The sequence below is a fragment of the Eretmochelys imbricata genome, chromosome 3, assembly GCF_965152235.1.
Source record: "Eretmochelys imbricata isolate rEreImb1 chromosome 3, rEreImb1.hap1, whole genome shotgun sequence".
Taxonomy (NCBI): domain Eukaryota; kingdom Metazoa; phylum Chordata; order Testudines; family Cheloniidae; genus Eretmochelys; species Eretmochelys imbricata.
Window position 1 is genome coordinate 124,267,997 of NC_135574.1, and position 288,358 is coordinate 124,556,354.

Here is a 288,358-nt window from a genome sequence, read left to right on the forward strand (position 1 = left end):
GGTGAAAAAATCACTGAGTTCTGGAAGATTGCCTGCAAAGTCCAAATTAGCTTACTGGAAGGCATTTGATTCAGCCTCCAAAGACTCCCCTCGCTCTGAAGATGCTCAGAACACCTGAGACAGTTATGGGTCATAAATGCACTGGAGGGCTTCATATGATGAGTTTACCATTTGAAGATCAATGTTATGAGGCTAGCAGAGCTACACTGGTGGATGTTTTCCAAAAAGCAGACAAACAGAGAAAAATTGCCACCAACAAGGGGTGTATTTATACCTGCTATTAAGAAGGCAAATTATCAAACAATAGAATGGTTCCAAGGTGATGGAGTGCAGTCAAAGCTCCTCTCCTATGTTGGGCATGGATGCGTCTTGGAGGATGGACTGATCACACCAGTCGTGTGGAATACCATGTGCTCCTGAATCAAGCCTTCAGCTCATCAAATGCTCATGTTCAAAGACCAGATGTTCACCACCCTGCAAATGTTCGGCCAGCAGCTTGCCTTGTGCAGAAATGCGTGAGTATGGCAAAGATGAGAATCAGTGTGACAATATGTCTTTTTGTGGTGCCTTACATGGAGAAGACACTGATAGACACTGACTCATGACTAAATGTTTTCAGTCCTACGTGTCAAGGCTAACTTTCCTAGAATTACCAAAGATCAATGTCTTTTTTATGTCAGTAATGCGACCCTATGTTAAAGTATAATTTTAAAAAGCTGATTTTTAAACAGTTTCTTGAATAGAGATCTACATAATTGTTCTAGGTTTGTCATATTTGGTACCATCGGGTTCATGGAAGAAAGGGCTTTTGAATGATACCCAACTCAACCTATTCCCGATATTGTATTATGAAAACTTCCACCAACCAAAGGACCAGGTGCTGGGGGGCAGTGAATCCCCCATGCCATACTGAAGAGGATGACACCATTGAAATTATGATTCTGTAGATTTTTACAAATCAACAACTTCTTAACCTTTCTATCACTGATTTGCCCACAGAATGAGATTTTACTACTTTATTCTCCAAGACTATAACCACTGGGCTATGGGATATTCTGATGTGGGTTGGCCTCTCGTATTGAAACTGTGGAACTGTGGATAAATAATTAGAGAGTCATTAGAGCAGCGGGACTGGATTCTGGGTCTCCCACCTCTCAGATGGGTGCCCTAACCATGAAGATATAGAGTCATTTTCTCGCTCCCTGGCCCAGTGACTCTAATTATTTATCCAAAGTGGAACAGCTTAAACAGGTGAGATTGTTGCACAGATATTTAGCTGGCTTTATTGACTTCAACAGCAGGTCCACTTTCTACAGTAAGAGATTGTCGGGGGGTGTCAGAATGGGGGGGCGGGGTAGGGGACAGGAGCAATGGCTCCATCACTTTTTACCGGCTGTAAGGGTGAGTAACAGGGGGCGGGAGGTGGAGAGGAACAAGCAGGGGGTGGGAACTTGGGGAGAAGAGACAGTACTGGAGCAGGGCCTTGGAGGAAGAGGTGGTGTTGGGGCGAGGCCTTGGCAGAAGGAGTAGTGTGAGGGTGGTGACTCAGGGAGAAAGGGCGGCATGGAGGCATGGCCTCAGGGGGAGGGGTGGCATGGGGGTGGGGCCTCAAAGGGAAGGGGCAGCACGGGGCAGGGTGGTGGGGGATGGGGAAGTGTGGGGGAGCAGGGCCATGTTTCAGGCACCGGTGGCCCCCCTACTTCTAGGGAGCTTCTGCTGCTCCTGGGGAATGTACAAAAGCTTTCATGTCTAGCATCGAGTGGGTCTTGCACTTCATGTAGCCACTGACACCTGCAGAAAGTGGCCCAAATCCTTGGCTGCCGTAAGTCGGTGTAGGTCCACTGACTTCAATAGAGGTGTGTCAATTTACACTTTCTGAAGATGGCGGCTAGCGTGCATAAGACATAGCTGTTCTGATTTGTGAGTGGTTTACATTGACTTTGCAGAGGTACAAGTGACAACACAAACTGCGTGTAGCTCGATAGCTTGTCCCTTTCACCATCAGAAGTCAGTACAATAAAAGATATCACCTCTCCCACTTTGTCTCTCTAACACAAGTGTAGGGCAGAGGAGAATAATGACCAACAGCCTTGATTCTTCTCTTACTGATCCTAGTTTTATACAGATTCAGTAGCGTTGCTCCTGATTTACATGTGCATGAAAGAAGAATTAGGGGCTCAACTCTGTTCCTGGCATATTTCCACTGAAATCAGTGGAATGGCATCCACTTGCACCAGTGCTGAATTTAGCTCATTATTCCTTTTTGTCTTTCCATGGCAGAAGGTCACTTTTGTATCACAGCTAGGAGACAAAAGTCTGATCGTTTCAGTAGCTGTTGTATTAACAGCTTGGAAAATTCCAAAAGTGACTAAAGTCTTGTCACAGTGACATTATGTTGGTAAGAACCTCACCTTTTAACAGACTTTGCTCAGTAGCGCTGTTAGTCACCATCACACTGCATCACTACCAACAAAGCTTGCTAAAGGAAAGTAAGAGGTGAGCCTTGGCTTTGTAGAAAACAGCTTATATCAACAGTAGACACTATCACTCCAAAATGGACAATGTCCTTACTATATTTGGGACATGGTAGTTTATATTAAAGGCAGCCTCTGCTAATGTAATGATAAAGTTAAACAGGTAGAATATTAAAGGTCAAGAAGTGCAAAAATTACAGTTTCCACAGCATTATTAAATTGGTTATAAAACAACCCTATTTTGCTTACTTTTTTGTGTTAAACCTGTCCTGTAAGATGTTAAATGTATATGAGAAAATATACAGGGCGTGAAACTTGGCAGAGCTATTATTGCTGTAAGAATCTTTGCTTGTACATTTTCCAACTTCTAAATTTGTGGCTGTTTAACCTTAAGATTGTATAACACAGGGCCAGACCCCACCCTTCCATGGCAGAATCCTCCCCATTTCTGTAGACTTTATGTTCTGGCTACTTCCCAGTATGTCCTTATGCCAGGTACCACCAGGGATGGTGGTGGTGGTGGATAGCAGCACAGAGGAGAGGTGGGCACACTTTTGTCCACAAATAGTAAATTTGCCAAAAATGCATTTTGGGGTGTGTGACAAAGTATGAATGTTCTTGATGTTTTCTCTGAATATTGTGTGTGTGCGCCTCAGTTTCCCCTATGTATTACTCAAGTATCAAGGTGGTGGGACAAGGGTGTGTGATCGTTGCAGAGACCCCTAGAGGGCAGATGTGACTGCCAACTGGCTGTCTGAGCAACGAGCATGGCCGACATTCTGTATCCTGGCAACTGGTGGCTTGGCTCCCTCCTCTGCAAGAATCAGCTGGAGGTGACGGAAAACAAAGAGACCAGGTGACCTGTTTGCCTGGCAAAGAGACAAAGCTCGAAGGCGGGGCAGCTGGGCATGACTCAGGCTGGGCTGGTGGAAACTGGTCAGTCTCCTGGTTTGGGACACTGGGGGTGGGTGGCGGAACCCAGGATTGGAGAGACTGAATTCTCCCAAGGTGGATTTTACTGAATGTTCCTGATTTCTGTGCTAACAAGATATGTTCTACACTGTGTTCCTATCACCTAATAAACCCTTCTGTTTTACAACACTGGCTGAGAGTCACTGCTGACTGCGAAGTTGGGGTGAATGGCCCCTATGGGGACATGTAAGGCTTCCCCAGGTGTCCCTTCCAGGTGGATTCACTGCGGGAAGCTCACGATGTGAACAGGGGTGCTGAATGCTTCGAGGCCAGACCCAGAAAGTACTGAAGCCGAAGAGGCTTTTTGCCCTGGTGAGAGTGCGTCCTGAGGGGAGACACTCCCCTAGAGTCCTGCCTGGCACCATTCAGAGCAGTTTCAGAGCACCGAGATTGTGACTCCATCACAGGGGGCACAAAATCCATTTGTGAATTCAGGTTGAATGTAGCAGTGTTAGTCAAAAAAATATTTTTTTTTCTAGGGACGTCAAAACATTTTGTTTCAATGTTTCATCTCAAAATGACATTTTCAAAACAAAATGTCAAATTAAATCAACATTTCATTTTGAAAACGTTGAATCAAAACAATGTTCAAAACATTTTGTTCAACCCAAACAAAGTGTTCGATTCAAAACTACAAACTTTTTCCAGATTTTTCACTTTGGCCACTGAACTGAAAAATTGTCCACGCTGCATTGTAAACCTGGGCTTATGATTGCTGGACCCAAGTCTCACAGCTATGCTAATGTGTCCTTATTGTGCTAGGCAGACCTTCTGACTTGGGTCTGCAACCTGAACTGTGTCCATACTTCAAAATGACAGGGCTTGGACCCAAATCATAGAGGGACTCGGGCTCTGACCCATTGTACTAGCAGGGTCCTAGTCATGAGTGGTTGCTGACCCAAGTCAGGATGGGTCTACATCCACAGTGGCATGTACAGTACAGACAATGAACACCCAGCTAGCATGGATATAAATAGCAGTGTAAATGGTGAGGCACTGCTTAGGTGAGTAAAGTAGAGTGGCCAGCATGCCTGAACTCCCAGGGTATATACCCTACATGACTCTACCTGACCAAGCCATGCCTCACATGTCTAAAAATACACTACACTAAAAATAGCAATGTAGTGCCCCCCCCGCCAGAATCTTTTTCTATTGCAGTGAAAGGCTCCAGCTGCAGGGAGTCGATAAAGCCTTTCCCTGCCACAGTGAAACACTCTAGCAATAGGGAAAGGCTCTGGCAGGTTAAAGGCAGCAGTGAAAAGCTCTGGCAGTGGGCGGGCGGGGGGCACGGAGGTCAATGGTGAAAGGCTCCAGCAGCTCCCCACTGTCAGAGCCATTCCCCATTGCCTCCCTCCTGCCAGAGCCTTTCACTGCTGCATGAAGCTACGCAATGCAGTGAGTGTGGACGTAGCCTGCTTTCCACTGAAGCATATAGCTACACATTCCCTACTTGCTGTTGCAAGTGTAGACAAGATCTCACATTGATTTGTGTGTGGATGGAAGGGGGACTTGGGCTCAAACCTGAGTCAGAGTTCAGGCTTAGAGTGCAGTGTAGACATCCCCTTTATGGCCCTGCACACTGTCAGCTCAGCATACAAAGGTTGCAGTAGGGAGCAGAATCTGGCCTCTGTTGCTCTCCCTAGTTCAAGCACCTGATGCTTAGTGTCACCGTCCTCTTGCTTGGAAATTCTTGAGACACTGTTTTCTCTTGGCCACTGACAGCTGCATCAATGAAAGAGGAGTCATGGTATATGAGCAACATCCTCCCATACCCAGTCCTCAAAGAGAACAAAAACATCCGGCTATTTTATGCTAATAAACACCAAAGTTGTTTATTATTAACAGCAGTGCTGTGTCCAATGGCCTCAGTCAGAATCAGGGCCTAGCTGTGCTAGAAACTGTAGAAACACTAGGTGGGTAGTGAGTAGCGCTGAGTGAAAATTGGAATGTCCATTCTGCAGGAAATTCCAATACTTGTTTTTCTCTTGAAGGGGGGTGAAAAGTTGAAATATTAATTTTTCACAGAATAAAATTTTCCCCCAAAATTATAATTTTTGGAAATGGTGAAATGTTTTGTTTCAAGTCTGTTCAATATTAACTGCATTTCCCTATGGTGGTACATTGCCTCATGACAGTTGTAGTTCAGGGCTGATGTCTCCCTTGTCCCCTATGAGCCAGGTTCTCTGGCCAGGCTACACCTCCTATGATCCACCCTGTGACTCCCACGATGCACCATGCTGGTCAGAAGGGAGACTACATTGCTTCATAGGAGATATAGTCCAGCCAGGGAGCTCAACCCATAGGGGAGAATGGGGAATCAGTTATCTTAACTACAACTCCTGTGGGGCAAAGTAGATATGCAGCTGGATGTTTGAACTTACTCAAAACAAGATGTTTTGTTTTCTTTTTCCCACATGAAAAATTTGGCAAACTTGACGTGACCTTTGTGAATCAAATGGATGGCTTATTCTAGTTCCAGGTGGAGAGTCAGGTGTCCACAACCCACTGTCACACTTGTCATTAGTTCATGCTCTGGTGGGAAGCCTCAGCAGAGAAGCCAAGGACAGAATAGGCCCAAAGACGGAATACACCCTCCACACCTCCGGGCCATGGCTAAGGCATGGCAGCCAAGCATTGTGGGGAGGATTGCATTTTTACTGCCTGTTCTGTACCTCTTTTGGGCATAAAAGAGTTCATTCTCAAGGATTTTCAATCCAACACTTTTCCCTAGCACTAAATTCATTTCCCCCTTCCTATTACTCTTCCTCCAACCCCCCACAATAAATAAAAAGCACACACACACACACACACACACACACAAGAATGGTGACATGCAGCAGAATTAAAAGGCAGTTCCATGGCCAGAAGCCTTGTGTCCCATGGCTTGATGAACAAAGCAGTTGTTCTTTCTCTCTTAAGATGATCATCTGTGCCAAGTATTCTGGCACATTTCTGAGCCTGCTTCCCAAACTTATTCACTTAATAACAGGAGTGTTTGTCTTTGGGGAATGCTCTAAGTTATACCATTGGGGTTTCCAGGGCATGAGAATTTTCAGTCCTGGAAAATGAATAAAAGGCCATCTCCTTTCTCTGCAGGCAAGTGGAGACTCTGAATTCCCTCAGTGTAGGCTCCTCTTTGTTTTTAGTCCAAAGATTGTCTTAGATCCAAGCCAACAAAACAAAAGCTGATTCTCTCACCTTTAAATAGAGGGATTACTGAAGACAAGTTGAAGCTGTGGGGGAAACTGTGAGCTCCACTTGAACAACTGAGGACACAACATTTCATATGAAACAAAGGTGAAGAAGAAAAAAAAAGCCCTGCTGAAGATTTACACAGAGTGATAGCTGCAGGAATCATTGCTGACACTTGAGATATTGGTTATAGCTCTTTGTATTTATATAAAGAGGGCATGTAAATAAACAGCAACATTATTTCCCTCTGCAATAAGAAACCAGCTTTTAAGCTAAGAAAGTTCACTATAAAAGCAATCTTAGTGAGTTGTGTGTAACAGAAGAAAAATGCCAATGTCCTCAAATACTGATGTCTGTCTTTCTTCTTTTCCCATACCTCAGCAATAAATCATGTTTAGAGACATGTATATTACCAGCTATTCATGGTGGATGCCATGCAAACAACAGTGCTACAAGACAATTTCTCATACCTTCTTTGGAACAAATCACTCCTAGCAACAATGTGAAAAACAATTATGTCCCAAAATTACATCTCACTCTGGCCGGGAAATGCTCAGCACAATTCAGGTGGTGGGTATGGAGCAAAGGTAGTTGTAAGCATTTTTTGCACTCCCCAACCTTGGGCTGCTCCGTACTAGAAAAATCCTCTGGCACAAGTTAGAGAAGCCTGAAAAGTGCTTTTATCTTCACTGCCTGCAGACAGATCCAAGCAGCCATTATAGTAGTCTGGGATTGCTGGGGATCTCTGAGGCAAAGGAATACCCTGGCCTTGCTTCCTGGCTATGTTCCCTGCACCAGCTGTAGGGAAGGTATTGGTGGTGGGAGTCACTCTGGCAGCTCTATGCCAAACAAGGGTCCTCCTAAATGGGAGTAATCTTCCTCTGACCTACCACCATTTGCTGTGGGAGAACAAAGCTAAAAGAAGGGGAGGTGGATTCTAGGCTTTTCCCTGAGCATGGGCATACCCCTGTCTATTACAGTACTGTCTTTGGCAGCTGTACTTGCAGAAGAATGACATTGACTTATAGAAGTCTCCCCCCAAATCAGTTTTTTATAGGGGCTAAACTAACATAGCATTGATTCTGAGCCTTTAAATATTGATCCAGTTTTCAAAAGAACAAGAATCTTCATGGTAATTGGAACCAAGTTAGGAAAAGAGCACTGACACTACCATTAAGCTGATCCACAATATTTCATATCTTTAAATGAACTAAAACCAGTGAGAGAAAGAACATGTCAACAATATGTAATTGTCATTCTACCTGTGCCTGATTTAAACTGGTGTGATTTCAATGGTGATAATTCTGATTTATAGCAAGGTAACTGAGAGGAAGAATCAGGCCCGTGATATCTATAAGAGCGGCCAAGGGTTACAGGTTTAATTTGTCATCTTAGGCAAGGCAAAACAGATTTTCTTGCCACCTACCCATGACCTTGCAGCCCATGATGGCTCAAAGCTCTCAAATATGGGTTTATGAACTCAAGGAGGGTAGGAATCAAGCTATGAGAACTCTGTGAAGCATTTTTTCCTGCATTTCATCTTTTTCTCTGGTTTTCCTTACAACAGCATAATCTACATCTGCCACAGCGGTGCACTGCATGAATAGCATTTGATGTCATGCAGGCTTTTGGAAAACTTGAAGATATTGCCTGGTTCAAGTGTCAGACAGGCACTGGCAGGAACAATTTACAGCAGAGTCAGAAATCTGAGAAAGTCTGAAGTACGCTTGTCCCCCAAAAAAGTGCACTATGAAAATTGATGTGACGTTGTGCAGCGGTGAAAGAGCAAATGAGTTTCATTTTACTTTAAGGAGTATGGATGGCTTCAGATTCTAATACTAAGAAAAACTAGTAGGAATATCTTGCATGGATTTCCCATCTAGGTGTAAGACCAGTTTTGTGTATGTGTGTGTGTGTGTGTTTGTTTTTCTTAAAAGCTCTGGGGGAATTTGGATTTATACCTGTATAACTAAGAGTAGGATCTGATGCAAGCAGTAAGAGTAAAGAGAAGACATAGATCACCCTGCAGAACAGAGGCAAGGATTCTGAACCAGACTTTGCTGGCAAACTGAAATTTTTCTCCAATATAAAGCAATGGGGAATAGCAATCAAAATTGATTGTTCCAGTTAAAAGGCTGGATCATGATGTTACCAAAAAAGTATCATGATGAGCTCAGCTCTTCTGCTAACATGTTGCAATAAATATAGACAGGAACCCGTTAAGATTAAACAGTTCTTTGGTTCATTGTGCATCATTAAACATATTTTTTTATGATGCTTTGTTTATTTCCTGGACAAGACATTAAATTCAAATGACATCTTAAAGGAGTTTTACTCATTTCAGATCTCACGGTGGGAATATCTCATTATCAGGGTTTGTATTTCTAATGCAGATGAATGGGTCAGACTTTGACAGCAGGTCAAGGAGATTAGGTGAGCTCAGAGTCATTTGGATCCAAGGCACTTTTTACATTAGCTAGTCTGCTGCTACTTTTTTGTAAGGAATCTACAAAATATTTATGTAGATCTGGGCACCGAGGTGATAAAAATGATAGAGAGCCCTTTTTTTCTGCCCCCAAAACATAATTTAATGTTATTGTTGATTATGGTGACATTGAATAGTCAGTAAAACATGTATGTGTATCTCACAGTGTGTAAATGGTGTTTCAGATTCCTGTCTAAATGCATAAAAATATTCAGTGGCACAGTATCTAAAATGGTCCCTCCCTCCCCCTCCCTTTCCCCTCATTCCTTTGCTAGTTGGTCATGAATTTTAAGAGTAAAAGGCTAAAGCTGTATAATCAAATTCATTATACAGAAGTAGAAAGGCTTTATTTGTCATTAATTTGAAAAAAAAATTGTCATTGCACTCTCTCTTCCTTTACCTAGAGATAAGCATTTTGTAGCATTTAATAAAGTGCATAGGGTGAGTGCAGAGTTGAAAGACTTTGTGCAATTGTTAAAGGTCCTCTCAACATTATCACAGGTTTCTTTAAACTGTTGCTGGCTCTCGCTCACCCCCCTCCCCAAGATTCATCCCCACCACATTAAGTTAGGGTTTGCCATGGTCAAAGAGCTCAAAATTGAAAGACAGTTTTTCTTGATGATAACAGAGATTCAGACCTGAGTAATTTCAAATCCTTTCTGGTTTTTAAGAAACCAGTGGAAAATTCTCTATGATTCATGGCCAGTCTCTCTCACCTTTGGAAATGCATGTGCTTGTCAGTTTTACCATCACCTACTGCATTATAGTTTGCTATTTATGGACCCAATCAAGCAAGGGGCTGAGTCCCCTCAGTTCCTTTGGGAATTGAAGGAGCTCGAGCACCTTGGAGGAGGGGCTAAGCACCTTATAGGATGAGGTACAAGCCCTACAAGCAACATTTTGTTCTGATCAGATACAAACCATCAATGCTGAGCGACCCTCAAGATAATGCATGAATTTCTTTTAACTTGCCTGTCATTTTTATTTATGATAATACTTTGCTGTTTGCTAAAATCCCAATAAGATGCTGTATTATAAAGATAAGCCTTTCTCCAAGATTGCATTGTATTTTTGTGTCCTAGAAAAAGAGCATGTTCAAGGTTGTGCTCCAAGATACATCACTATGTTGTACAGGACTTACAGTTTTCTAATTACTGCATTGGATACTTACCCAAGAGATAGGCTGTGAGCCTGGGCAAGCCACTGCAGAGAGAGCGAGCAAGCAGGGCCTGCTGGAGGGTGCCACAGTGAGCTTCACTCCTAGCGCAGGGATCTTTGGAAGATCTCTTGCTGGAAACTTGATAATCATTCAGTGAGAAAATGCAAACTGCTAAACTTCTCTGGGGGAATTTGGGGAATATGTGAGTAATTCTAAACTCCAGCAAAGGAAATTAGTAAACAAGGTTAGTTGCTGTGACCCCCAATTCCCATTTTGGTTCAGAAATTGCTGAATGCTTCAGCCTCACCCCTTAAAATATCACGGATGCTAACTTTGTTCTTAACCATGAAATGAATGGTTGCATAGGACTCTATCAGAATTGTTAATAGGAGAACGTGTTTTATCAGAAACATGATGATTACTAACAGCCTCCGTAACAACAATAAAAAGAGAATTGACCATTGCATTTGCATCCTTCCTTTAGCCTTCCTTTTGTACAGTATGCATTTCCCTTTATTTATCCCTAGCTGGGAGCTGCTGCAATGAAATTCTGTCAGAGCAGAAAGACAAGGTGTGTGCTAAGCAGCAACCACCAGTGCAGCTGCACATAGGTCAGGACTGCATTGCAGTGAGGGCCTCTTCAACCAGACAAGGTTCCTCGCTTTCATGGTAAACTTAACCTCCATTGACCCTGGAGATGAGATCTCTACCCCACCAAAGTCAGTGGGAGTTTTGCCATTGATGTCAGTGGGGCCAGGATTTTACCCTACGTTTATAACAACTTGAGACTGCTTCAAAACCCAGAATCCCCTTCCCTTTTCGTTGCCAAAGCAAGATGCCACTTGAACCCAAGCTGACTTGTGTAATAATACTTGTTACATAAAGTGTTAAACATCATTAGGAGGAGGCAGTAGAGCTTCAAGTCAAGCTTGTGTCTCCAAAAATTCTCAACCAGGTCAGAGCCAGGGCTTAGATAAACAGGGTGGGCTACATCTGAAAGGGGGTCTTTGATGCTTAACTGCCACTTTAGGCACCAAAGTCCAACAATTAGGCATCACTTGCATTCACAAAATCAGAGCTCAGCTGCCACCTAACCCCATAGGTACCTACCTCCAGGAGATGGTTCATGGCTGTAAATCCCAAGCGGAGATAGGCAACTCCTTCTGGCCCAGAATTAGGTGCCTAACCATCCTGGAAGGGCAGGGCTTAGGCCCCATCCCTCTCCTCAGCATTTCTACTGCCTATCTTATGCAGCTTCCTACTCAGCTTCCTGCTCAGCCCTAGGTAGTGGCTGGCTAGGGCTGGTGGGTGTTCAGACCCCTCCCAAATCTATTGAGCAGTTCACCAACTTTTCTCCAGTTTTAGCATAAAGCTACTCTCCAACAGCTCTGCTGTACCACTTTCTGAGCTACCCCGCATGCATGGCCAAGCCCAGCATGACAGGCAAAGCCCATGTCCGACAGCACCAGGGTCGGGGGGGTGGAGAGCGGGAAGACCCCACCTATGCATGGATGTGCCCATCATGTGACACTGTGGTGGACTCCTCCGACTCCATGAGGAGCAAGAGCCAACAGGTCAGAGTGGAGAGTAGGGACCCCGGCTAGAGGCTGAGTGCAGGTGGGCTTGCTCTCCAACACTCCCAGTGCCCACCCCCACCCCCTCGCACCAGGCTGGGATAGACATGCTATAACTATGAATCGTTTGGTTCTGAACGGCACTAAAAGTTCCTGAGCACCGTCACTATTAAGTTTTGATCAGCCCACCCCCAAGGAATATTTTCACCCACTGCCTATGCCCCTCAGCTTGCTGACTTTTGTGGATCCCATGAGTAGATGCCTAATTCTCCCCATGTAGTGCATAGGGAGCCTGGGAACCAAACTCAGGGTGGCTGTGGATTCCATTAGGCAGCAGGGTGCCTAGAAGGTAGGCATTGTGGCACTGAGTCTCCCTCGTGGATCTAGTCCTGAGCTCTTTACATTGAGATCTGTATTGATTAAGAACTATTTAGGGCCAGCTCCTCAGCTGGTGTAAACCAGCATAGCTCCGTGGACTGCAGACACAAACACTGAGCTTCTATATTGCTGGTGTCACATGTTGTGTAGTTTTATAGCAATATGGCTGTCTCCACTGGCTGCACTGAGTTATCATAGAATATCAGGGTTGGAAGGGACCTCAGGAGGTCATCTAGTCCAACCCCCTGCTCAAAGCAGGACCAACACCAACTAAATCATCCCAGCCAGGGCTTTCTCAAGCCTGACCTTAAAAACTTCTAAGGAAGGAGATTCCACCACCTCCCTAGGTAACACATTCCAGTGTTTCACCACCCTCCTAGTAAAAAGTTTTTCCTAATATCCAACCTAAACCGTCCCCACTGCAACTTGAGACCATTACTCCTTGTTCTGTCATCTGCTACCACTGAGAACAATCCAGATCCATCCTCTTTGGAACCCCCTTTTAGGTAGTTGAAAGCAGCTATCAAGTCCCCCCTCATTCTTCTCTTTCATCCATTCATCCAGCCCATACTTCTTTAACTTACAGGCAAGAATCCAGTCAAAGGAAAAAAGGAAAAGTTCCAGAGCAACTGGAAGTTTGATACATAGTGAGAATTTCTCATGGTGTGAATTTTAAGAACCCTACACCCAGCAAAATGGAGCTAGCTTAGTTTTGTAGACAAGGGCTCTGTACAGCTCACCCTGCACATCAAACTCCTCTAGAAATCACCCTGCTTGTAAAGGTTCACCTACGTTAAGTCTTAATTACCCAGCAAACAAAAAGGGAGCTTAGTTCTGCTAGTCACAAACTTGGTGGATTGCCCCTCTTCCTCTCATAAACAAAGGCTGACATCATGCTGCTCACTGTCTGAATACTGCTTTCAGTGGAACAGCATAGCTTGCAATAAATAAGAGACTCTCAGCAGGGTAGCTGCTGGCATTCAGTCTCTCATCAGTGGTGAGGAGATAGGAAACCAGCACTTTAGCTCTGTATCTGCTTTGTTCAAGGGTGGGATAAACTGAGAGCTCAGTGCTTTTCATACACTTGTGTTATCAGGCAGATATTTCGTTCTTTGGGGGGCCTGGCTGATAGTATTTATACCAAAACATGAAAGTTTTAAAAATTGTTTTTTACTGCCAACTGATTTGCATAGGCAGTGTCTGCCTCATTAGCCTCCACCTCCAAAATCACCCAACTTCTGCGGGGGACTTGTGCTCTGCTGAGTTGTGCCCTGTGTCTGAAGGCCTGACTGAATTTCCCTGATGGCCAATTGCAGCATCCTGTGGCTAGGATGGGACCACAATTCCCAATTTGCCACTTGAACTAAATTTGATAGCAAACAACTGATACATAACAGTGTTTGATAGGAAAATCAGGGCACACTGGGAGTGATGTTTTGTTGTCATTGTGTGTCCTGTTTAAAGACTGCCATTTTCTCCAGCTCTCCATTAGTGGCAGTTTTACTTAGTAAGGATTGTGGGATATATTCACAAAGGGACTTTAGGTGTTACAAGGTCTAACTCTTACATGCTCTGCCACCCAGGGGAATTCATTGCCCTGAGTTAGGCACCCAGGCATCCCATACAATCCACGGGAAGTGTTAGGTGCCTAAGAAAGGCATTCTCTGAAGCCAGCAGACTGAGCAGGGAGAGACCTAAGCTTCCACATGTTACACAGAGGAAAGAGGTAGGGCTTAGGGCCCAGATTCACAAAGGTACTCAGGCATCTAGCTCCCATTGATCTGGGCTTCAAAGGCAAAGCAGGAATTTGAATCTGGGTGTCCCACAGCCCAGGTGAGTGTTGTCAGCACACACACAGGTCTTTGGTGCAGGGGTGCCCTGAGCACACCAGTTGGATCAGCCCCTGCAGGGGAGATAGGTAGGGAATACCTACTTTGAGAGTCCCTCTGGGGCTTAGGCTAAGCAAGGGCTCTGAGCTGCTCATTAGCTGTGGGGCAGCATCAGGACTTAGGAAGCTGGTGGAGACTTAAGTAATTAGGAGACCTTAGGTGCCTTCAGGGTTAGATGCCAGCTGAGTAGGGGTTTCAAGGATCTCAGTGGTGACTAAATGTTGGACATAGGTACCTAAAGAGCCAGTTGGGTGCGTAAGTACTTTTGTGAATCTGGCCCTGTAAGATTAGGCTCACCCGATCTGATCCTTTCAGATGCCTCCAGTGGAAGCTAAGGGCACTCAGCAATTGGCAGGATTGGGCTCATAAAGTTCATTGAGCACTTTAAAATCCTCAGATGAAAGGTTCTGTGTAGGGCCCTGATTCAGCAAAGCACTAATGTTAAGCAGATGAGTAGTCCAATGAGTTCAATAAGACTAATCATGTGCAATCACACGTGTCATAAATATAAAGGGAAGGGTAACCACCTTTCTGTATACAGAACTATAAAATCCCTTCTGGCCAGAGGCAAAACCCTTTCACCTGTAAAGGGTTAAGAAGCTAAAATAACCTCACTGGCACCTAACCAAAATGGTGCCAGAGACCTAGACAGAGCCAGTCCCAGAACCGGAACTGATGGAATAACCAGAACCATTGCCAGCACTGAATCCAGTACTTGCAACCCCAACACCAGAGGGCCCCACCGAACCTGCACTGGCAGCAGCAGATAACCCTACACAAGAGGCTCAGCCGGAACCTGAACCCCAACATAGTGCACAAGCGGAAAGCGGTTCACAGTCAATGGAAACAGCCCCATCTCCTACATCGCTTCCAGAGGGACCAAGCCCAGATCCACAATCCAATGAACAACTGATGTCTCCAGCCTCAAGGGAACAGTTCCAGACCGAACAGGAAGCAGAAGAAAGCCTCCAAAGAGCTTGGATGGCGGCATGGAGCAACCCACCACCTCTCAGCTCTTCTAATTGATCCAGGTTTGTTTTAGAAAGAGGACTTTTATACAAGGAAACTCTTTTGGGTGGACACCAGGAAGACTGGCATCCTCAGAGACAGTTGGTAGTTCCGACTAGGTACCGGGTAAAGCTATTAAGCTTAGCCCACAATCATCCTAGAGGCCATGCCAGGGTGAACAGAACCAAAGACCATTTGGGAAAGTCATTCTGCTGGGAGGGAATGGGCAAGGATGTTTCTACCTATGTCCAGTCTTGTGGGGTGTGCCAAAGAGTGGGAAAACCCCAAGACCAGGTCAAAGCCCGTCTCCAGCCACTCCCCATCATTGGGATTCCATTTCAGCGAGTAGCTGTGGATATTCTGGGTCCTTTTCAGAAAAAGACACCCAGAGGAAAGCAGTTCATACTGACTTTCATGGATTTTGCCACCCGATGTCCGGAAGCAGTAGCTCTAAGCAACAGTAGGGCTAAAAGTATGTGCCAGGCACTAACAGACATTTTTACCAGGGTAGGTTGGCCCTCCGACATCCTCACAGATGTAGGAACTATTTTCCTGGCAGGAACTATTGAAAGCCTTTGGGAAGCTCATGGGATAAATCACTTGGTTGCCACTCCTTACCACCATCAAACAAATGGCATGGTGGAGAAGTTTAAAGAAACTTTGGGGGCATGATATGTAAATTCGTAAATGAGCACTCCAATGATTGGGACCTAGTGTTGCAGCAGTTGCTCTTTGCCTACAGAGCTGTACCACACCCCAGTTTAGGGTTTTCACCATTTGAACTTGTATATGGCCGCGAGGTTAAGGGGCCATTACAGTTGGTGAAGCAGCAATAGGAGGGGTTTACACCTTCTCCAAAAACTAACATTCTGGACTTTGTAACCAACCTACAAAACACCCTCCAAACCTCTTTAGCCCTTGCTAAAGAAAACCTACAGGCTGCTCAAAAAGAGCAAAAAGCCTGGTATGATAAACATGCCAGAGAGCGTTCCTTCAAAGTAGGGGACCAGGTCATGGTCTTAAAGGTGCTCCAGGCCCATAAAATGGAAACATCATGGGAAGGGCCATTCATGGTCCAAGAGTGCCTGGGAGCTGTTAATTATCTCATAGCATTCCCCACCTCCAACTGAAAACCTAAGGTGTACCATATTAATTCTCTAAAGCCCTTTTATTCCAGAGAATTAAAGGTTTGTCAGTTTACAGCCCAGGGAGGAGATGACGCTGAGTGTCCTGAAAGTGTCTACTATGAAGGGAAAAGTGATGGTGGCGTGGAAGAGGTAAACATCTCTATGACCCTTGGGCGTATGCAGCGACAGCAGATCAAGGAGATGTGCACTAGCTACACGCCGACATTCTCAGCCACCCTAGGACTGACTGAACAGGCATACCACTCCATTGACACAGGTAATGCTCACCCAATTAAAGTCCAACCTTACCGGATGTCTCCTCAAGCTAAAACTGCTATAGAACGGGAGATCCAGGATATGCTACAGATGAGTGTAATCTGCCCCTCTGGCAGTGCATGGGCATCTCCAGTGGTTCTAGTTCCCAAACCAGATGGGGAGATACGATTTTGCGTGGACTACCATAAGCTAAATGCTGTAACTCACCCAGACAACTATCCAATGCCATGCACAGATGAACGATTGGAGAAACTGGGACAGGCCCAGTTCATCTCTACCTTGGACTTAACCAAGGGGTACTGGCAGGTACCACTAGATGAATCCACCAAGGAAAGGTCAGCCTTCACCACACATCTTGGGCTGTATGAATTTAATGTACTTCCTTTCGGGCTGCGGAATGCACCCGCCACCTTCCAAAGACTTGTAGATGGTCTCCTAGCAGGATTAGGAGAATATGCAGTCACCTACCTTGACGATGTGGCCATATTTTCAGATTCCTGGGCAGAACACCTGAAACATCTACAAAATGTCTTCAAGCACATAAGGGAAGCAGGACTAACTGTTAAGGCTAAGAAGTGTCAAATAGGCCTAAACAGAGTGACTTACCTTGGACACCAGGTGGATCAAGGAAATATCAACCCCTACTGGCCAAAATGGATGCTATCCAAAAGTGGCCTGTCCCAAAGTCAAAGAAACCGGTCCAATCCTTCTTAGGCTTGGCCGGATATTACAGGTGATTTGTACCGCAATACAGCCAAATCACCACCCCACTGACAGACCTAACCAAAAAGAAACAGCCAAATGCCGTGCAGTGGACCGAAGAGTGTCAGAAGGGCCTTTAACCAGCTTAAAGTGACACTCACGTCTGACCCTGTGCTAAGGGCCCCAGACTTTGACAAACCGTTCCGAGTAACCACAGATGCATCCGAGCATGGTGTGGGAGCAGTTTTAATGCAGGAAGAACCGGATCAAGAATTCCATCCTGTAGTGTTTCTCAGCAAGAAGCTATCTGAGAGGGAAAGCAACTGGTCAGTCAGTGAAAAAGAATGTTACGCCATTGTCTACGCTCTGGAAAAGCTACGCCCATATGTTTGGGGATGGCATTTCCACCTGCAAACTGACCATGCTGCGCTACAGTGGCTTCATATCGCCACGGGAAATAACAAAAAACTTATTTGGTGGAGTTTAGCTCTCCAAGATTTTGATTTTGACGTCCAACACATCTCAGGAGCTTCTAACAAAGTGGCTGATGCACTCTCCCGTGAAAGTTCCCCAGAATCAACTGGTTAAAATCGTCCTTGAGATGTGGAAAATCTTGTTAGTCTTTCTACACTTTGTAGTATATTTAGAGGTGCAAGTGTCTTATTAACTCTGTTTTCTCCTAGAGCTCCAGGGTGAAACACTGGCTGTGATTTCTTCCATCTGTGATTTGGGGGGCGTGTCATAAATATAAAGGGAAGGGTAACCACCTTTCTGTATACAGAACTATAAAATTCCTCCTGGCCAGAGGCAAAACCCTTTCACCTGTAAAGGGTTAAGAAGCTAAGATAAACTCGCTGGCACCTGACCAAAATGACCAATGAGGAGACAAGATACTTTCAAAGCTGGAGGGGGAGGGGGGAACAAAGGGCTGTCTGTCTGTGTGATGCTTTTGCCAGGAACAGATCAGGAATGCAGTCTCAGAAACTCTGTTAAGTAAGTTAGTAAGCAATCTAGCTAGAAATGTGTTAGATTTCCTTTTGTTTAATGGCTGGTAAAATAGCTGTGCTGAATGGAATGTATATTCCTGTTTTTATATTCCTGTTTTTGTGTCTTTTTGTAACTTAAGATTTTGCTTAGAGGGATTCTCTGTGTTTTGAATCTGATTACCCTATAAGGTATTTACTATTCTGATTTTACAGAGGTGATTCTTTTACTTTTTCTTTAATTAAAATTCTTCTTTTAAGAACCTGATTGATTTTTCATTGTTCTTAAGATCCAAGGGTTTGGGTCTGTGTTCACCTGTACAGATTGGTGAGGATTTTTATCAAGCCTTCCCCAGGAAAGGGGGTGTAGGTCTTGGGGGGATATTTTGGCGGGGAAGACGTCTCCAAGTGGTCTCTTTCCCTGTTCTTTGTTTAACACACTTGGTGGTGGCAGCATAGGGTTTAAGGACAAGGCAAAGTTTGTACCTTGAGGAAGTTTAATCTAAGCTGGTAAGAATAAGCTTGGGGGTCTTTCATGCAGGTCCCCACATCTGTACCCTAGAGTTCAGAGTGGGGAAGGACCCTTGACAACATGTAAAGTTAAGCATCTGCTAATTACTTCACTGAATCAGGGCCTAAACATTGGTTTAAAAATGATTATTGTTATTCTGAGTGAAACAAGATTGATGTACTGGTAAAACAAATATTATCTACAGTGTATATTCATTTTGCTGGTTATAAATGCTCTCTGGTCAGCTAGTATTTATAGAACAAAAACTCCCTCCAGGTGTCTGGCAGTCAGCTTAGCAAGTACTTTGTAATCAGTATTGAAGAACGAGATTGGCTTATAGACCATGCAATTATTTGTTTCTTTGTGTGTTTTCTAATAAGATTGCAGCTGTTTCCAGGGATTGTGACCTTATTCCATGCAGAATGTCTCTGATTACTGCCACCATGAGGTACGTACTGTAGCTTTGATTGGACGCTCAGTTAAATTTCGGTGATAAAGCCAGCCAGTTTGCTTTGTTTGTTACACAGCGAAAAGGGGCTCTGATATTTTCCATCTCTTTAGACTACTTTTGTTCCAGTCTTAAGATATCATTTTTTGTCACCTCGTCAGGAAGAGAACAGAATGCATGCTTTTAAAGGATAGAGTAGGGGACTAGTTTATCATCTCCAGTAATTTAACACATCAATAGCATTGCTGTTCCATTTTTGCTTCCTTCTGTTCTTTCCTCAATATACCAGGCCTGACCCTCCACTTGGTTACCTCAGTTTAATTCCATCAACTTCCATGGAGTGACCGTGGCATTAAACTGGCTTAACAGACCAGAAAATCTGCCCTACCCTCTTTGAAGTGGCGTCTGCCTTCATTCACAATACTACTACTAGCCCGTGTGCCTTCTGAGGCCAACTTCATGGGATAGGTATTTTGGCAATATCACCATATGTCAGAGAAGCTTGTTTGAAAAGTCTGAATGGCTGGTCTCTTGCTGTAGGATTCCCCACGTGTTTATTATTATCTTTTCTAGCACCCAGAATGTACATCTTTTTTACTACTGCCAGTTAGTTAAAAATGAGCTTTATTTAATTCATTGGGCTTTCAAAAATGTTATTTTTATACTAGAGTGTTTTACGGTATTTATACTATGGCATAAATATTTTTGCAAGTACACCATCAACCAGATTGCATCTCCCCCTCACTGTGACTTCAGTGAAAGTTTTCCACATTCCTGTGAATTTAATGAAGCCTTTCTATTGCTTCCTAGGTCTCCTGCTATAGGCACACAGGTACTCACTGACAGACATACACATACCCCATGGCTCTCAGAGTAACACAGCACAAGCTACGTTCAGCAATTTAGATGCAAGTGCCTGTTGAGGGAGCTCACACCTCAAACAAAACATGAGGAATGGTTAATCAGACAAGCCTTGGCCCTGATTCAATAAATCATCCGTATTCAGGATAGGGCTTATGCATGTGCTTAAGTGCTGTCCAGAATCAGGCCTCTTGTTTATACCAGGGAAAAAAAACAACCACTTTTCTGCACCAGTGCAACTCAATCTGTGCTGCTAACAATGCAAGCTGCAGTGTAGACAGGATACAAACATCTTTACAATTGTGTCATCTGGCCCTATTTTTCAATTTGCAACTGTGATGACTTGGGGGCTCTGTCTGTACAAATTATGCATTCTAGTTGATATTGCAAAGTTATTCTTAAGTTATCTGGAAATTCCTGTATCATGGAAAGCCTATGTATGCATACCATCATCGGCGATCCCTACCACAGATTTACACATGAGTCCTGAGATGACTCAGGAGTCCGATCCTGGAACCATGGATCCACTTGCAGTACATACAGACATTTTCTGGTCGGCCAGCTCCCTACTGGGAAAATTTTTTTCCTTCCTTCTCTCTCTCTCTCTCTGTCTTTTCAGCTTCAATGGCAAGGCATTGCTCCTCAAAGCAGACCACTGCCTAATGGAGAATGTGGCACCATTGGGGTCAGTTAATGGCTTGCTCCTCCAAGCTTGTGATGTCCACATCAGTTTTCTTGAGATACCCTTTCAGTGTCTCTTTGTAGCATCTCCTCTGACCACCATGGGATCTCTGACCATGGGTGAGCTGAGAGCAGAGGCCTTGTTTTGGGAGGTGAGAGAGTCTGGCATCCGTATGCCATGTCCAGCCCAGCGGAGTTGGTGCATGAGGATCATTGCTTCAATGCTGACGACATTGGCTTCAGTGAGGATGCTGGCATTAGTGCAGCAATCTTCCCACTTGATGTGAAGGATCTTCCAGAGGCATTGTTGAGGTGCTGTTGATAGGTCACCCAGGTTTTGCATCCATAAAGGAGTGTAGGAATAACAGTGGTCTTATAGACCTGGATCGTGGTGTCCTGCCATAGGTCACTGTCTGTGAAAACACATCGGAGCAATTTTCCAAAGGAAGCATTTGCACACTGGATCCTGTGCTGGATCTCACTGTTGCTTATTGCATTTTGAGAAAGTTGGCTACAGAGGTAGCAAAAGTGCTCCACTGTCTCCAAAGCCTGTCCCTCAATGGTGATTTGTGGTGGGTCATGTGCAAGGCCTGAAGCAGGCCAATAGAGCACTTTAGTCTTCTCAATATTGATTGAGTCCTAGGCTTTGATAAGCTTGTGCAAAAAAATCCAGTCTGGACTGCAGGTCATTCTCAGTGTGCGCAAGGATAACGCTGTCATCAGCATACTGAAGATCAGTAAAGGACACTCTGAGGACTTTATACTTTGAGCGGAGACATCAAAGATTAAAAAGCTGTCCAGCTATTCTGTATTGAATGTCAACTCCACTGGGGAGGTGGTCTTTAATGATGATCAAAATGACTGCTAAATACATGGAGAACAGGGATGGGGCAATAACGCATCCTTGCTTAACCCCAGTTTTGATGAGAAAAGGATCCATATGCATACCGCCATTGTGGAGAGGACCTACAGCAGGTGTACACCAGACTGGAGACAATGAATAGTGCTTATCTTTAACAACTATGCTTTGACCACGTAATAGTTATGTTAAAGAGTAACTGCATCGTAGGGGAAGCCTGTTTTATTGTACCTCTCTGAGGGCAGGTTTTCTTGAGTAGTAGAAAGATACCAAAATACAGAACGAAGAATCAAAGATGGGGCTAGTAGGGATAGGTATGTAAGTAGACACACACACAGCCTCACAGAACAGCTGGGGGTGTGACTGCAGGAAATTTAGGCAGGAGGAAGATAGGGCACAGATCAAGGTTAGAGGGGGTGAACTGAGGGGAGAAAACATGTTTTAGTTCACAAACCATGCTCTATAGCAGAACCACCTCGACAGCCCAGAGGATCATGATTCCAGCCCAAAGAATGAGTGGTGAGGAAACAGGAACAGAAATAAATTTAAGGTTTATTATTTTGTACAGATCTGTGTATGTCTCATGCTACTAAAGAGCAATAATATATTAGACTCTGGGCAAAGTGTCTATGTGTGCTGTATACTTTACATTTACCACAGGCCACCTGAGATAGTTAAACTGTAAACCAGAGAGCTCACACCTTTGGAAGCAGCTCTGGGAGAGGGAGTATTTAAGCTACTGGGGAGCCTGAAGGGTCAGCACTGAGCCCTTGGGTTAGGCAACTGGACAGCATGTTCTAACTCTTAAGGAGATGGTGCCACACAATGGCTCAGCTCTGGTCAGCTCTAGAGGCATAAAAGCATGCTGGGCCCAGTGGCTGGGTTCCTTCACAGCTGGCTAGAGAGTGGCAGGGGGGACAACACTTGATTGGGATGTAGGAGAGTACCCATGTCATTCACACTGAGGAAATCACCTACAGCAAATACCTTGATAAAGTACTGCACTGAAGAGGTCTCCCGGGTCCAGTACAGGTTTAGCACTCTTACTTTACACTACAGACTTCTGCCAGCATACCTACATCAGCCAGGGTGTAAAGACATGTGAACCCTGATCAACATAGCTATGACAGCAATAGCCCCTAGTCTAACTGTATAGACAATTATACCAGCAAAGCTGCATTTTTACCAATATAGTTTACTTCGGTTGGGGGAGACTAGGGAGTGGAATGAGCTATACCAATTAAAGTGCTGTTTTGCTGGTACAAGCTGTGTCTATACTTTCAGAGCTTTCCAATGTAGTACGCTGGTATTCCTGGACCAGTAAAGTGCTAGTACTGTAGGCATGGTAGAGATATGGTTGTAGAAGATTATAATTCAGAGACGCTACCTCGTACGGGACAGTATTAGGAACATAGGAATTTGGAGATGTGCCCTAGAGGTGGGGGTTAGGAACACCACATGGTTGTGTGCAGCAGTTCACCAGAGATTCTCTTCAGTTTGTTTTATTCCTTTCTTATTCACTGGTTTGTTATTTAACGAACCCTGTCAAGGTTCCTTCCCCACTCTGAACTCTAGGGTAAAGATGTGGGAACCTGCATGAAAGACCCCCAAGCTTATTTTTACCAGCTTAGGTTAAAAACTTCCTCAAGGTACGAACTTGGCCTTGCCCTTGAACCCTATGCTGCCACCACAAAGCGTGTTAAACAAAGAACAGGGAAAGAGCCCACTTGGAGATGTCTTCCCCCCCAAATATCCCTCCAAACCCTACACCCCTTTTCCTGGGGAAGGCTTGATAAAAATCCTCACCAATTTGTACAGGTGAACACTGACCCAAACCCTTGGATCTTAAGAACAATGAAAAAAATCAATCAGGTTCTTAAAAGGATCACCTCCGTAAAATCAGGATGGGAAATACCTTACAGGGTAATCAGATTCAAAACACAGAGAATCCCTCTAAGCAAAATCTTAAGTTACAAAAAGACATAAAAACAGGAATATACATTCCATTCAGCATAGTGTATTTTACCAGCCATTAAACAAAAGGAAATCTAATGCATTTCTAGCTAGATTTCATACTAACTTACTTAACAGAGTTTCTGAGACTGCATTCCTGATCTGTTCCCGGCAAAAGCATCACACAGACAGACAGACCCTTTGTTCCCCCCTCCCCCTCCAGCTTTGAAAGTATCTTGTCTCCTCATTGGTCATTTTGGTCAGGTGCCAGCGAGTTTATCTTAGCTTCTTAACCCTTTACAGGTGAAAGGATTTTGCCTCTAGCCAGAAGGGATTTTATAGCACTGTATATAGAAAGGTGGTTACCCTTCCCTTTATTTTTATGACAAACCCCAAGATTGCTACAGGCATGGCCTTAGAGTGCAGCTTCAGTGGGAAAATTTGCAACTGTTTTTTCCCCTTGCACCAGTGCTGCTCCATTGGTGTTGACAGTGGTGGGTACTGTGGTATAAAAAGCTGCCATATTGTTTAAATCTCTGAGCAGGTGTGTATGACACAGTGGTAAAATCACCAGCAGCCAGTCAACACCATCACGCCATTCTTGCTCACACCAATGTCAGTGTGCTATTGTTACAACACTGGTGGGAGATTTATAAAACAAAGCTCAACGTAGGCAAGGCCAGTGCTGACTTTCTGCCTGATTCACCACTGGGTTACTCCAGATTTGTGCCAGTGGAACTCTGTTGGTTTCAACGGATTAACACACTGATTAATCAAGCCTTTGGATTTGAGGTAAGCAGGTATGTTCCAGTGTCTGATGAACTCTTACATTCAAAATTAATGCAAATTGGCTTGTACCTGAAGACTGTCGTGTGGATTAAAAACTGGCTGAAGGGTGGTGAGAACAATGGGTAATGATTAACTGCAAAGTATCAAACTGGAGGGAGGTGTCTCATTGGAAACAGAGGGATGTGTTAGGTCCTGTTTTAGGCCCCAATCTTGCATTGGGGCCTTCAGGTTTGGGGTGTTATTTAGTCTCTTCATTAATGCTTTAGAAGAGGGAGTAAGTGAAACTCATCAATGGAATTTGCAGACGATAATAAACTGGGAGGAGCTCTCAACACCAGAGAGGACAGCTGAATATTACAAGAATGGCCTAGATCTTAGAAACATGAGCAGGAAATAAAATCTGATTAATCTTGAGACAATACAAGATAATGGATCTGGGCAAAACAGCCCCAAAACACAGATACACAATAGCAGGGAAAGCATTGAGCTGGCCTTGGTTCCTTTCTGTGTAGAATTGTTTCTTGTTCCACATGTTCTCAGACAAAGACAAAGCCAGAGCCAGCTGGCCTGGCTTGGTATTTAATGGCTCTTGCTACTGCTACGAGAAGGGGCACGTGTTCAAGGAATACTTTTTCTATGCAATATCTATTTAAAAGGATGTGCCTTTTGCTTTGGACAAGTAAATTTGATGGATGTAATCTGTACACAATTCTGTAGTTTTAACTGAAATGGTATTTAAATGGTCATTAGGCTTAGAAAGTAACACACTCTGTTAAGATGAATGGAGGAAGTTAACACCTCTCTTGGGGCCTGATCCAAAGCCCATTGAAGTATCTTTCCATTTACTATAGTAGGCTTTGGGTCAGTCCTTCAGTGCTTCGTTTCTGTCTGCTTGGCTGTAGAATCAAACAAATGACCTGTGTATCAATTGTATTGGGAAGTTTATTCTCATATCCAGAAGGGTCCTGCACTTAGGATGGAAGAATCCAATGCACCGCTACAGACTAGGGACCGAATGGCTAGGCAGCAGTTCTGCAGAAAAGGACCTAGGGGTGACAGTGGACGAGAAGCTGGATATGAGTCAGCAGTGTGCCCTTGTTGCCAAGAAGGCCAATGGCATTTTGGGATGTATAAGTAGGGGCATAGCCAGCAGATCGAGGGACGTGATCGTTCCCCTCTATTCGACATTGGTGAGGCCTCATCTGGAGTACTGTGTCCAGTTTTGGGCCCCACACTACAAGAAGGATGTGGATAAATTGGAGAGAGTCCAGCGAAGGGCAACAAAAATGATTAGGGGTCTAGAACACATGACTTATGAGGAGAGGCTGAGGGAGCTGGGATTGTTTAGCCTGCAGAAGAGAAGAATGAGGGGGGATTTGATAGCTGCTTTCAACTACCTGAAAGGGGGTTCCAAAGAGGATGGCTCTAGACTGTTCTCAATGGTAGCAGATGACAGAACGAGGAGTAATGGTCTCAAGTTGCAGTGGGGGAGGTTTAGATTGGATATTAGGAAAAACTTTTTCACTAAGAGGGTGGTGAAACACTGGAATGCGTTACCTAGGGAGGTGGTAGAATCTCCTTCCTTAGAGGTTTTTAAGGTCAGGCTTGACAAAGCCCTGGCTGGGATCATTTAACTGGGAATTGGTCCTGCTTCGAGCAGGGGGTTGGACTAGATGATCTTCAGGGGTCCCTTCCAACCCTGATATTCTATGATTCTATGATTCTAAGTAGTAAAAATCTCTACTAAAAAAATCTGGAGAACTGAACAAAATCTGCAATTTCCACCGAGTTTTCTGCAGTCCATATTTTCTTTTCTGTTTGTTACAGAGACAGATCACCAGCATTTTATACAGAGTTGAAAACAAACGTTGCCTTGACTTTCCAGAATCAGTTGCTACTGCAGTATGTTGTTTACTTATACTCTTAGAAAAACTGGTTGTGTAAGGAAAAGTGGACCCAAGGCCTTTTTTTTTGGTATGAGGCAAGGGCATAAGTTATCTGCTAACTACAGCTTCAGAGATGCTTTATATGGATGTGGATATCCTGAGAAAGATCCTCAAGCAGATGTAATAAACGCTAATTGCGCTGAGATCTGGCAGGAGTTACACTGAAATTCCTCTGTAATGCCATTTTGTTCCATCAAATAACATAGTTATCATGACATCTCATAGTAAATTATGATATTTTCTATGATGACTGTGGAGCAATGCTGTATTTCCACTGAATGTAAGAAATATAATAATTCTGGGCCTGATTCAAAGCTAATGAAATACATGGGAAGCTTTCCATCAGTTTTAATGGGAGTTGGAATGCACCCTAAATGAGCTAAAGTGAGAAGAGGAGGCTTCCTAGAGTACGTATTTTTGTTTATTTCTTTAGCTTTGCAAAAGGTTTCTCTAGGGGTCTATCCTGTGTTACGAGTGGGATTGTCACAGAGTGGCTGGCCTCATTAAAGAGAGACGAGCCCAGCCCCACCTGTGATATACAACTCACCTCCTCAGTGGAGCGAATGAAGAATGTCATATGACAGGTGGGTCATGTGACTAAATCAGGCCACTGAAGTATAGGTAAGTGAGGGAATAGAAGCGGGAGGAGGCACTGAATTCTCTCCTGAGGGAGAAAGACCACCCCAGGAAGCCCTGAGAGTTGCTGCTCAGTAGAGAGCAGGGAGTACATGAACAAGTGTTGCATGACTATTCAGGATTCTGAGTAGGGTTCCCACTTTGAAATGCCAAAAAACCAGTACTCCCCACCACCCCCAAGGCCAGCCTGCTGCAACCCCAACCCCCAACCACAAGGCAACTCTGCAACCTCCCCTTCCACAGCCACTTAGAGTATCTAGAGAGATAAAACACCATTTTCTTACCTTGGTCACATTTCTCCAAGCTGCTTTGTTTGTGTCTGTCTTCATTGAGATTGTTTTTGCCCAAACTGCATTGGATTCTATATTTTAACTATATACTTGAATGTGAATGTTTTGTAACTTTATACATAAAGAAACTCCATTGATCCTACTTCTTGAATTTGTATTTGCCATTTGATTTTGCCGTTTCAAGCAATTTCTTATTTTTAACGGCAATATCGTAGCATCTTTAGCTGGACACAAACTTTTAACATTAGATATCCCCATGTGTTGTGATAATAATGCAAATCTTTAGACCCACGTAACCCTCCCCCCCCTACCCCCCGGCAGATTAAATTATTTTTCAGGCATCTGACAAATCCATAAAAAAAAACTGGCTAGACCAGTCAAATACCAGCCAGGTGGTAACCCTCAATCTGAAGGACTTGGTTAGAAGTTAAGACTCCCTTTGGGGGACCTGGTTTTCATTTTGAACTTTGTGCTAATAAACGAGCCCCAAGAAGGGGTATCAGTGGACAGAGGAAAGCCCTTCTGGGGTTCTAGAGGAGCCCAAGAGGGAAACCTGAGGCAGCAGTGAACGTGAGCACAGAGCAGGTAGGGCGTCTAGTCTGGAGGGAGACATATTTCAAGCTGCAGTAGAAAGGACTGCTCATCCCACTCTAACAAATACATAAATCGACCAGATAATAAAAGAAACCGAAACATCTCCAATCTTCTGACCACGCACTCCCCAAAAGCCAAGGGAGTAAAGACACAGCTTGCAGTACTGCCAAAAGGCTAACAAATCCAGACTACTGCAGATCCAAGTAGGTGGATAGGAAGTGACTTCCAAAGATGGGGAGCCATGCTTTGCTAGAAGCTTCCTCCTGTTCATAGCAAGGGAACTCCTGCTCAAAACACATCCGCTCATTGCCACTGTCGCAATATGTCATGGGAGGAGAGGCAGTCTCTCAAGTAACCAGGTCCCAAACCAGTCAGGGATTGATAGTGTCAAAGCAACTCCTTGAATTCTACCCAGAAATGTATTAGAAACCGAAGCATTGGTACAATTTGATCCCACCATTAAAGTCTGCTTAAAAAGCGTACCTCAGCATAGCTTGTTTCCAAATGGTTTTGGTCTAGAGATTATTGCAGCATTTTACTCTGCAGATGAGAGGGGGCAAGGATAATTAGGGCAAGGTCTGCAGTAGAAGAGAAGGGCTACACTTTGCTTATTTGATGCAGACCAAAAAAGTGTTGTTGGCAAAAGACAGAGCTTTCAGGAACAGCCCAGGATCTAACACCACCGATAAGTTCCCACCCCCATGTTACAAATGGCAGTTGTACTCCCTCAGTGTGCAGCACTGATTGACATTCTGCCAAATCTTCTTTCGGCTTTCAGTCAACCCACCAAAATTCGCCTCAATAGTTTCTGGATTATTTTGCAGCCACCTAGCTCTCATCCAAGCCTCCAGTTCATCTGGACACTGGGTAAGTCATTCCACTGCTCCAGCGGGGTGACATCTTCATACTGAATAAATCCCAGCCCATATCTCCTCACTAACTGCCCATGAGGTCTCATATGCAGGATGAATGACTATATAGACCACCATCATACCTTTCAGGAAAGGTCTAGGTGCAGAGGAGCAATTGCTCATAACTACTTTTTGAGTTCTCCCAGAGAAATAAGTGCAGAGTCACAGGAGAACAATTCCATCCACTTCTGCTAAGGTCTGAGAGATCTCAAAGAGCCACAATGGCCACTTTCTCTTTATCTTCTTCTAGCAGAAGATAATCAGATAACTGAACCAGTTTCTGTCCCATATCCAGTTTTTATTCATAATCAACTGACCAGGTTTGGGGAAATCTAAGGACTCAAGAAGTTACTAGTAGCCCCACCAACAATCTGAGTGACCGCCTCCAAAAATGGGAGATTGTAAGCCTCAAGAGTTGGTTTCTCAAGCATTGCCCTTATGAAAACTTCTTTAAGAACCATCATCATCCTTTCTCCCAAACACTTACACCAGGAACAGGGGTGGTAGTGAGACCATAGCCGTCTAGGGTACACTCAATGGTATATTTAATTGTTGTATGACACTTGAATACCACAGTGATAAGTGTAGAAAACCCTAATATTTATAGGTCCATTGAATTGAAGCAGCTCTCTCACACCCCTTTAAACTTTCATGCTTAATATTACAATTTTCTCTCTACATATGAAATGACTGCTATAACAGAAGTATTCAAGTGGTAACTGCACTCTCTTTTGAAGACTGCTGTGATCTCATTCTCAGCACTAGTACTATGCTGTTGCAAAGGCAGGGCAGGAAGAAGGGATGAGTATAGGACATGGCAATTGACTAATCTTTTAAGAAGGGGTGAATCCCCGCCTGCTGCCGCTGAACCAATATTAAATTATGTTTTCTAAGAAACAAGGTTCAAATATTATTTACAATACATGGAATACTACACATGAAAACAAAACTTGTCATGTCTGCTCAGCTCATTGATCACTCTAGTATCTGACCGCAGAGGTCACCAATATTGGAATCTTTAGAAGATGAACTCCTCCTGTACTGCACATAACCACTTGTTCAGTGCTATACAAAAGTGAAAATCTCCTTCCTGATCACCTACTATGATCAGTTCATGTCCCAAACCATGAGGTTTGATTGTCCTTAACATGATCTTAAGTTAAAAAAGTAGTATTTATAGAAGTAACCTCTAAACTTCTTACCCTGCAGTTCTTGTTCTAGGTTGGTTTGCAGCTGATGCTGATACCACAAACAGCAATTTGGACAGCAGCCTCAGAGACGAGTGTAATTAGGTTTTAAGTGTATATCTTTTTAGTAAAATAAATAATAGCTGACTTTTACATTAAGATAACACAAAGCAGGATTTTTTTTATCATCCTCTGAATTGTACCAGTAAAATACCACCCATACAGATGACTGAACACTGCAGTTAAGAGTTTTAACAAGTTTCCCCCCCCCCATCTTATTCTCAACCCAGATTATCTGAGACCTCCTAAGTGGTATATTTTAAGGAACAGACTTAGACAGATGTATCATCTGTCATGGGGTTTGAACCCACTGTCATCAGGGAGAGAGCTGCTATCAATGGATGAAGATGTCAAAATAATGTTACAGGAGTAGCCATGACTGCATATTTATCACAGTGTCACAGGCTCCCTCACAAACTGAAAGATTTAGCTGTTCATTCACAGTGAAGACACTTAATTAATGACTAGGCCTAATCAGGCTGTTTTATTATTTACAGGGATTCCAGCATGGCTTAGCTCAACTGATATGCAAACAAACCATCCTCGGACTGCTTTAATTAATAATTCTGAACCAGACTCAGAGACTGGCACTGTCAAGTAGCTCTTTGGTGATTTACAACACCTCCGCTGCCATGTCCACATCCCTTGCATACAAATGAGCAGCCACCCCTGCAAATCCGTCATTTTAAAATCCAATGTGCTGTCTTGTTGATGACAGGAATGCCCTTATCTTTGCACATGACTTAATGGAGACAAATGCCTGAGCTGGGCAAGTTCCTGGGGTCTTTCATGGACACAGACCTACAAGGGGCATCGTTTCAGAAACGTTCAAGGGGAAGGGAAAAGAGAGAGCAGGGACAGGCCCTTTATCGCATATAGCACCTCTGGTGTTTCACAATCCTTCCATCTTATATAGTGCTGCCACCTCCAAAAAAAGCCTGATTGGCTCACTGCTTTGCACTTGGCTGTGGTCATTGACACCTGTAGTAGGGGGCACCTCTGCTAAACAAGTGTAGAATGCTACCAAGTCAGCAGGGTGGAAGGTGTAAATAATGACCTACAGTACCAGGCTGGAAATAATCCAATCCCAAGCAGTTTAAAGGGAAGTAAGAAGCACAGATTCTTCCTCAGAACTGACAGGGTAGAGGTGCAGAATGTTGCAAATGGAAACAATAGTAGTTTGCATTTCTGAAGCTCCTTCTATCTAAGGAAGGATTTCAAAGCACTTTACAAGCATTAATGAATTAACTCTCACAACACCCCGTGAATTAGGTTTTCTTATCCGTTTTACAGACGGGGAAGTGGAAGGAAAGAAGTTAAATGATTTGCCCAGGGTCAATCAAGAAGTCAGTGATACAACCAGGAATAGGACCCAGACTTCTTGTGTTCCAGTGTTGGGCTTTACCCTGAAGGCCATCCTTCCTTGGAAAGTGAATTCTAAATAAGTGGCAAAAGCATTAGCAGTGCAATAGAAGGCAGATGAAAACAGCTGATGAGTGTGTGATGCCATATGATTAAAACATGACCATTTATATCATTAATATTGCCAGTTAGACAATTGCAACAAATCTTATACTAAGTATGTCATATAGGGTGTAAATGGAAAGTTATGATTTGCTGAGTAGGATTATCCTGTTTATATGCATGCATCGTTTATATATCTTAAGTTATGAATATTGATTGTGTACTAGTATTTCAAATGTGTCCGTCCTGAGTAACACCCTCCAGGTAAAATCTACATTAAAGACAGACAGCAAATTATAAATGGACTATTCAAGTTGATGGCCCAATCAAAGAATACTTAACTCACAATGGGCCATAGAAGAAGCTTGTCCCCACCCAGTGAGCCTTCCTGTGGATGCTTTGGCCAGAGTATGGGTAATGGGTGCTCCTCTGAGTCATCAAATCATGCACAGGCCTGTGACTACCTCATGTGACCCTGGACTCCATCTTGTTCTTGCAATTTTCCACAAATTAAGACTGAGAGCATTCCCTCCACATGGGTGAAGATATAAAAGACCCTGGAAGCATCTCCATTTGGCTTCTTTCCTGCTCTGATCTCTTGACCAGGGTTATGCGCAACAGGGAGCAAGCAGGGGCATGGGCCCCTCAGTCAGCAGGGGCACCAAACTCCTCCAGCTGCTGGGGGAGAGCAAGATCCACCAGCCCCGGGGCCACTGTGGCAGAGGGAACAGCCAGCTCCTCTGGCTCCAGGGCCATTGAAGTGGGGTGAGCCAGCTCCTCCAGCCATGGTGGGAGAAAGATAGTCAGCTCCTCTGGCTGCAGGAATTGCCCCTCCAAAAGCAGCCAGATTTTTATTCCCGTGCACACCCCTGCTCTGACTATGTACTTACACAAAAGGAGCATTCCAACCAAAGGACTGAGGACTTTCCAGTCTTTTGAAGTTACCAGAGACTTTACAAGCCAGCAGTTTATTCCATCACTTCTTCAAACCTGATACAAGGACTCTGCAATGAGTATATGTATTAGTTAAAATGGTCAAGAAAAACACTCTCTCTTTTCTCTTATAAACCTTTAGATATTAGATACTAAAAGATTGGCAACAGCGTGATTATTGGGTAAGATCTGAGTTCTATATTGACCTGGCTATGTCGCTGATCTTTTAAGATCAGAAGGACCCTTTGTTTGATGAAACTTGTTTTGAAATAAGGATGGGCCAAAAATTCATGACTTTTTTTGAATTAAAGGTGATTTTTGTACCCTAAACAAACTATTTAGTTGACATTTTTGAATCTCTCCGAACAATTCTTTTTCAACCCTAAAAGGATCATTTAAAAAATTAACAATATCTGGTTCCTGTTAAAATACAAGAGAAGGGGATAGGAGATTAAAAAAAGTTTATAATGGACCTCTGCTTGCAAGCTAAACTATGGAGTCTCAGTTAATTACATCCACATTTGGAAGCACTTCATTGACCATTGAAATGCAGGCCCCTCTGGGGTGCTGTGACATTAATCTAACAGAGCACAGTAGCACTACACACAAGTTTAGGACAGGAAGTGAAAGACATGACACCAAAACTGCATAATTATGAGTATCTGAATACATGCTGTGAGAGAGAGACAGACAAAAAGGAAGGAGGATGAGACACCCTGTAAACATATGATCTTATTTTTATTCAGCCATGCAGCAATAATTTTTCCAGCAGAACATGTGCAGTGTTAGGGGACGTAGGGTTTTTAATGGCTTTTCCCATCATGCTTAAGTTAAGGGCTGGGTTTTCTAGATTCAGAAATTACATAAAGCATAACTGGATAAAACAGACAGCCAAATGGACAATTTATCAAAATATTATCTACTCAGCGAGGTGAAAATTATTAATTTGTAACTGGGTTATTAAGAACTGTCAAGCCTTGAGTCAGGTTTGCAATTCTCAAGTTTGAAAATTCAATTTGTGGACTGCAGCATTAAATTAAAAAGTCTCCTTTTGTGTCAGTTTTCACTACTGTTTGTAGGTATAATAGGGGCTTCTGGTGTCAGTGAGCCTGGTTCTCTGCTACTCCATTTCTTTGCTTGCAGGAAGGATGAAGGTGAAGAGGGGGTAGACAAAAGGTGGCTTAACTCGACAGTTGTAGTCCTCATATTCAGGACTGCCTAACCCCCAGTGGACTCCGGGGAAGCAGAGAGTAGTTGTAGTGCTCTATACTCCAGCCACCCCTCCAAAATGGTCCCTGTCCTGGGGGCTTTGAGCAGGGCCAATACAGAGCCTTGACTGGCCATGCAAGTCTTCTGCACTGGAGTAGAGCTGACCAACATTTTTTCATGGAAAAACTTTTTAAATCAATAAATGGGGTTTCTTTGAAAATGACATTTTTCACCAATACCCATCATTTCCCAACAAAATGTTTCATGTTCTGAAAAAAAAAAGTTTAAAAATGAAACACTTCCTAAAACATTTTGGAATTTTGCAAATTTTTCGTTTTGAAAGTGTGGCAATATTTCCATTTTTTTCAAAGTAGAAAAGTGGGGGGGAAGGGTTTAAAAATGCAAGAAAATATTTCTTCTCCCACTTATTCACTTTTTCCCCACTGGTAGAAGGAAAAAAGTGAGAGAAGATCAGGGAAGGGAGATGGAAATGCTGATTTCAACTCAGCTGTAACTGAAATTAAAACAGCATAGTTAATGTGGCCGTGCTGCACCTTTGGTGTTTGTACATCCCTGCTGTCTCACTAGTTCAATTATCAATGGTTCATGTCTCTAATGTAGGCATAGTTTATGTTAAATACCTACCTAATAAAGCTCTGAATAGTTTACAGAGGAACTAATTAGACACTAAATTATTTGTAGCATAACAGATCACCTCGCTTTGATTGGATTATTTTGAGCAACAGACTTGACTTTGCAAAGAATAGTGCCTATTTGCCGGCTGGTGAAAACTGTGCATACAGAAAAATACTCTAACATGTCTGGGCAACGTCCCACAGAGCTCCTGTGCAGTAACTATGCTACCCTCCTTGGGTTTGTCTTCACTAGGAAATTTAATCATGTTTAACAAATGGGTTAGGTGACACAATACTGACTGACTGGCTGGTCAACGTGCAGCATTAGGTCAGCTAGTCACAGAAAAACCCTACTGAGTCTAGACCAGTCGATATGATGCTGAACAATCTCGCCTTGTCTATATTGACCCTTCAGCATTGTGTCAGCTAACTTGATTGCTAAAAATCAAGTTTAAACACAATTACATTTCCTAGTGAAGACAGGGCCGAAGAGGTTGCCACAGACCTGCAAGCTCCAACGGCTATTGCAAAGGAGAGGGAGCGCTGAGGTCTTCCCTCCTCATTGCCACTTTCAGAGAGGCGAGTGTCTACAAGGGCCCCGAGTCCTGATCAGAACAGTGGTGCTTCAGTTTTGGCTGCTGCATCCCATGTCCTGGCACACGGAGCTCACAAAGGAAAAGAAGGCAGCTTGCCCTTCTGCACATCCACATGGTGTCCAGCCCCAATCTGAACAATAGCCTTTAGAAAGCATCAAATACCTTGTAGAAGTCATTCAGTGCCTCTGGTTTGCTGTGGTGCAGCCTGTTTAGTCACAGGTACATAGAGCACGTGGAGTTACACAGTAATGATATTGTTCTCACATTTGCGAGCTCTATAATTAGGCTGTAAAATGTTTAGGGTCCCTCCCATGTGTAATTACAAAGTTTACTCGGGTGTCATTTTTAAAATGAGCAATTGGTTTTTTGTACATAAAAAACCCAACCCCCAGACGAACAAGCCTGAGTGTGACATTTATCAAGGAAGCGAAAGAGGGGGCTGGGAGGTCTGGCAGCTTTATTCTGGGCCACCATTTTGTTGCTGCTCTGGGAGCCCACCATATTATAGCTACTGGGGAGATTCCTTAATATATATTTTAAACTGGGAGAACGAAATTCTTGTCATAGAGGCCAGGTTGACTGCCTGGGTGACTGACATCTTGTGTTTACCCACAGAACAGAGACAGCTGTAGAGGAAGCTGATCTGCACACAGGCCTCAATCCTGACCTGGAGGCACCACATATAGAGCTAACAGGGCAGCCCAGTTTCCATGGCTCTTTTGGTCCTAGGCCTCTCAGTTGATTCTTCCTCAAAGGGTGCCAGCTGTGATGAGCACCGTCCACCAAGGTTTAGTCTGAAACTGCCAGTTTGCTTCACAGAGACCGTATGAACTCCCATGGAAACATGTTAGGCTGTATCCAATCCACAGACAAGTGTGCAAGGGAGAAAGAGGGCACCAGGAGCCTCCACCACCTTCTGACAATGTGGAGGGGCCGGGAAACTAGAAGTCTTCATGCTCAGGGATTGCAAGGACATGGCAGGGCTAATGCCACTGCCAGGGTAGCCTCTGCAAAGGGAGCAGAAACAAAGGGAGAGGAGATGGGACCATAGCCTCCTCACCCTCCACACCAACTGGTGGAAGTGGCCAGCCACACTGGGGGAAGCATGCCATACTCTCCTAACAGCGTAGAATCAGCTGTGCTTTCCAGGAGCTCTGAAGTACTAAGGGTGTTTGGACTCTGAATAGTATTCTGGAATTAGATATGTGCTTATCCCACTGATCTCTTGGAATTCATTGATATTAAGGCCAGAAGGGACCATTGTGATCATCTAGTCTGACCTCCTGTATAGCACAGGCCACAGAATGTTCTGAAAATAATCCCTAGAGCATAACTTTTTGAAAAAACATCCAGCCTTGATTTAAACATACTCAAGGATGGAGCGTCCACTTCAGCCTGTGGTAAATTTGTTCCAGTGATTAATTACACTCATTGTGAAAAATGTATGCCTTAATTCCAGTCTGAATCTCTCTAGCTTCAGCTTCCAGCCATTGGATCATGTTATACCTTTCTCTGTTAGACTAAAGAGCCCACTATTAAATATTTGTTCCTCATATTGGTACTTATAGACTGTAAGCAAGTCACCCCTTTATCTTCTCTTTGTTACATTAGACTCAAGGAACTCAATCTGTTTCTCTCATAAGGCACGTTTTCTAATCCTTTAATTATGCTCTGAACTCAATTTATCAACATCCTTCTTGAATAGTGGGTTCCAGAACTGGACACACAGTATTCCACCAGCAGTCACATCAGTGCCAAATACAAAGGTAGAATAACCTCTCTACTTCTAGTCAAGATTTCCCAAATACGGGCAATGAACATTCTAATGTTTCAGTGTAAAAAAAGCAAAACAAAAAAGCAAACAGTATATTTATGAACTTATATTATCCAATACACAGAACCTTATCCTGACATGGCGGATAATTACGTTTTACGTCCATTCCTAGATAACACAAACACTAAGGCCTTGTCGGTATTGTTAACAAGTTTACCTACACAATCCATTTTCCCTAATACAATATTAAACACAATTTTGCCCTTGAGCAATGTGAAATGCTTTGCAGAATTAGGGAAATGTGAAATGCTTTGGAAAATCCCACCCCGTAAATATATCTAAACACCTAAGTACGTTTGTTGAGAAATGCTGGAGTGTAACTTGATGAGGTTATGTCAACAATGTAAGCAAATACTTCATATTTCTCAACAAATACTCTGTATCAGAGACATTATCTACAGACTAGTAGTTTTGAATTTTGAGTGTATTGAACTAGAGAGACCAAAGGCTAATCAGTGAAAAGTGTCAAACATGAATAATTTTTAAATGCTTCTGACCTATGCAAAAGAATCAGTTAAAATTGTCAAAACTATTAAATCTCAGTAAGTGGTGGGAGGTTGGGAAAGAATTATTTGGTTTTTAGAAAATCAGTGGGAAAGAGTCCTGGCTTTAAATGCATTTTTCTACGTAGCCCTAACTAGGGCATTGTGACTACTTCAGAAAATAAGGTAAATACAATGATCAAACACTTGGATGTACCTTGTGTTACCAAAGGAGAAAAGTAGCCAGCTTTTAGTGATTTTTGCTGAAGCCTAGAAATTTAAAGTAGCATTTTAAAGCAAAGGTTTGCTTAAAATTAATACAAGTATGGAGTAGAATAACACAGTAGTACAAATCCTCAGACCTTTTTAACTATCTCCCCTTATAGCTCATTTCCTCTCTAACACGGATAAGTGTGTTATCCCACTGTAACTCATTATGTTCTCTACCTCCCTTTGTCCTTTTGTATTCTGATAATCATTTGTTCTGTGGCATACTGTTAGGCACTGAAACATATTCGCAAAAGGGTTTGTAAATTGCCCAGTTGAAGCTCTGGCTATCCTGTGAAGAAATTTAGCAAATTGCAAGAATGGAGCCTGACATGGAAATATAATAGGAAGAATTTAAAAAACAAACAAACTAACAAAAATAAAAAAACCACATCCCAACACCAGCTCCCAACAAAAATTCCCTGACCCCCCCCCCAAAATAACCCCCCCCTCACAAAAACAAAAGCCCCAAAACAAACCACAGCCTGAGACTTGGAGTTATTGGGTGGGGAAAATGAGAGAGAGAGGCAGGTGGTCAGCTGGGGGTGGTGGAAGAGGATGCACTTTTCAGAAAGCAAAACATATTGCAGTCCTACACTGGGAGGGGTTTGACTAAGATATACAACTTCAGCTACGCTATTCGTGTAGCTGAAGTCGAAGTGTCTTAGTTTGCTTACCTGGCCGTCCTCATGGTGGTGAGTTGACTGCGGTGGCTCCCCTGTTGACTCCACTTACTCCTCCTGCTGAGGTGGAGTACGGGTGACGATTCGCGATAAATCAATCCCCGATAGATCGATCACTACCCGCCAGTGTGGCGGGTAGTGAAGACGTACCCTCAGTAGGGCTAGTTTCATAAACATTACGATCACCCATTCTCTCTTTCTGTCTTCATAGACTTTGCCAAAGGGTAAATCCAGACTAGGAAAGGATTTCATTTGTTACTGGAATACTTCATTGAAATATTTTGTTTTGCTATTGGGACATGATTTACAGTGGTACATTTGTGCCAGGCTGTTTCATGAGCTATTGAAGTAGCTCAGCTGTCCAAGACAACAGACTCTTTAAATCTGTCCCTCTGTGTTAGTCCTTCCCTTTACATTTGTCTGAATCTGCCCTTTCTCAGAGTGTTGACACAGAGCAGCAAGTTTTGCTGAGGCTACTTTCTCACTCCTAATAAATTCCAAAGCCTGCCACAGAAATGCTTGGTCATCAGGCCAACTTTCTTCTGCTATTTGAAGAACAGACATTTCTAGAGTGGGAGCTGTCTTATTTCATATTATATTAAATTGCTTCATAGTGTAATTTTCTGACAACGGGCTATATCCTGCAAAGTGTGCAGTGCCGTGAGAGCACTGAACCTAATGTCCACAAAGGGCACTCAACACCTCACATAGACAGATCTAGATCAAAATTTTAGCTGGGCGTGGCCATTTGCCTATACTGTGTGTGTGCTCACTTAGGGCCTGTCTCTCGAAGCTTGATGCAGTTTGTATGGCATTCACTCAGGCCAGTAGTCCAACTGAATTACTTACGTGAGTAAATTCTACTCAGGGTTGCAAAATCTTCCCTTGTGCCTTCCCTACATCAAGGTATGGGCACTTTTGAGAGTGCGCCCCTGTGGGGGGCGGCGAGGTTTGTCGTGAATAGGTTGTTCAATGAAGTCCCGCTAGCGCTGCTAATTTAGAGCCTGCTGGGGGAAATGCTCACACACGGCTCCCCGTCTAGAAGAGCTTTTCAAGAGCAGTGATTCTCAACCTTTCCCGAATACCGAACCCCTTCCAGGGATCTGATTGATCTTGCATACGCCTAGTTTCACTTCACTTAAAAACTCAGACTTTGGCTTCAGCCCCATGCAGCTAGGCTTGGCCTTGGGCTTTTTGCCCTGGGCACCAGTGAGTCTAATGCTGACCCTGGTGACCCCATTAAAATGAACTCGTGACCCACTTTGGGGTCATGACCAGTGTTCACTAATTTTTCTCACCTGTGTGGAATGAATGCTGTTATGTGCACCAATATGGAGGTGATGTGTGACACATCACCTTCATATTGATGCACATTAAAAAAATCATGTGGTGGGGTTGTGGATGGGGTGTTCAGAGTGTGGGAGGGGGTTCAGGGCAGAGGGTTGGAGTGCAGGGGTGTGAAGGCTCCGGCTGGGGGTGTGGGCTCTGGGGTGGGGCCGGGGATGATGGGCTCAAGGCTGGGGCAGAGGGTTGGGTGCATGGGGCGAGGGTTCCAGCTGCGGGTGTGGGCGGGTTCTCTGGGGTTACGGTGGGGGAGAGAGGACTCCCCGCAGTGCTCTCTCCCTGCAGCAGCAGCACCTGGTCAGGAGGGGTGGGGGAGGGAAAGAAGAGGCACCTGTCCCTGCTGTGGGAGGGCTGGGGCTGCAGCATAGGTGCCTGGGTCCAGGCCGCGGGAGGGCAAGTGCTGAGTTGGGGCCGGGGGAGGGGCACCTGCACATCTCCCAGAGCACGGGCACAGCTCTAAATAGGCTGCTACGTGGCCATACATCTTACAGGGAACCACTGTTGAAAACCGTCAAAAATATAGAGCAGCATAAGCAAGTCATTGTATGAAATTTTAGTTTGTATTGACTTTGCTACTGATTTTTATGTAGCCCTGTTGTAAAACTAGGCAAATATCTGGATGATATTGATGGGGGATATTGATGTCCCCCCTGGAAGACCTCTGCGTACTTCTGTGTACCCCTGGTTGAGAACCACTATTCTAGAAAACAACAAAACAAAACAAAAACCCCAACAATTGTGGCAGGCACAAGCTATTAAGATGTTGGTAATTTTATTTTACCTCCAATTCATCTATTTTATTTTTGGGAGTGCACAATTCTCTGGGTGCCATCCCCAAATAGAGTCTCCATTGCTCAGCACCTTGCAGAATCAGGCTCTACAGACCAGATCCTCAGCTGGTGGAAGTGTAGTGTAGCACCACTGGCTTCAGTAAGAGCTGTGCTGATTTACCCCATCCTAGGATCTGGCCTTCACTGTGTGTGGATACTACTGTTCTCTACCGGGTAGAATGTCAGACATTGATAAGTGTGTGACCGTGGCAAGCCTACAGAGCATAAGCCCTACTCATTCTATGACTAACAAAGCTCACATGGGAGAGGCCTGGTCTGAAGCTGCAGGGTTAACTTAACTACACAATTAAGCTGGCTTAAATTGCGTTGATGTACAGCCACCACAGTAATTAAACCACTTTTGCACATTCACACTATGCTCCTTGTGTTGCTGGTATGCATCCACAGAAGCAGCGCTTGCATCGATGCAGAGAGCAGTGCACTGTGGGTAGCTTTCCCACTGTGCACCTTCTAGCCACCATCTAGCATGGGGTATTTTAGAAAGGGTTTGCAATGCCTTATGGGTGCAAACAAGTCATGGAGAGGTGGCTGGGAACATAGATTCAGCGTCCCATGATGCAGTTTTCTCCATCCCATCACTCCATGGGCATCTTATTACCTTTTGCACCACTTTTTGAGTGCCTGTGTATCCACCATCTTTGAGAGAAGAATGGATCCAGCATTGCTCTTCAGTATTGTGCTGATCCTGCAGTGTCATGAGCTGCAAGTCTGATGATTATGCCTTGGTGGCTGTCTTGCTGTGGACCACGGAAAAAAACAATTCAAGATTGCTGCTGGCATTCATGGAGCAGCTGCACATGTTGGACCACCAGTTCTGGGCTCAAAAAACAAGCATTCACTGGTGGGAATGCATCGTTAATGAAGGTATGGGATGATGAGCATTGGCCATGGAACTTTCGAATGTACAAGGTCCCATTCCTGGAACTGTGCATGGCGCTCACCCCAGCCCTCCAATGCAGTGACACCAAAATGAGAGGTGAACTCATGGTGGAGAAGTGAGTGGAGATCTCTTTGTGGAAGCTGGCAATGCCAGATTGCTACCACTCAGTCAGGAATCAATTTGGAGTTGGTAAATCCACTGGGGGGGATGCTGTGGACACAAGTGTGCAGGGCCGTTAATGGCATCCTGCTATGCAGGACCATGACTCTGGGCAACTTGTGGGCTGACAGAGCCTCCTCTCCCCACAGACCCAGGAGATCCACCACTTCCGCTAATAGTGAAGGAATGGCATCAGAGGACAGGGATGGGGCCCAAGCCAAGACCCACACCCACAGAGGAGGGAAACCACCTATACTATAGGCAGAACGCTATACTCTAGGCAGAAGCTTGTTTGCTGCAGCTGGGCAGTGGCTATGTGAGTGCTTCACACTGAGCAAACAGGAAAAGGAATTTGGCTTTAAAAGAGGAGGGGCATGCACCTGGCTGCCGGACAGTAGAATTCAAAAAGGTGACCAAAGTGATCACGGTGCAGCATTGTGGGACACCTCTGGGAGGCCATTAAAGCCAACATAAGCAATGCAGTGTCTACACTGATACTGCGTCATCCTAAGTGCTACGCCTCTCGCCAAGGTGGATTGACTAGGTGGGCGTAGTGGGTGAATTGCAGGAGGAACACTGTAGTGTAGACTCCTACACAATTAGGTTGATGTGAGGAGCCTCATGTTGAGCTCTGTAGTGTAGACCAGGCCTACAGTTCTGTTGCTGGTGCCTGAAATATGTGGCTTAGCTGGTATGATGATCATTAGGGGTATTTGTGACCATGGATTCATTAAAAACAGGGGGGAAAAAAGTAAAGAAAGGCTTCTGAATTTGGAGTGGAACCTGGAGGGAGAGAGTTAAAAAAAGAAATAATGGAAGCAAAGCAAAGGCAAGGCATAGGGCTTGAGTACATCTGATATCCCTGCTCCACGGAAGTCAATGGGATTATTGCCATTGATGTCAGTGGCACCAGGATTTCACACCCCCCCCTTTTTTTTAAAAAATGCACAGTAGATCTTGATTTGTGACTTCATTCTTCATGCTAGCTTTATGGTGAGAGCACCCGTGACTGGATCCTAAATCCACATCTTTCAGCACATGACCACAAAAACTAATGAAAACATACATATTCTATATCAATCTGAAGGAGCAGAAGTAGATATGGATCTCAGCAGGGGCACCGATGAAACAGTTGAGGACTGAATATAATTCAAGCAGCTGGTCAGACTGACATTTCAATACAATAGCTTACGTTTCTATTGTACCTTCCTTCCCAAAGAATCTGGTACAAGCACTATACTGCTATCAAGGAAAAGCTTCACCCACTCAAATGCAGTCACTTCTGGGGGACACGCAGTAGCTGTTTAACACAGCTAAGCAACACTACATAGCAGTTTAGGACAGGAAATGAAGACGAGCAGAACCGTTTGAAATTGCAGGGGAAGTTAATACATCAGCAGTGTTTGGCCAGTTCTCCTTATTTGATATACACTATGCCAGATTTTCCATAGCTAAGCAAATAATTTCAGGCATCTTTGTGTGTTGTCTCTTTCATGAGGGTGGTAGCAACTAGCATAGCATAGGGTTATTTTAAACATTATGGATCCATGTGAGAAAGAGCTCTCACACGTTAATGCTCCAAAGCATATCAAATTAATACGACTATTAAATTCTGTCAAATACCTCTCCAGCATCCAGCAAGAGAACCAAGAAATTAATTTGACTCATTTTGTAGCATTTGTCATACTTGGGGTCTGCAGGCATTTTACTAGAAATGTCCCTGTAAATACTGGTAGGTTTGAGTGAACACATTGTGGAAGCAGTGTTTCCATGTACAGCAGCGTGAAATCCTCTGAGTTCAGTTCACACTAGTCTCTGAACTAGAACCAGTGAATACAGTTTTCAGGGGGTTCATGCCTATATCCTTAAACTCCAAGCTACCCTCAAGCAAACCCAGAAAAATTAATCGGTTTTGGAATAAATACCAGTGAGTTTCGCCACCCATTCCCTCTTCACAGCAGTCCCCACTAGGCTGATTCCTACCCTTTACCTCCAGGCTTGATGCCCTTCTCCTCTCCCTCATCTCCTGATATCTTCAAAGAACAGTTGGGCCCTTCACAGATATATATATATTTAGGGAACAGTTAGCTGGCCTGCTCCCCACCCCGCATTGTGATCTTCTTGGAGGGCAGCTGGTAGACTTCCTCCCTCAGATCTGTAGCTAAGCCAGTTTCTGTCCCCTTACCTCTTTCTGAAGTAGAACCAAAAATGGTACTTTGTATCCAGCTGCAGAACTTGCTGCATCGCCTGAGGTCCTTTATCTCCCTCTGAGGGAAGGAATTTTCTCTTCGTATCTGTCCTCTGGCTCTGGGTCACCTCTGCCCTTGAGTCTGGTGAAATGCTAGCAAGTCCATGAGCTACTTTTCAAATCTATAATTTAAAGGGATCCCTACAGTTACCATTTAACTGAAGTTATAGCAAATATAACTTTATAGAAAGGTAGTTAAAAAAAAACCTGGCCATATAACTCGAGGCAAATCAATACCACCACTCCCATTTTAAAATTAAACTAAGAGCGGCTAAACAAGAGGCTAACAGTGTAATTAAAGTTTGTTTGGAATGATGTGTTTTGGGTAATTCTCCCCTAGTGGTTTATGTTCAGGTAAAGTAGTGTCTTGCTTTCCAAAAGCAGGAAGCTCTCATTATCATGATTAAATAAATATATTACAGTAGTGCCCATATTCAGCATCAAGGCCCCCCTATGCTAGATGCTATGCAAACTCCCGTGAAGACAGTCCCTGTGCTGAATGTGGCTGCTGGAGCTCTCAAAGATGGAAGGGGAATTGAGCCCAAGGGATTTTCTTTATCCTGCAAAGGAGAAAGTCTTTTTTCAGAGTGTAAGTTTCTGGGCTAGATTCTATCTTAGGGCCCCCCGAGGCGCTTTCGAGTGATATGGAGGGGCTACACAGCAGCTGGACTCTCCAGGAGGAATTCTCGCTTAATAAGCCAGAGTTTCTCCTACCAGCTTGCAGACGCAACATATTGGCAGGGCAGCTGTACCAAGCTTAAAGAGGTTGCATCATACGTCTCCTTTTTAACTGTCTAATGTGGAGGTGGGGCAGAGCCGAGCCATGCTCTGGTGCCCACCCCACCACTTCTGCTGCCTTTTAGACACTCAGTGTCCCTGGGAGGGGGCAAAGCGGAGAAGGGATTTGCTCTCCAACAAGATTCTGGCCAGGCTCTTCACAGTGGCATGTGATGAGACAACACAAATTTGCTTTGGACACAGCATGCTTTGATCTTAAGAACATAAGAATGGCCGTACTGGGTCAGGCCAAAGGTCCATCCAGCCCAGTATCTGTCTGCCGACAGTGGCCAATGCCAGGTGCCCCAGAGGAAGTGAACTAACAGGTAATGATCAAGTGATCTCTCTCCTCCCATCCATCTCCACCCTCTGGCAAACAAAGGCTAGGGACACCATTCCTTACCCTTTCCGGATAAAAGCCATTAATGGACTTAACCTCAATGAATTTATCCAGTTCTCTTTTAGACCCTGTTATAGTCCTAGCCTTCACAACCGCCTCAGGCAAGGAGTTCCACAGGTTGACTGTGCACTGTGTGAAGAAGAACTTCCTTTTATTTGTTTCAAACCAGCTGCCCATTAATTTCATTTGGTGGCCCCTGGTTCTTATATTATGGGAACAAGTAAATAACTTTTCCTTATTCACTTTCTCCACACCACTCATGATTTATATAACTCTATCATATCCCCCCTTAGCCACCTCTTTTCCAAGCTGAAAAGTCCTAACCTCTATAATCTCTTCTCTTATGGGACCTGTTCCAACCCCCTAATCATTTTAGCTGCCCTTCTCTGAACCTTTTCTAATGCCAGTATATCTTTTTTGAGATGAGGAGACCACATCTGTACCCACATTCCCTATCCCCAGTGCACACTGCAGGTGCCAGCCCATATGTGGCCCCCTGTTTGTCATATTTTCTTTAATAAGCCATGCAATCTGCTCTCAGGAGTTTATTACCTACCAGCGCACCTGTCCCAAACTGTATTAGCAATTTTCTGAAGGCATGATAATGATATAGATAGACTGCAAACGTTACTAGACCATAACATATATTCCATTCCTTTCCCTATCCCCACCTCCTGTCTAATCTTGGTTCATTTGCTGACTTGATCATCTTCTCTGATCACTTACTCTTCCCCTCCACCTCCTTCAATCCACCACCAGCTGCTCACAGCGTCTCCCTATCAAAGTTCCACTTTACAGGCAAGGAAGACTGACGAGATCTCTGAGTCCATCAACACTATGCAATCAACCAGACAGTTCTCTGCTGGGAGACATAAGGGACTCTCTCGGAGGCCAAACGTGCAGCTTCCACAAGCTCGCTCCCTCTCTCCGCCCCCACTACATCTAGGAAATAAGAGATCAAGAAGCAAATTCAGCACCATGTGCAATCCTATTGACTTCAGTGGGAGTGCATGGACTTCAGTGGGAGTGCATGGGATGTGTGTCTATGCTGAACTTGCCCTGAGGAATCTGAACTACAGACCATTTCCCCCACTTTCCTCCTCTTTTCCGATGTAGATAGAGTTAGAATTATACACACCTGATTCTAATTCTGCTACAGGTTTTACCTTGATCATCAGTGGAGTTACAATATGTTTTGTAGCTTGTTACATGTCCAGTTATGCAGCAAAATGCTTTGCACAGCATAGATGAGCCGGGCAACTATTACATAAACAAAGCTATTTCACCAGCTGTGGAATAAATGGCAATCCATTAGATAAACAGACTTCTGTCTGCAGTAGTGAGTGCCACTAAGCTTTGTCCACGCCACGGCAGTGTCATGGAAACAAAAATACATCTGTTGATGTGATAAGGAGTAGGCAAGAAAAGCCAGAAGAGACTGAAACACCATGAAAACCTCACTAATACAGGACATAAGTGAAATATATTAGGATTACTATTCCTATCCCATTTTATTGTCACTGGCTTGGGAAAACGAGCATAACTCACCCATAGCAATAAAACTTTATACCACACCATCATACCTTCTAGATTTAAGCATATTTATAGTATACATCTCTAGACTGGAACTTGCTTTGTGGTGATCTTCAGTTGTTTGGAGGGAGAAAGCACAAAGAGCCTTCCCCATGTCCACCCTGCCATTTGCCTTGTGTCCCTGCTCATGGGCCATCCACAAACTGAGCAGGAAGCACAGGTTCTGTGCTAGGATTGCATTGCCAGCAGCAGAAGCCTCCCCTGCAAAGAGGGTGGGGAGGGGCTCCAGCCATTGTATGCTCTTCCTCCACCCCCAAAGGAAAGCTTGCTGGGTGAGGAGTCACCCAGGATGAAGACCACTGTTGGCAGCTCTGCTCCTCTGGTGCAATGAAACTCTCTACAACAAGGGTGAAGCTCTTTTGTGTAGGAGTGTCATAAATATAAAGGGAAGGGTAAACCCCTTTGAAATCCCTCCTGTCCAGGGGAAAGCTCCTCTCACCTGTAAAGGGTTAAGAAGCTAAAGGTAACCTCGCTGGCACCTGACCAAAATGACCAATGAGGAGACAAGATACTTTCAAAAGCTGGGAGAAGGGAGAGAAACAAAGGGTCTGTGTCTGTCTGTAGTCCTCTTGGCCGGGGATAGACCAGGAATGGAGTCTTAGAACTTTTAATAAAAAATAGAAGTAAATAGAAATAAAGAAATCCCCCCTGTAAAATCAGGATGGTAGATATCTTACAGGGTAATTAGATTAAAAAACATAGAGAACCCCTCTAGGCAAAACCTTAAGTTACAAAAAAGATACACAGACAGAAATAGTTATTCTATTCAGCACAATTCTTTTCTCAGCCATTTAAAGAAATCATAATCTAACACATACCTAGCTAGATTACTTACTAAAAGTTCTAAGACTCCATTCCTGGTCTATCCCCGGCCAAGACAACTACAGACAGACACAGACCCTTTGTTTCTCTCCCTCCTCCCAGCTTTTGAAAGTATCTTGTCTCCTCATTGGTCATTTTGGTCAGGTGCCAGCGAGGTTACCTTTAGCTTCTTAACCCTTTACAGGTGAGAGGAGCTTTCCCCTGGCCAGGAGGGATTTCAAAGGGGTTTACCCTTCCCTTTATATTTATGACAAGGAGACTGTGCTTTCTACGGGGCTGGTCTGAGACTGTGGAATTCACTCCCCTAGGAGCTAAAGACTATCATAAATCTCACCACCTTCCACGCCAAATGCAAGGTGCACTTCTTTGACCTGCTCTTCTCAAATATAAATATATAGCAAACAGAAACCCTACCAAAACAAGACACTCCACTGCACACACTTCTCCCCCGAGGAGAAGATGAGATGACAAACATCACGAGACAGATGTTAGTCACATCCTTTAATACACTACCAGAAGGTGCTCAGATACTACAGGGATGAGAGCATTATAAGAGGCTAAACAGAATAGAAAGCATCAAGGAGGTGAAACCTGAGCAACTGAGAGAGGAAGAGATTTTAATTCAGAATCCTTATGTAACCCTTCTGCCCGTCAGAGTTGGCAGCAACAAGGGCCGGGTTCAATATCTAGGGGATCCATTCCAATAACACAATGCAAACCGGCTCGAGCCCCCACCCAGTGACCTGGGACAAATATATACCACCCCCACTGGGCGCCTCCAAGAGGCAATACTTCCCCTCTCGCAAGCACATAGTCTGAGTGTAGCAAAAGCCTTTTAATAACAGAGAGAAACAATGTGGCATTATGTTGGGGAAACACCACCAACAGGATTCATAACACAACCCATGAGCAAAAAAAAACCCACCCCAGGCAAATTGGGGCATGCCCTTTTCCCTTTGGTTCTTGAGTCCAGCAACCCCAAATCACCCAAAGTCCCAAAAGTCCAATGCCCCAAAAGTCTCTGTCCCTGGTCAGGGCAGCCCCAGAGTTCGAAAGTTTATCTGCGGAGCTTTACCTCCCAACCGGGGTGGAAATGGGACGGGGGTAAGAGGCACCTTACATGATCTGAAGCTGACCGCCCCATAGCTCCATAGCGGCGCTCCGCTCCGCCAGCCGCCCCACAAACTCCTTCGCTCCGCTGCGCTGCGCTGCGCTCCGCCAGCCGCCCCACGAACTCCTTCGCTCCGCTGCGCTCCGCTCCGCCAGCCGCCCCACGAACTCCTTCGCTCAGCTCCACGACCCACAAGCAGCTCCTGCCATCTACACACTGCTCCGCGTCGAACTGCTTCACCAGCCGTCCCGCAAACGGCTCCACAATATATCTTCAGGCTCCCCCACTACTTAACACAACACTCAGTGATTTCAGCTCTTAGGTGAATTCAGCTTGTAGTAGGGGAGCCCCAGTGCTGGTGCACTGTCAGCCCAAAGTGAGCTCAGCAGCCTATAACTAGACTTCTAATGAAATCAAAATTAGCTCTGATATTCCACAGTGGAGAGAGGAGGAAGTGCAATTAGCATGTAAGGCCCTCACCAAGGGGCCCATGCCACCAAGTATTAATACTTGTCCCCAGCCTCTCTCTATTCACACAGTTTTGGAACCCATGACCCTTGCCTAGCGAGTGCTACTTAGTTGATGGTGAATCCCTCCATCATAACAAAAGGCCACGTACAGTTCCAAGCACAGTTCCCATAATCAGGGTAATAACAATTTATTCTTCCTGCCCCAATAACAGAGACGCTGGGGATCCCACAGCAGCCAAAGTGACCATTTGAGCGGCTATGGTCTCATTCTAGGCGTGGTGGGTGTGCCTATGCAAATGACATCGGCCCCTGATTAATCAGGGTAATAACAATTTATTCTTCCTGCCCCAATAACAGAGACGCTGGGGATCCCACAGCAGCCAAAGTGACCATTTGAGCGGCTATGGTCTCATTCTAGGCGTGGTGGGTGTGCCTATGCAAATGACATCGGCCCCTGAAGTTCTTTTCCACAACTTGCCACACCTCACCACCAGATGTCAGGGTGGAGCTCATCCTGACACTGCTTACACTTAAAGCACTTAGTTTAGTGTTTCTTTGTCAGCCATTTGAATTAAATAGGAGTTAACCAAACAGTTGGGAAGCATTCTCTTTGTTAAAGATGCAATCCCTCTCTACCTGAAATTAAGTATTAAGACGGTGCCTTTTCTGCTTCTTTGGTCCAAAATCAACAGTAAAAACACAGACAACAAGACCTGATAGTTCTAAAATAAAATTAAAGCAGGAAGAAAAAAGGAACCCCTTTCAGGCCTTCTTTATTCACTATAAAGAAACAAAGAAGGGCACAAACCCAATGGATTTCCCTTTTTCAGGTCACCTTTAAAGGCACATTCTGGCCCTCAGAGCCAGATACAGTAACTCCTCACTTAAAGTCGTCCCGGTTAACATTGTTTCATTGCTGATCAATTAGGGAACATGCTCGTTTAAAGTTGTGCAATGCTCCCTTATAAGGTCGTCGTTTGTCCACTGCTTGCAGGAAGAGCAGCCTGTTGGAGCTAGTGGTGGGGGCTTGGAACCAGGGTGGACCGGCAGCCCCCCATCAGTTCCCCTATGTTCCCTGTGCGGCAGCAGCCCAGCAGGCTATCAATTGCTGGCAGTTCAGCTGTCCCTCCCCCTACTGCTGTGTGCTGCTCCTGCCCTCTGCCTTGGAGCTACTCTCCAGAGCCTCCTGCTTGCTGGGATGGGGGGGAGGAAGAGGGGCTAATGTCAGGGTATCCCCCTCCCCTCTGCTCCTGCACCCCGCTTACCCCATCTCCATAGAGCAGGGGACACACAGGACAGGGCTCAGGAGGGAGGGAGCTTCCTGGCAGCAGCTGCTGCAGTCTCAGCTTCCTGATTAACTTAACAAGGTAATGTAGTAGGTGTCAGCCTACTTAAAGGGGAAATGCACATCTCTTTCTCTCACACACAGGGTGTGTGTCTCTCTGTCTGATATGCTGTCTCCCCTCCCTCCATTCCTGCTGCCTTGTAGAGAGTGAGGCTACATTAACAACATGTTAAGCCTTGAGGGCTCAGCCTATGCTAGTTCATCATTTAGCAGTAAGGCATCCCCTGGGAAATATCCCACCCTCTGACTCCACCATCTCAACCAAGTTTCCCAATCATCATCGCTGTGTACAGTATTAAATTGTTTGTTTAAAACTTATACTGTGTTTGTGTATGTATGTATTTATATATAGTCTTTTGTCTGGCAAAAAAAAAGTGTCCCTGGAACCTAACCCCCCTTATTTACATTAATTCTTATGGGGAAATTTGATCCACTTAACATCATTTTGCTTAAAGTCGCATTTTTCAGGAAAATAACTACAACATTAAGTGAGAAGTTACTGTACAGTGCTGGTGAAATTCCATTTAAGCCAATGGAGTTATTCCAGGGAGAAATTTGGCTTGATATTCTAAAGCTGCTATTAAGATAAGGGTCAGATCAACTTTCATTTACTCTCCTGCACTGGGTACCTGTAGTGTGAGAGGGAGTACAGTCTCTGTTGGCCTGCTGCACTGCATCTTGTGCCACTTGGGAGTAGGGCAAGCCTTGGTTCCATTCCCTCCCCCGCCAATGCTCCAGCCATGCAGCTGAGCCAGCACAGGGAGTGAAGTAATCTGAATGGGGGCAGGGGCAGATTGCTTCACTCCTGAGACAAGAAGAGACCTGTGAATCAGGTTGGGATTCTGAGTCACTGTCTGATTCTGGGTCTATAAGACCACATATTGCCTGTTGTTCAAGGCTCACAGCAAAGCTGTAATTTAGCCCAAAGTAAGTAGGCTTTAGCTCCACACATTTAGTCTCTTGAACCGAGACAAGGCTTGCGCCAGATGAAAGATTAATGAACACAATTTTTATTTTTTTAGCACCTTAAAAATTCGATTGCAATCTTATTCAGATCAGAGTCTTACTGGTCAGCACTTTCTTGTATGATGAAATCTTTATAAACTCTGGGACCATGGGCTGCAGTAATATTAGCAGTTGTTGCCTTACTGCATAACATATTTGGTGTTCCTGTCTTCAGGAACATTTTTGACTGCCTTATGATTGATTGACAAACAAACCTGCACCTGATCTTTAAGAAAAGGGTCAAGAAGCAAAGTAAGAAATTTAATTTCCTATGTGAATGGAATGCTGTGTGTATTTGGTTCTATCACAACTCTAGAAACATTGGCTGTGGCATATTGCTTGAAATAAATACAAGAGGCAGCGGAACAAGAGTGAATTTTCAGCCCCCAAGATTTATGCATCAAAAACGTCTCAGCCCTAGAACATGTTTTATGAGAATTAAACTAGAAGGTACAGTCCCTCTTGTCTCAGATGGTGAGCAGGCTATAGCTCTACAAGATTTAGCTTTTCATAGACATTCCTGAAATTCCTTAAACCTGTGAAATCATGAATGATTGCTCCAGAGGGCAATAAAGTCTATTGCTGGATCCCAAACCTAGTTCCAATCACTGCCTATAATTACAGTGGAATTTTTGGTACCTAACCGATCATAAAAAATTATGGGGGGCAGGAAAGGGAGTCAGTTGTATTTCATAGCATAATTATTCAATAAACCTATTTCCCCCCATAAATAAGGCTGGGAAGCTCTTCAACTATATTAAGACAGTGTCTACAGTTTACACATTGTGGGTTAGTGCACGTATGTAAGACTTACCAGGTAAACAGTATGAGCTGAAGATCCCGCCAGACTGACGAGGGCCAGTTTCTGCCAGCAGTAATCATGATGAGTAGTACCTTACTACATGTAGTATAGAAAGGAGAAGCAGACATCACCTCTAGTATCAAAGGGAGAAGCTGAGAAGATATCTACCCCACCCCTTTCCTCGCTCTACGGAAGGAGAGAAATCTGACCTAGGATCACTCATGTAGCAAACAAACAGTGCTGGTTGGTTTAAGGAATGACTTGGTCATGTGATCTGCACACCAGGTTTCCAATGTTATAACCCCTTCCCCATCAACCGCATTTTAGAGAGCACTGTTTCCTGGAATGACTTCACAAGTGCTGGGGCATGCCTGGTTGTTTGTAAGAGTTGAGCTCAAAGGAACTGCCTCAACTAATAGTTGCTGAATGCCCGATGCATTCAGGGGCACATTAAGATTTTGGCCCCTTTCTGCCTAGGATGATGACTGGGGAGGGGAAGGAATAGTTCTTGAATTTAAAAGCTTAGGTTTCTCTTATATTCAAGGGGATTATTGTTTCCCTTAATATGCTAGGAACAAACACCGCTACAATCATTATGAATCACTACTCTTGATTAGTCTAATTCTTTTTACTGCCATTACAGCAGATGCTCACATTTGTATTCTCAGTGGCCAAATCAATCTTCCCCAACTCCTCATAAATAGTCTAATATGAATACTAGATATTATATGTATACAGTGCTGTTGTAGCCATATCGGTCCCAGGATACTACATATTATTTCAGTCTCCACTGGCTTTAGCAGGAGAGGAGCGAACCACACATCCTCAGGTCAACTTTCTGGACCACATGCCTGGTAAACCGAAGGGGATACAGCATAGAGTTCCATCACCGACTGCCCCTGTTGTGTAGGCAGACATTCAGAATGACACCACATTTCCCTGTGAATGACCTCCCCTTCAGTATTTTTCTCTCTATGGCTGAGATTCTGCTTTCAGTATCATCCATCTTCCAGCACTTGAGCCATTTTGCAGTCAATTAGAGAACTCTGGGGATTTTTTTTCCTTTGGAAATATCTCAGAATTCAAACCACCCAACCAAAATGCCCACCACATCCTATAAAACCACAAAGCAAAGTCTAGCTAAAAATCAATGCATTTGGGATGCATGTAAAACTAAATTTAAAATGTCAGATTCACAATCCCCTTAGCTAGATGGAATGTCTCCTCCGTGATGAGCTGCTGCCTTGGTAAGCATGTGGATTGTGTTACCACCAATACGTAGGTCTGTATCTGCCCATCCCTTTCTCGCAGGCTTCCATTCTTTACCTCCAGGTTCTCATGCATGCACAGTCAACTTACTATTACTGCAATTTATAGATATCCCAAAAGTGTTTTCAGAAATTTTGGTAACATTCCAACTATTTTATAAAGCTGACTTTAAAAAAAAAACAGCCAAGAGGGTTTGTGAAAAATTTGTCATCAAAATTTGAAAAATTTCAGCCTGAGATTCTAGCTGCATTATGTACAAACAAAGAGTAATAGACGGTCCCTGCCTCCCCTCTTCCCCCCCGCCAGGAGTTTCTGGTCTAAATAGACAAAACAGACACTGGGTGGGAGGGGAAACAAGCTTAAAGAAAGGCGAGTGATTTCCCCAAGGTCTCACAGCAGACCAGTGGCAGAATGAGGTGCTGCTCCTGATTCTGAGTCCCAGGCCCATTCCCTGGCCACAGCACTATGCTGCTTAAGTGATGTGGGGTAAAATGGGAGAAAAGTGATGCTGCTTTGGTCAGTTTTTGCTTTGTACCTTCTATAGTCTTGTTTTTTTTAAATGCGTGCCCAAAGTGGCATTTGTGGAGAAGCTTATACAAGATTGAAATCTAAATAAATATAATTCATTTTTGAACTAGGTGGCTTATTCCTAAGATTTGCCCTTGTTTGATGGTAATTATATCTGTAGAACTCATATAAGGAATAACACTCGAGAGCACAGAGATGTTCAGAGAGATTTTCTTTCCTGATGCATGTTTTATTTCTCTTTCAGAAGGAAGAGGGCCCTTGTTCATGAAAATATTGTTTTCTGGAAGTGATCTTTTCCAGGATAACAATGCAACTTTGCTGTGCAGCACACCTGGCATGTGGGTGTTTTAAAGGCAGGATGCTACTTTCAGCAAAAGTTATTTCAGTCTTTTTTATCTTTAAATAATAAAATCAAAATAATGTAATAAGATTCATGGACGATTGAAAAGGGATTTTCTTCCCACCCCATTTAGCTAATGGTCAATGCTTTTAAAAAATATACCCACTTAATGATGGGACATGGCCAGATGATTATATACTATATAACTCATGGGTGATGTATGTATTACTGTATGCTTCCAGAGCTTCATCCTAAGCCCACTGAAATCAATGGGAATCTTGCCATTCCCAGATACATGCAGTTAGTGTTCCATAATCAAATGCATTTGTCTTCACCAGACGATCGTATTGCTAGATGATTTATTGACCTGTGTTCATCTTGCTTGGGCTGTCACCACACCAGAGGTAGCCATTTGGTTTATAACAGTTTTAATCACATCTATCGTTAATGGCTGACCTCTGTTACCTGAAACCACAGCTCTTTTGAGTGTTTGTGTCACTGTGCCCCGGTCATGGTGTGGAAGATCCAATTTATTTAAGACTGTCTTGAGATGTTGTCTCAAGTCCTTCCCCCCTCATTTTTAAACAAATTACATTTCTTTCCCTTGCTTTATATTTGGGGGCCATTTGCTTCTCTGGAATGTGATTCCTCCCTCTTGGCTTTTGCACTTCTTGTTCTCTTAGGAGGTCTCTAGGTGAGGATGAAAGGTTAGAAGTGTTAGCTAACACGTAACTAAGGGTATAACTACTCTTAAATCACTTCAGCGGCACAGGTGCAGCACTTCAGTGTAGATACTACCTACGGCAACAGGAGGGGGTTCTCCCGTTGGCATAGGTAATCCAACTCCCCAAGAGGGAGTAGCTAGGTCAATGGAAGAATTCTTCCATCAACTTAGTACTCTCTATAAAGGGGGTTAGGTCACCACAGCTTTCACTCTCAGGGAGGGGGATTTTTCACATCCCTGAGAGGCAGCTATGCTAAAGTAAGTTCCCAGGGCAGACCAGCCCACACACCTTCTGGAACACTAGTGTAGACATGGCAAATTGTACTTTAGCAAGCGCTAGTTAGTTGAGCTGAGGGAGAGCCTCAGGTTCATCTTTACCAGCTAATTGTAAAATAAATTGTCACTGACTACACTAGTTTTTCAAAACACGTTAAAGGTTGGAGCAAACACATTAAAAAACCACACCCCCCTTTTATCCCAGTTTAGAAAAGCTATTATAACTATTTTTTTTTAAATCACAAAGGGCCTGGTTTATGGGTTGCGGCCTCCAGTGTTGAATTTGCTACCTACAGATCCTCCTAGTTTCTCTTCATTTTTCTTAGCCTTCATTAGAATCTGGGATTTGTAAAGTGTGTGTGTGTGTGGGGGGAGCCAAACTGAAAACACAAGCCAACAACATCAATCATATATTTCAGCACATTTTCTTCATTCCAAACCTATATAAATTATGAGGTTTCTGAGTCATTAGTGCACCAATGTGAGGCTGATCATAATCTTTGTCCTTGCCTTTTTTGTGTGATCATTGCTGCTGATTTGTATTTCAGCGTGTGGGGACTATAAGCAGAGACAGTACTGAAATGATATTTGGAGGCCAGACTCTGTTCTCAGTTACAACAGTATAAATCTGGAGTAACGCCACTGAAGTCAGCAGAATCGTGCCAGACTTAGAGGTCTGCTGGAGATCAGAATCTGGCCACAAGTCTGCAAGATTTCCTTTCTGCACCATCTTGCTGATGAGGGAGATAAATACATATTCATCAAAATGTCTTGGCTAAATAAAGGATTAAATAAAAAGCGGCAATAACAATATATTTATTTTTTAAAGCCAGGATTCTCGCCAGCTTCAAATTATTTCCCTCAGTTATTCATTGCTAAAGAACTCTTCTTAATAAAGTTCAGAGAACAGACAAAGGCAAACAGGAGGCTGTAAGTAATGGATATCTATGAAAGCTGTGTTAAAAACAAGTACACCTGTGAGGAGCAATTGGCAGACTGTTGGGACTTTATAGGTAATTACATTACATGGCTCTCATAATGTCAGATGTAATGTAATAGGCAGCTCATTTTGGTGTTCCCTATAGTCAGCTAGAGCTATCACAGAGACAACGCCTCATTTTTCCCATTGGTCTGGAAATTATGGCTTCTAGTCTGCAGCTCTTTACTTAACAGAATACCACACCCCCAAAAATTTCTCTTCTCTCTTCAGTGTCATAATTAGATTATACCAAACTGGCTGCATTGAAACATTGGTGCTTGTATTTTCTCAGTTATATTCCTGGACTCCCTTCAAAATTGTTTCATTTGTCACAGTGACCTTGACTGATGAAAGCAGAGGTACTCAAATGCAGTTAGCTAAGGCCCAATCTTGAGAGGTTCTGAGCAACCCCTTGCAAGGTGCTGAGCCCTCTCACACCCTATAGGCACTGTACAGAGTTGAGAGTGATCAGTACCTTGCAGGAGGTCCTCATTGTCTTGTAAGATCCAGTCCCTAATGTTGTTCTTTCCCCCATGGAGACCATGACCTACTCTAATGCCATGATTCTCAACCAGGGGTACATACACATACCCCAGGGGGTAGGCAGAGGTCTTCCAGGGAGTACATCAAGTCATCTAGATATTTGCCTAGTTTTACAATGCATGTGGCAAATTGCTGGCACAATTATGATGGGCCCTGCGCTTCCTCTTCTTGTGGGTTGTGTGTGTGGGGTTTTCAGGGCACAGTTTCCTGCCCCTGAACTAGGGTATCTACTGTCCAACTAGTAACCCAGAGAAGGGTAGTGGAGAGGGAGGGACCCGGGCCTGCCCTCTACTCCGGGTCCCAGCCCAGGGGCCCTAGGGATAGTGGCAAACCACTTGAACTAGTGCTTCCTTCCCCCTGGGCTACTTCCCTCTCCTGTTCTTCAGCTTGTGGGGCTTCCTGCCCGCTCTCTGTACAAGCCAGGTGTCTCTTTACCTAGGGTCTTGGTCTTCTAGCCAGCCACAGCACTTCTACAAACTCTCCTCTGCTCCAACTCCTTTCCCTGGCTGATTTAAAAACCCTACTTCAATCAGATGACTGGCTTCAAGTGCTCTAATTGGCTTCAGGTGCTTTTAATTAATCTATAGAAACCTTTCTTCCCTCTTCAGGGAATAATACCTCTCCTCATCCTGGAACTTACATCTCTCTCCTATATTGCTCTCCTGCTGCCTTCTGGTCATGCTGCATCACACAGGTTAGATAAAAAGCACTAGCAAAGTCAGTACAAACTAAAATTTCATACAAAGAATGACTTGCTTATACTGCTCTATATACTATCCACTGAAATGTAAGTGCAATATTAATATTCCAATGGATTTTATGATTATATGGTAAATAGAGAAAGAAAGCAAATTTTCAGTAAGTGTGCTTTGACACTTTTGTATTTTTATCTCTGATTTTGTAAGCAAGAAGTTTTTAAATGAGATGTAACTTGGGGTATGCAAGACAAATCAGATTCCTGAAAGGGGTTCAGTCATCTGGAAAGATTGAGAACTAGAGCGCTAATGGTTTTGTTTTAGATAGAGTAATGTTGTTGCATAGAAAACAGCCTGTGAAATATGTAAGCAAACATAATTCCAATTTTAAAGATAGGGAAACTGAGGCAGAGTAAAGTGACTTGCCCAAGGCCAGAAGAGAAATCAATGTTGGAGGAGAAATTACAACTCAGGAGGAGTTCATGACTCTTACCAGGGGCTATTCTAGCTATAGGCAAACTTGGCAGCTGCCTAGAGCAGCAGGGCCAAACCTGAGTGGTGCTGTGACCCCATATGCCAGGTCACAATGCCACTCACTCAATTTTGGTCCCAGCCACCTCCCTGCCACTCTCATGGTAGAGAGGCAGCCAGGCCAAACCTCAGTGAGTTGCACTGCAACCTGGCCCTTGGCCTTCCCATTTCTAGCAAAACCATGGAACCACTAGAAGGCTTGTCATGGTCCCCCAAAAGTCTCATGTGCACCCACCCACAGTTCAGAACCTTTGGCCTAGGAAAGGGGCAGCACAATGAAGTTTTGCCTAGGGTAGCAGGCCTCTGCCTCGTACCAGTTTCCTGGCTCCCAGTCCTCGGTCCTGTGTACAAACCAGTGGACCGTGCCTCTCAAGAAAACATGTGGGGAGAAATAAAGGTCTCGAATTCTAGGCTACTACTTGACATAAGATTAGTTGACTATGCACAAGTCATACCAGACCTCTCATCCTCTTCCGAGACCTCCAAGAATGGGCTGTCAGGATACGGAAACCTTGTTGGCCAACCATAGGTAAACAAACAACTGGCTGCCTTCTCAGCTGAAAGCTGAAGAAGAGTTGCTGGAGTATGGATAATTAAATGTGCAATGTATACATCCAGTTGGCAGTCACTATAGAGACTGGTTTGTGTTTCTACTTGAACCACTGCCCAGCCACAGAAAAAAGGGCACTGCTCTGAAACAGAAAGCTGGAGTAGAAGATAGTGTGTGCCCTTGTTTTAATATGGAAATGTTGGCAACATGCCCAACAGCAGCAGCAAATCAATCTAACTGATCTTCTCCTCCCATCTCTTCTCTACCCTATGCAAAATAGTCACATTATTTTGTCAGATGGAAATCAGCTCTTTCCAGTTAGGCTTAGCTGAATTTCAGGTCTTTTTGGAATGATGCCATTGTGTACCAGTCTGGACTCTTGTGCACTGGGAACGGCATTTACTGAGAGGACTTGAAGGCAGAGGAGTCTGTTTTTTAACTACATCTAGCAATCAGGTGCCTTTGAACATTGTAGACCTACAGAAACAGCAGGCCCTCATTTCACCAAGCATTCATTAGAATTAGACACTTGCTTTAGGCGTCTCTCAGAGTTGTATAAGGGAGGGAATAAAACAAACCAAACCATCTTTCACAGTCTGTTTTAGGAGCCAACTCTCTTTTTATGGTGTGACGATACATGCATTTAATAAAGATATACAGTATTCTGAGCAAAGCAAATCTACACCCCTATGTTACAGAGACTTAGAATGAGGATTTCATTTAATTGTGGCAAACTGCTGTGCACAATGTACCAAAATGGTGTAAACAGCTATTGAACTGTAACATCTAAAGAGGTCTAAGTGCTTAGATAAGGTCTTATTTTGCAGATGATAGTAATAGATTTTCCTCCTATTTTTATCTATTTTAACAGAGGTGCCCTAAGACAAGAGGAAAATAGGGGCAGGGAGGGAGTCACAAAATACAGGGTTATTTCTTACGCTGTCCCCAAATTTGGTAGACGTTGTCTAACTACTTCACTTTTTATTAGTTAGTTGTTGTTCACAGAGCTATAGGTGTGCAAGGGGAACTCCCGGTCCATAAGATGACAACCATGTACCCCAAATAATGAGTCTAGATTATATACGTTGTCAATTGTTTGGTGCAGGGACTATCTTTTTACTACAGTTCCAAACAGCACCTAGCACACTGGGGCCCCATAGGTTCTACCATAATATAACTCAGCATGGGATGGCAATAAAACAAAGGGATGGAGGGAAGAAAGATAAGCGACAACAGAAGTCCAGCAGGGTATCACCACTTTTAACACATCATAGTTCTTGGTCTGCTCCTCACTCAACACCACATAACCAGCTTGGGCTTCTCCTGCCAGATAAGGGGCTAACTATAGGAGTCATAATCCTTCATCCCAGCCCACATGATTAGCAATTCTTTCAGAAGTCAATAAGAATGCATCAGAACCTTTCCCCAGGGCCCGTTTTACAGAGTCCCCTCCCAAACTTCCCTTCCCCACAGCAGGATGTGTCACATTTTGTATTAACTGCAGCTGTACCTGGGCCTGTTCCTTCACACACTCCTGAAACCGTTACTGCTGCTGCACCTGCCAGCCCAGCATGTTACTGTGTCTGTTGGAGTGTCTGCAGCAGCCTTCTGTTGGCCTACCAGCCATTGCAGCAGCTCCTCCAGCTTTTTCCCAGTTCAGCCATTCTTCTCACAGGCCCCCACTCCACCTTCTTGGCTCTGGCTGACAAGTGATTTCCAGACAAGCCCCCACTTGTGAATAAGCTCCCCCCTCAGCTCCTGGAACCCCTGACTTATAAGCTCTCTTTATGATTTAAGCCGCATGCCTTGTCCAGTAGGATCTCTCCAACAAGTGTCTTTATTGCTGTTTATACTCTAGCTCTGTCCCCATATAACAGTAGTTTTATCAAGCCTTTGATACCGCTTGCTTTCTTCTCAGTGCTGTCCAGCTGGTGAGCAAATTACCTCATTAGCTCATCAGGCTCCCTGCAGGTGCCAACCAACCCAAGTCCCTCCTACTCTAACTACATCCAGTGTGCCCTGGGTGGTCTAAGTTACCAGGGTGCTCTAAGTTACTAGTGCTGACTTTCAAAGGACTCAATTTATAGCTTCCAAGAGCTTGTCACAGATATGCTGATAGTTATGAAAGCATCTCATTAATCTCTAGGATTTTTGGAGTTGCTGCTGCTGTTTTTTGATGCAGGAGGGTAAAATTCAGGACACTTTCCAGAAGGAGGGACAGGGGAGTTAGGAAAGGAATGCTCATCTGCCAGCATGGAATCAAGGTGTGTTACATATCTATACATACCAGCAAGAAAAGGAAAGGTGAGGTAAAAGACACTCATTTAAGAACTTTTCCATGCTCCTATAACAGCTGCCTTTTTATCTGTAAGGTGGGAATGCCCATTGTAGCTATTCGACATAGGCAGGCCAAAGATACTTGGTGTATGTTTCAATGGCTTTGTCTGAATTTGTTCCTCAGTAGCGTGGGGTGATGACTAACAGATTCTGAGCCCTCAGTAGCTGTTGGACAACTAGCAGAGTCTGTGCTCTTTGATTTATGCTGACTAATGCAAGAGCAGCAGTCAATAAGTTTAACACCACGAGTGATTTAATTATGGGTGACCCATGCAGCCAGTTGTGCATTGCTAAATGAGACCTAGCTAGATGACACTGCAGAGCCATTTTTGGCCCAGATGTCTCCCACTGGGCACTTAGCTGTGTATGAACGAAACGAGCATCATGGAGTTGGTGTGGCCATGTTGGTTGCATCAACTATCAAATGTAAGGTGGGTTCCCACTCCAAACCTAGGTCTAAGAGCATGTGTCTACCTAATGTGTGAGTTAGGGGATGCAGTTACGATAGAACTAGTGTTAGGGCAGAAAAGAAGGAGGAAGAGTGGGGGGAGAAGGGTTATAAGCAAAAGGAGCAGCATGGAAGATGGTACAAAGATGAGAGTGGGAGAAGGATACAGTTGGCTATTGAGGAAGGAGGTTTAGGAAGAGTGTATGCAATGGGAATGGGAGCAGGAGGAAACAAAAACAAAAATGTAAATGGGGCAGAGTTCTGCAGAAACTTCAAGAGGGGGTACTGGTGTATGATCACCCAGTTTCTTCTTCACTAATAATTGGCCAACTTGATAGGAGTAGTTAACTGATTGTGGTGTTTGGGGGAAGGGAGTTTTTCTCTGTATGGCTGACAAAGACTTGAAGTTCACCCCAGCTTCTCCTTACTTTAATCCCCAAATTCTCAAGCCCTGTGTTGCAATCATCATTCTTCCAGCTGAGAAGTACAAGATAAGGATCCCTTAGAACCTCTCATGCGTTGACTGGCAGTGCATAGCACATACTTAGGACATATGGACTGTACCATGCATGACATCTCTGAAATACAAGGAGAGAGTACACACTTCTGTAGGGCCATATAGGTATCAGTATTCAGTCTGTGATTTTCAAATCCACTGGGCATTGAAAGGCTAATTACAGCCAGAGTAGGTGGTGTTAACGCTAAGTCATGGACCTTTTTTTCATAAACAGGATAAATGAGGTACTCCCAGCACCTACCTGTCTGGGGCGGCTCTACCAATTTTGCCGCCCCAAGCAGTTGCCGCCGAATTGTTGCCGCCGTGGGCTAAGGACTGCCGCCCCAAGCACCTGCTTGGAAAGCCAGTGCTTGGAGCCGGCCCTGGCTGCAGTGAAGAACTGAGTCTCAAAATCTGGTAGATAATAATGTAAGCCACCATTCTTTGGCCAGTTATCTACTTAGTTCATAGACACCTGAGTATTGTTTATCAAGGGTATTATGTTGAAACATAGTGCTAAGACTGTGTATCTTTCCTTATTCTTATTAAAAGGATGTATAATCCACCTTTCAGAGATTAGAAAGTAAAGTTCACAGATATTATTAGCTTCCAATATGTGCAGTCAGAAAATTACACACTGAAAGTTATCTCACATTCATGTAAATTACATTGAATGGAAACTATCTAATTATCTCTCTGAGATAACAAATATATATGTAAATGTTTTAATCTAATGATAATAATATGTCTAGGGAGGGATATTACAATTTGAAATCTAGAGTAATCACAAAACTGTGATTGTGTGAACTGTGATTGTGTGAACTTCCTAGGTAATGGATCTGAAGTCTTGGTTGTTGATGAAATAAAAGCTACGGGGTTTTGTTGTGTTTAGATCATTCACATGCTTAGTTATTTGCTCCATTTAGCATTCAAAGATGAATGACAACGTTCAGAGGCAAAAACAAACAAAACTCATTCTGTAGCAAGAGCTGAATTCCATTTTTAATTATGTCTTGGGAGCTGGAGTAGGACAGGACTACATATCCCTTTCCTCCCACAGTGAATTTGCCAGTTATGTCAATTTCCCTCTCTTCCCTTCCTTTGGAAGCTCATTTTATACATTTTTTCCTCAAGAAAATGATAAATTCATATCCCTCCCACTTTTATTACAAAAGTGAACACATAAAGATGGGTGAGTAACTAAAAATAAGTGAGCTGAATGATTAATCTGAAAGAAATATTGTGAATATTATGAGAAAAAGTTCAACAATTATTTCACCAGCCCTATGGAAAACTATCCTGCAACACTGAGGAGTGTGTGTGCAGTCATAAAATTACAAATACTTGCTGATTTTTAAAGCACCCTTTTAAAGCACCCTTTACCTGTCAAGACCTGAGATCAGGATTTTCTTTTTCTGTTGTGTTGTTGAGTAGATAGCATCCAATCAAACAGTGGGAACAAAGCAGGAAGGGAAGGAAAATGACTCCTCTCTTTCTTTGTGAACTTACTACATTTTTAGTGGAGATGAAAGGTGCTAGATTGACATCCCTGGAAACTAAAATCCTTTATGCCCACAATAGGTACAGTGGAAGCTTTCACATATGGTCTTGACAATGAGCCCTGATCTGGAGGGATCACCTCTATTCATGGCAGAGTAGTTCCATTCTCCATGCCTCATTCAGTCCTTGGCTTCATTCAAATGCCCAAAGTTTCTAATTAGTGCCAATTTTGGTGTTGGTTTCTCTGAGGTAGACAGCTGCCCACTGGAACCTTGCTGAACCCACCAAACTTGTATCTCACAAACCCCCAAACAGCCATCAAATGCTGACGAGCTTCAGTCACTGCGAAACAGGACCAGATTTGAGACAGCTTCCTAGAGATGAAAGGCTCCGTAGGCTATTGCAGCATAGTTTGGGGTAATAATTGTCCAAAACCACATTCTGATTGGCTGGCTGAGTCTTTTCTTGTGATATCATGACCGTTTACCCACTGCCAACAATGCTCAGCACAAGCAGCAGTAGCATAGTCAAGGATAAACTTGGATAAATGGAGGTTACCCACTTCTCATTTGAGGAATAGGAAGTTTAGTTCAGGTTAGTTTAACCCACTTTTTTTTTTAAAATCACTACACACTGTGAAGTAGCCTACTCATTAGCAGTTTCTGGACTTCCAGACACAGTTAGCTCACTTTTTCATGTAAAAATGAAGGCCCTGATCTAACAAAGGAGTTCTAGGTGGGGTTTTGGAGAGGAGGATGAGGGGTTAAATAGTCCTGGAGACCCTAAAAAAGCAAACTGATTAGAAAAATATACATGGTCAAAATTGTAGACAAAGGATGGTTTATAGATAATAGTGCACAAAAACAAGCTCAGTTTCCAAATGGTTGTTCAGTTTAACCTTGTTTGTGCCTTTTTTACATTCATGCCATGTTTTGGAACTGGCTTTTTGTTTTTTAATAGAGGTACCTGCATTTGCATGTGAGCAAAAGTACTGGTGAAGAACCAAAGGTGAGATGCTGGCCCCACTGGAATGTATAGGAGTTATGCTGCTGATTTCAAGAGATCCAGATTTTCACCTAAAGAGTATTCTCTATTCAGTAGACATCATTAATTATTCTCCTGGTTAAAAGGTTTTCAGTCATTCATGGAACAGAGTCTCTACTTACATGACCAATCACACAGGTTTTAACAAATAGTGAAAAGTGCACAGTTCATGAACAACTCCCTGCCAGGAATTTGTTCAGTCAAGAATTACAAAAAGAATACATTCTGAAAAAGTAAAGTCTGTTCATGAGCACTGTGCAACCAGAAAAAATTAAAAGGATGAAATTCACTTATATTTTATTTTATTAATTTATTTATAATTTAAATAATTTATTTGCCACAAATAATTGAACTAGAGGATACATTGGAAAACTCCCCCACGTTTTCCATTAAAAAACCAAAACCACACAGTACTCTAATAGCAATAATCCATGCCTGCATGTGCATAGGCTATTTCTATACTTCTTGAAAGGCTGATACCATGAGGCAGACAAACTTAAACCATGTACGAATAGCCTTCTAATTCAAGACCTTTTGTGCCTCACAACTGTATTACTATTCCCCTGAGCCATCAGTCCATCCTTCCCACTCTTCATGACATCAGCTGATGCTGATGAATTAAACAAAAGAATCTTGAGCCCAAGTCTTAGCAAGTAACTGAAAAAGAATTTGCTTTTCAAAAAAAATCATTTCAAATGTATTTACATTTTGATTTGGGGATCTACACATTTGCCATTGGCTTTCAAGATCTTTCTGATCCTCTTCCCCTTTCTTTTTTTGGCTCTCTGAATATTTTGGCTACAGCAACTGTGTGAATGAGAGAGTTTTCTTCCTGTCCTCTTTTCTTCCATAGCACATGAAATCTATGTTAAATTAGTAGCTCTAAAAGGAGATCTGTCTCTAGTTGTTGCTTTGGAAAGTTGGCCTCTTTGTCTAAGGACTGACATATTGGCTGATATGTGCAGTGTTGTTGTAGCCTTGTTGGTCCCAGGATATTAGAGACACAAGGTGGGTGAAATAATATTTATTAGACTAATTTCTGTTGGTGAGAGACAAGCTTTCAAGCTACAGAGAGCTGAGAAATATTGGCTGCTGGCATTTGGCTGCCATCTGCGCTGGCTGCAGATGTGTTCCAGGATCTGAAGCAGTGATATGTTTTGTGCATGTGTTATAATGAGTCTGTTGCCCTCAATTATTCTCATGCAATTCCCATGGATTGCAGTGGAAGTCACATGCATATATCTGAGAACAGAGGGCCTGAGTCAAAGCCCATGGCTGCAAATGGAAGCATTTCCATTTAATTCAGTGGGCTTTGAATCAAACCCAGAATAAGGCCTCATAGTATGCTGTATGTATGTATTTAATTAGTACGTTGTTCTCTGCCCCCTATAAGGAGTAGAACATAGGCAGACAGATCTAGAAAGGCCTCAGAGAAACAAGTCTGCAGAGGGTATGGTTTTCTTCTTTGCCTTACTACATTATTTGTTTGTTAGTAATAATTAGCTCTGTTCAGGGTGACAAACACTGCAAGGACTTGTCGACATGCAGAGCTGTGCTGGTTTAATTTAAGGGGTGAGCGTAAACTGATTTAAGTTAATCCAGTGCAAAAGACTGTGTTGACACTCTGATTTCCATTTTGCTTAAGTCTAAGGCAAAATAAACAGGGTTTAACCAAAAGAAAAGGGTCCATGCAGTCGTTTCCATTGCCGTAACTAAACCGGTTTAAAAATCAATTTTAGGTCATGTCTATACATGCAGCGGTGCAGCAGCGCAGCTGTACTGCGTCTGGTGAAGACACTCTATGCCGATGGGAGAGAGCTGTCCTGTCGGGATAAAAAACCCCCACCTCCACCAGCAGCATAAGATATGTCTGTGAGAGAAGCTCTCCCACTGACAATAGCGCTGTGCACACGAGCGTTTGTCAGTGAAATTTATGTCGGGGCTGGAATACCCCCCGAGTAACGTAAGTTTTGCCAACATAGGTTGTCGTGTAGACCTAGCTTAAGTTAAACAAGTGCCAACTCTGTGTGCAGACAAGGCCTAAGTTATGGGGTCAGGGCAAGGGAAGTGGAAGAGAAGTAGTAGGGAAGAGAATGTATCTGGCTTTTCCTGTTGAGAAAAGCCAGTAGCTAGCCATACAGGGTTGCACTCCTCAGCATCCCGGGAGTGAATAGTACTTGCTGTTGTGTATGCAAACATATGAAGCTCATCCTTCTAAACTGGAACTAATAAATGAAACTGAGTGTGGGGAGTTTTAAATTTCATGCACAACTACAGCATGTATAAATTCAAATAATTTTCCAATGCACATAGAGTTTGGCACCTTGAAATGATCTTACAAATAGGAGGAAATCAGCCATTTGTGACGCTGTCCAAGATAATCTCATGAAGGAACAGGTGGTTCTTATCGGAGGGACCTAAGGGCTTTATAGCAATCCAGAGAATTTTTGCTTATGATGTACATGGAATGTACCAGTACATGTGATACATCTGGAATTGCTACTCCTAATTCTTTTGAAGCTACAACCAGCTGGTAACAGTTTTAAAAAGTGTCTCAATTTATATGTCATTGCATTTGTTTTTATTGCTGTTACTGAATTCATGTTTAGCTAAAAATTACATTCCCTATGTAATGTTATGACCTTATTCTGAATTAAAAGAAAAGTATACTGTTTGCTCCACAGATAAAATATGGCTACAAATGAATATTTCCTAAATCTTGGTTGTTTAATAAAAATTGTTAAATATAAAAGTTATTCTTAAAAAAAGAAAAATTGACAGTATACTTAAGTTAATGGTCAGTTTTCAGGTGGATTTATTAACTAAGTGCACATAAATCCATGACAAGTATTGGTATAATTATGAAAGCTCAAATCATATAACATGTATGGGTAATTCTAATGTAATTAACCATGAATTAATGGCCACAGTTTTTTTAAAATCAGGTGTTACCTATACATACTGCAAGCAGAACAATAAAAGCCGTTCACACTGATTTATGCAGCTCTGGTTCCAAGTAGAACAGAATCCCAGGTGGGCCACAACTTTAAATTGTACTGTAGCAAAAATGAATTTACTTTGTTCCATTTCTTTGCCCTACTTTTTCTGAGAGTACATGATTTCAGTGTCACTTGTGGTTCTCATGCACAGCAGAACCGTTTTTATCCACTTAGCAGTGGGTACTCATACTTCACAACATATGATGTGCTATAGAAAATACCAGTTAGTGTTTATCCATCAAAAAGCACGGTAGTATTTTAAAAAATATAGAGAAAGAAAAAAATCAGAAATAGTTTGCACTATTCTAAAACTCAGTGCTCGTATATACAAGAAACACCAAAGCCTTTTGTTGTGTTCTTTTTATGGTGGCTGAAATAAAAACTGATGTCACTGACTTTTGTTTTGTTCTTTTGTTAATCCAAATGTATGTCATGCTTTGTATGAGAGCATAATGTAGTAAAAATCTCATTTGGGGGCAAGTTAGTGGTAGAAAGGTAAGGGAGATGTCATTTGATTCATAAGTCTACAAAATCGTAACTTCAGTGGCATCACCCTCTTTGGTGTGGCAGAGGGGAAGGACTTGCTGCTCTCCAAGCTCTGGGCCCTTCAGTTGGTGGAAATTTTGATAATACCATGTTGTTGGAAATGGTTCAAGCTGAGTATCAATCACAAGTCACTCCTCCCAGGAACACAATGGTACCAAACATGACAAACCTAGAACAATTATATAGATATATCATTGAAAAAAGTGTTTAAAAATCAACTTCAAATTATACTTTAACATGGGGATGCACTGCTTTCCTTGAAAAAGACTTTGATCTCTGGTAATTCTAGGGAATTGACATATAGGATTGAAAACATACTGATGGGGACTTTGAATGTATCATCTCCACCTAAGGCACCACTGCTAGCCATGTTGTCACACTGATCCGCATCCGTACATCTCTCTACAAGGCAAGTGCTGGCCAAGCATTTGCAGATTGTGAGCATGTAGTCTTTGCATTTGAGCATTTGATTTGCTGAAGGATTGATTAGGGAATGATGGTATTTCACACATAAGTGGTGTGGTCAGTCCATCCTCCAAGATCCATCCATGCCCAATAAGGGAGGGTAGCTTTGGATGAGCTTGATCATCCTGGAGCCATTCCATTCCTGATAATTTTCCCTCTTGATAGCAGGTATAAATGCGCCCCTTGCTGGTGGCAGTTGATCTTCATTTGTCTGCTTCTTAGAAAACATCCACCAACATAGCTCTACAAGTGTTGTAATGCTGGTCTTCCAATGGTAAACTCAGCATTAGAACACCTCCAGTCCATTTGTGGCCTCATCAGTGACTGTCTCAGCCATTCCAAGTACCTTCAGAGTGAGGACAGTGTCTCCGGAGGCTGAATCAAATGCCTTCCAGTAAGATAACTTGTTCTTTCCAACCAACCTTCCAGCAGTGTTATATCCTGAAAGGGCATGAAAACTTAGCAATCTGGCAGCATTTCATGGTGAAAGTGATAGGAACACAACTTCGAAGGATGTACAGTGATTCTGTTCCCCAGCAGCAGGCACAAAAACAGAATCACGTGGAAGTCTTGGGTTGCGTATCCAAGAAAGCACTAGAACAATCTGTTCTTTTGCAAAATTATGGAGTTTAGTAGCACCTCTCTGTGGCCCTGATGGCATGCAAGGTAGTTTGTGTCAGCCTCCTCACGGGAACTACCAAGAAACTCCACTGAACACTGTCAGTCAGCAAATTTACTACACTATGCAATGACAAAATTCTTCAAGCAATTCTTCACATGCTGGAGCGTTTTTCTTGCAATGTATGCTATTAACTCAGCCTTTGTGAAACTATGAGATAGTAGCTTCTTCATTGTGACATTAGTGATGTTCATGGAGACAATGATTTTGTGCTGAACAAGTGAAACAACAGACTTGCTTCTTTTTATGAAATATTTTTAATTGATTCCTCTGCACACGTCAAACACAAAGTGGACGTCATCATCGGTCCAGTATTTTCTTGGTAGCCTCAGAATGAAGTGTTTAGCCGAATTGCAGCAGATGTTAACAATTTCTGATTTGGCGAGAGCTTGTACCTCAGCCATACCATCTATGATTTTTACATTGAAAGGCCTTTGCTGGCATAGGGTACTGGCCACATTGTCAGTAGGTGCTGGCTTAGGAAGACCATGCAAGATGTGTATTAGTTTTGCTTGTAACCTGGCACATATATATTGTTCTGACACATTCAAACATTGATCATGATACCACAGAGAACTTGTACTTTCCCAAAGTCTCATGTAGATCAACATCATGCTGAGATCTGGACATGACCAGGAGACAAGCAAACAATGGCCTGTCTGTGGTTAGCTCTGTTACATTCATTCAGCTCTGTTAGTTCTGCCATTCATTCATTCTCACTTTCTTCTTTGCTTTCGAGCACAGTTTTAGTCTGTTCTTCATTGGAGCCTATACAGTGATGGATTTTGAAGGCTTCATACAAGTCACGACCCATAATATCCATTGGACTGATATTTTTAGCATCTCGTCACTGAAGATTGCTTTCATCATTATATTAATTAGCTCTGGTCCATCATACTTGAATGGGTTGCCAGTAAACTCATCCTATAGCTTTAAAATTGCCCCTTCTCAGAATTTAACAGCACCTAACGAGTCTAGATGGTGCTTAGTTACTTTTGGGGAAGTCATCCCCATCCGTGTTTCATCTGAAATTTAATGGAATTCTGGTGTGGATACTGTGTTATGCCCATCAAGGACTTTTAGTGCTCTGTTTTCCTGTTCCAGGGTTCATCTGAACCAAGTGCACAGAAGTCAACTGGCAATCTTTTAACAACCCAGTTTCCTTTTAGAAATTCCTCCCATGTGCCAGGGTCAGACTTTTTTCTACACATCTTATTTCAGCATGGTACCAGGCAATCATTTCAGAATTGTTGGTTAAATCTAAAGCAAATGCATATTTCTCGAAGTCATTCAGTGCTGAGAGGTGCAAATTCCAATTAGCAATCCTGACAGATCAAATAAAGAGCAGCAAAAACTCAACCATCTTCATGTATTGCTTCATCAATTATTTTGGGATTGGAATTAATTATGTTATGTAACTATGTGCATACTGTTTGCAGATGGAGTCCAGTAATTTCTAACTGGATACTGACATCTTAACCAGTGCCTTCCTTGTTAACACTCTTTTGGAATAATGAGTAAAGCTGATAATAAATACCACCGAACCACTTTTTTGCCGATGACTGCAAATAAAGTTGAAACACTTCTTCCATGTATAGTAATCTGTAACATTAAAATAAAATCAATCAGGTGGTGACCCAACGTATGTAAGGTAGCCCACACTGAAAATGCGAAGATGAGGGCAGACTGCAAAAAGAGCAGAATCTCCCAAAACTAGTGGTTAACACTGTTAGATTAATCAACCAGTCACAAACTGTGCTTTTGATCCCATCACCGTGGTTATCCAAAAGCTAAAAAAAGAAATCACACAACCCCCTTTATTGCGTTCCAATTCTTTGGTTCCCACTCAGCAAATAGGTGCAGTAAGGTGAGGAATTATTAAAAACCTCTACTCACTAGACAAAAAGTGTTCTTCTGATCCCCAAAGGGCCAGCCACATTACCAGATCACTATTAATTTGGATCTTACCCAGAATACCAGGCTGCCAGCCAGTCCTTAATATCTAAAGCTGAAGGTTTATTATTAAAAGAAAAGAACAAGAAGAGAATTGTTATATGGTCAAAGCAATCAGATACTTACATAAGACTTCAGAGTCCACATATCAGGTTCTTAGCTGCATTGGTGAGTTTGCTGGCTTGTAGATTCCCTCTGGAACCATCCTCCAGAGGTAAGAAGCAGAACTGAAGACAAAAATGGAGAAGATGCAGCTGCCATTTTATATCCTTTGCCATGTGGCTTGTACATCCTCTGTCCCAAAGACAAGCTCAGAGCACATGGGCATGGAAAAAAGCACTTGGGAGTCCCCGTCCACAGGCATGTCCCTGCATGTCCTGCTGCCTCCTAGGTGTAGACCCTGGCTTCTCTCATTGGGTTCATTGTATAGCTGATTTCCTTGATGGGCCATCAAGCAGGAGCAGGTTTGGTGCAGATGATGATCTGTCTGGGGATGTCACCCAGATACACAGCGCAAGTTTGAAATACAGATATACCATACATATTTATTACTCACAGTACAAAGAGGATACATACATATAAACATGATCATATTTAGCGAATCATAACTTTTCCACTGATACCTTACATGGCATATTTTATATAAGATTCACTGCAATTTTATAATATTGGTATTGGTAATATTATAAATGGTCACTCATATTCCATACAGTATCACACAGGTATCATGTTCTGAGCATTAACTGACAACAGCACTGTCTGTTGAGGGCCACAATTTAACTCTGTGAGGGCTGCATGTTTGACATGCCTGTGTTTAAATAGAATTTCAAAAATGTCTATTTTAAAAAATATTTCTAAAATAAATATGTATATAATTGTTCTAGGTTTGTCATGTTTGGTACCATTGTGTTTGCAGGCAAAATGATTTTCAAATGATACCCAGCATGACCTCTTTCTGAGGCACTATATTAAAATTTCTACCAACTGGGGGACCTGAAGCTGGGAGGGTAGGGGGCAAGTGAGTCCATCCAGCCACACTGAAGAGGGTGACAACACTGAAATTATAATTCTGTAAATTGTTGTGAATCAAATGACACCTCCCTTTCTTTTCTCTCATTAACTTTCCCACAGAATTACACACGCTCACAGGCTAGCTCTTTTGGGGAGATACTGTCTTTTCTGGCCACCTTTTTGTGGTTGTGGTTAATCTCTTGACTTGCTGGGCTTTGCTGAAAATGTCTGAGTGAAATATTACACTGATATAGCACCGCACTGCAGTGACTGTCAAGTGCTGCCTGTAGCTCTCTGGGGATTAGGCGGACAGGGATATGTTTCTTTCAGACATCATTTACAACTTGCTGTTGTGATGCTAAAGAATCAGGCAGCTTCCAATCAGGTAGCTTTTTTTTTTTTTCCTTGTGTGGAATTTTGGAATCTGCTCTATCAGATCCTAATTGAAGGATGAGAGCCTAACTTGCTAAACAAATAGAAAATACTAAATGTGATGTAGGGTTGGGATATGTTTGGACTCTGTTGCTTTTTTTTTTTAACTCTGATTTTTTTAAAATTATGGTGCTTATGAAAGGTACAATTCAAAGCCATAGAAAATTAAATCCTTTATCCTCAAAAAGATGCAGGAAATGCAGCTTTCTCCACACTGCTCCATCTGTAGGCCTCAACTCTGATCTATTGGGATGAGGGTCTGTATATTCTACAGACTCATTCAATCCTTGGATTCTATGCTGAGACACCCTATAAAAAGCATACCAATTAGCATCAGTGTTACCTAGGAGGTGAACACCTTTGCAATATGAATTGCACATGGACTACCAACTCCTTTTATATAGGTTGCCAGTCAGCTATCAGAGGATCGCAATTTTAGGTCATCACTGACTGGACATATTCAAAACTCAAATATTCCGTGGTTATCTAACCTTTTCAACACAAGAATTTCCTCAGAAATCCTATTATAATGCACCTTATACTGAGGTAACCATTGGAGGAGTGTGGGGAGGGAGGGGTAACTGTTTCTAGCCAGAGGACTTCTGCTGTCCATGTGTTAGAGGCCTGATTTCTGCTGCTCAGTTAACATGTCTGTCTAAACCAAATGTTCATTTTCACTCTGACACGTCATGTGTGAGCTGTGCTCCCTGCAAAGTGCTAATTAATGGCCTCAGTCTGAGTGTGCTGTACACCTTCAAGTCATGGGGGTTGTGAGTCCTCTGGTCTTTTCAGAATCAGATTTGATCCTTGGAGGCATCCTGTATCCCTAGGTATTAGAATAATTCACCGCATCCTAATTTTGATTTGCTACACCTCATTGTACATGAATTTAACCAGCCTTTGGGAGCAGCAAACTTAGACCTAAAGGCAGCCTTCGACTCTGTCCATAGTGCTGCCTTGTGAAAGGCCCCATGAGGCATCAGCATTCTGCACATCCTCCTGAGGCTAATTCATGATCTAAATGACGACTCAGGGGCAAGGTTGCATTGGGAGACCCATAGGTTTGACAGGTTTCATTCTAGATCTGGGGTGAAGCAAGGATATGTCTTGGCCCAAGCCCTGTTCTGCTGTGCAGTGGATTGGCTCCTTGAATATATCTCAACAAACATTTGTCAGTTCAACCTCTGTTACCAACCTGGAGTATGCGGATGATGTTGCCCTCCTTGGTCGGGATGCAAAAAAATATTCTCAAAGCTCAACTAGAGAGCTTCCAGCACAAGTCAGCTGCCCTTGGGCTAAGGATTTCTTGGGCAAAAACAAAGCACTGCCACAAAAATTGTGATACAAGACATCTGTGCTTCCGGACAAACCATGGAAATAGTGGATGACTTCCTCTATCTAGGCAGTATGCTATCATCAAACAGGTGCAGCCAGACAGACTTCCTAAGGAGAACTGATTTAGCAGCCTCAGCCATGAAGGATCTGCGTAGAGTCTGGAGCCAAAAGAAGGTGAAACTGTATACAAAAGTACAGATTTGTCAAGCCTGCATACTTTGACCCTCTTCTATAAAAGTTTAAGCAGCGTCCATGTTTCACAAGACACCAGAAGGTTGGAGGCAGCAGCAACTACTTAGTATAAGATTGTTTGATTTTATCAGTAATAGGGCTATATCACTGAGAACTGTATCACTGAGAGGATTGAAGCCATTACTGGCCACCGCCTGCTGGCCCTTTTTGGCCTCAGGAGCAATGTCCCCACATATTAAGCCCTGTAGATCAGACCTGAAGTCAGGAGGGGACACTGCTGAGTCACAGTCTGGCAGCAGTCAGGCAGCCACTGACAATTAACCTGGCTCCACCAAATCAGTGATAGCTTCATGGAGCTCTTAGACTCCTGGAAGAAAGCTGTGCAGTGTGGTAATGGACATTCAGTGCTATGGACCTCCACTGTTTAAGTGGATTGGTGGTGGTGGTAGTCAGAGACAGGCATTGTGGCTACTCTATTTGCATTTCTAAATAATGTGCTAATCTGTCCACCCTGGGCACATTTGCACCAAACCATGACAAAAAATCATACAAAATAATCCAAATAATAGTATGTGAATGTCCTCAGGGATGTCTGTTTCTATATTTCAGGATGAACAAATACTGCTCCTTTAATACATTTACACTCTCCTTATCACCATTTCCCAAAAGCCAGGGAAAGTCTTTGCTGCATACCCTAAAAGTCAACAGATTTGGGTTCTGTTGGAACAATGGAAGATGCAAGTTCTGGCCTCAAGGGCCCTTTACTGAGGAGCCACTGCCAGCAGCTCAATTTTACTTAAACCAAGAGACAGCTAATTCAAGCTCCTCAGTTGAATCTTAACTGCCGAGATACTACACAAAAGGAGAGAAGGTCTCTCAGGTTGTCAGGATCAAAATTACCCAGGACTTTAAAGATATAACACAATACCTTGACAGTGTGGCATACTAGCAAGCATGCTGAACTAAGACTCTCAAGACTAGGGTTCTATTCCCAGTTCATCCCATGGCCTGCTGGGTGACCTTGGCAGTTGTTTCACCACTTGTAAAATGAGGATGCATCTCTGCTTTGCAATCTACTGATGAAACATGTGACATACAGGCTTGGCTTTATTGTTATTATTGGACTTGGAAATGCAGATCATGGAGCACAGGTATAAGAGGACCAAAATAAGAGGACCATCATTTTTTGGACTAGTTGCTATTTCTGAATCGTCTTCAGATGCAGCCTTATCTAGTGAAGATTACCAGAAGTCTGTTTCAAGGTGACAGATCGAAAAGAAAAGTTCACAATCTTCTATCCAAATACAAATGAAAACATGCATGCCTGGCCACAGTTGTTCCTTTATCTGGTCATTCAGAAGCACTAGGCTCGGTGTGTGCGGAATCCAACAAGACCACCAAGTTGTGAACCTGTATCACAAATGGTGGACAAACTTCCCAATCAAATCAACTGTATTAAGTTCTGAATTACTTAAATGGCTTCAACCTTATCTCAGCCAGCTACACTTCATCCAAATGCCATCTCTGTTAGGCACTGGGTAAAATTGCTCAACCACACAGACAAGCTCAGATGAAAGAGACGAAAAAAAAATGTGTAATCTGCATGCTGAAGACACCACAACCCACATCTCACTAGCCCTCCGAATGGCCTCACGTCCCCATTGAATAACAGGTGTCACGCAATGGATCCCTGTAGAACCCAGCATACAAGAGCCTTTGAGGAAGATGAGCAAGTGCCCTATCCTACCTTCTGGGAGCTCTCAGAAAGAAAGGAACAGAAACACTCAACAGTAACTCTTTTTATCCCTGCTAAAACTCCATGTGAATCAAGAAGTAACTCAGCAATGGTGTTGAAAACAGATGACCAAATCATCTGGGGCACATGATCCTCAGCCATTGCCAGAAGATGATAATTATTAAGGCCACAATGTACCATTAATGACTTAGCTCTGCCAGAACACCTTAATTATTAATCATTCATATAGCAACTGCTCCCACAGGGCTCAAACAAGATTAGGGCCTAGCCCTGTTGGGTGTTGCACAAATGACAACAAGTGATGATTCCTGTCCCAAGTTTGAGTCCTTAAAGGTAATGCTGTTGTTGCAACAACAACAAAAATGCATAGCTGTTCGCAGTTTTTATTGCCTCAAGATTGTTACTGTAAATTAAATAGATGAAAATTTGGGTTTGCTTTTAACTGAGGCCAATATTTCCATGGGGACTGAATGGTTACATTTTTCACATGGTTGTAGGGAGGGAATGAAATCTCTGGGCAACACTTATCTTTTATTCTTATAGGTATTAGTTCCATACTCCGATAACAATCTGCCTTGGGCTTTCTGGTTATTGATTTGTGCCAAAAAGCAGATCTCACATCTCCAGCAAGTATTTTGGCTAATATATTTTCCTCCTAACATTAATATTCTTTAATTGAAACCTCAAGAAGCAGCACTAAATTGCAGAGTCCATGGCTTTAACTTGAAAAAGCAGAGCAGACGTTGTGAATATGTGTTGGACAACTTGTCATGGTCTGCTGCAGAATCCAATTAATTCTCTTAGGTTATTATGCCTTTCTTCATTATAGTTATTTTAATTTTTTTGGGAAAAACTTTGGCTGTCCACCACAGTATTAAAAAATTCTTAATCCAGATGCATGGCAATTCCATAACACTTGCATATATATGTTGCAAATGTGGTGGAAAGTCTGATTTGCTATCTAAATTTATCAGCAGGAAGCATTAAATATCCTTCCATGTATCTCACAAGTAATTGATGAAAGCTACCGTAATAAACAATTGGATACTGTAATAAACAATTGGATACTGTAAGCTGGCGTGGCCATCCCTCCGCTTCCACCTCTGAGGGAGGCCACTCCTCCTCGCAGTTTGGTCTGCTATAGACTTTTCCAAGCAAAGAAAAAAGGGGGGAATTAATGGTTCTCCAGGGGCCTTCAAGCAGGGCAGGACTGTAAACTGCTGGCTGTATTTCAAGGAATCCCTGTTGAGGTTACAGGGACAAACCATCCCGATGAGTCGAAAGAATAGTAAATATGGCAGGCGACCGGCTTGGCTTAACGGTGAAATCCTAGCGGATCTTAAACATAAAAAAGAAGCTTACAAGAAGTGGAAGGTTGGACATATGACCAGGGAAGAGTATAAAAATATTGCTCAGGCATGTAGGAATGAAATCAGGAGGGCCAAATCGCACCTGGAGCTGCAGCTAGCGAGAGATGTCAAGAGTAACAAGAAGGGTTTCTTCAGGTATGTTGGCAACAAGAAGAAAGCCAAGGAAAGTGTGGGACCCTTACTGAATGAGGGAGGCAACCTAGTGACAGAGGATGTGGAAAAAGCTAATGTACTCAATGCTTTTTTTGCCTCTGTTTTCACTAACAAGGTCAGCTCCCAGACTGCTACGCTGGGCATCACAAAATGGGGAAGAGATGGCCAGCCCTCTGTGGAGATAGAGGTGGTTAGGGACTATTTAGAAAAGCTGGACGTGCACAAGTCCATGGGGCCGGACGAGTTGCATCCGAGAGTGCTGAAGGAATTGGCGGCTGTGATTGCAGAGCCATTGGCCATTATCTTTGAAAACTCGTGGCGAACCGGGGAAGTCCCGGATGACTGGAAAAAGGCTAATGTAGTGCCAATCTTTAAAAAAGGGAAGAAGGAGGATCCTGGGAACTACAGGCCAGTCAGCCTCACCTCAGTCCCTGGAAAAATCATGGAGCAGGTCCTCAAAGAATCAATCTTGAAGTACTTGCATGAGAGGAAAGTGATCAGGAACAGCCAGCATGGATTCACCAAGGGAAGGTCATGCCTGACTAATCTAATCGCCTTTTATCATGAGATTACTGGTTCTGTGGATGAAGGGAAAGCAGTGGATGTATTGTTTCTTGACTTTAGCAAAGCTTTTGACACGGTCTCCCACAGTATTCTTGTCAGCAAGTTAAGGAAGTATGGGCTGGATGAATGCACTATAGGGTGGGTAGAAAGCTGGCTAGATTGTCGGGCTCAACGGGTAGTGATCAATGGCTCCATGTCTAGTTGGCAGCCGGTGTCAAGTGGAGTGCCTCAGGGGTCGGTCCTGGGGCCGGTTTTGTTCAATATCTTCATAAATGATCTGGAGGATGGTGTGGATTGCACTCTCCGCAAATTTGCGGACGATACTAAACTGGGAGGAGTGGTAGATACGCTGGAGGGGAGGGATAGGATACAGAAGGACCTAGACAAATTGGAGGATTGGGCCAAAAGAAATCTGATGAGGTTCAATAAGGATAAGTGCAGGGTCCTGCACTTAGGACGGAAGAATCCAATGCACCGCTACAGACTAGGGAACGAATGGCTAGGCAGCAGTTCTGCGGAAAAGGACCTAGGGGTGACAGTGGACGAGAAGCTGGATATGAGTCAGCAGTGTGCCTGTCAAGGTTCCTCCCCCACTCTGAACTCTAGGGTACAGATGTGGGGACCTGCATGAAAAACCTCCTAAGCTTATCTTTACCAGCTTAAGTCAAAACTTCCCCAAGGTACAAAGTATTCCACCCGTGGTCCTTGGAATGGCCGCTACCACCACCAAACTAATACTGGTTACTGGGGAAGAGCTGTTTGGACGCGTCTTTCCCCCCAAATACTTCCCAAAACCCTGCACCCCACTTCCTGGACAAGGTTTGGTAAAAAGCCTCACCAATTTGCCTAGGTGACTACAGACCCAGACCCTTGGATCTTAAGAACAATGAACAATCCTCCCAACACTTGCACCCCCCCTTTCCTGGGAAATGTTGGATAAAAAGCCTCACCAATTTGCATAGGTGACCACAGACCCAAACCCTTGGATCTGAGAACAATGAAAAAGCATTCAGTCTTTTACAAGAAGACTTTTAATAGAAAATAGAAGTAAATAGAAATGAAGAAATCCCCCCTGTAAAATCAGGATGGTAGATATCTTACAGGGTAATTAGATTAGAAAACATAGAGAACCCCTCTAGGCAAAACCTTAAGTTACAAAAAAGATACACAGACAGAAATAGTTATTCTATTCAGCACAATTCTTTTCTCAGCCATTTAAAGAAATCATAATCTAACACATACCTAGCTAGATTACTTACGAAAAGTTCTAAGACTCCATTCCTGTTCTGTCCCTGGCAAAAGCAGCATGCAGACAGACACAGACCCTTTGTTTCTCTCCCTCCTCCCAGCTTTTGAAAGTATCTTGTCTCCTCATTGGTCATTTTGGTCAGGTGCCAGCGAGGTTACCTTTAGCTTCTTAACCCTTTACAGGTGAGAGGAGCTTTCCCCTGGCCAGGAGGAATTTCAAAGGGGTTTACCCTTCCCCTTATATTTATGACACGCCCCCCAAATCTCAGCTAGGGTGAAACACTGGCTGGGATTTCTTCCTGGAGCTCTAGGAAAAACAGAGTTAATAAGACACATGCATCTCTAAATATACTACCAAGTACATAAAGACTAACAATATTTTCCACATCTTAAGGACGATTTTAACCAGTTGATTCTGGGAAACTTTCACGGGAGAGTGCATCAGCCACTTTGTTAGAAGCTCCTGAGATGTGTTGGATGTCGAAATCAAAATCTTGAAGAGCTAAACTCCACCGAAGAAGTTTTTTGTTAGTTTCTTTGACGGTGTGAAGCCACTTCAGTGCAGCATGGTCGGTTTGCAGGTGGAAACGCCGTCCCCAAACATATGGGCGTAGCTTTTCCAGAGCGTAGACAATGGCGTAACATTCTTTTTCAGTGACTGACCAGTTGCTTTCCCTCTCAGACAGTTTTTTGCTGAGAAACACTACAGGGTGGAATTCTTGATCAGGTCCTTTTTGCATTAAAACTGCTCCCACACCACGCTCGGATGCATCTGTGGTTACTAGGAACGGTTTGTCAAAGTCTGGGGCCCTTAGTACAGGGTCAGACATGAGTGTCGCTTTAAGCTTGTTAAAGGCCTTCTGACACTTCACGGTCCACTGAACAGCGTTTGGCTGTTTCTTTTTGGTTAGGTCTGTCAGTGGGGCAGCGATTTGGCTGTAGTGCGGTACAAATCGTCTGTAATAACCGGCCAAGCCTAAGAAGGATTGAACCTGTTTCTTTGACTTTGGGACAGGCCACTTTTGGATAGCATCCACTTTGGCCTGTAGGGGGCTGATAGTTCCTTGACCCACCTGGTGTCCAAGGTAAGTCACTCTGTTTAGGCCTATTTGACACTTCTTAGCCTTAACAGTTAGTCCTGCCTCCCTTATGCGCTCAAGGACTTTTTGTAGATGTTCCAGGTGGTCTGCCCAGGAATCCGAAAATATGGCCACATCGTCAAGGTAGGCGACTGCATATTCTCCTAATCCCGCTAGGAGACCATCTACAAGTCTTTGGAAAGTGGCGGGTGCATTTCGCAGCCCGAAAGGGAGTACATTAAATTCATACAGCCCGAGATGTGTGATGAAGGCTGACCTTTCCTTGGCAGATTCATCTAGCGGTACCTGCCAGTACCCCTTTGTTAAGTCCAAGGTAGAGATGAACTGGGCCCGTCCCAGTTTCTCTAACAGTTCATCTGTGCGTGGCATTGGATAGTTGTCTGGGCGAGTTACAGCATTTAGCTTACGGTAGTCCACGCAAAAACGTATTTCCCCATCTGGTTTGGGAACTAGAACCACTGGAGATGCCCATGCACTTTCAGAGGGGCGGATTACACCCATCTGTAACATATCCTGGATCTCCCGTTCTATAGCAGTTTTAGCTTGAGGAGACACCCGGTAAGGTTGGACCCTAATTGGGTGAGCATTACCTGTGTCAATGGAGTGGTATGCCCGTTCAGTCAGTCCTGGGGTGGCTGAGAACGTTGGCGCGTAGCTAGTGCACAGCTCCTGGATCTGCTGTCGCTGCATACGCCCAAGGGTCATGGAGAGGTTCACCTCTTCCACACCACCAGCACATTTCCCTTCGTAGTAGACACCTTCAGGCCACTCAGCATCATCTTCTCCCTGGGCTGTAAACTGACAAACCTTTAATTCTCTGGAATAAAAGGGCTTTAGAGAATTAATATGGTACACCTTAGGCTTCCGGTTGGAGGTGGGGAATGCTATGAGATAATTAACAGCTCCCAGGCGCTCCTGGACCATGAATGGCCCTTCCCACGATGCTTCCATTTTATGGGCCTGGAGCGCCCTTAAGACCATGACCTGGTCTCCTACTTTGAAGGAACGCTCTCTGGCATGTTTATCATACCAGGCTTTTTGCTCTTTTTGAGCATCCTGTAAGTTTTCTTTAGCAAGGGCTAAAGAGGTTCGGAGGGTGTTTTGTAGGTTGGTTACAAAGTCCAGAATGTTAGTTCCTGGAGAAGGTGTAAATCCCTCCCATTGCTGCTTCACCAACTGCAATGGCCCCTTAACCTCACGGCCATATACAAGTTCAAATGGGGAAAACCCTAAACTGGGATGTGGTACAGCTCTGTAGGCAAAGAGCAACTGCTGCAACACTAGGTCCCAATCATTGGAGTGCTCATTTACGAATTTACGTATCATGGCCCCCAAAGTTCCATTAAACTTCTCCACCATGCCATTTGTTTGATGGTGGTAAGGAGTGGCAACCAAGTGATTTACCCCATGAGCTTCCCAAAGGTTTTTCATAGTTCCTGCCAGGAAATTAGTCCCTGCATCTGTGAGGATGTCGGAGGGCCAACCTACCCTGGCAAAAATGTCTGCTAGTGCCTGGCACACACTTTTAGCCCTGGTGTTGCTTAGAGCTACTGCTTCCGGCCATCGGGTGGCAAAATCCATGAAAGTCAGTATGTACTGCTTTCCTCTGGGTGTCTTTTTCGGAAAAGGACCCAGAATATCCACAGCTACTCGCTGAAATGGAACTTCAATGATGGGGAGTGGCTGGAGAGGGGCTTTGACCTGGTCTTGGGGTTTTCCCACTCTTTGGCACACCTCACAAGACTGGACATAGGTAGAAACATCCTTGCCCATTCCCTCCCAGTGGAATGATCCCCCCAAACGGTCTTTGGTCCTGTTCACCCCAGCATGGCCACTAGGGTGATCATGGGCTAAGCTCAAGAGCTTGGCCCGGTATTTAGTTGGAACTACCAACTGTCTCTGAGGATGCCAGTCTTCCTGGTGTCCACCAGAAAGAGTTTCCTTGTATAAAAGTCCTCTTTCTACAACAACCCTGGATCGATTAGAAGAGCTGAGAGGCGGTGGGTTGCTCCGTGCCGCCGTCCAAGCTCTCTGGAGGCTTTCATCTGCTTCCTGTTCGGTCTGGAACTGTTCCCTTGATGCTGGAGACATCAGTCCCTCATTGGATTGTGGACCTAGGCTTGGTCCCTCTGGAAGCAATATAGGGGATGGAGCTGTTTCTGTTGACTGTGAACTGCTCTCCGCTGGTGCACTATGTTGGGATTCAGGCTCCGGCTGAGCCTCTTGTGTAGGGTTATCGGCTGCTGCCAGTTCAGGTTCAGTGAGGCCCTCTGGTGTTGAGGTTGCAAGTACTGGATTCAGTGCTGACACGGGGTCTGGTGTTGGTTGTTCGGCTGGTTCTGGTTCTGGGACTGGTTCCGTCTGGGTCTCTGGGACTGGATCCACTACTGCTGTTGCAGACATTGGCCTGGGGTCTGGGTCCATCACCTCTGACCGGGCCCTGATAGAAGTTTCCGGAACAGAGCTAGGCCTCACGGCTTGTTTAGCCTGGCTGCGGGTGACCATTCCCACCCTCTTGGCCTGCTTCACATGATTGGCCAAGTCTTCCCCCAACAGCATGGGGATGGGATAATCATCATAGACTGCAAAAGTCCACATTCCTGACCAGCCCTTGTACTGGACAGGCAACTTGGCTGTAGGCAAATTGAAAGAGTTGGACTTGAAGGGTTGAATCGTCACTTGGATCTCTGGGTTGATTAAATTGGGGTCCACTAAGGAAGCATGGATAGCTGACACTTGTGCTCCGGTGTCCCTCCACGCGGTGACCTTCTTCCCGCCCACACTCACAGTTTCCCTCCGCTCCAAGGGTATCTGGGAAGTATCTGGGCCTGTGGACCTCTGGTGTGATTCCGGTGCAATGAACTGTAATCTGTTGGGGTTCTTGGGGCAGTTGGCCTTTACATGCCCCAGCTCGTTACATTTAAAACATCGTCCAGCTGACGGGTCACTGGGGCGAGGAGGGTTGCTGGAGAACGGGGTGGCAGGACGATAAGGGGTCTGGAGGGTTCTTTGGGAGGTAGGTGGGGCCTTGGGCGGCCCCCAGTAATAGGGTGTGGTCTGGGGTGGTCCCTTCTGGTCTCCGCTCCAACTGCGACCAGTTTTCTTCTTCTCTGCCACCTCCACCCATCTGGCTCCAATCTCTCCTGCCTCGATTACAGTTTTGGGTTTCCCATCTAGGATGTATCTTTCTATTTCCTCAGGAACACCCTCTAAGAATTGTTCCATTTGCATTAGGAAGGGCAAATTTACTGGAGATTCAACACTTGCTCCTGATATCCAGGCATCCCAATGTTTCACAATGTGGTAGGCATGTCGGGTAAATGACATGTCTGGTTTCCACCTTAGGGCTCTGAACCTCCGACGAGACTGCTCGGGTGTTATCCCCATTCTGACTCTCGCCTTGGATTTAAACAGTTCATACTTGTTCATGTGTTCTTTAGGCATTTCAGCTGCCACCTCAGCTAAGGGTCCACTGAGCTGCGGCCTCAGCTCTACCATGTACTGGTCAGTAGAGAGGTTGTATCCAAGGCAGGCCCTTTCGAAGTTTTCTAGGAAGGCCTCAGTATCATCGCCTGCCTTGTAGGTGGGGAACTTTCTGGGATGGGAAGTGGTACTTGGAGAAGGATTACTAGGGTTTGTTGGGATATTCTGCTGAGCCTTTATCTTCTCCATCTCCTCCACATACTTCCTCTCTTTTTCCTTCTCCTCCAGTTCTTTGTCCCTCGCTTCCATAGCTCTCCTGTGAGCAGCCGCTTGGTGTTGTTCTGCCTCCCTTTCTTGTTCCTTCTTCAGCCGCATGAGTTCTATCTGTCTTTCATGTTCCCTTTGTCTTTCCTCAGCCTGAAATTTGGCTAATTCCAGCTGTAGTCGAGCTGAGGATTTGGTCATTCTAACCTCTCTGTTTTTAACTAACTTTACACCCGAGGTTTAGAAATAAACAAACAAAACTTGGCTGTAAAATTTTGCTGTGCTGGAATAGAATACCTATTCTCTGATAGTGATTGTCAGCCTACAGAAAAAGACAATTCCCTTGTCTCTGCTCTGGGCCCAACTTAAAGCAAAAAACCTCCAACTACTTGGAAACCTGCTTACCCAGCCCAAAGAAAAAGCAAATGGGTAGAACACACACCCCTTATTTACTTTTAGGAAGAAAAGAAAAAAAAACCTCTGGGTTGGAAGACTGTGAATTTCCCTGCAGGAGTTAAGTACCCTGCCTCCAGGCAAAGAAAACCTGCAATTCACAAGATAATCCCCTTTTGTCTCTGCTTGGCCACAAAGCAGGGAAAACCGAAGCTGCTTTCAGTTTCAAAGCTGCTTCAAAGCCACAGGAAAAAAAAATTCCTTTTTAAAATCTGTATTTCTAGTTCAAAAAATCTCAACTGGATCTCAAAATGATTTCAGGTTAATCCCACCACTATGCCACCATGTCAAGGTTCCTCCCCCACTCTGAACTCTAGGGTACAGATGTGGGGACCTGCATGAAAAACCTCCTAAGCTTATCTTTACCAGCTTAAGTCAAAACTTCCCCAAGGTACAAAGTATTCCACCCGTGGTCCTTGGAATGGCCGCTACCACCACCAAACTAATACTGGTTACTGGGGAAGAGCTGTTTGGACGCGTCTTTCCCCCCAAATACTTCCCAAAACCCTGCACCCCACTTCCTGGACAAGGTTTGGTAAAAAGCCTCACCAATTTGCCTAGGTGACTACAGACCCAGACCCTTGGATCTTAAGAACAATGAACAATCCTCCCAACACTTGCACCCCCCCTTTCCTGGGAAATGTTGGATAAAAAGCCTCACCAATTTGCATAGGTGACCACAGACCCAAACCCTTGGATCTGAGAACAATGAAAAAGCATTCAGTCTTTTACAAGAAGACTTTTAATAGAAAATAGAAGTAAATAGAAATGAAGAAATCCCCCCTGTAAAATCAGGATGGTAGATATCTTACAGGGTAATTAGATTAGAAAACATAGAGAACCCCTCTAGGCAAAACCTTAAGTTACAAAAAAGATACACAGACAGAAATAGTTATTCTATTCAGCACAATTCTTTTCTCAGCCATTTAAAGAAATCATAATCTAACACATACCTAGCTAGATTACTTACGAAAAGTTCTAAGACTCCATTCCTGTTCTGTCCCTGGCAAAAGCAGCATGCAGACAGACACAGACCCTTTGTTTCTCTCCCTCCTCCCAGCTTTTGAAAGTATCTTGTCTCCTCATTGGTCATTTTGGTCAGGTGCCAGCGAGGTTACCTTTAGCTTCTTAACCCTTTACAGGTGAGAGGAGCTTTCCCCTGGCCAGGAGGAATTTCAAAGGGGTTTACCCTTCCCCTTATATTTATGACAGTGCCCTTGTTGCCAAGAAGGCCAATGGCATTTTGGGATGTATACGTAGGGGCATAGCGAGCAGATCGAGGGACGTGATCGTCCCCCTCTATTCGACATTGGTGAGGCCTCATCTGGAGTACTGTGTCCAGTTTTGGGCCCCACACTACAAGAAGGATGTGGATAAATTGGAGAGAGTCCAGCGAAGGGCAACAAAAATGATTAGGGGTCTAGAACACATGACTTATGAGGAGAGGCTGAGGGAGCTGGGATTGTTTAGCCTGCAGAAGAGAAGAATGAGGGGGGATTTGATAGCTGCTTTCAACTACCTGAAAGGGGGTTCCAAAGAGGATGGCTCTAGACTGTTCTCAATGGTAGCAGATGACAGAACGAGGAGTAATGGCCTCAAGTTGCAGTGGGGGAGGTTTAGATTGGATATTAGGAAAAACTTTTTCACTAAGAGGGTGGTGAAACACTGGAATGCGTTGCCTAGGGAGGTGGTGGAATCTCCTTCCCTGGAAGTTTTTAAGGTCAGGCTTGACAAAGCCCTGGCTGGGATGATTTAACTGGGAATTGGTCCTGCTTCGAGCAGGGGGTTGGACTAGATGACCTTCAGGGGTCCCTTCCAACCCTGATATTCTATGATTCTATGATTCTAAACTGTGAGCTCTGACCTGCAATCAGGCAGAGCTGCAGCAGTTCATTAATCCTGCCTTTAAGCAGGGTTCTGGCAGGGGTGGGTGCCACACACAGTCTATGGAGCTAAGGTAGGAGGTCACTGCAGGGTGCAGGCCCCCTGACCTAAGGAGTGGGGAGTACTGCCACCTCAGGGTTCGGGTGGCAGGGGGGACACGGGCCCGCCCAACTGCACCGAGTCCCAGCCCAGGGCCCTAACAGTGGAGGAGTGGTCTTCCACTGGATCAGCGAGGGTCCACCCACAACATACTGAACTTGTCTCCATCCAGATCTCAACCAGGCTGTTGCCTGGTTTCCCTGGGCTGCTTCCTACTCTCCCCTCGGGGGTACCTGCATCCAGTGATGATCCTCAGTCTCCTCGGGATATATGGTCAAGGGTAGCGGTAGTAGCTCCTCAGTGTTGGTAGTTGCAGGGCTCTCTGGAGGCTCATGCAGGCCCTTGGGGCAGCCACGGTTCTCCTCGGCATCCTTCTGCAGCAGCAGGGAAGATGCCTAACCTCTGAGGATAGGAAAGAAGCAATGGGCTTAAATTGCAGCAAGGCTGGTTTAAGTTGGACATTAGGAAAAACTTCCTAACTGTCAGAATGGTTAAGCACTGGAATAATTTGCCTAGGGAGGCTGTGGAATCTCCATAATTGAGGATTTTTAAGAGCAGGTTGGACAAACACCTGTCAGGGATGGTCTAGATAATACTTAGTCCTGCCTGGAGTGCAGGGAACTCGAGGTCCCTTCCACTTCTATGATTCTGTGCATCTGTCTCCCTTGGCAGCTCCCTCCCAGCTGAGCTGCTGGGCCGGCCTTTTATACTTCCCCTTCCTGTCCCGCCCCTCTGCTTCCAGTGTGTGGGGGGTGGTCCTCCTGGCTCTGCCCACCAGGCAGCTTGTGGCATTCCTTCCGCTGCCACCTCTGAAGGAGGCCATACCTCCTTGCTACAGATACCTTTAAATTTATTAGGCCAAATCTTGGATTCCATATTAAGGAAAAGATTGTAACTTCCTCTATCACAGGTAGCAGTATTGCATAGAAAGCAGCCTCAACAGACCCACTTCTTCCCCTCTAGCTTAGCTGGTGGGGAGTTGATAGACAGGTAGAGAGAACAATGCCTTGGCTCATCTCCTCTACTCACTTGCCAGCACAGAGTGGAAAGTAATCTGCACCACATATAGGTGTGGTGTAAACTAACCCCTGAAGCAGACAGAGTGAAAAATGGATTTTCTGGTTTGGGTGCTGAACTGAAAAATTAAAAAAAAAAAAAATCCCAGTTTGATCCTGATCAAAACAATTTTTTCTATTTTTTCATTGAATCAGAAAACTACAAAGCAAAAAACAAAAACAAAACAAAAAAAAAACCCGAAAAAAACCCAAACTGTAATGGTTTTGAGATAACCCAAAACATTTTTTTAAAATACATTTTGCATTAACTGAAATGTTCTGATCTACTCAGAACAATATTGAGTTTTTCATTTTGATTTTCAGTGTTTTCCACCCTTGTTTGTACATTTAAAAAAGCATGGCCAGATTTAAAATTGAAATTCTGTTTCAAATCAAAATATTTCTAAGTGAAACATTTGAAACAAAATATTTTGATTCCTTTCATTCCTTTTCTAACCAAAGCTATTTTCCAAATTTGTCCCAAATTCAACAAATAGCTTTGAACCCTGAAAAATGCATTTTTCAGCAAAAAATTATCTGCTTAAAAAAAATGTGGCCAGCATTACCAGGGACCACCAGACTGCGAGTCAGAGTCAAAGTTTGGTTCCTGATCTTTTCCAGAGACAGTGCAGCTATGTGTTATCCCTGACTCAGGTCTCGTGGCAAAGCCACAGTTGCGCCCTCAGTTTTCCCTCAGTCAGAGCTCTCCAGTGAAATAAACAGGAGCTTTGCCTGAACAAGGGCTGAGTAAAAATTGAACAAGGACTTCAGGATTTAGCCTCTGAATGTCTGATAAAAAACTGAGGCAAGCTGTTCTTTCATTTTTTACATACAGCTTTCATGAATTACTTTAGAGATTTATGGAAGAATATTTAATGCTTCCTGGAGAAAGGAGTTAAGTAGCAAATCACACAGTCCCAGCACATTTTAAATATATGATATGTACCAGTGTTATAGAATCCTGGTTAATTAATTTGAATTAGTTGCTTATTGCTATTTCTTGGGATTTTACAGAACACAGCTTAAATTCTAAACAAATCTCTTTGACCTGTTAATGGGTTTTTATAAGGGTTGTTTAAGAACTCTCCTTGTGTTTGTCTACATATTTGAATGTAATTTGAATAGAGAGTTTTTCATGCTATTGAAGTAGATACAAAGAAATGTAACTTCCAAAATCCCCAAAGTGAGTATCAACCCCAACATTAAAAAGGGTTACAATGCTCTGTTAATGATATTAATTCTTTGTAATTCTTCCCACCATTTCTATAGTACCTTCCAATCGTACTATTGTTAGAGCTATAATGTAAAGACGGACCTGAAGAAAAGCTCTTTGTAAGCTCAAAAGCTTGTCTCTTTCAGCAGCAGAAGTTGGTCCAGTAAAAGATATTACCCCACCTTGTCTCTCTTAGAGCTACTATGAAACATTTTTGCTTAATTGTAAACAAATGGGCTGGCTCTTGGATGAGGTCAGTCTTATGGATATGATTCAGGGCCTGGAAAAGGTGTTCAAAACAATCTAATCTGTAAATTGGACATAACCCCACTGGCCTTTGCTTAGCTTGATGTTCTCCTCACTTCATTCACGACTGTGGAAAATCTTCTCCAGAGAGATGGAAAATTTGGTGAAAGGAATCTGACAAGGAGACAGTGACAATTCAACTGAATCTCTTCCTATTCATTCACATCTTTATGTACTATAGCTTAATTATCACTAAACAACTCATTTAGGGCCTGATCTGAAGTCTACTGAAGCAACAGAAAGAATCCCATGGAATTTAATGGGTACTGGATCAAATCCATGGATTCTTACCTATCATTCATCTGTGTCTCTTTCTTTCAGTGCCGCCAATTGCTACATCAACTTTTCAGTGCATTTTCATAGTCCACAGAAGCTCTCTTCCAATACCAGATAGCTAACAAACCACATAGCAGAATTCTTTAAATATAAACTTCTGAAGTCTATTCTCATGTTTTACAGATACAGAAGGTATAAATACAAATGTACTGCACAGATTTTATGAGCATTCTCTTTCCTATGGCATCATACTACCTTCCCCCCACCCCAGCTGCTAGGGCTTATTCTGAGCCTGCCAATGTCCAAATGTGGGACAAACCTCAAAAGTGAGGGGCACTGGATAAATAATAGACCAGAAAGCTGATGGTTTTGTGCAATTTGATTTTCAATAAATGTAACATTTTCTATAACCTCGGTCTCATTTTTCTGCACTGGAGAGAAGCATCCAAAACTGCCACCCACCCTCACGTTGAGTAGCACTCACTCTATATGTAATCCAGTGGCAGTAGTCACGGTGTCATTGTAAGAATCTGGCCTCTCTCATTAACAAACAGGCAACTCTGCCAATTTTGTGTAGGACACAGATAAATTTAAGTTTCATATGAAAGAGATCTTTGGGAAAGAGGGACAGATGAGAGACAGGACAGAAATGAGTAGATATGACTGGAAACTTTCAGGTATCTCTAAGTAATAGGAGGTTGGGAAGCTAGCAGGTAAATGGTATATTTTTCCTCTTACTAATCCTCTGCAGTATCATAAACACTGCCATATTACTTCTTCATTCCTGACAGGTAGTACAAGTTGAACTTGGAAGTTTGTCGGATAACATTAATTTTAATAATTAGAATTAAATTGATATTAAACAATTAGCACCAATATTTGTGTTGGATTATCCCTATGCCCGGTATTTCAAGGATTTGCTAGATGGCTTAGTTTATTTTTCTGGGACTAGAAGTCATCTTAATTGTGGCTTGGAGCTTTACATACAATAAACCCAGATCCTGGTTCATCTGATATAAATCAGCACTGCCAACCACAGATGTTCAGAACTCTTGAGTAATGCCCCTCCCCAATTCTGAGATTAGTTTAAAAATCATGAGGGTTTTTTTTTAAATATATTGACTTTTGGGAAGAGGAGGGTTATTTGCCTTTGGTATTTGATTTTTCAAGCTTTTCTTCTCTGGCAGGAGGACTAGACACTTATATATTTAAAATCAAAGCCAAGACTCTCAATCACCTGACTCGGGAAGCTGGTTAAAAAGAAAAGACACCAAATATTGTGAGGCTCTCAGTTAAACTGGAAGATTTTGCAACTGAGAAAGCGACTTCAGTATTCTTGAGTACAAAAGAAGATAAAATAAATAACTGAAATCTGACAGTGTGACCCTACTTTGAGCATCTTTTTAGTCCAACGTACATTGTTCTCCTCTGCAGAGAGCTGGGAGAACATTCATGGAATTATTTATTCAATAAATTGTGTGACTTTTTCCCCCCTTCAAATAAATTACTTGATGAATATTCATTATCCACCCAGCTCTGGCAGAGAAACGTGCCTCAACATGCTCTGCATATTTGCCACTTGCCGTGCGAGTTGTGCCTTCCTGGTTTCATGAAGTTCCAGTGTGTCAGGAACGAGGACTTGCAGCTGCACCTGCCCAGTATCCATGCAGCCTATGAGCTCAGCAGGGCCTCCTCTGATTGACCACTCCTCCTGACTGGCTGAGGAAGTCAGCAAACCTGCTCTGAAGCCCAACAGCAACAACTGCTCTCTGGCTTCTTAAAGCTCATGTTTGCAGCTGTGATCTCTCTTGTGTCTGCCTTGCTCTAGCTCTGCTCCTGCCTTGTTTCCAGCTTTGCTCCTACCCTCCTGTCCAGTCCACTCCAGATCTGCTCAGTTCCAGATGAACCTGGTTCTGACTTCTGGTTTCTGTCTCTGATCCTCTGCTCTGACCATTCGGCACGATTGCCGCTGCTCTGACGACGGGCCTGACTGCCCACGTCGTAGTTCAAGACACACTGCTGCTAGCATATGCTGCTTACAATGCCCTTTAAGAGACAAGACCTACAAGTATTTTAAGTTCACAAGTCTGAGGCAGAAAAACTTTTGCCCTTACAGCAGACAGTATGTACAAATTATTGTCTGAGCAAAAAACAGAGCTCCAACACTCGATGTAAGTAAAGAGGCACAGCTATGGGACACACTCCTGACCACCTGGCTCCTAGCCCCTGTCAGCCCACAAGTAATGTAGGAGTAGACCAAAACAGCTGGAAGCAACCATCAGGAGCTCTCTAGATACTGGAAATGCATGTTAACGGTGTGTAGGCAGGCTCCAGCAAGAGTCATGCATATTTTCTTTTTAAACGAGAAAGGCATTCTTTCTGCAGGACTCATCAGTTCTAATGGGTCACACAGTGAGGATTGTCTTGGTCACCCCAGATAAACTGGGAAGTGTTTTTTTGGAAGCTTTTAATGTTATCACCTTTCTTTTTAGAATCCTGCTGTTGGTGGCCATCTTGCTGTAAACCAGCAGCATTTAAACGTGTGAAAGTCTAGCCTTGGTTTTCATCCTGCTTGTACCTTGGTTTAACAATGAGAAGAGTTTGACAGTTTAATATAGTCCAAAAGGTGGCAGGTAAAAGGTGTTTCCATTTGATGGCATACTGGTGTCAGGAAGAGGCCAGTGCAAGCTGCCTCAACTATGACCTGGACTCACCACCTGTGTGTGGGAGAGGATAGTTCAGTCTCCATACACAGACAATACGTGAGGTCTTGGTTTCCTTGCTGAGACTGCCAGGTACGGACTGAGACCATCAACTCATTTCACTGAGGTCACCAAACTGCCATCAGGTCGTAATGACTGTCAGTCATTACGGACCTATCTGGATTCAAGTCAGTGACCTAGAACTGAAAGTCTGTAACCCATTACCAGCCTCTTTGCCACCTTTTACTTAAGAAATATCAAGCTACAGAACAGAAGGGGGGAAAAACTCAAAGGGAAGCAGATGGAGCAGAAGTAATAATGAAATAGGTAGAAGCAATGGGAAATCAGGACGGGCAAATGACGTGGGAAGATATAGACCCTGGGGTTAGTTTCATATTTGTGTCCATCACTGTTTATCAGCTGTGCATCCATGCCTCATGGTTTCAGCACTGAGAGACCATTTACTTTGCTTGACTTTCAGATTTACAGGGTTTTTATTTTGCAGCAATTTAGTTTTGTAACTTGCAAAGAGAAGGATGCTTTTGGCTGGCAATTAGTAAAATTGTGGTGAGTCAACCCTTCACAGAGGTGGCTCACTCACTACCTCCCACAAATTCTTCTAAAAATAGTTGCTGCAGAAATACCTTTCCAATAGGAAAACAGACCAAAATAAAGAACTTTGTCCATCCTAGCTTGGTGGTTAGGAAAGAAAGCACAAAAGAATGAAGATGCATCCAAACAATGTGGTGTGTGCTCATTTACTTATTCCATCGATGTGCACTAGACACACACACGGGAAGAATTTACTGGGGATAACGGTACATGCATATCTCTATAGGCTCAAAAGGTGAATTGATTAACTATAAATAAAACAGTGCTAATGTATCATACCATAAAGAGAGGCAGCACGGTTTTTCCTTCCTGACATGCTGGATTGTTTTTCTTAAAAGCATGAAGCAAGTTCAAGCAGCAGGGAGGGAAGTCTTGGATATGTGAATAGGATGGATATGTTTTTTACAATGTGCTGAATTTTGCTGTCAGTTATGCCGTTGTAATGCTAGAATAACTATTACATTCAAAGAGTTATTTTGGATTTACAGTGGTGTAATTGACAGCCAAATGTAGCCTAAAGATATCAGTGACCAATCCAGTGTCAATTTGGCTCTCTTATATATACATATAAGGGTGTATGTGTATTAAAACAGCACTCTCTTAAGAGCCAGAAATGTTTCTTGGCTGAAGCATAATGCTGGAAAATATAGTGCAGAATGAATTATTTTCCTTGTTCATCATGTATCAACATGAGAGATTGGACAAGATTATGATTTGAGATAGATTAACCTCCAGAGGTCTGGAAGCAGTAGGCTTGCTCTGCTTTTTCTGGAAGTAGCCTTATTCACTTACTCACCCCATCAAGGGGGAATGAAGGTGGCTACTGGGCTTGCTTCCTTGATCTAAAGCAGTGGTTTTCAACCTGTGGTCAGCAGAGCCCTGGGGGGCTGTAGACTACATCTAAGATTTCCAAAGGGGTCTGCACTTCCATCTGAAATATTTTAGGGGTCCACAAATGAAAAAAAAAAGGTTGAAAACCACTGATCTAGAGCACTGAGAACTTAACTCTTTTGCTGCTCTGGGCTTTCAATATTAAAAAGCACCCCAGAGTTTTATGCCCCATTATGCTTTGGGATCCCAATTCTACAAGTAGTTCCTTTGAAGTCAACAAATGTGGAATAAGGGCTGCAGAATTGGGGCCTGGGATGCTGTGATGTACCCACTCTCAAGTGAGCCTAGGCATTTAACTATTAATATTTAAGGGTCAAAGCAGCAGGATCCCATGGAGAAATTTCTTGGACCAGAAGAGGTGCGGAGGTTGAATGGGCAAGTCTACTCCTGGAAAGACACCATGAAAACTGGGGAGGCTGCCCATCCCCAGTTCCATGAGACTGAGAAGGGATTAAGTAGCCTGTCTGAGGCGGTGGGGGGAAGCATGTCAATGACAAACAACAGCTACTTCTAAGCCATTCCACTGCCTTTGTCTCATCCTGGAATAGGTCCTGCTTTGGGCCATGTTGAATGTGGTTGGGCACAGGAGTACAAGTCACTGGCTCCTCTCATTCCAACTCACTGACCCCAAGCTCTGTATGTTTCCTGCTGTCCACCTGACCCAAGGCCTTACCTGGAGCCCTTAAACTGCCCTTTGTAAAATAGGGGTCTGTACTTGGAGCACTGCTATGACATGATCCATCTCATCATACTACAGGTGCATCCTTGGGGGAATGACCAGACTGGGAGCTATGGTCCCTGTCTTTCTGGAAGAGCATCTTAATCCTTTCGATTGTCTCCTGACATCGAGGTCCAATTCATTGGATTCCATGCTCAGCCAGCTTCATTGAAATGTCAACATACAACTTGGCATTTTGCTTCTTGCTCCCACAATTGTGGGCCCCATTAGCATCTCACCAGAGATCTACCAGTACCTGGCTATTGGCATCCAGCCAGCTGGCCGCACACAAATACAATGACTTCTTAGTTACATTCTCACACCACAGAGCTCTGTATTGGAGATGGATGAGTACAGCTGCTGCTGGTGGAACTTGAGTGCAAAGGTGGGGAATGAATGCCAAGCAGGCCAATATGCAGCGGAAGGTGACTGCCCATCATGAAATGGGGTATAGGTAGATGGCAAGAAAAGACCACAGGACAGGGTGGCCTAGGATTTTGTGATAAAGCACTGGAAGACTGACATGACAATTGAGGACTACTACAGAGCTCTCCTATGCCCCTATAATAGATAGGTTGTGCCGGTGGCTGACAAGGATAATTCACTCCAAGCCTGCCCTATATTCCTGATCATGCCAGTCAGCACATTATTAGCACTACCGCACACAAGTGGCACACAAATGGTACAGCTTTGGTGTGTGGACTGGAGTCGAGCTAACATCTCCTGTTAACTCTCTAGTGAAGATGAACTCAACCTCTGATGAAGATTCAACACACAAACATGTAAAATGAAGACTATCTCCTCATTAACCTCTTGCCTTGAGCTTGGCACACTTGTCCACTTTTAATTATGGCCATGCTCAGCTTCAGGTTAGAACATGGAGGGTGGGATGTAATCCAGGAGCAGCTCTATAAATCTTGGGCAAGAGCAGAGAGAAACAGATCTGTGCTGCCACCAATAGTTTCAAAGCAAAATAACTGGGTAAATAGCTAAGCAGTAACTCATGTTAACACAGCGACATTCTGTGTGCGCCTCTGTTGCATCTAAAAGTCAGGAAGGCAAAATGCAGGTGAAAATAAAACTGTTTCTGGATACAGAAAAGGTGGAGCTGTAGGATTCACTGTATAGGAATCCTTCAGTCTTATAGGGTGAAGTTCATCCCTGTACAGAGAGGCCCACAGAAGATCATATGCATCCCATGTTAAGTGTTCAAGTGGGATTTAAATAGTGCCAATAGTGTGGATGGGCTGCAATAATTTACAAGGATAAAATATTGTATGCTTCTGGTGACATCTTAAATGCCTAGTATATGATTATTTGGTGATGCAGTTAATACCAACAACATGACTTGGATGAAAGCTGTGATCTGATTGGCTGAAAAAAACTTGAACGCATGATTTTCTCAGAATTCTACAAATATTGGTTCAGATTTTTAATTGACTGTGCTTGTGCCTGTTTTATGTTGGCTTTCTTTGAATATTCTGGCGGAAGAGTTTGCTGGCAGGAACACTCAACAAAATAGTCTATATTGTTGAATATTTGCTGATAGTGAATTTGCAATCCTGAATATATACACCAAAAACTCAATTCTAAGAGATACAGATAATCAGACAGAGAACAGAAATACGCCATATGACCAAATGTCAAATCCAGACCAATCAGATTCAAATATTGAAAACTCACACCAAACTATTCACAAACAAGCTAGGGTCTTGAAATCATTCGCACTAGAATAATTTCAAATAAAGAATAAAGTAGAAAATATCACAGTCTCATCAATGAAATTCACAAACAGAAAGTGATGAAGTGAGCTATAGCTCACGAAAGCTCATGCTCAAATAAATTGGTTAGTCTCTAAGGTGCCACAAGTACTCCTTTTCTTTTTGCGAATACAGACTAACACGGCTGTTACTCTGAAACAGAAAGAGAAGCTAAACGCATTGATTAAATCATTATCGGTAAGTTATTCATCAGGGCTGTTGGCAACTGTGCATCTGGGTAATATTCAATTCCCAACTTTGTGCATGTTTCAAAATAGTTTTTTCTTAGTGGCTAACAGTAAGTTACCCCAAAGAGCTTTTTGAATGAATGGGGTATGGACTACATTTTTGTTCTGTGTTTGTACAACACCTATCACATCAGGGTCCTGGTCCATTACTAGGTCTCCTAAGCACTATGATGATAGTAATAAATAAGAGTAAAACAATGAGATGATAAAATGGCAATAGATATCAACTGAAAATAAAAAACAGGCATATCTTGAGACCTTGTCTATGCTTGTGGTGGTGTGTAGGGTACATGTAGGTACTCGCATCAGTGAAAGGCTCTGACAGTGGCAAAGGATTCTGCGGTGGGGAGCTGCTGGTGCCTTTCCCCGCTGCCTCTTCTCTGCCAGAGGTTTTCCCCACTGCCGGAGCCTTTCACTGAGGCTGGGAAAGCTTCTAGCAGCAGAGAGGCCGTGGGACACTACACTGCTAAAAGTAGTAGTGAAGATGTGGGATGCACTGCTTAGATGTGTAGAGAGCTGTGTAGGGTACATACCCTAGGGTTCAGGCATGTAAGGCACTCTACTCGCTTAAGCAGTGCCTCACCATCTACTCCACTATTTATACCTGTGCTAGCTGGGCATGCAGTATCTGTACTCTGCATACCCCCATAAGGGTAGACCTACCCTGAGATACACCTTGAGTCTCACTGGTAACTGTAAAACAGAAAATACCAGTTTTTTACTATATGGGAAATATTTACATAGCTATAATAAGCCATGTGCATTACGTAATCTCTGTAGTGTGGCACATACTCCCCAGAACTAGGTTAAACATGACCTATGAAATGATGTACAAACAAAACCAGATGTATTAGAAATGCAGACAACCCTCATCTTAAGAAAACATATTTGAGACTGCCAATTTCAAAAGATATATTAAGATTTTAAAAATATTAGCCATATCTGCAAACACCTACACACTAAATCATACATACGGTATGCAGCTTTGCTGGCAATTAGCCTGGAATTTAAAATAATGAGTGCATTTAGAGATTATGTGAGGTAATACATTACAGTATTTTAATATTCAGCTGTGCATATACATATACTCAGCTGATCCCAGGTACCCAATGAATATGTGAAACTACCCTGTGTACAACAAGAGCAGACAGCTGCAATCTTGAGCACTATCCCATCTTGACCATCACTGCACCTAACTGATAATTCTTGGAGTGATGTAATAGAATTTTGGGAGTAATACAGAATTAGCTAATCAGTGATGCTTGACATTGTGACTTCTTCCTTCAAAGTGTCACTGATTAAAGTCCTGGTGGCATTTTTTCTAACAGAAAGTGTTGTCAGTCATGGTGTCCTGTCCAAATTCCACTTGGGTACCTGCATTCTACTTAATTCATTCCCCAGTGCTCAGCATAAATAAATCATCTATGGCCTGTTTAGAGGCTCTGTCACACACCGAGAGTGACAGCAAAGCCGCTCCCCGGAAGCTACTCTGCCACCCCTTTCACATGGGAAAAGTACTGAAGAATCCATATAAGGGAAGATCCTCTGACCCTGCACTCTCTCCTCACCTAACCTACCATTATTTCTTCTTGCTCCACCTACATGTGGCTGTGTAAGGAACCTCTGCAGAGCTGGGCTGGATACCACTCATGGGGTTTACATTCCTTGCCCAATCTCCGTCAGTCTTGCCTTGGTTCTGTTTCTAGAAGACTGCTAGCACTAGGGCCAGCCAGAAAATAAGAATTCCATTTCATGCAAAATTTCAAAGGTTTTGGCCTTTGGTTTGTTTTCTCTCTGGATGAAATCAAGACCTTTCCAATTTTTTCATGAAAAACTGGCAGGGAGACACATCCCAGAATAGCCAATGGTTAGGTTAGGTGGTTAGGGCACTCCACTGGGATGAGTGAGTGCCCTGACCACTTGGAGGTTCTGAGGTCTCATTCTCTCACTTTGACCAGAAATTCCATCCTAGACTTCAGAAGCCTTCCTGATGTATCAGTTGTGCTAAAACTGATACATTTCCACCAAAAGTTTTGGTTTTGATGAATCAGCATTTTCTGACAAAATTCCCAACCAATTTGACTTAGCACCAACATCATGGCATTAAGATTTTCACATTCCTGCCCTGAGCTGTTGTATAGCATTGTTGTACTGTGTTTAAAAGACCCATTCTACCCCAGATATGGCTACGTTGCTTAATGGGTAACATGGTCCCTGTGCATATCAGCTCAATCCTGCACCACTGAAGTCTACATAAATTTTGGCCACTGAACTGTATGGGAGCAGGAGCAGACCCATAATTAGTAATCAAGTGTTGGGATTACTTTATGATTGTTGGATGAAAGTAGCTATAAAGTTGTCACTTATTGTCTGGTAAGCTGAATATGATTAAAACATCCAGAACCAACTGTATCGCTAGTGTGGCCCCACTGAAATCAATGAAACTACTCATGAAGAAGGGTACTATTTAGTGAGAGAAAGGGTGGCAGAATCTGGTCCAAAGAAAATATAAATAAAAGGAGAAATGCTACATGTAAATATATCAGACAACATGAATGTCTAATGCTGGCTATCTACCCTGCCACTACAGCTTCAGGAACACCAGTGTCACTCGCAAGCCTAAATTCATATAAGAACATAAGAATGGCCATACTGGGTCAGACCAAAGGTCCATCAAGCCCAGCATCCTGTCTACTGACAGTGGCCAATGCCAGGTGCCCCAGAGGGACAGAACAGAAGAGGTAATCATCAAGTGATCCATTCCCCGTCACCCATTCCCAGTTCTGGCAAACAGAGCTAGGGATACCATCCCTGCCCACCCTGGCTAATAGCCGTTGATAGACCTATCCTCCATGAATTTATCTAGTTCTTTTTTGAACCCTGTTATAGTCTTGGCCTTCACAACATTCTCTGGCAAAGAGTTCCACAGGGTGACTGTGCGCGGTGTGAAAAAATACTTCTGTTTGTTTTAAACCTGCTGCCTATTAAATTCGTCATCGTCAGCAGCAGCATGTCTATCATCCGCACTACATTTGCTCCAGCTCCTGTTTGATCACCATCTGCCTGCACCACATCTGACTGATAACAGATTGCCTTAGCTCTGCTCTCAGAAAAGACTGACTGAAAATTCATCTAAACCAAATGGACACTTGTTATTCTTAGAATCATCTCTAGCAGCAGCACAGCACAACTCCTGGACTAAGTATTATTTGCTTTAATCAACATCACTGACATTAGACAGAGGGGTGTGTGTTGCAGCCTTTAATCTGAACCCAGTGAGGAGGTACTCCTATATAACTGGCTGTATTGCAGTACGTGGAACCTACTAGATAGATCCTGTCATCCTCTTCCTCCAAGATTATCCTTCATATTGCCAAAAGGGCAACTTTATTGGACTAAGTATTGGCATGTATCTGTGTGGCCCACACAGCTTCAATCTCTTCTCGGGCCTCATCTGTGTGTCTGAGTCACAAAGTGTGGGTGTAGCAATTTTACCAGTTAATATTTTTGAAATGTTTTTTCAGTGATTAAGGGAGTACACTATGTAGGCAATCAGTTCCGTGTGTTGTAGCCAATGAACAGCTATTAAGCAGATTTTGTTGGCTCCTTCAGCCAAACTGCTCTTTTCTTGGCAACTGAAGTGTACATCAACATAAGTGTAAAGTCAATTTCCATTTTTTAAAAAAGATGTACTTAATCATTGCTCAGGGACTACGCAAACCACCAAAATGGGGCACTTAATGTAACCAATAAAGTCTCGGTGCACAAGTATGAGAAGAGAAGATGCATTGCTTTAGCTGGAAAAAACTAGGTAGTGTCACATTACACTTCCCTTTAAAAAAAAATCCTAATCTGGGCTATTCATATCCCTGTGATTGCACAAATCTCTTCTGTGAACTGACTATACTGAAAATCAGAACAATTCAATTATTTGTCATGGGATCTAGGCTCCTAAGAGAGATTTGTCTTAAGCTCAAGCGCTAAAGGCCTATGCCTTTTGGAGGAGGGAGAAATGAGTTCTAACCTTGCTATCACCATGAAGTTATATATGGCAATGGTGTACGTCATCATGGAATCACGGGGACCACTAATTTGTCACACTGCATTGTGGTTGAAAAAGAAAATTTGAGATTCCATATTTCACTAAACTAATTTGTCACACTGCATTGTGGTTGAAAAAGAAAATTTGAGATTCCATATTTCACTAAACTACTTCAGCCCTTTTGCTGGCTGAATCTGAGCTTTTTGGGTTCTCTAGAATTTACTCTTGCAGCTTGGCCACTCCAGAGCATACTGGGCAATGTTCTTTGCCTCAGGTTCTCACCTTGTGGGAACATCCAACGAACAAAAGTTCCTTTAACATACCCCTGCCTTCTCCCTTCACCGTACCCTTCTCACCAGTTGCTGTCCTTGGTCAGTGGAGACCCAGAATTCAGAGGTGCTTTCGTGCAAGTTCATCTCCCAACCTGAGGGGGTGGGAGAGGAGGAGAGAAGGCACCTTGCTCACTCCGCCAGTTGTTCTGCTGGCATGTCTTGAGGTCCCACCACTTAACATAGCTTTCAGTGATTTCAGCTGTTAGTGGGGGAGCCTCACTGCTAGTGCAGGCTGGGCAGTCTCTCATGAGAGGCACTGTCCCATAGTAGGCCTAATACTTAAACCTGATTTTCAGTGATTTCAGCTCTACTGATCTACAACAAAAGACACAACTGAGTCTTAATTAGTTCTATCCTGCTCCTTGGGCTGCCACCTTGACGTGGTGAAGAAGCTTGCATATACCTAAGACCTAAGAGCGATGCCGTCGGGAGTCCTGAACTCTTGGTAGGGTCACCCTTGGCAGTAAGGTCAAAGGCAAGGTACCAGACAAAGTGCAGCCCAACACAACCCAGTGTAAGACCTCAATGGCAGAACATGCGGATGAAGCAGAATCACCTCTCAATGGCTGTGAAGGCGGAGGGAGGCTGCAATGGAAGAGAAACCCCCGGTTGTTTTGGATCTCCTTGCCACTGGACACAGATGCCTCTTCCAGCAAGATTTGTGTGGCTGGTGGTGCGCATCAGCTCCCCCATTTTAAGCTACTCATGCACGGTTTTCTTTCACAGGAAGAACTTTTTCCCCACCCTTACCCCTAAAAGTCCTGCAGTGATAAGTGAGTGGTGATGGGGATAGGTGAAGTGATCACCAGGAGTCCCTAGTCACAGCCTCACATGCAGGCGATGACTGCAAGATGGTCATCATGTGCCCCTGGACTGGGATAGGGGATCATTTTTGGCAGCAGTGGTCATGACTGAGCAGGCCTTTTTAGGAACTCCTCTGCTCACCCCATATGGGGAAGGGGATAGAAAAGGTTCCCCAAACATAGGCTATCCCACCATACCTGACTGCATAACCATGTCCAGAGGGATCACTCCCAATGCTGTTGAAAACCAAAAATGTTTCTTGCAACATCTGTACCCTACTAGATGAATCAAAAAGTGAAAGACCCAAATGCAGAACAGCAATTGTTGCCTGAGAACTTTTGAGGTACAACATCAACATTGCGGCTCTGAGCAAAACAAGATGTGCAGATGAAGGCCACTTGAGGGAAGAGAGTGGTGGTTACGCTGTCTTCTGGAAAGGAAAACCACCAAGCGACAGGCGAATACAGGGTGTTGGCTTTGCAATCAAGAACCTTCTAGTCAACTGCCTGACTGAGCTCCCCACTGGCCTCAATGGGCACCTTATGACCCTCTGCATCCAATGGGTCAATAAGTCATTTGCCACTATCATCCATGCATTTGCACCAATACTTGACGCTGAAGAAGAACAGAAAGAATCCTTCTACACTGACCTTGATAAAATGTTGTCAGCCATGCCAAAAAACAGATAAGATAATCCTCTTAGGAGACTTTAACACAAGAGGTGGCCGAGATTCTAACATACGGAGCAGCACCATTGGGAAGGAAGGAGTGGGCAAGACCAATTCCAATGGCATCCTTCTGCTCAGCAAATGTGCTGAGCATGGCCTTGTGATCACAAACACAATCTTCAGACAAAGTAACAAGAACAAAACAACTTGGCAACACCCCCGCTCAAAACAGTGGCATCTCCTCGATTATGTCATTGTAAGAACACAGGATCTAAGAGATATCCAAATCACCCATGTCATGAGAGGAGCTGATAATTGTTGGACTGACCACTTCCTGATAAGGTCTGTCATGTCCATCAGGATTGCACCAAAACATAGAAAGCAATCCAAATCACACAGACAGCAAATCATACAGACACCAAAGACTTCAATCCTCAGTGCACCAAGAGAACTTCCAAACACTCCTCAGGGAAAAACTGACCGACCATGTGCACACCTGGAAATGACAACACAAGTGTCATTGAAGACTGGGAAGCCCTAAAACGGAACATCCATGAGGCTTGTGAGAAATCCATCGGCCTTGCTACCCACTGCCATCAGGACTGGTTTGACAACAACAACATTGAGATTACAGCCCTTTCAGAGCAGAAGAAAAAAAACTTTCTGCCACTGGCAAAACCAACCACTATCCAGTCAGAAGCAGAGCTCTTTCCATCAGCTCAAAGCTGAAGTTCAAAGGAGGATCCAAGATGTCAAAAATGAATGGTGGGAGGACAAAGCAAAAGAAATCCAAACATTCGCTGACAGACATGATATGCGGAGTTTTTTTGTAAGATAAAGACCCTGTGTGGACCAACCTCATGTGGCCTCACACCTCTGAGATCCAAAGATGTAATACCCTTCTTAAAGATAATGAATCCATCAAAGAGTGCTGGAAGGAATACTACCAAAAGTTTCTAAATTGAGAATCAACTGTGACTGACAACACCATCGACTCCGTCCCTCAGCACCCAATCCGAGAAACTCTTGCCAACCCGACACCTAAGGAGGTCTGCAAAGCAATTAAACAAATTAAAAATAATAAAGCACCAGGTCCTGATGGCATACCAGTTGAAGTACTGAAAGTGGGGGGAGAAACACAGACTAACAAGCTTCACTTGCTGCTCCTTAAAATCTGGCGCACTGAAGAAATCCCTGCTGACTTACGTAATGCTAACACAGTCACCATTTTCAGAAAGGGAGACAGGGCCAACTGCAGCAACTATCGAGGCATTGCCCTCTTCTCCATTGCTGGAAAGATTCTTGCTAGAATCTTACCGAATCTCCTGCTCCCTCTTGCAGGGAAAGTACTTCCAGAGTCCCAGTGCAGCTTCAGACCGTCACGAGGCACCAGCGACATGATTTTTGCAGCCAGGCAGATCCAGGAAAAATGTCAAGAACACCACTAGGAGCTGTATATGGCCTTTATCCACCTGACCAAAGCCTTCGACTGTGTCAAACATGAGGCTCTGTGGAAAATCATGTCAAAGTTTGTCTGCCCAATCAAATTTATCACCATTGTAAGACTCCTCCATGACCAGATGACTGTCTCCAGCCTGTGCAGTGGCTCTACTTCTGAGACCTTTGTCATCCAAACTGGTGTAAAACAAGGCTGTGTACTGGCACCCACCCTTTTCTGCATTTTCTTAGCAGCAATGAAAACACTTACCCAAGATCGTCGACCACAGAGCATTGGCATCCAATATTGGACTGACAGCAATCTCTTCAACCTTTCTTGTCTCTGTGCCAGAACTAAAGTAATATCGGCAACAATATCCAAACTCCAGGGCACAGATGATTGTTCTGCAGTTGCACACTCCAAGGAGGATCCACAAACAGCCTTAATTGCTTCTCTGAAGCTTACAAAAGACTAGAGCTAACTCTGATCATCATCAAAACAAAAGTTCTCCACCAGCCAGTCTCCAGTCAATAATCAGACCCAGCAAGGAAGATCTGCATTGACAAAGAAGAACTGGAAAATGCCATCTCTCAGAGGGCATACATAGATGTCGAGATTCAGCACAGAATCTGCTACAGGTGTTCAACACATACTAGACTTTTTTATTTTTTTTACAAAGTGGTGGTAATCCTAACTTTCCTCTATGGCTGTGAGACTTGGGTGACCTACAGAAAACATGGAATGCCAGCTGGAATGCCAGCAACAGCACTTTCTTTGGAAGATCCTCAACATAGAGTGGGAGGATCATTGCACCAATGTTAGTATCCTCACAGAGGCCAACATCTTCAGCATTGTGGGCCTGATTATCCAGCACCATCTGAGGTGGAGCAGGCACATGCCTGCCATATAATTACCAAAACAACAGCTGTCTGCCCAAAGGAGAAAGGAAACAGGGAGGCCAAAAGAAAGGCTTTAAAGACACCCTCAAGATAAACATGAAAAGATGTGGCATTTACACCACACACTGGGAGACAGCAGCCCAAGAGAGGGATAATTGGCGAAGACTTGTCAGAGAGGCAATGTCCACTTTCGAGGAAAATTGCCTTGCCCTGGTCGTGGAAAAACACCAGAAAAGAAAGGAAAGACAACTGTCACGCAGCAATTGTGGCCCAATCCTGTCTTCCAACACCACCCGCAAAGTCTGCCAATGAGTCTGTGGCTCAAGGATCAGACTCCTCAGTCACCAAAGTACCCATGAAAAATAAAATCTACCATTACACAGTTCTACCATTACACAGTGGAGAGGAGGAAGGGTCACATGGTGTCTAGACCCCTTAGACAGAGCCCACACCAGGCACAAACTCCTCTCCACACACTCATCTTTACTAGGCTTTGGCACCCCTACCTAGCAAGCACCGTTCAGTTGAGGGTGAACAGTTCTGTTGTCCTTGATTGCCACAACAAAGATAACAATCCTTTATTACCCCTGCACCGATTAACAAAGTGACTTGCAATCCAAAACCCATTAAAAGTGATCATTTAGGCAACGTGGCTTCATTTGCTGCTCACCTAGGCAGAGTGGGTGTGTCCATGCAAACAAGGTGGCTCCTGAGGTTGTCCTCCTGAGCTCATCGCTAGATGTCAGGGGAGAGCTCATTCAGACCCTGCTTACATTTCTATCTAGCAGAAAGTGACTGTATACAAAACAACTGTAGGAATAGATGTGGGTAAGCAAAGAAGAGAAAGACAGTGACAAGCTGAATCATGTTCTAGCCCTGTCTGTTACATAAGGGCCAGACCTGAGGCAAACAAATTTGTAAAAAACAGGGGTTCTGAACAGAAATGAATAGCAAAAGAAGAGAAATAAACTGGAAGCAGATTTTTTTCAAATAGATATTTGGAGCTCAGTGTCTTGCTCTCCTGATTATTCTTGGCTTAAACTACCTACAGCAATGCTTTGAATTACCAGTTTTGCCCCATTAGGTAATTAATGTTGCAGTTATGTACAAGTTTCTCCTGTATCATTGCATTCACTTTATCTCCTATGGTCATCATTTCACTTTCTACTGCATGGAAGTACTTTTTGTCTGTTTAATTGGGGATACTTCTTCTCTGACTTGTTCCATCTGTGCAGACTGTGTGTTATTACCTTCTTTATTTCTGGGGAATGGTGTTGAGATCCAGTGCCTCAGCAAGGCTTCTTAAACTCAGTTCTTCAATATGCAAAGACAGAAAGCTCACCCATATGTTGGCAAAGGCCTTTGCTGTTTTGATTTCAGGCAGATTATGTGTATCATACATGTCACATAACCTCTTTCTCCCTCCGCTTACCTATCCATTAAATGGTTACAACAACATTTTGGACTAGATGAGGTCATTTACACATAGGCCTTCATTGGGGGCAATGTAGAGATGAGCTACCCCAGGAAGAACTCTGGGTAGGAATGTACCTCAAAAGGCAAATTTTCTTTCAGAGTGCCCTGTCACATAGAGGAAATGTGCTTGCTGCACCAGTTCTGGGATAATGCCAAGTGCTCCTCTACCTGCATTGCAAGCTGTGCTGGCCACTGCATGGCCTTGCCTCGTCTGGGGTGATTTACACTCCCAGGAGTAACAGCAGGAAACAGTCTTTAGTGGCTGGCCTTGGCCTTTGCATGTGGGGACAAGGTCATAGTTGAAGAAGGAAGGCTCCTGAGGCCCTTTCTTCCTCCTTTATCTAGACAAGGAATGAGGACAACCTAGCCCTTTATGTGGGGCTTGTAAAGTGCTTTGAGATCTTGGGATGAAACTCAAAATACTATTACAACAAATAGATTAAATGACCTTAAAATAGCGCAGTGGTAGTAAAGAGTTCTGTACATCCTCTTGCACGCTGCTATCGCATGACCCCCTCCTCAAGTTGATATTATTTTACATAATGTAGCATCCAGAGGCCCCACTCAGGATCACAAACCCATTGCGCTGTGCTCTGTGCAGACTTCTCCTTCAATGAGCTTTCTGTACATGAGAGGACAGACCTCTTGTAAGATCATCCTCTGCTCAGAAGCAAGAAAAAAAATGTTTCTACAAGCAAAAGTTAAGAAATGGCAGGAAATAGCAGTGGCCTAGCTAGTAGAAGAAGAAAAATATGCCACCCAGCCAAAGCATTCAAGAAATTTAAAAGTACAGAGCAAGAAAAGAGATAATAATCAGTCTGCTAGAAATGAGATGTATTAACAATTGCAGGGAAATATTTAATAAGATCCACTAAAAAGAAAATCTAATAGAGAAAGTCAAACTATCTAAACGGAGAATCTTACAGGAAGAAAATTCCTCTCGCATGTGATTTCTGAATCTCTATGTGACGTCAGTAAAGCTGTGTCTGATATTAGAGATAACTATGGGCAGTAGATAGCATAACCAAAACCAGCAGCAATCTGTCTCTGCTCAGCCTTCCACTAATGTAGTTAGGACTTTTGTGATTAACTGGTATAACTAATGATTTTATAGCTGTTCCTGTCTGCAGAAGACCCAACTGCAATGAAATTGCCTTCTTCCTCTAGAGAGGCACAAAATTTAACTGGCATCCATCAAAGATGCTGCCTGCAGAGAGGCCAGAAACAGTGAGCCATATTAGCACTGGGGAAAAAAATGCAATGAACAATTTGTGCTTCACGTAATTTAAATCCATTTGTAATTATTATACCGACAGTAGCTTGAAAGTGCCATTTGTTAATTTATTTTATGTTCTTTAAAAATTGGAAACATTTTTCATAATTAAAAAATTGTTTGATTTACTGCTGTAAACCCCTTAGAAGCCTGAAATGGAAATCTGCTCCCCTATCAGACTGGAGACAGTTTCTAATCTCATTTACCCCAGTGTAAAGTCAAGAGTAACTCCATCAACCTCAAAGGAATTACAATAGATTTACATCACTGTTTCAGAATCTGTCCATCTCCCTCTACAGCAGAGGAGGGCAAACTATGGCCCGCGGCCCATATCCAGCCCTCGGGACCCTCCAGCCCGGCCCCTGAACTCCTGGCCTGGGAGGCTAGCCCCCGGCCCTTCCCCTGCTGTTCCTCCTCCCCCACAGCCTCAGTGCACCATGCTGCTGGTATAGTGTATTAAACTGCTCCACGTAGGAATGTGCAATTGGTAGCAGTTACGGTGAGCAATTTACTACACTGCACCAGCACAATGCTCTGTGTGGCCAGGCAACACTCTGGGCAGCAGGGCTGTAGTGCTGCCAGCCACCAGAGCTCTGTGCTGCGCGGTAAGGGGGAAGGGAGTGGGGGCGGGGGGTTGGATAGAGGGCAGGGGAGTTTGGGATGGTCAGGGGGTGGGGGTGTGGATGGGGTCAGGGCGGTTAGAGCGTGGAGGACGGGGGGGTTGAATGGGGGCAGGGTCCCGGGGGGGCAGTCAGGAAGGAGGGGGGTTGGATGAGGCGGTGAGGGGCAGTCAGGGGCAGGGGTTCCGAGGGTGGTCAGGGGACGGGGGGGTAGGATGGGGCAGGAATCCCAGGGGGGCGCGGCACAGCCTGGCACAGCCTCCCCTAACCGGCCCTCTATACAATTTCTGAAACCCGATGTGGCCCTCGGGCCAAAAAGTTTGCCCGCTCCTGGCATAAACTGAAGATTTTCCTCATACAAGAAAGATCTTCCAAATATAACAGTTCTTCTTGATCTGTAATGCCATCTCTTTCAGTCTCTCCAGCTACAGATTATTCACATTTCTGAACAAGGCTCAGAAGAATACTGCATAATAATACCACAATATGCCAGAAATATTATACATATTTTAGAAAGGTTGCATAATAATGGACCACCAGATTTTTCAAAGGAACCTAAAGCTCATTTTTAAGATGCTAAATGTTTCTTCCGTTACTGTTTTGAGATTTTATATTTCATTATAAATGTAACTGTGAGGGAGAATTGGGATTGGAAATGGGCTTCATTTGCCAGTTTTTTGACAGCTAATCTTTGTCAACCGTTGGGGAAAAAAACCCACCACACCTGAAAACTAGAACTATTGTAATTGTGTATTTATCAAAAATGAAAAAATAACTGCATCTCTGACAGCCATCCTCCTTCAACATTAGTCATCCTCAAAGAGATGTGCAATATCAGCCTGTCTTAAAATAAATGAGAGACTCCTAGGCACTTTGTGACTATATCATAAATTCTATCCCAAGCAGCTCACACGCACCATCTTTGTTGTATCTTCGTATGGTGGCAGACAGCTACAGTAAGCAGGGATGTGTTCAGGGCAGTGGTTTGTCTCCGGGAATATGATGAAGTCCCAACACTCAGACAGATTTTAAACAACACAGGTGCCAACATTGCAACTTTGGAGAGCTGGCACTTTTGCTAGCAGTCTCGCTAAGGAATGAATGGGTGTGGACACTGACCTACCCCCTCTTTCTCTCCCTCTCCAAACTTGACCTGCAGGAATCACCCTATAGAAGCACATTGAAAGAACCATGCGAAGAAGCTCTCACTGCTGCTGTCTAGCGTTTTAGGGCTTGACCCAGCAATGTACTGAATGCCTTCACATCCCATTGAAGTCAGGTAACTGTGGGACTGAGTGCACGTGTGGCTCTGCTGGCTACCTGGAGAATAAATGGTTCTATGGCCTTGCCTCTCTGGTGAGTCTAGCTCAGGCAGTGGTACTAGCCTTGAGCAGCCCTATGCTCAGGGATGCACTGCCATTTTGACCATCCTCTGACGCTGTGCAAGCAGAAGCAAATTTTTGTGTGCCCTGCATACGTGCTCCTCTGTACCCAGCTTCATCACACTCTGGTCCTACCTGGCCAAAAAGGACAATAGAATTGAAAGTGTTTACAGGAAATTGTAAAGCATAATTGCTCAGTTATTAAGTTGTGTACTTGAATGCAGTCATTTGGTAAGTATGGTTTTGTTTCTGGGGAAGGAGGAGGGAAGGGAAGGGGAAGAGTTTTCATTTAAACTCTTCAGACAGTTAATAACCAAATTTCTAACATTAAGAAAAAGAGTTATAAAAAGACTCAATAGGATTTAAAAATATTCTTCTGAGGCCTGCATTTCCAGGGTTATTCCTAGGCCATCAGTATAATCCCGTGCAATGTGGTTTGCTGAGGTCTCTTGCTGTTTCGTACACAGTTGTATGGAATATATAGCAGTTAGTTACCCTATACTTTCATCTGGTCTCTAGCCTACATTATTAGGTGATTCCTTTTCTGCATTTGCACTATAAAGTCTGTCAAATGCCTAATGTCTTTACACAAAAAATAACTGAGCTATGAAGCCAGACACCAGGGTTGAAATATTTGACACCATTTGTGTGTGTTTGTGAAGGAGAGAAGAAAATGTTCTTTCAGATCTGCCTGAGCAGTTTTTGGAGAGAACATACTTGTTGCTGCAGTTTGGCAAATACATGCATAGCAGAGATGCCCATGGGTGAATTGTCAGCAGCAGGGATGGAACTTGGGACCTCTGGATATTAATACGTGAGCTCCTACCATCTGATCTAAAAGACCTTGTTCTCTTAGCCCAGGGTAGCTACGTCTATACTAGAAGCTAGGGGTGTGATTTCTCTGCTTATGTAAAAATACTTGCGCTAGCTCTCATAGAACTAGCAGAAGTGTAAATAGCACTGTTACCAGGGTAGCATTGCGAGCAGCAGCAAAGGCATGGTTGGGCTGTGCTGAGTACAACCCTGCCTGAAACCGGTAGGTGTATACTCAACCCAGCACAGCTATGCCACCCCTACCTGTACTATTGCAGCTACATTGCTATTTATACTATAAGAGCTAGTAAGAGTATGCGTACATTAGCAGGGGAATCATACCTCCAGCTTTTAGCGTAGGCAAAGCCTAAGATAAGAAAATAGCTAGTAGTAAACAAGAAAGATATGTCATGTATTTTCAGAACGTTATAAACTTAGGCTAAGCTGTATATCTATGAATTGTATTCATGTTAAACTTTCCCAGAATTCTTTTTACTTATCCTAAGTTGTTCAACCAAGGGAAATGTGAAGTGTTGTATTTTCAGTGCTAGGTACAGACACATACCAAAAAACCCAGGATAAAATGGATGATGTTGTTGATGCTTTACTAACACACACTCTGTTCAAAAGTACAGCTAGCGCAGATGTCTCTGAGCTTTGCTGACTTCTGAAATCTTCTTCATTGCTCCTTCCTTATTTGGGATCAGTGACTTTTATAGCTTTCTTCAAAAACTCATGATTATATACCTGGCTCATTATATACTCACGATTATATATCGTGCAGATTGGTCTTTTTAAGGTCTGCTGATATCTGGACAACATACCAAATCTTTGGACTCCTCCTTAGTCATCTTCTGTCCATGACCATTGCAAGGGCCATCATACTCCTATAACTGATGGGTCTCTGCTGGAGTTCTTCATACCATCCTAGCCTAGCCTCCCACAACTTGTCTTCAATTGGGGCAACCCACATTATGCCCTCTCACAACCTCATTTTGTTTCCTATCATGGAGTGTCCAACCATTTGACCATCTCCACATCTGCATTACAGAAATGAAGAGAATATGGATTTCTAGTCTTGTGGCTGGCCAGGACTCTATTCTGTACATTAGGATGGGTTGACTTACAGTTTTATATACTATGCCTTTTAACTTAGTGACATCTTTTTGTCACAGAACTGGGATCAGCTCCCAACACTTGCACAAAGCAGCTTTGGTAAGAGGGTGGACATCACTCAGGAGGGCACCACTGTGTTTAAATTCTCTCATTCTTCTAAGCTCTCTGTCTTACCAATGTTTATTTGAAATCCTGCCTGAACAAAGCTGATTCCCACTGTTCAATTTTCCACACATATCACTAAGTCATCAGCAACAATATGCTCCAGTGTGACTCCCTTCATATATTTCTACTTGTCACATCCATGACAACTGCAAACAAAAAAGGGCTCAATGCTGGCTTCTGAAATGCTATGTTCAAAACAAGATAAGCAACAAGAAAGAACTGGTGTATATATCTTGGATAGTATGTGTAGAGGTGAGCTGGCACTTTGGGACAAATTGAAATATCTAAGTGCTGCAAAACTGTTTTCCAGATTGGTTGGTAATGCATTGGCCTTTCTGTATTGTGCTAATCTATCTTTGATTAATAAACTGATTGAGCCTGGATTATGTGATATTGTATCAATAAAATAATTCAAACCTAAAACATTTGCCATATTACACAGAGTAAGGCCAATTGGAAATTTTGCTCAGATTTATCAGGATCTGAAACTATAGTAACATGACAGCAGGTGTCTTCACTTTTTTCTTTTATTCTTTATTTAAATAACCTAATTACTTTTCTCTCTTCTTCTCATCAGTTTTCTCCCTCCTGCTTGACTGCCCTCTGTTCTGTCTCCCCAACGGATAGCAGATCTCTTCGTTTTAGAGGAGGCACTCTGCCAAAGGCAAACTATTTCAATAGGGGACATTTAGCTAGAAAACTATGGACTCAGTTGTGCCCTTGTCTTAGTCAGCCAAACCAAGGTGACAGAATTCACAAAGCACACTCCCACACACTTGGCAAAGCAAAATCCATCTGGATTTTGACTCTACTACATAGTTCAGACCCTACTCTCCAGATACTCCTACCAGCAAGCAAATAGTCAAGGAGGAAGCAGAGCTTTGGATCTGCACTATCCCCCACTGTTCCCCGGCAGTCTGGTGGGCCTGTCCACCAGGTTGGGGACAAAACATTCAGCCACTCCCAACTCTGTTTTAGCTTTCAGCACAGGCTTCTGTATTCTTTTGCCACACAAATGCAAAAAATTAAAATTAAGAAAGAAATGTAAAAAAAAGTATAGTCCTAACCTGGACTCCTACTGCAGGGTCCTAGTAGCTCCGGGGCCCTGGTCCTCTCTTAGCCTCAGGGGATGGGGGGTGATGGTCCTCACTCAGGGGGTGGTCAAAGTTTGGCCTGGTGGTCAGGGCTACAACCAGGTGGGTTGTTGGTAGGGGAGCCCAGCCCCTCCCATTCCACCAGGCTCTGAACCAGGGCCCTTTGGGTCTACCAGTTACCTGGCAACCAAGGTTGCCCTCCCTAGGCCACTTCCTATCTTGCCCTTCCCAAAGCCAGCTCAGTCCAAGGCTTTTCCCTGCTGGATTAGTCCAAACCTAGAAAATAAACCGGGATTACCAATGTTCAGGGTCCATATGCAGGGAAGAGGGGAATGCTTCTCTCTCTGACTCTTTCTAGAGTGGATCCTCCCTTTCCTCAGGGGGCCCCTTTGGGGGCAGTTATCTTAGCCATTTCAGCCTTCTCATTGCACTGTTGGAGGTCTGCTCTCTTTCAAGTCTGCACCAGGGGTGAAAGTAAGTCGAGTAACTTACCGGTACTCTGGGGCCAGCTCTGGCCCCTGGAAGGGGTGGGGCCTAGGGCAGAAGGGGTGGGGTTGAGGGGGTCAGAGCCAGCCCCAGCCCACCCTGTAAGGTAAGTGCCCCCCCACCGGGGTAGCAGCAGCAGCAGGGCTCTGGAGGCAATTTAAAAGGCCCGAGCCTCCCCTCTTCTACCGCCCTGGCCCTTTAAATAGCTGCCGGAGCCCTGGGGAAGCGGCGGGGTTCCAGTGGCTATTTAAAGGACCAGGGCGGCAGAGGCAGCTGGAGCCCCGGCCCTTTAAATAGCCCCTGGAGCCCCCACTACCCCAGGGCTCCGGAGGCTATTTAAAGGGCCCGTGGCTCCAGCTGCCTCTGCTGCCCTGGTCCTTTAAATAGCCACCGGCGCCCTGAAGTAGCGGTGGCAGGGCCCCAGTGGCTATTTAAAGGGCCCGGGCGGTAGAAGCAGGGGAGCCGCGGGCCCTTTAAATAGCTGCCAGAGCCCCGCAGCCGCTACCCTAGAGCTCCAGCAGCGGAGCTCTGGAGGCAATTGAAAGGGCCTGGGACTCCAGCCACTGCTGGAAGCCCCAGGCCCTTTAAATTGCCCCCTGGGGAAGCCGGGCTGCCCCAGTACGGTGCACCGGCTCTTGCCGGTACGCCGTACCGGGGTGTACCAGCTTACTTTCACCTCTGGCTGTTTTCCTATCTTTTAATTCCTCCACCAGATGAAGCATTTGCTGCAGGTGTGGCAGGGTGGGGCTGGCTGGATGCAAAGTATGTCCTTAACCCCTTGTGGCCCAGTATGAGGTTTATACAGCCCATCCCAGAAAGCTACCTGCCACATTGCAGCATGCTCTTACTGCTGCTCGAGGAAGTGTTTGTCTCTTCCTCACAGAGCTGAGTCCTCACTTATATCTTCTAGCTGGGGATCAAAGCCAATCATTAGCTGCTGCTTAGCTGGATCAGGGTGTTCCCCACACTTGCCTACTGGGCTTGTCCTTAGGTCAGGGCTTGCTGCTCCCTGGCTCTGCAGGCCCTTAAAGGTGCAGAACGTTCTACTACATCCCCACTCAGTGGCGAGAGTATCTGGCCAGACACAGCAGGGAAGTACTCTTCACCTCTTCAAACCCAAGAAGCTCAGTGTATTTAGCTAAACAAACAGGAAGTTAAGGGATGACTTGATTACAGATTAGAAGTACCTATATAGGGAACAAATATTTAATAATGGTCTCTTCAATTTAGCAGAGAAAGGTGTCACATGATCCAGTGGCTGGAAGTTGAAGCTAGATAAATTCAGACTGGAAATAAGGTGCACATTTTTAACAGTGAGAGTAATTAATCATTGGAACTATATATCAAGGATAGAGGTGGATTCTCCATCACTGACAATTTTTAAATCAAGTTTGGATATTTTTCTGAAACATCTGCTCTAGGAATTATTTCTGGGAAGTTCTATGGCCTGTGTCATACAGCACGTCAGACTAGATGATCACAATGGTCCATTCTGGCCTTGGAATTTATGAATTAGGGCTGTAGTAACTTTCTTCCCTCTGGAGCAAGAGGAGAGCACAGGAGGAATTGCGAGGCGTCTCTGGAACAGTGCCTTCTGCGCTATTCCTCAGTGATGCAGCTTGCCCAGTGCTGTGCCTAAAGGAACAGTCTAGCCCTATGTAGTGTAGTTGTAGCTGTGTTGGTCCCAGGATATTAGAAAGACAAGGCGGGTGAGGTAATCTCTTTTATTGGCTTGTCTCTCTCACCATCATGAATTAGTCCAATAAAAAGATATTACCTCACCCACCTTATCACTGTAATCTAGCCCTATGTAATTTAGCGGGTTCATCAGCCCTCACTTAAGTTCTCTCTCCTTTTCCTCTCCTGCTCCCTTTCTTTGTCTCCATATGCTCCCTTCTTAGTCTCTCCCTTCAATACAGCTCAGCACTGGGGAGGCAGGGCAGCCTGGCACTGGCCTCTGAATATATTTAAACACTAGCAACTCAGTGAGCTGGAAAATTGTAACTTTGCAATTTTATTCAAAATAGGCGGTCACCCTACTGTTTGGAGATAGGTTCAGAGACAGCAGGATAATTAATGGACCCTCATGCAACCCAGAGGCAAAAACTGCACATTTTAATACAAATCAGGAAAATGGGATTTTTTAACTCTGAGAAACAGACTTTCTGTGTCTGGTTTGCTCATTGGTACAAGAGAAGAAAGGCGAGATAACATGGGCTTTCTGTGCAAAACCTGAACCAGCACATCGTTATTTTCATTTGAAAAAAGTTACATAGCTCTTTTTCTTTCCTTTGAACTAAGATGCGGGGGGCAACTGACACTAAGGAACTGGAAGCGCATTATAATAGCTTACCATGAGGTCCAAGACAGGGATGTGTTAGATAACTTCCTGGCACTTCATGTGACAATGTTTCAAATCTAACAAGCAGACCTCCCTGTCACCATTACTCATTTTATTTATACAGCACATCCCTGCATGAAGTGCTGCTATAGGAGTTCAGCTATATAAACAGTGGCAAAAACACCTTAAAATACACACGTAACATGCCAGAAAAAAGGTCGACAAATTAAAAATAATCAGGGTGTTAAATGGGGGAGGAGTAAATAACTACAATAGAAGACACTTGAGAAACAAAACGTTTTCCATATATTTAATTGGGGTGGGGTGGGTTGAGCTACATTTACAGGCACAGTGAGTTGTGTCCAAGGGACCACTGCAAAGGCTTGGCCAGGGACAAGACAAAGGGGCTGAAGTTACTGCAGCCATTGCTCATGAAGTCACTGGTATAGCTGAAATGAAAGAGGGGTGCAGGATGGGTCCCAAAGGGCAAGGAAGAAGAGGGAGACAGGCCCTAAATATGCAGAAGATGAGGCGGGGGGAGTGAAAGTAAGAGAAATAGGGCACAGTGTAAAACGATTGTTATTGTAATAGCTTTAGAACAGACCCCGAGTTTGCAGGACAGCATGCACCTTTGCTTGACTATGAACCTTTCCAAAAACACTCAAATGAAAGGTGTTTGTAGGCATAGAAATTGGGTTCTGAACATTGTGTGTTCTTGGTAGGAGATATTCAGTGTGGAGACCAATGAAACTCCAAGTCAGAAAAAGGCTTCTTACACCATTTGTTTCCTTACTCTGCTCTTCCATTCCCAATGTTCCCCATTTCACTCTCTCTCTAGCACACCAATCACCCTGGATCTAAATGTCATGCTCTGTGCTCTTGATCTTTCCCCTCATTTATACAACATGCATTGCAAACATTACTCATAACTGGTAAGAAGTTAACCAAATATACTGTCAGTAGTTATCATCAATATAGCATCATGAAATTAAAACACATCATTGTACTGCAAGTAAGTATACTCACACTTATATTGGGCTGAATCGCTACCAGGTCACCCTTGAAACCTGAAATGTCATTTCATTGGGATCACTGGATTAAACAAATATAATGTGATTACAAAAAACCCTAATTTACTTCAGAGGCCTGAAAGCCTGAGAAACGTCAAATGGCATTTAGTTTTGATTAGTGTGATCCTCTGATCAGTAAACTCTTTCAATTAGCTACATTTGGCTTGCTAATACCCAGTGCAACTCCAATGAGAACAATGGTGTTAGACAGGTTGTACATCAAGGCAGAATTTGGCACAATATTCTTCTTCACCTGTTGGCCTAGACCAGGGGTCGGCAACGTTTGAGAATTGGCGCACTAAGTCTTCATTAATTTAAGGTTTTGTGTGCTAGTAATAAATTTTACATTTACATGGCCCTCCCGATGGAACCCCAGACTGGCAGCGGGCTGAGCGGCTCAGCATGCTGCCGGTCTGGGGTCCTGGCCACTGGCCCCGCTGCTCATCTAGCTGCCGGTCTGGATGGACGAAACCCCAGACCAGCAGCGAGCTGAGCTGCTCAGCCTGCCGCTGGTCTGGGGTTCCTTCCACCGGCTCCTGCCAGCTGGGGACCCGGCCACCAGCCCCGCTCAACCCGCTGCTGGCCTGGGGTTCCGTTCACCCAGGCAGGCAGCAGGCTGAGCGGGACCAGCGGCTGGGACTCAGTAAAAATCGGCTTGCATGCCACCTTTGGCACGCGTGCCACAGGTTGCCAACCCCTGGCCTAGACTGTTGCATAGCATTTGCTGGTTTTAGGCCCAAAGTGATTGCACTTCAGCTGTAGTAGGTGTATCTATTATCAAAGGTATGCCTACATTGAAATCTGAGGGGCGATTGCAGCACTGGTAGACATACCCACACTAGTACAAGTTAAAAAGAGCAGTGTAGATGTGGTGGCGTGGGATTCAGCACAGGCTGTACAAGGACACCAGGGATGCTGGGTATGTATTCGCATTGCTAGCCCATGCCTCTGCCACTACACTGCTATTTTTAGCCATGAGAGCTAGATTAAAGCTAGCACGTATATCACCTGTGGTGCAATAACACCTCTCACTGCAGCATAGACATACCCGTAAGTAATCTGAGTATACTTGGGATTTTAGAGTAGGAATCTTCAGATGAAAATTTCTAAAAAAATCTGAGGTAGAATTACTATACATGGAGATTTTTTAAAAAATTGTGCTGTTGCTCTGTGTGTCATCATTCATGTAAACACCACATCTGGGTATCTAAGTTCCCTTTTCTGTGTGCGGGTAGTCAACTGCTCATCCTCCCTCAGAATGGGTTAATTTTTCTCTAACAATTAGAAAATAGCTCAGAACAGAAGGAAAAAGCATAGCCACATTGTGGAGGTCTGGTTTTTGGGTAAGTGACTCACAAGATTCCTAGCGCTCCGATCTTATGTATTAATCTATCACATTTGCTGATTCATCAGCACTATTTACACATTGCTGCTATTTTAGTGAACTAATTAGTGCTGCACATTAATAGCTTCAGACAGATACTCTGATATTTTTTTAAAGGAATCCCTCTGGAATTAGCCTCAAAGTCCTTACATTCTTATTCTCTTTGTTCTCTGGCAATTATACACAATTACAGTAAATCAGGCCTCATGCATCACAGGTGATTTTATACTTGTTTCCATAGTCAGACACAGTTGTCCGTTACAGGAATCATTCAGGCATATGGCCTGTAATAAACAGAGTTCCAATGACTTGGAACCTCCTGCTTCAACAGATATTTGGCCATTTGTTTTTCTGCTGCAGCTCTTTGATTATTTCCCTGCCTTTGACAGAATGATGAAAATGGCCACTGGGTTTATGTGCCACCCCCACAAAATGCTTCCCGTATTTCAGTAATCAGGCAGAAAACTGGGGAGATGAGTGATGCTAAAGATGTGCATCGAGTCCAGCACACATGGAAACTACAGAGCACATACTCATATGGCTGAGATGCTGGTATGTACTACAATTAAAATATGCAAATAAATTAGAGTTGGATTCATGATGAACGCCTACATGATGCTATTGTCCATACAGTGGTTTTTCTGATGTTAATCCTTTTCTCTGCTCTTATACCAGGACTGGTAATTGTTTTTAAAGACTATTGTCTCAACAAGAATTAAAACCTTTAATTTACAAACACACATCTGGGAAGTCATTTGGATGCCCTAACACATTAATCATCAATCAATCATCATCATCATCACCACACACACACACACACACACGGAGGCCCTACCACATCATTCACAGTTAGTAGTCAACATGCCTGACGAATTGCCAGCATTGAACCAAGGCTGAAAACTCTCAACAACCACAGAACCTCACACTGTAAATAACTACAGAGGAAAACGAAACAAACTAGTCTTACGCCTAGACCAGAAGACTGCCAGTGATATAATTTTATGGGGAGAGATTTCCACAGCTGTGGGTCCTCAGCAAATAAGGGCCTGCTTCCCATCCTCTCAAAACTACTGTGGGACTGTTCAATAGGTCAATTGATGAACCTAATACATTGCGACACAAGGCAACACTAATTTCTCCTGGTACAGGGGAAGGGAAGTTTTTTGGACATAATATAGAAGAGTTAGTATAGAGGAGCACTGTGAGAGTCCAAATTAGGATTAATCAAATATTCTCCATCCATTCTTTTTCTGACAATCTCTGCTTTCTGTGGAAAATTAAATTTTTCATTGAAAAACCAAAACACCAAAAACCAAACGTTTTTGATCAAAAACAAATATTTAGTGTCTGAAATGCTGCTATAATACCTCATGGGAGTTGTATTTTGGGTGCCTCATGCTTTCATTCTCCTCTATGAATGAGACTCCCCAGCCAGAATTTATCTCCGAAGATGCACTGTGGCCTTATGACTGCGATGATACAACTCCACACCTCACCAAGAGAGGAGACTGTGGTAGCTCATGGGAGATATAATCTGACCAAGGTGGCCTTATAGTAGAACCTGGGAGCTGTCGTGAAATGTTCGGCTGTGTGTGTTCTCCCTGTGTGTTGTCCCTGCTCTGCACAGATAGCTGGCACAGCAGATCTTGAGCGAACCGCCCAATGACTACAAAATCCGATAAGGTGCAAAGGCACTTGGTCAGGTTTATTGTCAGCAAAGCACAGTCCTAGCTCCCCGGATCAATGTCTACAGTTACACTAGCACATGTATGCCAGTGACAATGGATGCAGCTCAGTCAGTGGAGGGACTTTCCACTGCCCCCTTGGCCAGACAAAGACACTCCCTCTGAGATACATCTTTATACACCAATACAAACAAGTTACATATCACCCGTGACGTATCAGGGTGCCATCCTCTGACGTATTAGGGTGCCACCCATTGCCTTGTACCTGTAGGTTTGATCATGCTATCATCCTGACCTTATCCTTAAGATGGGCCAGAAAGTTCCTGTTATCTTTGGGGAACGTGTTTATCGGGGTGTTCTGGTACCACCCTTCTGGAATGTGCTTGTATGAGTGCTTTATGCCTAGCAACCTCTTAGGAATATGTGTTTTTGCAATATCAGCCCTATGCTTGCCAAATTCTGTGAGCAGGGCCCGCCTCTTGCTCATAACTTGACTTTGCTTCATATCAGCAAGATTTTAACTACCTTAGCCCAGGCCTCAGGCCTCATATTAGGCCTCTGATGCATGGGCTTATGTTTCAGGCCCTCCTCCTACTACATTAGCATGAGGCACCTGAACTAAAACTTCCATGAGGCACCACAGCTGCATTTCCAAATTGAAATATTTTGTTTTTCAGCCAAAATACTTCAGATTTTGATTTTTTTGGCCAGAAACTCAGCATTTTAGATGTTGGAGATTCCGAGACCAGGAAATTGTATATTATACTTATTATTATACAGGTTTCAGAATAGCAGCCGTGTTAGTCTGTATTCGCAAAAAGAAAAAGAGCACCTTAGACAAGTACTCTTTTTCTTTTTATTATACAGTTAATCTTTGGTGTATGGTGAAGATTTTAAGGTTATGTATAACCAGGTATGAACCAACTACCTGTTGCTTTCTGTTGCCATCAAATACTACCCTATCCCATGAGGACTTTGCAGTACTATGCTGCACTATCTTTATGGGCATACTACCTAAGGAAGGTATTAATGCCAAAAATTATACAGCAGCATCACCAACCAATCCATATTCTCCAATACTATATGATTTCCTTCCGCATTTATTTTGTAGAGTTTGTTTTTCATCAGTCCTTGGAAAAACATGGCAAAAAGTTAACAGAGCAACTGAGAAAATGACCAAAGATCCAAAGCAATATGATGGCTCCCTGTTCTGAACAAAGACATAAGCTACATATCTCCTTTCTAGAGGAGAAAGTGGAGTGGCTTAAACAATGGTTCACTTCATTGGGAAAAAACTGAAACCAAATTGGATGGAACATGAAAGAAGGCATTTTCAGGGATCTTGAAGGTTGAATATACATATGGATGGTTATGAATAAGGTTTAGTCTATCCTTGCTTATATTGCCCTCATCACAGTAGCTTCTGAGCACTTCACAATCATTAATGGATTTTATCCTCCCAATACCCTGAGACAGGAAATTGTTACCCCCATTTTAACGATGGGATATTGAAGCACATGATAGATTAAGTGATTTACCCAATGTCACACAGGAAAGCTGGAGGCTGAGTCAGGAATTGAACCCTTGTCTCTTGAGTCCCAGTCCATTGCCCTATCCTGTACACCATCTTTCAAGAAAAGCTTTGCATGAGCTCAAAGAAGTTTGACATTGGTTATTGCCTAGCAATTGAACATCACTAATTTGTAACAAATCTTTAGGGCAGCTCATTTATATACTTTTCAATAGATGTGTTTTTTTATAAATGCCCCCTTGCCACTGACTGACTTGCCTCAGACCCACCTCAGTGGTGTCTACTTCTATTTTTGTTTGGGTTTGCAACCTCCCCCTATAGCTTAGTTCACTTTAAGCCTTGGTTACTGAAGGAGGTAGGGATATAAAAGAAGGAAGGGTGAGTGTGAGCAACTAGGGAAACTCAGAGGAGAAATTCTATAGAGCTTTTCAATCTAGTCACCTGCAATAGATATTTTGCCCATGAGATGAAGGAGGACACAGAGTGCCAGCCACAAATGAGCAGTGGGCCAGCTGAGGAACAAAGAGTAACCAGCTGTGAACTGAAAGAGAAGGCCTCTGCTCTTGGTTATTGATACCTATGGTAAAGGGCTGGCCATTTGTGATAAAAAAAACAAGATTGCATGTGACAATTTGGTGGCCAGGATAAGAGATGAGACCAGAAGGGTTGAGTGTATCATGACTCCTAGGGAATTTTACACTTACTATAGCCCACATGAGAGCAAATGACATGCAGAGAGAAAGAAGTGATCATCTTCAACATTCTTGTGTTGCCAAGCACAACTGAAGAGATGAGAAGAGGGTGGAACTCAACTGCTGAATGTATCAATTGTGCAGAAAAAAGTAGTTTAGATTACTAGGGCCAGACCCTCAGCTGACTTCAATGGAGCCATGTCAGTTTATATGAGTTGAGACTCTGGTCCCTAGAGTACTGAGGTGATATCTGAGATAAGAGATGGCTGTTCAGATACTTCTTCTGCCTAAGTGGAGTATATCAACCTCCAGGCATCAAAACTGACAAGGCTTATTCAGGGGAATTTAAACTACATAAGCAAAAACTCCCTGCACTCCCTATATCAAATAATGTGACATGTACTTCTAAAATGGAATGTAAAACAAAAATGGAATTCTTCTGATACAAGATGAAGAATAAGGGAATTAATGCACTAGAGTGTCCATACAAAAACAATGAATATCAGAAATAAGGAAAAAGAACTAGACATTACTCAAAAGCAGATATTATGAATGACTGGGCACCATTGAAACCTGTTGCAATGACTTTCAGAACGGGTATATCAGTGTAATCTATGTATGATGGGCAAAAAGAGAAGAGGTAAAGAGATGGAAATCCTAGGAGAACAGCTTGTTTCATTGTATTTCACGAACTTCTATTTCTAGATGGAGCCAAAAATCACAACATCTTTACTTCTCAAAGCTGTTCAAACCTCAGAAAAGGTTTGATTTGGGCTCAGTTTGAGGGACAGGCCAAGGTTTGGATCAATACTTATCTGACGAATATTCATTTACTCATCTCTCTGAACAAGGCAAATTAAATGTTCTGCTGGTCAGAAAGGGAAATACCAAACAGGGGTACCAGGTTAAAACAAAAAGTGTACCTATCCAAAAGATGATCCTCTTGGTCTGAATCATGTAAGAGAACAGGGAATTTGGTGTTGCTGAGAAGAGGTTTATTGAGCGGTATGACTATACAAGATGGTTCGTGGGACAGCATGTTCAGCAGAGCCTCCAACTTCTTCTCCAGAAAAGAACTGAAATCTGGGGGTCCTGGACATAACTGAACCCAGCTGATTCTGCCCCTTGAGCCTAGGACTACTGCTGGGTACATCAGCGAAGCAGCCCTGGTTACCTTATGCCCATATACCCTGTTCCTGAGTAGGTGCTGTAACACACTTGCTTTGCACGGGGATGTAATATTGCTGTCAAGTGGGTGGCCCAAAGAGCAGTGGAAGTAAGAAGCTACTGTGGAAGCCAACATAGTTACACTAGAGCTGGATGGGAAATGGTTCTTCCATCTCTCACTGGGACAAAAGCAAAAACATTTAAAGAGTTCCAGCGAGAGAGAGAGAGAGAGAGAGAGAGAAAGATCCCAGACCTGCCTATTGATCAGGGCCCTTATGTGGGGATGTGAGAGATGATGCCTGAATGAAGTAGTGCCGGAACTTGAACTCTGGTCTCCCCCATCCCAGATGTGCCACCTGAATGCCCAGTGGTGGTGGTGGGGGCAGAGAGAAATCTCTTCCTACCCCTCCCCCAGAAATTGCATCCTGGACCTGAAAACCGTTCTCGATGAAAGTTACTCAAAAACTGGCATGATCCCACAAAAAGTTTATTTTGACTACAAAAATTTGTCAAAAAATTCCCAATCAGCAATAAGTTACACTGGTGCTAAGCTGACATAACTGAGATCAGACTCAAGCTCTTTATCTGATGTACAGAAAAATGGTGTAGCAATGGAGATGCTTCATGTATGTAGTGCAGGTTAAAAACATTCCGGTATTTTGCAGAGTTTAAAAAATAATCCTACACTAATAACCCTTCTGAAGTTTGGAATTGAAAGCTGCTTCCTGACTGCAACATGTTTTCCTTCATTGGCCAGGCGCATTGGCTTGTTATTGTAGGGTTGCTCACCAATGGTTTGGAGCCACTGATTTTATTTCACAATTTTTTAAAAAGAAAATGAGCAGTAAATCATTTTGTGTTTGTTTTTTGTAAACACACCTCTACATTTACATAATTATAAAAAGGGGAAAAGGCAACTCAGACTTGGGACATGTTCCTGGTAACTGCCCTTTAATCAAATTTGAAGTTTAAACACAGTTTTGTGGGTATGCTCTTCCTGTTATATGTATTTTACTGGATCGTTACACATTTAGACAGGCACTAATTACATCCCCTGTAACAGAAAGACATGGAACAGTTCAATTCTGCATCCCTGATGCTGGGCTGATAAGTGTAGACTGTACTGAAGTTAATAAACTGCTCTTCAGGCTGCAGATAACTAGGGCTAGATAACAAAAGTCAATCATAAAGCTTCTCAAACATTCCTGTCCAAGTCTCCCAACTCATCAGGCTCCCAAGCTATGAATTCAAACAAAGAGACTGCTGTTTGACTTATTTGTAGAAAATTATAGATCTACCGTGGCTGTGAATGTGTGCTCCAGTTCTGCAGTCCTTCAATAATGGCTATGCAGAAAGCAGCTGGAACAGCAGAAGAGTATCCGCAATCACTGGGAAGGGAAAGAAACAGCTCTGCATGATATTAGGATCATTTACAATGCTAAGGCCATGGGCCAGTATGCTCCTCTTGGCTGCCACTTGTTGTGTTCCATCATGATGAGAATACTCACGAGTTCAGATGCCAGGTGGGGGCTGCTGTTGCTGCGATCTTTGAACTTTAAATTTACAGTGATATGAAACCAGACAGTTACTTAAAAATGTGAATGTTGGCAGGTATTTTAAATTACATTCTATATTGACTCTCTCTCACACACACACGACAGCGTAATAATACTGTTTGTTTTGATTTTTTATTTGACAACCACTGATGCTTCTTCCCTTTGTTTCTTCTGTGAATCTCAGATTACCTGCAGCTGGACTAGGTATGAATGCAAAAGATAAATATAGGACCTTTCCAAATCCAAATATCAGGAACATGATGGTGCCAATCAAAAGGGGCTTCTTTACAATTCTGTGATTGCATAACAAGTATTTCCCACCACTTCAGAATTTCTTGCAGTTCCAAACTCTGGAGGATATGGGGCTGAATATGTCCAATCAAAGCGGTGCATGCCTTTGGCAGAATAGTAGAAGGTTGGGAGCAGAGTCCAACCAGTAGATTACTTAAAGATGCCCGTTACTGTTGATGATTAAAGGCTAGCCAGAAAACAAGAAGTCAGTTTTGCAAAAAAAGGTCAAGGTGTTGACATTTTTTTTTGGGGGGGGGGGACACCGCAAGACAATTTGATTGGTTTTTTTAGGGGGAGGGGGTAGAAAATGGAGAGAACCCCACCCCAGAGCACTGCAGTGCTTAGGGTACTCACCTGGAATGAGAGAGACCAGGCTTAAATCACTACTCTGGATCAGGCTGATTGTGTCTCCTACAGCACAGTCAAATTCCCTAACCATTGGACCATCGAATCTCTCTCCTGTTGGAGTTGTACCATTTTGTGTAAATAATCTATTATTCATTGGTCCAGAGGTGGGGGGGCGGGAATTCTAGCTTGATGGATAAGGCACTCAGCTTATTCAGAGCAAGGACTGGAACCTGGGTTTCCTATATCCACAGTGGGTAACCTAACTTCTGGGCTATGCCTATCCCAGCCTGGGAAAGGCATGTCTCTCTCACTCACACTCACCTACCTCTCTCCTCCTACCCCTTGACCTGAGAAAACTTCTCAAAGTTGTCAAACACACATTTCCATGAAAAGTTTTGGTTTTGACAAATCACCATTTTCCAATGAAAAAAGCAGCTACTCTCCAGCAGAGTCCTTCTTTTGTCCAGCTGGTTCAACTCAGCCGTAGAGGTAAAGTGGTGAAATGCTTGTTTACACTAGAAAATTTTTGCTAAGATTTACCATTGTTGCTAACAGTCCATTTCAGCTCTACTGTTGGTAGCAACAGTTGAAGCTCTTGTTTTGCTGAGGTACTGGCAGCTACTGGCATTTGAAGCGCTGTGTCAGTGTAGGTCTATTCTGAGCATGATTAGATGACATGGTGCATAGCACATGAGGGCTGCTTGGGGCCATGTCTATATTAGTGCTCACACTACTACAAGCACTGTGGGATGGGAATGGCAGTGGTAGCAACAATGGGAACTTTTAAAAAAAGAACAGAATAGCCACACACAAACTGGCCTGTTGGAGATCACACAGTACGTCAGGGTGTTCCCTTCAAAATGGAGCCCAGGATCCCCATAAGCACTGCCATATTGAACCATGATCTGACACATCTTGCTCAGTACCCTATCTCTAACAGTGGCCCATACCAGAGCTTCATCAGGAGTGTACAAAACAGGGGAACTATAGAGTGATCCATCCCTGTCTTCCACTCTTTGTTTCTGTTAATCAGAAGGTTACTCTGAGAATGAGGTTGGATCCCTGACTATTGTGGCTGCCAGACACTGATGGCCCTATTGTCCATGAACTTATCTAGTTGTTTTTTAAAAGAAACCTGTTATGCTTCTGACCATCACAACATCCATAGCAATGAATTTCCCAGGTTAGTTGTGCGGTGTGTGAAAAGTATTTCCTCTTGTTTGTGTTAAACTTACTGCTTATTTATCTCAGCAGGTGACCCTGATGTTTGTATTCTCTGAAGGGTAAACAAACACTTCTCCATTCACTTTTTCCACACTGTTCACGATTTTATTGATGTCTGTTGTATCCCCCCTTAGCTTTTTCTTTTCTGATCTTTTTAGTCTCTCCACATGGGGATGCCATTCCATACCCTTGATCAATTCCGTTGCCCTTCTTTGAACCTTTTTGAGAGGTGGACACTATCTTACAGTTTGTGAAACATTACACTCTTATTATAATGTATATAGTACCATAAATTTACATTGTGCTTTACAATCATAGATTAGAACATTTTCCCTGCCTACACTAGCTTAAAAATCAACACTGCAAATTCCTGCTGCATCTCCTTTGAAATGCACCTCTTTTGAAGCACTGTAGAACACATCCCAGAATCCTTTGTGCTGTTTCCTAGGAAGACTGGTCACAAATAGGTGACTGCAGAAACATGGTACAAGAAAGGATGAGAACCCTTGAGTTAGACTCACTATAAACAGAAGTCTCTACACGGGTACTCTGGCTTGAAAACATTCTTTGTTTTTCATGGTTAGGTTTATTCTGCTATAAAAGGATTAATTCAAGCAGACAGCAGGGTAATGCACAGAGACTTCCTACAGAGCACAAAGAGCAAGGAAGTATCACTTCTGAAACTGGTTAGGAAATCACAGTAGTTGTAGGTAGCAGTGTTAATGCAGATTCCCTATATATATATATATATATATATATATATATATATATATATATATATATGGCTAGCACTGTGGAAACCTTATAGACATGCTATAAAAACTGTATAACATTCTCACCTCGCCCCTATATTTTCAAAGTTATTCATACAGATTGATGCTGCAGCTTTTGATAGTCCTTTCACTCAAGGCATTACAGAAAATCATTCTGCAGTTTCCAGTTTCAGTACATCCATGCCATTTACCCCAGCAGTCCCTTTGAAGGGACTCAGAATATTTAATAAAACAAGTTCAAATGAGGCAACACTACCTCCCCTTCATATCTGACCCCCAAGAACAAATAACGATGCAGCAATCAGTGCTGCTGGTCAAATTATTCAGTCCTAAAGTTTTTATTTTAATATTTTGTGAGGATAAGTTTGGTTTGTCTTACACTGGCTAATTTAGTTCTCTGCATGCACCTCGAACATTTTTATAAGAACCCACATTGTTTGCAATGACACTTACGGTGAAAAAACTGATCCTGTCTCAAGGCTCCCAGCTTGGTTGACTGATTCCAGCTCAATCTAATATTTAGGCCAAAGGGAATATTAAAGACCATTTATTTCAGGCCTTTTGGAGACAAATGCTAGCATGACTGAAATGTGCAAGTTTGCCTGCTCAACACTAGCAACAAAGAGGCAGACCCCCTGAAGAGCCAGGATGTCTAAGATGAGAATGTTAGTCTGCTAAGCCAGAGAGACTTGATTGCAGAGTTGACAAGGGAAAAGTGTTTTATTCACAGAGACATCTTCAAATATATAACAAAGGGTCTTAATCATGTCTCCCACCCACACAAAAATATTTCATTGCCTCACTGCTACTGAATGCATTACATTGCATGATTGCCTTTTCATGGATTTATGCAGTGTTGTGGTAGCTGTGTTGGTCCCAGGATATTAGAGAGATAAGGTGGGTGAGGTAATACGTTTTTATTGGACCAACTTATTTATTCCCCCCCCCCCAATAGCTTGTCTCTCACCCCAACAGAAGTTGGTCCAATAAAAGATCTTACCTAACCCACCTTGTGTCTCTATAGTTTGACATCAATGCAACAATAAATATAGCGATAATGGCTACACAATTTGTTTAGGCTCATTCCACATATTGTAAGGACAGAACAATTAGCACAGGTTGCCTCAGGACTTCCGCACTGTTTATGATTAAAAAAAATTATAAAAAAGTGTGCTTTTAGAAAGAAAGTGTGGCTTTATTTAGTCTGATTTTTTCCTTCTTAGTGGAAGTATAAATATGAGCTTCTTGAATTTTCAAAAAACCAAATGCTAGTACCTGAAAGTTTTCCCTATCTCATGGCTGTTAGGTAGTTTAATAGTTTCAATTCAGTTCATTTGGGATTTGATCCTATGCTCAATGGCAAAGCTCCCATTGACTTTAATAGTGCAGAATCTGGGCTATAGAAGATAGCTGTGCACATCCCTAAAACACCACCACCACTGGTGGTATCTACATAACTGTCTTACAAAGTGACTACAGCTGTCATGACTGCCAGCCTCCAGAAAATTATGAACTGTACATAAGTATTTCTCTCTTCTCCCTTAACTTTATTTTTAACTGGTTGGCTTTCGTAGTTTGTGGTAAGGCTAGGTTGAAGAAGCTAGTTTTGCATTTTGCTCTGAAGTTATTGATCTCTTCCTCGAATAAATTCCAACTTCATGGATCAGTTGCTGAGAACGTTGTCTCTTCAACACACACACGAGTTTCAACACACACACGAGTCTCACTACCACGGTGGACAGTTCCATGGCTCCACTGAAATGTAGCTGTTGTGGGAAGTCATCATGCAGGAAGAGGTTATCCTTCAGGTACCTTCGACTAGTGCAATGGACAGCTTTGTAGATGAAAACCAACCACTCAAATCGGTCCAGATATGCCAGAAAACTGGAGTGATGTGCTTCTGGAAGTCTGTGTTGCTGAAGATATGAGCTACAGGCTCCTAAACCAATTGTAGCTATTTTACCGTTGTCTCTTTCATACTGATATACTGAGAGTTACAATAATTCGACCAGGGCATCACAGTGGATAATCCAAGGATTGAATGGGCATGGTGACTAAACTATAGCTGTGATCCTTCGGAGCAAGAACGGGTTATGCTGTCAGGATTAAGGTATATCAGCAGAACAGTGGGGAGAAGCTCCCACTACCTCAGCCTCTATTATAGCTTTATATGGCTAATGTCAGTCAGTCTTAGTGACACTGGTATAAACCCAGAATAATTCCATTGACTTCACTTCTGGGGCCAAATTCAGCCAAAGACTTCAGGAGGATACTGAACTTGTTTGCCACCAGGGATAAATCTGGTCCCAACGAATACCAGATTAGTGTACAGTACCTTGGTTTTATATACCTCCTGAATGACAAATTGGGGGAAGTTCTACTACTTCACCAGATATGCTCTTTTTCTAAGCCCTGGTCTACACTAGGACTTTAGGTCGAATTTAGCAGCATTAAATCGATGTAAACCTGCACCCGTCCACACGATTAAGCCCTTTATTTCGACTTAAAGGGCTCTTAAAATCGATTTCCTTACTCCACCCCTGACAAGTGGATTAGCACTTAAATCGGCCTTGCCAGCTCGAATTTGGGGTACTGTGGACACAATTCAATGGTATTGGCCTCCAGGAGCTATCCCAGAGTGCTCCATTGTGACCGCTCTGGACAGCACTCTCAACTCAGATGCACTGGCCAGATAGACAGGAAAAGAACTGCGAACTTTTGAATCTCATTTCCTGTTTGGCCAGCATGGCAAGCTGCAGGTGACCATGCAGAGCTCATCAGCAGAGGTGACCATGATGGACTCCCAGAATCGCAAAAAAGCTCCAGCATGGACCGAACGGGAGGTATGGGATCTGATCGCTGTTTGGGGAGAGGAATCCATGCTATCAGAACTCCGTTCCAGTTTTCGAAATGCCAAAACCTTTGTCAAAATCTCTCAGGGCATGAAGGACAGAGGCCATAACAGGGACCCGAAGCAGTGCCGCGTGAAACTGAAGGAGCTGAGGCAAGCCTACCAGAAAACCAGAGAGGCAAACGGCCGCTCCGGGTCAGAGCCCCAAACATGCCACCTCTATGATGAGCTGCATGCCATTTTAGGGGGTTCAGCCACCACTACCCCAGCCGTGTTGTTTGACTCCTTCAATGGAGATGGAGGCAATACAGAAGCAGGTTTTGGGGATGAAGAAGATGATGATGATGATGAGGTTGTAGATAGCTCACAGCAAGCAAGCGGAGAAACCGGTTTTCCCGACAGCCAGGAACTGTTTCTCACCCTGGACCTGGATCCAGTACCCCCCGAACCCACCCAAGGCTGCCTCCTGGACCCAGCAGGTGGAGAAGGGACCTCTGGTGAGTGTACCTTTTAAAATACTATACATGGTTTAAAAGCAAGCATGTGAAAGGATTACTTTGCCCTGGCATTCGCGGTTCTCCTGGATGTACTCCCAAAGCCTTTGTAAAAGGTTTCTGGGGAGGGCAGCCTTATTGCATCCTTCATGGTAGGATACTTTACCACTCCAGGCCAGTAACACGTACTCGGGAATCATTGTAGAACAAAGCATTGCAGTGTATGTTTGCTGGCATTCAAACAACATCTGTTTTTTATCTCTCTGTGTTATCCTCAGGAGAGTAAGATATAATTCATGGTCACCTGGTTGAAATAGAGTGCTTTCTTCAGGGGACACTCAGAGGAGCCCATTCCTGCTGGGCTGTTTGCCTGTGGCTAAACAGAAATGTTCCCCGCTGTTAGCCACGGGGAGGGGGGAGGGTTGAGGGGGTAGCCACGCAGTGGGGGGAGGCAAAATGCGACCTTGTAACGAAAGCACATGTACTATGTATGTAATGTTAACAGCAAGGTTTACCCTGAAAGAGTGTAGCCACTGTTTTATAAAATGTGTCTTTTTAAATACCGCTGTCCCTTTTTTTTCTCCACCAGCTGCATGTGTTTCAATGATCACAGGATCTTCTCCTTCCCAGAGGCTAGTGAAGCTTAGAAAGAAAAAAAAATGCACTTGCGATGAAATGTTCTCCGAGCTCATGCTGTCCTCCCACACTGACAGAGCACAGACGAATGTGTGGAGACAAATAATGTCAGAGTGCAGGAAAGCACAAAATGACCGGAGGAGAGGTGGCGGGCTGAAGAGAGTAAGTGGCGGGCTGAAGAGAGGGCTGAAGCTCAAATGTGGCTGCAGCGTGATGAGAGGAGGCAGGATTCAATGCTGAGGCTGCTGGAGGACCAAACCAGTGTGCTCCAGTGTATGGTTGAGCTGCAGCAAAGGCAGCTGGAGCACAGACTGCCACTGCAGCCCTTCTGTAACCAACCGCCCTCCTCCCCAAGTTCCATAGCCTCCACACCCAGACGCCCAAGAACGTGGTGGGGGGGCCTCCGGCCAACCAGCCACTCCACCACAGAGGATTGCCCCAAAAAAGGAAGGCTGTCATTCAATAAATTTTAAAGTTGTAAACTTTTAAAGTGCTGTGCTTAAAGTGCTATGTGGCATTTTCCTTCCCTCCTCCACCACCCCTCCTGGGCTACCTTGGTAGTCATCCCCCTATTTGTGTGATGAATGAATAAAGAATGCATGAATGTGAAGCAACAATGACTTTATTGCCTCTGCAAGCGGTGATTGAAGGGAGGAGGGGCAGGTGGTTAGCTTACAGGGAAGTAGAGTGAACCAAGGGGCAGGGGGTATCATCAAGGAGAAACAAACAGAACTTTCACACCATAGGCTGGCCAGTCATGAAACTGGTTTTCAAAGCTTCTCTGATGCGTACCGCGCCCTCCTGTGCTCTTCTAACCGCCCTGGTGTCTGGCTGCGCGTAACCAGCAGCCAGGCAATTTGCCTCAACCTCCCACCCCGCCATAAACGTCTCCCCCTTACTCTCACAGATATTGTGGAGCACACAGCAAGCAGTAATAACAGTGGGAATATTGGTTTCGCTGAGGTCTAAGCGAGTCAGTAAACTGCGCCAGCGTGCCTTTAAACTTCCAAATGCACATTCTACCACCATTCTGCACTTGCTCAGCCTGTAGTTGAACAGCTCCTGACTACTGTCCAGGCTGCCTGTATATGGCTTCATGAGCCATGGCATTAAGGGTTAGGCTGGGTCACCAAGGATAACTATAGGCATTTCAACATCCCCAACGGTTATTTTCTGGTCTGGGAATAAAGTCCCTTCCTGCAGCTTTTGAAACAGACCAGAGTTCCTCACGATGCAAGCGTCATGTACCTTTCCCGGCCATCCCACGTTGATGTTGGTGAAACATCCCTTGTGATCCACCAGTGCTTGCAGCACTATTGAAAAGTACCCCTTGCGGTTTATGTACTCGCCAGCTTGGTGCTCCGGTGCCAAAATAGGGATATGGGTTCTGTCTATGGCCCCACCACAGTTGGGGAATCCCATTGCAGCAAAGCCATCCACTATGACCTGCACATTTCCCAGGGTCACTACCCTTGATATCAGCAGATCATTGATTGCGTGGGCTACTTGCATCACAGCAGCCCCAACAGTAGATTTGCCCACTCCAAATTGATTCCCAACTGACCGGTAGCTGTCTGGCGTTGCAAGCTTCCACAGGGCTATCGCCACGCACTTCTCAACTGTGAGGGCTGCTCTCATCTTGGTATTCATGCGCCTCAGGGCAGGGGAAAGCAAGTCACAAAGTTCCATGAAAGTGCCCTTACGCATGCGAAAGTTTCGCAGCCACTGGGAATCGTCCCAGACCTGCAACACTATGCAGTCCCACCAGTCTGTGCTTGTTTCCCGAGCCCAGAATCGGCGTTCCACAGCATGAACCTGCCCCATTAGCACCATGATGCATGCATTGGCAGGGCCCATGCTTTCAGAGAAATCTGTGTCCATGTCCTGATCACTCACGTGACCGCGCTGACGTTGCCTCCTCGCCCGGTATCGCTTTGCCTGGTTCTGGTGCTGCATATACTGCTGGATAATGCGTGTGGTGTTTAATGTGCTCCTAATTGCCAAAGTGAGCTGAGCGGCCTCCATGCTTGCCTTGGTATGGCGTCTGAACAGAAAAAAGGCGCGGAACAATTGTCTGCCGTTGCTCTGACGGAGGGAGGGGCGACTGACGACATGGCTTACAGGGTTGGCTTCAGGGAGCTAAAATCAACAAAGGGGGTGTCTTTACATCAAGGAGTATTTCAGGCAGGACTTCACGGAGGGTTCCAATAAGAAATGGTGCACCTAAGTTATTGTTCTTATTGGAACAAGGAGGTTAGCCTGGCCTCTGATTGATACATGGCTAGATTTGCTGCACCTTCTCTGTGAGTGACTGCAGTGTGACCTAGAAGAATGAGCCCCCTAGACGGGGGTGGGGGGAAGCAAATGAATACAGAACAAATCTGGTCTATTTCTTGTTTTGATCCACTCTATCTATCTTTTACATCTTTGGCTGGCAGCAGACGGTGCAGAAGGACTGCATGCCATCCACATCTCATGGCTGCTCGGCAGAAGATGGTACAATACGACTGCTAGCCATCCTCATCTCTTGCCTGCCCGGCAGAAGATGGTACAGTATGACTGCTAGCCATCCTCATCTCTTGCCTGCCTGGCAGAAGATGGTACAGTACGACTGCTAGCCATCCTCATCTCTTGCCTGCCCGGCAGAAGATGGTACAGTACGACTGCTAGCAATCCGTATCGCCTGCCTGCTCACCATAAGACGGTTCAATAGGACTGACTGCAGGACTAAAGAGAATGACCTGGTCAAGTCACTCCAAATTTAGTCCCTGCGCCCATGTCTGTCCAGGCACTCCCAGCCGACGTGGCCAGGAGCACCTCGGACACGACGACGATGGCTACCAGTCGTACTGTACCGTCTGCTGCCACAAGGCAAGGGGTTGCTGCTACTGTGTAGCAATGCCATACCGCGTCTGCCAGCACCCAGGAGACATAGGGTGACGATTACCTGAGCGGGCTCCATGCTTGCCGTGGTATGGCGTCTGCACAGGTAACTCAGGAAAAAAGGCGCGAAACGATTGTCTGCCCTTGCTTTCACGGAGGGAGGGAGGGAACGGGGGCCTGACGATATGTATCCAGAACCACCTGCGACAATGTTTTAGCCCCATCAGGCATTGGGATCTCAACCCAGAATTCCAATGGGCAGCGGAGACTGCGGGAACTGTGGGATAGCTATCCACAGTGCAATGCTCCGGAAGTCGACTTTAGCCTCGGTACTGTGAAAGCACTCCGCCGAGTTAATGCACTTAATGCACTTAGAGCATTTTCTGTGGGGACACACACACTCGAATATATAAAACCGATTTCTAAAAAAACGACTTCTATAAATTCGACCTTATTCCGTAGTGTAGACATACTCTAAGCTAGCTTCAATGTGTAACTGAAACCCAATATTTACACTAATGTGCATATCATTGCTGAATTTGTCCTGTCATAACGTAAGTCACAGGAACTACTGTGACCTACAATATGTTATAAAGTGGATGGAGGAAATGGGGTATTTTCTTTATTTTCTTGAACAGGGTACATGCCCTGTGATGGAAATACAATAAAGGATAATTTATAGGCACAGAAAGTAAATGGTTTAGATTAGGGCTGTCAAGTTATTAAAAACTTAATCGTGATTAATCGCGCTGTTAAACAATAACAGAATACCATTTATTTAAATATTTTTGGATGTTTTCCACATTTTCAAATATAGTGATTTCAATTTCAACACAGAATGCAAAGTGTATAGTGCTCACTTCATGTTTATTTTTATTAAAAATATTTGCACTGTAAAAATAAAATATTTCTCAATTCACCTAGACGTACTGTAGTGCAATCTCTTTATCATGAAAGTTGAACTTACAAATGTAGAATGATGCACAAAAAATAACTGCATTCAAAAATAAAACAAACTTTAGAGCCTACAAATCCACTCAGTCCTACTACTTGTTCAGCCAACTGCGCAGGCAAACAAGTTTGTTTACATGTACAGGAGACAATGCTGTCCACTTCTTGTTTCTAATGTCACCTGAAAGTGAGCATAGGCGTTCACATGGTGTTGCAATATATTTACATGCCAGATGTGCTAAAGATTCATATGTCTCTTCTGCTTCAGCCACCATTCCAGAGGACATGCACCCATGCTGATGATGGGTTCTGCTCAATACAAATCTAAAGCATTGCTGACTGATGCATGTCCATTTTAATCATCTGAGCCAGATGCCACCAGCAGAAGGTTGATTTTCTTTTTTGGTGGTTAGGGTTCTGTAGTTTCTTCATCGGAGCGTTGCACTTTTAAGATTTCTGAAGTCATGCTCCACACCTCGTCCCACTCAGATTTTGGAATGCACTTCACATCATTAAACCTTCGGCCGAGTGCTGTAGCTATCTTTAGAAATCTCACATTGGTACGTTGTTTGCATTTTGTCAAATCTGCAGTGAAAGTGTTCTTAAAATGAACAACGTGCTGGATCATCATCCGAGACTGCTATAACATGAAATATATGGCAGAATTTGGGTAAAATACAGAGCAGGAGACATAATTCTCCCCCAAGGAGTTCTGTCACAAATTTAATTAAACACTTTTTTAAACAAGCGTTATCATCATGGAACCATGTCCTCCAGAATGGGGGCCAAAGCATAAAGGGGCATACAAATGTTTAGCATATCTGGCATGTAAATACCTTGCAATGCTGGCTACAAAAGTGCGAGTTCTCACTTTCAGGTGGCATTGTAAATAAGGAGAGGGCAGCATTATCTCCCGTAAATGTAAAAAGAAAAGGAGTACTTGTGGCACCTTAGAGACTAACCAATTTATTTGAGCATAAGCTTTTGTGAGCTACAGCTCACTTCATCGGATGCATGTAGTGGAAAATACAGTGGGGAGATTTTATATACATAGAGAACATGAAATAAAGGGGGTTACCATACACACTGTAACCAGAGTGATCACTTAAGGTGAGCTATTACCAGCAAGAGAGCGGGGGGGAAAAACCCGTTTTGTAGTGATAATCAAGGTGGGCCATTTCCAGAAGTTGACAAGAACATCTGAGGAACAGTGGGGGGGTGAGGAGTGGGGGGATAAACATGGGGAAATAGTTTTACTTTGTGTAATGACCCATCCACTCCCAGTCTCTATTCAAGCCTAAGTTAATTGTATCCAGTTTGCAAATTAATTCCAATTCAGCAGTCTCTCATTGGAGTCTGTTTCTGAAGTTTTTTTGTTGAAGAATTGCCACTTTTAGGTCTATTTTCCACTGAATGCATCCGATGAAGTGAGCTGTAGCTCACGAAAGCTTATGCTCAAATAAATTGGTTAGTCTAAGGTGCCACAAGTACTCCTTTTCTTTTTGCGAATACAGACTAACACGGCTGCTACTCTGAAACCTGTCATTATACTTAGAGGCACAGGCTCTTTCAGCTATGTAGTTATCATACTCCTGTAGAGCCATTTGAAGAACATACTACCCAAGTCAGGTTTTAAGGAAGTAATACTTCAGCTGGATATTCAGCGACCAGGTTATAGATTAAGCATGGAATGCTTTTAAGCCCCATAACAGAAACCATAGAATGGGTCACGAGGGGCACTGTAACTTTATCAGCTAACCCACTCACTGATGTTTTGGGGATTCTTACTAAATATAGTTTCATAAACCAATGCTGCTCGTCTGCCATGGTTTCAGATAACCCAGATCCAAATTTTGTTTCCTAAGCAAATTCAGTGGTTATGAAAGATGCAAGATTGACAACACTCAAAACTGATCTAACAGGTACAACCCTAATTTCCCCATTAGTGCACTTCCATTCTAATCTGAAAAGACCACCTCTAGGGGTGAGAGGGAATTTCAGTCTCCACGCCCATGCAGTTATTGGCCTCTAATGAGTCTGTCCAACATAGGTCATTCATTGTGCTGTTGGTCAACTAAAAATTGGAAACTTGGCTAAGAATTGGATGGACACTCCTTTGAAATACATCACTGGCCAGCAAACAGATGGCGATGACTTTCAATCACAACCATCCTGGTCCAGATTGAAACTAACGAATTGGAGTTGAAAGGCTCCATTCTATCGTCATTCTACATTAGATTGTCTCTGCCCCATTTTTTTCATTTTCGCACCTGTTTTCAAATTGATCACTTTGTCTCAGATAAGTGACATTTCTATGCAGAAGAAAAAAAATGTTGAATAGATCATGGGGAATATCAATTGTGTGCGGATTTTTTGTCTCTCTCAAAAACACACCCACACACACACCCCTTGCTCAAAAAATTGAAGAAATTGCAGAGGTCAAGGCCTGTCCCTGGTTTCTTCCCACTTCATCTTTGTGAAGAGTCACCAAAAGTTCTAGCTAAATGCTGGTGTGATGGGGCAGGTCCCTCTAGATCAGTGATACTCAGACCTCAGTGCTCCAGAAGCCAAATTAGCGATCAATGTTACCCAAGAGAGCCACAGTAGAGTGAATTAATTGACTATTGTACTATTCATATTTAAACAGTATGACAGTGGAATATTTAGTTTTTATATATATTATTGTCACAGCAAATAAGTTGATAATTGAGTGCAAGTTGATAATTTAATAGGTTAATAACATAGTAGAAGCATCCTGATTGGTTAATAACTTAAACTGGTTAATAATTAAATCAGTGTTTTATTATCATGTACTGCAAAGAGCCATAGGAGACTTATTAAAGAGCCAATTGAGATTCGAGAGCTGCAATCTGAGTATTACCGCTCTAGATTAAGATTGTTGCATAGTGCAGTCCAGTAGTGTGGGGAAGTTTGCATTTTTGCCTCCCACTTCCCTAACCTTCTGCCTCCCTGCTGTACCTGTTCTGTGAACTTCAGAGCCCACAACCTGCTACCTTCCATCAGAACTAAATTAAAAAAAAAAGAAAGAAGGGTCTCCTATCAACCAAGCCTCACATGAATTATTGCCAGATGCCCTCAGTTCCCTAAATGGGAGGGCTTTATATAACTAGGAGTAATTATTTAATGTCTAAAATTATACTGCAGTGCAATATAAAGTATTAAGGTTTATTATGGTGTTCTGAAAGATGGTATCTAAGGAGAAATGATTAATAGTTAAAAAATAAAGTCTACAACCACAGTGCCAGCGATACTAGATTGCTGTGAGTTTCTTACATGGAGCAGCATCCGTGGACATGAGACTGAGATTCCAAACCCATTTATTTTTGTGACCATGTTTTCATAGATTAGGCCAGAAGGGACCATTGTGATCATCTAGAATAACAAAGACATAGCACTTCCTTGAATTAATTCCCATTTATACTAGAACGTGTTTCAAAAAAACCAGACAATGACAAACCCCCTCCAATCTGGACTTAAACATTTCCAGCAATGAAGAATCCACCATGACACTTGGTAAGTTCTTCCAATTGTTAATGACCCTCACTGTTAAAATTGTTTGCCCTATGTATTTAAACCCAGAAATCAAAATATGGAATGCTAGTTCTTTAAATCACTATGCCCTTTCCTCTTACATTTTTAGATTACTTTTGGAGTGCTTACCTGAACAGCAGGTGTCTTCCAAGTGCCTGGTGTATGCTGATTTCAATATCTTGTTAGCTTTAGTCCTAGAAGGCATTCCAGCTGCATCCTTAAGTTCTGAGGAGCTTAGCTCTCAACAGTTCAAGAGCATGCCTTCTACAATAGTCATATTGTTTAAACTCTATACAGGTAAAACTGTTCAAAAGGCCATACTTGATATTCACCAGAGGTTAATTTCAGAAGTCTGAAAAGTTAATGCTTTGACTGAAAACAAAATATACATTTGTATTTGTAGTTGTAAACAAGAAGGCATGCTGGGTAGGTAGCCTGAAGCTAGCAGGATTTTTTAAAAATCCTGAGATTTGCCTTTACATTATTTATAGGCTAGAGAAGACTTATTGTTTGTGAAACAACAGGCAGCGCTTGTGCTACATCTATTGACATAGCAAAACCTTTTAGAGTGAATTTCCTTTGATATCCTGTAGAGATTTACTCCTAAAGTCTGGATTTCTTAAGTACACTACATTCAAATGGCACACACACAGTCCACTTTACAGTGAGCTAAACCCCATGTGGTAAGAGAATTATCAGTGATGTTGTATGGGATTTTTAATGGGCAAATTAGTAAAACGTTAGTTCTCATTAATATGAATAAAAGCACATTTCATAAAGACATCAGCAAGAGTGAAATAAAGGTTATTTACATGAAGTTTGTGTGTTCTCTGTAGAACCCAGCATTATATTAGGCTGCTGCAGTCACTATTAGCACAAATCAGGGAACAATCAGAGAAAGAATACTGAAAGATTAATTCCTTCCCCAGGGGGGCACACTGTGCCCCAAGAGAATACTTCATAAGCACTTCAGTTCTCTCATCTTGTGTGCCAGTCTGAGAAAGGTACAAAGGCTCAAGAAACCAAATTCATGTCTTGTATGAATCCACTGAAATCAGAGGAATTACAGCAGGAATTAATTTAGCCCTTTGTTGCAAAACTGTTTTGCATTCTTTTATATCATTGTTATTTATTGTACTGCAATAGTATCTAGAAGTTCCAATCAGATAAGTGCCCCATTGTGTGAGGCACTGTAGAAACAGATAGTGAGATGGTCCCTGACTTTAGGGTTTTACAATCGAAGACAATGATGTTGTGACTGAAGGCTTGTCTACACTACCGCGCTGGCTCGATCTAATATATGCAACTTCAGCTACATGAATAGCATTGCAGAAGTCGACATACTTAGATCTACTTACCACGGTGTCTCCACTGTGGTAAGTCAACAGCTGATGCTCTCCTGTCGACTCCGCTTGTGCTCCTTGTTCTGGTGGAGTACTGGAGCCAACAGAAGAGAGCTCAGCCATTGATTTATCGCGTCTATTCTAGACATGATAAATCAATCCCCTCTGGATCGATCACTGCCCGCCGATCTGGCTGGTAGTGTAGACAAGCCCTAATTGAATCCACACTGATTTCAATCGGGCTGTACACAGGTGCTGTGATTTGCTCGCACAAATCCTTTCTTGTGGGCATCAGATAATCATTTCTTGTTGGCGAGACTGAAGAAGTGATAGATGGCACTTATAGCCCCTTCCAGAGAGGCTATATAAGATGATTGGAAGACTACTACTAAACAGTTTGTCCCTGGCAAAACTTTTAGTTAAACCATGTTCAGCACCAACTCAGCTGCACCTGTTGTCAGCAATGGATACCTTTCCCAGCAGAGACAAGGCTTCACTGGTTTGTCTTAAATGGTTGTTAGAATGGAGTAGCTCTATTATCCACATGTGATAATCAGGGTCCAGACACCCAGGGAGAGAATGGGGATCTGAAACCCAAAGAATAAGCAATTGATTCAACTGTTTGTATATAATATTGCATTATAAAAGTGCATCGAGTAAGATGCTTTATGAAAGCCAATGGCACACTGGTGATTAATATATTTGTGAGATGTATATTAATACTATATTAGGAATTATGGATACCTACTGCTATTATACTTTAAAGTCCGTGACCAAACAAACTAAGACAGAGGTTTCTCACAGACATAAGGGAAGGTAGCTATCTCCCTGTCTCTAATGTAAGAGAAGCATTGTGAAGCCAAAACAATGGAAAACTGATTTACATAGAAGTCAACAGTCAGATGGGAAGCCAACAGGAAAAGAAGAACAGCAGCAGGTCATCCTGACTTTGAGGACAAAACAATGAGTTTTGGGAAATATAAGGAGAAGCAAAAAGCCATTTTGGCATCCGTCACTGAGGAAATACTTCTTTGCACCTATGAATTGTGGATCCCCAACTACGTGGGTTAGTGACACTGAATGTAACAGTAGGTGAGAACACTGCTTGAGACAAAGCTTGGAACCTGTTAAGTTTTAGTCTCTAGAAAGCATGTTTAAACTTCTCTTTTATAAGGATTTTCTGTTTCTATTATCTCTGCTTAGCATTACTTAAATCTGTTCTTTATTAATAAACTTATTGTTTTACTATAAATTCAGTACTTCACTGTTACATTAAATTGTGGTGTGCACCCTCAGTTGAGCCAACTGGTTGGTGTTTATTCTGTAGCTTTGGAGATAGCAGACTTGGTAATTTCTGAGAGTGTCCAGTGATAGGGGCTGGATACTTCAGAGGAACGCTCTTCCAGGGGCTCTGGGAACTGGGGTTCACTGAATGTTACTGTCAAGGGAAGGTTAAAACTAGCAGAGCCTTGAGGAGTTTGCTAATAAGGCAGATGAACTGGTATGGCAGGGAGCTGACACACAGTTTAAGCTCTAGCAAAAGCACTCTCTTGCTCAGGCAGAAGGGTAAGAGTGGCTTATGGTTCTGGGTGGCCTGAGAAAGTGTCACACCATGCCCAAGAGGTGTAAAAAATATGAAAACTAGCAGTTCAGGAGGTTTAGCTGTCCAGAAAATCATTGATGCTGTTTGGAGGGAGCCAAACTTGTTCATCCTTGACTGAGCAGAGAGTGTTTCTTCAAGTATAGCTGTTGAGAAAAGAAGAAGTAAAAACTAGGGCAAAAGAGAGACCCCGGTGTGCCTTGCTTTAAAAGTCTTAAACTGCTGAAGCTGCTTTTTGTTGAGTGGCTAAAAAGTCCTTATTTTTGTAAGTACTTTCTCCTATGGCTTCAAGTGATACATTATAGAGAAAATGTAGATATTCCACTGCATCATGGCTAAACAATGTACAGGGCCCCAGAAGATGTCATCACACGAACTAGGGACTTATGTATATATAGCCCTTTATCTCAATCCCAAAGTTCTTTGCAGAATAAACCATAATATATAATATAACCTTACACTTCTATATCACCTTTCTTTTAAGGCTCTTAAAGTATTTTACAAACTAGAATTAATTATGCCGCATAAAACTCCTGTAAGGTAGGGAAGTATATTGCAAATTGATTGCAATGCAAGTTACATATATAGGAATCATTTCAGCCATCACTGAGATTCATCCTAGAGGTATATGTGACATAGTAACTGTTTAACATCACACAAATACGTTACTTAATAGGTTGGGTCAAGAAGTGCAGATTACCTTATCCAACTGAAAACAAAAGTTCTGTAGGTAGAATACAATCTTCCAAGTAGTTATTGGGCCATAACCCCAATGTTTCACAATCCTACTTTTACAAAAAAAAAAGTGTCATGGGATCTTTAAGGAATGTATGTGGTTAGGACCCTGGTTTTCAATGGCATCCAAAAGACTGAGTCCCCTTAACACCATAGTGGGGGCATTGATTCAATACTGTCTCACTGAACTGCCAACACCACTGTCTGCAGGGTTTTCTTTGGTGGCCTCACCTCTCCAGTTTAGCCTTGCCTACCAATAGTTCATGAGATGTCATGGATTTCACGGTTTGAGATGCTATGGCCTGGTAATTTAGCATACTTCCTCTGCTTGCTTTAAAACCAGAACCTCAAAGTAGAAGTGGAAGTTCCATCTCTTTGCCATATCTTTCTCTCAACAGCAATCCAACAATAGCTTGGTTTCTCCTCCCCATAGGAGGAGAAAGAAGAGGAGTAAGAGAAGAGGTAGGAAGAAGAAAAAACCCATCCAAGCATACCCACCTGAAAGAGAGATACAGAGGGGCTGGAGGGTACTGTCTGCTTATGTAAGTTTTGTTAGCATTCAGATACTATGGAAATAGGCCTACTTGTAAAAGAGTTGGGGCCTATCTTATAAGACCACCCTCCTTTCAGACCAGTCTTTGCTCATGCGGAGTCAGCTCACTCCATGGGAATCCAGGGAAGCAGCTTTCAGCAGGGTTTGTTGTTTTATTTTATGCCTTATGAATAAACTAATCAAAAACCTTGTAGCTTCTTCCTTAGAGGTTTGTGCAGGCCAAGCAGTCTCTTCCCCCAAGTCTGTCTCTCATGCCAGTGACTTCAGTAACCCTAAATGTCCTGGCTCTTACCTCAGAGAGTCAGCAATAAAGGTCTCCACATAGAGGTCCTTTGGCTTCTAGAGCAATTCCTCTCTGTAGTAGCTCCAGTAGCAGTCCATTGGGAGCACAGCCCCAATCCCTCAGTTTTCTGGGAGATATTGCCATCCTCCATTTTCTGCTGCCCTATTATATGAGGGTCAGCTAATTAAGTTCCAGCTCTTTCTCAGACGCAGCAGGTAGGGCTAATCAGTGAGCCAGCCAGCTAGTTGCAGGCTTCTGGCCCCAGAGGAATGGTATCCCTTATACCTTCACACTACTATAAATAGCTAAAGAGAGTAAACAGACAGATCACAAAGAAATTTTTCCCTAGCTTTACTTTTCTTTCAGATCATTTAAACCAGAAATGTATGCTTCTCCCACAGTGAAATACAAACCAGAACAAAGCAGAATGACACACAAGTGCTCTTGTCCAGGTGCCAGGAAAAGCCCCAGTCCTTGAATTCCACCTGAGTGCAAGAAATGCCCAAGCTAGCCAACCTTAAAGGTGGTGAGGAGGGGCCATAGCCTCATGTCCCCCGTCTATTCCAGCCACCCACCCTGGCCAGCTGTAGAAGGGAGCATGCTCTGCCCCATGCCTACCTCAGTGCCAGGGAGTTCTTGGGTGATGTGGAGTCATGCAGCCCACAACACAGATCACTGACTGTATAACATTCACTGTATCAGGGGCTCAGTTGTTGTGGTGCTGTCAGGCATTGATTTTTAGTGCATAGCATGATTATTTCTCTTTCTCTGAGTGAGCTAATCTATGTCGATATAATCAGATTGCCTACACGCAGAAAATATTAATAGGCCTGACAAAAATATGAACTGAAATTGAAGTAAAAAATAAAAGCAGTAAAGTTGTGTTATTAATCATTCCACATGTCAATATCCATAACATGTTATATTAAAAGTCAGCTATAATATTTTTGTTAACTCAGGAAATGGTACTTTGGAATGCTATTATTAATGATTGCACTGTACAATATTGTACAGAGCATTTCATGCTGAATGTATGAATGCTATGGTTTATACTACACTTTAAGGATTAAGGACTAGTCTAACATCTTCCCTATGACTCTACTGTAGGACTAGTATCATTTCACCCTTTAGATCCAGTATGCTTTGGACTATACCACTGCCTGACATTGACAATGTAAGCATAGCAGCAGCAGCAACAATGTATTTAGTCAGAGCTACAGTGATCTTCTAACATCCGGGGTTAGAAGGGTAGTGGGAGCAAGAGTTAGCTGCATTGTCTTGGCAACCTACAGTCATAGAATTAATGCACCCCAGGCATGTAGGGCCTCCTTCATTGAACTGGGTCTTGGGGGCTGCACTGATGAAGTGTATTAAATCACAGAGGGTCCCAGAATTGTGCAGATTCAAGGCAGCTTTGTAGATGACCTTCTGACTTTAGGAGATTGGGGGATCTACAAAAATTGGGGCCAGAATCTGTTTCTTCTGGGGTAGCAAGATACTCACATTCCAATGGAAGAATAGGAGGAAACTCCATATGGGAAATCTTGTGGAGTTTTCCTCCCTCCTGACCTCCCACACATGTTTCCCAATGGAAGAGCATGGTCTGGCCCTAAATCATTATTGCACAATAATATTTGTCAAGCAAAATCTGCTTGTTTTTTTTCCACTGGACCTCCATAAGTCTGGATCTTTAGCAGGAAAGCTTTTGATGAGAGCAACAGAAAACACTCTCACTGGTGCATAATGAAAACTACAGTCAGTCAAGTAATACACAAAAATACCACAAATAGCTTCTGAATACTTGGGATTTGTCTGCATCTAGAGACATAAAGGTTAAGAAGAAAACAATCTACAAATACATTAGAAGCCAAAGGAAGACCAAGGACAGGGTAGGCCCATTACTCAATGAGGGAGGAAAGACAATAACTGAAAATGTGGAAATGGCAGAAGTGCTAAATGCCCTTTTTGTTTCAGTTTTCACCAAAAAGCAATTAGATGTCTAACATAGTGAACATTGGTGAAAACAAGGTTGGATCTGAGACTAAAATAGGGAAAGAACAATTTAAAAATTACTTAGACAATTTAGATGTCTTCAAGTCAGCAGGGCCTAATGAAATGTATCCTAGAATACGCAAGAAACTGTCTGAAGAGATATCTGAGTCATTAGCGGTGATCTTTAAAAAGTCATGGAAGACAGGAGAGATTCAAGAGGATTTGAAGACAGCAAATATAGTGCCAATCTATAAAAAGGGGAATGACAGACCAGTCAACTTAACTTCAGTACCTGGAAAGTTAATGGAGCAAATAATCAAGCAATCATTTTGCAAATACCTACAAGATAATAAGATGGTAAGTAACAGTCAACATAGATTTGTCAAGAACAAATCATGTCAAACCAACCTAATAGCTTTCTTTGACAGGGTAACAAGCTTTGCTGATAGGGGGGAAGTGGTAGATGTGGTGTATCTTGACTTTAGTAAGCTTCTTGAAACATTTTGTTTTGATAGTATCAGAAAGTTTTGTTTTGATTAATTTAATTTCAACTTGTATATTACATTAAAATATTAAATATAGTTGTACATATAATATACACAAATTCCATATCATAATTAAATATAGTATAAAAGTCAAAATGCAACATTTCCACACTATCAAAAATTAAAGTTTCAGCACTACATCAAAAATTTTCTCCAAATTGACTTGTTACCATGAAATATTTTGATTGTGACGAAAGTGCATTATTGAATAGAACGTTGTTCTGTAGAAAACTTTTTGACCGGTACTACTAGTGAATGTGCTAAATATTAGCATATTTGCTGTGTTATAATTCACGTTGGCAGCATTTTTGTAATGTTTAATGCTTTTGTTCACACTATTAAGTTAGCTATATGAAAGCATGGGGTACTTATTTTCTGGCTTTGTGGCTCTTGCCACTTTCAGCTTAGGTATTTTTGTCTTCAGTAGTGACTAATCTCAGCTCCTGAAAACTTTTTCTGAATGGTGGTAGGTAATGGGGGCAGGAAGAGTGGAAACACCAAAGTGATCATCAGGCGAGTCTTGCCATGGCAAATTCTATTCCCTCCACTATAGCAGTTGGGGCCCTGCCTACAGTGCAATCAGGACCTTCCCTAGAAGTGGGGCTGGAGATGAGGAGCCTCCACAAGGGGGTTCATAGTTCGTCTGATACTGAAACTCTCTTCACTTTCTCACATAGCAGGATTTTCAGAGCAAGCCAAGGGTGTGGATACTGGCCATTGGCTCCTTCTCCAATGGGGGTGGAGCAGGCTGTTACCACTCTGTGCATGAAGGGGTGCTTGCTTGCTTCATATCCCCACCAAACCTAATTACGCAAGCTAGGGCTGGGGAGGATTTGGCCTGGAGTAAGTTCCCGGTGGAAAAAAACCAACATTTCCCAATACATTTATAGAATGCTTCTCAATCTCTGGAGTGTGAAAAGGGGATTTTTGTGAAATCCCAAACTCTTCTGAGTTCTATCCATGCCCAGTGTTAGTCATTCACTTACTGTATTCACAACAGTAAATTGCTACATTTGGCAAAAGTCCTATTATGCTTCATAGAACATATATGTACCAAAGAGCAGGAGAGTCACAATTTTCCATGATGGAAACACAGAGTTTCTCAGGAACTCAACATAGTGGCCCACACAGCCTGAGAAGATGGTGACCCTTTGTGTTAGGTCAAGGGAGATCAAGAGATTTATCTTTCACCAGCCCAACTGCAACCTCCAGCAGGCTCAGTTTCCAGGAATCAATAATTCAGTGCCTCAGAGTGGAGCCATTTGGCTGTTTTTTCCTACATGTCAGAATCCATGAGCCTTACGCACACCCCAGACTGTGAAGTACTCCATCTTGAAAACTGTGACAGCAATTTCATCAGTGGAAGCTTTTACACGAAATGGATTGAGATGCATCAGGCAAGCCTAACTGCTTTGCTTCCAGGGTGTGAGCTACTATGTAAATTAGCAAGAATGGCAATTTACTAGTCATCAGGCAGGGGGACTGCCTCTAGCTATCAAGGAACTATCAAATGTTCCTTTTTTGATGTCTGCGCCCACAGAAAAAGTCCTTTGCTTTAGGGGCTAACACAGAAGCCAGACCTTCCTAGAATGTAGACAAAACCACAGACAGGCCTTTTCACTGAGCTGCTTCCTCTGTTTTAGATGCACTTCCTCATCATCTTGTCTCTGAAACAATTCAGCGCTTTCTTTATAAAGGATGACAGCACCAATAAGTCAAGAAGCTCTTTGCTTTGGCTTTCACCGTAGGATGGTTGTCACATAAAATCTGTTACGTTATGATGATTTGGCTGAGGAACCTTTGATGCTGTCAAAAGGGCAGGAGCAAGGGGAACCCTTCCTTGTAAAGAGGCAAGAGTAGGGATTCAGCTCAGAAGGAATGTAATTTTTGTCCACACTACAAAGGAGAATCATGCTGACAATGGTTGCTAATAAGGATTACAGCTGAACTAGCTATTGACACAATTCATCTTACAGGCAGGCAAGAGCATGCAGTTATATTCGGTTAACATGAGTTAGTTTAAATTGTACAATACACCCATTACCCTCATCATAAGAATGGCCATACTGGGCCAGACCAATGGGCCATCTAGCCCCAGTAGCCTGTCTTCCAACAGTGACCAATACTGGTTGCTTCAGAGGGAATGAACAGAACAGGCAATGATCGAGTGACCCATCAAGTGACCCATCCCATGTTGTCCACCCCAGATTCTGTCAGAGGCTAGGAACGCTCAGAGCATGGATGTTGCATCCCTGACCATCCTAGCTAATAGCCATTGATGGACCTATCCTCCGTGAACTTATCTACTCCTTTTTTGAGCCTTGTCACAATTTTGGCCTTCACAACATCCCCATAGGTGACTGTGTGTTGAGTGAAGTAGTATGCCCTTTTGCGTATTTTAAATCTGCTGCCAATTTATTTCATTGGGAGACCTCTAGTTCTTGTATTATATGAAGAACATAAGAATGGCCATACTTGGTCAGACCAAAGGTCCATCTAGCTCAGTATCCTGTCTTCCGACAGTGGCCAATGCCAGGTGCCCCAGAGGGAATGAACAAAACAGGTAATCATCGAGTGATCCATCCGCTGTTGCCCATTCCCAGCTTCTGGCAAACAGAGGCTAAGGACACAAGAACTTTATCTACTTTATGAATAAATTTAAATAGCTAATACTTTCTCTCTGATTAAAATTGCAGAGAAATGTTCAAATTGCCAAAAATAGGTAAGGCACCATTCAGGATCTCCTTTCTATTGGTAAATTAACCGCATTCTAAAATGAAACCATTATGAAGCCCACTTACCTGAATAAACATAGTAATAACATATTGCCAGCCTAAATAGAAACATAATGATGGAAATGTTTTGATTTTACTTAAAAGCTTCCTTCTGACTGAATCACAAAATCCAGCTTCAGGTATTGACCTTTGGGTTGTTGTCCACCCCCCACCCCCCACCCGCAGTTTAGTACTAGTATTTGTCAAATTACCTGGTCAGTAAAACACAACTATTAAACTCATTATGAAACAGGTTATATGAGTCAGAACTACATTTCCTAGCCTACCTTTGCACTGACTACTTTCAAAGACGCAAAGCACCACATCTACCCAGGCTGGCTATGTTAAAATGAAGGAGTAAATAATATTTCCTTATTCACTTTCTTCACAAGATTTTATAGACCTCTATCATATCCCCTTTTAGTCATCTCTTTTCCAGTCTGAAAAGTCCCAGCCTTTTTAACCTCTCCACAAATGGAAGCTGTTCCATACCCCTAAACAGTTTTGTTGCCCTTCTCTGTACCTTTTCCAATTCTACTATACCTTTTTTCAGATGCGGAAACCAGATCTGCACTCAGTATTCAAGATGTGGGCATACCATGGATTTATATAAAGGCATTATGATATTTTCGGTCTAACTATTTATACTTTTCTTAATGGTTCCTAACATTTCTGTTTGCTTTTTGACTGCTACTGCACAGTGAGCAGATGTTTTCAGAGAACTATCCACAATGACTCCAAGATCTTTCTTGAGTGGTAACAGCTAATTTAGACCACATTATTTTATATGCGTAGTTGGGATTATGTTTTCCACTGAGCATTACTTTGCATTTATCAACATTGAATTTCATCTGCCATTTTGTTGCCCAGTCACCTAGTTTAGTGAGATCCCTTTGTAACTCTTCGCACTCTGCTTTGGATTTAACTTTCTTGAGTAATTTTGTATAATCTGCAAATTTTTCCACCTCACTGTTTACTCCTGTTTCCAGACCATTTATGAATATGTTGAACAGCACAGGTTCCAGTACAGACCTCTGGGGGACACCTCTCTCCATTCTGAAAACTGACCAGTTATTCCTACCCTTTGTTTGCTATCTTTTAACCAGTTATTGATTCAGGAGAGGACCTTCTCTCTTATCCCAGGACTGCTTCCTTTACCTAAGAGCTTTTGGTAAGGGACCTCATCAAAGGCTTTCTGAAAGTCTAAGTACACTATATCCACTGGATCACCCTGGTCCCCATGTTTGTTGACCCCCCCCCCCCGAGAATTCTAATAGATTGGTGAGGCATGATTTCCCTTTACAAAAAACAAGTTGACTCTTCCCCAACAAATTGTGTTCATCTATGTGTCTGATAATTCTGTTCATTACTATAGTATCATACAATTGCCTGGTACTGAAGTTAGGCTCACTGGCCTGTAAGTGCTGGGATTGTCTCTGGAGCCTTTAAAAAAATTGTTGTCACATTAGCTATTCTCCATTCATATGGTTCAGAAGCTGGTTTACATACCCCAGTTAGTAGTTCAGCAATTTCACATTTGAGTTCCTTCAGAACTCTTGAGTGAATACGATCTGGTCCTGGTGCTTTATTGCTGTTTACCAATTTGTTCCAAAACCTCATTTCATGACACCTCCATCTGGAGACAGTTCCTCAGATTTGTCACCTACAAAGAATGGCTCAGATGTGGGAATCTCCATCAGGTGCTCTGCAGTGAAGACTGATTCAAAGAATTCATTTTGATTTTCTGCAATGGCCTTATCTTCCTTGAGTGCTCCTTTAGAACCTCAGTCATCCAGTGCCTCCACTGATTGTTTAGTAGGCTTCTTGCTTCTATGTACTTATAAATGTCTGTGCTCTTAGTTTTTGAGTCTTTTGCCAGTTACTCTTCAAATTCTTTTTTGGCCTGCCTAAATATACTTTTACACTTGACTTGCCAGAGTATAAGTTCCTTTTTATTTCCTTTATTAGGATTTAACTTCCAATTTTTAAAGGATGTTTTTTTGCCTCTAACAGCTTTTTTAACTTTGTTGTTTAGCCACAGTGGTACTTTTTTGGTCCTCTTATATATTTTTTTAATTTGAAATATACATTTAATTTGAGCCTGTATTATGGTGCTTTTAAAAAGTTTCCATGCAGCTCACGGGCATTTCACTTTTGAGACAGTACCTTTTAATTTTAATTAATTTAAATTTACTCTTACAGCTGAACTCCACCCAGCACTGACTCAGATGCAACCATTCTGTTTTGTAGTGTAGACAAAGACCTTAGGGACCGGTTGGTCTGACACTCTATGAGCAGCACTTGATTGCTGCTCACTGTGAGTGGTAATCCAGATCGGGTTATCTAAGCAACAGTGATTGAGAATTCTAGTATATTTGAGGAGAGAGAGGATTTGTTTACCTTGTTGGCTGAAATTGGCTGAGCTATTTGAGCTGGTTGAAATTTTTTTCCCCACCAAAAGTGGGGTTGCATAAAAAATGACATTTTAGTGGGAAAATGTCATTTTCCAAACTTCAGGATGTTTTGAGAAGTGGAATAAAGAAATAGTGGGGGGGAAATCTCATTGGACATTGCTCACTGTATAGCGCTCCATGGCAAAAAGAGGGAGAGTAAAATAATGGGGGGAAAATATTCAAAATTTAAAAAAAAATCACAAAAAATTGGAAGAAACGAAAAACTGTTCCTTTCTGAACCCTGCAAAATGGAAACACATTTCAAAATCTCAATTTTTTCACAAAATTGTTTTTCCATGTTTCAACCAGCCCTAGTTGAAACTTCAGAGAACTCAGTCACAAAATGGAGAGCTTCATTTTCCACTCAGAGGCAATTCCTGGGATGCACCTTTCTTGGAGTAGAATTATTGCCTTCTTAGGCCTTGTCTACACTGGTGGTGGCATGGTGGGTATGTGTAATTATACACTGCAGTGAAAAGCAGGCTGAATCCATGTGGTTGTGAAAGGCTCTGGCAGAAGGAAGGCAATGGGGAAAGGCTCCAGCAGTGGGGAGTTGCCAGAGCCTTTTGCTGGTGTCCCTGCCCCCGCCCCCTCCATTGGAACTTTTCTCTGGCACAGGGACTTGCAGTAGCCTTTCGCTGCAGCTGGAGCGTTTTCCCTGTGACGGGGAAAGGCTCCAGCTGTGGGTTACAACACTCCTAAAAACATCAGTGTAGACATGGGAAGCACTGCTTGGGCATGTAGAGAGCCTTGTAGAGTACATGCCCTAAGGTTCTGGCATGTCTTGCCTAAGCAGTGCCCCTCTATCTTCACTGCTATTTATACCTGTGCTAGGGGGTCTGTGCTGTATTGTACTCTACACACTGCTGTGGCTGTGCAGTGTAGACATACCCTTAGATAGCATTCATGCTCACACAGAACACTTAAACAAAGACTTGAGCAAAGCCTTGGCTCCCTGCAGACAATTTGCTACCCAGTCAGAAGAGGGGTATGTTTATGTGTCGGTTCTGTGGCCAATAATTGTGCTTATGGCCCCACAACTTGCTATATTTTTAAAATTTTTCACTGTACAAAATGCACCCAAGTTTGGCACATATGCACCATTAAATAAAGCCATAACATTAACTGAAGTTTTGCCATTAACTTCAGTAGGCCAGGATTTTACCCCTGGAGCTTCTAATTACCAAAGTCAAATGAAAAGGGATGGGGCTTCTAGGGTTCCAATGAGACGCTTCTAGTTTATTGCAATTTTCAGTGTTTAAAGGCCCACATTTTCACACATAAGAATCCAAGCCACTTTTCCCATTCACAAAATAGCTGACTCATTTTGCATCTAAAATATGAGCTGGGTATGTGCATAAATTCTAATATATATCTCCTGACTGTGTGCTTTTCTGGGTACAAATGACTTTTCTTCCTTCTGGAGAAAATATTCTCCATTGCTGAAAAGAAAACCTCCTCCTTCTGAGACCAACAAATCCAGGTAGCCCTGGTGAGGTTATTTTCTGTGAAACAATGAAGTGCCTGGTGCAAATGGAATTGTTTGAACAGCTGTCATAACAGGATCTGCATGACATTTTCTCTGCTAACTCATCAGCTTTCACTAGATACCAAATCATGTGTCCAAAGCGTTGAAAGTTTCTCTTTCCCAGTTTTGTTTTGGCCACTAAGAAGTGTTGCTCTTTCTGAAGGCAAAGCCTCTTTTGAACCCATGCACTCCCAACATATCGTTACGCTTTGCTTGATGCACCCAATCTCTAGCTTTAAAAGTTATTTCAAAAAAGATGGTGCCCAATGCACATCTCATTAAAACAGCTTCGTTTTATAGCTCCTGCTGTAAAATGGTACTTTATATATTCCAACTAAATAGGGAAAAAAGCTATTGAAGAAAACTCTGGATTAATGAGGAAGATATTATGGCCAATGGCAGGAGCTGAGTTTTTCACTCTTTATAGTTATTACACAGATTGCCAAAAATACAACATAAAAATTGCAACTCTTGGAATCAGGTATAAACACTATGTTTATAAAACCCTTTAGAAATATTTCAATCTCACAGGGTTTGTCATCTAAACTATGCTTCTAGAAAGCCCATTCTGGTAGCCTCTGGGCTCTAGTTTAAAGCAAACTACTACACACAGTTCTGGTATCCCAGGTAGTACACTGAATGTATCTTTCCACTTAAACAGTTTTACCTGCATGGGACTAGTTCTAACATTCCAAATGTATGAGGAACTTCTATTATTTAACAATTCCCAGAATTCCCTCTTCCCCTCCCAAAAAGTTGAATTGGTATGAAGGGCAATATTCATTTCTGTACTAGTGAGTGATTTAAGAGAATCCTCCTCCCACAATTTTATGCTTTGAACCCCACCTGTTACTCAGGTACTGATCAGCCAGCTCAGCTGTCCTTCTACTGGTGCAATCCTCCAACAACACCTTTAGGCCCTCTGGGCAAACTCTTAGGAATTGGTCTAGAAGGACCATCTCCCTTATTTCCCCTACTATGTGTGGCTCATAATTATCCTCTGGTTTGGGTTTTTTTACAGAACTTCAAGCAGTATGCTTCCATCATCAGCTCATACCTTCTTAACAATGCCAACTTCAGTTGTTTGTAATCCTTTCAGTCCCAAATGTCTAAAGCTTTACCTGATAGAAGTGGAGTTAACTGGAGAGCCCACATGTCCTCATACAATTAATATTCTCTGCAATTTTTTTTAAATGCAATTAGAAAGGCATCAATAATTTCCTCTTGCATATATCTGAAAAGCAATTTAGATCCACTTTCACCCCACTCATATGCCCTTGCCTGGAACTGTAACTGGGACATTGCCAATTCATGTTGATATTCTTTCTCTCTCTCTCCTCTGCTTCATGCTGACATCCTTCTCACCTTGCCTCGATCTGCAGTCGCTCTAGCTCCCATGCCCCTGCTGTCCTCACGTCCTGCCACCGTTGTCTAGTCCTCATTTCCTATAACTTCAGTAATCTGGCTTTCTTGGACTTCCTAGTTGTAACTCTTCAGAGCCTTGATGAGTGACTTCCTATCATGATCCCCATAAGCTGTACCTCTATGAGAACACAAGTCCTTGAGTTGTTCCATATTAAAGTTGGTGTACTTCACCGGCATTTTGCAATCCCTCACTGCCCTGCAAATAAACTTCAAAATAAAAATAAAAAAAACTTCTTTCCAAGTTCTTTTAGATTTTATTTCAGTTCTTTTGATAATAGGTTAAAGGCTGCTATGAGTCAGTCCTTCCTGTTCCCTGTGCCTAGCACTGCAGTGTGGCCAGTTTCTCCTGCAAACAGGCTGTTAAGTTGGTACGTTCCAGCTCCCCCTCTGACTCTTGGCCAAGTGGTCTCTTCCACCCTTTTTCTGCCCAACAAACTGGAAAGTTTCACTCGTCACAGGGATCGAACCACCCCTCTTGGTTGCCTAGCAACCTGGTCTCACTCACTGGCCACTCCATTTTGAATTTTCAAACTTCCCAACTGACACTACCTCTGGTAGGTCAAGTCAACCGTCCCTTTCACTGATGTATTCAATTTCCCAACTGCTACTGGCCAAGTCAAGTCAACAGACCTTGCTCTCTGCAGGCTCTTCTAGGGAATTCATTTGGTCCACCCACCGAGTTCCTCTGTTAACATCACCTCAGAGTAGGCATGGGCTAACTCCTCCTGACAGAAAATGTGCTTTCTTGTTTTCCTTTCTGTCAGACCTTTCCCTCCTGATGTAATCCCTCACCCTCACCCTGACAGTGCTATGTTCCACCAAGCATCTGTGGTGAAATTATTGTTTCTGGAGGGGAGATCTCTTTCCAACAGTGCTATCCCACCAAAAAGTAAAAAAAAAAGAAAAGAAAAGACACCAACATAACTCAACCAGCAAATCGTACAAAGGTCTAATACAGGACAATCTGCTCCCCCTCTGGTGAACAACTGACATATACACATATATACCACCTGGTGACTTTATCTGGTACCATTGCTGCCACCATCCAATATTCAGTCCTTGCCTCTTTTAGATTTACATTTAAAAGGTTTTAAGTCTCTTCTCTCCAGGAGCTGGAAACCCAGAGATACTCTCTAGCTTGTGGTAATTATATGTAGTGTCACTTCGAGAAGCAGCACTCAGGTGTCTAAATAACTTAGTAGCACATATCACGCCTCATCTTAATGAAAATAATGGATCTTATTTATTACACCAAGAAAAAATATAATCTATCATGGAACTAGAAACATTAAAGAAATAGTTCTATACCCAGAAACTGCTCATCTTACCCTGGCTATGTCAGTCTGTCTAGAGCTTCTTACTTCTTTACAAATATACAAACCCATTGTGCCGTGACCTACTTGTGTCTAGTGTCACCTCCCAGCACCAGCCCTTGCTGCTTGGTTACTGGGGTGGCTTTGGGAGTCCTTCACTTTCTCTGAGAAATCTCTCCTATCCAGAGCCTACCACAAACCACCTAGGTGGGGAGCTGCTGGGGCCAGGGACACCAAGCTGATCTCCCTTGAGTCCCTCAGGTTCCTTCCTCAGGGCTCTACTAACCTTTCTTCAGTTAGCCCAGCTCTCCAGGCAAGCGTAATCAGACCTTCTGTCTGACCCTCCAATTCCCTATTCCCTGAGACAGCCCTCCCCCATTCTCAGATCTGCCTCCTCCAGTTCTACATCTCATCTGTCACCTTGACCAACCCCCTACAGGCTTCACCCCCTCAGGTGCTGGATCTGCTGGTGCTGTCATCAGCCTCAGCAGTTCCTTCACATAGGTATTGAGGAATCCTTAAGTTTTGTTACTCACAAACCACTGAACTATATTTTCTTAAGGGATCTTCTGAAGCACATTTTCTTCCTGTTCTTGCATTACTTTTTGGAGTTAAAGAAATGATGCTACAATCTTGTGGGGACAAAACATTATAATTGTAATGATGTATGACATATATGTTGAATGTAATGATCAGGACCCAGGTATTCTATATTCATTTATTTCAACACCTCAGGTGATTCTCGGATGCTGTTAATTGGCACAGCTCCACTGAATGAAACTACACTGATTTACATCAGTTGAGGCCCTGGACTCTCATCCCTTAACTTTCACTTGATTGTTAAATAAATCCACCCATGTTTGTATCTGCTGGTAACTTTTGAGAGTAGTGTACTGAACTGCCAGGATAGTGAATGAGAGAAGAAAAGGAGGCGTGAAAAAAGAAAGAGGCAAGGGAAGAATATAAGAGGCTGGGAATTAGAGAAAAGAGTGTGGTCAGATTCACTAAAGCTGGAACAGGAAGGTATAAATTACAAGTGTGGCCCTTGCAGCTCCATGAGGGCAGATGGTTTCTATTGGTTAGGGTAGGAGATCTGCTGGTGGGGTGGGTCTCTGACTTGAAGTACTCCATGATCGTGTTCCCATTCCAGTCAGCACTGCTCATTTTGGGGCACCCCTTTGTCTTCCACTTCAGTTACAAAACACAAACTGCAAAGTATGTACCATGGAGGGGCAAAATACATCATCACACCAATAAAGCTTTTAAGCCTGACTTGCAGGAGCACTACTATGAGTACAAGGGTAATTTAGTTTCCAGACACAGTCACTGGTTTCTAGAGCTGGCTGGGGAAAAAATTTCCTGTGAAAATTTTGAACAAAAACAAAACTATTCATTTTTGTTAATAACTGATATTTTTCTGTTTTTCAACAAAACCTGATTTTTTTGAGAAAACGAGTGTTTTTGGGACAAAATATTCTGTTTCATCAAAAAGCCATTCCTCACTGGACCAAGTTTTCATGAAAAATTTTTAATCAGCTGTATTGGTTTCTCCGTTGATCAGCGAGTGTGATTTAGGTACATGTCCAATAGTGCCATTTTAAAAAGGTTGCCAAAGAACTTTTAGATAGTAGAAACATTTTGTCACTATTTATCTGTATTGGGTTTGAACTGGTGACCTAGAGATGAAAGAATTTAGTCCATATCCAATTACCAGTCCCCTGAGTCATTCAGTCCCTGAAGAATGTGAGTCATTAATTGAACTGTTCTTTTGCTGACTGTATCTTTCTAGGAGCTTCATAACCTACATACACTTACAATATTTCCCCTATTCTCACTGTATGTATGTCAGATACTTACATATCTCTAGTTATTTTGCTAGCTAGCCTCACAGGAGCTGGGTAAATGGCATTATCAAAATTGCATCTCCCTGATTCATTATTTCCAATTTGATAAAATAACTGAGTTTGTGCAGACACTATCAAAACGGGTTTTAAATAAACATACTTAATCTTCAGGAGATTAAAAGAAATAGTATGGGAGATATAATGATTATTTTGCCCAAAAGCCATCAGAAATATAAGGTGCAAAGAAAACACATCAAACAAATAGTCACAATAGAGAGTATTTCAATGAGGAAATAATCGCGCTGAAGGATTTGCTTCAAAACAGTGGCCTAAGTATTGCCCCATATGTAAAGTGAAAGGAACTAGGAATAATAAAAACAGATTAACATCCCACAGTGTGCTTCAAAAAAATTACTGCAGCTAATATTCAAGTCTCATTTATTTTTAAATTACTACCTCAGATTTAAGCTTGTCCAGCTGACACAAAAATTAAAATAATTGAAGAAAACAGGAAGAATGAAGCAAAGATGATCCATTTCTTGCATGACAATTTTTTTTTATTGATAGGAATGAAATGATTAGGCAATCTGTTTTCAACACTGAATGTGTGATTAGCTCAAATTTTCCATGGAAAATTTATGGCATGTAGAAAGATTGCAGGGCTGGTCAGGACACAAATTTATGGGAGGTAATATGGATTCAACTTGATAGAAAGCGGAATTTATTCAATGGATTGGGAATTCTTCTGCTAGCCAGTCTGGATGAGAAGGGACAATTGATGCAGAATAATGCCCAGTTTTCACACAAGAAAGTAGATGTGCAGGTACTGTTAGGTGTCTGTCCACCTCTTGAGCTGATAAAATTAGCACAGATCCAGTGAAGTCAATTGAGTATGCTGATTTACACCAGTTAAGGATTTGGTTCCTTATTTAGAGGCAGCTGGTAGAAATGCAGATATTCATTTATAACATGCCTGGGAAGCAATAATAAATACATAATAGTAATAATATTAACTAATAATACATAGTTCTTATATAGCCCTTTTCATCTTTAGATTTCAAAGTGCTTTAGCAATGAGGTCAGCATTATTATCCCTATTTTACAGATAGGAAAGTGACTTGCCAAAGGTCACCCAGAGGGATATTTTGAGGCATACCATGTTATTTGAAGTTAGGAATTTGTTTAACTCTCTTAAAGTTGCTTCCCAGCTTCTTAGTGGCTTTTCCAACGGCTAAATATTTGGAGTAAAACTGCAAAAGGCCCAATCTTGCTGCCATTCACTTACCTGGGGCAGAGTTGAGCCCTCACTGTGCAAGTATTCTGTTAATTAAGATTCCACACATCTTAGTGACGTACACTGTAGTATTTCATCTGCTCCAAAATGTTGTACATGTGTAAAAATGGAAAGTTCACAAAAAGAACAGAAACAACATCTGTATATATGATCTCACTAAACATTTTTGGGTCAGGCCTATTTCTAATTAAAACCACCAATTCCTCACACATAAGCAACTAAACAGCACTGAAAGGCAAATAGGCTGCATTCAGACCAGACAAAAACAGTGGTTAAGCAGATTGAAACAGGAGGGAGAGCTCACTGCACCAGTCAAGGAGAGGGAGAACGGAGTTGTGGGAGGAATTCTGCTCATTCAAACCAGTGAAAAGAAGGAAGTACTCTCTTTTTAGCAGAGGAGCAGGAACTGCACTGCCCATTGCTCTACTTTATTTTAATCCAAGGACAAAAGGATCCATATGTCCTTTCCATATGATAAACTTATTTTAATCTCCCCTCGTGGTATATGATCAATATTTTTTCCAGTCCCAACTAGAACTAGAAACCACAGAGTTGCACAAAGCTGAAAAGTGATCATCACAAACGGGAACTGAACTTTAACACCCCTTGAGGTTCAGTTATGGCAAATGCTTGTGTCTTATTTTATCTGAGTTGATCTGACTGTCCCTACAGTGCACCAATTTGAAAATATCAAGCCAGATTCTGCCAGCCTTATTCATGCTGGGTAGAACCTTCTTTCATAAATAGTCCTTCTGCAGTCAGTGGGACTATTCAGAATATCACTCGATGCAAGGCTGGCTAGATCTCTGGTCCTCAGTGGTTAATGTCTACGTCAAATTTTCCTGTTGTTACTGTGTTGCAGTAGCAGTACTTCTCACAAGCAGTAAAATATGCCCAATTCTTGTTGCTACCAAGAAAATATAATAACTGGTTTTGCTGAATATTCAAATACAACAATCACATATTTGCACTGATATGACTGAGAAAGGTTTCTCCGTCATTCCACTGGGAGCTTGGATGAAAGAAAGATCTGAAGTTTTCTTTTCTCTCTCTTTTTTTTTAATACTCACTGCAAGGCACTTCTGTGCTTTTTAAACTTATCAATATGTATTCCAAGGTTTTACTTTTATGTTTACCACTTTTTTTACACAGGGAGTGTGATAGGGTTTTAAGGATGCTACTTACAGGTAGAGTCGTACAAAGAAGCCGTGCACACACGGGGAGGAAAGCTTTCAAAAGCTCACATGAAGGAATGAGGATGGAAAGCTGATCTCCCTTTGATCCTTGGCACCTTCCATGCCGCAACTAATTGTATCATATAATAGCTCGCTGCCTATTTATTACACCCTTTTCAGGTGCCAGGTAATCCTCTGGACCAAACCAGATTTCCTGTATGTCACTCCAAGCCTGTTCAGTGAATAACCAGCCATCAAAAGATACAGGCTTGGATTCTGATTTTCCCTTTAGAAGATATTTAAGTTAACATATCCCACCTTTTAATCAGGTACCGCTTCACTTTTTACTAAAGCTTAACCTGTAGGAGAGAATGAGTACCTGCAGAACAGAGTACTTCTATGTGACTTCAGTCAAAGAAGAGCAGTTTTATTCTTGATTTTAGGCAAAATGTTGTTTCATCTTAATAATATGGTAGTATAACCTCCTCTCAAACTAGACTGCTCAAAATTATTCTGCTTTTATCTCTTTGGGTCTTTGGTAGACAGTTGCAGGCTTGGAATATGATTAGCAATTTGTACAAAAACTTTAAACTAAGAATGAAAGAAGCAATTAGGATTACATTCAGGTATGTGTAACCACTTGCTACATGTTAAGAGTTTAGAACAAATTATATAACAAGAATACTACATACTAGTGCTTCCCTTGGGAACCACCAATTCATTTGCTGGTCTTTATTTCTAATTAATCTGTGAATCCTTTTTAGGTTAATACAAGTAATAACAGGGATGAGCTTCCCGCACAGTTAAATCAATTGGCTTTGCAACTTGGCATTCTTCACTTTTGCCAGCAGGGGTCCCAGAAAACCCTGCTCCCTCTTAACTGGCCAATTCTAATATTAATACCTTTGAGTATTAATTTTATGAAATAAACACTTAATCTGCTGTTAACCACACTCAGGTTATCATAGATGAAAATCTGCTTAATTTAGTATTTAGACAAGCACATGCAAACTTTTCCCTCTTGATAGTTATAATACGATATACTCCACCAGTGTGTTTGGAAGCCTGCCCCCCATACTAACTTTCCATTACAATGTGCAAAAAGAAAAGGAGGACTTGTGGCACCTTAGAGGCTAACCAATTTATTTGAGCATAAGCTTTCGTGAGCTACAGCTCACTTCATTGGCATCCGGTGCCACAAGTCCTCCTTTTCTTTTTGCGAATACAGACTAACACGGCCGCTACTCTGAAACCTGTCATTACAATGTGGTTATTCATAATTAACATTCACGATCTGTACAATATAAAGGTATGGAATAGCCTGCAATGCTTAACATTAGTTTTATAACAGACAACATGTGAACACAGCCAATGTTTTCCCACAGACAAATAAAGTATAATACTCGTTTATAGAAATCAATGGATTTACTGGATGCTCCAAGTAACAACTCCAGTACACAGAGACAGAACTCAAACTTCCTAAGTACCACTTCCGCCCTGGCCCCTGCCTGCTCCATCAGATACAACCACATCATAACAGACAACACATTAAGACTAAAGTAATGATACAGCACCATCTATTGTTGGAGGTGCTATCTACACTGATATTTACAATAGGTAAAAGGGTTCTGTCGAGTAAGAGAGAATTCAGCATAAAACATGTATTTCTGATTTCTCCTCTCCTCAAATTACTCTACCATCTACCTTAGGAACCGTGCGTGGTTCTAACTTCTCAGCATCTATCCTTCTGGATTTTTCGTGTCTTTTACCATTACTTCTGTTATTTTAGGGTTCCTGGAATCCCTCCCAGCTCATCTAATCTCTAACAGGATAGTTGCTCTCCAGCACTTCCAGTGTTTCTCCTCCCTTCACAGTCACACCTATCTTGGATATGCACACCTATCTTGGGTCCTCTTCATTTTCTTTGTTCCTTACTTTCCCTAGGATCTGTGCTTTGCTTTTGTAGGATTTCTCATCTGCTTTTCAGTGACTTTAATGTGATTCTGAAGGTTCCTCATATATGAAGCACAAGGGGCAAGAGTGACTGACAATAACCCCCCTATTCTCCAGTGTTGTACCTACTTCTCTACCCTAGAAGATATATTTCAGCTTTTACTTAGTCTTTAGTGCTCAAATCCTTCTTGGATCATTTCCTTCACCCTCTAGCTACATGCTAGCTTTACTTCCATGTAGAATTTTTCTTCCATATGGCTGAACAACAGAGAAAAAGAGGCTGTTAGAGGCAAAATGGTATTTTTTAAAAATTGTAAGTCAAATCCTACTGGGGAAAATAGAAAGAACCATAAACTCTGGCAAGTCAAGTGTAGAAGTATAATTAGGTAGGCAAAAAAAAAAAAGTGAAGCATAACAAGCAAAAGAGACAAAAACTAAACTGTAAATTTTTTGTTTCAAGTATATCAGAAGCAGGAAGCCTGCCAAACAATCAGTGGGGCCACTGGATGATCAAGGTGCTAAAGGAGCACTCAAGGACATCAAGACTATTGCAGAGAAACTAACGGCACGTCTTCACTGGCAATGTTAAAGTGCTGCCTTGGCAGTGCTCTAACATGGCTTGTGTAGTCGCAACATAGTGCTGGGAGTAAAAAAACCCACCTCCACGAGGGGAATATTTACCATCACTGGGAGTGCGGCTCCCAGCGCTGGTGCACTGTCTACACTGGCACTTTACAGCACTGAAACTTGCATTGCTCAGGGTTTGTTTGTTTTTTCCACACCCCTGAGCGAGAACGTTGCAGCGCTGTAAAGTGCCAGCGTAGACAAACCCTAAGTGAATTCTTTGCACCTGTATGCACTGCAGAGTATGTGAGGGAGATTCCCAGACCTGAACCATTCTTTTACGGTGACAAATCTGAGGAGCTGTCCCAGACTTAAGTGTCAACAGAGGAGGTTTTGGAACAAATTGATAAATTAATCAGTAATAAGTCCCCAGGACCAGATGGCACTCATTCAAGGGTTCTGAAGGAACTCAAATACCAAATTGCAGAACTACTGACTGTGGTATGAAACCTATTGCTTAAATCAGCCTCTGTATCAGATGACTGGAGGACAGCTAGCGTATCGTTGATTTTTAAAAAGTTTCCAGAGGAAATCCTGGCAATTACAGGCCAGAAAGCCTAACTTCAGTAACCAAGCAAAATTGGTTGAAAATATAATAAAGAACAGAATTATCAGATGTATAAATGAGCATGATATGTTGGGAAAGAGTCAATATGGCTTTTGTAAAGGGAAGTCATGACTCACTAATCTGTTAGAATTCTTTGAAATTATCAACAAGCATGATACAAAGGGATCTCACAAAACTGAGTGACTGGGCAACAAAATGGCAAATAAAATTCAATGCCTATAAGTGCAAAGTGATGAAAATTGAAAAACATAATCCCCACTGTACATACAAATTGATGGGGTCTAAATTAGCTGTTACCACTCAAGAAAGAGATCTTGGAGTCTTTGTAGATAGTTCTCTGAAAACATGAGCTCAGTGTGCAGCGGCAGTCAAAATAGTTAGCAGAATGTTAGGCACTCTTAGGAAAGGGATAGATAATGAGACAGAAAATATCATAATGCCACTAAATAAATCCATGGTATGCCCCACCTTGAATACTGCATGCAGTTCTGGTCACCCCATCTCAAAAAAGATATGAGAATTGGAAAAGGGGTACAGAGAAGGGCAACAAAAATGATTAGAAGCATATGGAACAGTTTCCTTATGAGGAGAGATTTAAAAGGATGGGACTGTTCAACTTGGAAAAGAGACAACTGAAACAATATGATAGCGATCTATAAAATCATGAATGGCGTGGAGAAAGTGACTAGGGAAATTTTTTCTATCTGTTCATATAACTCAAGAATCAGGGGTCACCCAGTGAAATTAATAGGCAGCAGGTTTAAAACATAAAGAAGTGCTTCACATAGCTCATAGTCATCTTGTGTCACTTGATGCCAGGAGATGTTGTGAAGGCTAAAAGTATAACTGGGTTAAAAAAAAATTAGGTAAGTTCATGGAGGATAGGTCCATCAATGGCTATTAGCCAAGATGGTCAGGGACGAAACCCATGCTTTGGGTGTCCCTAAACCTCTGACAGCCGTAAGCTGAGATTGGATGATAGGGGATGGATCGTTTGATAACTGCCCTGTTCTGTTCATTCTGTTTGAAGCATCTGGCAGTGGCCGTTGTCAGAAGACAGGATACTGGGCTAGATGGACCATTTGTTTGACCATTCTTATGTTATATATATAAATACCTTGATGACTCAGTTCTGCTTTAGCATTACTGGGACATATTGTTGCTTTCCTTTCCCTTTCCCCTCCCCAGTCAGCAACAAAAGGAGGAACTAGAAACTGCATGGGATGCCTCATTTAGACTTTAGTTTCTCAACATGAGACTGGTACTTTTTCCTAAGGTGAGCATTCTAGTAATGCTTTGTACATGTTCCAGGAAACTTGAGAGAGCCTGAATTCAGCACTGAAAGATGTGGTGCTCTTATTCTAATTTACATGGAACCTCCAAAAGTTCTTAAATTGCTGTTGTTGTTTTTTTGTAGTCTGCAGCTAGGGATTCCAATTTTATGTTTTGACCAAAACCAGCCAATAAAACAAGATGGATTGTAATTATGCAATAATTAGTTATAAAAAATAAACACTGAAAAACCTCAAAAAAGCAGCAAAGTTCTTTTAAAGCACTTGCAACTGAATTACATCCTTTTCATGCTGCCCACTGTAAATTATGGCCTGTATCACTTCTTGTTCGTGCTCTCTGCTCTTTGCTATTTGGGGTCACATAACACCAACAGTGTAACAAGTAACTTTTATGTGTACTTACACAAAGCATGTGACTGTATGATGGAACCAATAAATAAGAGTGTGTTTTTAACCTTTTTTATTAGTATTATGGCATTTGATGGCAGTAAGACACTGGACAGAAGTCTTCATTGTTCATTATTCTAATTGTTTTAATCCATAATTGTTCATTGTTCTAATTGTTTTAAGTTATATTTTTTAAAGAAAGCTTACCTCTCAATTATGGTTATTAGCAGGACTCCATTGAAACATACTTTCAACTTTAATAGCTTTTTACTGTGAATTTTTTAAAACTCCTTGCTAATGAAACCTCTGATATCTATTAAAATAAACCTATAGCAGCTCATTTTCCAAGGAGGCTAACAAGCCACTAGAGTAGCCAAAAATAAACATGGAAACTTAATAAAAATAGAAACTTGAAAGGAGAATCCATGGGCAAGGTTTACAAGAGATCTATGTGTTTGGGTGTCTAACTTGAGATACGTTAAAGGTTCCTGACTGTCAGAAAGAGCTAAGCACCTGACCTCTGAAAATCAGACCTCTTGATAGGCAGTGTGATCACTCACTCATTCTGTCCCATCAACACACCAATTTTTTTGGCCTATTCCTGTTGTGTTACACCTTTCAGAATTCCCTGAGTTGTAGATGTCACCTTTTCACACCTGCTAATTCATATTCTCTTAAGAACTAGGGCCAGAGTTCTTGTTACTCTTACTTCAGGCTTCTGAGACATCCTTTTGGAGCTATTCAAATGACATCTTAAAACATGTTGTTCATTATCTCTTTATGGCACAAACCATATGATCTTTTCAAATTAGAAGGCAATAAGAACTAAATCAAACCCAACCAAAATAGTGCAGCAATGTCTCACAAGGAAATAAGAGAGCAGTAATAAATGAAGACACATAAAGTGTACCTACAATAATCCACCCTGAAGTCATAGACTAACATAAGCATTATGCAAATATGATTCAGAAAGGCATACAGGACCTTACAGCAAAGTAGGCCATAAGCCTAAAGGCTGATCAAGAATTTATTACATTAAAATATCTAGCATTAAATTAAATGGCTGCCAAATCACATCATGTCTACAAGCCTTGGTTGATATCTGAAACATAGAACGTTTGGAGACGGGGGGAAGAATACACCCAATTAATTCTTCCATTTTGTATACATTGTGAATGTTCTTTGATCCAGCAATTCAAATTAACCTCCCTGCCCAGAATCTAATTTTTCAGTCTATATAGATACTTATCTTGCCCCTTCACTAAATTATCATCAACATTTATTAATCCTTGAAATACTATTGCTCTATTGTTTATATAAATTTGACATTAACAGTAGTTTAAACAAATAAGTACATTTTATTTTAGAAATAAGGTTTTTATTAATTTGGTATCTTAAGTGCCAATTAACACTAATCCACAGTGTAAGAAACATTTCATTTTTTTAACCAATCTCTAAATATAATTGTGCTTTAATACTACCTCTTATGTGGGGAACTGGTGCTATTTTCCTGACTCAGGATTGCTGGTTGGTTAATAAATAGAACAACATAAAAGCTTTTTGAGTGTACTGCCTCTAAGAAAAAAAAGAGATTAAAAATGGGACAATGGTAAATTGATTGCAGGCAGCAGGGTTCTATAAGAACAGGAGCAGCAGTATGGTAACCATTTGCTACCCACCCTTACAGCTGATGCTGTAAAGCCTCCAAAAACAACATATCGTTATCCTGTTGTTGGGGTGTAAATGATCGTTGCATATTTTGGATCAAGCAAGAGGCACATGGTGGACTCTACACTGAAAAAATTGCTCTCTGGTTTTGAAGGAGGCATTATTCCTTTGTCTCGATATGTCAAGTTGAAGAATAGACAATTCAAAACACAGGCCTATTGCTCATGCAGCCAGTGAGTCAAATACTTTCTGTGAGTCTGAACATCTTGTTCCTCTTCACCTGAAACATAACTCTGTACATTTCCCTGATTTGCCAGAGCTGTAATTTCTCACATGTGCTTTTCCCCCTTCACAAGCCTGATTTATCAATCTTTAAAATAAGTTGCAGGGGGTGGGGGAAAATCAGTTGATTTGTGATTTTTAGTTCTGGTTCTTCTCTGCTTACACTTCACTAAATTGCTCAGTCTGTGTACGTGGAGAAACTGGGATACCTGCCTTCTTTCAGAACCAATCTAGATATTCTGGACTGTGCAGTTTGCACAGTAATATAGCTGGCCACCTACAGTGGGAAAATAAACACTTCAAGCCATTATTTTTATGGCTTTTTATTTGTATCCCCTTTTTAAATTTTCCTTTAGATTTTTCTTAAGTGATATTGTGACAAATAACCCACCTCCCACATGCAAGTCTGAGTGCTATTTTTTACAAAAAGCCAAGTGATAACTGCTAGATAGACAACTGGCAACCACTTCAAATATTTATCACATTCAACTGCTATTAATAGCTTATAACCTTGACACGCAAAGACAAAAATTCAGCTACATGCATAGCTGGCCTATGTTAACATATGTTCTCATTGTAGTTTTCTTTAACCATCCTCCTTCCTGTTTAATTATATCTTCAGCTGTACCTTGGCTCAGAACTTGACTTAAGGGCAGGGCCTGTTCTGCTACATGGGTGAAATTTACCCCTGTGAAGAGATCTCCCACAAGGCATGGGCACTATCAAACTCTACTTTGAAGGCTTAAAGTGGGATTTAAATTCAGCCGTGAGCTGCTTCACCCAGATTGCCACAAATGAGAATTGGATGAACAGCATAATTAACGTACATATAATTTCTACCATGAAAATATTCCTACGTTTTGACAAAGATGCTTGCTAGAATACTATTTATAAGAGATAGCTCAGCAGTATAGATGGATTAGAGTTTGATCCCGCAAACGCTTACCAGGTCTGAAAGTAAGTGCTAGAGGGAACAGACCCTTAGGCCTTGATCCTCAAAAGGTATTTTTGTGTAAAGTTTAGCTGTATAAACTTTTAGGGATCTGGAGCATAATTCTTAATATCAAAACTAGTTATAGTAAGTTGATAAAAGCAAGATAAGTCTCTCAGTCTCTTTTGTTTCCAGACTTTAGGTGTCATTGGAGTTCCTTGATCAGTTTGCTTTGAGGAAGCTGAGATAAATGACATTGAAACATCCAATTAATTGCTTTCCAGTCAACAGCTCTTCTGCAAGTCTTATTGTACTGCTCATTAACTGACCATAACTTCTACTAAACTTTACTTTCTAAATTACACTCAGTTAATTGCAATTATCATTAATTTGGACCTAGCCCTCCTCTCCCCAAGATAGTATCCAGTACATTTGTCATTAGTCTGTCCTTTTGGCATTCCTTTCTAGCGATATAGTCCTGTGTATTAGAAGTGAGAATATGCAGCTATACCAATCTCTCACATACAGGTATAAATGTATTTAGAATGAACAGGTAAGATTAGCATGATCTGTCCTCCTTTTCTCCCCCTTTCCCTTGCAATATTAACAGGTGACCTAGAGGGGAAATAAAATGCCAATTCTTCTCTGATAGAGAAAGAGGAAATAGTTTAAATACCAAAAATCATTTGACAACTAACGTAGTTTGTACATCTCAGCGAGATCATAAAAAATGGAATGAGTTGCTGAGTGATGCACAAATGTGGCACTCTTAAAGGACCTTACATTTCTGGAGCTTATCTCATGCTCTGCTGAAGCTCATTAACTTATCTATACTGCAAGTCGTGACTTTGAAGAGACTAAAATTAAGATTTTGTATGCATATTTACGTGCAGATTATTACAAAGAAATTGAATTAAATTACCAGTTGTTCCAAGAAATTTAATTTAGCCACTTGTTCATTTATGAGATAAATAACTAAATCTTTGGTGGATTCTATGAAAAACCAGGAAATTGTGTATCATCCACGGGTGGAATTTTGAGGTAGGGCAATCTCATGTATCATCTGACACTGTAACTCCCAATATTAACGTCAAGTCTGGAGGACTTTTAGATCCTGTTTCCAGGGTGATATCATGCCCACCAACTTAAGGAGTTGAACCAATTTTGCATCATCTTTCTCTCCTTTCCCAAACCCAGCAAAGAACTCTATGCTCCATGCAAAAAGAGAGAGCAACCAGGAGCAGGAGGCTTGGGTGATGAAAGAATGGTTGTGAGAGTCAGTCTTTAAACCCATAGTGTTTTTGTGGGTGGTACTTCTAATTAAAATGTACCCACTTTTTCCTTCTGCAGTTTGGACTTCCTCCCACAATGGGTTTCCCAGGGCAGTATCTAGTGAATGTGGTCCCTACCAACATTGCTCCAGTTATTTATTACTTCTATTATAGTAACACCTAGCAGACCCAACAGAAATTGGGGCCCAATTGTACTAGGCACTGCATACATAGAGACAATTTCAGCTCTGAAGAATTTACAATTAAAGATAAACAAAGAGTGGGAGAAAGGAAGTATTGCTGCCCCTACCTTTCAGGTGGGGAACTGAGATGCAGAGATAAACTGACTTGCCCAAGGTGACACAGGAAGTGTGTTGCACAGCTAAGAACTGAAGCTACCTCTTCTTCTCTTTGTTGGAGGGACCTTTTCTAAAGAAAAGGAATGTTTGGGTTTATCATTTTTACCAGTGTTAGTTGATGTGGAAGTATCCTCTAGTACTTAGAGCAGGGGACTGGGATTCCATTCCCATTTAATGCACTATATGATCCCAGCACTAGATCAGGGGTTCTCAAACTGGGAGCCATGACCCCTCAGGGGGTTGTGAGATTATTATATGGGGTATCACAAACTGTCAGCCTCCACACCCAAACCCCGCTTTGCCTCCAGCATTTATAATAGTGTTAAAAATAAAAAAAAGTTTTTAATTTATAAGGGAGGTAGCACTCAGAGTCTTGCTGTTTGAAAGGGGTCACTAGTGCAAAAGTTTGAGAACCACTGCACTAGACTGTAACATTACAATGTGCCCTGAGTAAGGGTAGTGCACAACCCCTGGAGCAGACCAGAGAATGAACTGCAAATCAAGAGCCACAATCTTTGGTCCCTCCCTTTTTGTGGGGTGGAGGAGTAATCAGAGCCAGCCCTTTACCAGGCACAGACTAATTCCCCCTCTGCGCTAGCTCAGCTGTACTGGCTGGTACATTGAAGGGGGTGATGTCAAGGTTCTGTCCAAATTCCATCCCCACACTACCTATCTGCATGGGAGTGAAGTGGTGGCCCTACAGAGGCTGTTCTCCCGTACTTGCAATGTAGGTAGCAGTAGCCCATGCCCTGGAGCTAGGGTTGGGTAAGTGACAATTTTGCCTTAACATCCCTGTGCTTTAGTTTTCCCATCTGTAAATTAAGGATAATAATGACTAGCCACCTCTACAGAGCACTTAGAAATCCTCAGCGAGAAGGTGATACTATTTTATTTATGTTCAATCTTACTACCTTTGTAGTTTTGCTTATCATTTTTAATATTTGACAGTAACAAAGAACAATCTTAGTTTTCCATTCCTTTTGCCCATTCTTATGATCCTGATGGTCTCTCTTCCCTGCTTATCATAGATCATATTTTATTTGTATTATAAATATTTCCAAATATGTCTGGACGAGGACTCTCAGATTTCACCGGAGCCCATGTACTCATTCCTACTGGACAAACATTCAAGCAGGTCTACACTTAAAACATTGCAGCAACACAGCTGCTCTGCTGCTGTCACATTTCAATGAAGACATTACCTATGCTGATGGGAGGGCTTCTCTTGTCAGCATAGGTAATCCATCTCCCCAAGAGGTGGTAGCTATGTCAATGAGAGAATACTCCCGTCGACCTAGTGCTGTCTACACTGGGGGTAGGTCAGGTTAACTGCATTGCTCAAGGGTGTGGATTTCTCATATCCCTGAGCCACTGAATTATACCTACCGAATTTCCTAATGTAGACCTGGCCTCAGCCAGCAACTGAAGCACATGTTAACTAGCAACCCTTACCCACCAGAATTGTACTTATGTCCCTAGGTTTTGCATATTACAGAAAAAAGGAAGGCAATAGGACTCTGCCATATTGACAGGTCCATAAAAAAGGGAAGGACAAATTGTCTAATGAAAGAGAGCAAGAGCAGTAGGTAATGAAACATCCGTTTCAAGCTTCTAATAGGGCATCACAAAACAATGGAGAGTACAATATAAAGGTAAGTCTTTGAAATGGTTCCTTTAAATGTGACGGTTGTTTACCATATTTAAAAAATCCACAGGTAGCCTTTATCACTATAGAATTGGAATGTCACATAATGAAACTTGGTGCATTTTCACTTATGGGAAGAAAGCATTTTTACAACATGAAAGAAATTGCTGTAGTGACCCAGGGGAGCTGCCAATGTTTCCTGGATGAGGACTGTCATAAATATAAAGGGAAGGGTAAACCCCTTTGAAATCCCTCCTGGCCAGGGGAAAGCTCCTCTCACCTGTAAAGGGTTAAGAAGCTAAAGGTAACCTCGCTGGCACCTGACCAAAATGACCAATGAGGAGACAAGATATTTTCAAAAGCTGGGAGGAGGGAGAGAAACAAAGGGTCTGTGTCTGTCTGTAGTCGTCTTGGCCGGGGATAGACCAGGAATGGAGTCTTAGAACTTTTAGTAAGTAATCTAGCTAGGTATGTGTTAGATTATGATTTCTTTAAATGGCTGAGAAAAGAATTGTGCTGAATAGAATAACTATTTCTGTCTGTGTATCTTTTTTGTAACTTAAGGTTTTGCCTAGACGGGTTCTCTATGTTTTTGAATCTAATTACCCTGTAAGATATCTACCATCCTGATTTTACAGGGGGGATTTCTTTATTTCTATTTACTTCTATTTTTTATTAAAAGTCTTCTTGTAAAAAACTGAATGCTTTTTCATTGTTTTCAGATCCAAGGGTTTGGGTCTGTGGTCACCTATGCAAATTGGTGAGGCTTTTTATCCAACATTTCCCAGGAAAGGGGGGGTGCAAGTGTTGGGAGGATTGTTCATTGTTCTTAAGATCCAAGGGTCTGGGTCTGTAGTCACCTAGGCAAATTGGTGAGGCTTTTTACCAAACCTTGTCCAGGAAGTGGGGTGCAGGGTTTTGGGAAGTATTTTGGGGGGAAAGACGCGTCCAAACAGCTCTTCCCCAGTAACCAGTATTAGTTTGGTGGTGGTAGCGGCCAGTCCAAGGACAACGGGGGGGAATATTTTGTACCTTGGGGAAGTTTTGACCTAAGCTGGTAAAGATAAGCTTAGGAGGTTTTTTCATGCAGGTCCCCACATCTGTACCCTAGAGTTCAGAGTGGGGGAGGAACCTTGACAAGGACAATTAACCAAAACATGTTAATTTTGCTACAGGTTTTAAGGATCCTAGAAAGCAGAATACAAACTTTGGCTTAATAGTATCGACCAAGAATCTGCAACAAAAGGAAATTTATTAACAGCACTTATTTTTTTTAGCAGACAGGGTCATAAATGAAAAAATCCTGTGACACTTACAAGAATAAATGTGTGTGAATCTTAATATAGTAATTGAACTTATATTGTTTGCATTCTGATGGGGATAGCACACAAAAACTTTGCAATAAACTTTGGATGGTGGTTGTGTTGTAAATGGAACTGTCAATAGTCCACAGTAATAACTTACATATAGGGCACCTTTTATTCATTCAAGGATTTCAAAGTGATTATGACAAATAGGTCTGCATCACAATGGGCATTGCTATGAGGCAAGTATTGTTCCCATTTTACTGATGGGGAAATGGAGGTCACAGAGAGGTTACATAATTTGTCTGTGTTCACACAGCAAGTCAGTGGTAGACTTGGCAGCCAGGAAAGTAACCTACAGTCCCCAACTCTCAGTCAACTGCTTTTAACACTGCTCAAGAAGTAAAAGCTTGTGAGAAGTTGAACCTCACAAGTGTTGAAGCTTGTGGATAATAGAACTCCACCCATCTGACCCCACACTAAGAATGTCATATTTTCCAAGAGAAGAAGATTTTAATAGAAAAAGACATGAATCTAAAAGTTAAAAAACTGTAAGAAATCTGTAGCCATCCAAGAACTTCACTATGTTCAGATCCTCCTGTTCCTAAGGTACAGGATACTACTTCAGATAAAGGAGAATCTTCTTTAACTGTTTGCAGTAAAGGACCTGTAACACTCAGTTTAGCACTTCTGGTTCTACCCAGGAGAGGGGTAGTAGTACCCATACATACTAGCTAGTTACAAATTACTGTATGTTACTCAAATAGTTCATTACACACCCACAATTGTGCATAGTCTCTGGATATGACTGTTCCCTGCTGCTACTAGGATGTGGTAGATGAACAGTCTAAACTCAATTTCTTCCCTATCTAGGAGATTTCAGAAAATGCTCTAAACAGCACTTTGAAGTGCTACGGCAACAAATAGCACTTTTAAGAGCCTTAATTTTTGTCAGGAGCAGTTCTTCTCTTCTCCTTTTCAACTAGATGACAGGGATCAATTAAAGTAATAAGCCTCACAAAGTATTTCCCTTGGCTAATGGCAGCCTGTATTAATGTTTGCAGAAGTGCAGCATTTGAATCTTAAGCATCCTGGTTAGAAGTTAACACTTTACAAGACACCTCAATATTCTGTTAATTTTGCTGCTTATCAGACCAGTTCCTTTGTCTGGGATATCTCCTTTTCTGTTTACTGCAGTAGGCTATTCACCAATATTCCCATAGACATGACAGCCCAGGCAGTCATTCCTATTATTTGATGAGGCCCAATTCAGTAATAAGAACCATGAAGGTGCTGATTTCTATCTGGGTAGTTCCCATTGCTGGATCAGGGCCTAATTTTGTAACCCTCCAATTTTGTTGTGTTGTTACATGCACTCATATGGGGAACACATTTTGTTTTGCGGGGGGGAGAGAGGGGAATGAAAATATATATTCCCTAGTCTGATTTCCCTCATCTTGCCAAGACCATTTTGGAAAGCAGATCACAACTAAAAAAATTTTCTAGATAATTTGTTTTTGTAATTACTGTAATAAATAATGATGAAAATAATTTCTCTGCTGCACTTGACAAGCTTGTGCTTTTTTTTTTTTTAAGTAACTATTGACTTTGGCTCAGATGCTTCCAGCATGTTCTAATTACAACCCTTATTATATTCTTGCAAAATGCCAAAATTTCAAATGTGTTATAAATGCAAACACTGAAAAAAGATTAATTGTGGAGATGGAGCCAAAAAACCTAAAGATTTTATTCGGTTCAAGTTCTTGTTTCAGTGCTGGACAAGGCAAATGCAAATCGGAGATATACCCAAATCCTACAGTTTGGATCCAAATCTGAATCTGAATGTCCACAAAATTCAAGGATGTCGCAATCTGTGATTTTGATTCTGGCTCATCTTGAATAAGAATTAAACCAAAGCTATTGCTTTTCATCCTGTTCTTGTCTTACATAACTTTATGGCCAATTTTATTCAAACTCCGGTGGCCTCAAGTTAGGCACCTGGGGAGAAATCCTGGCACCATTGACCTCAATGGAAACTTGACAGAGTGGGATATGTCAGAGTCAAATTGTCTACTCCATTCTGTATCGTAATGTCTATTTTGTATGAAGAACATCCACTGTGTGCTTTGTGATGAACTCATGTTTAACTTTACCCAAGACAAAGTTACTATGATGTTTTCTAGAGACGAGATGGATGAGGTAATATCTTTTATTGGACCAATGTCTATTAGTGATAGTGATAAGCTTTTGAGCCACACGGAGCTCTTCAGGTCCCTGAAAGCTTGTCTCTCTCACTAACAGTAGTTGGCCCAAAAAAAGATATTACCACACCCACCTTGTTTCCCTAATATCCTGGGACCAACAAGGCTTTAACTACACTGCATACTAAATATGATGTATTCTAGACAGGCTACACTGCCCAGGAAACATAATTGACATCTGTTGAAAGAATCTCTGAGAAGCCATCAAGCCAGTCAAGGGAATTTTTTTTCTTAATTACCAGCCCATCCTCATGGAACAATGGACTCTTTACACAGGAGCCTGGAGGGAGGAAGGGACAAGCATGCCAGTGGAGCATCTGACAAAAAGGGTTAGACTAAATTTTAGAAGAGGTGCTTCTCTGTGTGGGAGGCCATCAACTCCTGCATGCAAGATGACCAAGCTGAAGAGGGAACAGGCAGGAGAGACACTGCTCAGTCTGAAAAATTGACAAAACCTCAGACTCACACAAAAAGTGAGATCAGACATGGAGGAAGGGTGCATCTCAAGACTTTTGTTATTTTACAAAGCTCTGTAACTCTCTAAGGCTTTTTAAGAGATTAAGAGTGAAGTGTCTGTCTGTGATTAAGAAATTCCTTTGGTAAGCCTGTATTCCATGCCTACTTGCCAAGTTTTCCCAAGAGAGGTTAAACTAGAAGACAGATTGCCTAGCTTGGTGGAACTCTGGGGGAGCATACATAAGCAACTGGGGGCAGGAGTAGGGGTTTCTGAGGCACCAGTTCCTGCGGCTTGGTGGATGGACTACAGAAATCCCATGGCCTAAGGAAGGGTGTCAGACAAGAGGGCTGAGCTTGGGCATATGTCCTAGAAACCCAGAGCTAGAAACAGGGACAAGACCAAGTTGTCTTATAAGCATATGGGACCCAGTGGTTGGGTCCACATACAACAGACTTGTGACCAAACAGGAGCAGGCTGGTCTAGGTTGTAACAGAGAGTTATTCTGTTGACTTCATTGGGACCAGGATTTCACACCTGAATCCCTGCTTATGAATAAGTGGCCTGATGTTTAAACACCCTGAGCACTCCCATTGCTACTGACCTTTCTATAGTTAAGTGCTCCCCTGATTGTCTCTTTACAGAATTATAAATGCTCTTGTGAGCTCTTTGGCTGACTAAAGTATCTCAGATTTCAGGGTTTTGGTATCATCCAAACAGCTACCCTAAAGTATTCAATATCTGGAAGACTTAGGCCAGGCAGCTATTATGAATTACTTATAAAACAAAAACTCATTGGGCTTTTCAGAGTATATTTTAAAATGATGAAACCAAAAAACTCCCCTCTCCATGTTCTGATAGTGATAATGGATCAGTCCACTAAGTGTTCTACTTCATGAGAAACATCGCTGCGAAATGAGAAGTATACCTGACCCTCCAGAACACCAAACTACTTACAATGCCTCTTATGAGGCAGATTCAAGATGGTGAGAATGAGGGGGGCATTGTGCTGGTTTGTTATGAAGTGTTCTGTACATCCCATGTGGACCTTGTACCCCCTCTTATTTCTGCTGAGGCTGGTCAGCTCTTTTCAGGAGTCATTCTTGTCACAGCATAAGGCTGTGTGAGTGAGCAGGGCTAAGTCATCTGATCACCTTGGACCTGTCACTTAGAATCAACTAGAAAAGGCAAGTAAAAAGCAACAGGACTTCACTGAGAAGTCAGATTCTGTATCTGAGCAGAGTTGTCTTTGAAGTGTAAATTACAATCAAATGTGGGCCAGACCGCTTCTCCTTTTGGTAAACCCTGTGTGTGGGGATGAAGGGAGAGGAAACATCTCTAAAAAAAATCTTACCAAACACACACACACACACACAATTCAGGATGGGAGCATGTCCCCCACTGCGGAGTGAGCTCACAGACTCCAGGGATTTCTAGGGACTGACAGACTGAAAGAATTATTTGCACAGAGCAAAGTGCCTTTCCACAGGTTTGGGGCAGTCTAATCTCTAGCCTTTCATCCAAATATTTGAAAGTGCTTAAATATTTATCTCTTAATCCTTGTACCATCCCTGTGAGGTAGATAAGTATTGTCCATATTTTTCAGACAGATAAACATAAGCACAGGAAGTTTAAAGGGAGAGCGTGGCTTAAAAAAACGTATTGTAATGATCCATGCTTCCTCTTCAAAAAGTAAGGTTTGGAGGCCTCACAAAAACACAAAGTGCTTAGTACTTCACTGGACTGGCCAACAGTGAGTTGCTGGCAGAGTCAAGAATAGAGTACAAGAATCCCGACTCGCTGTTCCCTCGTGATCACACCACTTTTAAGAATGAGGCTTTAATTTTACGACTACTTGCATTTATGCAGCGTTCCCATCACAAAGCATTTTAAACATCAGTTGATTTAGCCTCACAACATCCCCAAGAGGGAAATTAGGATTATTATCTCTATGTTACAGATGAGGAAATTGGCATTGAGCCTAATCCTGTGAGCAGATGCTAAGGACTCTGAACTCCTATGGACACTAGTGAGATTTGATGTTATTCAGCATTTAGAAGGATGGGACCATAACTCATATGCCCAAGCCACAAACAGAATCAGTGGCCGAGCCAAGAATAGCGACCTCCACTGAGGAATACATCTCTATTCAGGGAAGCATTTAATCACATGCTTAAAGTTAAGCATGTTGTTTCCTGTTTCAAGGACAGAGCACAGGAATCCTGAGTCACAGTATCCTATATTTAGAGCATTATACTCCTGTGACCGAAAGCACCGCAGTATTCACACCCTACACTCTACTGTAATAATCTTTGTACAAAATATGCCTTGTGAGGTATCATTTGAAAACTAACAACTCACTGGTCAATAATATCATAATGAAATGTATGCATCAACATTATATGTAAAGTTATTAAATCCCCCCTTAGGATGTTCTTAGTACTTGTTCAAAACCATACAGCCCAATCCAGGTAGATGTATCCTGAATGAAGAAATGTGTATTTACCTCAATTTACATGTAAGTAATAAACAGAATTCTTGAGACAGCAGGGAGAAGAGATTGCAGAAGATAAAGAAAATTTGCAGTTCAGCAAACACAGGTGATAAAAAAGAACCAGACTCCATGTTGCCTTCTGTACTGTGTCAATAAACTTTGTTTCGAGGGGTAACCCTCAGAAGAATCCACTTCAAAGGTTAACTGGACTATAAATGAAAGCGTAGGGTTTTCTGCCCTCTTTGTGTCTCTCTTTTATCTAAAAAGACAAAGGAACCAGCCCTTTGACTTTGCGGGGAGAGCCTGACCTGAGAATTTGGTCAGCAATATTCCTGCGTAAGGATTTTACCTTGAACCAAGTTTTAGCTACTAGAAAAAGTATTATCTTTATTTTTATTGCAACCATTTCTGACTTTAATACCTTATATTTGTACACTTAATAACAAGTTCAAGAAACTTGTTTCATTTTTAATCTAGACTAATCCAGTGTTGTGTTTACACTAAACTGTTTGGTAACTTCTGTTAAAATAGCCAAACTTTTGAATAGTGACCCTTTACAGGGGCAATAGACCTCTAATATCTGAATGTGCGAGCTGGGTAGTGCAGAACACATTTTTGGGAAAATTCAGGACTCTGAACATGTTGGGGGGCACCCTGCAAGTAGTTATAGAATATCAGAGTTAGAAGGGACCTCAGGAGGTCATCTAGTCTAACCCCCTGCTCAAAGCAGGACCAGTGCCCAATGTTTGCCCCAGATCCCTAAATGGCCCCCTCAAGGATTGAACTCACAACCCTGGGCAGGCCAATGCTCAAACCACTGAGCTATCCCTCCCTCCCAAAGGCTGGTGGAAGCCAGAGTGTGACTGGAGTGTTGCTGACAGGCTGCTGGGGTCAGAGCTGCTGGACCAGGGGTATAGCTATACACAAACACTCAGGTTGTGACCTGTACACTGGTAAGTAGTTTGTGAGCAGCCCACGTTGGAAGCCACAACAGCAAAGCATTGTGAGGCACCCGAGGTTCCAGACAGGCAGTGACAACTCCTCACTTGTCACATTCCAGGGTGCAATCCAGACAACTCCCCATTAAGAATGATGCTTTTAAATACTTGAAGCAAGTGGTTCTCTCAGATCAATCTCAAGTGTAATTTAAGGCCTGTTGTTGCCATTAAAGTCAGTGCAAGTTTTGCTATCAATTTCAATGGGATCAGGATCAGGCACTTAATGTTCAAGTTCTTTTTTAATAAGCTAGAAGTAAAAGAATTAGTCTTTTCTTTTTCACCCACCTGAGATTTTTCAAAACAATACCTTTCATTTTACTTTAGTGATTGCCAGCTGTCTTGTACTGCCTGTGCTTCTCAGTTGTTAAGCTAAAAATAATAATAAAAAAAAAGTCTCTGAAGACATTTGCTAAGTTTGGGAGATTCCTTTTAACAGACAGGTAGTAACAGTTGCAAGTTACTTGCAACACTCAAACTAGTTATAGGCAATGATTGCTTTTATTGAAGAAAATAAAATGACCACAATTATATTAAATTGCTTTCTCTCTTTTACTGAATCTTGAAATTGGAGCTGTGCTGAAAGGAACAGATAGCACACAGATGTTACTGTAATACACAGTAATATTTGAAATTAAAAGCCACAATGACAGTCATTCTTAGTTATAAAAGTAACCGTTGATCATTTAATCATCTGATAATCATCATATTGATAATCACTATATAATGGCAGAATTACTACATGGTGAATACTTTATTGTTACCATAGGCCTACCCAAATCCCAATTTAGGCAAACTAATTAAATTCTACCAAGCTAAATTACCCCTGAAGTTTCAATTTGATGCAGTATTTTCTTCATTTCATTTCATATGGTGTTGTGTAGCATTGCCGAGCATTGTGAAATATCTTGACATGGCTATATACACACACATTTATATTAGGCCAGATCCTCAGCTGGTGTAAATAAACATCATTCTCCTGTAGCCAATGGAGCTACTCTGATTTATACCTAGCTGAAAATTGGAACCTCTGTGTTTAAATATATAAAAGATCTAATTAATGTAACATTAAGGTTATGAATGTAAATGATCAAATGTCAGAACATAAAAACGTTGATGTTCTCACAGTAATGTTAACTCAGCCACAATGAATATGTGTATTTTATGGCATTCCCTGACATGGCTTGTGGGAAGTGCTGCAAGAGTATGAGGTGTCCATGCCACTTGTGTGTGCTATCTGGTTCCTCTATTCTCGGAGTGAGAGTTGTGTTCGTATTCTTGGCATTGCTGAGTTTGTTCAAGGTGGGCGCTGGACTCCACCACGGGTGCGTCTTGTTCCCACTCCTGTTTGTGATTTTCATGAACAGGATATCAAGGCACAGCCAAGCTGTGGAGTGCATCCAGTGTGGGGACTCAGAGGTGGCATCTCTGCTATTTGCAGATGGTGTTGTTCTTCTTGCTTCTTCAGACTGCGACCTCCGATGTGCACTCAAACATTTCGCTGCTGAGTGTGAAGCAGCTGGGATGAGACTCAGCACCTCCAAATGAGAGGTCATGGTTCTTTCCCAGAAGAAAGTGGACTGTTCTCTCCAGGGGAGCAGCTGCCCTTAGTGGATGAGTTCAAGTATCTAGGGGACTTGTTCACAAGTGATGGCAACTGGCAGATTGGTGCACTGGTGGCAGTGATGCAGTTGCTGTACTGATCCAGGGTGGTGAAGCGGGAACTGAGTTCTTGGACAAAGCTCTCCGGTTACATCCCCATCCTCACCTAAGGTCATGAACTTTGGTTAATGAGCGAAAGGACAAGATTGCGGGTATAAGTGGCAGAAATGAGGTTTCTCCACAGGGTGACTGGGCTTACTCTCCGAGACAGAGTGAAGAGACTGGCTCTTCTGGAGGGCCTTGGAGTAGAGTCATTGCTCCTCCAGATCGAGAGGAGCTAGTTGAGGTGGTTTAGGTATCTGATAAAGGATGCCTCCTGGGAGGCTTCCATTGGAACCATGCCTGGCACTTCTCACTGGGCAGAGGTTCAAAGGCTGACCCAGGACACGCTGGAGGGATTATATCTTCGGACTGGCCTGGGAATGCTGGGGGATCCCCAAGAAGGAGCTGGAACCTGTTGCACAGGAAAAGGCTGTCTGGTCCTTCCTACTCTCCATGCTGCCGCTGTGACCCTCACCAGGAAAAGCGGCATAAAGTTAAAAGAAAGAAGATTATATTTATCAAGATATACATTAAGGCTTCAGTCCTGCCATTGACTCCAGGTGATCAGACCCTTTCTTCCCCCACTGGAAACCTTAACTTCCTGAATGACTTGCAGGAAGAACAACACAAAAAAACTATTATACACAAAAGTATATAATATGATGCCAGGATTGTCACTTTGTCTGGGTGTCACGCTAAAGCCTAGAATGTCTGTTGAATCAGTGTGAAGTGATGGAAACAGATACAAACTTGTCTGAGAGCTCTTTTTGTTCAGAATATCACCAGGTTGAATCACCACTGGACCCTGGGAGAGCCAGATGGAATGCTCGAGCACAAAGGTTCTGTGGCAGTTGGAATGTGACAGTTGATCACAGAAGGTGGGAGTAACAGCAATGTGGAATAACAAAGATGTGGTTGTGCCTCTAGCCAGGTGGCTGTTCTGTGCACAAACTTTGGGGAACATGTATGAATGGCAACATTGTTCTCTGTAACAGCACATGGAAACAAGAGCCCCCATTTAGGGTGACCAGATGTCCCAATTTTATAGGGACAGTCCTGATATTTGGGGCTTAGTGTTATATAGGTGCCTATTACTCCTCACCCCCGTCCCAATTTTTCATACTTGCTGTCTGGTCACCCTACTCCCATTTTCTGCTTTTTAACACACATGAGTTACGAATTACACCCATATGGCAGCATAGGCCTTCAGCTAATGGTTAAATTCCTCTATTTTTAATTGTCTTCCTTAGAACTGGTATAATATGGTCTTACTGAAGGATGGTCTTGGGTCTGAAAAAAAAACTGATTAGAGACCTTGTGATCCTTCAAGTTGCTGAACATCCTCAACCTGACTTCAATGGTAGCTAGAGCACATGTCACCTTCCAGAGTATGTCATAGGTTGTAGCACAGATGAGACAGGTTCACAGGCCATCATTATTTTGAGTAACAGATGCTGTGCAATCATCTACACTAAATCCTTTCACAACTACGACTTTCCCTATATTATATATATAAGCACCTGCCAGCTAATTAAGCCACAGACCTGCAATATATCTTTAACTTGATCCCTTTGCACTACAGTCATTAACCATCTACTGGATGCAACTTTCCTTTTCTGATTTTATTTTCTACATAACTTGGCTGTGTCTCTGTGACTAATACAATTAAAAGTGCTCACTTATTAGCATATTGCTAAGCAAAAACTTTATTTAAAAAAACATTAAAGTTGACAGCATGTTTCACATAACAACCAGAAAAAATGGTACTTTCATTATAATTATTTTTCTACCTCATAAAAATCTGAATTTTAAAAAGTCTGAAAATTAGCAGTTGGAGAAATGCAGCCAGTTCTCTACTGCCATCCCATCCCATCTCCTCTCCTCTCCTCTCCTCTCCTCTCCTCTCATCCCCTTCTTCTTCTTCTTCTTCTTCACCTCCTCCTCCTCAAGGTCCTCCAACAATCTTCCATCACCCCCCTTTTGGTCTCCCTTCTCTAACAAGTCCTTAGTTAACTCCTTCCCTATCTGCTTTCATGAGGGGTATACACTCACCCCATCACAAGATCTTTTTATATATCTTTGTAATTCTCCTAATAAACAAAACACTGAACTACATTTCTTAATTAAGCCAATGAAACAACAATATGGAGTTTGTAGCCCAAGCCATTTTGAAGCAATGAAGTGCAATAAAAATTAAAATAAAACAAAATAAATCCCTAAAAGCCAGCAATAGGAACATTTTTCAACCATCATTACTTTGAAGTGCCTTTTCTGGTAGTTTATAAGGCCTTCATTACAATAGCATCTGAATATCTCACAATCTACAGTGTATTTGTCTTCACAACACCCCTGAGAGGTAGGGCAGTACTATTAGCCCCAGTGTACAGATGGGAACTGAGGCACTGAGAGCCTAAGTAACTTGCTACAGGTCACATAGGAAGTCTGTGGTGGAGCAGGGAGCAGAACCTAGCTCTCCCAAGTTCTAGGCTAATACCCTAACTACTGGACCCTCTTTCGTTTCTAGCTTTAACTCTAATTATGGAATTCTACTGCTGCTTCATAAAGAAACCACATGCAGCTATATAAAACCTTCATCCTTTCACACCCCACCTGCTCCTGTTGTTTTTATCCCCACTCCCGCGGCGATGTGTGAAATAGAATATAAACTCGTTTGTGCAGGGATCACATCTTATATCAGCTATGAAGTGTTCTGCACACATTTGGACATTATCAAATAACAACTAAACACAGAAAGCTTGTTTGTTTGGTTTACTATGTAAAGCATATACGTAGGGATCTATTCTCTCCTTGACATGTGTGCACACCTTCCAACCAAATGAAGAAAAGATCCCTATTCTGTAATTCGTGAAGTAAGTCAATGAACCATTATATGGGGTACTGTTTTCCAAGACATTTTAGGAAGAGCTATAGAGGATACATTATCATGAAGCTAAAGTTGTTTTTTCATTAGCTTATTAAACTTCCTATACCGCAGTGGCTTGTGACAGGCACTACTAGCCACAGCTCGAAAAGAATAGACTTAAATGAGATCACCCTCTGAAGGAAACAATGACTTGTGTGATACAGGTCTTTCTGATTTCCTACAGAATCCCTCAAATCCCACTCTTGAAAGATATCATTTATTATTGATCTCTGCTGTAAAAGAAAATATATCCTGACATACTCCAAGAGAGCTGAACATGACAGAGTTTTCAGTAGTATTATGAGAATACAGGTTCTCAGGGGGCTCCCAGTGGAAGCCAACCATTGGGGGTGATGCTCTGAACCACCTGCTTTGGCAGAGAGCTGCCATTTACATACATATATGTAAACTGCCTTGGTGTAGGCCAACCCCCCTGTTTTTACATCACAAAGTAAACTGAATCTCATAATACACTCTCTCTCCTGGCCCAGGAGTTGCAGTTCCCACATCTGTCAGAGTGCAAAGGAGGAACTGCAGTTCCTACTCCCAGGTGGAAAGGAAAATGCCATTCCAAATCTTGCTCCATTTGACATTTTGGGAGGAATTCCTTGGTTTGCATGAGATATCCTTGGTAAGTTGGAATCTCAAGAGCATGTCCTGGGGACCTGTAGTCCTTCCGTGAGCAGCAAGCACTTCAGAGGGTTTCTATTTGCTGTTTGTCTGGTTCAAGCTCTCTTTTGATTCTGATGGCTGTGTTTTTATTAAAAGCTACCCCGTTTGTCATGAGGGCTGGCCTCGGGGTTTAATGCATGCTTTTACAAATGGTTTGAAATCACTCAGTGTCACACAGACTCTTCTGTTTCATTTTCTGCTTAGTGAGCACAGAGCAGAGATGGATGCTTTCACTGGATCTGTCACCTGCAAAGCCTTGGAGGGAGTGCCCAGAAATAAACATGATGATTTTTCTTTCTTCCCTACTGATTCCAGTAGAATTAACCTTTTTCTAATGTTTCCGGCCATACTGTGTTAAGGGAAATGGGATTCTCTTGGAATCCCCCTCCACCCCCATTACCTTCAGGCACCCATCCTATCAAAAAGCCTGTACCATAGAAACAGTCCTTTTGGTTGATGCAGCTCTTTCCAAGCTCTATCTCTGTCCATTAGACTTCATGGTCCGTCTCCATTGTGCTTCCAGCTCCTACTTCCTACAGAGTTCAGGGCCAGAGTCCAGATCATCCATGTCACAGCCAAGCACACTGTAATGATATTGGATGAGTAGAACTCCTATAGAGTGACAATCAGGTGCCCTTATCACAAATAAAGCCAATCAGTCCTTGTCCCAATACCAAGTTTTCAACAGAGAAATTTTGGGGCATATGTCAAATTATTATTATTAATAAATAATAATAATAATAATAATAATGAATGCAAACTAAATTATTTTGAATTACTCAAGTTAAAAATAGTTAAAGATCTGTGGCTTTTTGATCCCCTTTGGTGTGAGGCATAAAGGTCCCTAACCCCACAGAAATGGGGACAACAGATCTGACTCATCATGTTGCCCTTCCCTGGAAGCCCATGAAACCCAGATCTGTATGTGATCAGTGCTCTGTAGCTCTAAGTTGGGGAAGTCCCAGGAAACACTCACTCCATGGGACATGTCCCCCACTGAATCACATGGAAATGAATGCTGTTGGAATCAGGAGTAGGTTCCGCTTCATGCCATGCCTTCCCCATAGAGGGGGAGTAAATGGCAAGTGACAATGGTTACTTGGTTCTTGAGGAAGAGAAGCAGTCCAGAGAGGCAGGACTTCCATGTGGTTGGAATGTCCCTTTCCTATGGATTCTAGGATCCATGAAATTCAGAGTTGCTTCCATGCCACCTCCCCTAATCCCTCCTCCGCTGAAGGATGCATTCGGAGGAAATTTCATGACATTAACCAGTGATTTCTAGATCCTCTATAGCCATGACCTTGGCTTTGAATTAAACATTTTATTAGTAACGGTAGCATATTACTATTTTGTGACAGGTACTGGATGATGAGGCCTGTGGACTGAATTCCAGCATCAGAACAAGTCTTCTCAAACTGCTCCACTAATATACCTCAACTTTGTCTTGAATTAAGGGTAAAGGGATAGTTTAATATCACTGACCACTCCTCTTTTTGGTCTCCCTCTCAATAGATACTACCAACATGGGTGTCAGTCACTGTCAATTGCAATGGTATTGTTTGTGAAGGACACCTTTCCACTTGGAACCAGATTGAAAGCAACTAATTTCCCATAAGACATCATATAGCCATTAGGTGACAAAAACTTCCAGTCATTCCCACTCTGAGCTGGATTTAGGCTGGCAATTTAGACATGAAATGCTCCAAATTCTTTTGCTACTCCTCTGAGCCATTCGGTCCCCAAAACACTTTAGTTCAGATGCTCAGCTAATGTTAGTCAGCATAGTCCCATTAACTGCTGAGTTATGCCAGCTAGGGATCAGATCCTTTGTTTATAAAACTGGCAGTTCACCTTTCAGCTTGACAAGCAAAGTGAACAGATCAAGTTTAATTGTGTGGAGTCAACCACTGAGAAAAATCTTACTGAATATTTTTAACCTATTACACAGACAAGCTCTTCCCCAGTGAGAAACAAAGAGCATCAAGGACCATGTTTTCAGACAGACACACACATCTTTGCCAGAATTCTGGAGACCTTCAAGTAAACAAAGAAGTAGTGAATATAAAAAGGAAGTCAACTAATTTGTAGTTTCAGCAGTGATAAAGATGCAGAAGCCCAAGATTATGTTATATACAAATATAAAGTAGAAAAATGCACACTGGGTAGGAAAGACTTAAAAGCTAGGCAGAGAGTTTGAACATAAGAATGGCCATATTGGGTCAGACCAAAGGTCCATCTAGTCCAGTATCCTGTCTTCTGACAGTGGCCAATGCCAGGTGCCCCAGAGGGAATGAACAGAACAGATAATCATCAAGTGATCTATTCCCTGTCACCCATTCCCAGGTTCTGGCAAACAGAGGCTAGGGGCATCATCCCTGTCCATCCTGGCTAATAGCCATTGATGGATCTATCCTCCATGAATTTATCTAGTTCTTTTTTGAACTTGTTATAGTCTTGGCCTTCACAACATCCTGGAAACTGAATATCATCATACATGTATTAAAAATGGTGTCACCATCTCTGCAACCTTTGTGCCTCCCAGTTCCATCTGCTTTACTGACAAAAAAAAGTTTCTGCTTATGTTCACACTGTAGAGCTAGTACAGCTGTGGAAGAGTGAGCTAGATTGTAGGCTGCTTCAGGCATCATTGAGAAAGTTGTCAACTAAGTCCCCAACTACAGATTATTTATTAGCGGTGATAATGTAAAAGGCATAAGGGAACGTAGCTTGACTTTCAGTGCCTAGTCTCAATTTTCATTTGGAAAAAATAATCCCTTTACCCATAAACTGAGCAAATTTGATATTAAGTCATCAACAGAAAATAAATGTGGAACCCCACAATGGGCCAGAAGCAGCTCCATGTGAAGTCAGTGAGTTTTGCTGCTGACATCAGTGAGAGCAGGATTGAGCCCAATATCATTTTTAGAGAGAGTTACCTTTTTGATATAGATTTCAAAGAAGGAAGAGGTTTGACACCATTAAAAATGTATTCTCATACCATAGCCAGACAAGTTGACAAATTCTGTAATATAATATGGATTTAATGTCAAATTTTGTATATATTTATTCTATTTTCTTTCCTCTTGTGGCTATTAGGTTCTCTATATGCATTAAAATAGTTTTTTTAAAAATTCTTCATGAGACGTATTGGTGAATTGTACATATTTTCTATTTCTGTTCAAATTGCGTGACAAACAAGTATTTGGTTTACATGTCAGTGTATTCAATGCTCTACAAGACACAGAAGAAATGGCCACTACCTTGAGTTTATAATCTAAAATATTCTGCTGTCATTTGTCCCTATCTAGCTTTGTTTTCTGTTCTCTACAACTCAGCTGACAATGATGGGGTTGCTATTGAGGAAAAGAAGCAATCTGAGCCCTGGTGTAGAGATGCTATAATTCAGTTGATTTTCAAGAAGATTTCAATGATCCCACATTACTCTAGGGCTGAAATGGCATGAAAACATTAGGGCTAGACCTTTGAAATCACTGGAACTAGGATAGATTAAAGAGCTGAGGATCTGGCCCTTAGTTGCCATGTTTTGAATGGTTTATTTCAGATCTGAGATGTTATCAGAAGAGCAATTTTTTTCTGATTGATAAAATTGTTTTTTTAAACAATGACATTGCATTATGAAGAATTTTGCAAGATTTTTTTTACAGTAACATGAGGTGCCAAACTCTCAGCCTATGGGCCAGATCCGGATCATTTGATGATGATTATAATAAAAATACCTAGAATCACAGTAATGTAGGATTGGAAGGGACCTAGATAGGTCATCTAGTCCCGTCCCCTGCACAGAGCTAGGACTAAATATTATCTAGACCATCCCTGACAGGTGTTTGTCTAATCTATTCTTAGAAACCTCCAGTGGCGGAGATTCCACAGTCTCCCTATGTAATTTGTTCTGGTGCTTAACTATCCTTTATAATTAGGAATTTTTTCCTAATGTCTAACCTAAATCTCCCCTGCTGCAAATTAAGCCCACTGCTTCTTGTCCTGGGTAAGGAGAACAATTTAGCATCCTTTTCTTCAAAAGAACCATTTATGTACCTGAAGACTGTTATGTCTCCCCTCAGTCTTCTCCTTTTCCAAGCTAAAGCCCATTTTTTAAAATCTTTCCTCATAGGTCATGATTTCTAGACCTTTAATCAATTTTTGTTGCTCCTCTTTGGACTTTTTCCAACTTGTTCACATCTTTCCCAAAAGTGTGGTCCCCCAGAACTGGACACAATACTCCAGTTGCAGCCTCATTAGTGCTGAGTAGAGTGGAACAATTATGTCTCTGGTCTTGCTTACAACATTCCTGGTAATACATCTCAGAATGATGTTTTGCTCTCATATTTAGTTTGTGATCTAGTATAACCCCCAGATCCTTTTCTGCAATACTCCTTCCTAGGCTCATATAGAACTTTTCAATAGATCTCAACATTCTTTACAACAGTGTTCAGTATTTTTATCCCCATTTTTACACATGGGGTAACTGGTATATACAGAGTAACCTCAGCTTTCATTTTTTTAAAAGCAAGTTTCTTGCCTTGATGGTTGCTCTCCCAACATGCTGCTTTCTTCCTGATTCTGCAGAGACCCTGAATCAATGACTCAGAGGTGTGAAATCTTCCATTTCCCATGAATCTCAATGGCATGTTAAACACTAATGACTAAAAATTACAACCCTCTCCCCACAAACTATTTAATCACTGAACATTTTCATGGATGTGATGGGAAGAGAGATGGGAGTGAAGCCAAATGGGGACTGGGAGTTACTGCAGAGAAAGAAATAGAGGGAAGAACAGAGGAGACACAAAGATAAGGAAGGAGAAGAGAGAAATGAAAGGAAGATGGGGGAAGGAAGAGAAACAAAAGGCAGAAATATCAGTGGTTCTCAATGGGAGCAGATTTTCCCACTAGCTGATGAATGCAATGGTACTGTATTGACCTATAGATAAATAAAAGTTTAGTTACTACATAAAAGCCATATTTTCCTTTCGATCTTTGAGTAAACGTCTTGGTGAAATCAGCACTGGATCCATTGTGGACTGAGGGGAATTGGGAGTCTCATATACATCCCTGTCCACAGATAATAATTAAAATAATCCATAATCCTCCACTCTGTATTTGACAAACCTACCGCCATACAGTGGTGATTTTACCAACTGTTTTGCCTGAGATAGATAAGGTTACCTCAGTATTTGTGGTACTATATTTCTCTATTCACACTGTATGTAATACTGCAAATTCTGAGAGAGTGCTGTATTGCTGTTTTAAACAATATCTACCATACATTGGACACACTTCATACTTAAAGAGATACTATGTAGGACTGGAAGGGACCTCTTGGGTCATGGAGTCCAGTTCCCTGCTACTGCAGGCAATCCACCATATAATCCCTTTCATAAATGTATACTAACAAGACAGAAATCACTTTATAAAAAAGTTATTTACCTCTGGTGCCTTACTAATGCCTATAGAAACTACTAGGGGATGAGAAAAATATGGCTTTATAGAATTTACCGTAAATTCTATAAATGTATGGAATATAAAATGTAAATGTATGGAATATAACAGAAAAATGAGTTCCTTTCCATGCAATTTTATAGCAGGGATATATTTTCTATTCAAGATCACAGGATATTTCAAAAACCTATAAAAAGTTGTCATTTCCTAGTAAATTGTATAGGGCTTGCCTATGAGGGTATATACAGGGGGACCAGGGAGAGAGTCAGGCCCTGCTACCCAATTGAAAAGGCAAGTTAGTTAAAGAAGATGGGGCTTTCAGAGTCGGGAGGACATTGGAGGTCTCGGTGGCCCTGTCAGAGACTCGCCTGGACATGACAAGGGTATTCCACTGCAAAGAGATGCCAAAATTGGCGAGTGTAGGGTAGTTTTAAAATAAAAGGGTTAAGGTTGGTTTAGTCAAATTATGAATATATACTAATGCTTTGTAATTTATGTGGACAATTAAAAAAAAAAAAGTAACAAGGCCTTAAAAATAATGGTTTCAAATAGCTAGCCTTAATTTCTAGATAAAGTTAATATATTTAGTTAGTTTTAATGTATTTATAATGGCTGCCACAGAAAAGTACAGCATCCAGGCATGCAGAGGATCTCCATTATAGAGCATTGTGCTGCTCTGCAGCACTGGAAAGAATGGGCCCTGCACTTTTCATTCATAGTCACCATACAGTGAATTCATTAAAGAAGATAGCCACAGGTTAAATTCTGCCTTGTCTTGTATGGGCGCAATGTAGTGAGTGTGGATCCTCTCCCTCTTCAGTCCCATCACTCCCAAATGGAAGTCAAGCAAAATGCTGACCTTGGATTCCCTGAACACTAGGTAGAGGGCCTGGCTTTTGAGCCTAGTGACACATCATTTCCCTAAGGGTCTGAGGTTTGCCACAAGGCATAGTCAAGTGCTACCTGCCATCCTGCATGATAGCTGCTGGCAGCTGGGAGCCAGTACTGGGTGGAGCACACTCTGAAGCTGCAGTAAGGACCACTGCTGAGTGAGTTTGTGCTCCCTGGCTCCACTGAGTCATTCTGCTGGTCTCTTTTCTGTGCATTTAGACACTACAGTGCCACTTCTCCATTCCTCAACTAATGTGGCAAAGAAGGGAAACACCAGAATTTGGCTCTAAGTATTTCCAACCTATCTGAATACTATACAGATGTGGCATTGCCTCAGTGACATTGGATCAACTTTAAAAAAGAAAAGAAAAAAAAGTGTTAGCATTGCTGTTGATCAAAATTCAAAAAGGTTTGGAGATCAGGCTTGGTTCAAAAGTATCCTGGACTAGGAGTCTGAAGACCTGGGTTTTATTTCCAGATCTGCCACTGACTCTTGTGTGGTCTTGGGTAGGTCATATAAACTATGTGCTTCAGTTTCCCCATCTTTAAAATGAAGAAAATTCTTTTATATATACCTATATCTATATCTCTTTTTAAAGCACTTTGTGACCTACAGATGGAAAGTACTACATAAGTGCTAAGTACCCAAAAGGTTATCTGATCCACTGGTGTTCTCACAACTGGACTTACAAGAAAAAGTTAACTCATGAGTTTTCTGAACCTTGCAGTCCGGTCAGAAATGCCACAGGAGCAGACTCCCCAGCAGTATTTTAATAGTTCCAGTTTTGGTCCTAGCTGGAAGTGCAAAACTGTGCCAAAGTGGAAAACATTTCAGGATCTTAAAAAGGGTCAGTTTGAGTTTTTCCATGAAAGTTTACAGGAGGTGATTTTATATAATCCAGGCCAATTTCCCCATCCCCCGTCAGCATACACATAGTATAATTTCAAATTCATGCAGGACTTCTCTACCCACTGTGTTTAATTTCAATATCAAGGCCATCATTTAAATGAATAAAAACCTTTGCTCTTTCATCTGTGTCCCATGCTACAAATATTTTCATTAAAAGCAGCGAAGATTTTCTAGGGAGACAGTCCCTTTAAAGCCTGGAAATTAATTACTGATAGGAACTCTCTGCTGTCAATTATCCTGATTTTGCCTGCTTGCACCCTGAATGAGACATAATCTATTTTGAGGTCTTTTTCAAGACATGTGTTGAACCCTTCATCAGTGTGTATTGTTGATCCTCTTCTGCTTTCACAAATTCCTTCATCATTTTGAATATTTCTCTGAGGTCACCTTGAAGTCTTCTCTTTTGCAATGAGAATCAGCTCAGTCTTTTGTTTTTTGGGGTGGGGGAAAATGCAAAAAAAAAAACCCCAAACCCAAAACAAATATTTTTAGACTATGGAAAGGGCAGTCAAACATGTGTAAGACCATAGATTTATGAAGAAATGGCCAGAACAGACCACTACATTTTATATAAGCAATGGAAAAACAATAGAACAATTTGCACTTCTACAGAGATTTCCATGCCAGTATAAGTAAGTGTTTTACATACAGTATTGAGTTTATTCTCACGTGCACACCTGTAAGATAGGGAACTATTATTAGACCTATATTACAGATGGAGAAACAAAGACCCAGTGCGGTTAAAGTACTTGCTCAAGGTGACATAGGAAACAGAGATGGGTATAAGCTCAGATCACTTGACTTTCATTCATGTTTTAACCACAAGACCCATACGTCATATCTTGTGGGTTATATTCTGTCCCTTTAGCACTGCCACCCAGTACCTTTTTTAATGCATCCACTGATGTGTGTCTTCAAGAAATTTCCTACACTAACACCTCCATTGTTTTCTTTGGGCCATTCTCCCATCTTTTTTTGTACAGATTTCAAGAAGAGAAGAGACAAATGCTATCATCTAGTCTGACCTCACTTAATGCAGGCCACAGAACTTCCCCAAAATAATTCCTTTTGAACTAGAGCATTTTTTTTAAATCCAATCTTGATTTGAAAATTGCCAGTTATGGTGAATCCACCACAAGCCTTGATAAATTGTTCCTACGGTTAATTACCTGCACTGTTAAAATGTACTCCTTATTTCTTCTGCAATCAGAGGAGGAGAAAAAAGCCTAAGATCCTAGTTGAAGGAGCAAGGAGAGGGGATTTCTCCCCTTTGGGAACCAATGGGAAGGGGTTGAGGATGGGAGGAGGTGGGGCTAGAGGAAACTGCCATAGCAGCCCATGAGAACATAGCTTCTGCAGGATGGGGCTGTAACAGGTCAGGCGTGGAAAGTTGTGTGGAGATACTTTCCTTCTGCACAGATGGCCATGCAAATTCAGTGGATCTTGAGAGAGCTGCAGATTTTGGGAGGTGAGAGGTGGAGAGGAAGCAGGAAATGAAGATCCTGCCAGGTTCATGAAAGATAAACTCCATCCCCCCAAGGGGGGTCCAGTTGAGGGAGATGGATAGCTCAGTGGTTTGAGCTTTTGGCCTGCTAAACCCAGGGTTGTGAGTTCAATCCTTGAGGAGGCCATTTAGGGGTCTGGGGCAAAAATTGGGGATTGGTCCTGCTTTGAGCAGGGGGTTGGACTAGGTGACCTCCTGAGGTCCCTTCCAGCCCTGATATTCTTTGATTCTAAGTGGAAACTCTGCAAGTTCAAATTTGTGGAGCTTTCAGTGCCCCTGTAGGGAAATAAACCATGCAGGAAACAATTTGCCCTCTTGTTAGTTTGCTGCATGGCTGCTCCATTTAAACGTATTTGGTTGGCTGCTCAGAAGCTGGTGTACATCATAGAATCATAGATTTTAAGGTCAAAAGGGACCATTATGATCATCTAGTCTGACTTCCTGCACAACGCAGGCCACAGAATCTCACCCACCAACTCCTGTAACAAACCCCTAACTTATGTCTGAGCTACTGAAGTCCTCAAATCGTGGTTTAAAGACTTCAAGGTGCAGAGAATCCTCCAGCAAGTGACCTGTGCCCCATGCTGCAGAGGAAGGGGAAAAACCCCCAGGGCCTCTGCCAATCTGCCCTGGAGGAATATTCCTTCTCGACCCCAAATATGGCAATCAGCTAAACCCTGAGCATGTGGGGCAAGACTCACCAGCCAGATACCCAGGAAAGAATTCTCTGTAGTAACTCAGATCCCACCCTATTTAACATCCCATCACAGGCCATTGGGCATATCTACCGTTAATAGCCAAAGATCAATTAATTGCCAAAATTAGGCTATTCCATCATATCATCTCCTCCATAAACTTATCAAGCTTAGTATTGAAGCCAGATAGGTCTTTTGCTCCCACTGTTCCCCTTGTATGGCTGTTCCAGAACTTCACTCCTCTGATGGTTAGAAACCTATGTCTAATTTCAAGTCTAAACTTCCTGATGGCCAGTTTATATCCATTTGTTCTTGTGTCCACGTTGGTACTGAGCTTAAATAATTTTTCTCCCTCCATGGTTTTTATCCCTCTGATATATTTATAGATAGCAATCATATCTCCTCTCAGCCTTCTTTTGGTTAGGCTAAACAAGCCAAGCTCTTTGAGTCTCCTTTCACAAGAAGGTTTTCCTTTCCTCAGATCCATCCTCACTGCAGTTGGACTGTCCCACATCACTAGTCTTTCAAATTTTAGTGTTGTTAGCAAATTAGAATCACTCCTATTTGATATTTTTGTGGACGCACAGATGTATAAAGAAGAGAAGTTTCTTATCTGGGGAACCTTGGAACACTTGACTGGTAACCTCTTTACAGCAAGGCACACTTCTTGTGACATTTCCCTTCTCCCCGCACCCCCCAACACAGGTTGGTTTTTGCCCAGCAAATTATTTCATTTCCTGTGCTGTGACACTGAACCATATCAAAATTAGTGTTTTGGGTTTGTGTGTTTTTTAAATTTAAGGGCCATATTGAGGTATCAGTTTTTAAGTAGAAATTCTCAATGAACTCAGTAGGGAGTTCTGCTTAAAAACTGGTGGCATGACACAGCTCTAAGCATTTAACATTCATTGCACTGGTATGCTTGAAACACTCCAGGTTAGTTAGTTAAGACTCCCCTTTCATACGTGGCTTTCTCTAAACAAATTATGGCTTTTGAATTGCAAGGTGTTCCCTCCCTAAAGTTATGCAAATTGTTGCTAAATATTATGGCCACACTTGGCACTTAGGAAGGTGCTCTAATTACTGGCTATACATTGTGGCTCTTTCTAAACAGTGACGGCATGACATTGTCTGGGCCTTAAGTGTCTGACTCGTTATTGGAGAACTTTCACAAATTTCAGTTTAAAACTTTGCTAGTTTCCAATCATCTCTTCTCTTAATATTGGGAACAGTTTGTATCACCTAAAGAATAGCCACCCAAACTGAAACTGAACTGGAACCGAGAAGAGGAGCAGGTTGCGTGGAATATTGTTATGTTTGTATTTTGGATTTTTGTAGTTTTGATGTGAGGAAGGGGATGCCCTGTGACTTTGTTACTATGCCATGCACGCACACTCTGTCTACACTACTCTTTATCTGTGGCAGGGAATAGCTTCAGCAGCAGGGAGCTGCCAGAGTCTTTTCCTTCAGTTGGCAAAGGCTCCAGCAGTGGGGAACTGCTAGAGCTTTTCCCTGCTGTCAGCATCCTTACCTAGAGCAGGGAAAGGCTCCAGCAGCAGGGAGGCAGCAGGACATTACATGGCTAAAATAGCCGTGTAGATGGAATTTTGACAAATAGAGAGCCATGTGGGGTATGTAGTTGAGTACATACCTACATCCTTCAGGAGTGTCTGCACTCCATTTGCCTAAGCCATGCCTCACTGTCTATGTTTAAACCATGCTGGGGGGCTATCTGAGTATACTGCCAAAAGACGCATGCAGTATAGATGTAGCCACAGTCAAAACATATACATTACCCACACTTACTAACTATTTAAGATACAGGAATGTGTTGCATTATTTCAGATACCACCGATCATTACTTTTTAATGACTCAACACAGTATGTGTGCATGTGCACAAAATAAACTGTATAGAGTTAAAAACAAGCACACACGAACAACAGTAATACTTTGCATTTAGACAGTCCCTTCCATTTGAAAATTGCATAGTATTTTATCAATTTTTACAGATGAGAAAACAAAGACCGAAATTGCTTCCTCCTGCACAAAAATCCGTTGAGGGAAGGAAAATTCCATGGGGTTCTCTATCAGTTTTCCCCAGATAATTTCTTTTAGGAACATATTGCTAGATACTTTGTTTATTTTATCTTCTACGCTCTACATTTCTGCTTACCCACGTCAGCCTATGTGGCCCTTCTCATGTTCAGACATAATGGAATTAATTCCTTTTGTGATCTCTTTTTACTAAAAGCTTAAAACAAAATGGAGTACCAGTGAAAGAGGTTGGATTGACAGCCTTGAAGAAAGAAGCTATCTATATAGCCATAGAATGGGTACAGATCAGACACTGGTAGGATATCTTGTCCTACCAATCAACCTCGGTAATGGTATGGAGACATTCTGTCAAGGTTAAGGGCAGTATGGTTTCCATACTCATGCAATCCTTAGCATTGCTAGCAATGTGATGAAAAAGTGCCTGATATGAGAGTAGCTTTTTGTTACATAGATGCCTTTGGAATATGACTGAGACCAGTGACTTATTTCATATTGAAACAACAAGGAGTCCTTAAAGACTAACAGATTTATCTGAGCATAAGCTTTCCTGGGTAAAACACCACTTCTTCAGAGGCCTGGAGTGAAAATTACAGATGTGGGCATTATATAATGACACATGAAGGGAAGGGAGTTACCTCACAAGTGGAGAACCAGTGTTGACAGCGCCAGTTCGATCAGGGTGGATGTAGTCCACTCCCAGTAATAGATGAGGAGGTGTCAATTCCAGGAGAGGCAAAGCTGCTTTTGTAATGAGCCAGTCGCAAAGCTGCTTTTGTAATGAGCCAGTCACTTCAATCTTCCAGGACATTCTATAACAGATTTAAAAATAGCTATACTTGAACAAAAAAACTTCAGAAACAGACTTCAAAGAGAAACAGCAGAACTAAAGTTCATTTGCAAATTTAACACCATTAATTTGGGCTTGAATAGGGACTGGGATTGGCTGGCTCATTACAAAAGGAGCTTTGCCTCTCCTTAAGGTGCCACCAGACTCCTTGTTGTTTTTGTGGATACAGACTAACACGGCTACCCCAGATACTTATTTCATATTGGCCATCAGTCACACATAATCAGTTATTTGCCAGTGGTAACGCTCTGTCACTATTGACCTACCATAGACATGCTCAAAATTGTCATCAATCTGAAAGTTTTTACCAGTCCTTATGCAATTCCCCATTTTAAAGATGGAGAAACTCTCTGGAACTCCTAAAGGTAGGGTCTTTCGTAATGGTGGATCTTTTGAAGTGCATTCAATCCGGATTTAACTGGCTCCAGCATGTTTTCCATTTCTCTTGTCATAGATGTCTTATACACTATAGGAAACTCTTTCAAAATGTATTAGGTGAATTTTCACATTCCTTCAAAATCAAATATACTTGTGTTATTTCTTTTCACAATTACTGGCTTTCTGAGTAGTCAGTCTTATTAGTTATTTACCATACTTGGATAAATGTCCACTATCTTGTTCAGAATAACTTTGGATTTTGTAGGCTGCAATTAAAACATAAGAAAGCATAAGAAAGCAGCCCTTCAGTAATTCCAGAAACATGTTCCACTCTTTGGTTTGTTCATAGTTGTTATCCTGATCAAATGTCTGAGTCATTAAAATCCCCCATGATTGAAATTCTCATTTTACAATCCTCTTTTATCTGTAAAGACCTTTCCTGATGTACTTATCCTAACTGTCCTGGGGAGCTATAGCAGAATCCTACAGCAACCTGACTATATGCACTGTCCTGAATTTCCACCAAGCAGTCTCCATTGTGGACAGAGCCAAATTATGTATCTCATTTCACCTTGCACTCACCATCATATTCCTCCTCAGCGGGGAAGATCAGTTTTATATAAACCTCTCACACTCAGGGTTTCTTAAAAGTACTTTCAATAATTAGTCATTTAGTGACAGTACAGTGTAGGCAAATGAGGTAGCTTTTAAATGGCTGACTGGAATCCTTGGAACTTCTATCTAGAATCAATTTTATTCATAGAGGATCTGTCAGCCAGAGCAGTGCAAGCTATCCCCCTACCCTTCTTTTTAAAGGTACTACGAGATTTTTAACTTCCACCTGGTCAGCTACAAGAGAGACAATCAGAAATGAGGTAAATTTAATGTCGTGTCTAGAAGGTGTGACTTTTATACTGCAGCATCTTGATCCCTCATTCACTCAATGCATTTTCTGGTCAATATTGTGACACAGCCCAAGTCCCTGTATGAGACATAAAGGCCCAAAACTTCTGTCTGAGGGACCAGATTACTAACTACAAAGCAGCACTTACGCCAGTATTGCCATTCTTATCCTTCCCCTTCAATTTGTCAATCCAACAGGATACAGCATTTAATTTTGTCTGTAATTCCAGACATAACTAAATGCTGTATCCTGCATATACATATAAAGATATATAATTCAGATCTTTGAAAGCAATCCAGTCCAGCAGTCACTTTATGTCTGTACCTAGCATGATTTTGTGTAAGAAAATGGTGTTGTTTCTTCCTGTTGACTTTCCTTTGGTTTACCTTCAAATCATTTCCTACAATGCTAACCAGTGAATACGTTACCATTACCTTGGTATCTCGAAATTACCTCTAAATTCTTTCCTTCCCTCTTAGATATTTATACGCTTAATTAAAATCACAGTAGGACATCTCTGACTTTGCTTCCTCTTGTCTAGATGTAAGTTGCCTCTCTCATCTCTTGATAGATGCATGTAGCATAAAGTAAGCAGGATATTAAAAAGCTAATTCTCCCCCCTTTACATATCTTGCCTTTTTTAAAAGGATCAGCTAACCCATGTAGCTTTTTGTATTCCTTTATGAGCTTGCAGCATGCTTTGTTAAACATGATATAGCAATACAATTTAAAACTGAACAAGAGTGGCCATGATGAATGTGTTTTTTAAAAAATGATTAATCCACCATTTAGTCTGATTTCCCCTCTTATTAGGGCTTTAAGTGGGCAAAGAAGAAAATGACTTTAGGAGGTTTCTGCAATAACAACAATTAAAACAAGGATTCAGCTTGTTCTTATAGTTTAAAGAAAAATCAGTAGAATGGCTAAGCTGATTTGCATGTTCAGAACAAAAAGCTATTTCAAGGCTTGTATGCCATGGACAAAATTCAGTCCTGTCTTGCATGAGTACACTAGGTGGGGAAAGACAGTGCATTAAGACTCTTAATCCACCACCATAAACCTAGCACATGATTTATCACTGTCCACCACTTTGTATGGTTATTTACATCTGTGCAAAGTGCACGTAAAACACGACCCAGTCAGGATGGCAGCATTTCACACTCACTTTGCACAGGTCTACGACTATACAAGGTGCAAAGCAATGGTGAATTGGGACACTGCGGGTCTGCTGCTCCTCTCACTTACACTGGCCAAAATCAGGAGTGTCTCCACTGAAGTCAGCAGGCTCTATTGAAGTCAAAGGAGATCATCTAGTGTAACTCAGAGTAGGATCTGGTCCAGTGAAATTAAACCTGAGTAAAACTGATACAAGTGAAAAGAGAAGCCTCTAGTGTTCCATTGAGCCCTGGACTTGAAGTCTGGCTAACATGACCAGCGGTGCTCCATAGTTTGAGAAGCATGGTCAACCAGTTTGGGTGTGTAGCAAGGCCAAAACCCCCACCCCATTGCATGCATTCTGCTGTCTGACAGCTGGCTCAAGGTTGGGAGACAGCACACATATGGAACAATGCAGCACTCAGACCCAAATACTGTCCTAGTGCAAATTGGAAAAAAAACTCATTTGAAGTCAATGGAGCTACATCCATTTACATCATCAGGAGTGTTAACCCACAGCTTCCAGGCCCATCCTGAACCATCTAGCTCTATATATGTAGAATGACACAGGAGTTCTCCATTTCTCCTACCACAGAGCTACATAGCCCCAAATTTTGTTACACTATATATTATGGATGACATCCTAGCACTATTAAAATCAATGAAAAAACTCTGTTGGCTTCAATAGGACCAAGATTTCACCCTGTATATTTATATTGGATACTAGAGCTGAGCTAATGAATCACCAAAAATGTATTCAGTGAATTTCACCTTTCCTCCCTTTTGGGCACCTCTCCTCAGACAGATTATTAATTTCTTGAATGTAGTAATTAGAAATTATACATCAATGAAAAATTCTTGGTGTGCAGATCATTTGCAAACAGTTTGTTACAACTATTCAAAATGCACAATTCATTCTATGATGTTTAGTTACATAAATCTCATGGCTTTGTTTCTGGATGATTTATGTAACCTCTCTAACCCAGCACAAAATCTAAATGAATGGAATACCTACATTTCAGCTTGATATTTGCTTTACACAGGTATAGGAAACTTCAAGGGCTCAAATGTTTGCACCACCCTTGTGTCTGCATTTCACAAACAAATGGGTCAAAGCCAAATTCACTTTTGAATGTGAATGAATAGTCTCAGAAACCTTGTTCCGCTATTCACTCAACAATATTTATTCACGACAAATGCATTGGAACATCATCTCTAATTAGGGCATGAACAAACAAAACTGGGGTTTGCTCAAGTCAGGATGCTTCTCCAGACTAATTGGAAGGGAACTACCCCTTTGACCCCAGTTTCATTGACACAGCTGGCTGTTAGTTCTCACTTTCCTCATCCTCCACAATATATGCTCCGAGTGGCTCCTGTAAGTTTGCCATAACTTCCTCCCTCCTCCCTCCCCCCCAACGCTTAGCTCTGCAGCTGTTTGAAAAAGATCCTTCTGTGGCTTGGCTGAGAGCAGAGAAGTGGGAATCCTAGTCCCTGACAACCCTATTATCTATGTGGATGGTTACATATCACATCCCCCAGACTCTCATCAAGGAGGCTACACTAGTCTAGTCCCAAACTTATCTATTTTCAACTTGAACACCTCTGTTGAGGTTGCCATGACTATCTCATTAGGCAAAGTGTTCCATGGTCTGATTGTCCTTTAACGTCAGAAACTTTTTTCTAATTTCTAAGCTGAATTTGTCCTTTTACTTTGCCAATTGCTCCCTATCTCACTGTTTGTGTCTAATGTAGAGTAAATAACTTAATTCTCTCCCTAGCGTTAATAACCTTTAAGTATTTATATGGAATTATCATGTCCCTTTAGTCAAACATTTCTTTAGGCTAAATAAATTAAATTCTCTTTACCATTCTGTTAACTCTTATTACCAAGTCCCTTTATCCAGTTCTTCATTGCATTTAACTCTATATTACCTTTTTGGTACCTTGCATTTGGCACACACTAGGTCTCTCCTCTGGTTTCCAACCAAAAACTGAGTAATACTTTTTAGGGCCCACCCATGTGAGTTTCTGAGCACTTCCTACAAAGTGCTAAAAGTCCTCACTTTCCAACAAAGTAATTGGAAGTTGAGAGCACTTAGCTATTCTCAGGATTGAACCCATAATGAGAGCTCTCCATTCCTGAGATCCCAGTTACCTTTTCCTCCCTTCCTTATGCCACAAAGATCCTAGTTTAATCATTTGCTTTTCTTGCTCCCAGATATAAATGTAGGAACCGGATTTCTCTTCACTCTGTTACTAAAAGGACTCCAAGTTTTATGATTTTTTTCCTCCACACACAGCCAAACATGTACTTTTCAATGTAGATTATTTATTTTCTGTAGTCTGAAATAAGTATTAATGGAAAAGAAAAAAGATCAAGGTTTTTTTTTAAATGAATGCTTAACATTACACTTAATTAGGAAACTAACACTGATATCTCTGGGTTGGGGGTTAGAAGCAGGGATCAAACCCAGCTCTGGATTTTAATGAAGGACCATCGACTGCCTGAACTAGAAGTCCCAATTCTCTTGCCCAAGGCCGTATAGCAGGCTCATCACCACTAGATGGCAACATAGTGTTCAGTTGAATGGGCACTGTTTATGTAAATTTGACCACATTATCAAGTGTGATGAGTGCCCACTACTTCAACTGACTTTAATGGGAACCTCTGGTGTTCAGCATTAAGAACAGTCAGGCCACTCATTTAAAAGCCTTACTTCTGGCACCTAGTCTTGAAAATCTTGGCCAAAACGACTAAGTGAGAGAGAATGCCAGAAAGTGCTCAGTGACACAAGGTAACATTCTGTGCATCCGCAATGAACAAAATGGAAGCTGCTTCACAACAGGCACAAAGTCTCTAAAGGTAAAGGTGTACTCTGCGGAAAACAGGACACCTCCTTTCAGTTACATATATTACAGATTTCATGGGGCTTTTTTTAACCCAGAGAAATGATGTCTCCTACAGATGTACACAATATTGGCAGCAAAGTTGGTTATCTTGATGTACAGTTAATGTACCAGCACCATTGGGGCCTGTTGTCTTTTCTGCCACACCACCATCCCTCTCCCCACCCCAATCCAAAAAAGCCATAGTAGATGAAGAGAAGCTCCAGACAAGTGAAGGGTAAACAAGACAGATTCAGTGATTAGCTTCAAATAAGCAGCTAACAGTTTTGATGCTCACCTAATTACCTAAACATTTGGACTCCGCAAAACTGAGCTAGAAATCTCAGAAGAACAAGCTCTCTTGTGAAATTTTATATACTTCCTGCTCCTGGTTTTGTTGTCAAATAGGATGTCTTCACTGCGACAATACTGAAGCCAATGAAGACTCCTGTTGATTACACCAGGTTTAGGATCAGGCTTAGACACTTAAATATCAGATCTATAGTTCTGTGTTCCACTTGGGAGCAGAGTTAGGGTGATGACTCAGGACTGGAGGCTTATTTTATTTGAACCAGATGGTCCATCCCTATTATTGGGCAAATAAGAGTTAAAAAAAACTCAAAACTTGCAATAGACATTACTTCTAGTATTCATGCAACTCCATCCCAATCAATCTGCCATTCAGCTGTGGAGAAGTGCAAAGGATCTCATAACAGCTTGCAGCCCCATGAGTTGTGCATACATGCATCATTGCCTTGGCACAAAAACCATCCCCCTGCAAAGAGGCACTTGCCTTCCTCTGTGATAGCATTCCACCCTTCTCTCTGACTCGACAGCTCAGGCTCAAATACAGAGCTAGTTATATGGGAGAGTATTTATGCTGTCATGTTACACACATAGCTTCATGAACCCCATGGTAAGCTGGACCTAAATTTAGTGACCAAGCCACACCGGTATGTGTTGCACTCCAGTTCATATCGCTCTTATTTCAGACTGTCTGCAGACAGGCAGACAACACTGCATCATCTTTTACACTTTGTTCAACATTCAGGTTTTCTTCAAACATAAGAGAAGATCTAGGGGCTATTTTTAAATGAATGCTTAGATACCACCATAGAATTCTGCCATTAGGGATAAATTCTGTAGCCACAGAATCATGGAGTATATGAAGCCCCGCCTACATTTAATCTGCAAAGAAGGATGGCTATGTCTACGCTGGCAACTGAACGACAAAACTTTTGTCTTTCAGAGGTGTTAAAAAAACACCCACCCCCAAAAGACAAGTCTTGCCAACAACAAGTGCCAGTGTGAACAGCACTTTGTCGGCAGTAGGCCTCTGAGGCTGACAAAGCTAACACCACTCATTGGCGATGGAAGTTTTTTGTTGGCAGGAGAGCCAACCAGTAGCGGTTACACTGCACGCCTTTTAGTGGCATGGCTGTAGCGACATAACCATGTCGCTAAAAGCTGCATAGTATATACATAGCCAATAAGAGAGAGATGTGACTAACATGCAGATATGTGAAGGTACAGAGAAAACTGACCACATGTTCCATTTTTTCTTATCCCACAGTACAAGAACAAAGAAACGTTAAATGAAAGTGAAAGGCAGTAGAGTGAAGACAAGCAAAAATAAGTTGTAATGTATGCAACTTATAGTTAACTTGTGGAATTCACTGCTGCAGGAAGTCTTTGGGGATGGATTTTAAAGTGGGATACACTGGACATGCTGTATTAGAGAAGTTTTTTAAAAAAATTTCCTCTGAAGTATCATACATACATTGATCACCATCAGAAATTATGGTGGAGTAGGTGCAATAATGGTGTAGCTGGAGCCATTAATACAAGTTTAGACACTTTCTGAAAAGTGAACTTGACACAATTATATAAATCTTTTTTAGCTCCTGGATCATTTAACAGAAAAAGGAGCAGTGACCTTCTGCCTTGTCAGGTTAGCTCCTGCAAATGTGCATTTGTGTCACATGCTAAAAATCCTAAGGACATTTTCATTGAATACAATAACAAAGCAATGCCGCCGCAGTAGCTTATTTTATCCTTGAGAAAATTAAGGCAGCCACATTCCTAAAAACATTATGAGAAGTTAAATGTTCTTAAAACTAATCACCCACCCCATTTGGTATTATCATTATCTACTGGATTATCATAAATCTATTTTAAGTGATTCTAATAGAATATTTTAAGCCTTCCACTAACGGTTCTATTTGTATTTATCTTTCTTAGAAATATGGTGCAGCTTTATAGTTCAACATTTCAAATCCAGCTCAGGTCACAAGTAACCAAGAGTAAATAAAATAGCTCCTCAGCCCCATATCCATCCCCTTTGCACATTTCCAGTAGTGCAAAGAACACTACCCTAACAGGGCAGTTGGTGACTCGCCTTAAATAGGGAATTCCCTGAATGGAACACAGCCAGCTACATATGGTCTGCTTCTGGCCCCACTGACATAGTGAGCATGCCAATGGCAGGAAGTCTTATGGGGGCATGGTGAAAACACACTGGAGCATAGTGCATTTAGTGCCAGTTCCTGCTATTGACATGCTCTTTGTTGATTACTCATGTTAAAAAAATTATATTGGCTTTAAGAAATCCTCTATTTGGTAAGATCATTCCCAGAGACAGTCTATGCCTGCCAATAGTGGGGGGGGGGTGTTAGATTATGTTAGATTAAGATTTAAACACTTCCTTTTTATTAATGCTTTTGATTCACACCAATCCTTTAAGAGGAACTTTTAGCAATTCTTCTGTTATTGCATGTCTCCTTTCCCCTCCTGCTGAGCTGCTCCATCTTGTGTTATCAAAGCAATTCTCTCTCTCTCTCTCTCTCTCAGAAATGTTTAATAACTAGTGACTACAAACTAAACACTCAATCAACCAAGCTTTACTAACTCATGTGCTTAGAGACAGCCATGTTGTATGTCTCTTGCCCACAGCTGTCCTAAGCTGGTGACAGTCCAGTCTAGTGCTATTAACAACAGCAAGTGGCCTTTGAGATCACCCCTTTACATATCTAATTTCTTGGTTAGTCTCTGTTCTTGCAGAGTACTCAACTCCTTCCTTAAGCTGCACCTTTATGTGATCTTAAGTAAGCATTACTCTGCGTAACCCACTCCCCCACGTGATGAATGGGGAAGTGAGGCATAGTTAGACAGCTGCAGCTAGGGCCAGGTCTTAACAGGGAGAAAAGGAGGCTGACTGAGACACTCCCTCCTGTTATATAGTCTGTGTGAGGGGGGGATTCTTAACATTTATGTATGTTTAAGTACAATACCAGTGTTGGTTTACTATTTAATTGCATTTCATACCTCAGAGCAAGTTCTACATGGCCTATCTAGTCATAAGAACATAAGAATGGCCATACTGGGTCAGACCAAAGGTCCATCCAGCTCAGTATCCTGTCTACTGACAGTGGCCAATGCCAGGTGCCCCAGAGGGAGTGAATCTAACAGGTAATGACCGAGTGATCTTTCTCCTGCCATCCATCTCCACCCTCTGACAAACAGAGGCTAGGGACACCATTCCTTACCCATCCTGGCTAATAGCCATTAATGGACTTAACCTCCATGAATGTATCCAGTTCTCTTTTGAACTCTGTTATAGTCCTAGCCTTCACAACCTCTTCAGGCAAGAAGTTCCATAGGTTGACTGTTTGCTGTGTGAAGAAGAACTTAGAATCATAGAATCATAGAATATCAGGGTTGGAAGGGACCCCTGAAGGTCATCTAGTCCAACCCCCTGCTCGAAGCAGGACCAATTCCCAGTTAAATCATCCCAGCCAGGGCTTTGTCAAGCTTGACCTTAAAAACTTCCAAGGAAGGAGATTCCACCATCTCCCTAGGCAACGCATTCCAGTGTTTCACCACCCTCGTAGTGAAAAAGTTTTTCCTAATATCCAATCTAAACCTCCCCCACTGCAACTTGAGGCCATTACTCCTCGTTCTGTCATCTGCTACCAGTGAGAACAGTCTAGAGCCATCCTCTTTGGAACCCCCTTTCAGGTAGTTGAAAGCAGCTATTAAATCCCCCCTCATTCTTCTCTTCTGCAGGCTAAACAATCCCAGCTCCCTCAGCCTCTCCTCATAAGTCATGTGTTCTAGACCCCTAATCATTTTTGTTGCCCTTCGCTGGACTCTCTCCAATTTATCCACATCCTTCTTGTAGTGTGGGGCCCAAAACTGGACACAGTACTCCAGATGAGGCCTCACCAATGTCGAATAGAGGGGGACGATCACGTCCCTCGATCTGCTCGCTATGCCCCTACGTATACATCCCAAAATGCCATTGGCCTTCTTGGCAACAAGGGCACACTGCTGACTCATATCCAGCTTCTCGTCCACTGTCACCCCTAGGTCCTTTTCCGCAGAACTGCTGCCTAGCCATTCGGTCCCTAGTCTGTAGCGGTGCATTGGATTCTTCCGTCCTAAGTGCAGGACCCTGCACTTATCCTTATTGAACCTCATCAGATTTCTTTTGGCCCAATCCTCCAATTTGTCTAGGTCCTTCTGTATCCTATCCCTCCCCTCCAGCGTATCTACCACTCCTCCCAGTTTAGTATCGTCTGCAAATTTGCTGAGAGTGCAATCCACACCATCCTCCAGATCATTTATGAAGATATTGAACAAAACCGGCCCCAGGACCGACCCCTGGGGCACTCCACTTGACACCGGCTGCCAACTAGACATGGAGCCATTGATCACTACCCGTTGAGCCCGACAATCTAGCCAGCTTTCTACCCACCCTATAGTGCATTCATCCAGCCCATACTTCCTTAACTTGCTGACAAGAATACTGAAAATACAAGAAAACTTCCTTTTATTTGTTTTAAACCTGCTGCCCATTAATTTCATTTGGTGGCCCCTAGTTCTTATTTTATGGGAACAAGTAAATAACTTTTCTTTATTCATTTTCTCCACACCACTCATGATTTTATATACCTCTATCATATCCTACCTTAGCCTCCTCTTTTCCAAGCTGAAAAGTCCTAGCGTCTTTAAACTCTCCTCATATGGGACCCGTTCCAAACCCCTAATCATTTTAGTTGCCCTTTTCCGAACCTTTTCTAATACCAGGATATCTTTTTTGAGATGAGGGGACCACATCTGTACGCAATATTCAAGATGTGGGTGTACCATGGATTTATATAAGGGCAATAAGATATTCTTTGTCTTATTCTCTGTCCCTTTTTTAATGATTCCTAACATCCTATTCGCTTTTTTGACGGCAGCTGCACACTGCATGGACATCTTCAGAGAACTATCCACAATGACTCCAAGATCTTTTTCCTGATTAGTTATAGCTAAATTAGCCCCCATCATATTGTATGTATAGTTGGGGTTATTTTTTTCAATGAGTATTACTTTACATTTATCCACATTAGATTTCATTTGCCATTTTGTTGCCCAATCACTTAGTTTTGTGAGATCTTTTTGAAGTTCTTCACAATCTGCTTTGGTCTTAACTATCGTGAGCAGTTTAGTATCATCTGCAAACTTTGTCACCTCGCTGTTTATCTTTTCTCCAGATCATTTATGAATAAGTTGAACAGGATTGATCCTAGGACTGACCCTTGGGGAACATCACTAGTTACCCCTCTCCATTCTGAGACTTTACCATTTATTCCTACCCTTTGTTCCCTGTCTTTTAACCAGTTCTCAATCCATGAAAGGATCTTCCCCTTTATCCCATGACAACTTAATTTACATAAGAGCCTTTGGTGAGGGACCTTGTCAAAAGCTTTCTGGAAATCTAAGTACACTATGTCCACTGAATCCCCCTTGTCCACAGGTTTGTTGACCCTTTAAAAGAACTCTAATAGATTAGCCCATGTATCTCCATTATTGTGGTGCATAAGTACCTGATATTTACACTTGAGCGATGTAGTAATAGCTCACCACACCCTTGCCACCTACTGTACAGTTGATGAAGGAATCTGATGGCAAAGAAAGTATTTTATTGACAACATAGCTTTGTATTTTCTTCACTTGCAGATACTTACAGAGTTAATGCAGGGATGGGTCCAGCTACTAGACGGTGTGATGTACCAGGGTCCAATCCAGACAAATGAGTAGCGGTGTCACCCTAGCCCTCTAACCTGGGATGCCCTTTACAATGTTTTGCTGATGTATCCTCCAGGCTGGACTGCTGACAAACAGCCTCCAGTATGCAAGTCACTCCCAGCTGTGTATGCAAGTGTGCTGCAGCCAGTCAGCCACACCTTGACTCTTACCAGACATGGTTAGAATGCAGGGTGATCCCAACACATTCCCAGTCTCAGATTCCCACCCTCTAAATGTATGTCCTGTACTGCCTAGTCCTCTCCTGGACAATACATATTCATATGAAGTCCATATAGCTTTAACAGAAATAATATGCACATAACTTGTTTCCCCAAATGGAGTTTCCAGACACTTCAGTTTAAACACACTGGATTAGATGAAACAATAAAACAAGCTTATTAACTTCTAAGAGAGAGATTTTAAATGAGTACAAGTAAAGGTAACACACAACTAATGCCTAACTTCAGCTATGTTCTATTTAAACACGAGATAACTGGCTCTGTGGATGAAGGGAAAGCAGTGGACGTGTTGTTCCTTGACTTTAGCAAAGCTTTTGACACGGTCTCTCACAGTAGTCTTGCCAGCAAGTTAAAGAAGTATGGACTGGATGAATACACTATAAGGTGGATAGAAAGCTGGCTAGATTGTAGGGCTCAACGGGTAGTGATCAATGGCTCCATGTCTAGTTGGCAGCTGGTATCAAGTGGAGTGCCCCAGGGGTCGGTCCTGGGGCCAGTTTTGTTCAATATCTTCATAAATGATCTGGAGGATGGTGTGGATTGCACCCTCAGCAAGTTTGCAGATGACACTAAACTGGGAGGAGTGGTAGATATGCTGGAGGGTAGGGATAGGATACAGAGGGACCTAGACAAATTGGAGGATTGGGCCAAAAGAAATCTGATGAGGTTCAACAAGGACAAGTGCAGAGTCCTGCACTTAGGACGGAAGAATCCAATGCACCGCTACAGACTAGGGACTGAAAGGCTCGGCAGCAGTTCTGCACAAAAGGACCTAGGGGTGACAGTGGACGAGAAGTTGGATATGAGTCAACAGTGTGCCCTTGTTGCCAAGAAGGCCAATGGCATTTTGGGATGTATAAGTAGGGGCATTGCCAGCAGATCGAGGGACGTGATCATTCCCTTCTATTAGACATTGGTGAGGCCTCATCTGGAGTACTGTGTCCAGTTTTGGGCTTCACACTACAAGAAGGATGTGGAAAAACTGGAAAGAGTCCAGTGGAGGGCAATAAAAATGATTAGGGGACTGGAACACATGACTTATGAGGAGAGGCTGAGGGAACTGGGGATGTTTAGTCTTCAGAAGAGAAGAATGAGGGGTGATTTGATAGCTGCTTTCAACTACCTGAAAGGGGGTTCCAAAGAGGATGGCTCTAGACTGTTCTCACTGGTAGCAGATGACAGAACAAGGAGTAATGGTCTCAAGTTGCAGTGGGGGAGATTTAGGTTGGATATTAGGAAAAACTTTTTCACTACGAGGGTGGTGAAACATTGGAATGCGTTACCTAGGGAGGTGGTGGAATCTCCTTCCCTAGAAGTTTTTAAGGTCAGGCTTGACAAAGCCCTGGCTGGGATGATTTAATTGGGTATGGGTCCTGCTTTTGAGCAGGGGGTTGGACTAGATGACCTACTGAGGTCCCTTCCAACCCTGATACTCTATGATTCTAAAGCAAGGTTCTCTCACCACATGCTTTCAGCAGTCTTACTGACCGAACTTCTTAGGTCAGAACCCCCTTTCCAATTAAATGGCTGCTTTCTTTGTCCCTTCTAAGAAGTAAAATCAATGGACAGAGAAAGAGAGGAGGAGTGCCTTGGGGTGTTTCTGCCTCCTTTTTATAGTGTCAGTCCCCTTCTTGGGGAACCTTTCCAGCTGATTTTCTGGAGACAAAAAGTCTATGGGGAAAGATGTTCCCTGTTGCTTTTTCTCATCTTTTGGTGTTTCTTTTGTCTACCCTTCCTGCTTGTTGATTCTATTTACTGCTTAAATGCAAATTAAGCAGAGCACACCTTCCTTTGTTTGAGACAGACCTGTTTGTCAACTTCTGCTGTGTTTTGGAACACGAGTTAACAACATTATAGAGGGAAATCTTATAACTTCACATACAATGTTGCCACACATAATTTATCAGGACAATATTGACCAGCAAATTGGGAGTTTTCAGAGGATACCTCACAAGGCATACTTTGTACAAAGATTATTAGAACAATGTTTAGGGTGTGGACATAGGGGAACATTCTATCACAGATGGTTCCCCTTGTTAGAGATAATGTACTCTAATGGGATCGGTGAACTCCAGATTCTAAGCTTGATTCTGCAACAGACAGTGTGTGAGAGCTTGAGAAGGTTACTTAACATTCCTATTTTTTTTCTTTTGTAATATCAGGGATAACAGACTTACCTGAGCTCTTTGGATGAGAGGTTCTGTGTAAGTGCAAAGTATTATTATTAAATCCCTATATACCTCTGGATATGCAAGCTACAGCTGCATTGTTTTTCCTCTGTGTCATTTCCAACGTAGAGAAGATGTCACTTTCCACAACGGCAATGGAATCAGTCCTTAGCAAATTCCAAATGCAGGCAACTGCATCCTTCCTACCTATATTTGTCCTGCAGTTTCAAAGACATTCAGTATGGTTCTTCACTTCTACACTGAACAAATTTGTAGCGTTGCTCTGCAGTATTAAACAGCTACCATATTGCACTCCAGGGATAAATGCACTGAGTGGTGAATGAAATGTTCCTATAGGTGAAGATTTAATCAAATGGTCTTCATTGACGCTAAACTTCTATTTTCCTCAGTGGGAGCTCTGTCTGACTCAGAAATATAGGACTAGGCTCTCAGCGTCAAATTCTTCAGTACTTATTCAATCTCCACTGAAGTCAGTGGCAGTTTCCTCAATTAAATACTGCTGGATTTGGCCTATTGTTTGAAAATCAGTTTATAAAGCAATTGAAGATCACTATGAATGAGGGACATAATGCAAGTTGGTATCATTTCTGTGGCTGTGTTCTTATTCCAAAATAATATTCTATTTCTCAGAAGAAGAAATTAAGGGAATAACACACCATCTTAAAACCTGACCCTGCACCCCTCACACAAGCAAAATTCCCATTGTCTTTAATAGAAGTTCTAGCCAAGTAAGGAGTTCAGGATCAAGTCCTTAATTCTGCTCAGGCTGAACAGCCAATAAAGTCAGTGACTTATCCTGGGAAGTATGGCTGCGAGCAGAACAACATTTTCAAACTCATTCTAATTTTTGCAACCATGCAGTAACTGTGGAATTTTTGTATTTAGACTTTGCAGATATCCCCAGGCTTTCCCAACAGTTGAAGGAATACAGAAAGCATTCTCCCTTTGAGTGATGTAAGGGGATGGAGGTCAGACAGATCTCGCCGTAGCAGTCTATGTCCTTCCTGAATCTCTCATTTGCTTTTCCATCCATGCAGAGTGGTATACCCAGCACTGTTGATTCATTCTCACTTTGTCACATGTGACTGATTTAACAAATGCTTTGTCTAGCAAATGCCTCCTTGAAATGGTTGGGTGAGTCCTTTCTTGATTTCTGAGACACAAGCGTTAAATATACAGCAGAATATGCATGGCTGTAAATAATGAATAGTGAATATTTTGTGACACTAGTCCTCATTATGTAATTTCTATGCCAAAAGAAGGATTTTACTATTTTTTCATAAATCACTTGCTTTTATGTATCTGATTTATTTTATACATGTACTAAATTCTCTCTGGGTTACACTAAATTCAAAATTTTTAAGCATATTTAATTGAAAACAAGAGATGCCTAAGGAGAAAAGTGTATTTAAAAATCATTTTGGTGGGTCAGATAAAATAATGACAGTTAAGTTGTGGGAAAATAATCAGAAATGATTCATAATTTTAATACAAATGTCTAGATGTTCTAACGAACACTTGAGTTTTTAAAAAAAAATTGTGCAAAAGTGAGTAAAATACGCTGGACATCTTATAAAAAAGATTTTTAAAAAATCACATCTGAATATAGGCATCAATCCAGCAAAGTACTTAAGCATGTGAGTAGCCCAAATGACTTCAATTAGTGCCATTGAATTATTCATGTGCTCAAGTACTTTGCTGGGTCAGGATCATAGCACATCTGTGAGGCAGATTTCCTAGAGTTATAGCAGATTTTTCTGTGCCTTTTGGATTCTTGGCTTGCTCTCTGCTACCAGATGCCCTATTTCCCCCCCATTCTCTCTTTTAGGTTTCCTTCTCTATCTCATTCTTCTTCAGCCCACCCACTTCTTGAACAAAATGCAAGAGCACTCATGTAACTGACATCAAGCTCCTGCACAATATCACATCAGCATTGCAATGCCTTGGCATCCACAGACATTACACAAAACAAACTCTTTGATCAGATCTGTGAATTTTGTGATCTACAGCATTAAAAGGAAACTTTGCCACCTTAGGAGACTAGATGCTCTTCTGTTTCCCTGAACCCAGCAATATCCCGTATGCTCATTACCGTGGTCCCTTTCTCACAGCAATCTCCTTTACACTGCATCAATTACAAATGCTGATAAAATCTGCCCAGACAGCTCCAAAGCCATAGGATCAAGCTAACTGCTAAAGTCTGGAAGCAAATGATCAATAGTCTCTTCTTGTGCTGCCTATATGAACATGAACATTGGTCTACAGTAGGGAATTGCCTTTTGTGGTCTAAAATGCTCTAACTTCTCAATACACACATCAAAGTCCCTTTAATCCCAGCTTTTCTTCTGAGAGTACAACAAAATTGGAGGTCCCTGTGCAGTAGTAGGATTTTATGTTTGTATTTTGTATAATTTAGAATGAAGGATAAAGAATAATAATATAGCATGTATTAAATGTATTGATGTACGATTTGACCATATCCTGCCAGTCACCCTATTTGAATAGCAGAAAGGAATGGCCGAATGGGCCATTGGTAGAGATACATCAACCAGAATTGGTGGCTGGGCTGATTTCAAGACAGTAACAGACCTTTCAGGGTCACCACTTTGTTGTAGGCTTAGCATTTTAAAATAAGTAAAAGAATGCAATGATTGTTTTTCTTTTGCATAGTAACTTGATGTTCCTGTTCAAATGTTCTGTGTAAATCAATTCTGTTTTGTGTGAGAGTGAAGAATGTGTGTGTTAAGAGATAAGTGTGAAGGCCATCACCGAACCAGATGTTCTAGGGAAGAACCAAAGACAGATGCAAGGGCATCAGGAGGTTGCAACACGCCCCTATTGAAATAAAGAAGGAGGGCAGATTGACGACTCTAAAGATGAGACAGGCACCTATCGATGGGCACAAGATAGCTATGATCAAAACCAGCTTGGGGTAACTCCCTGAGAGACTTAATGAAAGAAAAAGATAAAGAATGAGAAGGACAATTTGAGAAAACAAGCACTCATCAAACAACAATTGATTACAGCATGATGGTGCAAAACTCATTGATTCCAATGAAGGAAAATCACTATATAAACAGGGTGCTTTGCCATGAAACTTTGGGTTCATCCTGCCAAGACTTCCCCAGAGCATCGTGTCGTGACTGACAGAATCCGGCTCCTACCTACCAGTGATCAACCTAGCTAGCCACTAGATTGATCCGGACTCTGGACTGGTAACTATAACATCGACTAGTGGGACAGTGTGTGTGTGTGTGTGTGATTGAATGCATATGCTAATTGTGTATCTTCAATAAACGCAGTGTATTGCCTTTTCCCTTGAAAAAGATCCCATGTGCTTCTTATAAGCATAACACCTGCTCCCCCAAGTGTATTGCATCCACAAGGCACATTTCTGGGAGATGTCTCTGATTCAAGAAGCAGCTATAAAGAACTTAAAACTATCCATCTGTTTATCCCATCTCTGGCAACACTGGTTAGGTCTATAAAGGTCAAACTGGCCTCTGGGATGTCAACTCAGTGCCTTGTCTATGCGGTCTCCCTAGGATGCATCTTTATGTATGCAAAAGGTTTTAAGTTTACCACAGTATCCAAATAAATACACAGTACTCCAGTCCCTAAGGTCCAGTTATCCTAATTGCCATTATAATAAAACTCCAGGACTTAGGTCAGCAAGCTAAGTCATCCTTTCAAGCCACACTCGAGCTCTCTCTCTGCTATTACCTCATGCACTCAAACCCTTGACATGGAAAAAGCTAAACATTTTGTATCACCTATGGGAGAGTTTAGTGAAGGGGTTTTCACGTTCTTTTAGAGCATGGACCACATGGAAAAGTAATGAGGAAAAGTACTGTAGTGTCTTTAATGCAAGTAGAAGAAACCTCTAGAAACAGAGGGAAATAAGGAGAGTCAGTACCATGTATCTGCTAAAGTCTTGGCAAAACACCACCAAGTGGATTGTCAGTCAGATACCTCTGTACTTGAAACAACTATTCTCCAAAGGGACAATGCAGCTGGAGAGACCTAGATTTATACTCTCACAGGTGCAGAGGATGGAGTATTGCTGACAGCAGAATCCCACCTACGGAACATCTTACTGGAAGGGATCAGAGTGAGCTCAGGATGGACTCTGCCTAGATCAAAATGTAAAGGCTACGTATTTGATAAAGCTTTCTGCAAACACTAACTCCCTCCATATAAAAAAGACATTCTGTTACCATTGGGAGGGAGAGAAAAGAAACATGTCTAATTTGTTGCTGTTTCATTTAGCTTCATTTGATGCTGGCATTCCAAAGTGACAGATCCCTCAGAAGTACCATCTATGGACAGGCAGGCAAACAGATAAATAAATATTGCACTGCCAATAATTGTCTCCACAAAACTACAACATCCATTAAGAGCACTTTGTCACAGTTACTCTAATCAGGTATCCACCTTGCCTAGATGTCGTCATTGTTAATTATATTCAAAATGGGCTATCAATGAGCATCACCAATCTCCCATTTGCTTCCATGGGAGTTTGTCACTAAATTCAAGTCTCTGAGAAGGGTCACTTATACCTACAACTTAGATCAGTAGAGGGCAGAATACCAAACAACATTGTTGCCACAGGTCAAAAGAAAATTGCCAATATAGCTGGGTTCTCAAATTAACTCTAACCTCCATTTATTGCTTTCTATTTACCTGTACCGCAAATGGAGTTTCGGGTGTAAGACTTATTTCCTTCTTCTAGTAAAAAAAGCTTCCAGGCAGGACTACACTTACAGACATAAGCTTCAACCTCCAAGCTCCCTCTGAACTGGCTGCCCTTGTGGTTTCTGCCTGCAGGATTGCCTGTCCCTCTCCCCGCACCCTGCCCTGCCTGAAAAATGACCAGCCTTTTATACTTCTGGGCTTTAGTTGATTTGGCTGTCAGAAGGAGTCAACAGATTAACTGCACAATATGTCCCACACCATGCTGAAGTGGGCTTAGCAAAATCTGTTATCTTCTCTGCTCAGCCAGCTGTGATCCCAGTGACACATTTCAGACCGAAATTTATAATTATTATTTTATTTAATCCAGCCTTAGTTTGCATACAAAATGGAGGGATTTTCTCCATGGTTGAATAGGTCAGTGGAGACTAGCTGAGGAGGCTGCTAGTTATACCTCTTTACTCACCCTTGTATCAAATTAAAGTGGACACAAACATAGATAAAAATAATCTATTTTTTTAAAAATTGGCTTATTAAATTAAATACATTTTAAAAATAAACCAACTTAAAGTTTAATTTGAAATTATGACAACTTATGTTAAGGACTACACTTACTATGATCTATTAAAATAATTTAAATTAAATTAAAAAAAATCAGAGTCAAGCAGTCTATGTTTGGGGCCAAAATTTTAAAAGCATGTCAAATCACTGAAATGGTGGAAGTCACTCATTAAGTACCTGGAATTAGAGAGTTTGTTGAAGTGCTGAACCAATGTTTGAGAGCAATAGCGTCTTCTGAAGGTTCAGAGAAAATATTTTCTCCATTTCAATTTATTTACCAAGTTCAGTGCCTAATTCATTCAAAGTTGAGAAGCCAATTAGAAACTGAAAAAGCAGGAAGGTTTGTTTTCCTTTTTTCAATCTATGAATAAAAATGAGGTATTAGGGGATGAGCTCTATTAGTTTTAAAATCCTAGAGGACATGGTGATCAGAAAAACTACAGATAATACTTCCTTAGTTTAATAAGCCAGTTAGTTTTAAACGCAAGCTTTTTTTTAAAAAAATGTATCCAACGCATTTAAGGTACTGTTATTTAACTAAATTTTAAAATGCTGTATTTGTAAATGAATTTCAATTTCCATCCAAATACAGCTTGACCCAACTCACAGGTAAAAAATAATTCTAGTAATAAGAAATACATCATCATTCACCATTTTCAAACATAACACAAAAATAAAAATTAAGACTCCAAATAAATATATGCTAAGCTATACAAATCCTAAATAAATGTGTAGAGCTATAGTGTATCCTCCTGGGAAGCAAAAAGAAGTCCTTAGGAAAATAACTAAAAAAAATACAAATACAAAACCACATTAAATCAAGGTTTCCTGCTTGCTGATTCAAGTCACTTTGATTTAAATCAATTCATGTTGGCAGACTCCCATTTATTATTAGAAATACAATAATAATTGTTTTCTGTTATGGAATACATCATAAATGAAAGGAAAGGCACTCTGAAAATATATATACACGTGGCAATTTTCTGATCACAAAGGACACTAATGTTATGCTAGGGAAATTCCATGCATTCGGTTAGTGGGTAAATACCTCTGAGGAATGGCATTATTCCAGCATGACATGATTCCCCTTTAGGCTTCATGCTTAATATGAAGACAGTTTTAAGGTCATTTACATGTACGTAATTCTTTAATTACTATCAACTGCACTTTGTAATACTAGCGAAATATCTAGCAATATGAATACAGGTACTTGCAAATCAAGTATTTGGAAAGCTGCCAACTTCACTTAATTGGATGAATTGCTTCCCCCATCATGCAATTTTTTTCCTGTGCTCATAAAGTTGGAAAATATTAAAAGGCACAAATGGCAGTAAAGTGCCTAAGTTCCATCGAGAGTCAAAGTCTTTAATTTCTCCAACTTGCTGGTTGTGAATGATTTTCTTTTGGCAGGAAATATCTTTTTTTCCCTCTTCTTCTTAAAGTGAATTTAGGCTCAGTAAATAAAGATGTTGAAGTGACAGCCCCAAAGACTGTACTCTCATACTTCCCCACAGTATAGGAATTACACGGGCAGCAACAATTCAAAACTTCTCTTCACAGTCATGCCAAGAGACACTACTCCCGGTGAGAAGGAACAGATTCTAAAGGATCAAAGGCCCATTGAATCCTTAACCTGTCCTTCCAATATACTGCATGAAGCCCTGTTCCATGCAAGCCCCATGGATCCAACCTTCATTTAATTCCCCCCATGGACTGTTAGTTATGCTTATCAGACTTCTAGCTAGAAGCATTTCTTCTGCATCACATGAAGCATCCCTCTCCTAAAGGGGCCTCAAATGTATTTCACTGCAGCACACAAGGCAAATCAATTTACTTGCCATTAAATTCTTTACAAATGTTTAGAGCCAAATGATCGAAATTGAAATAATCCTTCCACTAGGTTCTACTAAACTGCAATTTAAAGCTGAACAAACAAAGGTTGCCCTACTATTTACATCACAGAACGCATGGTAAGACAAACATCCAAAGAATGTATGATCCCTCCTTCCCCTCCCATGAAATGTTTGATTCTGAGAGTTAAAGGAAGAGGGAATCTTGTCTGCAGAATCTTGAGGTTCATTCATAGCCATAAATTGTGGGGAAAAACATTAAGTACCACTACATTTCACAAAATAGTTCAGAAGGGCTCTGTGGAATTGTTACTGGCTCTCTTTCTGACATACCTGCTGTTAATGGAGAAGACAAGTTATTAAACATGAAAGATCTTGGGATACAGTGTTCCAACATGTTTCAGTTACAAGACTAAGAAAAGGTTCTGGGCAGATATTTTAACTAAACTAGTTCACCTATTTTAATTGTGATCACTTCCAAACCCTCCTTGCTCTTGTGGCTAATGCAGAGCGCAGCAAAATTGGAATTTCCATCACACAGGAAGTTCTGATGTTTCAACATCTGGCTTTGACCTTTCTGAATTGAAATTTTCTGGGGTTTTTCATTCTGAAAAAAAATTCAATATTTCATCTTTTCAACCTAATTTGGAACTAAATATTCCATTTGAATATTTTAAAATCAAGACATAATATTTTAACATTCCAGAATTGAAATGTTACAGTTACTTGAATCTAACTCGCATCAGCGACCAGGAGGTGAGCGGTCATGCGTAGTGGTTGGAGCAGAAGTCATTAGCCTGGAATAGGAGTCCCGGGTGAGAGCCAGAGGCCTGATGCCAGAGCCCAGGTTCAGAGCTCAAGTCAGAAGTCCAGAATCAGAGCTGAGGACCAAAGCTGGGTTACCTGGAATGAGGTAAGACAGGACAAGGCATGGGCTGAGACTGGAGCGGTGCTGAGTCTGAGGCAGGAACAAGAGGCACAGGAGCTATTGCAGCCATAGACAAATGCTTAGAGCAGCCAGCAAATTGCTGGTCCTGGTGGGCTTAAGAGCAAGCCTATCAGCTTCCTCAGCCAAACAGGTGGGGCACTTCATCAGATAGTCTAGCTGATGCAGCCCAGCTGTGCTCATGAGGCTCTCAGGAGACTGAGCTGGTGCAGCTGCAGGGCCTTATTAATGACAAATTGAAATGTTTCATGTCAAAGTCAGTTCAACATTAAACTGCATTTGCCTATGGTGCCATGATATGTCAGGGGGATTATAGTTTGAATTCCTCTTGTCCCGATTACCCTCTATGGGCAAGGCTCCCTGGTCTGACTCCAATTCCTCTGATGCACCCACAATCATGTGATTCCCATAATGCACCATACAACTTAGTATGGGGGGAACACTGTGGTGCATTATGGGAGATACAGGCCAAGTTCCTTGGTTGGACTAGAAGGGCATAATTCATCCAAACTCCAACTTACCACGTCTTAACTGTCTAGTTGGCATTGTATCTGAGTCAAACTGAACCCCCAGTGTCACACTATCTAGAGTGGCTCACGACCACGAGTGCCTATCCTAGAATATCAGGGTTGGAAGTGACCTCAGGAAGTCATCTAGTCCAACCCCCTGCTCAAATCAGGACCAATCCCTAACTAAATCATCCCAGCCAGGGCTTTGTCAAGCCTGATCTTAAAAACCTCTAAGGAAGGAGATTCCACCACCTTCCTGGGTAACCCATTCCAGTGCTTCACCATCCTCCTTGTGAAAAATATCCAACCTAAACCTCTAATATCTAATATCCAACCTAAACCTCCCGCACTGCAACTTGAGACCATTACTCCTTGTTCTGTGTCAGGGCAGACTGTCATAACAGGGGAAACATTCCTGGTGGTATGTTCTATAATTAGATTTCACCAAGCCAGTAACCAATGTGAACTCCTAGATCACTGTAACAGCCTTATCATGGAGTCAGAGACAGTCTCCTTAGATTCTCCAGTCCTTCTTGCTACTCAGACAAACTGGACTTAGTGATAAATGGTCACTTACGCCAAAAATCACACCACATTTAGGTTGCTTCCAGTCCCAGGAGACCATCGCTTCCTCCCACTTCACTATCCTAGATTACACCAAAGACAATGCCTGTAGCCAATCCCATAATAAACGAAGGGTCTATTAACTAGGAAAAATAAATGAGTGTTATTTACAGATAAAAGCAAGGAAACATATACACACAAGTGAGTTGCAATCTAAATCAGAGTTATAGTAATCTGTCCATTCAAAATGTCTTTCAGGGAGGACTCAGGGGTAACCCTTGGGGATCTCTGGCTTCAGTTTAGTGTTTCTGGCTCTGAGAGATTTCAAATAGCAAAGAGATGGAAATAAAAATAGTGGACACGAAGATTTTTCCTCTTCCAGAATTCATACAGATGGGACAAGGCCTTCTGCATGTACTTTTCTATGGGTGGATAGGGGCAATTAAAGCTTGTCTTATAATGGCCCATTTAATTTTTGATAGTCCTCATGGATGGCTGGGGAGGAGGGGGAGGAAGGGGCAATTCCCATGTCTGGCTTCACAAGTTCAGAGGGAACATTTTCAAAGTTATAAAGCAAAACGGGCATATTTCCTTATTACATGGAACACCCACATTACAAGTGAGATTAATGAATGCAGCAATTTACAAGCATTTCATAGAGTCTAAAAACTAAATACATTGTTATAAGACTAATATCTATTTTGAACAAAACAAACACAGGTATGCGCTGGTTTGGTTTCCAGCTATGAATGTCAGTTCTTAGCTAATACCCCTATAGTTTTGGCCAGAGCTAGCACTTGGTTTACCAGCGTCACAACCAGATTCAAACACCCCTGAGCTTTGGGGAAGTTTAGACCTAAATTGAAACATTTGTTGCTCGGGCCCATCTCTAGCCCATATATACTCTCTGTATAGAAACAGTAGCTAAAGCTTTCTTGAAACAGATCTCTAAATACTAGAGAAAGAAATACTCAATGTGTTGATCTGTTGTGACATTTATGTACATGAATAAAGACCAGTCACCATACATTAAACATAATATACATTACAGATTTTTTTCCTCCTGTTTTTCTTGAGGAATTAAGATAGTTTTGAGGCTGTGTGGAAAATGAGTAGTGTTTGGAATGTGTGGGGATAGATGGTTCTGAATAATGTTAAATTTTTAATAACTTGCGAGTTGTGTCATCAGAGGAGCATCAATAGATGTGTGAGAAACTAGGAATAAGAACCACATGGAAATATCTCCACAGTTACTGTTGGCTTTCATTTTTTCCCCCACAAATCTTTTTGAAGGATGCTGCTGACGCCAAGCCTTTTGCTATTGTGAATCATGTAGTGCTGATCACCTACCTGAGCATGGGAGATCTCTGGGGAAGTGGCATGTACAGGTTGGGAATAAGTTCTGTAGGAAGTGAAAAGTCAGCCTCGCTTAGAATTATTTTTTCTTTGGCAAAGCAAGCACTGGCAGTGGTGATTTTCCTTAGGTGCTGGAGTAAATCAGACCATAACATCCCTGTCTAGCTATTTAAAAAAAATCTGAAATTTGTCTCCTTGTAAAAAAAAAAAGATTGCTTTGATGTTCATTGTTCAAATATAATCCGCTGATGCAATATCCTTCCATTACAAAAACAAAATGTAAGCATCTATTTACTAGTGATACAACAAAACCACTGCATGTGGGTTGCAGTGTGCAATGCAGTGCATGCAAAGGGAGTTTACTTGTCCCATTCCACTCTAGACCCCAGTAAATTGCCAAAATGTGTTTTTTGTGCTCAGCTGGTTAATTAGATAAAAAGTTGTTGTAAAGGAGAATAATGGCTTCTGTTAGTGTTGGATGATTTCTCTCATTTCCATATCTACATTTACCACTGATATGCTGTGTGATCTTAGGCCAGTCATTTCCACGCTCTGAGCCTCTGTTTCCCTTCCCATGGTTTGTAAGTTTAGATTGTACACTCTTCTGGGTATGGACTGTTTCTTGCTATGTGCTGTAGAGCACTTAACACAATGGGACTCTGCTCTGGATTGGGGCCTGAAGGTACTACTTTAATATAAATACATAATAATATTAATTGTGCAAACTGAAAGGCCATCCTTCCTCTACAGTGAAGGGAACTAGGGTGGGCTCAAGATATCTGGAACCAATTTCTGGCTTTGCCATAGATTTCCTGTGGAACTTAGGCAAGCAATTTAGTGCCCAATTCAGATGCAGTGATCATCCACAACTCCAACTGAAGTGAACGAGAGCTATGGATGTTCAGCACTGCTGAAAAATCAGTCCCTTTATCTGTCTGTGCCTCAGTTCTCATCTGAAAAGTAGGCATAATAATGCTTCCCTACCTTATGAGGCTGTTGTGAGGATAAAGTCATTAATGTTTGAGAAGCATTCAGTTACTATAGCAGCGGGTGCCCATAGGAGTTCAGGGATAGCTAGAAAGAGAAGCAAATGTTTTTCAAAATAAAGTTATTTAGGCAGTTTCTGTAGAGGACCTTTTCTGACTGGCTAGGTTATAAGTGCTCAAAATATAATTAATTACATTTTTCTCACTTCCTAAGGAGGTACTGTCATACTCAGAGGACAGAAATTTAACCTGCCTTCTATTTGTTTGAAAAGTTCACAAATGTTATATCTGTGAGTGAAAGAGCAGTATAAGCCTGAATGATGCTATACCAAACATAGAACAAGACAAAATCCCAGCAACCAAAAATCCTATGAGCTTCCTCAAATAAAACTCATTAAAACACCAGTTTGGATGCAAGATGGAGAGATGTCAGTGGTGGGAGACATTCATTTATTTTTTCTTTAAAAACACACACATTTAAAAGATAAAGCAATGCTGGCAGTGCAGTATGCACAAATAAACCTACACTAACAAACTAGGAGGTGATCACAATAGAGGAAAGTATAAATTCTAGTATGGAAATGGATATCATTTTTCAGCTTAGCATAATTACAAACAAGAATGAGAGCAATTTATTATACTACTAATACATTTGATATTTAATGTATATAGTAGGTGGAAGCCTTTGAAGGTAATTCTCACTTGTTCTTTAGGCAAAAGTGATTGTATGGTATCAGGATCGGGAAATGGACAGTTCTCCTCCACCCCCACTTTTCCCTTTTCTCTCATTTGTTTTTCCTCTTTACTTTGTTGCTCTCTTTGGAACCATAGGGTCTATTGCTCATGGGCAGCTGCAAAGAAGGCATTTAATAGCTTTTTGTGCACTGGTTTGCATTCTCTCAGTGTAATATGTGGTAGTTCTGTTTTGTCAGATTGTACTTCTAGAAAGATTTCCACCACACTGAATAATAATTGGGTACATATTGTGACAGGGTCGGGCCAGATGGCTAAAGCAGAGTAATTTTTTTTTAGCAAAAGATGTTTTTATTTGCATAACACACTTACAAAGTAAAAACAGCAGCATATGCAATGTGTAACACAGCAACCAATCACAATTGTTTTCTCATTAGCTTCTGGGGAGGGACGTGTTCAAGCTTGCCCAGGCCCAGAGCAGGGGGCTTCCTCGACTCTCGTGGTCTTCCACCCTTCCGAGTTACCTGGTGGCCCAGAGCGAGGGGGCTTCATCAACTCTCAAGGTCTGCCACCCCCTTGAGTTACCTGGCACCATGCCCAGTGTCACCAACAATTCCCTCCCCTGAAAGCACCCAACAAGAGGGGCAGGCTGTGGGGTGGACAACCCGGGGGGGGGGGGCACGTGCACCCACATGTGAAAGGACCCCTCTAAGGTGGTGGTGTCCGCAGCAGCAATGGCTGGGGCTGGGGGTCCCTTACTCTCTTCCCCAATCAAAGGGTCAGACAAAGGGACCCGGACAGGGACACCGAGCAGAGAACCTCAGACAGCGCCCACCGCTCCTCAAAAGCATCAAGGGAGTCAGTGGACGCTGCCCAGAGGAACTCTGCCCGGATACGTGAACGGACCGAGGATCGGAAAACGGCCCCACAGTCACAGGAAACTCCATCGGCCAACCTCCTCTGTCTGGTTTTATAGATGTCCATTTTAGCCAGGGCCAGGAGGAGGTTAACTAGGAGATCCCGCAACTTTGTGAGGCCACGGAGAGGGAGTGCATAAATAAAAAGGTGAGGGGAAAAATGCAACCAAAAACGTAATAGGAGATTTGTGAGGAGCTGGAAAAGGAGCTGCAGCCTGGCGCACTCCAAATATACGTGCGCCAGGGTTTCCCTCACACCACAAAAGGGACAAGTATCTGGGACGGGGGTGAACCACGCCAAGTACATGCCCGTGCTCACAGTTCCATGAAGGAGCCACCAACTGATGTCCCTGATGGGCCTCGGAACCAAGGTGGAATATAGGCTGGCCCACCAGGGCTGCTCACCCTCCAAAGGTGGCAGAAGGTCTCACCACTTTGTGTCGGGGCGGGACACTAGGATGGGGGCGTGAAGGGTGTGGAGCACGAGCATGTGTAGATGTTTCCTTGGTGCAGTTTGGAAGCATACCGGCTGCAGTTCCTGCAGCTGGCTCGCAGTGAAGGAATGAGGGGGTCGATTGGGTCTATGGGGTAGGGGTCCAATTAAAAGGTCCAGCAGGCCTAGGGTAGAGGGTGGGTGGGACTCGAGGTAAGCTCTAGCAGCGGGCAGCAAAGCGGCCTTCACCTCCTGAAGTACGCGCCAGGGGGTACGAGCTCTGGAGAGCCCCATGCGCTGAGTGAGCGTCAGGGGATCCAGCCAGTCTCCCCGGTCGTAGTCCAGGAGGTCTCTGACTCTCGTGACTTCTGCCAGGATCAAGCTCTGGCGCACTGAGCGGGACTCCGCCACCTGCACACGGAGCTGGGGGTTGTGTAGCAGGGGATCCGCGAGGAGATCTGCCCCCTCGGTGGCCGCCACGAACCTGGTCATTAAAAACCATTTCCAAGTCCGGAGGAGGTCCTGGTAGAAAACCGGCAGCCCGGAGAGGTCTCGCGGAAGACCTCCCGGACAGAGATAAAAGAGCTGAGGGTCATATCGGAGCCCTCGGATGTGGCGCAGGATGGCGTGCACCAGTATGCTCCAGGCCGAACTGCCTGCACTATAAAGGAGCCTCTGTAGGGCCTGGAGGTGGAAGACGCAGACCTGAGTGTGCAGACACTTCAGGCCCTGTCCTCCTTCCTTCAGGGGTAGATGAAGAACCCCTACAGGGGCCCAGTGCATTCCTGACCAAAAGAACCCCAGAATCGATGTCCGGAGGTTGGTCAGGAAACCTGGGGCCGGGACCAGGGTGTTGAGCCGGTACCAGAGCTTGGACAGGACTAGTTGATTAAGCACCAGCGCTCTCCCACGAAGGGAGAGACATCGGAGTAGTCCCATCCATTTCCGGAGCCGCTCTATCACCCCGCCCTCTAAATTTTCGTAGTTCTCTGGTGGAGAGGGATGCGTGGTAAACGCCAAGGTAGAGCAGCGGACCCGCGCTCCACCGGATGGTCTGAAGCGCGGGTGGGAGGGAGCTCGCCTGCCGCCAGTCTCCTACCGCCAAGCCAGAGCTCTTGACCCACTTGACCCGGGCAGAGGAGGCTGCTGAATAGATGGCCTGGCAAGCCTCCACCCACGCCAAGTCACCTGAGTCCCGGACCACGAGGAGCATGTCATCAGCGTATGCCAACAGGACCAGCCGCAGCTCCAGCTCCCGCAGCACCAGCCCTGTCAACCTCCTGCGGAGGAGGCAGAGGAAGGGCTCAACCTCCAGAGCATACAGCTGGCTCGAGAGGGGGCACCCCTGCCATACTCCTCGCCCAAAGCTGACTGGTTCGGTCAGGGTCCAGTTGAGCTTAACCAGACACTCTGCGGAGGCGTATAGCACCTGGAGAAAACCCACAAACTGGGGTCCGAAGCCAAACGCTCGCAGAGTGTTCAGGAGGTACCCATGGTCCATCCTATCGAATGCCTTTTCCTGATCTAGGGACAGGAGGGCGAATGACAGACCATCTCTACGCCCGAGTTCCAAAAGGTCCTGAACCAGAAATAGGTTATCAAAGATACTGCAGTCCAGGACGGTGTAGGTCTGGTCTGGGTGGATCACGTCCACCACCAGACCCTAGCCGCAGCGAGATTGCTTTCGCTACGATTTTGTAGTCCGTGCTGAGGAGTGAGACAGGATGCCAATTTCGTAAATCGCAGAGGTCCCCCTTCTTCGGCAGTAAGGCGAGCACAGCTCACCTGCATGAAAGAGGGAGGACCCCGCTCTGCAGAGACTCGGCCCAGACGGTGACTAGGTCTGGGCCGAGGACGTCCCAAAACACGCGGTAGAACTCCATGGTCAGCCCGTCCATGCCTGGAGACTTATTAGTGGACATACGATGGAGGGCTTCCGAGAACTTGGCCAGAGTGAGAGGCAACTCTAGCTGGTCTCGGTCGCTCGCACTGACCATAGGGATCTCCTCCCAGAGCACTCTGCAAGCGCCAGTGTCGGTCGGATCCGGGGAGAAAAGGCTTGCGTAGAAGGCTCGGGCCCTCCCACACATCTCCACCGGTTCCATGAGGGGGGGTGCTGTCTTCTGCCAGGAGGCAGGTGACCTGTTTCTTGGCTCCCCTCATTTTCTCCAGGGCATAGAAGAAGCGGGAGCTGCGATCCATGTCCTGAAGGAGGCGGATTCGGGATCGAACAAAGGCGCCCCGGGCCTGATGGTCCTCGAGGGCCTGGAGCTCCTCCCGCATCTCCCGGCACGCTCTGCAGAGGAGCGGGTCCTCGGGGCTGGCGGCCAGATGCCTCTACAGCTTTAAGACCTCCCGTTCCAACTGCTCTATCGCCGCATTTCTCCGTCAGCTGGTGCCCTGGGTGTAGTCGTGGCAGAAAAGCTTGGCGCGCACCTTCCCCAGGTCCCACCATCGCCACGCCGAGGGAAAGGCACGCTGCTGCCCTTGCCAGGCCAGCCAGAATTCCCGGACGGACGTCACGAAGCCCTCATCCTCCAACAGGCTGTTGTTAAAATGACAGTAGGCCGGCCCCAGCCTCTCCGCACAGAGGGAGGCTGTCACGGTGGCTAGATGATGGTCAGAAAATGGGGCCAGCCGAATGCTGGAGGAGTGGGCTCGTGAGAGATGGAAGCATGATAAATAAACGCGGTCCAACCGGGAGTGGCTCAACCGATGGGCTTCCACTCGGACAAAGGTGAACGTGGAAGTGTCATCCGGGTGGTGGTCGTGCCAGATGTCCACTAGGGAGTGATGTTCATCTATCTCCCGGAGGGTGTCCGTGGTGGCCGGGCTCTGCTCGGTCCCCAAGCGGTCCTGTTCCTCAAGGATGGTATTAAAGTCCCCTCCCAGGACCAGGCACTCGTGAGAATCTAAGGTGCCGAGGAAGGCAGATGCCCGCTGGTAGAATTGCAGCCACTCTGGGCCCGATGTTGGGGCATAGATGTTAACGAGGTTAACCACGAGCCCCTCAATATGGACCGGAGATGCAGCAGGCGACCCGGCACAGCCTCGGTGACCCCTAGCACCTCAGGCCGCAGGTTGGGGGAGAACAGGGTTGCCACTCCAGCCTGTCAAACCGTGGCAAGTCTAAAGTAGACCCTATTCCCCCACTCCAGCCATCAACTGTCTTCAGCGGTCGGGTCCGTATGGGTCTCCTGCAGGAAAACCACAGAGTACCCTCCCTCCCGAAGGAAGGAGAGCACCTGGGACCTGCGGAGAGCCATCCTACAACTCCGGGTGTTCAGCGCTGTGATGGTGAGAGGTGTCATGGGGAGGGTTGGGGTGGTCCTCACTGGCAGGGATGCTCGCATCTTCCAGTGGGCCACGCAGCAGTCTGTGACCCATCCCGTAGGTGAGTAATTGTTCACAGAAGACGCGGACCCACCAGTAGGCCGCGGCATCCTGCTTCCCCGTCCCTTTACCTTCCCCCATAGGGCCCTTGTGGCCCGGAGGATTTGAGAAAAGTCCTCCCATCGCTGGAGAGCAAGTTGTACCTTGTTGCGGGAGCCACGCACATCCTCTAAGAACTTCCGCAGCTCTTCTCGCAGTTCATGGGGGGATGGGGTTACGATTTCCCGGTTGTTCCCTGGCGGGGCCCTTGGTGCAGCCCTGTGATCCACTAAAACAGACAAGCAGAATGCGGACCCCCGACGGGGTGCCTGATGGGCTGGAGCTTCTAGGCCCGCCTCAAGCTCTGGGGCAATAGGGGGCGGTGGAGGGAAAACAGCAGCTCCTAATGGGTCGGGGCAGGAAAACACAAAGGCCGCTCCCTGGGGGTCATCAGTTGGCAAAGGGAAGGAGACAGCCCCAGGGGCAACAATGACATTGCAGGAGGTAAATTGGATAGGGGTGGGGCAGGGGCAGGGGCAGAGGGGAGGTTTTGGGAGGCAAGCAGCTGGATGGTGGCGCCTCCTGATCAGGCTCAAGGGTTAAGGGGGTGGGGAGGGAGCTCTCAGTGACACTGAGCGCGCACTCTGTGGTGAATTTAGTGGCCACAGCATCAGGAGGTGGATTATCTTCTGTAGAGCCCCTGCCCGGGAAGGAAGCCAATTGCTCCGCACCAATGGGGGGTGCCCCTGGTGACTCGTGCCCCGGCCGCGTGGCACCGGCTGTCACCTGAGCAGGCTTGGTGGTTGTCAGCGGTGTGCCATCAGCAGCTGGGTTGGTGGAGGAGTCCAGGGACTCCTCGGAGGTGGGAGCGGAAGCAGCAATTCAGGGGAGGGAGCATGGGGAAAAGAGGGGTGGAGTGAGGTTGCCCAGATCGAGATTTGCTGGCAAAAGGTCATCCTCCCCTGGGAGACCGGGGTCAGATCTAAGGCCTCGATCTCCTCGAACATGGAGGAGAGGACACTTTCCACCACCACGGGGTTCTCCCTGCCAGCACCCGCCATGATGGTTGCCTCAGGGTTCACAGGGGCTTCGGGTAGCATCAGGACAGAAGGGGCTTCCTCGAGGGTCTCGGAGGGGAGGGTCTCCCGTGGAGGGGAGATACTACCCTCCGGTGCTGCCACATCTTTCCCGGCTGACACCGGTGGATGGGACGCACTCGTGGGCAAAGCGGAAGGTTCGGCATCGGTGCCCCCCTTCCTGGTCTTCTGCGGGGCCTCCGCCTCGGGTAGATGAGGCAGAGCTTGAACCTTCCGCTTGCCTCGCTTCCCCTGGACTAGGGCCCAGCCCTCCAAGGCATCATCTGGGGGCTGCTTAGCAGGGTCGTGTCAGGGGGTAAAGGCGATGGCTCAGGGACTTGAGGGGGGAATGGTGGGGCAGCATAAGGGAGGAAGGATTCTCCCTGGGGCAGGCTCTCTCCCATGCCTGGTGGTATCTCTGCCACACCCTCCTCCATAGGCCCCGCTAGATTGTCAGCAGCGAGGGCAGGGCTCTCCCACTCATCTGGGCGTTGTAGGGGAGGTGCCTCTTTGGCCTGAGTGGGAGTAGCGGTGGTCTGAAGAGGAGGGGGGGCGGGTTCGGGTACCGGGCGGCCAGGGGCATCGGCAATGACGGGGCCGATGTCCTGCCGGGTCTCGGGGATCCTAGGTGCCCCTCCTTGCCGGGCTAAGGGGCAGTCCCACCGGGCTTCCCCCGTGGAAAAGTACACCAAGTAACGGGCCCCCTGGCGGGGGACTAGGAAGGACCCTTCGAGCACCACTCCGTCACACGCCGCCGACGGCAGTAAAAGTTGCACTTGCTGGTGGAAGGAAAAAATGTGATGGAGGGTGGGGTACTTGCAGCCCAACGGGAGAGGGCTGATAACAGAAACAGGTTTTCCCAGGGTGGAAAGGGCGGGTAGCAGGGCAGCATTGTGAAGAAAAGGAGGGACAGAGGTCAGGATCAGGCAGATGCCCAGGTCCTCTAGCGGCTCTAGGGGGACAAACACCCCCCTACTGCCAGGCCCCTCTCCACCGCTTCCTGGGCGGCAGCCTCCAATGCTAAGAAGAAAATGACCTTCCCATACATTTTGGAGGCCGCCACAATGGCCGAGGGCCCCACCACCCTTGCCAACACCCGCACGTAGGTCTCCACGTGGGGCGAGGTGGGCACCAAGAGGCATCGGACACCGGGCTTCCTTGTCATGGTGGGAAAGGGCCCCAGCCATTATTGATGGTGGCGGAGGCGGTGGGTGGGAGAGATGACGAGGTGGCAGGTGGGGGGGCTGCCACTGCCCGGGCATACGTCCTGGGGGCTGAGGGAGGGACATCTGCAGAGCTGGTGAAGGGGGCAGTGGGGAAGGATGCCATGGTCGGTGGCGGGGCTGCAGCAGTGGGGGTGGCCCCTGCTATCGAGGGCCCGGTGGTTTTAGCGGGGCCCTTCCCCTTCTTCTTGCCCTGGCCTTTCCTGCAGGCTGAGGGGGCTTCCCTAGAGTCTGGGGAGGCGATGGGCATGGCAGCGGCGGAGGTCACCCCGGTGCCCTCCGTTGCCGATGCCCTAGCGGGGGCGGTGGCAGGTAGTTAACAGGAGTTGAGGTCAGGTAGAAAGGGACAAGTTGTGGGATGGGCAGTTTGCCGGGGGGGCACATGAACCACTGTATGCTTGTCCAGAGAGTCCTGTTTGGTTGGCTGGTGCTTCTGGCCCACACGGTGAAATCAGGGTAAGCAGCTAAGTCCAGAGGCAGATGTTAAACAGTCAGCAAAGACGGTGGAGGAGGCAGTTGTGAGGATGGGAGTGTGGGGGTTGGGAGGACATAGATGGATTGGGGGGCAGCTCCGTGCCACACCCCCTGTGTCCCTACAAACACAGTCACAACACAGTCAAGGCCTCCCCCCACACGAGAACACAGTTCGAAAGTTACTCAGTCTTGGGCCCCCTCCACGGCGATTTGTAGATTCCCCGGGTGGTGTTCCTCCCGTAAACGGCTGTTTCTCTGTCTGTTCCGGGCTTTCTTTTTCGCATTCCAGGGATGCTGGAGCAGATGATAAGAAATTCTCTCAGCCGGAGACGGGTCCGCAGACAAACAGCAAGCAGCTGGATCTCGGGGCTAGGTCCTTCCACTCCCCCTCTCCGGGGAAGCGGGCCGGCAGGCCTCCCCTCTCTCAGGGGGGCGGGTTTCAGCTGGAGTGGCAGCAGCATCCGAGGGCGGGCGGGGGACACTAACAACTGGCCGGCAGCCAGCCAGCACTCTAGCAACAGCAGAGAAAGAAAAAAAAACAACAAAAGGAAAAAAAGGGGGGAGAGCGTCTGGCCCGGTTGGGGGGAAGCTGAAAGCAGGGGCAAAAAGCAAGGAAAACCCAGGCCAGAGGGCAGCAGCAGGAGAGCAGGCTAAGTAGGTCCCTTTTCCCTGGGTAAGGTAACAGGGAAGGTTTGTTGTTTTTTTTTTTGAAACAGAAAAGAAGTTTATTGGTAACACTTTCAAAATTACCAAAGGAAACAAAACAACTATGCAACAAAACAACGCAAACAGAAGGTATAACACAGCAGCTTTCAGGAGGGAGAAGTGTTCAGGCTAGCCTGGGCCCAGAGCGGGGGGGCTTCCTCGACACTCGTGGTCTTCCACCCTCCTGAGTTACCTGGTGGCCTAGAGCGGGGGGGCTTCCTCGACACTCGTGGTCTTCCACCCCCTCGAGTTACCTAGTGCCGCGCCTAGTGTCACCGATCCTCCCTCTCCCGAGAGTGCCTGGCAAGATGGGCACGGCTGCGGGGTGGGCGGTTTAGGAGTGGGGGGGGTAGACACCCATGTATTATAGGACCCCTCCTAGATGACAGTAATGATGGTATCCACAGCGGCAACGGCTGGGGCTGGCATCTCTCGCTCTTCTCCTCAATCAAAGGGTCAGACGGAGGGAACCGGATGGGGTCACTGAGCAGAGAACCCCGGACAGCACCCACCGCTCCTCGAAAGCGTCAAGGGAGTCGGTGGACGCCGCCCAGAGGAACTCCGCCCGGATACGTGAATGTACTGAGGATCGGAAAAAGGCCCCTCAATCGCAGGACGTTTCATGGGCCAACCTCCTCTCTCTGGTTTTATAAATGGCTGTTTTAGCCAAGGCTAGGAGGAGGTTGACTAGGAGATCCCGCAACTTTGTGGGGCCACGGATGGGAAGTGTATAGATAAAAAGGTGAGGGGAGAAATGAAGCCAGAAGCGCAATAGAATATTTGTGAGGAGCCGGAAAAGGGGCTGCAATCCTGCACACTCTAAATATGCGTGCGCCAGGGTTTCCCTCACATTACAAAAAGGGCAAGTATCTGGGATGGGGGTAAACCGTGTCAGAAACACGCCCGTGCTCACAGCTCCGTGAAGGAGCCGCCAACTGATGTCCCCGACGGGCCTCAGGACCAAGGTGGAATACAGGCTGGCCCATCGAGGTTGCTCACCCTCCAAAGGTGGCAGGAGGTCCTGCCACTTTGTATCGGGGCAGGACACCAGGGTGTGAGCGTGAAGGGTGTGAAGCCTGAGTGTGTATAAATATTTCCGTGGTGCAATTTGAAAACTGACCGGATGCAGTTCATGCAGCCGGCTTGCAGTGAAAGGGTGAGGGGTTTGTTGGGATCTACGGGGTAGGGGCCCAATGGAAAGGTCCGGCGGGCCTGGGGTAAAGGATGGGTGGGGTGCGCCCTCGCGCAAGGCTTGGTTGACATAAGCCCGAGCAGCGGGGGTCAAGGCGGCCTTCACCTCCTGAAGTACGCGCCAGAGGGGACGGGGGCTGGAGAGCCCCATGCGCCAAGCGAGCGTCAGGGGATCCAGCCAGTCTCTCCGGTCGTAGTCCAGGAGGTCTCCGACCCTCGTGACTTCCGCCAGGACCAACTTCTGGAGCACCGAACGGGACTCTGCCACCTGCACACGGAGCTGGGGGTTGTGTAGCAGGGGCTCCATGAGGAGATCTGCTCCCACGGTGGCCGCCACGGACCTGGTCGTTAGAAACAGTTTCCAGGTCCGGAGGAGGTCCTGGTAGAAGACCGGCAGCCCGGAGAGGTCTCGCGGAAAACCCCTCGGACAAAGATGAAAGAGCTGCCGGTCGTATCGGAGCCCTTGGAAGCGGCGCAGGAAGGCGTGCACCAGTATGCTCCACGCCGAACTACTTGCACTATAAAAGAGCCTCTGCAGGGCCTGGAGGCGGAAAACGCAGACCTGAGTGTACAGACACTTCAGACCCTGCCCTCCTTCCTTCAGGGGCAGATGAAGAACTCCAACAGGGGCCCAGTGCATTCCTGACCAGAAGAACTCTAGAATCAATCTCCGGAGGTGGGTCAGGAAACCCGGGGCCGGGGCCAGGGTGTTGAGCCGGTACCAGAGCGTGGACAGGACTAGCTGGTTAAGCACCAGTGCTCTCCCTCGGAGGGAGAGACATCGGAGTAGACTCGTCCATTTCCGGATCCGCTCTATCACCCCGCCCTCTAAATTTTGCCAGTTCTCCGGAGGGGAAGGGTGCGTGGTGGAAAGGTAAACGCCGAGATAGAGCAGTGGACCTGCACTCCACCGGATGGTCTGAAGCGCGGGTGGGAGGGAGCTCACCTGCCGCCAGTCCCCCACCGCCAAGCCAGAGCTCTTGACCCAGTTGACTCGGGCGGAGAAGGCTGCCAAATAGATGGCCTGGCATGCCTCCACTCGCGCCAAGTCACCCGGGTCCTGGACCACGAGGAGTACGTCATCGGCGTACGCCGACAGGACCAGCCGCAGCTCTGGCTCCCGCAGCACGAACCCTGTCATCCTCCTGTGGAGGAGACAGAGGAAAGGCTCGATTGCCAGAGCGTACAACTGGCCCGAGAGGGGGCACCCCTGCCGCACCCCTCGCCCGAAGCTGACCGGTTCGGTCAGGGTCCAGTTGAGCCTAACCAAACATTCCGCGGAGGCATACAGCACCCGGAGAAAACTCACAAACTGAGGTCCAAATCCAAACGCCTGCAGAGTGCTCAGGAGGTACCCATAGTCTACTCTATCGAACGCCTTCTCCTGATCAAGAGACAGGAGGGCGAACGACAGACCATCTCTCCACCCAAGTTCCAAAAGGTCTCGGACTAGAAATAGGTTGTCAAAAATGCTGCGACCCAGGACAGTATAGGTCTGGTCTGGGTGGATCACGTCCGCCATCACGGACCCTAGCTGCAGCGAGATTGCTTTCGCTACGATTTTGTAATCCGTGCTAAGGAGTGAGATGGGACGCCAGTTTCGTAAATTGCGGAGGTCCCCCTTCTTCGGCAGCAAGGTGAGAACCGCTCGCCTGCACGACAAAGGGAGGACCCCGCTCTGCAAGGACTCAGCCCAGACGGTGACTAGGTCTGGGCCGAGGATGTCCCAGAGCGTGCAGTAAAACTCCACGGTCAGCCCGTCCATGCCCGGAGATTTATTGGTGGGCATGCGATGGAGGGCTTCCAAAAACTCGGCCAGGGTGAGAGGCAGCTCTAGTCAGTCTCGGTCGTCCATGCTGACCATGGGGAGTTCCTCCCAGAGCACCCCGCAAGCGCCAGGATCGGTCGGATCTGGGGAGAAAAGGCTTGTGTAGAAGTCACGGGCCCTCCCCCACATCTCCGCCGGTTCCGTGAGGGGGGTACCGTTTTGCGCAAGAAGGCAGGTGACGTGTTTTTTGGCCCTCCTCGTTTTCTCCAGGGCATAGAAGAAGAGGGAGCCGTGGTCCATCTCCTGAAGGAGGCGGATGTGGGACCGAACGAAGGCACCTCGGGCCCGGTGGTCCCCGAGGGCCCGGAGCTCCTCCCGCTTCTCCCAGCACACTCTGCAGAGGGATGGGTCCTCGGGGTTGGCGGCCAGGTGCCTCTCCATCTCTAATACCTCCCGTTCCAACTGCTCTATCGCCGCATTTCGCCGTCGGCTGGTGCCCCGAGTGTAGTCACGGCAGAAGAGCTTGGCGCGCACCTTCCCGAGTTCCCACCATCGCCGCACCGAGGGAAAGGCACACCACTGCTCTCGCCAGGCCAGCCAAAACTCCTGGAAGGATGTCACGAAGCTCTCATCCTCCAACAGGCTGTTGTTAAAGTGCCAATAGGCCGGCCCCGGTCTCTCTGCACGGAGGGAGACCGTTACGGTGACTAAGTGATGGTCGGAGAATGGGGCTGGCCAAATGGCGGAGGAGTGGGCCTGTGAAAGATGGAAACGGGATAAGTAAATACGGTCCAACCGAGAGTGGTGTGACCAATGGGCCTCCACCCGGACAAAAGTGAAAGTGGAAGTGTCATCTGGGTGATGGTCATGCCAGACGTCCACTAGGGAGTGATGTTCAACTATTCCTCGGAGAATATTCATGGCGGCCGGGCTCGGCTCGGCTCCTGAACGGTCCTGTTCCTCAAGGATGGTGTTAAAGTCTCCTCCCAGGACCAGGCACTCGTGCGAATCTAGGGTGCCGAGAAAGTCGGACACCCGCTGATAGAATTGTGGCCGCCTTGAGCTAATTTGCGGGGCATAGATGTTAACAAGATTGACCATGAGCCCCTCCATACGGACTTGAAGGTGCAGCAGGTGGCCCGGCACGGCCTCAGTGACCCCTAGCACCTCAGGCCGTAGGTTGGGGGAGAACAGGGTCGCTACTCCAGCTTGCCAAGTCATGAAGTGGCTAAAGTATGCCCCATCCCCCCACTCCAGCCGCCACCTGTCCTCGGCGGTCGGGTCTGTATGGGTCTCCTGCAGGAAAACTACAGAGTACCCCCCTTCCTGAAGGTAAGAGAGCACCTGGGACCTGCGGAGAGCCATCCTACAGCCCCTGGTATTCAGGGTCGCAATAATAAGAGCTGTCATGCGGAGGGCTGGAGGGGTAGGGGTTTCTTGTTGGCGGGGGTGTTCAGGGCCCCCGGCGGGTTGCGCAGCGACCCGTGACCCATCCCGTGGATGAGTAGATCATGTCGGAAGCCGCGGGCTCGCTTGTAGGCCGCAGCACCGCGCCTTCCTTGCCCCCTGCCCTCCTGTATAAGGGCCCTTGTGGCCTGGAGAATTTGGTCAAAGTCCCCCCATAGCTGAAGAGCCAGCTGTACCCTATTGTGGGCGCCACGGGTGTGTTCTAGGAACTTCCGTAGTGCATGCCGCAGCTCATGGGGGGGTGGTGTTCCCTGGTGGGACTCTTAATACAGCCTCATGGTCCGCTAAGGCGGGTAGACAGGGTGCGGACCACCGACGGGGTGTCTGACAGGCTGGGGTTATTAAATTCATTTCATGCCTTGGGGTGGAGGGGGATGGCAGGGAAAAAATTGCAACTCCTAATGGGTCGCGACTAGAAAGTGCAAAGACTGCTCCCTGGGGGTAATCTGCAAAAGGCGGGAAAGAAATAACCCCAGGGGCGGCATTAGCATTGCAGGAGGAGGGGACTTGGGCAGGGACAGGGGTGGGGGCAGGGGTAAGGCTCTGGGGTTCAGGAGGCAAGCAGCTAAAGGAAAGTGCCTCCTGAGCAGAGTCAAGGGTTAAGGGGTAAGGGAGGGGGCTCCCAATAATGCTAGGCACTGGCTCCATGGTGGTCTTAGCGGCCGTGGCATCAAGTGGTGGACCACCTTCTGCAGGGTGCTCACCTGGGAAGGCAATTAGGGGGAGGGAGCATGGGGAAAGGGAGGCTGGGGTAAGGTTGCCCAGCTCGAGGCCAGCCGGCAGCAGATCATCCCCTCCCTGGGTGACCGGGGTCAAATCTAGGGCCTCAATCTCCGCGTACATGGGGGAGAGGCCAGCTCCTGCCACCCCGGGGGCCTCTCCTCTAGGGCCCGCCTCAACGGTCGCCTCGGGGTCCGCGGGGGGTTCGGGTAGTGTCCAGGCAGAAGGGGCGTCCTCAGAAGTCTCGGAGGGGAGGGTCTCCCGTGGAGGGGGGATTTTGCCCTCCAATGCCAGTCCATCTTCCCCTCCCGACACCAGCGGATGGATCTCGCTCGTGGCCGTGGCGGGAGGCTCGATAGCAGTGCCCCCTTTCCTGGTCTTCCGGGGGGCTTCCGCGTCGGATGGATGCAGCGGAGCTCGAGCCTTCCGCTTGCCTCGCTTCCCCTGGACTAGGGTCCAGCCCTCCATAGCATCATCTGGGGGCTGGTTAGCAGGGGTCGTGTTGGGAGGCGGAGGCGATGGTTCAGGGGTTCGGGGGGGGTAGCGGTGAGGCAGCATGAGGGGCGGGGGTTTCTCCTTGGGGCGGGCCCTTTCCTATACCCGGTAATATCCTTGCCACACCCTCCTCCATGGGCTGTGTTGGATTGGTACTAGCAAGGGTGGAACTCCCTTGCTCGCCCAGGCGTTGTAGGGAAGGTATTTCTTGGGCCCGGACGGGAGCAGCGATGGGTCGAGTAGGAGGAGGGTTGGTTTCAGGTGCCGGGCAGCCAGGGGCGTCGGCAGCAACGGGGCCGATGTCCTGCCGGGTCTTGGGGGTTTCGGGTGCCCCTCCCCCCCGGGCCAAAGGGCAGTCTCTGCGGACATGCTCCGCTGAGTGGCAGAGGTAGCACCGGGCCTCTCCGGTAGAATAAAAGACCCGATAGCGGGCTCCCTGGTAGGGGACTAGAAAAGACCCCTCGAGCGCCTCTTCGTCACGCGCCCCTGCCAGCGGTAGAAGCTGCACTTGCCGGCGGAACGAAAAAATGTGACGGAGGGTGGGGTCCTTGCAGCCCAACGGGAGAGGGCTGATGACAGAGACAAGTTTCCCTGGAATGGAGAGAGCGGGTAACAGGGCAGCATTGGGTAAGAAGGGAGGAACGGAGGTAAGGATGAGGCGAACGCCCAGGTCTTCTAACGGTTCTAGGGGGACAAACACCCCCCCCCCACCGTCAGGCCCCTCTCCGCCGCCTCCTGGGCGGCATCCTCCGAAGCTAAGAAAAAAACGACCTTCCCATATATCTTGGAGGCCACTACAATAGCCGTGGGTCCTACCACCTTCGCCAACGCCTGCACGTATGTCTTCACGTGGGGCGAGGCAGGCACCAGGGGGCAACGGACACCGTGCCTCCTGGTCAAGGCAGGGAAAGGGCCCCGGCCGCTGGTGATGGTCGCGGAGGCAGGGGGGAGGGCGAGGTGACGAGGCGGCAGGCAGGGGGGAGCCTGTCACCGCTCGGGCATACGTCCTGGGGGCCGGGGGAGGGACAATCGCAGAGCTGGTGGAGGGAAACGCAGGGAGGGGCGCCACGGTTGATGACGAGGCCACAGCGGTGGGGGCAGCCCCTGCCATGGAGGACTTAGTGGTTTTAGCGGGGCCCTTTCCTTTCTTCTCACCCTGGCCCTTCCGGCCAGCTGGGGGGGGGGTTTCCTAGAATCTGGGGGGGTGGTGGGCGCAGCAGCAGCAGTGATCACCCCGGTGCCTCCTGCCACCGGTGCCCCAGCGGGGGAGGTGGCAAGTATCTTAACAATGGGAGGGGACCTTGGGGGTCGGGCAGGGGGGAGGTGGGGGAAGGACAACTGATTTTGTTGGAGGGGCCTCGCCCCTCTCATTCCCCGCCATTGTGAGCAGGGAGAGACGGGAAGACACCGGAAGGAGGAGGAGGGAGGGGGAAGCAGAGTAACCGCTCCTCCCTGCTGGGCTGCAGGCGGGGGGAGGGGGAATGCCAAAGGGGTTGGACTGGGAGGGGGCGGAAAAACAAATCGGGGTCTGGTAATAGGGGCAAACTGTGGGATAAGCAATCCGGGGGGGGGTTGCAGACCCACACACGTTTGTCCAAAGAGTCTCGGTTGGTCGGCTGTTATGTCCGGTCTGAAAGGCAAAGTTCAAAGCGAACAGCTGCATCCGAAGGCAGATGGCAGGTTGCCAGCAGGGACGGACGGCGGGGGGGCCGTAACAGTTGTAGTAATGGTGGGGGGGTTAGGGGCACTGATGGATCGGGGGGGGGCTCCACGCCACATCCCCTGTGCTGCCGCAAACGCAAGTAAACCACAGTCAAACTCCCCCCCACAGGAGTATAATTCAGAAAATTACTCAGTCTTACGGCCCCCTTCACCATGATTTGTAGCTTCCCTCGGTTGTTTCTCCTGTCTTCTGAAATCTTCTTCTCCAGCTGTGTTGGCTGTGTTCCAAGGTTTCCGGCATGCTGAGAATGTTGTAAAATCCGAGCTGCCAGCTAAACGGCTGGGTCTGGGGGTTTCCACTCCCCCCTCCAGACAGCAAAATCGGCAATCTTCCCCCCCCTCCTCCGGGGGGCTCAGCTGAGGCAAATAGCTGCGCCCAAAAGCAGGCGTGGGGGGGGGGGTGCTGGCGGCAAGCTGGAGGCCGACCAGCACGTAAACGGCAAGAAGAAAAAAATAGCAAAAAATCAAACCAAAACAAAAAGCGTCTGGCCCGGTCGGGGGGAGGGGGGAACTAAGGCAGGTTCAAAAAGTAAGAAAATCCAGGCCAGGGGGCTTTAGGAAAGAATAGAAAGCAGATAGCTGAGGAGCAAGCAAAGGACGTTCCGTTTCCCAACAGGGAAGGTTCAGAACAATCAGGAACCTTCTGGAGACAATTAAGACAGGCTGATTAGAACACTTGCAGCCAATCAAGAAGCCGCTAGAATCAATTAAGGCAGGCTAATCAGGGTTTTAAAAAGGAGCTCACTTCAGTTTGTGGTGTACATGTGAGGAGCTGGGAGCAAAAGGCACTAGGAGCTGAGAGTGAGAAGGCGGACTGTTGGAGGACTGAGGTGTACAAGCATTATCAGACACCAGGAGAAAGGTCCTATGGTGAGGATAAAGAAGATGTTGGGAGGAGGCCATGGGGAAGTAGCCCAGGGAGTTGTAGCTGTCGCACAGCTGTTCCAGGAGGCACTCTACACAGCTGCATACCACAGGGCCCTGGGCTGGAACCCGGAGTAGAGGGTGGGCCCGGGTTCCCCCCAAATCCTCCCAACTCCTGGTCAGACACAGAAGGAGTCAACTTGGACTGTGGGTTCAGAAAAACGGCTAAGCTGTGGGCTGCCGTGAAGCTCCAAGGCAAGCAAATTCGCCAATAAGTGCAAGATCCACCAAGGTAGCACAGGAACTTTGTCACAATATATAGCACCTTTGAATCTTAGGGATCTGAAGCACTTTGTAAAATGCACACTCACCAAAACTGCATTCCAAGCCACTGAAATGCATTTCTCTCTGTGGTTGAGGAAGGCAACTACCCAGTGCATAGCATTCTGCAGAACAGGAAGTAGAAGGAAAAAGCTTGTCCAGTGACAGAGGCAAACACCGACCCTTAGAAATCTTTAATGACTATATAGAACAGATAGAGTCTCAGTTTGACAGAATATCAGTGTCCTTCTAAACACTTCTTGTTGGCATAGTTTCTAGTGCTGTAAGTGAACCAAGTAGCAGCCAGAGGAGCTTCAGCTCCTCTTCCAAAAATTGCTATAATCTTTATTTGCATGCATTTGGATCAACCAGCAGACTCCTCTGGAAACTGAAAGTGTTTCCACCCGTTCCTTTGGAGCAGGCAATTTTGGATTTAAAATTTAGTAGAACTTTTAGGAATTACCTTTGTTTCCTTTTCCATCATAACCAAATGCCAGGAGAATGTCATTCAAAGCAATAGTGGTCATTGTCAGGGAACAAGATATATGAAATAATCCTTTCATTGCCTCAGAAACAGCCCTTTTCTCCTGACTGTTCCCTAGAGGTCCATAAACCTCCTGGATACTTTTGTATTATGACCTGTATTTATTATTTGAGCAGAATCTGGCCCCTGTTCAGTTAGAGCAGCATCAGTCCAGAATAACTCCACTGAAGTCAAGAGTGTTACTCTGTATTTACACTGGTATAATGGGAAGCAGAATCAGGCCCCATGGCTTCATCTGTTCTTTCATATTTTTATAGGCTGCAATTTATTTATTGGAAAAACTAAACCGGAAAACAGAACTAAAAACTTCACACTTAGTAATTATTTTTGCTGTTAGACATTACACAATATGTAATTAAATGAAGGCATAAGGATTTTGTTCTACTCTTGCAAAACACAGCACAGCTTTTGTGTAAATGAATCCACACTTGCTATCGGCTGTCTCCTCCTATTTGATGCCACTAGTGCTAAATCCTGAGGCCCACCTTTCTGAAGTTCTTGCAAAATGCAGTCTAGAACTGAACTGGGCCAGCACAAGTTGCATATTTTGTGCTTCCTTTAATGATTAAATAAATGTTTATTTCCTTCGGAAAATGGCGGTGTTTGTTACTCATGGCCAACACCAAAACAAAATAGATTCTAGTTGTTGTAACAGAAACTTGAGCTGAGAGTTTTTTGCAACTTGTCCTTTTTTAACTAAACAATTAAAATGTAAGTACATAGTTAACCCAGTTTAACACACCTTTATTGCCTGAGGAAAAAAAAATCTTGAGTGGATGTACTCTAATATTGGACTAAATAATACTGCAGCATAGTGCACATCAACTGCACTCCTTCAATGTGACATCTGACAGAAACCAAAATAAATAACCAATAACATGATGAGTATGGGTCTTCATTTTTTAAGGCAACAGTTGGGGTGAGCATACCTTTGGAGCAGAGGGGTGGGGTGATGGAATTTGTGCAGTTATTTTATAATTTGCATTCTGCAGTAACTTGCATAAATAAAAACATGCTTCACTAAAAAGATGACCTGTTTCAGAAAAGTAGGGACATATTAGGAATTCCCATTGGACTGAAATTATCTCGGCTTGGGCCTGGATCCTACAAGATACTGAACCCTCTGGTGCTGATCCAGCAAAGCATTTAAGCATGAGCTTAGATTTAAACAGTTGAATAATCTCACTACAGTCAATGTCACTCCTCACATGTTTAAAGTTAAGCAGGTGTGTAAGTTTTTTGCTGGATCAGAGCCATTTATATTGGAAGCCAAACTTGCTCATGCAACACCCCCTCGTCCCCCAGCTGTCCTGGTGATCAGAGAAGCACAAAGTTGGCCCGTGGAACATATTACTTAAGGTTTTGGATGAAAGACAATGGCCCTGATCTTCAGGTTCTGCAGAACGACGCTCAGCACTCCCCATATCCTGGAGCCAGTGTTAGTACAGAACTTTTACCGTGTTTAAAATGGACCATTTATTCCTGCTTTCTGTTTCTTAGCTACATTCTAATCCATTACACTACTTTACCTCTCACACAAAAACGGCTTAATTTTCTTTCCCTTGTCTTGCTGCCATCCTTTTTTTTTTTCATAGAAGTTAAGAAGATTAGATTATCTGGTCACAAATATTCATATTTCCTCCAGAAATTTAAACAACTATTACTCATATTGGGCTGGATTCTGATTTAATTTATATGGGTAGATATCAAGTCAGGAATAACTCCAGTGAAATCAATGGAGTTAAAACTGATGTAAATGAGCTAAGAATTGCACCAAAGGAGATGTTTACTAGCTACAGAAACCATACACTGAACACCAACTTTCCTCATAAGTTTACTTTTTGACCTTGTTCCATCTACTACTACATTTCTACTTGCCTGCCATTTTAATTCTTTTTTGGCAAATCCGTGAATAGCAGAAGGTAATGGAAAGTTGGTGAATTTGGAGAAAATTAGGCATGTCAGAAATATCCCAGTTAAACTAAAGAACATAGTGTAGGCTACTGGTTACAGAAAATGGTTGGGACCTGGGGAGCTCCTGGGTTCAAATATGACCTGAGCAACTAATTCACTTGGTGACCATCTTGAGCCTCAGCCAATCCAGCTATACAATTGGATAAGAGCAGCAAGATATGTTTTATAAAATTCTGTTGCCTCCATTCTCATAGCAAAGTTTTTTAAAAGCATAAAAAGTGCCTCAGTAGAATTCAAAATCAAACAGGAAAAGTTTCTTATCTTAGTCATAAGATCTTATTTTTTTTTAAGTTTCATTTCTCCTTGAATGCAGAACAATGCTTAAAAATAATTTTGCAAGTGTCTTCAAAAGATGTAGTTAATTAACTTCTTTATCTTTTTTTATTGAGGAATAAATTGCACCCTTTACAACAAATTCTTACATCTCATAGAGCCACATGTAGGTTCAAAAATAAGATATGGGAGAATAAATGTACAAATATTTTTACATTCTATTTTTAACAACATTTCAGTCAAATCTCCTATTTCCCCTCTTACAATATCCTCAGATGAGATGCCTAATAACCTGATCTCATATTTACTGTTTCAAATCAGTTTATTTTAAATGACCGATTTTGCTCTTTGCTCCATTGATGCCAATAGTATGGTCAGGGTAGGGACTTTATCCTCAGAGACTTATATGGTAACAGTCCATCTGTATTCTGCTCTTGATGTCAATGAGCACTCGACATGTATTGGGAGAGCACAACAGAGAAGCTGACTGCTACTGGGCAGGTTTTGCCCTTGAATTTCAGTTGGGTTTTACTATTTCTCCCTGGGTTTTAGAACAGCTACAATTTTTAAAGAAATTAATGTCATAGATGCATGGCAGGTCTTCTGAAGATACAATTAGCTCAAGACTAGTGAGGTATCTGGTGAATGGGCACCCCACTTCCTGGACAAGGTTTGGTAAAAAGCCTCACCAATTTGCCTAGGTGACTACAGACCCAGACCCTTGGATCTTAAGAACAATGAACAATCCTCCCAACACTTGCACCCCCCCCCCCTTTCCTGGGAAATGTTGGATAAAAAGCCTCACCAATTTGCATAGGTGACCACATACCCAAACCCTTGGATCTGAGAACAATGAAAAAGCATTCAGTTTTCTTACAAGAAGACTTTTAATAGAAATAGAAGTAAATAGAAGTAAAGAAATCACCTCTGTAAAATCAGCATGGTAGATACCTTACAGGGTAATTAGATGCAAAACGTAGAGAATCCCTCTAGGCAAAAACTTAAGTTACAAAAAAGATACACAGACAGAAATAATTATTCTATTCAGCACAATTCTTTTCTCAGCCATATAAAGAAATCATAATCTAACACGTACCTAGCTAGATTACTTACTAAAAGTTCTAAGACTCCATTCCTGGTCTATCCCCGGCAGAAACAGATTTTGTTAGATGAGGTCATATGGGTACTGTACTCTCTTGATATAGTGCAAGCAATGGCGTGAACATAATTTCTATACTCTGATTATCTTCATGTTTGGGAGAGTTTAGAGACACCTGACTAGATTGGCTATTACCACTACAATACTGCTTGAGTGATACTCTTGGAAGTGCTTATTTCTGAAGCGATACGTCCCAGTATGGCATCACATTATCACTCAAAGCTGATTAAAAATACTTTCAGGACGCATGTCAATCTATTTCTCTAGTTTCTTAGACAGCACCTATCACTGTGGTTATTGAGAACATGCATTTTGCCATCTAAAAGTTCAGCCACTACTATGCAATCTCCTATGTGGGTAGATAGGTTATTTAGTTTAAAGAGTTCGAGAATAATAGAGCAGGTCAGCTATGTCACTTCATATCCATCTCCAGTCAAGTCTGAGGGGAGGGCTAACTGGCTAAGATAAAATAAGAACTAATTCCAACTCAATAAAACCCTTTTTGAAGTATGAAAAAGAGGTGGGTTTTTTGTTTGTTTGTTTGTTTTTAATTTTAGCCCCCTTCTCTGAATTTCCTGGTTTTAATTTGGACCAAAAGTAGAAACACAACAAGGAGGCCCCTCTGTATGATATTTCCAACCCAGACAAAGTCAGGAAATACTGGAAGCCTCATTCTCCCAATTCTCATGACATTGCCATCTAAATTTCCAGCCCAAATAGTTCTAGATAAGTACGGATAAACTTAGGTGAGATATGCTAAAGGATATTAGGTAGTGGTTTAAGCTCCTTTAATCCTAAGTCAACAAGTTAAAACGCTGGCAAAGTTGTCACAGCCCTTTGCCTTTCTGAAGCAGATACATTTACTCCATTAGTAAGCTGTGTGGCTTTTTGGATAAGACCTTAAAAACAGCTGGGCAGGAATTTTTTGATGAAATGGGAGAGGAAAATTTTTTGAAATATCAAATTCTTGAGAGACAGGAAAACCATTTCCTGTCCAGATCTATTTAAAAACCAAAGTCTGGTCTGCTTCCCATTAAAGATTTTGCAGCATTTTATGAAGGAGATGGAGTTTGCAGTTATATTGATAACCATAATTTCCACTCCCTTCCCACAACATATTTTGTAGATTGGTTGTCTACCTAGCTGCTTCCCCTTTACTCCTAAGCATTAAGGGCTTGATCCTGCACCTTCAAGTCAATGTGAGTTGAGCAGGAGTAATATCAAGACCTTCATTTGACACGGTATGTATATAGTCATAAAATCACTTAGGCTGAAGGACCCAAAATAAATAAAATATTATTGGTTGAACTTTAATTTTTACATCCACACCAAACCAAACTATGGTACATGCAGAAAATGTTTATTTAGCTGCCCATGTTCCTTAAGCATTGCTAGCAAATATTTAAATTAAGGAAACCCATTCTGTGAAGCTGGGATAGCAGCTAGTGCATACTCAGTTTCTATTCTTAATAAAGTTTTTATTAAATAACTCATTATAAGAAAAAAACATATTTAAACTTGTGTGCTCTTATCCTTTAGTCTATGCCCAATGCTTTGCTCAGATACCAGCTATCATACTTCAAAAATCTCATTTTCTAAACATAGAAAAATCTTACATTTGTTCCCATCAGCTGTACTTCCACAGGAGTTTATCAGTCTTCATTCTGAATTGTCACTATCTCATCCTATGCACCTTTATGAAAAAAATACTACTGTAATGATCCAGAACACTACAGGGCCTGATTCCCTGCTGCTCTGCACCAGTCAAGCATAAAATGCTACCATTCTAATTTGGTAGAGCTTCACACTCAGTTTGCACTACAGTAAATGTGCTTGACAATGGGAAAATCAAGCCATGCAGGATGAAACCCTGGCCCCATTGAAGTCAATGGCAAAACTCCTTTTGACTTCAATGGGGCCAGAATTTCACTCATAGCGTTTACAGTAACAATACACTGCAGTGTTTTGAGATATTATTTTAGAATGCTATAGTATTCTTTACAAGGTAACTTCCTCTCCATTCTCAGGGATAAATCCCTCAGTGCCTGTGTAATATGTAAAAATAGGGTTTAAATCCCTTTAGATACTTTGTGAGCCCTCCAGCGGTGCTCACTATGTCCTGTGTTTTAGAAGTCACCAGAAACCAATCAAAACACCAGTATGTGTAAGCCTTGCATGTTTGTAGGTGGTTAGTAAACAATTATTTGGGACCCAATTCTGCTTGTGCAGCTTCTTCATATTGTTGGTTTTGTGTAAGAGTAAAAGACAACAGTTTGGCACAACATTTCCATTTCTCCCAGATTACAATATTGTTTCTCTTTCCTTCCTTTTTTCCTGTACACACACACACACACAGCCTTGCTCTATTTTACTCTAACTCTCATTTGTATTTTTAAATAGTTCGGTATGTTGCTATGGGTTTGTTGGTCCCATGATATGATACACACAAGCTGGCTGAGGCAATATCTTTTGTTGGACCAACTTCTGTTAGAGGAAGGGACAAGCTTGTCTCTTTAAATGGTTGGGAGGCCATTCCCTTCTTCTGCCCCTCAGAGAAGCAGCTGGTGCATGAATGTCTGACTACCACTCTAGGCTAAATTTTCTCTCCTCTTACATGGCTAGCCCTATTCCCACCACCACCACAGCTTTCTAAGAATATTAGTGGTATTTATTGAACATTTTCATGACTAAAGTACATATAGACTTGAATTGGTTGGGAATAGTCTGTGAAAATGTTGTTTCAATGGAAAATGTGGTTTCAGCAAAACTAAGACTTTCAGTTTTGGGTCAGTTCAAGGCTGACTTCCATCTGCCTGAGCTGTCGCGGTGCATCATCTGAGTTGCACTTAAGGTGCCTCATGCCACCATTCTCCGCTACAGGCCAGACTCCCTAGCTGGATTTTTTCTCCCATGATCCATCATCCTTTCCCATCTGGTTTTCCCACCACAGTTCACCATGGGAGTCCTGTGACTACAGTGCATGATGGGAGATCTTGCATTGTTTAATAGAATAATGTGGTATTAAGTTTTCTTCTAATTTATTTTTTAAATTTAAAATAGTTTTCAAATACAATCAATCCAACACACTATTGGAACAGGTAGGTCTCATATATGAGGCAATGGCAATTGTCAAAAATGAGGTGGTCAGTGGAGAAGCATGTAAATGTGTTCATACCGTTATGCAAAGTCTCTATTCTAAGTACTTATTAATTATTATTATATTCCCCCTGGTGATAATTAGAACGGCTAAAAACTTTTCTTACAAAAGGAAAAAAGGTCATTCAGTTATGTTTGCTATGCTTCTCCCTTCTGAAAAATGGCTGTTGAAGGTCCCCTTGGCCAATTAGTGATGTGTTATCAGTTTTCAACCTAAAATTCCCAAACAGATTAAAGAGTTAAGTCTGAAATGGCATTATTTAATTACAGCATTACACAAATGTCTTTCTATATCTATCCTATTTTAATATTAGAGAACAGTTGTTTTCATACTACTGAAGTGAAACTGGATATAAATGAGCTATTGAGAATTCAAGTATCCATTGTTTTACAGGAACATCCCTTTGAGTAAATTCCTTCCATGAACTATGTATTAAAACTCTATTGCTCAGAATCTCCCTTACAAAGTTTAGCCCAATGTAGGGCTAAGGAAACTGAGTTTGCATTTTCAGAGTTTCACTACAATTCTTCAATGTGCAGCAGCAGTCAAAAAAGTGAACAGAATGTTGGGAATCATTAAGAAAGGGATAGATAACAAGACAGAAAATATCATATTGCCTCTATGTTATGCCCACATCTTGAATACTGCATGCAGATGTGGTCGCCCCATCTCAAAAAAGATATATTGGAATTGGAAAAGGTTCAGAAAAGGGAAACAAAAATGATTAGGGGTATGAAACGGTTTCCATATGAGAAAAGATTAATAAGACTGGGACTTTTCAGCTTGGAAAAGAGATGACTCAGAGGGGATATGATTGAGGTCTATAAAATCATGACTGATGTGGAGAAAGTAAATAAGGAAGTGTTATTTACTCCTTCTCATAACACAAGAACTAGGGGTCACTAAATTAAATTAATAAACGGCAAGCAGGTTTAAAACAAACAAAAGGAAGTATTTTTTCACACAATGCAGTGAACCTGTGGAACTCCTTGCCAGAGTATGTTGTGAAGGCCAAGACCATAACAGGGTTTAAAAAAAGAACTAGATAAATTCATGGAGGATAGGTCCATCAATGGCTATTAGTCAGGATGAACAGGAATGGTGTCCCTAACCTCTGTTTGCCGGAAGCTAGGAATGAGTGACAAGGGATGGATCACTTGATGATTACCTGTCCCGTTCATTCCCTCTGGGGCACCTGTCATTGGCCACTGTTGGAAGATAGGATTCTGGGCTAGATGGACCTTTGGTCTGACCAAGTACGAACGTTCTTATGTGGGGGACAAGATTTGCTCCAATATACAAACAGTAGAAGGTTCAGCCACTGAACCCACAGACGTCAGATGTATCCATCTGAGGGCATGCTCCACGAGTCCCTCCACTAATCACTGCTCCCAGAAGATACATTACAATCAACATTGAAGTACATGGGGAATTTCTGCAGAGTTGACTGAAAAGAGAGGTCATACTACAGAGAACATTTATCTTCTCTTTGTACTGCTTGTTCTTTTCCAGTTATGAACACTAATTCCCAAGGAGAGGGTTTCCAAAAGGTGGGGAGGAAGATGCCATAAACATAACATTCCCTAGTTAAATGGCTCTCATCTGGGCTTTGTCACAGCTCCGTTCCCTCAGCTTGCAGAAACAGAGAGAACAATCTTACCCTGTTATCGGGGAGAATCTAATTCACCCACCTGGGGGAAGTAGAGCTGGGTGATATTTTTGACTGACACTTTATTTTTATTGACAAAAAATGCAGATTCAGCCACACCAAAACATTGCCAAATTGCTCATTTTTCCTGTCTGGTTTGAAATGACTGTTCAAAAAACAATTTTTTAAAAAAAATTCAAAAACGTTTACAAATGCTCAAAATAAAAAAAAAAGGTTTTGTTTTAGGTCAAACAAAATATTCGGTTGACCCAAACCAAACTGTTTTTAAGCTTTTCAAAATTGCCCATGAACTGAAAAGTCCATCATTCACCCAGCGCTGGTGTAAGGCCTGCAGCACAGGGTACAAATATGGGCACTTGATATTTGGTGGGTGGAGGCTTGTTTTTCAACATTCCACAAAAACATTCTAATTGACGATTTCATTGTATATTGAAAACACCAAAAACAACATACCGAATAAATAATGTATTTGCAGTCCTATTACCAGTTTGGTGAGTTGTTGGCTACCCCTAGAGATAACAACAATTTACTCCAAACTGCTCCATTTATCTGTGTGTTGTTTTCTGGAACTGTATTTTCTAACCCATTATTCAAATAATTATCCAGCTACCTCACATATTTTGAGATCCAACAGAGCTGCCATTAACACAGCAGTAGACAGTACGTACATGGATAAATCGTTGAAAGTGGCCCAGTCCCTTTAGGGAGGCACTTCATTCATTTCTTCCAGAAAGTCTGAAATATGGGGCAGAGCCCATGGAGAAGGTGGCTTGGGGAAACCAGATGTGAGGGATGAATGGACTCTTCGTTGTGACCACTAGTAAATGAGCATGTGGCAAAAATATCAGTGACTGGAAGGTTAGTCCTCATATTTTGTATCCTGCACTGAGGTTCAGCTTTTGGGATGAGGGACATGTAGTCCTCACCTGATGTCATCTTGAAGTCACAGGTAATCACGCAATAGAAAGATGTGACATTGTTTCCCTCCAATAGCCTTTATAAAAAAACCCAAAGTTACACTTTTTTCTATTTCAAACTGTTTTACTCCAGAAAAGAATGCTACTCAGAAGGATTTTGTTTTGTTTTTTTGGGGGAGGGGGAGTATAATGATGTTCTCTTACATTTTGTACAGGATCTTTCATTCCAAGGCATCCCAAAACAATTTACAAATTATTTACAGGAATCACTGGAATACAGCCACCTCTAGGATGGAACATGGTTGCTATTTTAGCAGCACATACAACAGTTTAGGACAGGAAGCAAAGAAGATTATAGTATTCTGTACAGGGAGCAATTAGGTAGTTGGAATGTAAGTCCCCAGATGAGAATTTAGTCAGGACATATATTGAGTTGGCATCTCAAGCATCATGGTGCCTCCTAACCCCATGCTGAGGCATTGGTCCGATACTGATGTGGTAGGAAATGTGCCACCCATTGAATCACCAACATCATGTCCTCTTTATACAAATGTCTGAAGATGGGTACCTAAGAGCTCAGGATAACTAAAGTGACTGGAAATTCTGTTTCCTAACTGCCTAAATGGGGGAGAGCAAAAGGAATATAGTTTATGCTAGTTAAAGGCTGTGCAAAAGCTACAATGCTACTGAGGGAGAACTGGAGGCCAGGTTCTTCACGGGGCTCCCTGTTTGTGCATGTCTGTGACACTCATTTTCAGGGTGGAACATAATCCTCCCCAACTTCTGCGGCCAGCTCCACTGGCCAGCATTGGGGGTGGAGGGGAGGGCAGAAGGGTCTGAGCAATGATTCTGCCTACTCCCTGCCCCTCCCTTAACATTTTTTGCCCAGTTGCTCCTGGTGGAGAATATTTGAGACACAGATACTCCACTCCCTCAAGCACTGGGGCTGCAACTATACTCTGACTTTACATGGGCCCCGTAAAAGGAAGCAGGGGGAGGAGGGGGTTCTTCCTTCTTCCTACTGCTCTGCATGGCCATGTAAGGCGAGAGCACAATCTAGACGTGAATGAGGTATGTCAACAAGAGACGTGACCTTTGTGATCAATGCTAATATGGAAAGTGCCCCAGAATATTAAATTGACCTCGGTTCTGTCTCTACTGTAGAAGTTTAATATACATAAGAAATTCCTCAGGGACAGATTTTTAAAGATATTTAGGTACCTAAATATGCAGGTAGACAGCTACTGGGATTTTCAGAAGTACCTGGGTGCCTAACTCCCATTGATTTCAACAGGAGTGCCTACACTTTTGAAAATCCCACCAAGTGTCGATCTACACCCGTAGGTACCTCAATATCTTTAAAATCGGACTCTTAGTCCCCGAGGAGCATTCCCAAAAGGGTGCACTGTGTTTTCCTTTCTGTCACTAAAGTCTAAAGGGAAAGCAGGATGCTTAACGTGACGAATTCCCAGACTGAAATCCGTAGACCTTCCCATTAATTTATCAACCAAACAGAATTTATGAGCTATCTAAATTGGAAATGAGATGTGTATCTTAATGGCCTGTCCCCCCAGTAAGCAAATGAATACACAAATAAATCACAGAACTCATGTGGACAAAATGTAGAGTTACTTACATCTTTCCATTCAGGCTATTAACATTTGCAAAATCATTATGTGAACACAATGAGGAGGAGCATGAGAGGAAATGTGTTTTATGCGCATGGTGCACTGTGCAAAATATCCATTTGCTGATCAAACATAAACCAATAAAGATCGTTATGTGGATGAAGTGCTCTTTCACTAGCAAAATAAGCATTCTAGAAAGAGCACTGCATACTGCCGTGGTTTAATATGTAGAGAATATTACCCAGCAGGTGGGGAATTCTGCATATTTTATACAATGAAAAAACAGTGTGACTCATGATTGCCATGGGGCTGTCGGATCAAAATGATTTGGACTTAGAATGTGTGGTGAGAAAATTATGAATACAATTTAAACTGAAATCTTAGCACTGAACCCTGAGATGGTTTTGCAAGGAATATTCAAGATGACCTAACCAAAGGAAATGAATGCAAGTACCAAAACGAGGATAAGCTTCATTCCACACCTGACATTAAAGGAAAATAGAACAGCAGTTATTTTGATGTAGGAATTGCAATTCCAAGAGGCTTGCTACCTCATTGGCCTAATGCTAATTTTCCAGATCCATAGTTTTTCCTATTACAGCTGATCAAATGTAAATACATTTCTATAACTAGATTGCTTGGAACTTGCTCAAGATTGACCTGTGACCTCCGCTTATGAAAACTGGACATGCTTGATTGCTCCATGCTGACACAGAGCATGTTCAATTAATGCTTACATTATAAAGATTGTGCAAACAACGCAAATGGAAATTAAACCTTTTCACTAGCCATCTACATCAGAACATTCATAAATTGAAATAAGTGTGAAAGAGCTGCACTCAATCAATTTCAGCTCAAGTCCCTGACCTGATTATGTTATGCATGTCAATATACGTTCCCTTAATTAAATGTGGTTCAGTGAACATTAATGGTAGGAAAAAGGGAGACTCTGGGCCTCTTGTTACTACCCAGGATATTACTAGGGAAAACAATAGAAAGTAGATTGATAGAAAGAAGCTTCAACTGAACAAAAAAAAATTATGTACATTATCAGAATTATCTCCTATGCTGGGTGGCTTCAAAACAGGGTACTACAAGTATCCTTATTTTTTTCCTTGGTGATCTATTGTGGGGGCCTAACAATTACGGAAAGAGGCACAACATACTACAACTTATTGGGAAACTAAATAACATATAAACACCATTCATCTCCTATTGTTTATGTTAGTGCCATTGCAGGCAGTAGAAGGTGCCTCATGGAACACTGCAATTTAGCCGAGGGGAGAGGGAAGCGGAGCGGGGGCTTAAACCTGTTCTTTAAACTTACTTCCATTTCCATTACATCAACAGTAAATGGCTTCTACAAAACTGAGGGTTTCTTGTTTTGTTTTATTTTTACACCCTCTTTTTTATTCTCTCTTCTCCTCTGCCATTTTCCACTGTTTCCAGCCACAGTGGCACCTGCGGAAACCATTATGCTGCATGCTTTACCACATACATTGCATAAGTGGTTTTCACAAGGGAGAGTTTTCATCAATATATCACTTTGTAATGGAGGACCCCACACAATGGCTAGGATTGCAGTGCTGTGAAGTGCTGATAATGATGTTAGAGGGCGTTAATTAAGTTTCTCACCAAGATTGCTTTTTACTCAGTATATTGCAGATCCTTGGAGGAAAAGAGGTGACAGACTGGAAAAGTCACAAAGCACTGTTGTAGAGATTGATTCATGAGGGGGAAGAAATCTTTCCGATGGTTGGCTTGTGTTATTTTTACAGTATCTCCTCTCCCCTCCTCAGAGTTAGGCTGTGGATTATACTGCATTTATGATTCAGAAGGAATAAAATGTCCTACAGTGTGCTAATAGGAACATCCTGGCATACAGATGGGTTTAGAGGATCCCACCTATCTAGGTGCATCATAGCCAGAAGCATGTGGTTGGCAACTTGTCACTGCTGCCCACTGTAGAGAGTTGATTGCTTCTCAACCTGGGAATAATATTGAATTAAGGACAACCAAGGTCATCTCCACACACAAAAGCAAATTAAAACATACAAACCAAACATATTGGAACAGCCTACACTGGAATAGCCCGTTTGACGCCAGTGCCCTGCAGCAACTGTAGTCATGTTTCCATATACAGAATATAGCAACAGTTTTCAATCTTCCCTTCTAGAGATACTGCTAGATTCTTCTCTCTCTCCCCTCCTGCCCCCAAGGGCTTCTCCAATCAATTATCCCCCACTGATGTCCAAATAGGCTAGAAATGTTGCTCTTTATCTGAGCCAAGTGTATCAACTATAGCTATAAACTTGACAAATTTAGCTTCTTTTCCTGTTCATGGATTATTTTAGAGCATCTTACAATTGTCTCATATTCAAAATTATATGACAAATAATATCCACAAATACTTCTTGATTTGCAGCTGTTCATGAGCAAGTCAGTGCAAATAAACAGCATCTGAGAACTGACTGTACTGATTGACTTGGATTAGATATATAGATCCCATGGTATTGTTTCTGGTCTCTGAATCAGAGAGACTAACTCTTAGAATCAACTTTCTGGTGTGCATACTTGCTTTTAGGAATTGAAAAAAATTGCTTTTTGTGTATATTCTCCAGTTGCTCACTTAAAGTTTGCAGCTTTCATGCATGTTGCTGCTAGTAAGCGCATTTGCCAGAACATGCATAGAAAGCAAAAGGTTGTAGCAAATTCCATTTTTATAGGAACAAATATTCCTGAAATATTGTGTAGATAGTTACCCAACTTTGTGACCCATAGGTAACTAAAAAACAAGGAGACTGGGAGAAGGGTCAGAATCTGGGGGAAGCATGGGCCGTTACAGCAGGGATAAGGGAGAGACAAGAGATAACTGGGGGCTGGGGGGAGAAGGAAATAAAATCAGTATCTTAGATGTCTGTATACTAATGTGAGAAGTATTGGGAATAAGCAGGAAGAACTTGAAATACTAGCTAGTAAACACAACTAGGACATAGTTGGCCTCACAGAGACTTGGTGGGATAATACACATGACTGGAATATTGGTATAGAAAGGTATAGCTTGCTCAGGAAAGACAGGCAGGGGGAAAAGGGAGGAGGTGTTGACTTATATATTAATAATGTAAAAACTTGGACTGAAGTTGAGCTGGAAATAGGAGACAGACTTGTTGAAAGTCGCTGGGTGATGATAAAAGGGGTAAAAAATGGGTGATGTATTGGTAGGGGTCTGCTACAGACTACCTAACCAGGAAGAAGAGGTGGATGAGGATTTAAACAAGCACTAAAAATCATCCAAAGCACAGGACTTGGTGGTGATGCGGGACTTCAATTACCCAGTCATCTGTTGGGAAAATAACACAGCAGGGCACAGATTATCTAACAAGTTCTTGGAATGTATTGGAGACAATTTTTTATGTCAGAAGATGGAGAAAGCTACTAGGGCAGATGCTGTTCTAGATTTGATTTTGACAAACAGGGAGGAACTGCTTGAGAATTTGAAAGTGGAAGGCAGCTTGGGAGAAAGTGATCATGAAATGATGAGTTCATGATTCGAAGGATGGTAGGAGGGAAAACAGCACAATAAAGACAATGGATTTCAAGAAGGCAGACTTCAGCAAACTCGGAGAGTTTGTAGGTAAGATCCCATGTAAAGGAAGTCTAAAGGAAAAAACAGTTCAAGAGAGTTGGCAGTTTTTCAAAGAGACATTATTAAGGGCACAAGAGCAAATTATCCCTCGGAATAGGAAAGATAGGAAGTATGGCAAGAGACCACCCTGGCTTAACCAGGAGAGCCTCAATGATCTGAAACTCAAAAAAGTTCTACAAAAAGTGGAAACTAGGTCAGATTACAAAGGATGAATAAACACAAATAACGCAAGTATGTATGGATAAAATTAGGAAGGGCAAGGCACAAAACGAGATTAAACTAGCTAGAGACATAAAGGGTAACAAGAAAACATTCTACAAATATATTAGAAGGAAGAGGAAGACCAAGGACAGGGTAGGCCTGTTACTCAGTGAGCGAGAAAGACAATAACAGAAAATGTAGAAGTGGCAGAAGTGTGAAATGACTTTTTTGTTTCAGTTTTCACCAAAAAATTTAATATGGATTGGACATCTAACACAGTGAATGACAGTGAAAATGAGGTAGGATCAGAGACTAAAATAGGGAAAGAACAAGTTAAAATTACTTCAACAAGTTAGATGTCTTCAGATGGCCAGGGCCTGATGAAATACATCCTAGAATACTCAAGGAGCTGACTGAAGAGATATCTGAGCAAATAGAAATTATCTTCAAAAAGTCATGGAAGACAGGAGAGATTCCAAAGGATTGAAAAAGGGAAAATATAGCACCAAACTATAAAAAGGGAAATAAGGACAACCTGGGGAATTACAGACCAGTCAGCTCAACTGCAGTACCCAGAAAGATAAGGGAGCAAATAATTAAGCAATCAATTTGCAAACACTTAGAAGATTATAAAGTGATAAGTAACAGTCAGCATGGATTTGTCAAGAATAAATTGTGTCTAACCAACCTAATAGCTTTCTTTGACAGGATAACAAGCCTTGTGGATCAGGGGGAAGCAGTAGACATAGTGTGTCTTGACTTTACTAAAGTCTTTAGTAAGACTTTAGTGTCTTGACTTCTGATACTGTCTCACATGACCTTTTCATAAACAAACTAGGGAAATACAACCTAGATGGAGCTACTATGAGGTGGGCACATAACTAGTCTCTGGGAACGGTTTTTCCAACCAGTTATCATTGGTTCAAAGTCAAGCTGGAAGGGCATATCAAGTGGGGTCCCACAGGGATAAGTTCTTGGCCTGGTTCTGTTCGGTATCTTCATTAATGATTTAGATAATGGCAGAGTGAGTACATTTATACAGTTTGTGGATGAGACCAGTCTGGGAGGGGTTGCAAGCACTTTGGAGGATAGGATTAACTTTCAAAATGGAGAGACAATGGACAAATTGGAGAAATGGCACGAAGTAAATAGGATGAAATTTAAGAAGAACAAATGCAAAGTACTCCACTTAGGAAGGAACGATCAGTTGCACACATACAAAATGCAAAATGACTGCCTAGGAAGGAGTACTGCAGAAAGGGATCTGGGGGTCAAAGTGGATCACAAGCTAGATATGAGCCAACAATGTAACACTGTTGTAAAAAAAGCGAACATCCTTCTGGAATGTATTAGCAGGAGTGTTGTAAGCAAGACACAAGAAGTAATTCTTCCACTCTACTCCATGCTGATTAGGCCTCAACTGGAGTATTCGCAAAAAAGAAAAGGAGTACTTGTGGCACCTTAGAGACTAACAAATTCATTTGAGCATAAGCTTTCATGAGCTACAGCTCACTTCATCAGATGCATTCAGTGGAAATCACAGTAGGGAGATTTATATACATGTTCTCTATGTATATAAATCTCCCCACTGTATTTTCCACTGAATGCATCCGATGAAGTGAGCTGTAGCTCACGAAAGCTTATGCTCAAATAAATTGGTTAGTCTCTAAGGTGCCACAAATACTCCTTTTCTTTTTGCGAATACAGACTAACAGGGCTGCTACTCTGAAAACTGGAGTATTGTGTCCAGTTCTGGGCACCACATTTCACAAAAGATGTAGACAAATTGGAGAGAGTCCAGAGAAGAGCAATGAAAATGATTAAAGGTCTAGAAAACATGACCTGTGAGGAAAGACTGAAAAAACTGAGTTTGTTTAGTCTGGAGAAGAGAATACAGAGAGGGGACATGATAACCGTTTTCAAGTACATAAAAGGTTGTTACAAGGAGGAGGGAGATAAATTGTTCTCATTAACCTCTGAGGATAGTACAAGAAACAATACGCTTAAATTGCAGCAAGTGCAATTTAGGTTGGACATTAGGAAAAACTTCCTAACTGTCAGAGTGGTTAAGCACTGGAATAAATTGCCTAGGGAGGTTGTGGAATCTCTATCACTGGAAATTTTTAAGAGCAGGTTAGACAAACACCTGTCAGGGATGGTCTAGAATAATACTTAGTCCTGCCTTGAGTGCAGGTGACTGGACTAGATGATCTCTCTCAAGGTCCCTTCCAGCCCTACGATACTATGATTTTATGATTCTTGTTTAAACAGAAGTGCTATAGTCACAGAGTAGTTCCACATAAAGAATTTTTCAATCAACCACACAATTTATTATAGTCCATTTTTGTTTGTTTCTACTTAAAAAAATAAATACAATGTAAATGTAATGCTTGCGAAGATACTTGGGTAGATAAACAGAAGATTTCAGTCTTTTTACAGAGTAGGTAGGGCATGGCCATCAGAAGTGGAAGCTTCTCCACATTGCCCTACCAACATGTCTCAGCCCTGACTTTGGGACTTATAGAATACAAACCTGGAGACATGTTAACACACACAATATTAAATTTGACTTTGTAGCTAGCGTAGACAGAAAAGTCACACTTAACCCTGTGTTAACCTGCGACCAGCTGACACAATGTTAAACATGACCTGCAACTAAGAGTCACATTTATCATATTAATTAACATGACTTCTATTCTAATCTATATAGGTTCTCATACCATGATCCTCACCATAGTATCTGAGGACCTGCTTCTCACAGCTGTGTTCTAACATGATCTAATTTTCTAGTAAGACAGTGCTCTTGCAGGCCAGTCACTAAGGGCAATGAGATTGTTTGACCTCTATGACCATTCAGTCCTTGGAAGAGACAGAATGGATGACAAACTTGGACGTCAGCATTTAATGCTGCTTTTTAAGTTCACATACAAAAAAAGTCCTTGATGCATTTGCAGATATAGCCAACAAAGACGCTAATTAAAGCTGATTGCAGCAGTGGTTTTTGTAATGTGGACATTTTGTCCCACGAAACCCAAGTGAAATCCAGTAACCACTCTGAACCCCATCAGCACAAGCATTTTGGGTACTCTCTAATAGCTGGTATGTTCCTAAAATATTAATAACTCACTGCTGGAGATACCTCCTCCAGTAAGATCAAAGTCTCTCCCAGTACCCTTTCAAAGTCTCTCCCAGTACGGTGAATAAAATCATTAACTTCTCTGACATCAAAACAGGCAGTTTTCATCCTAGTATTTCCACTTGTAAATCAGAGAACGTTGCTTTCCCTTTGACCTTTCCAAGCTTCACTAATCCAAATTCTCCCTTGCAAGCACATCTGGAGCAAATTAAAGGGATTAACCCAAACCCTCTTAACCAGCGTTAGCTGGCATTTACACATAGCTTACTTATTTCATTATGCTCATGTACAAAGCTTGCTCCCCCTCACCACCACCACCTCCCTGTTCAGGGACCATAAAAGACATTACCCAAATCTGTCAAAATAAATTTTATAGCTAAGCAAACAGGTAGTGTCCTGTCCAGACCTGCCTATCTTGGTACAGCAAAAGCCCGAGGAAAAAAATTGCATAACATTTATATGCAGGATTTGTAATGCAAATTTAAAAAACCCAACATGGGGCCCATGCTACAGAACCCCACCCACATCCATCAATCATCTCCACACATATTCAAGCATTTCTACCCCTTCCACCATTAGTTCTCCCTCACTCTCAGTGCATTGATTTGCCTGCTTACCCTAATCCATCAATTTGTCTCCCACCAATTCTATCTACCCTCACTATCCATCAGTCTCCTTTCCATTCCATTAGTCCTCTCATTCCTCCATTTCATTCGTCTCTCTCTTTGTCCCAGTCCATAAATCCTCCAATCCCAGCTGCTCAGTCCTCCCCCAGGTATGTATTTTTGACTTTACATTGTTTAATTTTCAAAAGTTTCAAAAATTTTTTTTTTAAATTATATAGTCCGTTATTAAATGCGTAATGGTTCTTCCTGCTCTTCACCTATCGCCCTGTGGATATGTGCAAGCTTTACTAAGGGTAATTTTGAAATGTATGGTCTGGAAAAAGATTCCCATATTGTACAAATAATAATCTAATAATAGTAATTAATAATGCTAATAAAATACTTAATGTGCAATGCATTGTGAAGAATAGTTATATTTTAAACATGTTTTGTCTCTTGTTGTTTAGAAAACACAAAGTCAGCATCCCTGAAACAACAGTCTGAATGTCTTGAATTGTACATTAGAAAAGGTTCACCTGTTTCTCTGTTACATTCCTGCAACAGGTATCACTGCTGTATCTAAGCAACTCGACTTGCAATGAATGTGAACAGTGTTATATTATGGTAGATCAAGGGCATCTCAATATTATAATATCCTTATTTACTGGCTGATGGTGAAGCAGATGCTTGAAATTGACTGTTCCGTATTTTGTCTTTAAGGATTACTATATTGATACCCAGAAGAAAAAAAAATGCAGTTGTATTTCCACAGGGAAACGATGACATTTGAAGTACAAGCAGGTTAATCCTACTGTTTGTTAGTACTCTCCTATTGACACCCACCCCAAAATAAAACAGATCAATTACAGTTATGCAGTTGTGCTAAAAGTCTATAGAGGAGGTTGTGTGGCCTGGTGGCTAAGATCAAAAGATTTGTTATCTGTGATAGGTTTCAGAGTAACAGCCGTGTTAGTCTGTATTCACAAAAAGAAAAGGAGTACCTGTGGCACCTTAGAGACTAACCAATTTATTTGAGCATAAGCTTTCGTGAGCTACAGCTCACTTCATCGGATGCATACTGTGGAAAGTGTAGAAGATCTTTTTATACACACAAAGCAGAAGTCACCTACTACAGGACAGGCCTAACAAAGAAAATAACAGAAAGCCACTAGCCATCACCTTCAGTCCCCAACTAAAACCCCTCCAACGCATTATTAAGGATCTACAACCTATCCTGAAAGATGACCCAATGCTCTCACAAATCTTGGGAGACAGGCCAGTTCTTGCCTACAGACAGCCCCCCAACCTGAAGCAAATACTCACTAGCAACCAAATACCACACAACAGAACCATTAACCCAGAAACCTATCTTTGCAACAAAGCCCATTGCCAACTGTGCCCACATATCTATTCAGGGGACACCATCACAGGGCCTAATAACATCAGCCACACTATCAGAGGCTCGTTCACCTGCACATCCACCAATGTGATATATGCCATCATGTGCCAGCAATGCCCCTCTGCCATGTACATTGGTCAAACTGGACAGTTTCTACGTAAAACAATAAATGGACACAAATCAGATGTCAAGAATTATAACATTCAGAAACCAGTCGGAGAACACTTCAATCTCTCTGGTCACGCGATTACAGACATGAAAGTGGCGATATTACAACAAAAAAACTTCAAATCCAGTCTCCAGCGAGAAACTGTTGAATTGGAATTCATTTGCAAATTGGATACAATTAACTTAGGCTTGAATAGAGACTGGGAGTGGCTGGGTCATTATGCAAGGTAACCTCTTTCCCCTTGTTTTTTCCTACCCCCCTCCGCCCCCCCAGACGTTCTTGTTAAACCCTGGATTTGTGCTGGAAATGGCCCACCTTGATTATCATACACATTGTAAGGAGAGTGATCACTTTAGATAAGCTATTACCAGCAGGAGAATGGGGTAGGGGGAAGGTATTTTTTCATGCTTTGTGTATATAAAAAGATCTTCTACACTTTCCACAGTATGCATCCAATGAAGTGAGCAGTAGCTCACAAAAGCTTATGCTCAAATAAATTGGTTAGTCTCTAAGGTGCCACAAGTCCTCCTTTTCTATTATCTGTGATGATATGGTGTATTTCGGAGCTCATGTGGAAAGGGAGGTTGTTTTGGTTCTCTTTTGCTTAACATTATTTGTTAAGACTGTGTGCTTTTGCATTATTAATTATTTTAGTTGGGGCTGGTAGCACAGCCTATTATTAAGGTTGCCAAACCCTTCCCATTATAAGACCCTGCCTTTAATTGCTTATAACCTTGCCAAATATTAACCATCTGAGCTGAAGTTTTCCATGCTGGGGTCTGCTTCAAGCTGAATTGTTCTGGAAAACTGCAGCCAACATGGCTCAGTTATTTCTGAGAATGAGGCTAGGAAAAATACATTGTTCTGCCCATGTTAAATTATTGAGATCTTTTCTCTGAAAAGCTCTAGTGCCCCATATTTTGGAGCAGGGACTTGAAATTTTGGCCATGGGGACAGTATGTGTGTGTGTGTGTGTGTGTGTGTGTGTGTGAGAGGTGTCTTTTGCTGTCTCCATGAAAGTCTACCCAAATTTGGCCAAGTTCTAGACCCTTGAAAAAAATACAGTTTGCACATACTCAGACTTGCTAAAGCTTAACAGCTAAAATCCCTAAAGCTTCTGGCCTCGCTGAGCATTCTCCATCCCCTTGAAGCTCCCAGTATTGATAGGACTGTGCATATGCTGGGATCATGGAGAAAGAATAGCATGTGATGATGTAATTATAGACTGCACCATTACGCATGCACACAAAGGGGGCGAATGAAGCTTGCACAGGCAACCTTAGTAATGGTATTAGTACTAAGTGCTTGACTTGGCAGCCTTACTAATATTTTTTAACAGTTTTTTTGTGCGTGTTGTTAAATAGCACCATAGATTTACACCATACTTTACATGGGAACATAGAAATTGACATGTGGGTTCAAATCTATTGGCTATCTAGTCCTGTCACCGACAGTGGCCAGCACCACATGCTTTGGAACAAGGAGTACAAAACCTAATATTAGGCCTATGTAGGATAATCTGCTCCTTATAGAAGTCTCCTCCTAACGCCTAAGAGTTGGAGGTTGCATTAAACCCTGAGCATGAAGTTTAATATTGCTTCCAAAGTATTTTTTAGCATTAAAAATTATAACACTGCATATTCTTGTTATCCATATAAATGTCCAGTTCCTTTTTGAATCCTGCTAAGTTTCTGGCCTTAATGACTTATTGTGGCGATGAGTTTCACAGTCTGATTATAGGCTGCGTGGAAAAATACTTCCTTTGATCAGTCTTCACTTTCCCTCCTTTCAATTTAATTCAGTGTCCCCGTGGTGTTCAGATCTAGTATAAACAGAGAATGCAATGCCTTGTAGGATGAATATCAGCATTAAATGGGAAGCTTTAAATTGGAAAGATTGCAGGGCTATTACAAGAAAGGCTGTAGTGAATCCTTAAGAACATAAGAATGGTCACATTGCATCAGATCAATGGTCCATCTAGCTCAATATCCTGTCTTCCAACAGTGGCCTGTACAAGGTGCCTCCGAGGGAATGATCAGAACAGGGCACTTCATTCAGTGATCCATCCCCTGTCATCCAGTCCCAGCTTCTGGCAGTCAGAGATGTAGGGACACCCTGAGCATGGGGTTGCATCCCTGACTATCTTGACTAATAGCAATTGATAGACAATCCTCTATGAGCTTATCTAATTCTTTTTCAACTGTGTCATATGTTTGGCCTTCACAACATCCCCGGCAAGGAGTTCCACAGGTTGACTGTGAGTTGTGTGAAGTAGTATTTTCTTATGTTTTTTTTTAAACCTGCAGCCTATTAATTTCATTTGGTGACCCCTGGTTTGTGTGTTATGTAAATGGGTAAATAGCACTTCCCTATTCACTTTCTCCACACCATTCATGATTTTATAGATTTTTTTTCCAATTCTAATGTGCCTATTTTGAGATGGAGTGACCAGAACTGCGCACAGTATTCAAAGTGTGGATGTACCATGGATTTATATAGTGGCATTGTGATATTTTCTGTTTTATTACCTATCCCTTTCCTAATGTTTCCTAACATTCTGTTAACTTTTTTAATTGCCGCTGCACATTGAGTGGATGTTTTCAGAGAACCTTCCACAATGACTCCAAGATCTCTTTTTTGAGTGGTAACAGCTAGCTTAGATCCCATCGTTTTGTATGTGTAGATGGGATTATGTTTTCCAAAATGCGATACATTGTATTTATCAACTCTGAATTTCATCTGTCATTTTCTTGCCCAGTCATCCAGTTTTGTAAGACACATTTGTAACTCTTTGCAGTCTGTTTTGGATTTTACTATCTTGAATTATTTTGTATAGTCTACATATGTTGCCACCTCACTGTTTACCCCCTTTTCCAGATCGTTTATGAATAAATTGAACAGCACTGGTCTTAGTACAGATCTTTGCGGAATCCCACTTTTTACCTTTCTCCACTGGGAAAACTCATCATTTATTCCTACCCTTTGTTTTCTATTAACCAGTTATTAATGCATGAGAGGATCTTCCCCTAATCCTATGATTGCTCATTTTGCTTAAGAGCCTTTGGTGAGGGACCTTGTCAAAAGGTTTTCTGAAAGTCCAAGCACACTATATCCACTGGATCACCCTTGTTCACACATTTGTCGGCCTCCTCAAAAAATGCTAATAGATTGGCAATAGAGAGGCATGAGTTCCCTTTGCAAAAGCCACGTTGACTTTTTTCCAAGCCATGTTGACTCTTTGCCTGCATCTAACCAATTATGCAATGGCATAGAGGCAGGAGTAGGGGCAATCAAGTCCTCTGTCCTGAGCAGTAATCAGCTTACATCTGAAGCATTCTTCAGCTCCAAAGCGTGCAAAAATAAACATAGCTAAACTGGCTCTCCTGCTCCTCTGTGCACTCATTGGAAAGAAAACTATCAAACTTTTGCACCCCACTGCTACAAGATGCATTAAAATCTCTTTCAGTTGACTGCAAAATGCGTCAGCCACCTTTGCAATTCCAGCTCCATTTAGGAGGGGGAAAAATCCATTTTATACAAGCTGTCAGTGAAAGCCTTTCAGCTAAACGTTAGTCCATGCTAGAGACCGGCCCTCTATTTCATGCTTAATGAGCCAAAATTTACAAAAGAACCTCTGTGCTCATGGTTGGCACTGACACATATAGAGTGTTGACAAAAGCACCCTCACCTGACACTATTTTTTGTTGTCATGGCAACCCAGCCTAATTTGAAGTAGCCTCCCCCACCTCCCAAGTGGGTTAGATGGTCTCTGTTTAACTACTATGGGGTATAGGTAGATACTATTCATCATATCACTAATCCAGTAAGCCAGGGGTAGTCAATAGATGGACCGCAGGCCAAATCCAGACCGCCAGATGCTTTTGAATGGACTGCAAATATTTTTATTTACTTTTTATCATTATTGTGGCATGAAAAATGTTTCTCTGGCATCTGAATCTTGACTATACCTTGACCAAGAAATTTGGACCTTGACAAAAAATAATCGACTATCCATTCAGTAAGTTCTGTGTTCCGTCTTTGGCAAATAGCCAGTATCTTATAGTTCAGACAGGTAAATCTGATATGGAAAAATGCATCTAATCATTTATGCAATGGTATACGGGTGGGAGCGGGGGTGGGGAAGTAAGTCCTCTCTGCCCTCAGCAGAAATCAGCTTACCTCTGAAGCATGCAACTTGATTACTCTTATTTTATCACATGTAATTTACAGGTGTTATCACCGGTCATAAGTCTTTCTCAGAAGCCTGGTCACTGCTGCTGACCAATATGAAATCAACCCCTATGTGCTCCAGTGAGGATCCATCTAAAGTATATGACCTATTTTGTTGCTTTGAGCAGGGATGGGTTGAGAAAGGAGCCCCTACTTTTCTTCCTTCTGGGTTTTTTGGGGGGGCCTTCATAATATGGCAGCGATGCTGACTGCTTATTAGACAATACTTGATGCAAACACAAGTACTAATGTTGAATAAAATGCTGGAGTTCAACACCTGATTAGAATTTTTGTAGATACCTATAAATCTGCATATCCGCTCACCTCTTACTAACCCAACCGCGGGCTGGAATCATAACATACATTCCCCTATCTCCAGTATACATTTTTATTAATCAAACTGTTACAGAAAGGACATTTCCCCAACCATCAATTTGACACGAAGCAAAAAAAAATTAGCTAAGGTTAAAGAAAGGAACATTTACAGCATCAGACGAGGCCAGCAAAATTACCCTATTTGAGATTTTAAATGAGAAAATTTACATTTATAACCCTTTATCCGTGCTTGTTGCAGTCTAAATCTGAAGAATGGACTCATTTGTGCCATTTTCTCTTCCTATTTCAGCCTTGGTCTGGAAAATGTGTTTTCAAAACTTTTATGTCTAATAGATTAAGTTCATTATACAGCAGGCGAAAGGCGTTCTAACAGCTAACAGAGTGGCTGCCAATGACTTCTAATGAATAAACTACCTGCCCCTTTAAATATGGCTAGCTTTAGCGTTCATGAAAGCAAAATACCTTTCATAGTATTGGCAAAGTCAAGCCGGGTTCTGGTTTCCATTCTCCCATGGTGACTAAATAATTACCTGAATTGCCCCGCTACTCTGTCACCAAAATCTGTCTGCACCTGTGACTCCAAATTGCATGGTGGCACTGCTATATGGATGCCTGTTCTAGGGTGCAGGTGGAGCACACCACCACTTTAGATCTAAATCCAGTGTGTTGCAGCCATTTTATGATGGAACCCATTTCCAATGGCTCATCAGATATGTGTTCTTTTATGTTCCCAACTCATCTTGTCCTGACAGTTGCTACATTCTCTTTTTCCCCCATCCATTCTCTTAACTCTTTCCTCTATTTATTCTTTCCCTTTCTTCTGTTATTTGACTTCAAGTTTTTATTTTTTTCTTCCACTCCCCTGCTGACTCGTCCTCTCTGTATGCAACAGAAAGCTTCTAGGCTCAAGACACAGGCACTTTTTCAGCCTTCTGCCTCAGGAATGAAGAGAAAAAGCTTGGGCTGGTGGACTGTTATCTGAGCTGGAACCATTCCCATGACTGACTGCACAGTGAAAGCAGGAATGCAAGAAGTCAGCTGTCAAGGACTCACCTGTTAATTGTATAGCAGCCCATGTCTTCACTTTCAAGGCCTATCCCTACCCTTCCTATCCTCTCTTATTTCAGGATCAAGATGTCAAATCCTATCTCTAATCAGCCAATGGTGCCAGCCTCCATTGCTCAGGAGTTAAATTTTCAAACAAGCACTTTCATGCTTTCTCCCATGTTGCCCCTCACACATATACATATGCACAAAACTAATTCATTACCTGCCTTCAAAACTGTCCTTAAAACTCTCCTTTGCTGTGATGCCTACAAAAAACTTGTCTATGGTGAGGGTGCAGGTATGCTGATACCACTGCATATCATGCTAACTAACACTGTCTCTTTGTTTCCTTATACTCACCATCTGTTTGTAACCATCTATTGTCTCTCGTCTTATATCCAGATTGTAACCCTCTTGGGCCAAGGACCATCTTTTTGTTCTGTGTTTGTGCAGCACCTAACACAATCATGTCTTGGTTCCTGACTAGGGCTCCTAGGCACTATAATAATAATAAAAAATAATAGGGTGGAGGTGAGTGAGGGAAGATTTGGGATCATGCAGAGCTGAGAGCACATTAATACTTCTCTTCTACCCTGTACTTCCCACTTCCCATCTAATCAAGTGCCCTCTGGGTAGGGAAACAGCAATTTACCTCAGTTTCTTTAGAGCTGAAAGGTTAGCCAATAGTCTATTCAGTGAGCCAGCTTTCCAAATCCTGGATTTGAGAAACAATTGGAAAAAGGAGCCATCGTAGCCCAGTCACATCAGCATATTGTGTTATCACTGGTCTTATTTTAAATGGCCTAGCCATCCCACTCCTACCCTTGGAGTAGGGAGGAGGGTTGTGTTGAAACTTGCAATCAGTGGAAATAGAGAATACAGATAACTGCCAAGATCCAAAACATTAGAGCACATTGCTATATTACTTTGCTTATACACTGTTATACTATTTGACCTTAGCTATTACCGAGATGGGCACTATAGGTACAATTAAGATATATACATTATAGAGATACCAGGGATGTGCAAATCAGATGGACTGAAAGAAGAACAGACTTGAACTTACTACAGAGATTCTAGATTCACCCCTTTGACAAATACAGTGTTGGTGTAGCTGTATGGGTCCCAGAACAGTCGAGAGACAAAGGAGGTGGGATAATATAGTTTATTGGACCAGCTTCTGTGGTGAGACACACAAACTTTCAATCTTCGCTCAATGTAATCTCCAAAGCTCTCTCTCACCAACAGAAGCTGGTCCAATAAAATATATTACCTCACCTACCTTGTCCCTCTAAGACCAGAAAATGACACATTGCCCCAAAAAGGAGTTAAAGATCACAGTAACAATGAGGAAAAACTTCGATCTTTCACACATCTAACTGGAGACTTGACAATGCAGTCTACAATGATATTTCTCCTTCAATGACTTAAATTCATAAACCATTTCTGCCAGTGACCAAACAAATATACCAAAGAGAAAGCCTAGTGAAATAATGAAGACAGGAGCTAATCTACATATAAATAAAATAAAACAAACAAATTAGACATACAGTTCTAGAACTGCAAAGGAAAAAAAATCAACAACCTTGAAAAATAATGTATTGGTGCACTTATCTCTACAGAAGGAAATCAAGAGTGGAGGAAGTAATGTCAACACTAAGCATGTATCTAATGGCTCAGCAGACCTGTAGGTCTCGTACATCTGCATACGCAGAGCAATTCTATGCCTCCTGAACATACAGTGAGTGCTTTAGTTAATTATGATGGTAGCATATGATACTTTTACCAAACAAAAAGGAAAGACTGACATTCCAAAAGTACTACCATGACCTTCATGGTAGAGAAGATACAGGACACTATTATAGGGGCCAGAATCAAAGCCCACTGAAGTCAATAATAAATATAAAGCCTTATTGAGACTGCAGGACACATCGTGATCCTGTATTATTTTAGGCTCTCTAACTGCCTGACTAAACAGAACTGTGCTTATTGAAAAAAACATACACATTATAATAGGGACGGAACCAATAGGGTTCTATAGAAATGTTAAAAGATTCTTAAGACTAAAGAGCTTAAGAATTACATCCTTCCTATAGAATTTTAATCAACCTATAGTACCCAATAAAGAATTGTAGCCTTGTAATAGAATTCTATAGATTAAAAATTCTGCACATGGGCTATTAAACTATTATCTATTTAATGTTATGATACTTTTCCAGAAAATTGTGGTGACATAAGACAGCACGCAAAGTCTTGTTAAGTTCTGGCCTGAACTAAGCACTCATTGAAGGAACTGCGGATTATACTAATACAGTGGTAAACTGACATGGATTTGTCAAGAACAAATCATGCCAAATCATTCTAATTTCCTTCTTGAACAAGGTGACTGCCTAGAGGATAGGAAGGGAGTGGGAGATGTGATGTAGTTGGATTTTAGGGCCTTTGATACAGTCCCAAAATACAGTCTCATAAAAAAAAAACTAGGGAAATATGATCTAGAGATGAACATACTACAATATGGAGGCATAACTGGTTGAAAGACGATTCTCAAAGAGCGGTTATCAAGGTTCAATGTCCAACTGGGAACATGTAACAAGTAGAATCTCATAGAGGTCTGTCCTTGGTCTGGTACTATTCAAGATTTTCATTAACAATTTGGATAATGGAGGGGAAAGGATGCTTATCAAATCTGCAGATGACACCAAGATGAGAGGGGATTGCAAGTACTTCAGAGGACAGGACTAAAATTCAAATGATCTAAATAAACTGGAGAACTGGTTTGAAATCAGTAAGATGAAATTCTGTAAAGACAAGGGCAAAGTACTTCACTTGAGGAGGAAAAAATCAGATGCACAAATACAAAATGGGGAATAACTGGGTAGGTGGCAGTACTGCTGAAAAGGATCTAGGGGTTACAGCAGATCACAAATTGAATATGAATCAATACTGTGATGTTGTTGTGGAAAAGGCAAATGTCATTCTGGGATGTATTAATATATAAAACATGGGTGGTAATTGTTCCAGTCTACTTGGAACTAGTGAGATATCTACTGAAGTACTGTGTCAAATTTGGTGCCCCACATTTTAGGAAAGAGGTGAACAAATCAGAGATAGCAAGAGGAGAGCAACAACAATGATAAGAGGTTTAGAAAATGTGACCTGTGAAAAAAGGTTGAAAGAACTGGCCATGTTTAGTCTAGAGAAGAGAAATCTCTGGGGAGACATAATAACAGTCTTCTCTTTATGACAACCATTTACAAAGTTGGGTGGGGATCAGTTGTTCTACATGTCCACCAAGGATAAGACAAGAAATAATTGGCTTAGTTTGCAGCAAGATATATTTGGATTAGACATTAGATTCCCCCCCACCCCCTGTCTATAAGGATAGTTAAGCACTGGAAAAGGTTACCTAGGGAGGCTGTGGAATCCCCATCACTGGAGGTTTTTAAGAACAGGTTAGGCAAACATATGCCGGGGATGGCCTGGGTATGCTTGCTCCTGCCTCAGCACAGGGGTATGGACATGATACCCTCTTGAGGTCCTTTCCAGCCCTACATTTCTATGATTCTATTAGAGGTATAACATGATGTTTTAAGGGGGTGAATCTGAAGCTGGCACTTGGCGAGCTTGTAAATGCGAGTGCTACCATCTTGGGAGCAAATTTTTAAGAAATCCTCCCAAAGTTTACCAAGAACCAATGCTGTATCCCTTTCCTAGCACTAATTGTGTGAGTACTACAGGTTACGCAGATACAACCCATGACACAAAAACATGTCATAGCACGTGACGCTTCGCACCTGGCCTCCAGATTCTACTACCCCTCAACTGTGACCCACAACTTTAATTTTAACTATAGCAACAAAAATAAAAAGTAGTAAAAGTGTTTCAGAAAAAAAATCACCAAAAAAGTATGAAAGATTTGCTTGCAAATTACTGTGCGGTATTGTTTTAAGAAGTGACACTTTTCTGAGTAGCTTTAGGAGACATTACATCCCAGGACAAGACTGGAACAAGAAACTAAGACCCTATCTCTGCAGTCCTTACGCAGCCAAAACTTCAGTTGAAACATAGGGCATTTTGTCTAATTAAGGAACACGAAAGTTGTCTCTATGACGTAATCAGATCAGTTTGAGGAATTGAAAAATGGTGAAGGGGAGAGAAAGGAGAGGATGACTGTGAATTTTCTTTCAAAATACTTTTCTTATATTTTCATTGAAATGTAGCCAAAATTTTGAAAGTTGACTTAAAAAAATCAGCTCTAGCAAAGAATTTAGAGACATTAGTTGAGGACGAAAGTTACCAAACAATTTAGGAAAGCATAAATTCAGCAGGTCTCTGGCTGGCAAGTTGAGTTTTTGAAGAGGGGCCTGACCCAGTGTGCCTTATGCACCCAAAGCTCTAAATAAAGTCAATAAGAGAGTTTAGATTGCATGAAATACATAATGGATTCACTGGACAATAAAAAGAAATGAGTGATCAGAATCTTATATGGATTTCACGAAAACATTTGATATTGTATCAGCACTGCAGGAAAGAGTAGTATACAGAGAAAAATATTGACAAATGCTAAAATGTGTATCTGTAAAACAAGATAGAGTTCAATGATATATTCTGTATAATATTGCATATTTTTAATATCTTAGGAACAAACATTGGTATATAAAAATATTTTCTATGGACACCACAGAAGAAATCTCTCTGTCTCTGGTACTTATATTGCCCGCCCCCAGACTATCCGAGCACCTCATCATCCTTAATGTATTTAGCCCCACAACAGTCCTATGAGGAAGGGAAGTGCTATTTCCCCCATCTCACAGATGGGACATGGAGGCACAGAAATTAAAAGCCAGATTTTAAAAAGTATTTAAGCACATGGCGATACAAACAGGCACCTAGAGGGATTTCCAAAAGTGCCTATCTGCACCTTTAGGCATCTAAAATACATTTAAAAATCTGGCTCTGAGTGACTTGCCCATGGTCACACTAGAAGTCTGGCAGAGCAAGGAACTGAACCTGGGTTTACCAAGTCCCAGCCTGGTGCCCTACCACCAGACTATCTTTCTTCCCTTTGTCAGATAGTGTTCAGGTGCTCAGATACCAAGGCAGCAGAAGGATACAAGACACATTAGATAGCTGAAAAGATATAAACAAACTAGGGTCAAAACTTTGAAAAATGGGTGAAAAATTGAACTGCTATCTTCAACAAAAGCTCTAATACATTCAGATCTCACTAAAATATTCAGATTATTTATGCAGGTCTGTTTTAGTTTTGTATGTTTAGAACAGCACTTCTCCATGACCACAGGCCTATTGATCTGGAACGTCGGGTTCATAAAGGATTTAGTAAATTGCAACGCAGAAAGTCCTCTGGCTTGTTAAAAAAAAAAAAAGACATCTTATGGCGGCTGTACCCTAACTAAAGTCTTTACTAGCAGTATATGGACCTTGACAACCCTGGTTGCTCCACATGCATTTTCAGGTTGATTCATATAAACTCACATTGTTGTCTCATCCACCCAGAGTCCATAGCCGCAGGGATCATTGCTAAATGAATTTCTGTCATGCTTCATCATATTCATAGACAGCTTTGACAAGGATCAATAGAGAAGTTTGTTCATTTAACTTGGCTGACTCCCTTAACTTATTTCAATTTATCATTTTGAATGAATGCGCTTTATTTAACAGGTTAATTAGTTTAGGAAGTACCATGCATATTTGTAGGGGGGAAATTTAGAATTGGTATATAAACTGTAGCAGCTAATTCATTAGAATAAAAAAATTAGCTGTATCTAGTAATTCAGTGCCATCAATAGTGCCAATTCTAGCTTTACAGCTGTTCTTTAGTGTCAGGGGGGAAAAGGAAAAAAGAAAATGTAAGAGTCTGAACTCTGTCACTAAAACTGGATACAGTGAGTTAATTTCTAGAGTGATCTTTCATCAGGTGTGAGTGAAGCACAGAAGACAAATGACATCTAGACTGATATTTGGAGACATGATGTTGCCTGGATCCTCTGCCACTACTTACCTGAACTCCCTGAAAAATCATAAAAGATATTCTCTGGTGTGGAAAAACTAGTAAAAACACTAGAGATGAGTACCCGGTCAAGCATACTGTTCGAGAAAGCTTGACCATTATACACCAATAGTAAGAGCAATGAAGGATGCAAAGAAAGAGCATCAGCTCCAAAATAAATCTGAAAATTACTTTGTTTAATTTGTTTACGTTGTTATGAATTCTAACACTTGGCGCAAACATTTTTGAAATGATTGACAGACACCAGACGTGAGAAGCACAAACTGTAGCCAGAAAGAGTGTAGTGCAGTCTCTGAAAATGTCAAGTTGCAGACTAAAAGAGATACAATCTTTAATGTCAGTGATTTATTCGCACAACCCCCATTAACATTTTAAAGGCATGACTGTATGCTCATAACTTCCCACGCATCAAGACAGACAAAACTACACCTCAGAATCTGCTGTATTAGAAGCAGATAGGAAAATAATTTTCTCTAAAAAAATAGTAGATTTTGAGCTACACAACAGAAGCTCCAAACTACTGTATCAACTATATCAACCAAAGACAGACGTTTACTTCAAAAGACCTACTACTGGTCAGCAATAGAATGGGTATGCTGCTAGTGAAACAAATCAATCACTACACATATACCTGAACTGCAAGCTGATTGTTTGCATTCTAGTTCTTCTGTATTCTATGGCTGTTTCCGCCCTTAGGTTTATGAAGCTTGTAGCTTATTCCTAGAAATAAGCGGGACATGTTTTGCAATCCAAGGTTGTTCAAGATTGCGTGAGGCCTCCGTCAACAAGGTTATGGAGGGTAGGCCTGGGTGAAGCCTGCACATAAAAAAAAAAAAGTGCCCTTGGATACAATTTGCGGACTAGTTTAATATTAGAGACAGGTCATGTATGGGCATTGGGCCTGGATCATCACCCCCTCTTTTGAAACAACAGCAGGAGGGCACGTAGAGGAGGAAGGGAGAATGTGAGGTGGGAGAACAGTTTACTAGGATTATTTCATTAGAAGGGAAGGGTCTGCTTCCTTCCCTTCCACTTACCCTTCTTGACATAGGAAATGAGTATTTCCTTCAGATCCCAGAGAAGCCAGAAGCCATTTGCCCCTCCACTAACTATTGAGCCTTGCACACTCCCTGATCTAACATAGCACAGATTTGTTGCCTGTCAGAACCTGCTGCAAGACATATGTATTTTTCCAGGCCTTTCTGGAGAGGATGGTTTGATTCAAACTTTTCTGAATGCTGACATTGCCTAATATTAAGGTTGCCAGATACTTCCCATTATAGGACCCTGGTTTTGGCTGATTATAATTTTGTCAAACAGTCACCATTCAGGATGAGGAGCCAGGAAGGGGTGGGATTGGCTGGGCAAAGAGGCTGGGGACAAGGAGGCTGTGCTTGATTGGAGAACCAGGAATGGCTGGGCAAAGAGACTGGAATGGAGAGTGCCATGGATAAGACTGGGAATTTGGGGGACAGGTTGAAGGGGTTAGGGCAGAGGTAGTCAAGATTGTGGGGAAGAGGCATAAAAATCAGCACCCACATGATAACACACATCTCCATAGCCTGGAATGGAACCTATGATATCTAGGTCTCATAATTCCTCTGCAGTCAGAAAATATTCATGAAACCCACTAGCACAGTATCCCATTCCCCCTCTAGTGCTGCTTCACATACAGGATAACAACCTAATACTGCTACCAGTTACTCAGTTAGCAGTCGGTGTGCTGATCTGAAGGATCCTGCCACGCTGATGGTCCATGTGGGTGTCAATACACCACCACATAATAGAGTTTGTTCTGTCAGTTTGTTTTTTTTCAACCTAGGAAGTGACATACAAAAAGCTATGTTAAAAGAACATTAAGGTTGCAAAGTCAAGCACTCAGAAGTTAGGAAATACCAGAATTAAAGCTGCCTGTGCAACCGTAACTCAGCCCCCATGTGCATATGCATTATGATATAGTCTTTAATCACAAATAAAAAATATTCTGGAAGTTTGAAATATAACACTACTTTATTTCTTAGAATTCAGAACAATAACATGCACAAAAACCCAAACACACAGAGACACAAAGCAGACTGTTCCCAGAAACAAAGAGGCACAACTCACCCCACCTTACTGTAGGCTGGCTGATTCATGCTTGATGCTGATAGATTGCATGCTTTCTGTATAGAGCCCCATAGCTTGCAAGCAGGTCCAGGAACTCCAAGTCCCCTTAAAGTGATAGACTGGAATTCCAACAAATTCCTCAATACCACATAAGGATCATATCTAAACTCCTCCCTGCCCCCAATTTTAAAGGCAGGGCTCTGCTTTTGGCCAGTTTCTCTGTGAGGAAGCCCTGCACAGCCTTGTGATTGAAGCACAGAACTGAGAGCCAAGCAATCTGGGTTCTGGCCTCAAACAACTTGAACCCCCTCTTTAAGCACATGAGAAGTCCTACTAAAGCCCAAAGGGACTAATCACATGCTTATAGCTAAGCACACACACACACAAAAGCCCCTTAACAGTGGTTAGGCAGGTGCTGGGCTCAGACCACTGCCTATCATGTGACCAATATTGTCTCATTGTTTTCTTGGGATCCCCTCTCTGTCTGAATCTACCAGTTAGCTCTTGTTCTGTATTTAGATTGTCAGACAGAATGTCTTTTTGTTCTGTATTTTGTGCAGTGCCTAGCACAATGCGGTCCTGACTCCTGCTCTAGGCCTGGGGCACTGAGGTGCTGTCACAATACAAATACTAAGTTTTAAAACTTTAAATAGCAAACACTTAAGGGCTTTGCTGGCTTGGGGCATCAGGCCCCAGCTCTGTCACAAACTTCCTGCGTGATCTTAGGCAAGTTACAACTTAACCTCTGTGCCTTGCTGAACAGTAAGATGGGGTTGGTAATACTTCCCTCTTCAGAAGGGGTATTGTGAGGCTAAATTCATTACAATTTGGTAAGTTCTTTGTATAATGCCTTCCCTAGAAATATCTCAAAGTATAGTTATTAGTTCAGACCACGCTGAGGCTAAATTACAGCAAGAAAATGTGGAAAATAGATTAAATTCCATTGACTGTTGATAATATGCAATTCCAGTCCAATCCCTCTTAACAGTTAGTGTAATCTACTGGTATGAAAGCTTCTGTTGTTTTGCATTTCAAAAACAGGATGGCTGTTATTACAACCATTGCAGTACCTCTCACAGCTTTGTGTTCATCCATTTCTTTCTTTACACGTCACATCTCGGATAACATGTCATGCTGTCCACCCTTTGAAGCAGCTGGTGCAATAGTATTGAACAGAGGCAGCACATTGATTCTTGACTGCTGGGCATTACCAGCTGGCACAGTGGGTAACAGGAGAAGTATTAACTGCAGCAGATAAAGGTGTTTCTACTCTACACAAAAGAGGTCCCTTCACTTTTTTTAAAAAAAAAGAAATTCTGAAGGTTTTTCCTTTTTAAGTTCTCCCTATTTGCAAGACATTAGAAAGAGAGCCCAAGAGTTTGTCATCTATAACCCATATTAGGAGAGATTAACTAAGGAAGCTGTGCTGCTCTACCTTTACATTCCTCTTTCTGTAGTATAAAATGTTGGGTTATAATACGCATAGCAAGCCAGTATTGATGAATGTAATGCAGTGTTTTCCAAAATCCACCAACACAGAAATCTTTCCCACACCCGCTACACAGTATTAGGTTGAACAAAGTACAGTAATCCAAGCGATAGTGGAAAGAGTTCATAGTGTCACAATCAGCATGCCCAGCGGTAGAGTGTTTGCTGGTTTACAAACAGGGCAGATGGCACAGCAAGCTTTATTCTTGGCAAGTGTATATGAGATTAGATACTCTTTTCCTATCATCTTTGTTAGCTTTATTTCTGTGAGGCGGCAAGTTTAACACAGGGCTCCGGAAAGCATAACAATCCTGGATCACACTTTACAAGAAATAAGGGGCACTAGGATATATTTGAAAGTTATTCTTCTTGGAACTCAGATAACATTTCTAATTTTTTATTATTTTTGAAAATAGGAGGGCCAGAGTTATGAATACAGTATAAATGCTAAAGGGTCTGCAAATGTTCAAAAATCATTCCATCTTAATGGCATTCATAACATCATATTAAGGAAAATATGTAGTAATACACTGCAATGCCATTATCTGTATGAGAAAACCTCTTTATTATATGCACCTCACAGATTACTGTAGTATTTATTGGCAAGAATAAATATTGACATGAAACAAAACAATGGAAAGTTTTTAAATTGAAAAAAATTGCATCTTCAGAGTGTCATTCAGATGCTCCTCCTTCCTTTTCTGATAAGTTTCACAGCTCTGTTCTTGGTCCCCTTCTCATTCAACACTTTGTCTCTGGGTAATCTCATTTCCAAGCTCAAGTTTAACTATCATCTCTATGCTAATGACTCACATCTCTACTTCTGTACTCTGGACCCGTCTCCTTCTGCCTACACCTAGATCTTGGCCCGTTTTACTGACCTTTCTTCATGGATTTCCAGCAGTCAGTTTACAATCAATATGGCCAAAACACAGCTCTTAATCTTTCATCCCAAGTCCTCCCCCACCTTTTCTTGCTCAGTCAATGTGGACAACACCATCCTGCTTATCACTCAAGACCATAAACTGGGTATCATCTTTAATTTGGCCCTCTCTCTAGGTAGTTCCATACAGGCTATGTCTAAATCTTGCAGATTCTTTCTGTCTAACACCTCTAAGATATGGCCTTTCTCCTCCATCCATAAAATTAAAACGGTCACCCAGGATCTCATTTCACATCTTAACTACTGCAACACTCACTTGCTTGAGAAATGCAGTCTTGCCCCACTTTTATCAATTCAAACCACTGCTACAAAGATCATTCTCCTAGTTTGTCAATGTGACTCTTTCTTTGCATTCCTCCACTAGCTCCCCTCTCTCCATTGCATCAAACCACCTATTTGTTTTTACTTTCCAGGTCCCCTGTGGCTATTGCCACTTGACCTATCGTCTTTCTTATGCAATTGAGAGGTCGACTCCCACCTCTGCTCTGCTAGTGATGCTAGCTTTCATTGGCCACTTGATAAATTTAAAATAAGCACCTTTGTGCTTTTTCCCATTCTGCTCCTCACAGATCAAAGGAGCTCTCCACAAACATCACAAGGCGACCTTATTGTCTTATTTCAAATCCCTTATTTCAAATCCCTTAAAACTCTCTTTTGTCATGATGCCATCAAAGAATTTCAAATGGTTAAGCAGCTGGTATGCTGAGACCACAGCATATCCACCAATTTTGTTTCATTATTTCCTTGTGCTTCTCCATCTATCTTCTGTCTCTTGTCTTATGCTTAGATTGGAAGCTCTTTGGGTCATGGGCCATCTTTTTGTTTTGTGTTTGTACAGTGCTTAGCATAATGGGATCCTGGTCCATAACCTGGGATCCTATGCCAGTGTTTCTCAAATGTGGCCACCATGGGCTTTTCTTGCATCCACAGGCTGCAATGGGGAGTGAGCAAAGTAGTGGCTTCCCTCCCTGTTGCTTCTGGATGCCCTGCATTGGTGTTAGTTGCTGGGACCATCAGCAGGGGTTAGGCTCTGCCCCACTCTGGAGACACCTGGGTCACAAAGCTGGAGGAGTAGGCACCCAGTGCGTTCCCCACCTCCCAGGGGTGATGAGGCTGAGGCTTTAGGTTTCAGCCCTGGGGTGGTGGGGCAGCAGACTCTGGCCACATGGCTTTGGGCTCCATCCCCAGGCCCTGTCCCCTGGTGTGGAATTTCAGGCTCCAGCTTCCTGCTGCCTCCCCCAACTCCCCATCCAGGGCTTAATTTGTCCTCAGGCTTGCCAGGACGGAGTAAGTCTGCTGTGAAAAGTGATACGTGTATGTTTGTTAATATCACTTTTCACAATAAACTTACTAGCTAGCAATAAATACATTACAATGATTTGGGTGTGTAGATAGGAAAAATAAATAAATTGCACAATGCTAATTAAGTATTTTAGGAAAAAGTGTGAGAGTGACCACCAGCAAGAGTTGATGGCTGTACTTTGAGGCCACCAAAAAATATTGTCCTGAGACTCCAAACGCACTAACATAATACAAATACATTATGTGATTTGATCAATATTCAATGTCTTATACCAGTTATCAGACAGAATAATAATGTCTTGTGTAACAAAACATCTTAGATATATATCACCTTCAACAAATCCTCCTTATGCAAGGCAAAGAATCTGCCCTTTACCAACTCCCTGCATATGTGGTTCAGAAAAAGTAGATAATCATTTGCTGGGCATATAGAATTTGCTATACTTAATCAGACTATAGGTCCATCTGGCCTCTGGGATGGACTATATCTGATGATTCGAAGGAAGGCAAACAACCCATTATAAATTTAGACTAGTGGGAAATGTTGTATATAGAAGAGAAACTTCTCTCTCGCCACCCACATTTGCCTTATGAGCTGAAGCTTGAGTCATTATCTAAACTTGCACAGCTGCAAAAGTTATTAATGATCCTAATATTACCAAATGTTTTTGAAATGCAGCTACCATAGTTGCCTTGATGACCTTCTGAGGCACTGAATTACACATGAACAGTTCACTATTGTGACAAAGTTCCTCCTCTATCTTGGTGGATCTTGCGCTTATTGACGGATTTGCTCGCCTTGGAGCTTCACGGTAGCCCTCAGTTTGGCCGTTTTCGTGAACTCACAGTCCAGGTCAACTCCTCCTGTGTCTGACCAGGAGTTGGGATGTTTGGGGGGAACCCGGGCCCGCCCTCTTCTCCAGGTTCCAGCCCAGGGCCCTGTGGAATGCAGCTGTCTAGAGTGCCTCCTGGAACAGCTGTGTGACAGCTACAACTCCCTGGGCTACTTCCCCATGGCCTCCTCCCAACACATTCTTTATCCTCACCATAGGACCTTCCTCCTGGTGTCTGATAATGCTTGTACTACTCAGTCCTCCAGCAGTATGTGTTTTCACTCTCAGCTCCTAGCGCCTCTTGCTTCCAGCTCCTTACATGCGCACCACAAACTGAAGTGAGCTCCTTTTTAAACCAAGGTGCCCTGATTAGTCTGCCTTAATTGATTCTAGCAGCTTTTTGATTGGCTGCAGGTGTTTCTAATCAGCCTGTCTTGTCTTAATTGTCTCCAGAAGGTTCCTGATTGTTCTGGAACTTTCCCTGTTACCTTACCCAGGGAAAAGGGACCTACTTAACCTGGGGCTAATATACCTGCCTTCTATCACTCCAGCCATCTGGCCTGACCCTCTCACATTATGTAAAAAGTATTTTCTTTTATTGGATCTAAATGTACTGCCTTTTAAATTTTATTCCATGTCTGCTTCTACCCATGTTTTGTGATAGGGTGAAAATAAGGGGCTCTTGTGTTTTCATTATGCCCATAATAATGTGAATACTGTGGGGATATAGATACAGGGAGTGTTGGAGGTGGCAGGGTAGGAGCACCTGCCCCCACTAAATGCAGAGGAAGAGCTGCCCCTTTCTCTCTGTGGCTTGGATAAGCAGCATTCTTGTACAGATGTCCCTACTCCTGTTACAGTCTATTTTAACCAGCATGAATACCTCAGTGACGATCCCTGTGTCTCTTCTTTTAGGCTAAATAAACCTAGTTTTCTGTAATCTTTCAGCATCTGCAACACCCGCTATACTGGTAACATGGAGCAATTTCCTGTGCTTAGAACGGCCTCCTGTATTTGACTGAGTCAAACAACCTCTCGCTCTCATCCACAAGTCCTGTTAAAGGAGACATCAGCTATGAAAACACCAGTCTTATCTGCCCATTTGCATGAACCTGCTGCTCACATATTCTCTCATGCCACACATTTTCACTTGATGTTAGATATGGTCCCAGTATATTTCAGGATTCAAAATATCACCTGAACAAAATCACAATTCTGTAGCTCCCATCAAACAATCTCCCTAATCAGTGTTCATATCAAGTTTCTGACTATCAAGGAAAAGGAAGACCCAGAAAAGAGCCCTCCCCAACACCTACCAGCAAAAATGACTAGATAAGGACACTGGAGTTTGCCATATTACCAGCCAAACGCATTCTTAGGATGTCCAGTTGAGAGGCGACTCACTCCAAAGGATAAGCAGGCCACAGCTAGGTCAGATCCTGACTTAATGGGAATATTGGAGCAGGAAGAAAAGGATTGAGCCAAGCCCCAGAGTTCTGCTGGAGCCATATCTGTCCAGACTGCTAAAACCTGTTATAAACATGTTCATGCTTTTAAGTCCCCCCCTTGCCTTTAAATAGCTTCATTTAATGTGGCTTACAACTATGTTTCTGCTCAGTATGTTCTAATTTGTCACTTTTGTACACAAAAATTCTTGGCTTTGTATTATTTTATGAAGAGTGAATTTAAAAAGGGGGTGCCAGAATGAGAACAGGGGTAGGGGTGGGTCATTACATTATGTTCCATGGCCTACAGTCTGTGACATTCCTGGCACCATTGCAGGCCTGGCATTATAGGAATTCATGTGCTAAGTGGAAAATCAGATGAACGTCTCATTCTCTCTCTGTGCAGCTCATTTAGTGCACAGCTCCAGAGAACACTTTTCATTCCGTACTAGGTTTCTTTAATTCAAATGGGCAAGTTTTGAGCTATGGTAGAAATCATTTCATATCTGGCCCTTTGGCATTCGTTTGACGCATGTGGAAAGTCCTCTCCTTTCTCTGGTTCCATCAAGTTTATTTTCCTGGAAATATTTATACTTAATCAGCCCACTTGCATTTTTCAAACCTAATTTCAGTCTCTCTGTTAGCAGTATTAGGTTCAGTTGAAATAAGCAAAACTCCAAGTTCAATGGAATAAATGTTAACAAGCTGATAGTACATATTTATAAAAGCTTTTCATCTATAAGGTTCCTTAAGCATTTTACAAAATGGGCCAAATTCTGTTCTTTCGGTACATTTGCATAACTGCCATTGGACTTTGTTGGCAGTCACATATATACCAGGGCTTCAGTGCTGCCAACAGATATGCTAGCATGGATCTCTGACCTGCATGAATTCCACAATGCTCACATTCCATGCGCTAGTCCATGTTTACAGGATTGAGACCTAGGATATCAATATGGACCTCTGCCCCTGCAGTAGTTGTAGTACCTGGGCAACTACTACAAACATGGCTGACAACCTCAGCTCAAGAGCAGAACCTACTCAAAAATAAGTAAATAGATTTCCGCTTCGGATTCATGCCTCAAGAGAGGGAGAAGGAAGTGTCATTGACCCTGCTGTTCTATGTACTTTGCAGAAATAATGAAAATAGATCACAGGTGTCTGAACCTCACAGTAGTGGAATTCCTCCAGACTGAGACTGTCACAACAACTAGAATCTGGTCCAGCTGCATCTGGTTTCAATTATTTTATGCCTGTTTAAATGCACTATTGAACAGAATAAGCAAAAGACAACACAGACTAGGAGGTTGGCTAGAGGCCAGAAACAGGAAGATTCCAGTTGACTTGTGCATGTCCCTTATGCTTTGGTGTCCTTTCTCCATCAGTGCACACCTTACAGCTCTTCCACATTACAGGCACTGATTGACTGCCCATTGGTAAGACACATGATGTAATTACAGAGTAACTCCTCAAGATGGACTGAGGGGATTACATACCTGCTTGTCTGACAGCAGAGTTTGGCCCTAATATTGTTATTGATATTAAGATAGGTAGTACCTAGAGGAGCCAACTGAGAATGGAACTGGATGTGCTAGGCATTTATGGGTGGTGGGAGGGAACAAACCACACACAGAGTCCCTGCACTGAAGAACTTACTGACTAAATACACAAGGAAGATAAAGGCAGTATTAACAACTCCATATTAGGCAATTTAGTAACAGATTAAGGGACTTGCCCAAGATTATATAATATATCTGGGACAGAGTCAATATCAAACCCAGCTTTTCTGAGTCCCATTCAAGTGCCTTAATCATAAGATAACCATTCCTCTCTAAATATCTGGAGTCCTCAATGAAGATAAGTACCTTTGTGAAAATCATATATTCAGGGCACTTAAATTATATTTAGAATGTTTATCTCCTTGGAGAGAAAGCAGAGACACCAGGAGCCATAAAATAATTCAGATACACAAAGAGTCCAAAGCCCCTTCCTGCCCTAAAGCCATGATAGAGGTTTCATTTAGGATGGTATTAATGAAGCTGTTTCCTCTTTTGGGGACATGACCCAGACCAATGAGGGGCTGTGTCACCCCCTGCTCTGCAACCTTGCGTGCCTCACAATGCTTTTCTGCTGTAGCTCGTACCTGGGCCATTCACAAACAGCCTGCCAGAAGGCAGGTAGCACCCTGAGTGTCTGTATAGCTGCAGCCTATCAGCCACAAATCAGTCACACTCTGGTTTCCACCAGCCTTAGTTACCACTTGCAGGGTAACCCTAACACACTCCCAAATCTGGATTTCCCCCCAAAACATGAGTTCTGTGCTGCCCAGCCCTCTCCTGGACAGTCCAGATATATTAGGTTCATTTCCCTCTGTAAGGGGATTGATATCCAAACAGTTTGCTACCCTCAATGGAGTTACCCTCACAGTTCACAACACTGGATTAATTTTGATTAAGGAATAAAATGAGTTTAACTACAAGGAGATAGGTTTTAAGTGAGTACAAGTATAAGGCTTTGAAGTCAGAAATGGTTACAAGATGAAATGCTTCCTAGTACTAAAACCTAAACTAGACTTGGTTCAAGGTGAAATCCCTTACCACATATTCCCGGTAACATTGCTGACCCATTTCTCAGGCCAGGAACAGCTCCCAAAGCCCAAAAGGCTGTTTCTTTTGTCTTCTGTGACAGAGATAGATGGATAAGGGGTGTTTTGTCCCTTACTTTTATAGTTCAGTCACCTTTTGAGAATGCATTTTCCTGAGGGTCACCCCTAGATAAAGTTCCTTCCTGCTGTGAGGATGGAGACAAGGAGTCTGGTGGTGAAAGAGGTTCCATGCTGTTTGCTAAAATGCAGATCTGTTCCTTGCCAAAGGATGGCCACCAGATAGGTGACGGCCCATCAACTTTGATGACACCTGGCTAGAAGCATCAGCTTGTCCTTTGTCTTTGAGAAACTGGTTTATTCAAACTAGTCTGGTAAACACATTTCAGACCTTTTATGGTCACAACTTTACACGTAATGTTGCTACACACATTTTACCATGATATTATTGACCAGAAAGTTATTACTTGAAATCTAATACCTCACAAAGAACATTTTGTGCAAAGATTATTACATTGGTGTGTAGGTTGTGAATACAGGGGGCTCACTTGGTCACAGGGGACTCAGAATTCTGTCTGATTTCAAGAGGTTAGCGTACAAACTAGCAGTTATGACTAATCCCTGTAAGAGCAAAGCCGAGCTTTATTGCCCTCTGCAAGGATCCCGCTCTGCCTATTAAAAAGTGACTTGTTTCATAGGTGCAACAGCAGACCTGCCGAAGCACTGTAATTGAATAGCCCTATACTTGGTTATCCCTTTCAACCAGCCTCTTCCTTGAAACAAGAGCTAGATGCATAATATCACTGAACTAGATTCATATACTTCTCTTTTGTGAAGAAAAACATTTTTGATTTATTAGCAAAGAGACAAAGCCCTTACAATACCTGTTTGTCTTATTTAATAAGGGAAATCCTGCCTGTGAAATATCCAGCTCATACATTTTTGCCATCTTGAAGCATTTTGCACCATTAGAGAAGTATTTATAGCTACTTGTAAATGAACCGTTACAAGAGATTCTATTTCCTGTTTTCTCCTGAAAGATTTTTATGTGCCTACTCTCTGAAATAAAATACATTGTTCACATGCTTGCCTTAATATTACTTAATCTATCAAGGAATCCTGAATGGTGAAAGCTCCTGCAAATCCATAGCCGTGTGAGATGGCAAATGAAGTAAAATAACCAGAAGCAGATTTTTTTGTCTTGTAGTCTTTGGTGGCAAAATAGAAAGAGAGAAATTTATAGAGGCTATGAAAACTAATATGATACATATTTAAGAAGGGATCAAAGAAAGACATGGAAATCTATAGCTGTGGACATGCAACTTTGGTGTCAGGAAAGGTTCTTGAAAGACACGGATGAGGGACAAAATATAATATGTACTTATTGGAGATGCTTATGGCTTGGTTGGATGTGGAGGTAATAGTTTTATTTCTGCACTAGCTTTGGGTGGGTCTTTTTGCTTGTTAATTAGACAATTCTGGTTTTGTCTGTCTGTGTGAAGGACTTCCTTGTAGAAGGATCCACGTGTGGCACAGAGGGTCAGCTTACCTGCAGCTCTCTAGCTAGCCAGAAAACACCAGTATAGCACTTACCTTCACTGTCTGTGCTTCCAGGCGATGAGAGGGTGGGGGAACCACTTACCACTGCTCCTCCTCCCAGAACCCCAAGACATATGCTGGATCTATCCTGGCTGCAGCTACCAAGGTCTACTGGTGTCTGGTAAACCACTATTGTCCCTCACTTTCTTTTGCTGCTACTCTGGCTGCCCTTGCCAGTGCCTTTGCTGGTGACCTTGTGCCTGAAGTTGGTCTCTGATTGCTTGTTTTAAGATTCAAGCTCCTCTTCTCTGCATTTTTTGGTTGCTTCACCCCTTCAGCTCTACTGGAGCATCCCATTTATCCCTCAGAGAGTCCATGATGGCTCCTTCTAGTGGCTATTTCCATTTCTGTTAACCATGAAGATCCAGAAATCTAACGGTCATATGCAAATAATGGAATGCATTAATTGGCATATTGATCAATATGCATTGCCACATTTGCAGATTTCACAAAAATACAAAGTTCTTGTTTTCTTCTGCTACTCCCAGCTTTCTCCACAGTTTCAGGCTGTGAAAGTCAGTAAAAGAAAGTATACTATACATTTAGGAGCTTTTGAATCCTCATGAAACTGAAACATAAATATAAGATGAAGTTAAACTCTTGAGCTCGAACATCATGGTGAGAAGAGAAAGCTGTTCTAGTCAAACGAAGAAAAATGCCATGTTAAGTCCCTTCCTGTTCCTAACGCCATAGGATACCTGGCACTCCAGGGATCGAAGAAGTCACCCCAGGCCCTGTTTTGTCATTGCTAGCAGCCATTCTGTGCTCTGTTCCTCCTCCCCATAGCTGCTAATCCTGCTGTGAAAGCCCCCACCCCTCTGCACACAGAGTGCGGGTAGGAGATGCTCCATCCCAACACACTCTATAGTCCCATCCTCTGTCTTCTGACAGGAAAGGAGGGCAAACATGCTATCCGCACACATTCCTATTCTCTATGGTCTCTTATACTTTGCTTCAGTCAGACTGGAGAAACCTACCAGAGACCATGGAGGCTAGGCATATGAGGAGTGGGGTATGCTTAGCATCTCACCCTCCATTTCCTATTGAGTCTCCCTGTTACCCTTAGGAGATTCAGGAACCCCTGGGAGGGCCCCCTGGGTGCCTGAATCTCCCAGGAACATGGGAAGCCAGGTCTGAGCATCCCATTGGTTTGCTTAACATTCCTTATGCAAAATTAACAAGTAACTTCCATGGATCAATCTCCCATTGGAGCTCAGGTTGGTGTATTTACACTCTGGTGCAAAATGTTTCTTTGCCAAACACAGTGGTTATAAAAAACACAGAGTCAGACCCTCTCCCCAAGATAATCCAATTTTTGTCTTAAAAAAAAACAAACCCAAAAACCACAATGTGTGTTTCATCTGGCTTTGAATGTTGTAACCTTAAGTCTCATGCCACCTTGGTAAGGTAGGTATTACGGTACTCATTTCATAGCTGGAAAACTGAGACACAAAGTCTGAGAATTAAATTTTGGCATTAAGTCATAGATCTGAACCAAGGATAGCGCAGAGGCTCATCACCCCCTCCACACAGCATCCACCTGATGCCTTTCACCAGTGCTATATTTATTATATTATTTTAAGAATTAAGATGGCCCCAGGAACTCCCAGGGAAGCCAGAGCAACACAGACACAATGCCGCCTCTTAATAGGATGCAGTAGTGTTGCTTCCAGAGGTGGACTAACGGCAAGCTGTGCTAAGTCTGCAATGAATTTCTACTCAAGGAATCTCAATTATGGCTTCTCACTGCACATGTAAGGGCAAGGATGGTATTTGCTCCCTTTCCCGTTATTAGCCATGCAGGGCTGGCCAGTCTGGCTGGTAGAATTGCTTGCACAACATCCCAGGTGAATGTTTAAAGACACATGTGATATCACCAGGAAGTCCATAGCAGAGACAGGCAAAAAATCTACATCTGAGACCTAGTTCTGTGTCTTAATCACAAATCCATCCTTCCTTTCCTTTAGATAGTGCCAATCATGTTGATTGTTTTGTGCCAAAGACACTTGACAGCTCAGAAATGGACTGAAAGTAATGAATTGGGGCTTTCTGATATCACAGAATTACAAGTTTTAATCATCACCAATCTGGGCTATATTTTGGAGGGTGGGAGGAGTGAAAGCTCCTTTTTGCATTAACCAATCCCGTGAAGCATCACTGCTACAGAGTAAAATCGGTGATACTAGCAGTGTAGGCATCCTACATCAGATACAAAATCAATTTTCACACTGGTTTAACAGCAGATAGAAAAAGAACTGCACCACTTTAAGTAAATATCGCCTTAAATAGTAACGCCCTGAAGTGAATGGCTAAATCACCATTAAAACAGGATAGAAATGGATTTACTACAAATATCTGAGAGACTGGGATCCCATTCTTCTGGTATGGCAAGTGATGTTATTATGCAACAAGATGGCTGCCATCAGCAGGAGGCCCATTTGTATTCCTAATATTTAATTTCACATTACATTTAGATATCTAAAGACCTTCACTCCCCTCCCTGAAACCTAAGCTGAACAAAATGAGTGCTGCTTTTATTTGCCACTGCAGAACTATTGCCCACCTATTACTCAAGAGAAAAGCTTTCCCCGGCCTCAGAAAAGCATCCTTCAGGTATGAAGAGCCTAGAGGAAGTGGGTTAAATGAAGAAGTCATCAAAAAGATCATAGGTCCTAAAGCCACACTTCATAGGCTAATAGAATTCTCTACCAATGGGTATATGAATCCAGGCGACTAACTAATCTAACTTCAAGATAAGGGGAAGATCATATAGGAGTTGATTTTTAGGGAACTAGTATTGTTTGAAATGTATTGACTAAATTGTATTGGGAACAGAACTGCAATACAGTATGTTTAATAATACATGGATTTGTCATATCACTTCTGCCATAGCTTCCACAAATGAAGCCATTAGTTTAGGACCTCCTACATTTTAGGCTCGTCACTTCAGGAGAAAACAACTGTATTATAGATACATTCATGGCTCTACTATTTGAATCACTTATGGAGTTTGATTGCAAACATCACAATGTAAATGTCATGCCTGTCTAAATTCTGGTGAGCTAATTAGAAGCCTCACAGCTAAGCAGCTCTTCGCACATCACTGGGTGTCACTGCAAGTATTCTTATTCTGTGGCTTTCAGAAATCACTTGCAAGTTCAACAGATATATGATCAGTCAAGTAAAAGAAAATTATGTTGTAGAAGCCACTTTGTAAAAAGAATGGCATACAATATATGCAAGGAAGTGCCATTTAACAGAATGGTCACTCAGTAAACACCAAAACCTGCTACTCCATGGCACTTGTGGGCTCTGACTAAACAGAACTGGTGCAGTTCCTCTGCTGGGGGGGGGGTTGGGGGGGGGAAGAGGGGTAGAATTTGGGGACCCCACACTGAGACTCCATACCCCATGGAGCATGGGCATTCTCTGTACTAAAATGCACAGGGAATTTTGGGGATGAGCCTAGGAATCCAAAATTACACTGATCCAACAGCCATTTTCTCCTGTGTATCTCCAGCATTGCTGAGCAGTCTTGGAGGTGGAGAATTCCTTCTCCACACAGCCCCCACAGAGATCCCCAGCCCATAACCCAACCACTTAGGCTGCAGGCTAGTTTCAGCATTTGGCTGTGTGGATTTTAATCAGCACACACAACCTCAAACATACACGTAAGAATGAGTGCCCTGTGTCATCTTGTGCTACCCCCCCCATGCAAATGCAGGCACCTTTCAACATTCAGATGCAGCTATATTTGGGGGATAATCATAGAATCATAAAAGATTAGGGTTGGAAGAGGCCTCAGGAGGTCAAAGCAGGACCAACCCCAACTAAATCACCCCAGCCAGGGCTTTGTCAAGCTGGGCCTTAAAAACCTCTAAGGATGGACCTCCCTAAGTAACCCATTCCAGTGCTTCACCACCCTCCTAGTGAAATAGTTTTTCCTAATATCCAACCTAAACCTCCCCCACTGCAACTTGAGACCATTGCTTCTTGTTTGGTCATCTGCCACCACTGAGATCAGCCAAGCGCCATCCTCTTTGGAACCCCCCTTCAGATAGTTGAAGGCTGCTATCAAATCCCCCATCACTCTTCTCTTCTGCAGACTAAATAAGCACAGGTTTCAGAGTAACAGCCGTGTTAGTCTGTATTCACAAAAAGAAAAGGAGTACTTGTGGCACCTTAGAGTCTAACCAATTTATTTGAGCATGAGCTTTCGTGAGCTACAGCTCACTTCATCGGATTCATACTGTGGAAACTGCAGAAGACATTATATACACAGAGACCATGAAACAATACCTCCTCCCACCCCACTCTCCTGCTGGTAATAGCTTATCTAAAGTAATCTTCAGGTTAGGCCATTTCCAGCACAAATCCAGGTTTTCTCACCCTCCACCCCCCCCCCCCACAAACTCACTCTCCTGCTGGTAATAGCCCATCAGGCCAATCAGCCTATTACCAGCAGGAGAGTGAGTTTGGGGGGGGAGGGGGCGGAGGGTGAGAAAACCTGGATTTGTGCTGGAAATGGCCCAACTTGATGATCACTTTAGATAAGCTATTACCAGCAGGAGAGTGGGGTGGGAGGAGGTATTGTTTCATGGTCTCTGTGTATATAATGTCTTCTGCAGTTTCCACAGTATGCATCCGATGAAGTGAGCTGTAGCTCACGAAAGCTCATGCTCAGATAAATTGGTTAGTCTCTAAGGTGCCACAAGTACTCCTTTTCTTTTTGTAAATAAGCACAGTTCTCTCAGCCCCTCCTCATAAGTCATGTGCCCCAGCCACCGAATCATTTTTGTTACCCTCCACTGACCTCTCCAATTTGTCCACATCCTTTCTGTAGTGGGGGGTGGAGGAGGCAAAACTGGATACAATACTCCATATGTGGCCTCATCAGTGCTGAATAGAGGGGAATAATCACTTCTCTCAATCTCTTGGCAATGTTCCTACTAATACAGCCCAATATGCTGTTAGCTAGGCAAGAAGGGCACACTGTTGACTCATATCCAGCTTCTCATCCACTGTAATCCCCAGGTCCTTTTCTGCAAAACTGCCGCTTCGCCAGTCAGTCCCCAGCCTGTAGCAGTGCATGGGATTCTTCCATCCTAAGTGCAGGACTCTGCACTTGTCCTTGTTGAAACTCATCAGATTTCTTTTAGCCCAATCCTCCAATTTGTCTAGGTCACTCTGGACCCTATCCCTATCCTCCAGGGTATCTACCTCTCCCCCCAGTTTAGTGTCATCTGTGAACTGGCTGAGGGTGCAATTCATCCCATCATCCAGATCATTAATGAAGATGTTGAACAAAACCGGCCCCAGAACAGACCCCCTGGGGCACTCTGCTTGATATGGGCTGCCAACTAGACATGGAGCCGTTGATCACTACTCATTGAGCCCGATGATCATCATTTTAAGAGAGTCACCAATCTGCCTCAGTAAGACAGACTTAAAGGAGTCCATTGTGACACTTTTTTGATCATTTGGACCATTGTATCCTCATTTAATTTAGCTTCTGCGCTCTTACAGACGTTCAACCAAAGTATTTTAACCCTGTTATTGACACACACAAAAAGGAAAAAAAAAAGATAGTTGACTCTACATTGATGGTCAGTGCAGTGAGGCTTGCCTCGTTCTCTTTCCCTCTCTCAAGTATTCTGAAGTAGCCAAGAACTAATCACTGCAATCAGTGAAGTAATCTGTGACTAGACAGCTCCAGCATGGGAATCTGGGAGCTACCCAGAAATATGGAAAATCTGGGAATTCTCTGATTATCTGTGAGTTCTAAGAAGCCTGACTAAATACAATGATAAATCAAAATTATTTTGTACCATCTAGGGAAGATCTATAAGTTAACCTGTGATTGCTCAACTCAGCAAGGAATTCAAGCACATCTTTAGCTGGGTGTAAATACCAAGAATGCCAAGTCTTTCAGTTTTAGCCACTAACAGACCAAGGAAGCCAAGAAACACCAAAACCTCAAGAGGAGGCAGAGGGAAAATCAGTATAATATAGTACAAAATGCACTGATAGGAGCTGGGTTATGATAAACTGTATGTTTCTCCTATTTATAAATACCTCATTCCCATCTGGACTCAAACCAGCCTAGTTTTTGCCCAGATTTAGTTAGTTTCCCTTCAACTTAATGTGAAACTCTACTGCTGCTCTCTCCACTGCTTACCTGTATTCATTGTTTTGTCCAACCAAATTACTATCAATCATTATCACTGTATTTATTCATGGTATTGATTTAATAAAGTTTCTTGATCTTTAACATTAGGATAAACAAAACCTCAGCAAAATTTGCATTTATATAATT